The 288,358-nt window shown below is 38.0% G+C and overlaps 1 protein-coding gene, 1 long non-coding RNA gene and 2 pseudogenes across 6 annotated transcripts; 1 reads left to right on the forward strand and 3 right to left on the reverse strand.

Moving 5' to 3' along the window:
• Positions 1-3,218: 3,218 nt before the first annotated feature.
• SGCG (sarcoglycan gamma) lies at positions 3,219-130,525 on the reverse strand. 4 transcript variants are annotated; one of them, XM_036074309.2, is made up of 8 exons: positions 130,160-130,514; positions 78,640-78,834; positions 44,044-44,145; positions 39,394-39,481; positions 31,883-32,002; positions 24,481-24,553; positions 6,157-6,280; positions 3,219-4,029 (listed from the first exon to the last, which is right to left on the reverse strand). In XM_036074309.2, exons 1-8 carry the CDS (start codon positions 130,211-130,213, stop codon positions 3,856-3,858), a joined length of 930 nt encoding a protein of 309 aa, XP_035930202.1. In that variant the 5' UTR covers positions 130,214-130,514; the 3' UTR covers positions 3,219-3,855. The 4 variants fall into 4 exon arrangements, with proteins under 4 accessions (XP_035930202.1, XP_035930203.1, XP_035930205.1 ...); XM_036074310.2 differs by lacking the exon at positions 130,160-130,514 and adding an exon at positions 108,231-108,337; XM_036074312.2 differs by lacking the exon at positions 130,160-130,514 and adding an exon at positions 80,520-80,743.
• Positions 35,166-37,612, reverse strand: LOC144381446 (protein SDA1 homolog; annotated as a pseudogene).
• Positions 130,526-130,647: 122 nt separating the features above from the next.
• LOC144381594 (uncharacterized) lies at positions 130,648-152,329 on the forward strand. Of its 2 annotated transcripts, none has more exons than XR_013447044.1 (4): positions 130,648-132,220; positions 135,491-135,645; positions 137,035-137,312; positions 151,587-152,329. It is a non-coding gene; the product is annotated as an uncharacterized LOC144381594 (long non-coding RNA). The 2 variants fall into 2 exon arrangements; XR_013447043.1 differs by lacking the exon at positions 151,587-152,329 and adding an exon at positions 140,645-141,446.
• Positions 152,330-207,784: 55,455 nt separating this feature from the next.
• Positions 207,785-222,192, reverse strand: LOC118524231 (host cell factor 1 pseudogene; annotated as a pseudogene).
• Positions 222,193-288,358: the final 66,166 nt, after the last annotated feature.

Consider the following 288,358-nt stretch of genomic DNA (forward strand, 5'->3'; position numbering starts at 1 on the left):
TGTGCCTATTTTTAGAGCTTTTTAGATTTTGAAATTCAGGGTAAGGAATTTTTGATGTGAACTAACTGAATTTTATTATTTTATGCTTTCCCACTATTTCCCTTTTCTTATTAAAAGGAAAGTGGAAACAGCCTGTGTGGGGAGTAGCTGTTCCTGAGTAGCACACGGTCTAGCAAGGATTTGGAACAGGCTTTCCTGCATTCCAGAGCAGGTTGTGTGCTGCCAGATGAGCAAGGGAGAAAAGCATCCCCCGTAGGCTGGCGGAACTGTTCATAGTATCCGCCAGGAAACTCAGGGAGAACCTGTGCAGCCCAGGTAGTTTAGGAAAGCAGTGGGGAATGCGACTCTTGATTTCTGGGTTGTGAGTTTGAGCCCCACGCCGGGCATAGAGATTACTTAAAAGACACTGGGGAGGGTATGTGCTATGGTGAGCGCTGTGAATTGTGTAAGACTGATGAATCACAGACCTGTACCTCTGAAACAAATAATACATTATATATTAATAAAAATAATTTAAAAAAACAAAAAAATTAAAAATAAATATAAAAGAATGAATGAATAAAAAAATAAAAAGCAGTGGGGAGTTGGTTGGGGGTGGGGTGAGAGTGCTGAGAGCCCAAGGATGACCTTGTCAAAATGTTCAAGTAGTGTTTAATAAAGAGCAGTTGTTCATGGGTCTGATGGTCTGATGTGCGGGTGTGGAATTCTCTTCCTTGGCGCCAGTCAACATCTTCCGTACTTCACATGTTCTGTAGCTCTCAAGGATAAAATTTGTAGTGCTGGTAGAAAAGAGCAATTATAGAAGATTTTAATTAGTTCTGTATTCATCAGGGTTCTACCAGAGAAAGAACCAGGAGGAGACGTCCAGAAACAGACAGATGGAGAGATCTGTTTCCGGGAAGTGACCGGTGACCGTGGGGGTGGCACCGGCGGCCGCCACAGGCTGCGCACACTCGGCCGGGGCTGAAGCTGCAGACTGCCCATGGAATGTCCTCACACTTTGGCTCCCAAAGGCTTTTTCCGTTCTCTTGTTTGATCAAATATGGCTAAAGTAGTGCCATTCATTCATTCATTTGAAAATGGCCCCCGGGCACCGTGTGCAGGCATTCTGTCAGGTGTTGGGGACGTGAAGGTGCACACTCCATCCCGGAAGTGAAGCCGTGCTATCTATTCAGTTAAGAATGGATTTTGACTTAGCGGTGCCCTTAGATCCTCTTGTTGCGCCTGCATGTTTACACCCGATACAAAAGCTTATTTGGTTTTGAAACAACAGCAAATCTGAAATGGAATTTAAAATAGGGCAAAATGCTAAAGCTGAGTAGGAATTGATGTGTTAAATCAGGGAAGGAAGGGACAAAAAACTAGACAGACACCACCTAACAGCCTTAGTGTGAGGGGCTCTGCCTTTCAGAAGTGCTTCTGCTCTCCTTCACTGATCCCCAAGCAGTGGAGATTGACCTGTGGCTGGACTTGGGGGGGAGGACCCGAACACATGTAGCTCAACCCTTCCTTTTACTTTGAATTTGGCTGCCTTCAGAACAAGGAGCATCTGTCCACCCTCTTCCATGTGGTGAGCTATGGGAGTCAGGGGCCCACAGTTCTCCCTGGGACGGGAGAGGTTCCTGTGATATTCGGGTCTTAGGGCAGTCCATTTTGCTGCAAATCAAACTTTTTTACTATTAAAGCTGACATTTTGATCTTCATCATTCTGACTTGTGCCTACTCAGCTGGTTTGGAAGTTGAAAAAGAAATAAGGGCTATTTTTTGAGGTCACTCAAATATCAACACTTAATAGTCTACAATCAGTATATTTACTGAGTATTAGTGTACATAGGTCATTAGGTATGTTCATTAGGTATGTTCATAATCATGACCTTGGACTTTTAATGAAAATTTAAATTACATTGCATAACGTGTTTAAAAAGACAGGTTTATGTAATATATTTTATAATACAGCCTATCTAAAAGTTTTGATTCTAACCAGAAATAAATTCCTTATCATTCTGGAGAATGCAGCTATCTGCAACAACTTCTTTCATGATGATTCCAAATAACAAAGGAGAAAAAAAATCTAATTTACGTCTTTGATTTAAAGGGTTTTATCCTCAATAATTTCTCCTTGATTCTTTTTCTTGACCTTGTGTCAACCAAGCTTGAAGACATTTGTTTTGCACGAACATGGAGCAAGAGAGTAAATATGACCAAACAAAGGCAGTGTTACTTACTAGGACAGTAGGAATGCTGTAGCAAGAAAGCAAACATTTGTTTAAGAAATCAGGACTTAACTAAATGGAAAAGTGAATACCAATTTATAACCTAAAAACACCCACCCCCTGTGAAATTTTAGGTGCATTATATTTAGAGTCGAGTTTGTTCTTAACTGCTCAGGACACACCTAATTTTTTTTTGTAATTTCAAGTGTTTATGCACATAACAGTTTGAAAATCCAGGATTTGTTATAAGCGGGCTATGCTGTTAAATGACCTTGTTAAAACAGCATGAGAAATCAAGAGTTCACTCTTCCACTTTCTCTCAGTTCTGAGACCGCAGAAAATGAATCTGAACTCGTGTTTACAGTTATAAATCCTATAAATAGAAAGTTGCAATGCTCTTGGTCCTACCACATCTTGTGCTACTTGGAGATCCTAATTATAACAACTGGTAAAACACCCAAGCCAAACCAAACCAAACTCACCAGTCTTTGTGATGACTGGCACTTTATAAAGTCAGTGAGTGGCTTACACAGGCTAGCCTGTTTTCATAGGTTCAGTGTGTCCTATTTGACTTACATAGCAACACATACGACCAGTTGGTATTAAACCTACTTTCAAAAATGAAGAGAGTGATTCTATGAAGTAACATCAAGTCTGTTACTTTGTGTAAGAGGTAAATGCACAGGCTGGGCCGTTATGAGTCCCACCACCTACTAGCTGTTTGATCCTGGTGGACTTTGGTTTCTTCACTTGTCAAAGAATATCATCCCATCTACACAATTCTCACGTAGGCTGGTGTTTGGATGGAATGAAACAACATACCAGAGATTTTCGAAATGAAAACAGCTGTTCACATGTAGGGTCACATTTCAGTTTAATTTCACTAGCTACCGCCTGACCTTCTGACTTGTCCTAGCTGAACCTTTTTTAATTACCAGTAACTTGGGGGAAAATATTACCTCAAAGCGCTGTTGTGGGGATTAAAGAAAGGAAGACAAATTGAAGTTTGTGAAAAATGTAGGTTGATTTTTATTGCTTATAACTGTATATAAAGGAAACATGATTAGTTTTGTATAATTTATTCCTTTGACTACATACTGAAAATCAGATCAACCCAAGTCCCCTCAAAACCTGAAGATTTCTTGTGAAACCTGACACACTTTGCATTAAAATGAGAGAACTTGTGGGTTGGAGTGATATAGTGGAAACACCACATAGAACTTTGGGGGCATTTTAGTATTGACCAATGCTACTTTTATGGGGAGTTAGATAGTCACGTTGAATAGCATAAATTAATTCCACACAGCAATTCAATATTCCATTGCAGATTGATTTTCTACAAGAAAGAAAAAGAAAAGTCACAATGGCTTTGATGAAAATAAACCTAGTGGAATAAAGACTTTCTTTTTTGTTGCTATCGCTAGACTTTTGTGTCTAATATGTGCACACCATTTCTGAGATCATGGATTTTCATCAGAACACCTTCACTGGTACATTTTTCTGAGTTCCTTTTGAAAGTGTGCCCTCCTACTTCCTATCCACCATCCACCAGGATGTCAAGTTGCTTGGTGTGAAGGCTTGAGGTCGGCATCTGTAAAGCTCAATGAAATGAGGCAGGTGCTCCGTGGAAGATGCAGGTGGTTTAGAGACAGATGTGACTGTTTTCGTGGCATGTGGTACCCACGCCAGCCACAGACAGATAAAGCTTCCCATCTGGACACACACAGATTTCATAGAGTCTTTGTGAGCTGCCGGCAGCACCCTGAGTCCCCTGAACCAACTTGGGTAAACACACAGTTTCAGCATCAAGCACAAGCTGTTTGGGAGAAAACGAGAGATGAAGTGGTAAAGGAGAATGGACATGATAGTGTGAAACTCATATCTCAAAATGCTCCAAACAGATTAGTTTCTTCTCTGCATAGAAAATGAAATAGGCACCTTAAGACACTATCAGAGTCTTTTAAAGCCTATTTCTATTTTCCATTCAGGCAGGGGCTTAATAATTCCTTCTCCAAATTGAAGTCTTTTTTTTTTTAACCCATTGTGCTAGTTGAGCTAGGAAGATTTATGTGCTATACTAAAAATACATTTCAGAATTATCTGAAAAAAAGTTTTAATTCACATTTATCTTGTGACCTATTTTGACTTTATGCTAAATCACCTTCTCTACCCCATTAGGATAAAGTACAAGCTGCAGAAATAAATTCATCTTAATAATTTTTACCTGTGAATGTTGGAATTTCTGCTGATTTTGTTTTCCTATGAGAGGCAATTAACTTCATCCTATTAGCTGCCAACCATTTCCCTAACTTCTCTTAGATGTAGAAAAGCAGTAGACACACAGACTAAAAAGCCAACTAAAATTAAATGAAAGCTATTGGGGTTTTTGTTCCTATAACAGCTTAGTTACACTGAAATGTAAACAGATGGCCATTAATTGAGGTTTGGAAATCTTTTTGGGAATGAAGAACTGTCCCACTGAGTAGCCCAATTTTACCCATGCCAGGGCGCTCCTTATTAGAAGGAATTAAAGCATGTCATGGACGGGCATAATGTTGTGCCTTGCAGATAATTTTGGACTCTTCCTTTATTTTCCATACTCTCATCCATGAACTCTACTCTTTTCTTAAACTGATGCTTGCAGTCTGTACGCCCTCTTGGGAAGCTGACCACTGCCATGGGCAGCAGTGGGTGGAAAAATATTAAAAGCAAAGCTTTACCTTGTGGTCTGGGACACTGTCATAGTAAAAGAAATGAAATATGTATTGTATTTTTTTTTTTTAAACACAGAACCTACTTACGCTATTGTCCAGAGCTTTGGGTTCTGTGGCTAGTTGGTTTTCGCTAATGTGCTTTACCTTTTCCTTGTTGGCTTCTTCGCTTTCCTTTCTTATGGTTAATCAGTGACTTTGTTTTCTAGTTGTTATTTTTTTATTGCTCTTCCAGAAAACTCTAGTCACTGGCAATCCACATACCCTTTCCTTGCTCACCTTCGTTTATCTTTATAGGAATATATATCTTATGGGAAGCCAGATATCCCCACACTTTGAACTAGCTTCCAGTAATAAGGGACATCAGCTTATGAGTCAGGCTATGTGCTACTATAAAAATGGCACCTTATTCACGGAAATAAGTGAGGCTATTTCAAAATTAAAATTAGCATATTTTTTTCAAGGTAATATATTTTAAGTATGCAGTGACATTATAATTTAGTAATGAGATTCCAAAATGCTTGACTTCCATTTTTGCATTTATCTGCTCTTGGCATCATAACTTCTTCAGTTACAACTTGAAGGGGCTTCACCGGATGTCTTTTATATTCCACTAGCAGCCTGCCATTGGACGGGTCCTGTCCACACTCATGAGCTGCCTCTCATGTCCTCCATTTGCTCCCTCAACCACACCTTCCTCTTAATATCAGATTAATATAATAATTTCAAAATGTTGCCACCCATATTACCACATTGCTTTCTCACAGCACTGTGACATAGTTAAGCAAATATTATTTTCCTTATTTGACAAATGAGAAGACAGGTCCAGGTCTGGAGAGGCCTGTTAGTTTTCCTGAACTCAGATGGGTAATTCATGAATTTATCTAGTACTAGAACAATCAATGTTGAGTAGCAAGTTCTCTACTGCCTCATTATGACTGGCTTATATCAGCGATGTTTTATTTCTGGACTTGAAGTTCCAGATTTTATCCTTATTGTGGTTGACTTTTAAAGCTCTTATTTTTCATATTTAATTTTTGTTTAAACATAATTTGATGTGAGCAAGCATAGGGTTCGAGGCAATAACCAATAATGGTTGTCATTTACAGGTAAGTCCCAGTGACTGCCATATTGAGAGAAGTTGGATCAGTAGGTAATTGAAGAACTGATAGTCTCTATCTGCTCTGAAAGTCATCAGGACATACAACAGGAGCTTCATATACCAAACTCACCATTCCATCACTACTTTGAAAAATGATATCCATTTGAGAAAGAGCCTCAATTTTCCCAGCATGAGCTTTAATATGAACACCCTTTGGGGCATCCATGCTTAGACTCCGTGTGGGGGATTCTAACCTGAAATGAGGGAAAGAAGCAACAAAAAATAGTATTAAAAAAAAACTACCCCAGGAATCCCTCATTGAATGGCTTTGCGTAGAAAATACAATTAACAAAGCATATAGTATCATGATGTCATTCTTGAATGCTAATATAGTGTACATTCTTTATCGATAAATCCAGAAATAATGTGCAGTAAAGAAATTAACTTCCCATCAATAAGAATCTACAAAATTAGTATCCTCTAAAAACAGATAAAAACATTACACAACTCTACCCCCAACATAGTAGTCTCAGATGGCAGGGTTAAGCACTCTGCATATCACACCAGACGAAAATGCAATTTGTGAATAACTTGGTAAAACTTTGTAGTGAAAACACAAACCTGTCCAGGAAGAAGACAAACTTAAGGGTAAGACATTCATTTGCTACCTCTTCATAAAGTAGAATGTAAGCTTAGTCTTTAGGTTTTGTTTGTATTTATTTATTTTTTAATTTAGGAGGATTACAGGGCACATGTGAAGATTTCTTTTGGGAAAATACTGAACTGTTAGGGTTGGGAAACAGAATGGAGACTGCCCCAGCTGGCTTTGTTTTTGTATAATTTATCAGAATCTCCTTGTGACTAAGTCAAACATAGAGAACCAGGAGTATATGGACCAGAGAAATTCTATTTGCTTCTGCCTGAAAAATACTAAATTTCCACCAGGTGGCATAACATGATCACTTGAAAGATTTTTCAGCTACTCTAACCCAACCCAACCTGACCCGACCCAACTCAACCCAACCCAGCCCAACCCAACCCAACTCAACCCAACCCAACCCAACCCAACTCAACCCAACCCAACCCAATCCAACCCAACCCAACCCAACCCAAGCCAACCCAACTCAACCCAACCCAAATCAACCCAACCCAACCCTACCCAACTCAACTCAACCCAACCCAACCCAACTCAACCCAACCCAACCCAACAATCTGAAAGGCTGATTTGATTGAAATGTTTAAAGATCAATGAAGTGGAACAGGATACCAAACAGTGTGTAATTCTCTCACAGCAGGTAAGATTAAGAGTAGGCATGGGTAGGAGAGAGAAAGCAGAGTGGCTCCAGAGGAAAGAAGTACCTGGGTCATTGATTTGCATTTGAACTGACTGAATATTTATTCAGTAGATGTTTAGCTCAGAGGAATTGCTGCCTTTAATTGGCAAGTTTTTGTCTACCACTATTTGTTACAGAAAACAAAGTTTCATTTTCTTACGTACATCTTAATATGTAAAATTTGATCTGTTGTACATTTTGAAATTTATATTTACTTTGAGTACAAGGAAACACTTAGAGACATTTATAGAACTTGTCAGTCAAATTATGTTAAGCTTAGGTTATGGGGAAACGCTTAGATACATCTAGATGATTTGGTCTGCTGATTGCCTGCCCATTTTGCTAGTTGTCTACATTTTTCCTGTCTGGATTGATAGGAAAAAAGGGGAAAGGGATGGGGAAGGAAAGGAAGGGAGGAAGACATGTAAGCAACTTGTAGAGGTCTGGTCCATTTCAGGCAATCCATTTGTAAATTTGAAGATCCTAGGGAAGGTGAGTTTGTTTCAAAGATCAGTCATCAAACAACAAAATAACCTCAATAGGACTAACTACTAGTTTTAAACCATATTATAATATGGTGCTTCTGGAATAGCAAATTTCTTCCCCTTTGTATCATTTCTAGCCTTGAAGATGAAATATGTCAGTTCAGCACAAGTTGGGACACATTTTATCAAAAAAGGTTGTGATTAGAATGCTCTGAAGTATACATTTTCATGAACACACTGAACAGCAGTCAGATATAAAGCAACTCAATTTTTTTCTCTTTTGTTATATTTTAGTTTGCTAGTTAGATATCCAACCCTTTCTTCAAATATGTGAATATATAAATATTTACTCATGACTTATGTGAGGAACAAAAAATTTTGAACTGTGACCCAGAAATATACCAAATAAATAAGCTGTGTGTTTATACACACACACACACACACACACACACACACACACACACACACACACATATATATATACATATATATATATGGTATACTTGCCCTTTGCCCATATTCACTTTTGCATTTAGAGAATATAACTAGTCAAGCATGTATGATTGTAATAGTTATTGCTCATGATTTTAAGCTCTTTCAGGCTTACAGTAAGTCTAAATTTTGTAAATAGGATGAGAGACTGGGAAGCATAAATACAAATTGACAAGAAAAGCTGGCCTAGAGGCAGCACTGGCCAAATCATGCAAGGACTAGATTATGTCCACTGTTAGGCCATGCTGACCACTAGACTATGTTAACTGTGTTGGTCTTTAATCTAAAAGTGTGCGGAATAATGTATTTAGTCATTTAACCCTTATTTATTAAGTCCCTATCATGTGCTTTTCTAGATTTGTAGAAAAACAGTAGCAAAAAAGGCAGACAGGCTTCCTGCCCTTAGGAATCTAACATTCAAGAAGCTTAAAGGATGTAAGCAGAGGAATAACAAGATTCCATTTTTGCTTTAAAAATATCACTCTATAGGGGTGCCTGGGTGGCTCAGTCGTTAAGCGTCTGCCTTCGGCTCAGATCATGATCCCAGGGTCCTGGGATCGAGCCCCGCATCGGGCTCCCTGCTCTGCGGGAAGCCTGCTTCTCTCTCTCCCACTCCCCCTGCTTGTGTTCCCTCTCTCACTGTGTCTCTCTCTGTCAAATAAATAAATAAAATCTTTAAAAAAAAAAAAAATCACTCTATAAAGACCTGTCAAGACAGATGAACAGATGCAGAGCTCTGCCCTCAGCCCCCACTTACATATAAATGCTGGATAAAATACAATAAAAAACATTAAAACAGATACTAGGCATAAATAACAACAACAAAAACAAACCCAGAAAAACAAAGGGCATTTTCATAGTGCCAGAACAGAAGAAACTCGTAACCAGAGTGATGAGTGGGAGTTGAAATGCTGGAGCCCTTGGAGGTAATGGGCAGATAAATGCCTTGTGGTCTGGTATTTTAAATCTCTACAGGGAAGGAGTTGTGGCCAACTGTGGGGGGCATGGGAAGAGTGTTTGGAAATGGGCTCTGGGCATACAGATGGGAGTTGAAACACAGTACGATAAGAACCCTAAAGCAGGCTGCTCTTTCTGGAATGTGAGCAGGAAGTCTTAAATCATGCACTATTGTAGAAGCCAAATCCACACACTATTCAGGCCTTGTATCAGCCCAACCTGAGAAATACCTGTGAACGCTGGCTTCAGAACAGTGCCCCCTGCAGGACCCTGGCAGAAGTGAGTGGGAAACTGACATTAAAGGCAAATGTTAAAAGAGTCCCGGTGAGAACTGCACCTAGATGAAGGGCCAAAGAGGATGAGCTCTCAGACAGAATTTTCAAACCACATGGGAGAATCTGTCAACATGAGGAACTAGAGATAATAGAGCAGTCAGAAAGGGACTAAGTTTAGAGCATCCAAAGAGATAAATTAACACTCACAGAACAAGCCCAGAATAGAAAAAGAAAGATTTAAAAACCAGGTAAGTAGAAATTAATGAAATAAAAAAATTAAAGTCTTCTGGTAGACTGAATAGTAGACATGCCATATATCAAAAGAGAATAGGACACTGTAATGTAGATTTGGTATTTCTGTGGGAAAACAAGAAATGTAAAATTTGAAATGCACAATTAATGTTTTTAAATGCATAAAATAAAGTACAGAATTTCAAAGGAAACTAATGACTTTTAAATACAAATGTAAACATTACTTAAATGGGTGATATAGCAATTTATGAGCTTACTTGTTAATTAAATAAGATCTGGCCAAAGGGCTTACAACTACTATAATTTCAAAGTAGTAGAGTATGTAATGTATTTTGAGATACTTGCTATAACCTTCATGTGATATTAAAGTATCTCTGGCTTCTACAGATTAAAAAGTCAAAGAAACTGCTAATACTACTGTGGTTTGTTATCTCTCATTTATAGTTGAAGGGATGCTAAATTTCAATTAGAGGTCAGTGAAAATGAAGGATTTTTTTTTTTCACATTCAAAATCATTAACCCACTAAATTCTATTCTTGGACACGGGGATCCACAGACCACAAGTTAAGAACACCTATACTCTAGAGAATGAGAAGACACAGATATAAAGAGGTAATGTTTAATCATTTTCCAAAATTGAAAAATAACGTGAGTTCCTAAAACTGAAGAGGTATATTGATACCCAAGTACAAATTAAGACATATCCAGCACCCAAACACTTTCTGGTAAAACTGCAAAACATTAAGATTATGAGAAGGTCTTAAAAGTATTCAGAATGAAAATCAAATTGCTTATTTACCAAAGACCCAAAAGTAATGAATAATATCTTAAAAATGCCAGTGTAAAATTATTGTCAGTCTAGAAATATATCCCAACTTAGCCATCTTTCAGCTATGAAGGGACTAGACATCTCAGGCCCAGAAGGAAAAGTTTATTGTCTATACAGATCATCACTGAAGAAAGTACTTATAGAAACTAAAACCAGAAGAAATGAGTATTTTGGAAGAAGCAGTGATGGACATTAGAAAAATCAACACAGCGTGTGGGTAAAGCTAAATCTTTATTGCCTGAAAAACATAACCAGAGAGATGAGTAAAAGCAAAGTTGAAACAAAACAACACGCAAACCGAAATTTGGGTGGGAATAACTTTCTAAAATTTTGGTATAATTTGAAAAGAGAATGATAATGACAAACTTAGAAAGTATTAATTTATCTCCATGCATATAAAATATAAAGGATAATCATTAAAAGAATGAAACCAGAACCACTAGAGAGAAATATGGCAGGGAGAATAAGGAGAAGTTTAATAATCGAACCAAAGGTCAGAAAGAAGAAAAAATGAAAAGAAAAAGCACAGTAAATTAAACATGACACCACAGAAATATGTCAAATAAATCAGTGATCATAATAAATATAAGTAGTTAAATTCACCTATTAAAAGTTAGAAACCTTACTGTAGGGGATAAAATCTCAAATCCAGAAATTTAATCCCTAGAGAAACAACTGAAACATAATAATACACCCCACATGAAAAAGCAAATCTGGTTGGATTAAAGACCTAAATATGAAAAATGAAAGTGTTTTTGAAAGAATTCACTTCCTTCGCTAATGCCCAAGCAGTGGTTTCCAATATATCAAAGTTCCTAAGGGTTTATTTTCACTATTCCATTATTGGATGAAACTTTCTTTCATTTTTTTTTTTAAAGATTTTATTTTTTAAGTAATCTCTACACCCAATATAGGGATCGAACTTACAACCCTGAGATCAACAGTCGCATGCTCTATCGACTAAGCCAGCCAAGGTAGTCCCCCCAGCATTTTACTTTCTGTTATTGGATGCAACTTTCAACCCCTCAAACTGTTTTTACTTCTGAATTGACTAAATATACTATATTTTGTTTTGATATTTTATGATTTTTTCTTTTTTCTTGGAACTGCTAGAATTAAGGAAGACCAGCCACACCATAAACTGTTAATTACCATGAGGCACAAATTGCTTTCATTGTTTAAGTAGCTTCAAGATGGTAACCTGTGATAAATGAGAAATAAACACTTGGGATAAGAAATGTGATTATGCAAGCTGAGAGCAATCAATGCTTCATTTGTTAATGGTGCATTTATAGACACTGATTTTTTTATCAGTGAGTTGTTTGAAAAAACACTGAAACAGAAGGAATTTAATTCACAAGATACCATTTCAGACCATGTATTTATACAAATACATTTGAAAACCATGATTAAATTAGTAATTTCCTAGAGAAATACAGGTGATCAAAATGGAACTTTATTAAACGTACAGGTTTAAAAAGACAAATTGCCGAGCAAGATGGCGGAGGAGTAGGAGACCTGGATTTCGTCTGGTCTCAGGAATTCAGCTGGATAGGGATCAAACCATTCTGAACACCAGGAGATCGAAGAACAGAATAGCAGCAAATCTCTGAACAGAAAAGTGACTACTTTCTGGAAGGTAGGATGTGCGGAGAAGTGAATCTGAGGTGATGTTCGAGGTGATGTTCGGGAGGATAGACGGCGGGGGAGGGGGTCTCCGTCAGCTGCTTCTGGCAAGTGATAGAGCCGCGGAGCACAAAATCGGAACTTTTAGAAGTTGACTCAGCTGAGGGAGGTCGCTCCAGTGGCTAAGCGGGGGGTGGAACCCTCGCGGGACAGTGTGGTCTCAGGACCCTCGGGGTCACAGAAAGACCAGGGGTGCCTGAGTGTGGCAGAGCTCCCAGGTATTGGAGCAGGGAAGCCGGCTGCAGAGGCCCGGGCTCTCAGCTCGGGGTTGCCATAAACCGTGATCCGCGGCACAGTCGGGCCACTGCTCCTCCAGCAGGGACCCAACAAGTGTTAGATCCAGGGAGACTCCCCTTCCTCCCCCGGGAGGAGCAGCGCGGGAGCGCACCGCAGGGATCTGCTGGGTTTGGAGACTCCACACGGGGTCGGGTGCCAGAGATAGAAATGCTCAGTCACAGGCTGGGTGGGCACGGAGTGTGGCCGGAGACCAGGGAGACGGGAGTGACTGACTGCTTTTCTCGGCTCACTGAGGAGCGGGGCCCTGAGTTCTCGGCTCCTCTGGGCGGAGATTGGGAGGCCGCCATTTTCACTCTCGGCCTCCAAGGCTGTACAGAAAGCTTGCAGGGAACAAAAGCTCCCTAGAGCAAACCCGAGCAGATTACTTAGCCCGCCCCCGGCAACGGCGGGGCAATTCCGCCTCCAGCAAAGACATTTGAGAATCATGGCAACAGGCCCCTCCCCCAGAAGATCAGCAAGAACAGCCAGCCAAGACCAAGTTTACCGATCAGTGAAACAGCAGAACGCCACTGCTAGGGGAATACTGCACATAGAATTCATGGCTTTTTTACCATGATTCTTTAGTCTTTCAAAGTTAGTTTTTTTTTTTTGTCTTTTTTTTTTTTTTGAATTTTTCTTTTTCCCTTTTTCAACCAACATCTTATCAATCCCTTTTTTAAAAAACATTTTTATTTTTCATTTTTAGAGCCATATTCTATCCCTTCATAGTAGTTACCCTTATTTTTGGCATATATATATATAAGTTGTTCTCTCTTTAAAATTTTGAGATAGTTTCTTCTAACAGATCAATATACCCTAAATCTCTAGTGTATGGTTTTGTTCTACTCTCCTGATTACATTCTCTCCCCCTTTTTTTTAAATCCTTTTCTTTCTATTTCTCAAACAACTTCTTATCAATTCCTTTTATAAAATTTTTTATAATTTTCATCTTTACATTCATATTCCATCCCTTCATCATATCAACCCTTATTTTTGTACATATATAAGTTTTTCTTTCTTTAAAATTTTGGGAGGCACTTTCTTCTAAAAGACCAAAATACACCCAAATCTAGTGTGTGGCACTGATCTATGCACAAGCCTGATCATATTTGATCATATTCTGTTTTTTTTTTGTTTTGTTCTGTTTTTGTTTGTTTTTACCTTTTTCTTTTTCTTTTCTTTTTTTTTCTTTTTCTTTTTCTTTCTTTCCATTTCTTTTCCCCTGGCTTGAGGTCTTTTCTGATTTGTTTAGTATGTATTTTCTGGGGATGTTGTTACCCTGTTAGCATTTTGTTCTCTCATTCATCTATTCTCCTCTGGACAAAATGACAAGATGGAAAAAATCACCTCAACAAAAAGAACAAGAGGTAGTACTGATTGCCAGGGACCTACTCAATATGGACAGTAGTACGATATCCGATCTAGAATTCAGAATCATTACTTTAAAGATACTAGCTGGGCTTGAAAAAAGCATGGAAGTTATTAGAAAAACCCTGTCTGGAGAAATAAAAGAACTAAAATCTAACCAAGTCGAAATCAAAAAGGCTATTAATGAGGTGCAATAAAAAATGGGGGTGCTAACTGCTAGGATAAATGAGGCAGTAGAGAGAATCAGTGATATAGAAGACCAAATGATGGAAAATAAAGAAGCTGAGAAAAAGAGAGATAAACAACTACTGCAGATCAATATACCCTAAATCTCTAGTGTATGGTTTTGAGGGCAGAATTTGAGAGATAAGGGATACGATAAGATGAAACATTAGAATAATTGGGATCCCAGAAGAAGAAGAAAGAGAGAGAGGGTCAGAAGGTATATTGGAGCAAATTATAGCAGAGAAATTCCCTAATTTGGGGAAGGAAACAAGCATCAAAATCCAGGAGGCACAGAGAACCCCTCTCAAAATCAATAAAAATAGGTCAACATCCCAACATCTAATAGTAAAACTTATGAGTCTTAGAGACAAAGAGAAAATCCTGAAAGCAGCTCGGGAGGAGAGATATGTAACCTACAATGGTAGAAACATTAGATTGGCAACAGACCTATCCACAGAGACCTGGCAGGCCAGAAAGGACTGGCAGGATATATTCAGAGCACTAAATGAGAAAAATATGCAGCCAAGAATACTATACTCAGCTAGGCTGTCATTGAAAATAGGAGAGATAAAAAGCTTCCAGGACAAACAAAAACTAAAGGAATTTGCAAACACGAAACCAGCCCTACAAGAAATCTTGAAAGGGATCCTGTAAGCAAAGAGAGACCCTAAAAGCAACATAGACCAGAAAGGAACACAGACAATATACAGTAACAGTCACCTTCCAGGTAATACAATGGCACTAAATTCCTATCTTTCAATAGTTACCCTGAATGTAAATGGGTTAAATGCCCCAATCAAAAGACACAGGCTATCAGATTGGATTAAAAAACAAGACCCATCAATATGCTGTCTGCAAGAGACCCATTTTAGACCCAAAGACACCCCCAGATTGAAAGTGAGGGGGTGGAAAACCATTTACCATCCTAATGGACACCAAAAGAAAGCCGGGGTGGCAGTCATTATGTCAGACAAATTAGATTTTAAGCCAAAGACTGTAATAAGAGATGAGGAAGGACACTGTATCCTACTTAAAGGGTCTATCCAACAAGAAGATCTAACAATTGTAAATATTTATGCCCCTAACATGGGAGCGGCCAATTATATAAGGCAATTAATAACAAAAGCAAAGAAACACATCGACAACAATACAATAATAGTGGGGGACTTTAACACCCCCCTCACTGAAATGGACAGATCATCTAAGCAAAAGATCAACAAGGAAATAAAGACTTTAAATGACACACTGGACCAAATGGACTTCACAGACATATTCAGAACATTCCATCCCAAAGCAACGGAATACACATTCTTCTCTAGTGCCCATGGAACATTCTCCAGAATTGATCACATCCTAGGTCACAAATCAGGTCTCAACCGGTAGCAAAAGATTGGGATCATTCCCTGCCTATTTTCAGACCACAATGCTTTGAAACTAGAACTCAATCACAAGAGGAAAGTCGGAAAGAACTCAAATACATGGAGGCTAAAGAGCATCCTACTAAAGAATGAATGGGTCAACCAGGAAATTAAAGAAGAATTTAAAAAATTCATGGAAACCAATGAAAATGGAAACACAACTGTTCAAAATCTTTGGGATGCAGCAAAGGCAGTCCTAAGAGGAAAGTATATAGCAATACAAGCCTTTCTCAAGAAACAAGAAAGGTCTCAAGTACACAACCTAACCCTACACCTAAAGGAGCCAGAGGAAAAACAGCAAATAAAGCCTAAACCCAGCAGGAGAAGAGAACTAATGAAGATCAGAGCAGAAATCAATGAAATAGAAACCAAAAGAACAGTAGAACAGATCAACGAAAGTAGGAGCTGGTTCTTTGAAAGAATTAACAAGATTGAGAAACCCCTGGCCAGACTTATCAAAAAGAAAAGAGAAATGACCCAAATCAACAAAACCATGAATGAAAGAGGAGAGATCACAACCAACACCAAAGAAATACAAACAACTGTAAGAACATATTATGAGCAACTCTATGCCAGCAAATTAGATAACCTGGAAGAAATGGATGCATTCCTAGAGATGTATCAACTACCAAAACTCAACCAGGAAGAAATAGAAAACCTGAACAGACCTATAACCACTAAGGAAATTGAAGCAGTCATCAAAAATCTCCCAACAAACAAAAGCCCAGGGCCAGATCGCTTCCCAGGGGAATTCTTCCAAACATTTAAAGAAGAATTAATACCCATTCTTCTGAAACTGTTCCAAAAAATAGAAATGGAAGGAAAACTTCCAAAGTCATTTTATGAGGCCACCATTACCTTGATCTCCAAACCAGACAAAGACCCCATCAAAAAGGAGAATTATAGACCAGTATCCTTGATGAACATGGATGCAAAAATTCTCACCAAAATACTAGCCAATAGGATCCAACAGTACATTAAAAGGATTATTCACCATGACCAAGTGGGATTTATCCCTGGGCTGCAGGGTTGGTTTAACATCCGCAAATCAATCAACGTGATACAATACATTAACAAAAGAAAGAACAAGAATCATATGATCCTCTCAATAGATGCAGAAAAAGCATTTGACAAAGTACAGCATCCTTTCTTGATCAAAACTCTTCAGAGTATAGGGATAGAGGGTACATACCTCAATATCATAAAAGCTATCTATAAAAAATCCATAGTGAATATCATTCTCAATGGGGGAAAACCTGAGAGCTTTCCCCCTAAGGTCAGGAATGCGGCAGGGATGTCCACTATCACCACTGCTATTCAACATAGTACTAGAAGTCCTAGCCACAGCAATCAGACAACAAAAAGAAATCAAAGGCATCCAAATCGGCAAAGAAGAAGTCAAACTCTCACTCTTTGCAGATGATATGATACTTTATGTGGAAAACTCCAAAGACTCCACCCCAAAACTGCTAGAACTCCTACAGGAATTCAGTCAAGTGGCAGGATATAAAATCAACGCACAGAAATCAGTGGCATTCCTATACACCAATAACAAGACAGAAGAAAGAGAAATTAAGAAGTCAATCCCATTTACAATTGCACCCAAAACCATAAGATACCTAGGAATAAATCTAACCAAAGAGCCAAAGGATCTGTACTCAGAAAACTATAAAATACTCATGAAAGACATTGAGGAAGACACAAAGAAATGGAAAAACGTTCCATGCTCATGGATTGGAAGAACAAATATTGTGAAGATGTCAATGCTACCTAGAGCAATCTACACATTCAATGCAATCCCCATTAAAATAGCACCCACTTTTTTCAAAAAAATGGAAAAAATAATCCTAAAATTTGTATGGAACCAGAAAGGACCCCACATAGCCAGAGGAATGTTGAAAAGAAAAGCAAAGCTGGCGGCATCACAATTCTGGACTTCCAGCTCTATTACAAAGCTGTCATCATCAAGACAGTATGGTACTGGCACAAAAACAGACACATAGATCAATGGAACAGAATAGAGAGCCCAGGAATGGACCCTCAACTATATGGTCAACTAATCTTTGACAAAGCAGGAAAGAATGTCCAATGGAAAAAAGACAGTCTCTTCAACAAATGGTGTTGGGAAAATTGGACAGCCACATGCAGAAGAATGAAACTGGACCAGTTCCTTACACCACACACCAAAATAGACTCCAAATGGTTGAAAGACCTAAATGTGAGACAGGAGTCCATCAACATCCTAAAGGAGAACACAGGCAGCAACCTCTTCGACCTCAGCCACAGCAACTTCTTCCTAGAAACATCACCAAAGGCAAGGGGAGCAAGGGCAAAAATGAACTATTGGGACTTCATCAAGATTAAAAGCTTTTGCACAGCAAAAGAAACAGTCAACAAAACCAAAAGACAACTGACAGAATGGGAGAAGATATTTGCAAATGACATATCAGATAAAGGGCTAGTATCCAAAATCTATAAAGAACTTATCAAAGTCAACACCCAAAGAACAAAGAATCCAATCAAGAAATGGGCAGAAGACATGAACAGACATTTTTCCAAAGAAGACATCCAAATGGCCAGCAGAGACATGAAAAAGTGCTCAACATCGCTCGGCATCAGGGAAATCCAAATCAAAACCTCAATGAGACACCACCTCACACCAGTCAGAATGGCTAAAATTAACAAGTCAGGAAATGACAGATGTTGGCGGGGATGCGGATAAAGGGGAACCCTCCTACACTGTTGGTGGGAATGTAAGCTGGTGCAGCCACTCTGGAAAACAGTATGGAGGTTCCTCAAAAAGTTGAAAATAGAGCTACCATACAACCCAGCAATTGCATTACTGGGTATTTACCCCAAAGGTACAAATGTAGGGATCCGAAGGGGTACGTGCACCCCAATGTTTATAGCAGCAATGTCCACAATAGCTAATCTGTGGAAAGAGCCAAGATGTCCATCGAGAGATGAATGGATAAAGAAGTTGTGGTATATATATACAATGGAATATTATGCAGCCATCAAAAAGAATGAGATCTTGCCATTTGCAATGACGTGGATGAAACTGGAGGGTATTATGCTGAGCGAAATAAGTCAAACAGAGAAAGACATGTATCTTATGACCTCACTGATATGAGGAATTCTTAATCTCAGGAATCAAACTGAGGGTTGCTGGAGTGGGGGGTGTGGTGGGAAGGATGGGGTGACTGGGTGATAGACACTGGGGAGGGTATCTGCTCTGGTAAGCGCTGTGAATTGTGCAAGACTGTTGAATCTCAGATCTGTACCTCTGAAACAAATAATGCAATATATGTTAAAAAAAAAAAAAGAAAATAGCAGGAGGGGAATAATGAAGGGGGGAAATCAGAGAGGGAGACGAACCATGAGATCTGATGGACTCTGAAAAACAAACTGAGGGTTCTAGAGGGGAGGGGGGTGGGAGGATTGGTTAACCTGGTGATGGGTATTAAAGAGGGCACATTCTGCATGGAGCACTGGGTGTTGTGCACAAACAATGAATCATGGAACACTACATCTAAAACTAATGATGTAATGTATGGTGATTAACATAACAATAAAAAAATAAAAAAAAAGAAAACATACAAACAGACCCACATGCATAGGGAAATTTAATACATGATAATGGTTGTATTTCAAATTGTAGTGACAAAGGTAGATTTTCTAATTATCTAATTGTTGGCACCTCTGTTTGGCTGATTGGAAAAGAGAAAATTAGACGCAGACCTCACACCTTATACTTCACACAAGAATAACCTCTAAATGCATTAGGGATCTACAATGTATTTTGATATAGAAGGGAAAGCCAAACCACAACGGGGCTGACAAATTCCTCTTTCTGTAAGTAAAGTTTAAAATTCAGATTTAATGAAATAAAAGATTAATAATTTTGAGTATATAAACATTAAAAATTAATAGAAAAATGTTAATATTCAGAATATATAGTATATTTTTAATCACTATAAATGTGTTTTAAAAAGTAATTAAAGAAGCAAAGAAGATGGAGTCAATTCCAGAAGCAGCAGCCTTAATAACAGAATAAAAATATGAAAGATGCTTAACCACACTAGTCGCCAGGGAAATGAAATGTAAAATAACACAAGATCACACTGATCAGCACGAAAAAGGTCATAAAGTCTGACAGTGTGAAATGCTGGTAAAAGGTGAGGAAAGAGACTCTCAAACCACTCATGGAATTATAAATCAGCACAAAGCACTTGGAGAGGCACACTGGCCAAGTCTGGCTAAGTTCAATACGTTCACTTCTGAAACCCACACTTTGTGAAACTTGGTAGAATAGCCAGCCCAGAGCAGTGCTCTTCAAGGCTGTCCTAAAAGAGTGAAAAACTAGGTGCCCATTACCCATTTTTAAGTTAACATTGTGTTTTACATAAATTTAAGTATTTGCAAAATATACCATTTCTGCGGCCTTATAAACACTGTCATTTTGAAAGAAGACTCATCACTTTACAGTGTATTTGATGGAATCTAAAAAATCATAGAGAGTTGATACCCATCAACTTTGGGTTATGACCCAGTATGTTAAAAATTTTTTGCTTAAATTGTCCAGCTTTGATTGGGAACTTTTTTGTTTTGTTTTGTTGGTTTTGTTTTTTTTGTTTTTGATTTGGAACTTTTTGATTGGGAACTCTTTCATTTGGTTCCTGTGTCCTTTTGATGATGTACCCTTGTTGTTTCGATTTTTGAGCGCATCTTATTCGCTGGTGCTACAAAATGCTCCAAATTTATCTTTTACATTCACTGCCCCAGTCCTAGAATGAGCCATTTCTCTGAAGAATCCTGATTCCTTTTATTGCAGAATGGTATGAGAAACCAAGTACTGGTTGCCACTGATTTTATTTTAATTACTTGATCTCTCATTTCTAGAATTTCTATTTTGTTATTTTCCAAATCTGCCATCTTTATACGACTTTGCCTCATCTTTATATTCAATTTTTTTCTTCTTTGAGCATTTTATTCATGTCTGTTTTAAAATCTCTCACTTTGCTCTACTACTTAGAGTTTTAGGGGGTAACTTGTAGTGGCTGCTGATTTTTTATCTTTTCATTATTATTATTATTATTATTGTAGTAAGCTCATTTTTAGCAAGGATTGTTTTCCATAGATGTTTTTATGTCATGGGTAATGGGATATTTCTTTGCTGTAGTTTGACTTTAGTGTAGTTAACATTAATTTTCCAGCTTTGAGCTCTTATACAATGAGGTAGTGTGGATTTAGTCCTCTGATCTTGGCTGAGCAAAGGCCTATCGTTCATGATTTCTTGTGGGTAACCCAACTCATGGCCCAAGATGGGTTTGCAGCATCTTTAGACTACTAGGCAAATTGTTTCAAATATCTTTCATGGGGGCCAGTGTTTACAGGGTATCTCAGTCTGGGCATTACACACACACACACACACACACACACACACACACACACAGAGCTATGCCTTAGTATCACAGTCCCATAATATACTAAAGTCCCAGCTCCCAATCTCTATGACATCCTGATATCTCCATGAATACCCTGGCTTTAGATTTCACTCTGCTCTGACAATGAATTTCCTCTTTGTTACTGGGACCTAAGAATGAGTTTGTCTTGGTTTCTAGTTGAGCAGTATTTACAAGTATTTGAGCAATATTTATAAGTATATAATATGTATGATATATACTTATAAATATAAGTATACAATATATGTTATATACTTATAATATATCCATAATATTATAAGTATACTTATAAATATTATTAGTATACAATATATACTTATAAATATTTATTCATTTGCTTATGTATGTATGTATGTATGTTTTATTTATTCATAAGTAAACTGGTATTTACAAGTGTTTGAAACAGGAGCAAATGTTTCCATGTCCTCTCATTTTACTTATTTAATGAAAACACACACCTATATTATTGACTATGTGCTAGGCATCATTTCAAGGAATTTACAAATAACTTACTTAATTGCCACCACATCCCTATTGGGTTGCAGGGGGTTTACAGTTTACCCTGTGATATTAACATCTACTGATTTCCTTAAGTTTCAGTTGCTTCCTTCTCTGTGACATCATCTCAGATTACCCTGGGAAGATTTTATGCTTTTTCTCCTATGCCCTCACTATATTTTGGACTTTCATCATAGCAAGGAATTATACTGTTTTAACTTGTTTGCATGTTTCCTTTCCCAACAGACTTTAAAATCATTAAGGGCAGGATCCATGCATTTTATCACTCTAGAACTAGCAACCATTCCAGTACATAAACATGTTTAGTATATTTTTGCTGAATTTTTAAAAAAGAATGAATTATATCATGTACGAATGAAAAGTAGCATGTCAGAATGAAGGAAGCATATCAGACTTCGTATTTTTCTTGTGAATGATTTTGCTATAAGAAATGTAGTGGCATCTAGCTTAAATACACATTATCTTTCTTCTTAAAGAAAATAATAATTGTCACCCTTCTATGACTACCATCTGAACAAATATCAAAATTTAAACTTGTGGGTTAGCCTGGTGATGGGTAGTAAAGAGGGCACAGTCTGCATGGAGCACTGGGTGTTATACGCAAACAATGAATCATGGAACACTACATCAAAAACTAATGATGTAATGTATGGTGATTAACATAACATAATAAAAAAATAAATAATTTAAACTTGTGATATTTAAACATGTATATTTCAGAGATATATTTATAAATGCATAATGATCTCAACTCTAAAAAATCCTTATTCATTGTTTTCAGGGGATTCTAGAATCATTTTTACTTTACTCAAGTCAGGAATAGTAATGGTACTAGACTCAGAAATATAAAGTGAAAGACAGTTTATGGTAAGAATTTATAGAAGAAAATACAAATATCATATAATCATTTAGAGGAATCTGGTTGTAAATCAAAGAATAAATCACTCAAGGGTCCACTTAGGTGGTGAAGAGAATACACCCAACAAACATGGACTTTGGAGTCAGAGCTGAATTTGAATAATCCGTTGGCTACTATTTATTTATTTGTTTGTTTATTTATTTATGCTACTTTTTAATCTTTGATTAGAACATGCTGCTATCTAGATCTTGGTTTTCCTCTTTTATACAATGGGGATAGAGTTGCTTATTTTTAAGGTAGAGTTGATGATTAAATAAGATAAATTATGGGACAGTGCACAGATCCTGGCAGTTGAAGACATTCAGTACTTGTCAGTTCATGCCTTCCATCCTCGCCCCATTCCTCCAGGATTTTTTTACAATTTCATTATCTTCTTGATCACTTTGCCTGTAACACCTGGTTTATGTGACCACCCCCCACTTAGTACCACCTTTTAGAAAGCAAGAGGATACTCTTCTGCCATTTCTTTTTTAGCAAGGGCCTGCTGTTTAACCAGCAGATTATACCCTGATGGGACAACATAAGATAAAGGGTTTAATTTTGAGATCCATATATTTTAAAACAGTTAAGTAAATTACTTCAAAAAGGAGTCTGGCATCTCTACAATTTATATTATTTTATAATTTCAAATTGGTTTTAATGGGATTATTTTTAAAGATATTGAATCATTTTTCTATCCTGGAAAAATAAAATGTTCTTCTTCCCTAACTATCATAATTCTGTAATATTGATCTTGTGATCCTTTATCAAAAATAATGAAATTGTTCTAATGTAATTAGAATCACAATTTATTTTCATGCTGCAAATGTTCTCTAAGTGGGTAAGATGAATTGAACCCTCATTTGCTTTTAATTAATATTTAATTAGATATTAAAGATCAGAGAAATGCTTAATTTTCTAACTTTTATTCCATTTACTGTGATTATCTACTTGGTATGATAATGATAATAAAAATGATTATTTGTATTCAACTTTCAGTTTACAAAATACTTTTAACCTAATAGCTAATTAAATCTTTCCCAGAATACATTGAGATATATGTTACTATCAACATTTTATAGATGAGAAAAATAGTTTCAAAAGGTAAGTTTGGCCAAGGTCACAAGGCTTCTCTGTGTAAAGCCAGGACTCCTTAATTTCCTCTATTATACATAATATATTAGGATGTTAATTGTTCTGCATATATTTCCAGTTCAAATACTGAATGTAATTTTAAGGGCTACCTTAGATTAGATACTTGTTTTTAAAAAATAGTATTTGATTTTGTTATAAAATATAAATATAATATTGGAATAAACAGTTACAGCAATAAATGTCACCCAGCAGTGCATTGATAAAGTAAAGTACACATAGGCACACAGAGACTTCTATAAAGAATACATTTACAATCTGGAACTAGGTGATTTTATATATTCTGACATTATGTAAAGATATAACAAAGGTTGAGGACATTATGCTAAGTGAAATGAGCCAGTCACAAAGTACAAATACTGTATGATTTCATTTATATGAGGTGCCTCGAGTTGTCAAATTTGTGGAGACAGAAAGTAGAATGGTGGTTTCCAGGTTTGGTAGAGGTGAGAATGGGAAGTTGTTTACTGGCCACAGAGTATTAGTTCTGCAAAATGAAAAGAAATCTGGAGATGGAGGGTGGTGATGGTTGTACAACAGTGGGGATGTACTTAAAATACTTTCTTGAACTGTACACCTAAAAGTGGTTAAGATGGCAAATTTTCTGTTTTGGATGGATCAAACATAGGGAATCAGTGGCACTTTTTACTTCCTTTGGATTTTAGTAAGTAATGACTAGTTAATAGTGGAACATCATGAGAATAAAGACAATTAACCGGGTTAATGGAATAAGACACAATCTGGTAATGACTGCTAAAATATTGTTCCAGCACATATCCAGGTATCTTCCATAGGAGAGTTTATGTTTGAACAAAATTCTTACCTCAGGTCCTGAAATGGGTCAGCTCTTACGAGGGGGGTCTCCACTGAATGTTCAAAAAGTGCGCCTTCAGGCCCTAAACAAAGCCAGAGATGCATCATTTTACAAAAGTAAAACAAATGACATCAAACTAATGAAACATTTAGTCTATATATTAAAACACAAGTAGATTTTGATCTTGTTGCTGAATTTGTACAGGTGTGAGCAAGAAAATGTAATTGATGTATACAAACTAACGTATAGGATTTTTAAGCTGTTCCGGTAAGTTGAAATTATTCTAAGAGTGTCAGTGGCACTCTTTTACAAGGAGCTATAACTCCGTAACTAGTTTTTAAATGTATGACAATTACTTAACATAACCAGTTAGTGATATTATAGTGACATGTAATCATCGTAATGCACACAAGTACAAGGCAGGCATAAAGCCTATTATTGTTATTATTGTTAAATATTATTGTTAAATAAGAGCAGCAATTTCTCTATCATTGAAATTGTCAATGTTCAAATTATATGATCTTACTTCTATTATTACTATTTGGCCTCAAAGTAAATATTCCTCAGAACCTATTTGCATATATTAAAAGAGATGCTTCATAAATAGTTTCATAAAATAATAAATCATTGATTTTCAGTGTAACTATATTTCCCTTATGTATGCATTCATATTTAATATTCCCAACTGTGATTATATAAAAATATATAATTGACGTAACATCTCTTTCTTGTGGAAAATAGAACATATTGTTTGGGGTCATATAATCTAAATTTTAGACAGGGAAAAAACTTCCACAACAAAATATCATTATATAAATAATACACTTAAATAACTCTATAATATGATCCTGTATAAATATTATTTGTATAAGGAAAGTATAATAATAAAAAAGCCCAGTGTTACAATGTTAACTTTTTTTAAAAAAAAATGTATCACCACAATTAGGCATAGTAAACAGTCTGGTCATTTCCGCTAATAAAATATCTGTAGTATTTGGATGATACCATCCTTCTTTCTCTTCTGAATCCTAGAATAATTTATGATGAATGGATACTCATGTGAAGATCTGTAGTAAGACCATGGTACAAAATGAATTGGAATGGTGGTGAAGACTTCACGGACAGAACCCAGTACTATCAAGTTCATGGATAGAACCCAACACTGAAGGGGAAATTGCTCTAGGCTGCTCTATTCTTCCCTACTCGCAGGTTCTTTCAATTACAGAAATAGAGTTCAGCATGAATACCTCTGTCCAAACAGTGCATAATATATACCCAGACATCTGTTAGATGTTTATGTCTACACTGATAACTATTAAGATTGATTCCACACATGCATTGAGTACTTATGGACTGAAATGAGCTTTTCAAGTGCTACAAAAACAAAAAAGATTTCCATTGCTCCGCTTCACAGCCAGACCTTCACATGATGTCTCTCTTGCCTTCAATCCATTCTATTCTGCCACCGCCACAAACTGCCTTTCGCCTTAATACTCCAAAGAAGATGCTCTTGTTAAGATAATCATGACCTCCAGGATGACATATTCAATGACAGTTTCTGTTCTCATCTTTCCTGGACCCAAATTCTGGGAACACAGCCTTTCTTGGCATCAAGAAAATGGCTCCTATGACATTCCTCTTACCCCATTGTCTGTCTCTTCACACTTCTCTTTAGTGGCTGCCCTTCCTTTACCTGGCTGGGCTCTAACACTGGCATCTCTCAAAGCTCAGTTGGTTGATGAGGCCTCCATTTATATCTCTAGTCAAGACTTCAACTATGTGCAATAAATAGCTCACATATCCAAGAGCTGACTTTGACATATCCACTTGGTTGTTTCATAGATACCTTGCATTTATGCATCGAAAACATTAACTGTCTATTCTCTTTGCCCTGTAAATGTGTTCTCTTCAGCCTTCTCCACTACCCAGAGAATAATGTCATCATCCAGAAGCAAATATAATCTTTCCATCTTTGATCCCTTCTCTCAATTCCTGCCACCTATTTGATCTATTGGCAAGTCTTTATATGTCAGTTCTTAATTTGGAATCATTATCTTCTTTCAATGACCATTGTTACCACCTAGTCCAGGTCACCAGGCAATAGATATTGCCTGAAGTACAGTTGACATCCTCCTAACTGGCCTTACTGTTTCCTCTCTTTCCTCCAAGAAATCTATTCTCCCTTATAATGATTATATTGATCTTAAGATGTATAGGAAATCAAAGAGTACCCTGTTTGAAACAATTCAATGCTCTTCCATTGCATTTAAAACAAATCCTAAATCCTTATAATGGCCAACAAGTACATGCATGAACTGGTTTCTCTGTATCTCCCCTTATACCAGGCTTGTTTCAGACTTAAATTCAATATGATAAAAAATAAAAATCATGAAATAATAGACATAGATAAGCCCAAATAGAACAGCTATCAAAATGAAAGTAAATGTTTTAAACTCCTCGTTAAAAACCAAAGACTGGGTTAAAAAAATAATTCCAGCCAAACCTCGCTTTCAAGAGAAAGGTAAATCATTTAATATGAGGAGAATTTAGGTTGGAAGGGTAATTTAAAGAGGTCATCAAGGTCCTCTTCTAGAAGTTTAGAGAAGTCATCCCACAGGGAAGTGACTGTTGGAATCATATTGCAATTAAAAGGGGAATGTTGACACACTTAAGGGAAGCAAAGCTGGAGTAAATATTACTGGACCACTGAATTAATCAAACTGGAGCTACCTTGCCTCCAGACTTTTCATGTAAGATAATATATATTCTTATCATTTAAGCCAGATTTTTTGGGTCTTTTGTTCCTTTCAGCTGAAGATTGTTAACCAATGGGCCAGGTCATCAACTGTTCACAGAACTTCATTACAAAGTGTTTGGAGATCTTGGATATGTTCTTAAAGGATATGGTGATCTCTTAGCATCTTGTAGATAATCTGTCAAGTGTCTTTTTAAGGGACCTGGATTTATAATCTTTGTTTATGTTTACTTTTTCAGCTGTTGAAATCTTATTCTCCAGATCCTCTTTTGTCAGTGGCTTTGTGAGTGACTCCAGCATTTCTACTCCATCACTTCTGACTTCATGTAAGCCTGGTTAGCTGCACAGGTGCAAAGAAATTGAACTGGTTTATCATTAAATCTTGTTTTCCTCAAGGGAAATTGGATAACATTACAGGACTATGTTTTTCTTACTAAATGTTGGGGAACGAACCCAGCCTAGCAAATCACTGCCAAGGAATTAAAGTATATTTTCTGCCTGAAGTCAGTTCTGGCAGTGGTATAAAAAATTTTTTAAGATGAAATTTTGATGCTACTTCAGTAATATGTTCTATAAATGAAGTTAACAAAGGGTCATGCTAACTTTGGTCACTTGGTGACCAATTCTATTTTTAGGGGGAAAAATGAGACTGCTTAAAGGCCTTGGTCAATTTCAAAGTGAGTTGGTGAAATTATTTAATTTCCTCCATAAATATGACTTAAATACAATTCTTCAGTTTCCTAGCTGACTAAATTGAAGTTAAGACTTTTTAAAGAATGCTACTTTATTGAAATATATTTGACATATAACACTGTGTAAATGTAAGGTGTAAAATATGTTAATTTGATACATTTATATATTATAATTGTCATTATAGTGATAATTAGCATCTCTATCATGCTACATAATGGTCCTTTCTTTTTAGTGAGTGCAATAATTAAGTTCTAGTCTCTTAGCAGTTTTGATGACTATTATACAATAATGTTTTCTATATTCATTATACTGTGCATTAGATCTCTAGGACTTATTTTTTTTTTTTAGATTTTATTTATTTATTTGACAGAGAGAGAGAGAGACAGCGAGAGAGAGGGAACACAAGCCGGGGGAGTGGGAGAGGGAGAAGCAGGCTTCCTGCTGAGCAGGGAGCCTAATGCGGGGCGTGCCTTCTTCAATTTCTTTCAACAAAGTCTGGTACAGTCAATGAGAGACCAGTGGGTATAGATATTTGGGGCTGTAGTGTGAAGGACTGAGGGGTGAAAGATGCTCCAGGTCACACATCTACTCAGTGGAGCAGCTGGTATTGGAACTCAGTTTGGTTCTCAGAAAGTTATCCACTTTTATTTTTAATAATTATCTATTATTTAATAATTTAAAAATAATTTAATAACTTAATATTTATATTAATTAATATTTAGATTCATTAATAAAATACATTAATTTAATAATTTAATACTATTTAATAAGTGTCTATCAATATCCATTTATTAATATTCATTCATGCTCTACACTCTGTTTAGAAAAATTAACCTCACTTTTTCTTCCTGATAAACCTTGACGCATTTTTCTAGGACCAGCTCAAATTCGTCTTTCCTTGAGAAACCTTGTCTGACCCACTCTGTGTCTCTTTCTATCACACTCTGGCACAACTGATGCTTTTCTCCAGGCTGCTCCTGTAGCCTGTGGCCCAAACATCTCTTACAGTCCTTAGTGGACTGTGTCCAACCAATTAATTTATGTTAAAAGCTCTCCAGCTAAAATATAAACATTATGTAAAAGAAAGTATATCTTAATCATTTTATACTATAGGTATTTAGCTCGCTTATTAGCAGATAGTACACATTAAATCAATGTTAATAAAGTCCAGAGAAACAGTGTAGGTTTAAGGTAAATCAGTGTTTCTCAACTAGAGGTGATTTTGCAACCCCTTCATCCTCCTGAAAACTTTTGGCAATGTTTGCAGACATTTTGGTTGTCATAACTCCGGGGGTAAGAATGCTACTGTATCTATGCATAAAGGTCAGGGATGCTGCCAAATATCCTGCAGTGCGTAAGATAGCCCCACACCTACACCAAAAATATTATCTAGCCCAAAATGTCAGTAGTGTTAAGGTTGAGAAAGTCTGAGCTATACAATATTGAGAGGCAGTCAGACCTTACATAGGAAAAATAAGGAGAGAAGTCAGAATTGTAAAATTTCTTGCATTTCTTTAATCACAAAATTTAGGGAAGCTATGAACATACTGAAAAACTGAGAAGAGTCAAGATCTGCATCAAAATTGTACTGTTCATACACTCACCACTCAGGTGGCCCTGGTGACAAAAACTCCATATTGTTATAATGGCGTAACGACAAGGAAAGTGTACAGTAATTACAGGTGCGGTGGTGTATTTGCTCTAGTTAGTCTCACTGGAGAGAAAAGGAGTTTGGAAGAAATTTGTACCTCAGACAAAAAAATATGAAAAGAAGAAGAATATAACTTATCTTTAAAAAGACTAACTGAAATGTGTGTGTTCTGGGGGAGTGGCTATATGGAACCAACATGTTATTTTCCACTGATTCTGGACAAGTTAACATAGGGAGTGTTTCTCAGCCTGTGGTCCCTAGCACTGAAGCATCAGCATCATCTGAGAACTTATAAGAAATGCAGATTCTCATGTCCCATTCCAGAGCTACTGAATCAGAAACTCTGGGGATGAAGCCAAGCAACATATATTTTGACAAGCCCTGATACATGGGTGATTCTGATACATACATGTGGGCGATTCTGATACATACATGCAGGTAATAAATAATATAGTTGCTTATCAATTTTTCTCACCTGTTCGACTAAAATTAACATCAAGACCTGGAAGAGCCCTAGGATAAGAAAAGTTTCACTGAAGGGATGCCCTGTGTGGGATGGCTTGGGTTTGAAGCAATCTGTCCTATTTCTTAAACTGTTTTCCCTATAGATTTCATTGCCCTGCAGTACAATAACACTTTATCAAGACCTCTGCTGCCCTCTGCATATATTAATCCACTTAATTCAGCAGTGCTAGTACAGGAGACATTATCAATCTACTTTTAAAAGTGGGCAAACAGCCTAAGAGATGAACTTGCCTGAGGTCATGTGACTAGTAATTGTTGAGGTTAGAACTAGGAATAGAATCTGAAAGCCAATATGCTTTGTATGGAGCAATAGCAGATTTCTGATGACCAAGACTCTTGGACAACCTAGCCATTTCTTTATCAGGAAATGATCAATTTCCTTTAAATAGATTCCTAGCGTCCTTTATTTTAGTAAGAAATTCACACACACTACTGCCTTAGTGCATACTGCAACACAGGTTATGATTCTTATATTTTGTTTTGTTAAGAATTATATATTACATAAAACTTTGTATGAGGCTTGAGTCTACTTCTTAAGCCAGTTTTTATTTATGAGTATTGGTAATAATGTGTGAGAGAATAAAGTTGCCCAGTACAGAAAAGTACTGGGATCAATTTAACCAGTATCTGCCTTCCAATGTTTTATAGTCTTGACAGAAGCTCAGCAAGTACATTTCAAACATGTTCTGCACACTTTTCCCCCCCAAATTTCTTCTTTTCAGTCCTAAAAGTGATTTCTATCAGAACCCCACCCAATTTTTATTTCCAAGAGAGACAAGTTTTTATAGAAGTAAAGGGATTCCAAGTACCTGATACAATGGGAATAAAAGAAACTTGGAAGAAGATTCTCTTGCAAAAGACATATGGGAAAGAGATATTAGAATATCATACAGATGATAGAGGAATTTATGATAAGTCTTCGGGTTACACCAACTGGAAAGAGATAAAGGGTTACCATATGGTGGAAGAAAAGAATGAGCAAAAATTTGTGAGGAAGATTTCATTCTTCTAGGAGAGTATCAAGAATTTAAAAAAAAAAAAATGCCATGGAGAAGAGTCAACAAATTCAAACGACTTTTTCTTACCTACCTGAAAAATTCCAGAGTAAACTTGCCAAAAGTAAAATATGCTTTTGTAGAAATGTATTCTATGGGATATTGTTTTCCTTAAGAGTTAGTACATATAAATGGATAAAGGAAATGTGATATTTATATGGGATGGAATATTACTCAGCCATAAAAAAGAAGGAAATCTTGCTATTTGCAACTATGGATAGACCATGAGGGCATTATGCTAAGTGGAATAAGTCAGAGAAAGATAAATGCTGTGTGATCTCACTTACATGTAGAATCTAAAAAAGAAGCCAAACTCATAGATACTGAGAACAGATTGGTGGTTGCCAGAGGCATGGGGTGGGGATGGGCAAAATGGGTAAAGGGGGTCAAAAGGTACAAACTTCGAGTTATAAAATAACTAAGTCCTGGGGATTTTATGTAAGTATGGTGACTATAGTTAACAATACTGTATTGCATATTTGTAAGTTGCTAAGAGAATAGATCTTGAAACTAGTATAACACTGTATGTTAACTACACTGCAATTAAAATAAAAAAAATAAAAGTGCTCCTCACAAGAAAAAAATTTGTAACTATGTGTGGTGATGGGTGTTAACTAGATTTACTGTGGTGATCATTTCACAATAGATACAGATATCAAATCATTATGTTGTACACCTGAAATGAGTCTAATATTATATGTTAATTATATCTCAATTTTAAATATCACATACCAGTTACTCGAAGTTTATCTGTACCAACCACGACTTCCTTTTCATCGACAGTAAACAGTGCCTTGCCATCCTTGGAGTTGATCTGAAACTGTTGACTCTGGACCTCTACCATTTTGGGACCTGAAAAATTCATTAAAACATTTTATTATGAAGTGTTTACTATATGTAGTGTCAAAATCTCTATTTTTACATGTCATGTCATGTCACCCATGTCAAATTACTAAATATATAAAATCTGTTACCAATAGTTCTTTTAAATTCTATGATTAAACTTTTTATGTTCTAAGCCTAAATCTATATTATTAAAATTATGTCAAATATGTGCTAATCTACAATGCATATTGTGTAGAGATGCTGAATCACTATGTTGTACACCTGAAATGAATGCACTGTTGTGTGTTAACTATACTCAAACAAAAAAATTTAAAAAGCAAAACCAAAAAAAATGTTAATCTAGATCAAATATATGAACAGATAAGTCATCTAAAAGTTAATTTTTTCAAGTTTACAACTTGCCCAAAATAACATATTTCTTCTACTCAGATTATTTAAATTTGTCATCTTTTGAGTACTACCCCACTAAGGATTTTGTATTCTGAAAACGTGAGATTTGTGAAAGACCATTTTATGAATGGCTCACTTTAATGGCCAAAGTCAACCCGGAAAATGAATCATACTCAGATTCCCTCCTCTGCCCTTATCCTCGGGAGAGGTCCTCACCTCTTACCCCCTGGAGAAAACAGACATCAGCGCAGAACATCTTCAAACTTCTGTCCTTCCTTCCCCTATGGCATTTTTGTCCCCGTCACGCCTTCCTTCTTCATATTTCAATGACAGAGGCATCACTTTCTCCTCCAAGTTTCATCTCATCAGATGAGCTTTGGACTCAGTGACTACCAACTCATTATTTACTCAGCAAAGATTTAGTGGGTGCTCCCACGTGCTGGGCACTGGGGATACCGTGCCCTCAAGAGCATACCCGACCTTGTTCGATTTCCCTTGCCTGCTCTCAGGCATTCACCATTTTATGTTTCCTAATTAATCTTTGTGCTTCCAATCTTTCTAACCCTGGCAGCATAACAGGTTAATCTCTCTGGAACACAGCTCTCAGCATTCGTGCAAGGAACTACACGTGTTCCCTAATTATTTGTATGTTAGCTTTATAGTCTTACCTAGGAGAGTAAGTTTATTGACAAAATGGCTATCTTAGAGTCTTTGCGTGTGTGTCCCTGATGACTCCCAGTACTCATTAAAGTTGATGGATACCTAACCAGAAATTAAATAGAAGCTCTTCAATGAATACATTAACCAGTTTTGGATATGATCACCAACATATTCTTACATTATTTCATTAACTGGTATTGTAAAAGCCTTCAGTGATTCTTCATTTAAATATGTCTGTATGTGTGTTTGAGGCAGTTATAAAGTGGAACTCATTTTTTCCTCTATGTCTTAATCTTCTTTCCCTTAAGGAAGCCAGACTTTATTTTTTGGATAGTTGCCTGTATTTCTGCTCTTCTGCACTTTTACCCAGATTCAGTCACTCAGGGACTTAGCATCACCATTCACCTCTTCTGGGTCACTGCTATATCTTACGTAGTCATTATATAAATACTGCTTTGCATTATTTATATTTATATTACATGACGAATATGAAGTTATGGGCATTTAAAATTGACAAGGAGAAAAAAACCCCTGGAATAATTTATCCAGTAAGACTTCACTGTTGAGCTTATTGGAGATTCATATAACAGTTCTAGGAGGCATTATTCAGTAAAAGGGGTTCAACTACATGACTGATACCTTTTCTGTAACCACTGGTTCATATACGGTGATGAACTAGTCAACGAGCTTAGGAGCATAATTTTCATGAGTAGCAATATAAGTAGTCATATAAACCCTTACTCAAGTCAAAGAAAATGCAAAAATGCAACTCTTGATCTCAGAGTCATGAGTTCAAGCCCCATGTCGGGTGTAGAGATTAGTAAAAAAAATAAATAAACTTAAAAGACAATGCAAAAAAGTGAGTCTGTACTATTCAGCACAAATTTATGGCATTTTTAATTTTTTTTATGTTTAAGGTTCTGTGCTAAGAATTGAGGATAGATAAACAATTGTGGGATGTAGCTCACAACTTATAGGAGTTCCTAGTCCACTGAAGAAAAAGGGTATGAACCGAGTTCCAGGACAATTTAGGAATGGCTGTGATACAAGGAAGGCAATGTTCAATGAGAAACCCTGACAGGAAATCCCTAATCTATTCTTGGGGGTCAGGAATGGCACCCTGGGAAATGATGTCTGAGCTGACCTTGTAGAAAGAGTTTCTGTTTCCCTGATGAAGGGAGAATGAGGTACACCTGGTAGATGGAAATACTTGAGCAAAGGCACAGAGGTGAATAAAATTCCATCTTCGTTTTATTAAAAACAAGGACACATTGAATGTTAAATTTAAACATGTTTTCACTTCAGAAAACACTATTCTCCAAGTGATGACAAGCCCATAATCACAGGGATAATCATCTCTTAAAATAACCAAGTTTCTAATCAATCTTTTAAATTTTATTAATATTCTACTAGTTTTTATTGACCTAGCTGAACAGGGATTAGAGCTAAGCAAATAATCCTCTTTTGCAGTGGAGTTCTTTAAGAAATAAAATTCAAATTCTACCTTGGTGATAAAAGTAACTATCTGGTAAAGTAAAATTTTTAATGAAAGGTTTTGGTACAAAGAAGGAAATGAAAAATGAAGGAAATAAATAAAGGAAGTTTTCATGATCTGACCAATTACGTTTGTGAAATCGGCTTAAGGGTTTTTGCGAGTGAAAATACAACCAAGTTTTTCCTGACATACAGAATCCTTGATAGCTTTAATTGGATATGTGACTTCCTCCTCATCCTTTCTACCTCAGACTCATCCCCCACCCTCTTCCCATGCATACCCGGAAAGGAGCCAGTCTCTGCATTTCAGGTTTCTCCTTCATTTCTTTTGCCCACAAATAAGTAAACACCCGTATGTTTTCTTATATCCCTTTCTTTCTTCCATGAAGGGTGGCATACAATAGATACTCTTCTGTACTTTATCTCTATTGCTTACAAATACATCTGGGAAGTCACTCCATATAAATTCTTAGATATCTTCCTCATCCTTTTTTACAGATGCAGGGTTCTCTGTCACGTGGATGTACTGTGGTTATCCAGCCATTCACCCAGACGTATGGATATGTAAGTGGTTTCCAATGCTTTGCAATTAGAAATATTGCCGCCAAGAATAACCTTTATGCATGTATTTTGTTTGGTTGAGGTGGTATCTTCAGGGTAGATCCCTAGAAGTGGGATTACTCGGTCAACAGGAGTGTGTATATGTACTTTCGTAAGATTTTGCCATGTCTCTGTCTGAGGGCAGCAGTTTTGGCTTTCCACTCCTCTGTGAGCATGCTGGTCAGATTCTTGGCAAGTTCTTGCTGTTCCTCAGGGAAGAATGGTACATGTCAACCCATTCACCGTCGGCATCCTCCTCTTCTTAAGACTGGTACTCTCCCACCCATCTTTGTCATTCTCTTCCTCTTTTTCAATTCTAGAATGTCTGCTACCAAGATGCAATCTAGCATTGAATTCTCCATATTGTTGAACTCTTGCTTCTTCTTCTTTTTTTAAGATTTATTTATTTTAGAGAGAGAGAGAGAGCATATGAGTGGCAGAGGGAGAGGGAGAAGGAGAAAAATCTCAAGCAGACTCCTTGCTGAGTGCAGAGCCTGATGCGGGACTGGATCTCATGACTCTGAGACCATGACCTGAGCCAAAATCAAGAGTTGGATGCTCAACCAACTGAGCCAACCCAGGCACCCCTTTGCACTCTTGCTTCTATCAAGGCCTCTGTAGGCTCACCCCAGAATTTCTTCTGCAACATCAAAGGATATGGTGACCAGAAGAGCTGAATCAAAGTTCTAGAAGATATCATCACAGTCTTCTCTTTGTGTGTTCTACACTGGGCCAGATCTTGGAGGGGTCTTGGCCAGAGGACATTGAGCTGCTATCTGTGATAGCATTGCTTATTACTGTCATGACTACCCTGAATTTTTTGTCAATTACAAAATGGTTGGTCTCAGTTTTGAGCAATGATGATGATGCTGTGCTTGTGCAGCAAACAGAAGACTCTCGGTTATTTCTCTTTGAAGGGGCTGCAGAAACCTCTGCACCAAAGGATCAAAGTTAAAGAGAAAAAGCCCATAAATTCCCACCAATCTGGAGATAAGGTCTCTAAGCATCACCCTCATTTCAAACCTCTTCTCAGAGCATGCTGTGGGCTTTAGTAATTTATTTGCTGAACCTCAGGGAATCATTAATCAAGTGAACGGCTGAAAAGTCAAATGCCTCAGTTATTGTTCCGCTTTTGGCTCTTAAGTACACTCTTACAGTCACAGCCTGTTGCAACCCTGTGTTCGGAGCTTCTCTTTCCTGCAGCCCACTGCACTACACAGTCTTTCTTCTTCAGATTCTGAGTCACTGCCCCCTTTCTGCTATTTCTCTAGGAAGGATTTCAAAGCAGTAACATCTTGGTGACTTCAGAGAAACATGCAGCTGGGATAATGCTGGTATTTCTGGCCTCATTTCTAATGTTTCTTCTGCTGAGTTCAATCATTACATCCAAAGACAGCTTGACTGCAGATGCACCGCTGTCCCGTAATGGAGCGTGCATGAAATTCTGCAATACTATACTCACTTTCATTTTATTTATATTCTTTGTATTGGTCATGTTCTGAGTATATACATCTTATATTCTTTATATTTTACATTTCTATTCTTTATATTAGTCACGTTCTGAGTATATAAAATCTTTTGCAGAAGGTTATCATGGCAATGCAGAAGTTCCAAGAGCCCTAACAAACTTTATGGATTGATGAGATTCTTATCTCTCCGCTTTGCTATTCGAAGACCTGGATCTAAGACGGTGCGATTGTAGCAGAGGGTATCTTTCAGCATCCCGAAAAATGACTTCAATGTCTGGGTGGCAGTGACCAAATGGTGCCATAAACATTACCAGCTTCCCCACTGGGTTTATTCGGTTGTAATTTGAAAAGCTCCACTTGGATTGGTAGTGACTATAATGCTATAGAAATCTCTCAAGGTGGAGGCCAAGGGTCCTGCTTGATCAAATTCTGCACCTACTGCCAGTTGCTGGAAAACTGGTGCTTCCACAGGATACACTGGCTACAGCCAGGCTATGATCTCAGAAAACCCAGCTCCAAACCCAGCCAGCCCATCTGAGTGCAGCTTGCAAACTTCTGGGGGTGTTTTATTTTTAAGTCAACCAGAATTCATTTCTGTTATTTGAAATCAAAAGAAAATTAACTATGGTAACCAGAGCTGCACTTATGATTAGGAAGATTCCATTGCTATGGAGTTGCTATGAGTTGATATCTTTCAGTTCAAGGATTTGAAATGAAATTTCAAATTGAAATTGAAATGAAATTATTGCTTGCTTGTCAATGTTTGATTTCTTTTGGGATTTAAGACTTTTGGTTTTGACTGTACTGGTCGCCATTTTTTTCAGGGGTTTAGTAATAAATAATTATTCATTTAATTAAGTGGGATTAATTTGGCTAGTTCACATAAATTACATTTTAATATCCAGGTTGGCTAAATTTAGCATCTTCCAGGAAATATGAGGCTGGAATGACTGTGACTGTGGGAAGTCATTTACTTGAAAATAACCTTGGTGAGCTGAGTCATATTGCCTGGTTCAGGGTCCTTAATATAACAGAGGTTTTCCAACCAAAGTTTATTAAGAAATCACTAACTTTCACACTCTATCAAGCATGAAACACCAAGGTTAAAACTCAAGATTTAAGACTAACAGTTTAAACCAAAGTAATTCTAGTAGGAAAGTTTTTTGTTTTTTTGTTTTTCTGTTTTGTTTTTTAAGTACATTTGTTGGTGGCAAAAATGCTAACCATATTTGCAGGAACTAGGGTGGTTACTGGTGTGCCATAATTTAAGGAAATTTGACTGGAGAGAGGGAGTGCTATACTCTGGGCTGAGGGAAATAAGGCCTGGGGTTTGCTTTTCCTGCTAACTACTAATTCCTGCTAACTGCTAATTTCTACTACCTCCTGGTTTGGCTTTTTCTGCTATATAGCTGTGTGTTCTTAAGCAAATGAGCTTTCCAGTGCTTCAGTTTTTCACTCATGCAATTGGAGACAGATTTATATTATGTCTAACTCTCTTGTATGATATATGAAAATCCATATTCAACAAAATATTAAATTAGGACATATTTCTATTAAATCATTTTTATAAGAATATAAAGAATATAAAGGGACTCTTTTACTTTTGGAGCTCCTAAGAGAGACGTGCACATTATTTATATGTTATTACTTACTTGACAGCATCTAGAAAGTAGCACATAGGCATCCAGTAAATGTTGAACAAATGACAAAAGATGAGCAAAGGTCCCTCAAACACTTAAAAGCTACAATCAAAGAATTTTATGAAAAAATGGTAAAAGATAAATCATAATACTACATAATTCATCAAGAAAATATGATTTGATTTAGACAAGTTCCAAGAACATGTATGCTGGATAAACTCAGATTTGTCTTCTAGGCCCACTGAGAATTTCACTGGACTTAGTGATCAAACTTCTAAGCAAAAGAGAAATATGATCCATTATTTAGAATAAGTTATAAAGATTAAAGAAGAACATAAAATGTAGAACTCCTGTATTAGCATGATAAAAAGGAATCATCAGGCTAATTATGTGGCTGCAGTTTCCCATGAAACATTATTCTGTTTTGTAAAAACAGTCATTAAAAAAGAGACACTGAAAGTTACCAGTCTGTATTAGGACCACCTAATTTCTTAGATTTGGCACATCTATAGATTGCCAATAGTATAGAGAATGTGTACATGTTCCTTTCACTGGGTGGTTTGCTCTTTTGTCATTTCTTCCATCTCTCTCTCTAACCGTTTTTATCACTGTGTGAGATTCCATGTGATCTCACTCCTGGGTGAGCCTACTCTCTGGTTTTAGCTGGTTGATGGGTGTACATTGCTGACCCAAGGGCAGTTGGTTACACACATGGTCCTCTATTTCTTAGAATCAAAATAACTTTACTTAAAATACTTCAGACTGTCTCCCCTGTGATGCCAATTATTCTCTGTGGTCAACACAGCATGATATTTAGAAAATTCATGCTTTAAAGATTTTATTTATTTATTTGACAGAAAGAGAGAGACAGCGAGAGAGGGAACACAAGCAGGGGGAGTGGGAGAGGGAGAAGCAGGCTTCCCACTGAGCAGGGAGCCCAATGTGGGGCTCGATCCCAGGACCCTGGAACCATGACCCGAGCTGAAGGCAGTCGCTTAACCAACTGAGCCACCCAGGCACCCTGAAAGTTCATGCTTTAATTGTTCATAAGTAACTTTGAATTCTTTAGAAGAGAAAAATGTATCCATTCAGCCCAGCTCTCCATGGACCACTCACATACCAAGCACGGTGAAGTTCGACTCACCCACTTTTAATCTGCCTGTGACCTCTCCTTCAGAGTTGCGTGCGTTGACAGTCACATTCTGAGTTGACTGCAGAAGCAGAGATGAGTCCTAGAAAAGCATTTATAAAATTTGACAAAAAAAAGCACATTATTTAAAATGACTATCTTTATATTCATACATAAATTTAGGATTTATAGGAGATAATTTCTCCATAGTCACAGATTCTGTGACCCTATACATATTTTCAAATCGTGGACTATATTATGTTAAAAGAGTAAATAAATGTACTTTTTCCCCAAAGTTTAAAACAACACATATTTAGGGCGCCTGGGTGGCTCAGATGGTTAAGCGTCTGCCTTCGGCTCAGGTCCTGATCCCGGAGTCCTGGGATCGAGTCCCGCATCGGGCTCCCTGCTAGGCGGGGAGCCTGCTTCTCCCTCTGCCTCTGCCTCTCTCTCTCTCTCTCTCTGACTCTCATGAATAAATAAATAAAACATTAAAAAAAAAAATCTTTAAAAAAAAAAAAAACACATATTTATTATATCATAGTTTTTATGGGTTAGGAGTCCAGGCAGAATCTACCAGTGGTTCCCTTTTCAGCATCTCAAGGGGACTGCAGGGCTGAGGATTCATTCCAGGCACAGGGTCTTCTTTTAAGTTCATGTGGTTGGTGGCAAAATTCATTTCCTTGCTGCTGTAGATGTCCTAACTTTTTTTTCATAAATTATAATACTCTTATGGGTTTCTGCTGCTTGTGTGCACTGGCCACAATGTACCAAATTAGTTCTCAGGGTGAAGATCTAAAATCATCAAGTTTTAATCAGTGTTTTTTCTATTCCAAGGAATTAAAATTTCATTTCTTATTATTTATGTCCAAGACATGATATATTTTTGGAATATAAATCAGAGAATGGTTAGTTCTTCTATAATAAATACCATGTTACTTATTTTCAAAATGTAAAGTTTTTTCACAATTTCAAAAGAGCTTTTAAAATTTGTCAGATGCCTATGTTTTTTGAATTTTTTGTTGAAAGATAAAATGGCTTTATGTGCAGGTAAGTGCCTTCTGTGGTATCAAAGCTCTGAATGGGTGGTTTTGTTTTATAGATCGTTTGTTTTTATATAAACAATTTTCTTCAAAAAGAATGCAACAGTTTGGCTGTTGGATTCAGGTGGGTTTATGGTCCATTCAGAGGGAACCAAGAATCTTCCGAAGCTGCAGGGAATGATGTGATTTTTCAGAAGGAAAGAAGTTTCAGGAGTGCCTTGGAACTCTGGTATGTCCAAAATGCTCCAAATTGCTTTGTGGAAGCAGATGGATCTATCAGTATCTCACATTTTATCCAATGATGTGACCTTAATCCTTGTTTTTGCACTTCCAAAAATAACTAGCATGACAATAAGAGTTAACAGTTTACCAATTTCTTCCCTCTAGTCTCGGTGTGCAGGGTGGTGAAGGGGGCACTCCGTGCAATCTCTGGGCTCTCTCAGTGGCGGCAGCCCCCTCCTCCATGGTACTCTGCTCTGTGAACTTCAGGTTGGCTGCTCTTCCTTGGACTCCCAACCATATCTTCTCAACTTGGGGAGAACGCCTGCCTCTGCACTGGTCCCCTCCCTCACTGTGGCCTTAGAAACTCTCCAGGCAGTAAACTGGGGCACTCCTAGGGCTCATCTCTTTTGTTCCCATTCTCAGAGATAACTGTCCTGACTGCCACTGTCCAATATTTGAAAACCATCCTACTCCATTTTGGCACTACGACAAAATACCAGAGACTGGGTAGCTTATAAACAACAAAGATTTCTTTCTCACAGTTCTGGAGACTGGGAAGTCCAAGATCATGGTGCTGGCAGATTTGGTGTCCCACGAGACTCACTTTCTGGTTCACAGAAGGTGCCTTCCAGCTCACATGGCAGAACGGAGAGCTCTCTCAGGCTGCTCTGATAAGGGCACTAATCCCATCACGAGGGCTCCGTCCTCATGACCTCATCTCTCCAAAGCCCCACCTCCTAGTACCATCACCTTAGGGGTAGGTTTCAACATGTGACTTCCAGACCATAACAAAAACCATTGTTTCATATACTTTCTCAAGTTTTTTTAGTTGCTTAATAAAAGCGGGTAAATCTGTTCCCTATTATTTCTGTCTTGTTTTACCTGTTTTGATTTTATAATTTCTTGTTCTTTTAATAAAAGCCACTCAAAAATAGCTTTATCTCTGTGAGATTAAGTGTGCTTTTCCAGTCATTTTCAGAATGATTATTTTTACTTAGTTGGAAGTTAATTCTCTTTTTTATAGAGTTTATTTGGTATCTTTTATTTAGATGGAGTTTTCCTTATGTGGTTGCAAATTTCAGTCTCAAGCTCCCCGTGTGGATGTATTTTAATTTCTGGACTCAACCAGCCTGTCTAAAGGCTTTACCGTTGTTTTCATTCAGACTACCATGTTTCTCAGTCTTGTAATGGTGGCTCAGGGCTTGTGTCCTCAGTGACATTCGGGTCTTGGTCTGGCATTTTTATGGGCTCCATCCCACAGATATACAGTTTTATTCAAGCCTGGGCAGTAGGTGCAACCCTTTTTTGCCTTTCACTGCTGTCTCATGCAGTAGGTCTGGCTGGAGTCCCAAGCAGTCTCATCAGGTGCCATTTTGGTCTCTATTCCTCTGTGGACATTGATGGTAAGCTGCCCCTGCTGCTTTCCAGGATTGTGAACTTCAAAGACAATCATTTCAAGTAAAGCTTTACCACTGTGTGTTTGGGCTTCATTTCATTTTTGACTATGTCTATATGTTTCTAAATACAACCTTTTTGTTTTATCGAATATAATTGCTACGTGTTTAGGTCAATGGGCAGGGTGGATGGTTTTAAATCATGACCTCCAGGCAAGATCTTGACAGGACTTGTGAAGAGTAATCACATGTTAGAAGCCAGAGTACCATGTTGAATTATATTTATAATAAATTCTCTCACCTCAGCAATATAGATAAATGAATATATGTCAAATTTTGCAAATTCATTTCTGTAGTTTTATGGAAAATTACTTCCTGGACTCATTTTTGAAAAGCAAATGTAACTAATATATCAGTGTATACAGAAAATATAAAACATAATTTTGTTCAGTTAATCCTATTATTGGAAAGCCATATTAGTTACCAGATACTTTCTATTTCTGTGATCACATAATATTATTCCAAATGTTTCTGTAATTTTATGTATCAATTGACATATTTCATCAATCCGTCATTGTAAGACTTTAAAAATGATTATCTAAAATAATTTACACAATTTTGCTGTTTTTTTAAAGTATACCAGAGATGAAAAACATCTGATAAGTATAACTAAAAGTATTATTAAATCCAGAATAGTAAATTTGTTATGAACCAATCACCTGGTTTCAGTCACCAGGTTATTCTACCAGTCTTATCTCTTCAAAAATATGATAGGGGATCAGCCAACATAATTCTGGGGGGAAAGATGGCTAAGTTCTAATATTTAAATTCTTTGCTCACATCTGACCTCCCCTTTTACAAAAGCTTAGGTTCATTCCCCATGTTCCCATATGACAGGGGTATTTAATACATTTAAATGCCATCAGGATTAATGTAAGCGTATTATCTGAAGAAGCTCATAGAATCGGGCTTATGCATGTATCAGCCTGTCACATTCCAGGTCATCTGCCTGCTCCTACTCTCAACTGAGACATTCTCAGAAGTAATACAGTAGTGTCTAAGAGCTACTTATGTGCTTTGCACTTTCTAGAATCTCTCCTCCACAGTCCATATTTGGTAGTAGAGCTTGGTGATTGTTCTGATGTCCGTATAGGGGTGTGGTTTATCTCGAAGACCACATGTGTTCTCAGTGGTTAGACTTTTGTATCCTTCCCAATTGCCCTAGAGTAGCTGGAAGAGCCTCTACATGTAGGAGATACTGACATATCCTTTCATATGTAGAAATATGACAGGAAAATGAAGAGTGCACTCTTCATACAATTGGTAAGTTGTTGTTGGATGAAGTTTAACATTTTGTTGGGATAATGCCACCTAATCAATAATTTGCCAAATGTTTATCTTTACTACAAAGTCCATAGCATCACTGAAAACAAAATAGAACATATTACAAAAATGGACTATATTTTATGCTTGGCTCTACTTGTTATAAATTCTGTGGAGGTAAATGAAGATAATAATAAAATAGATTTGTTTATAAAGTCACACAATTATTTAATGGGAATGTTTAATCTACTTACGGAGAATCCTACAGGACCATAATCTCTAATTAGCATAATTAGTGCAGACCATACTACTATGAAACTAATTTCTTTCTAAGCTTCTCAGATAATTTTAAATGCTTTGAAAAAGTATTCAAATTACCTGCACTAAAAAAGTTTAGATTATTTTTGGTAAAGGTTTTAATTACCAAACCTTTTTTATTATGGTCTAAATTACTGAGGCCACCAAATTCAGATCTAAAGCACATGAAAATGGAATCCTTTTAGAATGTAATAGCAGAAATATGTTCTACAACCTTCTAGCCAAGCTTTTTATAGGATGTAACATCAATGTGTGTGCATGTATACATTTAAGAACTTCTTCTGAAATATGTTAAATTTCTGTGCTTAATGATTATTTACTTTTCATAAAACACAAAATATTTAAATGTTTCATCATTTTCTTACCACTCTGGAGTGTATTTCCTTGGCATACAACGGGAATAAAAATTCTGATTCTCCTTCTAGGCGAAGACCATCTTTTGTAACACGCAAGTGACCCATTCCTGTCTGGTAAAAAGATGAGACAATAGAGATTTTGTTATAGCTTTCTTTTTCCTTTCTTTTAGGATCAACTAAGATCACAGATGCATTTTCATAAGTTTTCTATTGGCACTTTTCTGTATTTCTCTTAAATATTCTATTTCAAACTTTAGTTGTTTTTACTCAATTGTCAGTATTTCATTAACTCTTGTGTAATACAAAGGACTATTTAGGAACTACATATAAGATTTAAAGAGTCAATTTATAATAAACACCCAAGAAACCACCACGATGTAAGAAAAAGGTTCTTACCATGACTATTTAAAAACATTTTTAAAAATTAAGATGCAATAAAACAGACTGTTTTGAGGTGTCCAGTTCTATGAGTTTTAACAATGGTCCACAAGGTACAGAACAGTTCCATCTCTCCAACCCGCACCGTACCTTAAAGGCTTCAAGTGTATCCGGCAAGTTTACAATATAGCAACTGTTTATTGGCCAGTTCTTAAGTGAAAAGCAATATAGGAGGATGTGGAACTCTATTCAAGGTGTCTGTTCTCAAAGAATTTTCAGTCATGAAAAATGACTGGATGGAAGGATAGAAGACTTAATTCTGGAGATTACCAGTGACCAACATGCTGTTAAATCTTGTAGACATTTTAAAGCTTCATTTCCTTTGCTTTCTCAGCAGCATTCAGCACCGGACCTCTTTTTTTTTGGAACACTATCCTAACTCAGTTTCCGGGATACCGCGCTCTCCTAGCTTTTCTCCTTGGCCTCCATACACATTCATCGTCATCTACCCAGCCTTTGACTGCTGGCCTCAAGCTCAGTCAGGCCCTCTCCTGTGATCCCTCCCTGGCCCTGCCCTCGGCTTCCATTACCATTTCAGTGTGGAAATTCTCACCTGTTTTTATTTGCAGTTTACATTCTCTCTTCTGAGCTCCAGACCCATATATATATGTGATTGTCTATCTTTCCTTCCTTTTTGAATGTCCTGGGAGCACCTAAATACAACAAATTGAATTCTGATCTTTCCTCTCTTCCCCCAGGATAGAGGTAGATTTAAGAAAGGGAGAGCAGAATGGTCAGGAAAATGAAACAAAAACATTAAGGACAACTTTTTCCAGTGACAGGTGATTTCCAGGACAGAGATATGTTACTCTGAACTGATGTCATAGACTTCTCTTTTGAAGAACTCCCTGGTTGATAAGGCCCACTGACAAGAACCAGATTTAATCTGAATTACTATGCCCGGTTATCTGTCTGTGAACCACCATTATGGTCCTCTTCCCAAACTCGGGTGTGGGAGCAGTGGAGTTTGCCCTGTGCTTAATGGAAGTCCCTCAGTGCTGCTGGCTTGAGTCAACCTCCACCACAGGCAGGGAAGCTCTCCTGAGTCTCTCTGACACGTGTGATTCAGTGTGTAGCTTCGTTTAAAGAAAGGGCTCAAAATCTAAAAGGTTGACAGCTACTGTTCTACAGTTTCTCATCTAACCATGCAACTGAAAGGCACAGTTTATGAAATTAAGCCAACATTAGCAATATTATGAACTCCATTATGTGTGGATAATAAACCAATTTTTAGCAAACAATTCCAACAAGAATTTTTTGTCCTAGAGTTAACCAAAGTGAAGTTTCAAGATTATATATTCGAATCTGAAGATCTGCTGTTAAATTTCTGGGTTCAGTGAAACACATGCCAGGAGTTTTTCTGGACTCTATTTTGCTATATTGGGGAAAAAAACACCAATAAAAAAGTAATGCTAATTCCAGCCTCTGAAGTACTAATTTACATAATTAGATTGCAAAAGCTTATTGTTCCTTGTCATTTGTCATTTCCTCCTCTGGCTATTTGTCTCCTTGAAAAATAAGGAAATTGACATGAGGTGACCCAAGCTTCCTTTCACCTGTAATAGTCTACAGTTTCAATAAAATGAATTACAAATCTCTACAAACAACCAATCACTCCTCAGTGCCTTAAAACAAAAGAATACACCTATTTGTCTACTTTTTTTTTTTTTTTAGTCAGGTATGTTGAGGTATAATTCACAAATAATAAAATTTACCTTTTTTAGTGAACATTTTTGCAAGTTTTCACAAAGTACAAAACACAGTGAAGATATAGAAAAGTTCTAGAGACCATAAAACATGCCTCCCTGCAGTCACTCCCCACCCCCACACTCCCATTCCTTGGCAAACACTGCTTTCTGTACCAATAGTTTTGCCTCTTGACGAATGTCATATAAATGGAATCATACAGTATGTAGCCTTTTCAGACTGCCTTCTTTCACTAGAATAATGCATTTGGCATTCATCCATGCTCTTGTGCATATCAGCAGTTTGTTTCTTTTTAGAGATGAGTAGTATTCCCCTGGATGAATGTATCACAATTTGTTTATCCAGCTATCAGTTGAAGGACTTTTAGGTTGTTTTGATGATTATAGAAAAAGGCTTCTGTGTGAACATAATTATCATTTCTGTTGAAAAAAAGTCTAGTAATGGGATTGCTGGGTTGTATGGTAGGTTTATGGTTAACCTTATAAGAAATAAACTGCCAAACTGTTTTCCAAGGTGGTTGTACCATTTTGCATTCCCATAAGCAATATATGAGTGTTCTGGTTGCACTGTATTCTTGTCAACACTTAGTATTGTCAGTATTTTTTCCCATTCTAATAGGTATATGATGGTATCATATTGTGGTTTTAATTTGTATTTTCCTAATAACTAATGATGACAAATGTTTTCAATGTGCTTTTTGCTATCTACATCTCTTCTTTGGTAAAATACCTGTTTAATTTTTTTCTACTCACTGTTTCTTTCATTATTATTGATGGTTTAGGGTTCTTTATATATTCCGGATACAAATCTTGTAATTTGCAAATATTTTCACCCAGCATGTGTTTTTTTTTTTTAATTTCTTTAACTGTGTCTTTTGAAGAGCAAAAGTTTTTAATTTTCAAGAGTTTTTCAATTTTCTCTTTTGTAGTTATGCTTTTGATATTTTATATGACAGCTTTACCTAAACCAAGGACATATTTTCTCCTATGTTTTCTCCTAGAATTTTTATAGTTTTAGAATATACACTTAGGCCTATGGCCAATTTTTAGTTAACTTTTATGTATGGTGTGAGTTATGGATAAAGATTATTTTGCATATGGTATCCAATTATTTCAGCACAATATAGTGAAAATTTTATCCACTTTCCACTGAATTAGTTTTGTGCTTTTATAAAAAATTAATTAACCATGTGTGGTTGTATTTCTGGATTCTCTATTCTGTTCTATGGACCCATGTGTCTATATTTACTACACTGTATTGATTACTCTAACTTTACAGTAAAGGCTTGAAATCACATAGTGTGAGTTTACTAATTTTATCTTCTTCAAAACTGTTTTATTTTTATTTTTTTTAAAGATTTTATTTATTTATTTGACAGAGAGAGAGTGAGAGAGGGAGCACAAGCAGGGGGAGTGGGAGAGGGAGAAGCAGGCTTCCCACCGAGCAGGGAGCCTGATGTGGGACTCGATCCCAGGACCCTGGGATCATGACCTGAGCCAAAGGCAGACGCTTAACAACTGAGCCATCCAGGCACCCATCAAAACTGTTTTAAAAAGATTTTTATTATGATAAAATATACTTAACAAAATTTGCCATTTTAGCCATTTTTAATTGTATAGTTCAGTGGTATTAAGTACATTCATATTGTTGTGCAATCTCCACAGTCCATCTCCATAACTTTTTCATCTTTTCCAACTGAAACTCTGTACCCATTAAACAACAACTCCCCATCTCCCACTCCCCCCAGCCCCTGGTACCCACTATTCTCCTTCCTGATTCTATGAATCTGATTATTCTAAGTACCTCATTTGAGTGGAAGCATATACATTTGTCTTTTTTTTTTTTTTTAACTGTATTCTTGTTTCTTGGCTTATTAAATATAAGTTTTAGAATCAGCTTGTCTATTCTACAAAAATTTCTTCCGGGATTTTGATTAGCAACGTATTGAATATAAGTATCAGTCTGGGGAAGAACTGACATCTTAACAATATCTAATCTTCCAATGCCTAAACACTATTTCCCCATTTATTTAATTTTAAAGATTAAATTTAAAATTTAAATTAAATTAATTTAAAATTTCTTTCATCTTTATTTTGTAGTTCTCAGCATACAAATCTTACCCATATTTTGCTAGGTTTTTACATAAATACTTCATGTCTCTTGGTACCATTACAAATGATATTATTTTTATTTCATATCAGCTTCCATTTACTCAGTATTGTTCTGGTTTATGCTTTTTCCTTCTTTTATTTTCAAAATCCCTCAATTTTTTCCTTTATGTCTCTTGTAAGCAGATTACAGATGATCTTTTTAAAAACACAACTTGAAAATGTCTATTAACAGTAGAGTTTAATGTTCACAGTCAGTAAAATTACTGAAATATTTTGATGGACTTCTACTATCTTATTTTTCTCTAAGAAAATTTACACTGGTTATTGAGCACAATCTCCGATGACCTGACAATCATTTTGTCAGTAAAATGGCCTCTTGAGCTCTGACACCCATAGCAAAGCCCTATAAAAATATTGTTGTTTTAAGAATAAAAAAGATGTAAGATTCCATTAAGGCCAAGTGTTCTTGTTAAATAAAATGCCCCAGCTGGGTGAAGAGGGCATCTATGAAGGGGTGTGACCCAGTATTGGGTGTCAGGTCCCAGAAGGGTGAATAGTACCCCTCAGCACTGAAACCCCCAGGAAGGGTGTCAAGCTCAAGTGGAATGGGGAGACATCTGTGTAGGAGAGAGGGTGGTGGCAGAGCTATGAGAATCGAAACATGAGGAGATTGATTGAATAAGTAGAGGAAAGAGTAATGGGAGCCACATTCCTCATGTCAAGGAAGGGAGTACAAATATATATATATATTTATATATATATATATATAGAGAGAGAGAGAGAGAGAGAATCAGGTTAAATCCTGTCATGTTGGATTGAATTTAAAATTTGTATGAACCCATGATGTTCCATGTGTACGTGGGTAGATAGAGAAATAAATGTTCATACAAAGGTGTGTGTGTGTGTTAGTTACATGTCCTCTGACTGGGTCTGGGAGTAGCAGCACATCAACAGCAATGAGCATGTCTGACACTTGACTCTTAGCTTCTAAATACCGTTCCCCACTAAAAGGAAAGAGAGCTCCTTGGAGAGATAGCTAATTTCAGGGCCAGAGTAAGGAAAGAGCATGATGACCCCAGAAGATCTTGTGCCAGAAGATAAGAAAGGGCTCAAAGAATAATGAGGATAGGTTAAAAGACAGAAAAGCCAGCTAAAAAGGCCTCCCAGAAGCCAAATCAGGGATTAACCACATCTATTCTCACCTCTTGATTTACTATCTGATGCACAGAAGTGCTTATTACATGGTTGTTGAACAGTTAAGTGATCTGTTTCCAGAAAAAAATCAGAAGTTCAGCCAATAAAACTCAGCATCATTTAGATCCTACATTACACCACACTGTCAGCTTAGTATTTATATGACATCTCAACTCTGGCTTTCCTTCCTTTGGTGTATCCTCTGCTGTCAATTCTAATGTGACTGTACCATCATGCATTCATTCTTTTGGCAAAAATCAACCAAGTGCCAGATTTTGACTCTGTTCTGCTCCCGCCACTCACTCCAAGTGGGCTCAACACTTCTGAGCAATAGCAAGGGGCAGGAGAGCAGTCCCAGCAGGATGATGCCTTGATTAAATCCTTAGGTAGTTTACACAGAACACCAGGAGGATGAGCTCTGTAGTTCACAGTGCCTTCCACATAATGGTAGTAGGTAGAATAAGCAGGACGATGTCATGACTCAAATTCATCCCCTCAGAAATGAGGGAGGAAGAATTTCCAAACCACTTCCAAATCACTCTTTTCATCTTCCCAAAGCTGGAGTTAACAGGTCAAATGTTGCTCTGACCCTTAAACATCATTTTCATAGTTGCAGGCTTAGCATTTACAGCTAGAACAATCAAAGTAAAACATGATTTAATCAGCTTTCTCTGGAACTTAAATTCATTTGGTCAATTTCCTATTGTTTTTGGCTTTCTTCATTCTGGAGGTCAAAAGATTGCGAAATATTTGATAGTTCTGCAAGCTTCTCTTTCTTCCTTTTCATTTCTTAAAGATTAATTAACCTATATATCCTTTTGAATTTACCACATTAATTTTGTTTCAAGCAACTAACTTTGATAATTTTCCCTTCTTGTATGAAATAAATTACCCTCTGTCTTCCTTCTCTGGTCAGCACTGCCCCCACTCAACAGCTTCTAAAGGCAAGCTGGGTGTAATAAGGAAGAAACTCAGTTTTTTCTTCCTGTGTAGGGAAAAACTCAGCTCTCCCTATAATGTCTTTCCTTCCTGTGAGGCTCCTGTACTTCACACAGAACATTTCACTTCCAAGATTTCTGGTCACCAAATGTGTGGAGGTTTTCCCCACACCCAGCAATCCTTAGACACCAGGAGGGTGTCGAAGAATTCAACTCAATTCTCACACTATCTACCCAGAGATACCATCAAATATCACAGACTGAAGGCTCAGTCCCACAAGACTGTCCTGCCCCCACTACCTTCAGATGCCAGTCACAAGCCCAGGTTGTCATCTCTGCTTCTGATTAACCAGCTATTTATCAGAGATTCCAACATCCCGTCCTTGGGTTTGACTGAATTGCTAAAGCGGCTCACAGAACTCAGGGAAACACTTACATTAACAGTGTATTAAAGAATATGGTAAAGGATACAGATGAACATCCAGATGAAGATACATAGGATGCAGTCTGGGAAGGTCCTGAGTGTAGGAATTTCTGTCTCCATGGAGCTGGGGTATGTCACTCTCCCAGTGTGGATGTTTTTGCTAACCTGGAAGCTCCCCAAACCCCCTATGACTGGGATGTATGGAGGCCTCCTCATGTAGGCATGAGCAATTATTAACTCCATTTCCAACCCCTCTCCCCTATTTGGAGGATGGGGCATGGGTAGGACTGAAAATTCTAAGCTTCTAATTATGGCTGGGTCTTTCTGGTGACTGGCCCCCATGAGGGAGTCATCCAGGAGCCCACCCAGAGTCACCTCATTAGAACAGAAGATGCTCCTAGTGCTCTTATCACTAGTACAAGGGTTTTGGGAGCTCTGGGACAGGAACTGGCGGGAGGAACACTATGTATTTTTCGGTGATTTCATACTGGGGACAGATGGCCCATACATTTCATCTTGCTTACTGTATTAGTTTCCTATTGCTGCTGTAACAAATCACTACATGTTTAGTAGATTAAAACAATACAAACTTATTATCTTCCAGTTCTGGAGGTAGGTAGGGCTGTGTTGCTTCTGGAAGCTGTAGGGGAGAATCGTTTTTCTTGCCTTTTCCAGCCTCTAGAAGCCGCCCACATTTCTTGGCTCATGGCCCACATCACTCGGACTCAGCTTCTGTCATCACACCCCTTCTCGGACTCTGACCCACCTGCCTCCCTCTTACACTGGGCCCACCTGGATGATCCAAGATAATCTCTCCATTTCAAGACCCTTAACTAAATCACATCTGCAGTATCTCCTTAGCCATGTAAGGTCACATAGTCACATTTGGGGCATTATGATGTAGACATCTTTCGGGCCATTATTCAGCCTACCACACTTACCAATTGAGAATAAAGGGGTAGAAGCTGCTGTGGTTCTTGTCAAGCTTTAATGTGTATTTAAATCACCTGGGATCTATTTAAAAAGCAACTACTAGTTAGTGGGTCTGGGGTGGGACATGAGAGTCTACCTTTGTAACCAGCTCCCAGGTGATGCTCTTGCTACTGCTCCAGATACCACATCGAACGGCAAGGCTTAAACAATGATTCTGACTCTTGGCTGCACATTGGGATCAACTGGGGGGTTGTAAGAACTACTGGATGCCCAGTCCCCATCCCTAGAAGCTGTGCTTAACTTGCTGTGGTGTATGGCCTGGACACTGGGATTTTTAGAAGCTTGAGACCCTTGAAGGTTGTGTGAAAATTCCTTAGGTCTAAGTCTGGCCGAGGTGGAAAAAGTGCAATTGTTAATTAGTAACATTTGCCACTGGCTGGAATTTGGGTTTGATGGATGATTGCCATGTGTGTTGCACACCTGCCCACCTGGTGACTTGCCCTGGGCTAGGGACACCTGGGTGGCTCAGGTAGCTAAGCAACTGCCTTTGGCTCAGGTCATGATCCCAGGGTCCTGGGATGGAGTCCCACATCGGGCTCCTTGCTCGGCGAGGAGACTGCTTCTCACTCTGCCTGCCGCTCCTCCTGCTTGTGCTCTCCCTCTCTCTCTCTCTGACAAATAAATAAATAAAATCTTAAAAAAACAACAAAAAAAGACTTGCTCTGGGCTAGAGACAAAGATGAATGACTTTTAGTCCTTGCAGATATTCCACATATTGTGTTCGGGGATGGGAGCCCAGTCAATGAGCCCTCTGCCCACTCATCTTTGTTACTAGTGCTGAACGCTATGCCTGGCACATAACAAATGTTTGTTGATTCTACTGTATTAGAGACAAAAAGCTCTATCCAGAAGTATTCACAATTCAATAGAGAAGATAAATTAAGCATAATGTAATAACAGATGTATCATATAGAGTGCAATATAGGGTTGGAGGAGCTTAGACTTTCACCTTATTAGAGTGGCTCTTCAACTAAACTGTGTAGGAATAAAATAAGAAAATATTGGAATTTTTGTGTTTATGAGATTATAACAAAACAAAATACAATAGAAAAATTATCTGGTTCAATCAATTTTAATTTGTGTGGACTGACTCAGAAACAGCAGGATCTATTATATTGCAGGCTCTCTGTTATTGCAATCACACACAGAAAACTGAACTCATTAAAACTTTAAGAAAGTTAAGTCCTAGTTTCCATCACACATAGTGCTGACTTACATATAAATTAGGTCCAAATATCATTTGAATAAAATCCCCTTCCTAGCTTTAAGTAGCAGAAAATGTGATCTGAAACGATAAACTTATGCCAACACTCTAAAGACTACGAATGAAAATGTCTATGTTTTTCTAAACATCTGAAATTTGACTTTTCTCTTAATAACAAGACAATTTATTAAAAATGCTAAAGACCAAACATACATTTTTATTGTTGCACTAGTCTTTAAAATTTTATTCTTTTTAAACTGAATGCATGAGACAACTTAAAGTCATTAGTAGTGATCAAAAATAACAATATAAAATTAATTTTTCCAGTTCCAACCTGATTTATGAGCCATCATTAGTCTTCTTTCTGAGGACCAAAGGGTCTGGAAGCCACATCTAGCACCCCAAATTTTAAGACCCCCATCTGAGTGATGGACCCTCTAAAACACCTGTCTCTGAAAGCCAGTGGGGCTTCATCCATGAACCTCACAAGACTAAAGCAAGCAAAGAAGCAGTTCTTAATGGGTGCATGAGCATTCACCATGGCTATCCCCCAGGGCTCACTGCAACAGGACTAGGCAAAAATGCCCATTTCCCAGTCTCTCCCTGAAAGAGATTCATCTGCATACTTTAAAAGCTACTGCCTTTTTTCATGTGTCTGTTGGCCATTTGTATGTCTTCTTTGGAGAAGTGTTTGTTCATGTCTTCTACCCCAAAGATACAGATGTAGTGCAAAGAAGGGGCACCTTCACCCCAGTGTTCATAGCAGCAATGTCCACAATAGCCAAACTGTGGAAGGAGCCGAGAGGTCCTTCAACAGATGAATGGATAAAGAAGATGTGGTTCATATATACAATGGAATATTATTCAGCCTTCAGAAAGGATGAATACCTACCATTTACATCGATGTGGATGGAACTAGAGGGTATTATACTAAATGAAATAAGTCAAGCAGAAAAAGACAATTATCATATGGTTTCACTCATAGGTGGAATATAAGGAATAGCAGAAGAGAATCATAGGGGAAGGGAAGAAAAAACTGAATGGGAAAAAATCAGAGAGGGAGACAAACCATGAGAGACACTTGACTGTGGGAAACAAACTGAGGGTTGTGGAAGGGGAGGTGGGTGGGGGGATGGGGTAACTGGGTGATGGGCATTAAGGAGGACACACGATGTGATGAGCACTGGGAGTTATACGCAACTAATGAATCACTGAACACTACACCAAAAATTAACGATGTACTATATGTTGGCTATTGAATTTAAATGAAAAAAAAATAAAAGCTACTGCCTGAGGGCTAGGCTTCTAATTTAGCACACATCTAGGGTCTGGCTACAATCTTCCCCAGAGTTCATCAGGGAAGCCAGTGGACACCTCTCCTACCTTCTCCCTCAATTCTTCTAAAATAATAAAAGCACGATATTAGTATCACCTCAGAAGGAACTTGTATACACATCTGGTTCCCCAGCTTCTATGGCTTCTACCCCAGGATGAACCCCCAGATCGCTTGGTTCTGATAGCCACTAGGGCATGCATTCAAGAATCTCAGAGGACTATGGCAAACAAAGAAGCAGCTTTTAAGGGGCTCAGGAGGGGCTCCCCTCCATGGCTAACCACCTAAACCCAGCACAGAGGGAGCAGGCAAAAATGCCCATTTCCCAGTTTCTCCCTGGATGAGGTTTAACTACATATGTTCCCTGTTGCTGCCTGAGGGTCTAGCTTTTAATCAACCTGTATCTGGGTGCTAAAGTCTTCCCCTTTATGGGGTGCCTGGATGGCTCAATCGGTTAAACATCTGCCTTCAGCTCAGGTCATGATCCCAGGGTCCTGGGATCGAGTCCCACATGGGGCTCCTTGCTCAATAGGGAGCCTGCTTCTCCCACTCCCTCTGTCTGCAGCTCCTCCTGCTTGTGCGCGCTCTCTCTGCCAAACAAAAGAAAAAAAATCTTAAGAAAAATAGTCTTCCCCTTTAGGATATTGACAGGTTTTGGCACACCCTCAACTACCAAGAGCTAATAAAAACAATGATGGCTATTTGGACAATAACAAAAGTTTGCGAGACAGCTAGAAGCTCCAGCTGGGTTGACTGACAAGGTTCGTCTCCTACACAAGGCCATTCTGTCAAGACTGGACGAGGTGGCTGTTTTATCTAATATGCAGAACTCAACACAGAAAGTCAATGAAAATGAATAAAAATGGAATTATGTTCCAAACAATAAAACAAGATAAATCTCCAGAAAAAGATTCTAATGAAATAAAGTTAAACAATTTAATTGATAGAAAGTTCAAAATAATCATAAAGATGCTCACTGAGGTCAGGAGAGCAATGCATTTCAACACAGAGGTAGAAAAATATTAAAAGTTACCAAACAGAAGTCACAGACAGAAGAGTATAATAGCAGAACTAAAAAAATTCAGTAGAGGGGCTTCAACAAGAGACTAGAGCAAGCTGAAGAAAAGATCAGCAAGCTCAAAGACAGGACAGTAGGATTCATTTAACCAGAGGAGCAAAAAGAGTGAAAAAGAGTAAAGATAGCTTCAGGGAATTATGGAACATCATCAAGTGGACCAATATATATCGTATAGGTGTCCCAGAAGGAGAAGAGAGGCAGAGAGGGGCAGAAAGCTTATTCAAAGAACTAATGGCTGAAAACTTTCCTAATCTGAGGAAAGAAACAGATATTCAGATCCAAGAAGTTCAACTATTACCAAATAAGATGAATCCAAAGAAACTGACATAGACAGACACTGTAATTAAACTGCCAAAAGTTAAAGACAAGGAGAGAGTCTTAAAAGTAGCAAGAGAAAAGCAACCTATTGCATACAAGGGTATTCTCATAAAACTACAAACAGATTTTACAGCAGGTACTTTGTAGGCCAGAAGGGAGTGGGATAATATATTTAAAGTGTTGAAAGAGAAAAACTTCCAACCAAGAATACCCTACCTGGTGAAGTTGTTCTTCAGAATTGAAGGAGAGATAAAGAATTTACTGACAAACAAAAGCTGAAGGAATCCATCAGCCCTAGACTGGCCTTATTATAAATAGTAAAGGGAGTTCTTCAAGCTGAAACAAAAGGTCCTAATTAGTAAGAGGAAAATATATGAAAGTATAAAACACACTCCTGAGGTAAGTATATGGTAAATTTAAATACTCCAATGTAATGGTGATGAGTAAATCACTTATAACTTTAGAATGAAGGTTAAAAGACAAAAGAAGTAAAAATATCTATAACTACAATAATTTACACACAATGTAAAAAGATGTAAATTGTGTCATCAAAAATATTGGAGGAGGAACGTAAAATGTAGAGCTTTTGTATGCATTGAAGTTGTGATTAGTCTGAAACAGACTGTTATAGATAGGGCTTCTGGGGAAGATGGAAGAGTGGGAGGACCCTAAAATTACCTCGTCCTACAAACACAACTAGATAACATTCAAACCAGAGCAAACAACTCAGAGAAGGACCCCAAAACTGGCCAAATTCCCCAACTAAATGTAGAGAAGAGGCCACATTAAAGAGGGCAGAAAGGGTGAGGACTCAATAAGAAATTAAACCTCGTGGGTCTGACCACAAAAGAGAGCTTCAGGTGCGGATATGGGCAAGAAACAGACTAGCACACCAGGGAGCCTACAATGGGAAGAGCAATTCCCATAGCATTTGGCTTTGAAAATCAGAGGGCCCAAATTTTGTGAGTGCTTCCAACCAGTGGGACTTAAAGCTTGGAACTTTAAAAATCAGCCATTCAGCTCTGAGAGAGCCCAGAAGGTGATATGAAGCTGAGCCCCTGTCTTTAAAGAGACAGCACAGCAAAAAGCCCATGGAGATATATAGCTTAGAGGCAACAGTTTGAAAGGCGCCTGGGGCTTAATGGAGGGAGAGTAAGTTACTAATCTCAGACTTTGCTAAGGGACTTCTCCAGGAACAAAGGAGCTAGAAGGCACTATTTCCCTCCCATACCCCTCAACATAAACACACAACCACTTGTAGGAACCAGCGTGGTGCGGGCACTCACTACCTAACTTGCTTATACTGCACTCCAACTTCTGGACAACCAGGCCTGCCTCAGTCCTGGTCTGTGGATCCCCTCCCCCAGAAGACTTGCACAAACATTGCCAAAACTGCATCTCCTGACCTCTGCAGTGGATGCATGCACCTTGTTAAAACTGTACCCCTGCCCAGGCATGCTTTGTGGAGCAGCCCTTGCTGGCCAGCCTCCCCAGTGGAAAAGGACCTGTGCCACCTAGTTAAAAGTGAATGTCCCTCCAGAAATGGACCCTCAACTCTATGGTCAACTAATCTTTGACAAAGCAGGAAAGAATGTCCAATGGAAAAGACAGTCTCTTCAACAAATGGTGTTGGGAAAATTGGACAGCCACATGCAGAAGAATGAAACTGGACCATTTCTTTACACCACACACAAAAATAGACTCAAAATGGTTGAAAGACCTAAATGTGAGACAAGAGTCCATAAAAATCCTAAAGAAGAACACAGGCAGCAACCTCTTCGACCTCAGCCACAGCAACTTCTTCCTAGAAACATCACCAAAGGCAAGGAAAGCAAGGGGAAAAATGAACTATTGGGACTTCATCAAGATAAAAAGCTTTTGCACAGCGAAAGAAACAGTCAACAAACCCAAAAGACAACTGACAGAATGGGAGAAGATATTTCCAAATGACATATCATAAGGGGCTAGTATCCAAAATCTATAAAGAACTTCTTAAACTCAACACCCAAAGAACAAATGATCCAATCAAGAAATGGGCAGAAGACATGAACAGACATTTTTCCAGAGAAGACATCCAAATGGCCAACAGACACATGAAAAAGTGCTCAACATCGCTCAGCATCAGGGAAATCCAAATCAAAACCTCAATGAGATAACCACCTCACACCAGTCAGAATGGCTAAAATTAACAAGTCAGGAAACGACAGATGTTGGTGGGGATGTGGAGAAAGGGGAACCCGCCTACACTGTTGGTGGGAAAGCAAGCTGGTGCAGCCACTCTGGAAAACAGTATGGAGGTTCCTCAAAAAGTTGAAAATAGAGCTACCCTATGACCCAGCAATTGCACTACTGGGTATTTACCCCAAAGATACAAATATAGGGATCCGAAGGGAGACATTTATAGCAGCAATGTCCACAATAGCCAAACTATGGAAAGAGACAAGATGTCCTTCGACAGATGGATAAAGAAGATGTGGTATATATACACAATGGAATATTATGCAGCCATCAAAAGGAATGAAATCTTGCCATTTGCAACGACATGGATGGAACTGCACGGTATTATGCTGAGCAAAATAAGTCAATCAGAGAAAGACATGTATCATATGACTTCACTGATATGAGGAACTCTTAATCTCAGGAAACAAACTGAAGGTTGCTGGAGTGGTGGGGGGTGGGAGGGATGGGGTGGCTGGGTGATAGACATTGGGGAGGGTATGTGCTATGGTGAGCGCTGTGAATTGTGTAAGACTGTTGACACAGACCTGTACCTCTGAAACAAATAATACATTATATGTTAAGAAAAAAAAAGAAGAAGAAGAAGAAGATAGCAGGAAGGGAAAAATGAAGGGGGGGAATCGGAGGGGGAGAGGAATCATGAGAGACTATGGACTCTGAGAAACAAACTGAGGGTTCTAGAGGGGAGGGGGATGGGGAGATGGGTTAGCCTGGTGATGGGTATTAAAGAGGGCATGTACTGCATGGAGCACTAGGTGTTATAAGCAAACAATGAATCATGGAACACTACATCTAAAACTAATGATGTAATGTATGGTGATTAACATAACATAATAAAAAAAAGGCATCTTCAAAAAAAAAAAAAGTGAATGTCCCTTCCACTAGTTTCAAGAGCAAGAGGCATAGTTGACTTTCCTAACACAGAGAAACAGACACAGAGAGTCAAGCAAAATGAGCCAGAAGAATATGTCCCAAATGAAAGAATAGGACAAAACCACAGCATGAGTGAAATGGGTATAAGTAACATGCCTGATAGAGAATTTAAAATGATGATCATAATGATAGTCACTGGACTTGAGAAAAGAGTGGAGGACATCAGTGAGACCCTTAACACAGAGATAAAAAAGAATCAATCAGAGATGAAGAACACAATAAATGAAATTAAGAATACACTTGATAGAATGAATATCAGGCTGGAAGAAGTAGAGGAATGAATTAATGAACTAGAAGACAGAGTGATGGAAAGTAATTAAGCTGAACAAATGAGAGAAAAAAGAATTATGCAAAATGAGAATAGACTTAGGGAATTTAGTGACTCCATCAAGAGCAATAACATTTGCATTACAGGGATCCCAGAAGGAAAAGAGAGTTAAAAGGGAGCAGAACATTTATTTGAAGAAATAATAGCTGAAAACTTCCTAATCTGGGGAAGGAAACAGCTATCCAAATCTGGGAGGCACAGACCCCAACAAAATCAACCAAAAGAGGTCCATACCAAGATACATAGTAATCAAAATGGCAATAGTAGTGATAAAGAAAAAAAAATTAAAATCAGCAAGAGAAGAGGAAACAGTTGCATAGAAGGGAAACCCTATAGGCTATCACTGGATTTTTCAGCAGAAACTTTGCAAGCCAGAAGATAGTGGCATGATAGATTCAAAGTGCTGAAAGGGAAAAATCTACAGCCAAGAATACTCTATCCAGCAAGGCTATTCATTCAGAATAGAAGGAGAGTTAAAGAATTTCCCAGACAAATAAAAACTAGAGGAATTCATGACCACTAACCCAGCCCTAACAAAAATATTAGAGGGGATGCTTTGAGTGGAAAGGAAAGATCATAAGAGAGATTATGAAAAGTAGGAAACACAAAAGCAGTAAAAATAAGTATTTCTGTAAAAAAATCAGTCAAGGAATTCACAAAATTAAAGGATGTAAAATATGACACCATATACCTAAAACGTGTTGGGGAGAGGAGGAATAAAGAATGCGTTTGAACTTAAGCAACCATCAACTTAATATAGACTGCTATATGCAGAAGATGTTATATACAAACCTAACTGTAACCACAAATCAAAAACCACTAATAGGTATGAAAAGAATAAAGAGAAAGGAATCCAAGTATATCACTAAAGAAAACCAGCAAACCACGAAAGCAAGAAAGAGAAGAAAGGATCAGAGAAAAACTACAAAAACCACAAAACAAGTAAAAAATAACAATAAATATATATCTGTCAGTAATTACTTTGAATGTAAGTGGACTAAACACTTCAATGAAAAGAGATAGGGTGACAGAGTGGATAAAAAAAAATAAGACCCATCTATATGTTGCCTACAAGAGACTTGTTTCAGACCTAAAGACACCTGCACATTGAAAGTGAGGGGATGTAGAGACATCTATCATGCAAAGAGATGTCAAAAGAAAGCCAGAATAGCAGTACTTATATTGGACAAAACAAAGACTGTAACAAGAGACAAAGAACACTGCATAATAATAAAGGGGACAATCCAACAAGAAGATATAACAATTGTAAATATTTATGCACCCAACATGGGAGCACCCATTACATAAAACATTTAATAACAAACATAAAGGAAATAATCAATAGTAATACAATAATAGTAGGGGAGTTTAGCACCCCACTTACATTGATAGATCATCCAAATGGAAAACCAGCAAGGAATAGTGGCTTTGAATGGCACATTGAACCAGATGGATTTAATAGGCATATTCAGAAAATGCCATCCTAAAACAGAATACACATTTTTTCAAGTGCACAAAGATAATTCTCCAGAATAAATCACATACAAGCCATAAAAGAAGACTTGACAAAATAAAAAAGATCAAATTCATACCATTCCTCTTTTCTGACCACAATGCTATGAAACTAAAATCAACCAAAAAATCTGGAAAGACCACAAAAACATGGAGGTTAAATAACATGCTACTAAACAATGAATGGGTCAACCAGGAAAGCAAAGAAGAAATCATAAATTACATGGAACTAAATGAAAATGAAAACACAACAGTCCAAAACCTTTGGGATGTAGCAAAAGCAGTTCTAAGAGGGAAACGAAACCCAAAACCAGTAGAAGGAAGGATATAATAAAGAATGGAACAGAAGTAAATGATATAGAAACTAAAAACCAATAGAACAGATCAATGAAACCAGGAGCTGGTTCTTTGAAAAGATCAACAAAATTGATAAACCTCTAGTTAGAAACATAAAAAAAAAAAAAAAAAAGAAAGAAAGAAAGGAAAATCATAAATGAAAGGAGAAACAGCAACCAACACCACAGAAATACAAAAAATAGAAGAGGGAGGAAATCTTCCAAATTCATTCTACAAGGCTGGTATTACACTGATATATTCATAAATCAATCAATGCGATACTATATATAGAAAACCCAAAAGACTCCACCAAACTGTTTACAGCAGCAATGTCCACAATAGCTAAACTATGGAAAGAGCCCAGATGTCTATTGACAGACGAATGGATAAAGATGAATGGATAATATTCCACACAATGGAATATTATGCAGCCATCAAAAAATGAAATCTTGCCATTTGCAATGACGTGGATGGAACTAGAGGGTATTATGCTAAGTGAAAGAAGTCAGTCAGTATGTGGAATTTAAGAAACAAGGCAGACGATCATAGGGGAAGTGAGAAAAAAAATGAAACAAGATGAAACCAGAGAGGGAGACAAACCATAAGAGACTCTTAATCTTAGGAAACAAACTGAGGGTTGCTGGAGGGGTGGAGGGTGGGGGGATGGGGTAATGGGGTGATGGAAATTGGGGACAGTATGTGTTGTAATGAGCACTGGGTATTATATAAGACTGATGAATCACAGACCTGTACCCCTGAAACAAATAATACATTATATGTTAATTAATTGAATTTAAATTTAAAAAATAAATAAAAATTAAAAATAAATTGATAAACAAAAAAAGAAACTGAAGATGACACAAAGAAATGGAAACACATTCCATGCTGACAGATTAGAACAAATATTGTTAAAATGTCCATATTACCCAAAGCAATCTACACATTTAACACAATCTCTATCAAAATACCAATAGCATTTTTCACAGAACTAGAACAAAAAATCCTAAAATGTATATGGAACCACAAGAGACCCCAAATAGCCAAAGCCATCTTGAAAAAGAAAAGCAAAGCTGGAGGCATCATAGTTTCAGACTTCAAGTTATATTACAGAGCTGTAGTAATCAAAACAGTATGGTACTGACACAAAAATAGACACATAGACCAATAGAACAGAATAGAAAACTCAAGAAATAACCCACAATTATATAATCAATTAGTCTTTGACAAAGCAGGAGAGAATACGCAATGGGAAAATGTCTCTTCAACAAATGGTGTTGGGAAAACTCATTCATGCAAAAGAATGAAACTGGACCACTTTTTTTTTTTTTTAAAGATTTTATTTATTTATTTGACAGAGAGAGACACAGCGAGAGAGGGAACACAAGCAGGGGGAGTGGGAGAGGTAGAAGCAGGCTTCCCACCGAGCAGGGAGCCCAATGTGGGGCTCGATCCCAGGACCCTGAGATCACGACCTGAGCCGAAGGCAGACGCTTAACGGCTGAGCCACCCAGGCGCCCCTGGACCACTTTCTTATACCATACACAAAAATAAATTCAAAATGGGTTAAAGGCCTAAATGTGAGACCTGAAACCACTAAAAATTCTAGAAGAGAGCACAGGCAGTAATGTCTCTGACATCAGCCTTGGCAACATTTTTCTAGATACATCTCCTGAGGCAAGGAAAATAAAATAAAAAATTAACTACTGGGACCACAACAAAATAAAAAGCTTCTGCATGGTGAAGGAAACAATCAACAAGACTAAAAGGCAACCTACTGAATGGGAGAAGATATTTGCAAATGACATATCCAATAAAGACCTAGTACCCAAAATATATAAAAAACTGATAAACTCAACACCCAAAAGACAAATAATCCAATCAAAAATGGGCAGAAAATACGAATAGATATTTCTCCCAAGAAGACACCCAGATGGCCAACAGACACATGAAAAGATGCTCAAATCACTCATCATTAGGGAAATGCAAATCAAAACTACAATGAGATATCACCTCACACTTGTCAGAATGGTTAAAATAAAAAACAAAAGAAACAAGAAGGGTTTGTGAGGATGTGGAGAAAAGGAAATCCACTTACACTGTTGGTAAGAATGCAAACTGGAACAGCCATTGTGGAAAATGGTATGGAAGTTCTTCAAAACATTAAAAATAGAACTACCCTACAATCTAGTAACTGTACAACTGGGTATTTACCCCCAAAATACAAAAACACTAATTCAAAGGGATTCATGCACCCCTATGTTTATAGCAGCATTATTTGCAATAATCAAATTATGGAAGCAGCCCAAATGTCTATTGATACATGAATGGATAAAGATGTGGTATGTATATACAATGGAATATTATTCAGCCATAAAATGAATGAAATCTTGCCATTTACAATAACATGGATGGAGCTAAAGAGTATAATGGTAAGTGAAATAAGTCAGTCAGAGAAAGACAAATACCATATGGTTTCACTTATATGTGGAATTTAAGAAACTAACAAATGAGGAAAGGAAAAAAAGAGAAAGAGAAAAAGAGAGAGAGAGAGAAACCAAGCAACAGTCTCTTAACTATATATGATGGTTACCAGAGGGAAAGTGGGTGCTGGGATGGGTGAAATAGATGATGAGGATTAAGGAGTGCAGTTTCATGATGTGCACTGGGTGATGTATGGAATTGTTGAAACATCACATTGTACACCTGAAACTAATGTAATGTTGTGTATTAACTATATTGGAATTAAAATTTGAAAAAAGATAAAATCTGTAACTTTCTAGAATGTCCTTCATCATGTTGATTTCTAACTTTTTTTTTTTTAAGATTTTATTTATTTATTTGACAGAGAGAGACAGCTAGAGAGGGAACACAAGCAGGGGGAGTGGGAGAGGGAGAAGCAGGCTCCCCGCCGAGCAGGGAGCCGGATGCAGGGCTCGATCCCAGGACACTGGGATCATGACCTGAACCAAAGGCAGACGCTTAACAACTGAGCCACCCAGGCACCCCGATTTGTAACTCTTTATGTAAAAAACACACATAACTCTGTACCAAATGTTCCTTCCCTAGAGCACTCTCTCCTTTGTGAAGATGGTGTATCAGAGGCAGTTGTCCTAACCTGAGCTCCAATAAAACTCTTATCTTTCTTTAGAAAAAGTAATAGACTGTTATAACTATGCTTTTTGTTTGTTTTGTTAGAGAGACAGAGAGACTGAGCATGAGCAGGGTGTGGAAGAGAGAGAATCTTAAGGAATCTCCACACTCATCATGGAGCCTGATGCAGGGCTCAATCTCATGGCTTTGAGATCAAGACCTGAGCTGAAATCAAGAGTCAGACACTTAACAGACAGAGAAACCCAGGCACCCCTATAACTATGCTTTTGTAAGCCTTCTGGGAACCAATGCCAAAACCTATAGTAGATTCACAAAAGATAAAGGAATCTAAGCAGAACACTATGAAAAATTATTAAATCCCAAAGGAAGAAAACAAGAGAGGAAAAAGGGAACCAAAGGAATTCCAAAACACAACCAGAATACAGTTAACAAAATGACAATCCTAAATTAATACCTACCAATAATTACTTTAAATGTAAATGGACTAAATTTTATAATCAAAAGACACAGAGTGGCTTAATGGATAACACAACAAAACAAGAGTCAACTATATGCTGCCTACAAGAGACTCACTTCAGCTTTAAGGATACATATAGACTGAAAGTGGAGGGATGGAAAAAAGATATTCCATGCAAATGGAAACCAAAAGGATATTCTTATATCAGAAAAAACAGACCATAAGTCAAGGACTGTAACAAGAGATGAAGAAGGTCATTATATGATGCTAAAGGGGTCAATTCATCAAGAGGATATACCATTAGTAAATATGCACCCAACATTGCAGTACCTACAGATCTGAAGGGAGAAATAGATAGCAATATAATAATAGCAGGGAACCTCAATATTCTACTTTCAACAATGGATGCATCATTCAGACAGAAAATCAATAAGAGAAAAGTGTACTTAAATTGTACATTAGACCAGATAGACATTCGATCCAACAGCAGCAGATTATACATTGTTCTCATGTGGTATATTAAAACAATGGAATATTATTTAGTCTTAAAAAAGAAGAAAATCCTGTCATTTATAACAACATGGATGAACTTGGAGGGTATAATGCTGGGGTAATAGGTCATACAGAGAAAGTGCATAGTATGTCTTTATGTGAAATTTAAAAAGGGGGGAAATCAAATTCATAGAAACAGATAGTAGAAAAGTGGTTCCCAAGGCCTAGGGTATGGGGGGAAGTAGAAAGAGGTTGGTAAAAAGGTATAAGCTTTCAGTTAAAAGACCTGAATAGAGTCTCAGGATCTACTTTAACGTGGTGACTGTAGTTGATAACACTGTATTCTGTAATTTAAATTTGCTAATAGAGTAGAACTTACTCTCTCTCACACACAAAAGGTAAATATGGAAGGTGATGGATATGTTAACTCACTTGGGGGGAGTCCCTTCACAATGTATGTGTACATCATATCATCATGTTGTACATTTTAAATATCTTCCAATTTTATTTGTCAATTCTACCTCAATAAGCATGAAAAAATTATAGAAAATATCGAGTGTTAGTGAGGAGCAAGTGGATATGGAGCAGCTAGAACTCTCATATCCTGCTGGTATAAATCAGTAAACCACTTTGAAAAATTGGTGGTTTCTATGAAAGCTGAATATACACATAGTGTATGACTCCCATTCTGTTAGAGTTCACACTCAATTCCCACTGCCTCAACTCCCACTTAGTCTCTGCACCATTACAGTTTGGCCTCCACCATCATCATTCTATTGAAATTGCTCTTCATAAAGTCCCTAATAACTTTGTTATTAATAAATCCAATGCCCATTCTCAATTCTCATTTTACTGGAAAATTCTGTAACATTTGAGACTGTTGACCAACCCATAATTCTTAACACTACCTACCCTTGAGGCTTAGGACAATTCTGTTTGTTTTATTATCTTAGAACTTTGACCGTTCCTTTGGCACTTATTTCTTACACTTAAATTGCACATTAGACCAGATAGACTATGTCATCCTATGCTTTCTTGTTAAAAGTTGGTGTTTCTTGGAGTTTCATCCTTGGCACTATGTATACACTTAATATATGTTAAGCCCTCATACTCATCTTCATCCACTTCAGTACCCCTCCTTAGTGTTCCTAAAATAATTTCTTTAAATACAAATCTAACATCTCAGAGCTGTGAGATCAAGTCCTGTGTTGGGCTCCGCACTGAGTGTGGAGCCTCCTTAAGATTCCCTCTCTCCCTCTGCTCCCTCCACAAATACATACACACATACTAATCTAATAGTTTACTTCCCTCTTTAAAAACCTGTGATTATGTACTGCATGGAGCACTGGGTGTTATACGAAAACAATGGATCGTGGATCGCCACATCAAAAACTAATGATGTATTGTATGGTGACTAACATAACATAATAAAATTTAAAAGAGTTCAAAAAAAAAAAAAACAAACACCAAAAACAAAAAACCTGTGATGGTTTTCAACCGGTGTACACAATAAAATACAAATGAGCTACTGGTATACCAGGCTCTTATACTTGATCCCTGACTACTTCTACAGCTTCATCTTCCACCCTTCCTCTCTGAATCTTATGTTTAGTGACAATAAACTTCTCACTCAACAACCTTTCTTCATCCTCATATTGCATCCCCAAATCATCTAAGTCCTGTTGAAGCCTTTTCTGACCTCCTCAGGCCATTGTAAGTCTTTCTTCTGGATTTTTACAAAAATTTGACCATGTGTCTCATAGAAACCTTATCACATTGTTACATATATCTAGACCTCTACTGCCCTGAGAGTTTTGTAAATCCAATCTGTATTTGGCAGCTAGCACTGTACCTTACACGCAGTAGAAAACAACAATGTGTTCAATGATTGAATGGCCTCTGTAATTGCAAGATCCATGATACACAGCACATTGCTTATGTTAGTTGCTCAGTATATGTTTAAAAAATTTATAGGCTAATAATTGGTATTACTTCAGTATTCACAGTAAAGGATGATAAATGGTGCATAGTAAGAAATTTTGCATTTTGGGGGATGTTGCAGTGATTTTAAAAAGCTTTTAACTTAGGGGTTCCTGAGTGGTGTAGTCGGTTAAGTGTCTGACTCTTGGTTTCAGCTCAGGTCATGATGTCTGCATCGTGAGATTGAGCCCTGAGTTGGCTCCATGCTCAGCACGGAGTCTGCTTTCTCTCTTCCTTTCCCTCTGCCCCTCCCACTTGTGCTCTCTCTTTCTAATAAATAAATCTTTAAAAAAAAGCTTTTAACCTTGTTGTGCTTTGATAACTTCATGCCAATATTTGAGAAGTAATACAAATTCAAACCCAACTTTCTTTATCATTAATTATTCTCGTAACTATTCTTTGCTTACCTCAGGTTTTTGGTTTTTTTTCAGTTATTTCTGGTAGTTTTCTACACAACTTTTCTTTCTTGCTAGGATGCTAGTAAAAAATTTAGGCACCAAATGTAAGTTGTTCTAGTTCATAAGAATTTGTTCCTTAGAAACAGGAAGAATTATTTCATGAATGAATGTTTATAGTATTTTATCTGACTATATTCTAAAACATAGTGATAGACTGATGACATAAATTTACTCTTCAAATGATAGGATTTTTATAAAATTTTCTCTCAATTTTACAGTGATATTGAGTTTTCATACTACAGACGGGGGTTCCTAGAATTTAATGAGAAGTTAAAGTAAGTATATTTGGGGCACCTGGTGGTTCAGTCAGTTAAGCATTGGACTCTTGGTTTTGGCTCAGGTCATGATCTCAAGGGTCATGAGTTCTAGCTAGCCCCAGGTCTGGTTCCCCTCTCAGCAGGGAGTCTGCTGGAGATTCTCTCCCCCTATCCCTCCATCCATTCATGTGCGCTCTCTCTCCCTCCCTAAAATGAATAAATAAATATTTTAAAAAATAATATAAGTATATTTATGTAAAGATGGATTCTGGGAATAGTCCCAGAATAATCAGTGATTGTCTTATCTATTTTCAAATACCCACAAAGAGACTGAGTTCTCAATTTTTTATATCTTATGAGCTTTCGATCTTTGTTCCTTGTAAATCACACAAAAGATTAGATAATAAATTTTTGTTTGGGTTCATCAGAAGAAAGGATAAAGTTTGGTTGAGTTGATCCTCTGACTTGTCAAGAGTAAGACTGTGTGAGCCTCTAGAAATATGTATAGAAACCAGTTCTGGGTATACTTTATTTAATGAAATTCATATTTCCCAGCATCTTGCTATAGAATAAATTTAATTTCAACTGAATTATATCTTCTATTGATTTCCAAAACAAGTTAAAAATATATTCTCTCCTAGAAGAAAAATCTCTTTAATATAATTACAGTTATAAATAAGCAAAAAATCCCCTGAAATTAACTTCTTTGATAGAAAACTTGTTTTCTGATGGAAATGGATAATTCCATTTAGACATTAAAAGCAATCCTAGGAATGATCCAAAGTACCACCTAATAAAAACCTTTCATAAATGTAAATATACAATATACAGATACTCTGGCAATTCTACAATGTGCACAATTTTTTGGCTCATAATTTTCCTACTGTATCATTGCAATACCTAAAAGCAGAATAAGTTTCCTGAGTTTTCCATAGACTCATGAAGTAATGCCCCCACTTTCCCATTAACTTACATTTTTCAAATATATTGCCATATTTGTACAACAGAATCAGGACAATATCTTTCATGAGAGAAAATAAACACAAATAAGTATGACATGTTCAATTTTCATTTAAGCAGCAAAGTCATCTCACTGTAAGACAAAATATTGGTTACTGCCCAAGAATGACTTTGAAGTTGATAGAACATATCTGAGTTTACTACCCATTTCCATTGACTGAGTTCAAAATTTTTAATTTATCAGTTTAATAATATATTTATATTATTAATTTAACAAATAAGTTACATAATTTGCAATGTTTTAAAGTAAATTTAAAGTAAATTAAAACATTGCAAATTATGTAACTTATTTGTATTTTTAAAACATTTTAATTAAATATAACATTTTTAGAAAAGTGAACAAATTATAACAAATTATAATTGTACAGAATTTACCAATTTATATTCTGTTTCTAACATCTCTTTATGTTCCATGGGTTTATTTGGTGTTTATGAGCCACACGGTTTAGAGTATTCTAGTTTTATAGAATGTTTCGATATTTACTAGAGCAAGCTTTCCCTTGTTATTCTTTGTTATTAATGAAGCTAACATGAAGTCTTTCCATCTAGCTGTATATACCCTTTTACTCAGGATTCCTTTCAGGACTGCCAGGAAAGTATATTTCAGGAAATTGAGAGTCCTTGGGAATTTGCGTATTATTGCAATATGAAGTGTGATTCTTCTTCTAATACATTTTCTAACTAGTTTGGACTAGAGCATGGGTGTGTGCTAAACATGACATTTTGTACCTCATTTTATTACCTAACATATTGTAAACTTTCGTATTTGTTTTGGTAGTTTTTCATTTAATTCTTCTGGACTTTATAACACAATAATTATTTGCAAGTAATTCTTTTCCCTCAAATCATCTGCTGTTTAGCGATTTCTATCCCTTATTTAACAAGTGGTCTTATTGCCTTTGTCAAACTTTCAGAAAAAAAAGATAGAATACAGTAGTGCTATCAGACATACTTTTCTTGTTTTTGTCTTCGAAGGAAATGCCTCTAGGGTTTCAGTAGTAAGTATGTTTTTGGCTGCTGGTTAGTGGTAAATATTCTTTATCATGTTAGGGAAGAATGCTGGTCAACTATTTCTTTTTACAACCATCATATATGATATCCCATGTGGTGTGGTTGAGTGAAAAAAGGGCTGATTTCAAATCAAATGAAATGGATGCAAATTCTAATTCTTATTTTCTCACTCTGTGATCTCAGAAAAATTTTAAATTTCTGACAATTCAGTTAAGGTACACCTATATTTATAGAGTGGTGCCTATCGTGTGGTAGCAGGAGACAAGGTCCTAGGAAAAAATATACAGACCTTCTTCTTTTCTACCTTGTAAAGTAGAGCTAATAAAAGGACCCAGGGAAGGAAATAGGAGAGAAGGCACCACAAGAGAACAGCAGTTTGAGAGACAGGAAGAGACTGAAGGAGCATAAAAGACTCAAGAATTATGAGATGGTATGTCCTTTAGCAGCACAGATAATACAACAAAAAATGAGAAAAGATTAGCATGGTACTTTATGAAGATGACATGCAACTTCATGAAGAATTTTGTATTTTTAAGCTACGTATTTGAAATCATTCATAATATACTGCAAAGACAAAAAGAATAATCAGGCCATCGTGCCCAGAACACCTGGAAGGTTAAAAGGAAGGAGGAATGATTTGCCCTCTTATATATATGAAAACAATAATAAATTTAGCATAATTAAAATTGGGTTCTAAAACACTGTCAAAAGAAGTAACAAACAGGTAGATGAAGCATATAGCTCTGAAGTAGATTCAACTCATAAGAGCTTGTTATATGATAAAGGAAGCATAGTAACTAATGGGAAACACAGGATTATGCAATTAGAAGGATATGCAGCAAAAGTGATACCGAGTTACATCTGGATAGTTATATTAGGGGTAATTTCTTGTTTCTCAAGTCTTTTTTCTTTAAAAAATGCATACAAAACTTATAAACATTAAAATTAATAAAAGTTTTCAAAACCAAAAAACAGATTATTCTGTAAATGGTGTTCATAAAACTGGGTGTTTGGGGAGAGGAATCAAGTTAAAACCTCTCCTCATATCATAAATAATCTGAATGGTGGTCCCTGAATTTGCTACTTGGAAAAGGTGGCATTATAAAGAGACGTTATATATGCATACGTTTGTAATGCTTTATACATTTGAAAGTACTTTACAGGGGCGCCTGGGTGGCTCAGTCGTTAAGCGTCTGCCTTCGGCTCAGGTCATGATCCCAGGGTCCTGTGATCGAGCCCCGCATCGGGCTCCCCGATCCGCGGGAAGCCTGTTTCTCCCTCTCCCACTCCCCCTGCGTGTGTCCCCTCTCTCACTGTCTCTCTCTCTCTGTCAAATAAATAAATAATCTTTAAAAAAAAAAAAAAAAAAAGAAAGTACTTTACACATTCTGAAGCACTACACAAAGTTGTTATCGCTGTTACAATCATCACCATTTTCTACTACCCAGACATTAAAACCAGAATTTCCAGAGTGCTTGAATGTGCTTCTGTATATATCACCAATAGTGTGGTGAAACTCAGAACAGGTGATTCAAGCAGTATATATTTGGGGATTAAAGTAAGAGCATCAGGTTGACCAGCATGAGGAGCCTACATTAAATCGATTGGTCCACATTGTTTATTTATTTTTATTTAATTAATTAATTTATTTATTTATTTGACAGAGAGAGAGGGAGAGTGCACAAGCAGTGGGAGTGGCAGGCAGAGGGAGAGTGAAAAGCAGGCTCCCAGATGAGCAGGGATCCTGACCCTGGGATCATGACCTGAGCCGAAGGCAGATGCTTAACCAACTGAGCCACGCAGACACCCCAGTCCATATTGTTTTAGACAACTAACAGCTGAGAACTATACTAGAGATCAGATGCTTTTGCTGCCACTCACTTGGACATTTGCATACAAAGAAAGGTCAATGTTCTACGAACCACATCTACATCTCAGAAAATTGGGGGAAACAACTTTAAGGATACACAATTTATTCAAGTGCATTTGCAAAGAAATTGAGAATTTGTGAGGGAATGTCATGGTCCATTCAGTATCAGATTCTATGAACAAAATAACAGATTAACAAATTTTTGATGAGTAATCTTGGATCCAACCACCCATCTGTAAATCCTACGGTGATTTTGTGTAATCAACCTAGTACTGAATTTGTGTTCCTTCTTGATCATAGCTAATTTCATACACATATGTGAAAGTTCTCTTTCATTTCTTCTCATTTTTTAGGACCATAAAGTATTTAACCGGGTACCTAAATTATGTGCAAGGCACTGTGATACGGCTGGAGATTAAAAAAAAATTACAAAACTCTACTGGCCCCTCAAGAAGTTTCTCTGACATAAAAAGATACACTAATAGTACAGACAGCTTTGAGAGTTCAGAATGAGGCCTGATTAAAGTGTATTATTAGAGAAATTGGAAAATGTCTCTCAGACGGTGTGGGATTTGATCTGGGCCAAGATAGAAAGGTAGGACTTAAGTTCATTTTTAAAGAGTTTTAGATTATTTAATGGAATGGCAATGATGAGCTTGGTCATAGAAAGATTACCATGGAGAAAGACATTGAAGAGTCTAATATTAATTCTTTTTTTTTCTTATAGATAAACTTATGTGTTTTTAGTTGTTGTTGTTTTTTTGAAGATTTTATTTATTTATTTGACAGAGAGATAGAGAGAGCACAAGTAGGCAGAGCAGCAGGCAGAGGGAGAGGGAGAAGCAGGCTCCTGCCAAGCAGGGAGCCTGACGCGGGGCTCAATCCCAGGACCCTGGGATCATGACCTGAGCCGAAGGCAGACGCTCAACCGACTGAGCCACCCGGGCGCCCCTCTAATATTAATTCTTAAGACAAGATAAATAATCCCCTCTGTGTGTCTTTTTTTTTTTTTTTTTTTTGAGTACGGTTATCTTTGAAATTCTGTTATTTCATACATTGTGCAGATAGAATACCTGAAATTGATCTAACTTCTACGTTTGATGGTTGCATACAGTTCAAGCCTGTGGCTATATAGCAATGGTGACTCATGACCAAACAACTTTAGTTACTGATTTAGTTATGGTTTTAATTCCCTGCTCATTATGCTAACAGCAACTACAGCATCCATGCAGAGACCCATATTTGACCAAGGGAGTGATGATTTTTGTCTCAGTTTGACTTTCCCTGGTATTTTTACAGTGAGAAGTTTCACAGGATGACAAGTACTCTCATTTTATGCTCAACACAGAATAAAGAACACTTTGGCGAAAGGAGTTCATAATTTTGTGCCAAGTTTAAACTGAGCGTCTAAATAACATAAATAATCGCAAACAGTACATTGTGTGTGTGTGTACACAATTAGAAAATCGTAGCTTGAACTTAATCTTAACTAAAACCAAGATTCTTACCCAGTTTGACTCCTAAGCTAATGTTCTTTTCCACTGTCTTACAGTCCCTCTAAAAGTCGGTTTTTGTTTTTTTAAACAAGTAACACTTTAACAAATAAATTAGGTTGGTTTATAAATTACAAGAAATTATCTTCATTAGCATTCGTGAGAAAAAAATTATGTTACCCAAAGACATTATCAGTTTTATATTATTGGTGGAAAAGGGAAACAAGTAAATACATTTATATTTGAGCACATTTACTTTGCTATAATACCCCCACGACAGGAGTGTGAATCTCGTATCCGGGTTAAGCTGATGACTATCACTACGCAGCAAGACAAGAGCTTGTGAGACCCTGTGCTTTTGCTTTCTTTATTTCCCAATTGTTAAAATATGTTTAAATCATTTACAGAAAAATTTTAATAAAAAAGAAAGTTGAAGGAATATCCTTGAGATAGAAATTAAAACTATGGTGCGATTTTCTCTCTAGACACCAGTGATAGTAGGATTTTTGCTCCTGATACCAGAGATAATGAAATTCCTGTGTACTTGGAATAGCTCGAGGTTTATTTTCCTCCTCTCAACTCAGGCTTAATAATATCTTGACTTCTTAGAAAGAAAATGCCATTAAGTTAGTGCATATTCTTACCGTCTGTGACCTCTGGATCAATCCCACTCTATTATGACTAAGACATAAATCAAACATTTCAATTTGGTTTTTAGACTGGCAAGCACTGATGTAATATAATTCTTTTTAGAAAGATAGAAATAATTTGAGAAAATGTCAAGGTGCTGCTTTAAAATGCCACCGTGTCATGTTTTTCTTTTAATCCTAATTTCCATTGGTGTGAAAAATGGATGGCAAAGAGAGGGAGGCAGCATCAGTAATCAACATCAGATCGCTGACAATGTGATGACCACGTGGGCCAGGCTTAGGCAAGGGCAAGTATGGAGCACATGAGGCTGCCAGCCTGCTCTCCGGCCACCAGCATGGTTCTCTGCAAAGGCAGGCAGAAGACAAATGGCAAAACATCGCTAAGTGGAGGTGTCAAGCATGGTAGACAGGTACAGCGAAGAAGCGAAAATCTCTTCTGCCATCTATGGGTCAGATAAAATTTCACCGCCTTCACTCTTACATGCTGTTCTCCTGTGAGTAGAGACTTCATTCCTTTGGGCTCAGGACCAATTTTGTTAGAGGCTCCCTGCAGTTGACAACACACTGCCTTTTTCTGAGGAAACAACCAGAGGGAGCCCAGAGGGAGCCGAGCAAACAAAGGAGAGACTGAGCTCAAGATCCCCCAAGACCTTGGTAGCTCCTGGGGGCACCTGCCTGTGCCTGTCTCTCAGAGATTCCCGGAGACAAAGTATGCTGCTGAACATACTTTGATCTAAGAACAGAGTCATCTTAAAATACACTATTGTAACGGTTGCTAAACGTATGATAGAAATTCTTTTCATTTTCTACTGCAGTAAAATATTAAAAAAAATTTTTTTTAAAGATTTTATTTATTTATTTGACAGAGAGAGACAGTGAGAGAGGGAACACAAGAAGGGGGAGTGGGAGAGGGAGAAGCAGGCTTCCCCCCAAGCAGGGAGCCCGATGCGGGGCTCGATCCCAAGACCCTGGGATCATGACCTGAGCCGAAGGCAGATGCTTAACGACTGAGCCACCCAGGTGCCCCTGCAGTAAAATATTTTTAAAAAAAACCCCTGCCCAATCTAATAAAACTCACATCTGTGGAATTTTGAAACATTCTAGCAGAAAGTATTCTAGTACAAGTGATTTGTTTTGGCTAAATTTGATCTCTTCAATAAATGAGCAGGGATTGACACAGACAGAAATGATTTCAATTTCAGTAGTTTACATGTCATTTTTTCTTTTCGAATTAATTTCATTTTAGAAATGTAATGCTATTCAACATATTTGCTAGTAAGACCAGTAAAGAGATATGTGTAATGAGGTTTACTGGAGTAGCCTCCTTCTTCCCTTGGTCTCTCCCTGCCTCTGTGTTTGAGGGCCAATTTCAGATTTCACCCAGGGAGCTCCCGAGAGGGTTGAGAACCACTATAGGAGAACTATAAGTTTAATTCTGATATTCAATATTACAATTCTGCTTTGATTATTCATACCCTTTTTCCCCCAAATAAAGTATCTAAAGAAATTTAACTTTCAGCATTAATGTGTTGTTTTTTTTTTTAGCTTGGAATCATTAATCTTATCTTGTTAAAATTACATTCATTAAATGCACTAAAATATTTTATATGCAAGTAAATAAACAACCATAAAGGTTTTTAAAAAGAATCTGGGTCATTAAAAATTAAAGATGCCTTGTTTTAACATATTTACTGATAAGACTCATGGATATCATTTTATAACCATGAACACTAGAACTAAAACTAATATTGTATATTAGTTTTATAGAAGGAAACTATAAAAAGGGAAAAAGGGAATTAGCCACTTTACTGCACTGATTTCTTTTAATGTCCACTTTCCTGACTAACGGATTTAGCTATTATGATGACCAACACAGAATATTCTAGAACCTTTATGTTTGGCATTAGTTGTTACAATTTCCTAAATATGACTTTATATTCAACAGATGTCATACATAGAAATTATGTAAAATTCTGTTACATGAAGTTGCAGTTCTAAGAGTGGAGTTACCCTGGTGAGCTACTCAAGATCTGGGGTCTCTGGAACCCATCCATGCCAGGCACATCAAAGCCGTTTAAGGCTTGGTTTCATTGCATTCAGATTAGTTCTCTTGTCGACATTTAACCTCTGTTTGAAGTCTCCATCTTCTTTGGCATTCTTGTGTTTTCCTTTTGTGATTTTTTACTTGTTTTCCCCTGTAATTTGATCTTGGCATTTTAAGATATGTTACTGGTGATTGGCTTTACTGTTTTCTATAGTAAAATATTAAAGTATGATGAGGGGACAAGTGCACTGAAATGATAGTATGTGGAAGTTAATAAACCTGACATTACTCTATGTTGGGGATCTAAGCAGAGAAAGTCTTCTAAACTCTGCTAATTTGGCAAATTAAGGTTTTCAGTCTACCCTAATGACTGTTAGGTGATAGACAGGTTATTATAATTTAGGTAGAGAGTTATATACTAGCTGTTACATGTTCAAAATTCTATAGCTCCCTGCAAATGTTGAGAGCCCTATCTGACTTTCTCATTTCAGTACCAAAGCTCTTGAAATCTTCCTTTATAGTCATGTTGCTTCCTTGGCATGTATGCATTCAAGAAAGAATACCGGTTTATATATGAATAAAATAAAAATGAAACTAAATTCTTCTATAGAGAGAGATCTTTCAAACTCAGAAAAAATTAGAGCACAAATTAATTTACAACGTCCAGCCTTATAAAGCATGGGACATTCCCAAAGCAAGGGATCAAGCTCACACACATATGAGAATTACATCATTTATATCATCTCACTTTGAGAAGAATGACCCAAAGTCCACCCATCATCTTTTGATCAAATGTTGGCACTTTCTGCAGAATAATCTTTTTGTGGGTCTTCCCTTTTGATCCATGAATATAAGTGTATGTTCATCTAATTTTGTTAAAAGGGGCACTAAAGCACCCTGAATTAACAACAGGTCCCTAATGTGGAAGGAGACACCATGCATGCTGACTCTATCTCACTAGAAAGCGCAGGCTCTGGACAGGGGCAGCAATGGCAGGAAAACATTTGCTGGTCTCTGTGAGTAGCTATCCTAAGTTGAAGTGGACTCAGTTGCTGGCACAATTTAGTTTAATGCAATTGAAATTTATAATATCCCACACTTGTTTTCAGTGCTATACAAGGCAAGAGCACAAAATATACTATCACTTCCCATTCACATAGTTTATAAAGTTAATTCATATACACTTCTAACATAATGCCCATCTGCATTCATTCAAGATATATTTACCAAGTGCCAAACATGTGCCAAGATGACCAGGTGACTGATAGAACTCATGGTCCCTGATGTCAAGGGACTTTTAAATTTGGCCATCCTCCGCACCTGCAGGGCCCTGGGATGGCTTCTTTCTCCCGGGCCATTCTAAGGGTCTTTTTCCTAGTCAATTTCTCTCTACATTCTGCATAACTGAGGGGCACACTGCGGGTGGGTGCAGGCCCTTTAGTCAGGAGGCATCCCTGAGAGATCCCATAGTTTATAATTTGAGGACTTCAATCTCACTACACTCTCCAAAAAATATTAAAATAAATTTAGAGATAAAATGAAGGTGATGTACAGCACATGCATACCATATGCCGTGCTAGTTAAGTAAAGGTGTCCAAGGGAACTAAATACTATGGTGATGCTGTAAAAATATGGTTTTTGTAAATTTTAAAGAAGAAATCACAACTTATATTTGGCTAATTTAAATATATTATGTATTTATAGTATTTAAATATAATTTATAATAATTTATAATGTGTTTATATTAAATATATATTAAATATATTAACACATTTTAAGCTATATTTTGATTGGATTGGTATTTTACTTCTTTGAATACAGAAAAATGTAAATACTTATTTATGTCAACAAAATAAATAATGTGCCTAGTGGCTATAGAACAACGGCAGGAAAGAAATACTTGCATAGAAAGTGAAGGAGACTCATCAAAGGAAGCCATGTCAGACTGATTGCTACAACTATTGTTCTGGATATAGCCCGTGCCTGTATCACACCTTCAAGATGCATGTAAGGAACAGACTGACCTACCTGTGATGTTCACTGCAGTATTTTTCTCACTATGACTATCTAGCAAAATTAAGACATTTTTGTTAAATGAATATTTTTTTCAAAAAGTATACAAAATATTATCAAAGCATATAAAATTACCCAGCTATCTTGAAAACATGAGGATGTTTAAAATAGACTATGAATTCCTTAGGACTACTAGTGTTTTATCTGCTCAAATCTTTTGTTAAATGTTGAGTGGACATGAATTTATTGTATATTAAAATGAAATTTTTAAAAGAATGAGGAAGTAGTACCTGGATAGTTAGTATTTATGGACTAATGAGATTAGAAAACATGATTTATAGAATTTTACATAATAATGGATTAAATAACCATTACACACTTTTGACTCAGTCAATCACAAACTCAAGAGTGATACAATTTTCCCACATGTAGAGGTAGTGAATAACATAAAAAATTGCAATAGAAAATCAAAAAACCCAACACCCTATAGTTCATAGTGAAATTAAGAAAGAGTAAATGTATAAATACTTTGCTACTGAGAATTCTGATCTGGAGAGAAAACAAACATTAATTCCATTAAAAGAGGCTTCCACCAATACAATATGGATGAAGTGATATAACAAACAGAACAAGAACATGCTTACCAGGAAAGGAAGCTACTTACTGGGGAAAACCACATCACTTTAAGAATCCAAATTGTAAGAGCAAAATTCACAAGGAGGATGATGAGTAAAAGAAGAACAAATAAGTAGAGGCAACGCTTTCTCCAGCCATAAATGCCAATTTTGTAGACACACTGGTTCTCTGGCCTCTGTATGTGGGTGCCTTCTGTGGTTGTAGTGTACTGTTCACGGACCATCTGCCACGGGGTAGGGGGAGGGTTAGAAAAGGGAGAGGGAGGGAGTGAGGGAGAGAGGGAGGGTCAGAGAGACACAGAGACAGGGAAGTAGAGAGAGAAAGGGAGAGATGGAGTGTGGAGAGATAGAGAGGGAGGAGAGGAAGGAGGGGGAGAGGGGAGAGAGGGAGGGACACAGAGACAGAAACAGAGAATTTGTTTGTCAATACTGATTTACTACAAGTCCAACAAGATAATACTTTTTACCCCAATAATAAATTTCCAGAATTAAGATGAGTTTTAAAAAGAACTGAATATTACTTTGAAACATGTCACTATTTCAAGCACAGAGTGATATTTAATCTATCATTCAAAATAGTTTAGATACTACCAATTCATCTGAAATCCAGTGACCATATTTTCAGATTTTAATCAATACATTTAATATATATAGACAACTTCCAAATTCTGCAGGTTTAATCTTGGAATTGAAGCATCAAACTAAAATAATCGACTTACCAAGTTTTTATAAGATTCAATGGGAGGAAAATCAAGCTGATACCTATGTATCTTTCTAAAAATGGAATCCAATTATTTAGTTTTTATGCCAAATAATTAAATCACATCTTTTTTCAGTTGCTAAATTACTCAGAATTAAAGGTTCTCTTCAAGATACCTACCACACTATAATTTTTGCCTATAATAAATTTCCCCAGTATTAACCTACTTCCGAGAACAATCAGAATGTATACGTGCATACAAATGTTTACAAGTGTTCATTGTTTCATGTATACTAGACTAAGAGCTTTCATAACAATTTCAACTCTATGAGGAGATTTTAAAGAATTATTTTTTATTTCACTTCACAACAGTGGAAAGAAGAAAGTGTTTTTAATTTATAAAGTGAAGATTAGAGATTATTAAGACTTTCCTGATTGTAAATGCAGTAAAATGATGAATCAGAACATAAAATATTTTCCTCTGGGATTTTTTTATGCAAAGGTGTTATGTTTATTTTTAGAAATGGTTTGGAAGTGTCCTTATTAAAATAAGTCATAGTCTGAAATAATTCTTTAAATCTCTCTCCCACTCAACAATTGGATTTTCCTACGTTCTATTTGATTATATAAAACTGTGTTATTCATCACATAGGATTTTCAAATACTCAGGACAATCTACATTATTCAAAACCTAAATGCTTACTGATGTCATAACTGGCATAACTTATTTGCTCATTTCTTTGAGCTCCTCAGTCTTCCTGACATTAGAGTCTACCTCATGCATGCAGTTGCTCCAAAGTCCAAGGAATCATCCTTGCTTCTTCTCTTTTCCCTTCAAATTTCTCATATCTTATTGGCTCTGCCTTAAAATGTATCCCGAATGTGTCCACTCCTCTTGCCCCCACACTAGTTCAAGCCACCACAAACTCTCTTACCTGCACTACTGTGAAACAGGTTTCCCTTCTTTCCTTCCAGAAACCATGCTCTACCCAGCAGCCAAATATGCAAAATGAAAGCTAGCTCTTATCATTCTGTTCTTTCAAACCTTCTAATGGCTCTTCCCCACACTGAGAATATCTGAACTCCTCTGTCATCTGCCAGATTCTCCACGAATGGCCTTTGCTTACTTCTTCAACATCATCTACCACTACCATTTTGTCTTTTGCTCGCAATGCTCCATCTACTCTTTAATCGACCAGGTTAACTCACCTCAGGACCTCTGTCCTGGGCATTCTCTCCACCTGAAACACTCTGCTGTTTCCTTCGTAGCTTTCAGTGGCAGCTCACATGTCATTTCTTCAGAGAAGTATTCTCTGGGCACTCAGGTCACTTTCCATTGCCTCTGGCTATTACACTTATTTCAAAGTGCTTATCATTATCTGTAATAATGGTGGCAACTCCAGAATTTCTGTGAAGCACAGGCTGAGAGACTGCAATTGGATTGGGAAGTGTGGCCAGGGAGTCTGAATTTATAGCAAGTGCACTACTTTACAGCATCGTTACAGATGGGTAAGAATAGCTTTCCAAGAATGTGTGTACACAGGGTTTCCAACTGCTACATATTTCTATTCCTACATAGAGTTTCCTATTGCTGGTGTAACATATTATCACAAATCTGGTGGCTTAAACCAACACAGTTTTATTATCTTACAGTTTTGGAGGTCAGAAGTCCAAAAATGGGTCTTTGGGGGCTAAAAATCAAAGTGTGGGCAGGTTTGTATTCCTTCTGGAGGGTCTAGGGAAAATCTGTTCCTTCTTTTTTTCAGCTTCCGGAGGCTGCCCACACTCCTTGGCTACAGCCTCTATTTATGTTGCCTCAGCTCCTTCTCTGACTCTAACCCTGCTGCTTGCCCTTCATAAGGACCTTGTGATTACACCGGGCCCACTGGGGAATCCAGGACAATGCCCCCATCGCAAAGGCCTTAACATAATCACAACTGCAAAATCCCTTTTACCATATAAGTTTCCAGGGATTAGGACATGAACATATTTGGAGGTCATTATTCTCCCTTTCATAGAAAGCTTTTGTTCACACTTACATAAAATGGGAAAAGCCTTAATATCCATTTAAGACAATTTTGTTGTGGCTTACAGGAGAGCCAGTAGCAATTCCGTTATGAGGGTAGTCCTTAACTCCCTCTGTTTTTTTTTAAATTTTATTTTATTTTATTATGTTATGTTAGTCACCATACATCATTAGTTTTTGATGCAATGATCCATGATTCATCGTTTTCGTATAACACCCAGCGCTCCATGCAGTATGTGCCCTCCTTAATACCCATCAGTCCTGGGAATCTGTTCTGATTATTCACCTGTTTTTTGACTCCTCCTCCTTTGAATGTAAACTCTATGTGAGTCTTGTTCATTGCTATGTCCCTAAAATAGGGTAACTCACAAATAACAGGCACATAATAGAGGCCTTAAGTGAATGAGTGAATGAAAAAATTGAAAAACAAACTATTGAATTTGAAAAACACTACTTGAGCTATCTACCTGCCAGGGACAATGATAGCAAATGGGGCTAGACAGATGGAGTGAGTCCTCTGAGTTACAGACTAAATAAAACATTCTATGACTTATGAACATACTGAATCCATTAAGAAAAGATTTAGTAGTTGTGGTCTAACACTTTTCTTTTTTATTATGTTATGTTAATCACCATACATTACATCATTAGTTTTTGATGTAGTGTTCCATGATTCATTGCTTGCGTATAAAACCCAGTGCTCCATGCAGTATGTGCCCTCCTTAATACCCATCACCAGGCTAACCCATCCCCCCACGCCCCTCCCCTCTGGAACCCACAGTTTGTTTCTCAGGGTCCATAGTCTCTCATGGTTCGTCTCCCCCTCCGATTCCCCCCCCCTTCATTTTTCCCTTCCTGCTATCTTCTTCTTCTTCTTTTTAACGTATAACGTATTATTTGTTTCAGAGGTACAGGTCTGTGATTCAACAGTCTTACACAATTCACAGCACTCACCATAGCACATACCCTCCCCAATGTCTATCACACAGCCACCCCATCCCTCCCACCCCCCACCACTCCAGCAACCCTCAGTTTCTTTCCTGAAATTAAGAATTCTTCATATCAGTGAGGTCATATGATACATGTCTTTCTCTGATTGACTTATTTTGCTCAGCATAATACCGTGCAGTTCCATCCATGTCGTTGCAAATGGCAAGATTTCATTCCTTTTGATGGCTGCATAATATTCCATTGTATATATATACCACATCTTCTTTATCCATTCATCTGTTGATGGACATCTTGGCTCCTCCCATAGTTTGGCTATTGTGGACATTGCTGCTATAAACATCGGGGTGCATGTACCCCTTTGGATCACTACATTTGTATCTTTGGGGTAAATACCCATTAGTGCAATTGGGTCTGAGGGTAGCTCTATTTTCAACTTTTTGAGGAACCTCCATACTGTTTTCCAGAGTGGCTGCACCAACTTGCATTGCCACCAACAGTGTAGGAGGGTTCCCCTTTCTCCGCATCCCCACCACATCTGTCATTTCCTGACTTGTTAATTTTAGCCATTCTGACTGGTGTGAGGTGGTGTCTCATTGAGGTTTTGATTTGAATTTCCCTGATGCTGAGCGATGTTGAGCACTTTTTCATGTGTCTGTTGGCCATCTGGACGTCTTCTCTGGAAAAATGTCTGTTCATGTCTTCTGCCCATTTCTTGATTGGATCATTTGTTCTTTGGGTGTTGAGTTTGATAAGTTCTTTATAGATTTTGGATACTAGCCCCTTATCTGATATGTCATTTGCAAATATCTTCTCCCATTCTGTCAGTTGTCTTTTGGTTTTGTTGACTGTTTCTTTTGCTGTGCAAAAGTTTTTTATCTTGATGAAGTCCCAATAGTTCATTTTTGCCCTTGCTTCCCTTGCCTTTGGCGATGTTTCTAGGAAGAAGTTGCTGCAGCTGAGGTCGAAGAGGTTGCTGCCTGTGTTCTCCTTTAGGATTTTGATGGACTCCTGTCTCACATTTAGGTTTTTCAACCATTTTGAGTAGTTTTTGTGTGTGGTCTAAGGAAATGGTCCAGTTTCATTCTTCTGAATGTGGCTGTCCAGTTTTCCCAACACCATATGTTGAAGAGACTTTCTTTTTTCCACTGGACATTCTTTCCTGCTTTGTCAAAGATTAGTTGACCATACAGTTAAGGGTCCATTTCTGGGCTCTCTATTCTGTTCCATTGATCTATGTGTCTGTTTTTGTGCCAGTACCATACTGTCTTGATGATAACAGCTTTGTAATAGAGCTTGAAGTCCGGAATTGTGATGCTGCCAGCTTTGCTTTTCTTTTTCAACATTCCTCTGGGTATTCGGGGTCTTTTCTGGTTCCAAACAAATTTTAGGATTATTTGTTCCATTTTTTTGAAAAAAGTGGATGGTATTTTGACAGGAATTGCATTGAATGTGTAGATTGCTCTAGGTAGCATTGACATCTTCACAATATTTGTTCTTCCAATCCATGAGCATGGAACATTTTTCCATTTCTTTATGTCTTCCTCAATTTCTTTCATGAGTATTTTATAGTTTTCTGAGTACAGATTCTTTGCCTCTTTGGTTAGATTTATTCCTAGGTATCTTATGGTTTTGGATGCAATTGTAAATGGGATCAACCCCTTAATTTCTCTTTCTTCTGTCTTGTTGTTGGTGTATAGGAATGCCACTGATTTCTGTGCATTCATTTTATATCCTGCCACTTTACTGAATTCCTGTATGAGTTCTAGCAGTTTTGGGGTGGAGTCTTTGGGGTTTTCCACATAAAGTATCATATCATCTGCCTAGAGTGAGAGTTTGACTTCTTCTTTGCTGATTTGGATGCCTTTTATTTCTTTTTATTGTCTGATTGCTGTGGCTAGGACTTCTAATACTATGTTCAATAGCAGTGGTGATAATGGACATCCCTGCTGCATTCCTGACCTTAGGGGGAAAGCTCTCAGTTTTTCCCCATTGAGAATGATATTCGCTGTGGGTTTTTCACAGATGGCTTTTATGATATTGTGGTATGTACCCTCTATCCCTATACTCTGAAGAGTTTTGATCAAAAAAGGATGCTGTACTTTGTTAAATGCTTTTTCTGCGTCTATTGAGAGGATTGTATGGTTCTTGTTGTTTCTCTTATTAATGTATTGTATCACGTTGATTTATCTGCAGATGTTGAACCAACCTTGCAGCCCAGGGATAAATCCCAATTGGTTGTGGTTAATAATCCTTTTAATGTACTGTTGGATCCTATTGGCTAGTATTTTGGTGAGAATTTTTGCATCCGTGTTCATCAAGGATATTGGTCTGTAATTCTCCTTTTTGATGGGGTCTTTGTCTGGTTTTGGGATCAAGGTAATGGTGGCCTCATAAAATGAGTTTGGAAGTTTTCCTTCCATTTCTATTTTTTGGAACAGTTTCAGAAGAATAGGTATTAATTCTTCCTTAAATGTTTGGTAGAATTCCCCTGGGAAGTCATCTGGCCCTGGGCTTTTGTTTGTTGGGAGATTTTTGATGACTGCTTCAATTTCCTTAGTGGTTATAGGTCTGTTCAGGTTTTCTATTTCTTCCTGGTTGAGTTTTGGTAGTTGATACATCTCTAGGAATGCATCCATTTCTTCCAGGTTATCTAATTTGCTGGCATAGAGTTGCTCATAATATGTTCTTAAGATTGTTTGTATTTCTTTGGTGTTGGTTGTGATCTCTCCTCTTTTATTCATGATTTTGTTGATTTGGGTCATTTCTCTTTTCTTTTTGATAAGTCTGGACAGGGGTTTCTCAATCTTGTTAATTCTTTCAAAGAACCAGCTCCTACTTTCGTTGATCTGTTCTACTGTTCTTTTGGTTTCTATTTCATTGATTTCTGCTCTGATCTTCATTAGTTCTCTTCTCCTGCTGGGTTTAGGCTTTATTTGCTGTTCTTTCTCCAGCTCCTTTAGGTGTAGGGTTAGGTTGTGTATTTGAGACCTTTCTTGTTTCTTGAGAAAGGCTTGTATTGCTATATACTTTCCTCTTAGGACTTCCTTTGCTGTATCCCAAAGATTTTGAACAGCTGTGTTTTCATTTTCATTGGTTTCCATGAATTTTTTAAATTCTTCTTTAATTTCCTGGTTGACCCCTTCATTCTTTAGTAGGATGCTCTTTAGCCTCCATGTATTTGAGTTCTTTCCGACTTTCCTCTTGTGATTGAGTTCTAGTTTCAAAGCATTGTGGTCTGAAAATAGGCAGGGAATGACCCCAATCTTTTGGTACCAGTTGAGACCTGATTTGTGACCTAGGATGTGATCGATTCTGGAGAATGTTCCATGGGCACTAGAGAAGAATGTGTATTCCGTTGCTTTGGGATGGAATGTTCTGAATATGTCTGTGAAGTCCATTTGGTCCAGTGTGTCATTTAAAGTCTTTATTTCCTTGTTGATCTTTTGTTTAGACGATCTGTCCATTTCAGTGAGGGGGCTGTTAAAGTCCCCCACTATTATTGTATTGTTGTCAATGTGTTTCTTTGCTTTTGTTATTAATTGCCTTATATAATTGGCTGCTCCCATGTTAGGGGCATAGATATTAACAATTGTTAGATCTTCTTATTGGATAGACCCTTTAAGTAGGATATAGTGTCCTTCCTCATCTCTTATTATACAGTCTTTGGCTTAAAATCTAATTTGTCTGACATAAGGATTACCACCCCAGCTTTCTTTTGGTGTCCATTAGCATGGTAAATGGTTTTCCACCCCCTCACTTTCAATCTGGGGGTGTCTTTGGGTCTAAAATGAGTCTCTGGCTGACAGCATATCGATGGGTCTTGTTTTTTAATCCATTCTGATAGCCTGTGTCTTTTGTTTGGGGCATTTAGCCCATATACATTCAATACATATACTATTGAAAGATATGAATTTAGTGCCATTGTATTGGTAAGGTGACTGTTACCGTATATTGTCTGTGTTCCTTTCTGGTCTCTGTTACTTTTAGGCTCTCTCTTTGCTTAGAGGACCCCTTTCAAGATTTCTTGTAGGGCTGGTTTCGTGTTTGCAAATTCCTTTAGTTTTTGTTTGTCCTGGAAGCTTTTTATCTCCCCTTCTATTTTCAATGACAGCCTAGCTGGATATAGTATTCTTGGCTGCATATTTTTCTCATTTAGTGCTCTGAATATATCATGACAGTCCTTTCTGGCCTGCCAGGTCTCTGTGGATAGGTCTATTGTCATTCTAATGTTTCTACCATTGTAGGTTACATATCTCTTCTCCTGAGCTGCTTTCAGGATTTTCTCTTTGTCTCTGAGACTCATAAGTTTTAATATTAGATGTCGGGGTGTTGACTTATTTTTATTGATTTTGAGGGGAGTTCTCTGTGCCTCCTGGATTTTGATGCCTGTTTCCTTCCCCAAATTAGGGAAGTTCTCTGCTATAATTTGCTCCAATATACCTTCTGCCCCTCTTTCTCTTCTTCTGGGATCCCAATTATTCTAATGTTGTTTCGTCTTATGGTATCACCTATCTCTTGAATTCTGCCCTCGTGATCCAGTAGTTGTTTCTCTTTTTCTCAGCTTCTTTATTTTCCATCATTTGGTCTTCTATCTCATTGATTCTCTCTTCTGCCTCATTTATCCTAGCAGTTAGCGTCCCCATTTTTGATTGCACCTCATTAATAGCCTTTTTGTTTTTGATAGCCTTGGTTAAATTTTAGTTCTTTTATTTCTCCAGAAAGGGCTTCTCTAATATCTTCCATGTTTTTTTCAAGCCCAGCTAGTATCTTTAAAATCATCATTCTGAACTCTAGTTCTGACATCTTACTAATGTCCATATTGATTAGGTCCCTGGCAGTTGGTACTGCCTCTTTTTCTTTTTTTTGAGGGTATTTTTCTATCTTGTCATTTTGTTCAGAGGAGAATAGATGAATGAGAGAACAAAATGCTAACAGGGAAACAGTGAACCCAGAAAAATATACACTAAACAAATCAGAAGAGACCTGAAACTGGGGGAAAAGAAAGGAAAGAAAGAAAAAAGAAAAAAAAAAAAAAGGAAAAAGAAAAAGATAAAAACAAACAGACAAAAAAACCCAGAATATTATTGGGCTGGTGCATAGATCAGTGCCACACACTAGATTTTGGGTGTATTTTGGTCTGTTAGAGGAAAGTGCCTCCCAAAATTTTAAAGAAAGAAAAACTTATATATGTACAAAATAAGGGTAAATACAATGAGGGGGTAGAATATGACTGTAAAGATGAAAATTATAAAAGATTTTATAAAAGGAATTGATAAGAAGTTGGTTGAAAAAAGAAGAAGAGGATTTAAAAAAAAAAGGGAGAGAATGTGATCAGGCAGGACACTAGAACAAAGCCATACACTAGAGATTTAGGGTATATTTTGATCTGTTAGAGGAATCTGTATCCCAAAATTTTAAAGAGAGAACAACTTATATATACATGATATATATATATATATATATATACATATAACCAAAAATAAGGTTAACTACTATGAAGGGATAGAATATGCTGATAAAAATGAAAAATAAAAATGATTTTTTTTAAAAAGCAATGATAAGATGTTGGTTGAAAAAGGGAAAAAGAAAAATTAAAAAAAAAAGAAAGTTAAAGAAAAATTAACTTTGAAAGACTAAAGAATCATGGGAAAAAAGCCATGAATTCTATGTCCAGTATTCCCCCAGCGCTGGAGTTCTGCCATTCTCGTTGATCCATAAACTTGGTCTTGGCTGGCTGTTCTTGTTGATCTTCTGGGGAAGGGGCCTGTTGCCGTGGTCCCCAAATGTCTTTGCCGGAGGCAGAATTGCCCCACCCTTGCCCGGTCCAGGCTAAGTAATCTGCTCGGGTTTGCTCTCGGGAGCTTTTGTTCCCTGCAAGCTTTCCGTACAGCTTTGGAGGATGAGAGTGAAAATGGCGGCCTCCCAATCTCCGCCCCGGAGGAGCCAAGAACTTGGGGCCCTGCTCCTCAGTGCGCCCCCCAAAGAAAAGCAGTCAGTCACTCCTCTCTCCCCGGTCTCCGGCCGCACTCCGTGCTCACCCAGCCTGTGACCGAGCATTTCTATCTCTGGCACCCAACCCATGTGGAGTCTCCAAACCCAGCAGATCCCTGCGGTGAGCTCCTGCGCCCCCGCTCCTCCTGGGGGAGTAAGGGGAGTCTCCCCGGCTCTGCCAGTTGTTGGGTCCCTGCTGGAGGAGCAGTGGCCTGACGGTGCTGCAGAACACATTTTATGGCAACCCCGGGCTGAGAGTCCGCTCCTCGGCTCCATCTCTGCAGCTGGCTTCCCCACTCCCACCCCTGGGAGCTCTGCCGCACTCAGGCACCCCTGGTCTTTCTCTGACCCCGAGGGTCCCGAGACCACACTGTCCCCACGAGGGTTCCACCCCCCACTTAGCCACTGGAGTGACGTCCCTCAGCGGAGCCGACTTCTAAAAGTTCCGATTTTGTGCTCCATGGCTCTATCACTTGCCAGAGGTGGCCAACGGAGGCCCCCTCTCCCGCCATCTATCCTCCTGAATATCGCCTTGGATTCACTTCTCCGCACATCCTACCTTTCAGAAAGTGGTCGCTTTTCTGTTCAGAGTGTTGTTGCTATTCTTTTCTTCGATCTCCTATTGAGTTTGTAGGTGTTCAGAATGGTTTGATCCCTATCCAGCTGAATTCCTGGGACCAGATGAAATTTAGGTCTCCTACTCCTCCGCCATCTTGCTCCACCCCTGGTCTAACACTCTTCTTAAACAATGACTGTGGATGAGGAGCTAATTCCAAAGGGGATCCATGCTAAGTAGATAGAAATAAAACTGTTGTCTTTACTGTTAAAGCATTTTCAGAAAAGACCTATTAGAAAGAGGACTAGTAATATATAAATATGAGATCTCTAGGATTTTATTACTGAAAGAATATTAACAAAGACAAACTATGTAAGACTAGAAAAACAGTCCATGACTCCTGGGGATAGCAATTCTGCTTTTACCACCATATGCCCTGGCAGACAGCAGAAACTCACAAATATTTACAGCCCCGGCTCCATTTCTCCACTCCTCCTTCCAGCAAAACTCCTTGAGTGGGTTGACTCTACCCACTGTCTCTCTATCTATGCGTCTTCCTTCTCTCTAGAAGTCAATTCCAGACAGGCTTTCACACCTACCACCCACTGAACTTGCTTTTGCAAGCTCCCCAGTGACCTCCATGTTGCTAAGCAAAGTGTGCATTCACATGACATAGGGTCAGCACATGCCAAATAGTCATTGCCTCCACTTCCACTAGGTTTCCAGAAACGCTACTTGCAATGGCGATTGCTTCTTATTCTCATTTGCTGCTTCCTCCTCATCTCCCAGCCTCAGACTCAGCCCTTAGACTACTTCTCTTCATTTGCATTTACCCCCAGTTGTGGATGCATCTTTTTTTTTTTTTTTAAGATTTATTTATTTACTTTAGGGAGAGAAAGAGATGGAGGGAGGGACAGAGAGACAGAGAGAACACAAGTGCGGGTAGGGGCAGACGGAGAGAAGCTCAGTGGGGAGCCTGACTTAGGGTTCAATCTCACCACCCATGAGATCATGACCTGAGCTGAAACCAACAGCTGGACGCTTAACTGACTGAGCCACCCAGGTGCCCCTTGAATGCATCTTTAAGATGAAGACTCCCCAGTTCTTAGCACAGACTCACCTTGAACTCAAGATTCCTATACCCAACTAGAAATCTCAAACTTCACATGTCCCAACCAAAACTGACCTCATCTTCCCAACCTGCTCCTTGTAAAATTTTCCCCATCCCACTAACTGGGGAAGAGGAAACTGGGGAAAGTGGTCTGTCTAGTTTATGAGTTACCCCACTTTTTAAAAAAGATTTCATTTATTTTAGAGACAGAAAGAGAGAGAGTGCATGGTGGGAATGGGCAGAGGGACAGGGAGAGAGAAGCTCAAGCAGACTCCAGCACTGAGTGTAGAGCCTGATGCAGGGCTGGATCCCATGACCCTGAAATCATGACCTGAGCCAAAACCAAGAGTTGGATGCTTAACCAACCGAGCCACCCAGGTGCTCCAAGAGTTATCCCACTTTTGTGCACCTATTTTGCTAACTGCCTAAGAGGCTGGATCCCATTTCCTCAGCTGAACATACTGACTCCAGGCTCACTTTCAGAAGCTAATGACCTGTTTTCTTGTCCTTCCCGATTTGAGCGCTACTTACAATTACTTCTGCTCCCACATCTGGTTTTTTCCCCCCAGTTTATTTCTTACTCTACCATGTTTTATGATTGCCCACATTAAGTATTTTGGTTAACCTGCTATTGCTATTTCTCAGTGTTGATTACGTTGCATAAAACAAGGATTTTACTCTAGACAGGTATGATTTAAATGACTAGGTGGAACACTCAATTTAAATTTTTTTCTAAAAAATCAATTTTGTTAATAAGTTATTAGCTTATAGTCCTCATAGTTCATGGTGTCTTTCATTTTTATTTGATACTGTGTATTATGTTTCTGCTAGAAGAGACTTTCAGAGGCTATCTGGTTCTGATAGCTTCCTTCAGATATTTATTATTATCAGCATTGGGAAGGATACCAATTCTTCAGCACTTTGACATCAGACAACAGCAAAGCAGCATTCGTGCTGGCAAGAAATTGTGCTGGAACAATGCAGAGTACTTTGCAATCTATTTATAAGCCCTTTACCAAAAAATTAATGAAATAATGCTTTATCTTAGAACTTAAAATCTGTATTCCAAGATAAAGAATTTTGAGTTTTACTATATGCTGAATAAAAATTACCTTTAGAGACCCCTTTATTTTTAAAAATAATTTATGTTATTGGGGCACCTGGGTGGCTCAGTCAGTTAAGCGTCTGCCTTTGGCTCAAGTCATGATCCTGGGGCCCTGGGATAGAGCCCCACATTGGGCTCATTGCTCTGCAGGGAACCTGCTTCTCTCTCTTACTCTGCCTGCTGCTCCCCCTGCTTGTGCTGTCTCTCTCTCTGTCAAATAAATAAATAAAATAAACTTTCTTTAAAAAAATAATTTATGTTATCATTAAAAATTTATACTTCTTTCCCTGTTAACCATCTCTCAAAGTTGTTGGTGGTGCACTTAATTTTGGTTGGTTTTAAATGCTTCTCTCAAATATAGTTATCAAAATTTTAATAGGGATTCAGACATGAAGTATAATACATTTTTGCATGAATACCAGTTTTTATATGCTTTGAATTCATGGTTCCCTATTTATTATTAAAATAAAACCACCTTATGGATAAGAATTCTGTCTTCTATATTCTTTGATTCTTGTCATGGGATATAATATAGTGAATTGAGCACTGTGTCTACTAAATAGATGTTGTTAAGTGACATTCTTAATTTCAAGGGTCATTTATGGACATGCCTAATTTGGATAGGCTATTGCCAGGAGTTTGAGACATAGAAATCATAAATACATAGATGATGTTGAAAAGGAGCCAAAATGATTTTTTTTCTAAAAGTAGATTTGAAAACAACTAAACAGACCCTTTAGAAATGAGAAATTCAGTTCTATTTTAAAATTCAAAAATGAGTTATATAGCTTGAAGTTTTCAGACATATAAAGTCTATATCTTATATTTATCCAACAGATATGTAAGAAGATAAATCTTAGAAAACATGACAGTGTGGTAAAGATACGGGAAATGTGAAGGGAAATCTGAAGGAAGAGATGGTCTAAATGTGTCCCACTGGAGCTCCAGGGGAGTAACAGGAGAAAATATAGGAAAGACAATGATTAAAGGGTAACTGTGAAGAATTTTCTCTAATTGAAGATAAATTAGGCTGAAAACAGATACTGACTCCTGAGCTGGATAAATTAATTGAAATGTATTAAATAATTCTGAATCCAGAGAACATCAAAAACAAAGAAGCCTCATGACAAGTATGGGTCCCAGGTTCAACCTTGTAAACGTGGTCATGCTGCAAAATTAATTAACTCATCCCAGTGAGGGCCTCTATATAGGAGAGTCTGGCAGAGAGTTCAAATCCATCCTTTTTCCAGCTAGCACTTCTTGGTAGGGCACCTGTTGGGAATGATCCTGAGCCCTCGGGCCTGCACAGTGATTCCAAGAAGGAAGGGAAGGAGGAAGGAGCAGTGATTCCAAGAATCTCCCAGTTAAACCAGTCTTGGAAGAGTAATCTAGATTATTGGTGATAAGGGCCCCATTTACTGGTGTTGCTTATTCCCAGCCCAACACACATAACACCACCCATCCTTTTACCCCAAAGGAGATGAAAACTTCAGCTACCCCTCAACAATGAGGCAGGAGCAGAGGACAGTCACCATCCACCATTTATGTTATATCTAAACTCCCATAATTATAGGCACATTATGGTGGGGTATTGCTGTAACACTACACATATAAAATTATATTCACGAGGAGGCTGTAGAAATGCTAGACTTGTATGCATCTAACAAACATCCTGATAATCCTACCTTCATGTATATCTATTTATCTGTATACATGAAATAAAAACTAAATAAGTTCAAAAAATAATGAAGCAAGCCATTATCATAGTGGAAGATTTTAGCATACGTCTATTGATAGATCAAGCCCTCTAAAATGAGTGGCGTTATATGAAACTTGGACAATACAATTGAAATGTGTTTAAACGGACATATAGAGAGCCCAACTGGGAAGTGCTTATGCTTTACAAGCATACATGTAACAGTTGCAAAATCTGATAACCTACTAGTTCACAAGGAAGTATGAAGAAATGCCACTGGAGTTGTTTCATACAAATTCTTTGCTCTGTTGATAATATAGTAAAATTATAAGTGCATTACACAATGATGGGTAAAACAAAAACCAAAGTCTTTGAAATACGTTAAGAGGACTGGGATTGAGGCTTGATGATCACACTCACTCAGACACACACAGATGATTCAGATTATGTTTTCCTGCCATAACCACAAGGCAAGGGGTGGAGGAGGTCCAATGGGCACAGCTACCCAGCCATCTTCTTTTCTCCCAGGGAGATTCATCTGAGTGTTAGGGATAGAGCTCTGCTTTGAGTTAGGTCCTGCCAGGCCACAGGGCAGGCTGACTGCGGGCTTTCCAAACCTCTAATATCACCCATCATGTCAATCGAAAAACTGCAGGAAAATTATTTTTGACAGTCTCAAAACTGCCTTTCATATCATAGAATGTAGCTCTGATGTCCAAGCAGTATAATTTCTTATTACGCAGCAGGTGCTATCATGTTATATCATCCATTAAAATGACAAGGCAACTCACAAGAGTAGTCAACTGCAAGAGTATATATGGCCAGTAGGAGTTATGTGCACATAACAGGCAATTGCTGAGTATGCACTGGACAAATGGATGTATAGAGAGTGGGACTTACTGGATAAAAAGCATAGTTTTGTGCTTCAGTATGAAAAATGAGATCATGACAAAAGGACAAATAGAGAAAGGAGAATAGAGTCTAAAACAAGCCCCCACACAGAGGTGATAAATGAATAAATGGAAAGTGAGAAATAAGAGCTATCCAGTATATATGGACCACTCTTCCAGGGAAGGAGGAAGTTAGTGTGCTTATCAGTTAAAGGGGACTAGGTCATGCTAGCACTGCGAACCATGGGACGGAAAAGTTCTCCCTCCATTTGCTTTCAGACTTCCAAAAGATAGCTAATTCCTATGTTAATTAGCTAATTCTCACTATTTCCAGCCTCCCTGTTTGCATCATAACTCACATCACTCTGACTAGGTGCAAACATTTAGGAAAACAAAGAGTAATGGGGAGGAGTCTGCCCCAAGAAAAATTCAATGGCTCATAATAAATTGGGGAAAACATTTGTCTTAAAGATAAGGCAAGGTTGATACCTTTAAAAATACAAATAATCCAGTAACACTTGAGCAAAGCCATGCACTTACACCAAGGAAACATAAATGACCAATAATACCCACAGTAAAAAGTTCAGCTTCACTGTAAACCAACGGAATGCAGATAAACACAAGTGCTGGAGCAGTTTGCAAAGACTAAGGGAGATTTAAAAAGTGATTAGTAGCCAATATCGGCAAAGTGTTTGAAAAACGAACATGGTACCCCTCTGCTGGTGAGCTTGAAAGTGAACGTAATCCTTCTAGACAGGTACTTGGCACTATGTACCAAGGACCTCAAACACAGTAATTTCAATTCTGGAAACTTAGTCCAAGAAAGAAACAATTAGGAACTAAAATGAAGATGTATGTTTCAGGATTATGTATTGTAGCATTATCTATCATGGTGAAAAACTAGACACTAAATAAATGATGAAGCATAATGAATTCATTGGATTCTTACAGTATGACAGAATTAACTGCTTGGAAGCAAAACAATATCCTAGGGAAATGCTAATGATAGAGTGTCAAATGAAAAAGAAATACATATTAAAATGTACATGCATAGAAAAAAGTAAAATTTAAAAATTGTTAATAATAATTTCCCCCATACTCTACTTTTTTCATTGAAAATTGCATTTCCCAAATATTTTTCTCTATTTTTTCAGATTTACAGAATTTTTACAAATCTATCTTTTGATATATATATTCTTTTGATAATACTAAAGTTAGTAATAAATTTACCATACTCATCCCAACTATGACTACAACATAACTTGAAGAATAGATCTGCTTTATATTTTAGTCAAGCTGCTCAGCATTGGACACCTAAATACAGCAAAGTACGTGGATTATAATGATCAATTTCATCCAAAGTCACAATCATTTATGCCCATATTCCCATATTATAAATACACACACACACAAACACACACAGATTAGAAACGTCATCAGATTGTTCTCTCTTCTTTACAATAGGATTGACTTTTAAAATAAAATGGCAAACTCTGCCATTTAAAAAAAAATTCTTTACAAAATACACCAAACCAAGAGAATAAATGCTCTTCAAGTAGCTAAGAGACCTAAATGGGGAAGAAACTTATTTAAATGAACGAATGACTCTAAGGAAAAAGAAAACCTCAAACCCACGGTCATACAAATGTTAGGTAATAAAACTGGCTTCAAATGTCATTTTGTTTCATAGTTCCGATGTAGGCTTATTTTAAAACAGTGTGAGGTTTATAAAGGTGGGCAATTCAAACATACTTTTCTTAGTGTTTTGTTCTTGTTTTTATTAAATAAACTCAGAAATTGGAGACTTTTACAGTGTCATTATATAGTATTTGCCTAAGGAGTAATATTAACATCCAGAAATTGAAGTTGGCAGAGATCAGACATAGAATAGTGATTAAGCAAGAACAGTACTCATGTCAATTAGAAGTGTGCGCATTCAAGTATCATTACAAAGACTGCCACATTTGGAGACCTGGTTTCTTAACCGGAACCAGGTGTTATTTGATACCAAATATGCTCCCCTTCTTGGCATGGTTTATACCTACCATTTACCTCTGATTTAGTGCATGTACATCAAGTGCAGAGAGACAAATTAGTAGTTAGCTGCAGCAAGAGCTAAGGAAATGTTAACAAAATGCTATACCGTGGAGCTGCTGGAAGCCCAAAAGCGACCCCGTCTCCCTGTTGAAGGTCACTCAGTGGCCTCCTGCTGCACTTCATACTAAGCTCCACTCCACTGGTGCATCCAGCCTTCCCAGTTCCATCTCATCCCACTCTGTCCTTCTCAACACTGGTTTCCTTCCATCTCTGAAACAGACTAAGCTCTTTCTATTTCATAGCCTTTGTACATGTTCTTCCTTCTGACCGACAATTTGGTCCGTACCACGTGGCAGCCACTTCTGTCTTAGCTTAAAGGGTCTTTTGTGAGCACCCCCACTTCTGTGTATCTTGTGTCCTGTCCTAATTTACAACTGAGTCCTGGTTATTTCTTTCATGGTATTTCTCAGGGTGGATAAGGATACCTTTATTTGTTTACTTTGTATTGTCTATTCCTCTTTGGACTCTTACCTCCATGAGGGCAGGAAGGATACTTTGTTCACTGTCATGTATCCAGCACCTAGAGTAGTACCTGCCAAGGAGCAGGTACTCCATTATATGTAACTGTTGCAGGCAGGGAGGCCAAATAAAATGTATTCTCATCTATAATGTATTTGTGGAATAGATTTCCACGTCTAGGTAACAGCATTATGATTGCAAATGTAAGCCATTCCCTCTTTATCCAGACATCCTATTATCTCTCTTACCCATTCTTTAACTGAGATCCTACCAATGTCAACAGAAATTCTGTGAATAGCTAGGAAAAGAACTGGAACATATCAAACAGAAGGGGGAAATGATGGATTTACACATCATTATTTTCCAGACCCTTTCATTGGCATAATGAGATGACGGATGCATATGTCATAATTCATAGGCTGACACTTCCCTCATTTCACATCTCAGCAATCCTGCATATGACTTCATTTGCTAGCATCAATGTTAATCATAAGCACTCTTTGTGTCTGAACAGTGCATTTCAAGGGTCAAGATCATATAAAGTTCTACCCTGATAAGATAAATGAGTTGGATTTGGGAGGAAGATTAGTAATCAAAAAGCACTGTTCCTCAAATAATACAATATATGTTAAAAAAAAAAAAAGAAGAAGAAGATAGCAGGAGGGGAAAAATGAAGGGGGGGAAATTGGAGGGGGAGATGAACCATGAGAGACGATGGACTCTGAAAAACAAACTGAGGGTTCTAGAGGGGAGGAGGGTGGGAGAATGGGTTAGCCTGGTGATGGGTATTAAAGAGGGCACGTTCTGCATGGAGCACTGGGTGTTATACACAAACAATGAATCATGGAACACTACATCAAAAACTAATGATGTAATGTATGGTGATTAACATAATAAAAAATAAAAAAAAGCACTGCTTCTACTTTTGCTTTTCAACTATAGAATCTTAAGTATATCCCTTTTGCTTTCATATAAACCAGACTGAGTTCTAAAAACATGCCTTACTTAGTTCTAGGACAGAAACTTCGTGATGATCAATTCTGTCAACTGGTCAATTCACCTGGCCCAGCAGGCTTATGCTCACAGCAGAGACTCCTGATCACCTTAGTCTCAGGACACGTTCTGACTTCTGGTGGAGTATGTTTGAAGAGCTTTCTGAGAGGGGTTTGGGGCTTTGTCACCTGGTTCTGTCTGTGAGATGCAGCCCACAGACCCACATGTCTTTCTAACCTCTGCACCTGCTCCCTGGAAATTGGAGTTCCCCCTACTGTTTTATCTTCTCTTCCTTCTTCACAGTGGCATTTCTTCCCCAAATTCTACTCCAATCTGTGACCCCACTAAAGCTCTGGGGAAATCATGGACAAGATTTACTTGGAGACTCTTAGTTCCTTACAATTAAGACTCCTGAAAGTGGAGGAGAAGGGTATGATATTATTTGATTGTGGCTTATCTCCTTGTCTTTAAAATATTTACTTCTTTGATTTTGATGGTCCAAAACGAACACGAGGATTTATTTTTTGATTTAATATGTAGTCTTTTAGGAAACAATATATGGTTATCTTTTCTTCCCGCCAGTTCTTGTTGTTCAATTTGTGTTTTGTCAAATCACTCAGAAACTACCGACAAATATGTGGACTATTTCATTGCATAGCATTTTCCTAATGTTATATCAACACCAAAGGATCACCAAACATAGAGTTTAATTATGCAGTTTTTCAAAAAGTTTTTTTTTTTAACATAGAAAGTGTTCACTGGGCTGTTTATTGGCGTCTTAACTTATACATGCTTTCCTAATATCATGGGTAATATAATAGTTTCCTTCGAAGTCCCCTAATGCTTACAATTGAGATTCCCAGAGTTCTTATGGATCACCTAATGCCTGGACCCACTGGCGTCTTTCTCACAACAGGTGGAATGTAAGGCTTACTGGTGAATTACAGGTATTTGATGTCATGAGAATTATAAGTTTCATAAATGTTATTATGCCTCTGATTACTATCATTATTCCAAACACACCATTTTAATACCTTTGGACACCTAACATTCACAATCAATCCAGTTAACCTTATAACATTTACTCTGATATATCCCCATATATATATATATATATATATTTTTAAAGATTTATTTATTTATTTATTTGACAGAGAGAGACACAGTGAGAGAGGGAACACAAGCAGGGGGAGTGGGAGAGGGAGAAGCAGGCTTCCCGCGGAGCAGGGAGCCCGATGCGGGGCTCGATCCCAGGACCCCGGGATCACGACCTGAGCTGAAGGCAGACGCTTAACGACTGAGCCACCCAGGTGCCCCTATCCCCATATATATTTATAAATCTTACATATGTAGAGGCCTTTATTTCCCTGAAATTTGCCAGCATAGCTCCAAAGGGAAAATGCACCGTTCCTAGAAAAATGATTAGCACACAGTGTTATACTTGCTGTTATTATACACTAAGTACAAAATTCATGGTCTTTTGACTTTAAAGTCAGATCACACTAGTATTTTGAAGAATACGTATTTATAGAATGTGATGGTGCCACACCTTGACAAGGTTCTGGAAACTATTATTATAGATACAACCCATAATATGGAATATGGTTGTATAGATGCAACCCATATCAGAAAAGCTCTATATTATTAATAGAATCAATCAAAACTCAAATACCTATTTATTAAAATTATTATATGAATGACTCATTTATGTATTTTCCATGAAATATTTATGATTTTGTTCCTTTAAAATGTTTTGATAACAGAATATGATTTAATCGAAGTAATCACCAAAATAATAATGACCTTTAATTTGTCTGTATTGAGAGTAAAGGGATAATTAGTCGAAGTTAGCCCCTATTTAAGGTGGAATTATCCTGGCAGTTCTGTGGTAGCTTTAACTTAATCCTCTACTTATGAACCCAAGCAAATTAATCTGAAACGCAAGTTGTTCTCTCCTGTCTCCAGTTTCCTAGCTTACTCAACATCCAAACAATATTGCATTCATGTTCCCATATCATTTGTCCCATATCCACAAGGGCAGGATTTTTTCCCCCCTTTATGAGTTCTTTGCCAGTCTCACTGCCTAGAACACTGCCAATATCTGATGATTGAATGGATGAATATAATACAAAGATTAATTCTCCATTAAATGCTAGTTTTAAATTGTTCTACTGGATTACACTTTGGTCATACCTATAAAAGTAAAACAAGTAGAGAAAGAAAATTATTTTCTAAGAATTCATGCCCAAATCAGATAATCATAAAAACAGAAAACCTGAAGATTACTCTAGCAGATGCTGTAATGTGCCATGCAGACCTCGCCTCATCACCAAGAAACTCATTGTCCCAGCCACCAGGACGGCTTCCTGCTCACAGCACACACCTGAGTCCCTGCCCTGGGACTGTCTTTGGCTGATGAGGGCGGACTCACCCGAAGCGTTGCCCCTCGCAGGGCAGCTAAGGACTGGTCAGTCTAGGGGCATGAGGGCTTGGCCCCTGCCTTTGAAGATTCATGTCTTCTCTGAAGGGTCAGTCTGACTCCAGAGAGCACCTCCACCCCTCGTCTCTCCCCAGCCAGTCCTGTGGGATCACAGAGGTTTCTGTTTTTACTACATCACAGTTGAGCTTCTTCCTCTGCCCATTCCTGCTTCCCCCACTCCCATAGAGCTATTCTTCCTAAAAGCACTTCCTAATGAACTTCCTCTATGCAAATCTCAGTCTCCTGTCCCTGTCCCCGAATCCCTGTCAAAACACAGGTAGCAGAGTTGGTGGCCAGAACTAGTCTGGGGAAGCAAATCTAAAATGGTATTTTGGAGCTGGATCACCTGTCAATCACTGGCAACCAGGACCCTGTTTCTGGCAGTTCGTGGAATACTGGCTATACCAGGGCACACAGTGGTGGCATCACTGTTAAAACTGCCCCTGGTGCTGAACGGGATGGAACATCAGTGGGAGGAAACTTACTAGCAGGTGCAATGCATAAGGGATTGGAGGGTTTCAGACAAGTCAATCATCATAAGGACCATGGAATTGATGCTCTTCTTCAAGGCACTGGAGAAAGACAATGAGAGACTGAGGTGGTGCCAGGCGAACTGTAAAAATCAGAGGACCTCTCTGGCAGCTGATGAAGAGACTCCCACTTCCTGTAACTGAAGGGTAGAGTGAGCAGAGGATCCAGCCTTCCTAAGAGTCGAGGAGCACCAAAGAATGAATTCTCAACCTGGGCAAGGCTGCTCTGTCAGAACCAGGGCCCCAGCAGGGTGGGAGTGGAGCTGTGAGACTTGGAATGAGACATCTGGACCAATACACTTAAGAACCTGGAAACTCCAGGTGCCCCTGGAATGTCTGGGTCTGCAGAGTGGCCCATCCCTCCCTCCCACTTGAAGATGATGTGACAACCTGCCACCCGCCTGTTCTCTCCTGGCCAGCTGACCACATAGTTGGGATTAAATCACCACATAACCAGGTAGGGAAAGACAGGACCTGATAAGGGAACAAAGGGACTATATCCAAAGGGCCAGAAGTCCCTACCCAGCAGGTGTCAGCAAGTGACAGCGTAACTGGAACTGAGTCCCGGGGGGATGGATCAAGGAAGATACAAAGTGGGCAAGGAAAAACATTTGGTATTAGAGCACCCTGCAATGATACAGAATTTAACACCATGGTCTTGGAAGATGGCATTAATACACTGCTAGGTTGGCTCTCAAAAGCTTGGAGAAAATAATGGCTTATATAATGAAAGACAAAGCCAGACATGCCAGACTAGTTGTTGAAGAGGATGAAGATAGATGGGCAACCACCAAGAGAGTTCTCTCCATCTATGCAACAAGAGACATCAAGGATGGATGATCAGGAGGCTGAGGGCCACTAACCCCTATAAAAATCACAACTCTTTGCTCAAGTTTCATACCGTGAAGCCCTTAACTGAAGAGAGGCCTGATCCCCAGGAGGAGGCACCAGCAACACCAGAACAAGTGTACACAACAAGGACTCAGCCAGCCCTGCTCCAACAAATCCCAAGGCCATGCAATTGAGGAAAGGCTAAGCCTGTGGAAGAATCACAATGCAGACCTCTAGCGTTTTGGAATAAGGCCATGCAATCTGTGGCAGAGAATTATATGCCGTCTGAAAAACATTTCTCTAAATACTACTGGGCCTTCGTGCAAATAAGGCACTTGACCATGAGACACCAAGTGGCCATGTGGCCAGCATTTCCCATCATGACCTGAGTTTTGTTAGACTGACACCAAGGCATAACAAGGTCAGGAGCCAGCAGCAATCTCCTGAAAGTTAGAACTTCCTCCTAGAAAGTTAGGGCCAGGCAGAGGGCACAAGTAGGTTACTTACACAGGTGACTCATAGTTCCATGTCACTCACCACCTCTCCCCTATCTCAGTCCTCTGGTCATTGAGGGGTGTCCCTCATGACCAGCCTACAGAGGAGGAAAAAGGCCAAACTTGGTTTCAGGGTGGGTTGGCTCAATATATTGATGCAAGCCACAAAAGGCCTGCTGTGGACCACAGCCCAGTCAAGGTGCTGAGAGGAAATCTTCCCAAAGCACAAAGCTTCAGGTGCGTCTGCTCATCCACTTTTTGTGGAAACAGAAATTGGCTGAGGTTGGAATATATACAATCTCATTGATGGAGCTGAATGGCTTGGCTGGTTCATCAGAACCTGGAAGGGGAAGTCTGGAAGAGGGAGGACAATGAGATCTGGGAAAGAGCTTGTGGGTGGACCTCCAGAGTACAAAGGGCAAAGGCTTTTGTTTCACACATTAACATCCTCCAGACTGTCCACTGTGCAAAAGGCACCAAATAACCAGAATGACTCTGCCAGCCGACACCAGCCAGCTCATCATCACCCACACCAGTGCTCCCATAGTGGCCATAGTGGCTGGGATAGAGGCCATGCATGGGCCCAACGAGGGCTCCCTCTCAGCAAGGCTGATCTAGCCACTGCCACTACTGAGTGTCTAAACTGCCAACAACAGACACCAATGCTGAACTTGAATTTAGCACCATCCCTTGACATGCCCAAGCAGCCACTCAATGGCAAGACAATTATATTTTTGTGACTGGAACTGACACCTAGGCTGGGTATGGGCTTTTCTTGTCTACATGGCTGTGGCCAGCATCATCATCTGAGGACTTACAAATGTTGGATCCATTGGTATGGGACTTTCCATGACATTTCAATAAATCAAATCATCCACTTCACAGCAAAGGCACTGGCACTTGACTGTGGGTCTACTGTTCTCATCACCGATTCTATGTCCCAGAAGCTACTGGCTTGAGGAGGGTGTGTGACAGCATTTTGAGGTTGCTGTTGAGGCCCCAGCTTGGAGATTCCTTGTGAGGGTGGGTAATGCTTCAGGATGGAGTCTGTATAGCCCTTATTAACAACTACTGTGGCACTGCATCCTCAATAGGTAGAACACATCTACCAATGGTGAGAGTCAGAGTGGTCATTCTTACCATCACTTTTAATGACCTGGGTGGGAAATCTGTACCTCCCATCCCCAAAACTATAGGCTCTGTGGATCTAGAAGTCTGTTCCCAGTGGGAAATGCTTCTACCAGGGAGTGCAACGTGAATCCCATTAATCTTCAAGCTACCATCCATTCACTTCATCTCTTCACATCAAGACAGTAGTTACAAGGAAAGGATGCACCATTCCTGGCTGGGAAGAATGTCTGTCACCCAGAAGGTCCGATGGAGCATTTCTTGGTATTCCTTGACCATTTTGATAGTAAATGGACAAGTGCTCAGACAAAGGTTGATAAAGAAGGGCATGATGACCAATGGCTCAGACCCCTCAGAGCTGAACGTCAGGCTCATCACACCAGGTTGGCTACGTAGACCGACAAAGGTATTAGGTGGGAACAAATGGGTGCTTGGGGGTGGGGGTGGGAGGAGAGACAGTGAGTATCAGTTGCCATCCAGAGACCAGCTGCAGCCACGGAGCCTGTAGTTCTTCCCAATGATGTTCCTTCAGTGGTTTCCTCAGGGCAAGAGATTGATTAGACTCTTGGGTGGAGGGCGGGCTATTCCCAAATTAGGTACATGAAGTAATCTGAGTGAGGCCAGGGTGAACAACAGTGGTGTGACACCCTGGTCACACCAGAACCAAGGCCCTCATTCTTCCAGTTGCCAGGAGTGAGAATGGATGATGAGAATTACTTTTGATGGCACTGAGCCGCCCCACCTACAGTATGTCCCACATCCACTGTTTGATCACAGCAAGGGTGCAAAAGGCCCAGGCCCCGTCCTCAATTCCAGGACAACTCTGAGGGCCATCCCAGCTCTGTCACAACTACCTTGCCATTCAATCGTCCAGCCCAATTTGACTGCCTTCGGTTTCCTACACGTGTTTTTACTGAAGATGTTCTCGCATGAAGTGACACACAAATCTCCAGCTCAGAGTGTTTCCTGGGGAAGCCCATCTAAACAACTGCTGTTGGAAAGATTGGGATTTTAACAAGTGAACAGTCAGATACGCCCACGGATTTCTCAGTAGAACATTGCTCAACTTTATCTAACTGAGGTCAGGTTCCCTGAGTAGAACCTGAGGTGAGGATTCTCATACAAGTGACTTATTAAGGGAATGTTCTCTGAGAGGCACAGGTCAGGCAATGAGAGAAGCTGATTAGGGAGGGAGAAGAAGTTAGACACACAGATGTGGGTTGAGATGTGGGCAATGCCCCAGAGAAACATGCAAACCCTTACTAGGCATTTAATAGCCAGTTCCTATGCCAGCCCTGTGAGGGGCAGGGGGACCTCAGTCCATCCTAGTATAGACATGAATCTTTTTTTTTTAATTATGTTATGTTAATCACCATACATTACATCATTAGTTTTTGATGTAGTGTTCCATGATTCATTGTTTGCATATAATACCCAGTGCTCCATGCAGAACGTGCCCTCCTTAATACCCATCACCAGGCTAACCCATCCCCCCACCCCCCTCCCCTCTAGAACCCTCAGTTTGTTTTTCAGAGTCCATAGTCTCTTAGACATGACTCTTAAGTTTAACATTATTTACAAAGGAAGCCAGAGTTCAGAATATTCTTAAAGTTACACATGAAAGCTGCATTTAACCAAACAGAATAAAAGAGCCCTCATCTATGTCATTAGTCTTTGGAGTTCTATAACCGAACTGAAAATTTCAGGCAAAGCAGCTCTATAACCCCTTCCTCTCAAAACCTCAGTTTGCCTAGTCCCTAAAAATAGCATTTAACTAAATGCGAACTCTGAGAAATAACCATACAAAATTAAGGACAAATTTTAAGAAAAAATAGTTACTTAAATATATCAACCAAGAGGAGATTCTTTTTAGTTACAAGTCTCCATATGAAAGATTTAGGGCAAAAAGGAATTCTTGAGGTAGACCTAATTAAGGTTCTTATCAAATGTGGTGTATATGCAATTTTCCAATTCCTTTGACAGTTCATTAAGAAGTTTCAGAGAACTTCAAGGTCATGATTCACTTCTATCTTTGTAGACACCTTTCTTCAGTATTGAAATGTGAGGATTTAAAGTGATATTCAAATGTGGGCCAGTACAGGGACAGCAGACTTCTATATTTTACCAAGATTAACATTTTAGAATATTTTATATATAATTTTCATTAAGATCTAAAATGTTTTATGAAAGGAAAATGTTCATAGGAAACCCAGTCAGTTGAGTTTTTTTCCTTCAGAACTACTAAAGGCACCAAGGATTTCCAGTAAATTAATGAAAGTATCAGGGAGAGTTTTTTATTTGTGTTCTGGAAGGTGCATTTCCTCCTCAGCAGCCCTGAGTGCATGAGAATATTCCCTACTGGAATAACAGCTTCAGTCTGGTATCTTCTATAGAGGGCTCATGGTGCCTTGCTGGGGGTCCAGGAGAAGCAGTTAGAAATCCTGATACTCACCATTCTGAGGTTCCTCTCTGACCTCCCTGTCAGTGGGGGTGAGAGTAAGAGATTATGTATTTCCTCATTGGTGGTGATGATGAGGAGGCGTGGGGGCGGGAGGATGAGGAGAGCTACTGTTTACCAAGAAGTCAGACACCTACATGTTTTGTATGAGCTGAATTTGATACTCATTATAACATCAGGAGGTAGAAACTGATTATTCCTAGTTTTACAAATGAGGAAACTGAGGCTGAGGGTAGTTAAGCAATTCACACAAACAAGGTCATACAACTGGAAAGTGGCACTCTGACTCCACAGCCTGCATCTGTAGTCACTGCCTTGCCATTGATACTATGCTTTTCCGGGACCTTTCGCAAGTGAAACCAATCGGGAATGTGCAAAAGAGAGTTAAAATGGTCACAAAGGTGAGGCTAGGTTTCAAGATACCCATCTCTACAGCAATGGCTTCTTCCTGCTGCTTCTCCCTTCATTCCTCAGTCCTCAGCGAAGCTGTCTCTGGACTTTCCATAACTCCTCCCTCTCCCTCCCCCACGCCCCCAATCCATTTTCCATGGCAACCAGAGTAAGTGTCCCAAAGAATAAATCTGTCCCCACTGCTTTTCTGTTGTAAATGCTCAAAGGCACCCCACGGCTTTAGGAGGAAGCACACATCCTTTGGGCATAAACAAACTCTCCTGCCATCCCCAGCTCCTTTTTCAGCAATGGTGTGCTGCACACCGGTCATACCCACGTCAAGCAGACTTCGATATTTTGAGGGATTTTGAGAGAAGTCTTGAGACTTTTGTAAATCCACTAATTACTAAATACTCCTATATCAATTTTCCCAAAGATTTTGCTAGGGCATAATCAGATATAAAATCGAAAATGAAGTTAGTTGCAGTCTGAAATGGCAAGTCCAGTGGATGAGGAAAACCACAACACTCATGGGGACAGCATGGAAATATCTGGCCTCTTTGTAGGTCCAGAGAAGCACAAAGCTAGGCGGATGCTCTTTGTGGGGGATGTGGGAGAAAGGGGAGGGAAGGACAGAGGGGTAGAGGCAGGTTCTGAAGAATGGGCAAGTAGCAAAATCATCTTTGGGATTGTAGTGTTTTCCCTCCTGTGAGGAAACCATACCAATGGTGGGCTTAGCCCTTAGCCGGGCTGGGCTCATTTGAAAAGAAGCAAGGGTCTGTGAGAAGCCAAGCAGAAGAGGGAGCAAAGGGAGAACCACAGGTCCTACACAATATGCAAAATTAAACTAAATGGACACCTGTTCATAATTTACAATTACTATTTGATTTTCATAGTCAACAGCAATGCAATAACTAGAAAGTGTGCATTTTAAAGGACAATATGGAGCCATTTTATTTTCAGCATTTTAATTGTGTAGGGGAGGAAACATTTTTCCTTCCACCCTTTAAGGTCTTCCAGGTGGTTTAAGAATTAAATTGACATGAGACAGATTAACAGAGAAAACAAAACAAAGCCCAAGGTTTACTACATGCACACGGAGGCCCAATAATGAGGTGAAGACCTAAAGAAACATCCCAGGGCGCCTGGGTAGCTCAGTCAGTTAAGTTGTCTGCTCCCAGGGTCCTGGGATCGAGCCCCGCTTCTGGCTCCCTGCTCAGCGGAGAGCCTGCTTCTCCCTCTGCCACTCCCCCTGCTTGTGCTCTCTCTCTCTCTGTGTCAAATGAATAAATAAAATCTTTAAGAAAAATAAAGAAACAACCCAGGCAGGCAGTTTTTATACTTTTTAGAGAAAGGGACCATAAGTCTGTGAGGAATTGACAGGACAAAGAAAACTTAACTTTGGGAGCTTCCATTAGTAAGGAATTCTAAACAGAATTTGGGCTGGGGGAGTAAATTAGTAAAACGTAACAAGGGTTGTTTATATAGACTTCTTGGCTCTCAATTCCCCACCTCTGGTGATAAGGAGGTCTCCTTATCTCCTGCTACAAGGAGGGCACCTTTCACACGGGAGACTGATTTTTTGCTTTCAGGAGACAAATGCAGGGGAGTGGGGGGTCAGATTGTTTTTTCACTGGCTGTTTCTTAAGTGACTCTTACATTTTGGGGTGGCCTGCCCTTGGCACATGCAACCGCAAGCTTAGCCATCCTCTTCTGGAAACTTGGATTTGTCAGTCCTTGGAATTTGACATTTAAATATGCTGAAATACTACTTTTCATTTGGCTTTGAAAGAAAACCTTAAATTCTAGAACCTATAAAACTAACACCAACTTGAACCATTAGCCTTGAAACTCTGAGTGTGCCTCTTTGTACTTATTTCTACAAAATGTTTCCAAGAAACTAAGTAACAGCTAAACAGTACATTTTGTACTAGTGAGTTACTCCATCCTGCTGGCGAATCTTCCAGCCAGTTGAGTTCTATTTTCCCTTATTATCTTTTTCTGAGCCTCCCTTTAAACTTGTTTTCCCATTGCTCCATATTAGGAAATACAAGGAAAGCGCTGACAACTTTAGTAGGCCTAAGCGTTGGCACATGTTTACCTTGTACTCTATATTGACTTTTTGATACAGATTTTGAGCAACACTTTGTTTTCCAGATTTTAGGAGAGAACTATTCTTTCCTTTTTTACTTCAAAAATAGGGGGAAGCCAAAGTTGGTACTTTGCTCTTTTTTTGCTTATTCCCAATTTATCAAACGACTGGGACTCTTGCTCTCATTAATTTCAATCTATTTTTTAATGTCTGTAACAGAGCTATGGACAAAATGTAACGCAAATGTAGTACAACCACAAAAGTTTAAGAGTAGAATTAGAAACAGGTAATCTTAAAGATTATATTTTATCTAGATTAACTATCGTGTACAATGTAATGCCTGATAACAGAGAAATGCTATCATGGAATTCTACAAATTAAAAACATTAGAAATACAAATTGTGTGAAAAATACATAGCATGTTAGTAGTCAGAGTAAAAGAGTGGAAATAAGAAGTTATACTAAATTTTATTGATACTTATATATAATCATTTTGAGAGAAATGTATTCAACATTTTAAACGGAATTTATTAACTATTATGTCACCTACGAAGAGAACAAAAACCAAGAAATCTTGTACCTGTTTGGTTTTTAAGCTGTACATTGTAATGATCTAAAATCCAAGTTAAAACTGATGACTTACCTTAGATGTGTTAAAAAGCCCCCTGGGAAGTGGCTACAACCAGCTCCAGCCCTATCAGACACACAGTGTTTCAAACTTTCCCCTTACTTGAAGAATGAGTGAAGGATTTGGGGCTTCAGGCTTCAGGGACTATGCAAAAGGCTCTCACGTGTTTGGCCTTGTCTCATGTTTCATCCCCTCGTATTAGCAACAGGCATATCTAATTTTACTCAGTGACATAAACAGCTCATACCACACTTAAAATTGTTTGGGCACCAATTCCAGGACACAGCTCTAAGTGGGCCAAAAAAAAAAATATTCTTACAAAACCAACATTTAAATCCTGAATCATGATAGTCTTATGTAATTATAACTTTCTAAAATAAACTTTACCTTAGGTGAATAGCAAAAACCAGACTAGTTTCCAGTAGAATTTAATGTTGACAAAATCTCTTGGCAATCATTTCAAATTAACATGCAACATTTATAAGTTATGACTTTATTAGTATTAAATGTATACTATTCTCATTCACGTAAAATGCACGTTATCATATAATAGTCACTCCTTAAAAATCACTTTTTTTAAGCCTCTTTTTAAGTGAAAAACTTTAATATTTGAGAAGAAAACCTTAGGGAATGATCATCCTAATAAAGAGAAGGTAAATAAATTCTGCCCGTTAAAATTACGACAGTTCTTTTCCAGTAAACTAAATTTATATTATGTTTAACAAAGGATGTGAATGTAACAATGCAGTCTTGATGTTTTATTTTTATTCATTTTCATAAGATGTAAAGTAAAGAAGTATCAAGCTTTTTAAATAATCTTTTATTTTGCATTATTTTTATATATAGCCTGGTAAGCAGCATGAATTAACAGATTAAATTATATATTTGAAATTTGTATTTTAGCACTTAACCTTGAATAGGAGAAGCAGTGCAATGATAATCCACATGCTTAATATTTATTTTCTTTTCTTCTCAGGAGACCTTTTCTCTTACTCTACTTATTCATAACTCTAACCTCTTTTGACATTTGATGCTTCTCATACCAACAGCTGCAGGCCTTAAATTAAAAGCTGATATAGCTTCAACTAATCACACATTTATTTATAAGACTTTAAAAAATCTTTCATGAACTCTCTGCACATTACAATTTTCTCTGACACAGCAATTTAGACATAAAATTACAGCACAACACAACTATCTCATATATATATATATACATATATGTATATACACATATAAAATACTTAACAATGATGATATGAGATGTATGTTTGTATCAGTTTGTGTCTGAAAAGTCAAACTCTGAAACTCCTAACTCAATATTCTGGTTGAAATGTCACACATTTAAAGGTTACATATTGAGGGACCTTTTCATCAATCAGTAAATTGGTTTTATAACAATAAACTTTTCAATGTTTTGTGGACTGCTTTGTAAAAATGTTACTCAAGTTATGGATTTGATCTCCATTCACATCTACAGATTCATTTAATACTACCAACTTTTCAGTCCTTCAGGAGGAGGGCTTAGAGAAAAACATCTTTCATTTTATAGAATAGTTGAAATTATTAAAACAAGATCTTCAAAGTTTTTAATGTAAGGTTAGCTTCAGCTTATAACTCACATATACACATCTCAGTGTATATGTTTTCAGTGGAATCATAACATTTTAAAGCTATAAGAGGCCTTAAAGGAAACAACGTAGTCAAACAGTCCACTGGATGTAAAATAGCTCGCTCAAGGTTACAGAGCTGGTTTGGGCATGGCAAACAAACAGAAACAGTTCTCTATTCCTACAGAGAACAAACTGGTGGTCACCAGAAGGGGGATGGGTGAAATAGGTACAGGGGATTAAGAAGTACAAGCTTCCAGTCATAAATAAGTCATGGAGATGAAAAGTACAGCGTAGGGAATATAATCAGTACTATCGTAATAATGTATAGCGACAGATGGTGACCACACTTCTCTCGGTGAACACTGTGTAATATATACAACTGTTGAATCACTATGTTGTACACCTAAAACTAATGTAACATTGTGTGTCAACCGTACTTCAATTCAAAAAAGGAAGAAGAAAGTCCTTAGCTCGTATGTCTTACATAACTATAGGATCCTTCTGGGATTCACCCTTATCCTTCCCCCTATAGTCAGTTAGCAATCCTGCCCTCCTACCTCGCTTCTGCCTGGGGCAGACAGTCCTGCTGTCTAAGACACTGGGTTAGAGAGACCACTTTTAGATCTAGTGAAAACAAGGAATTTCTTGTAGAGATATGGTTCGTTTTGAAATGGGAGGTAAGTTTGCCTGAGGAGGGAGGATATAGGGGATGATGGGGGATGAGACAGTTCAAAGTTTGAAAAGAAGAGAGAAGTTGTGAAGAGCTGGGCAGTAAATTTACTAGTGAATATACTAGACAGTGTTTGGACCCAGCTGAAGTTGATCAATATACAGCGTTCCTATTTTTAATAGTTCCTGTGACTTTGGATACTAACTGTAGATGTGAGCTCCTATGACTAAATCCCCCCACACCACCTCACTCTTTCCTCCCAGACTAAACTCATCATCTCCCAAACCTGCTCTTTTGTTCATCCTTCCTTTCTCAGTTTTGTTCATCCTTCCTTTCTCAGTTTCTGACGCCATCCTCCACAAAGTTACCGCTGACTGATTTGGGAACCTCCCTCACTAACCAGCCGGCCAGTCACTAAGCCGCAGTATCTCCTCCCTCTGCCTGCTCCCTTCTCTCCGGGGGTTCCCTGTCTGACTGGGGGGCTCACCAGCAGGTGTCTCCTCGTGCTCAGTACCTGTTGGCCTGCTTCCGGGTTCTGCTTCCAGGTTCTGCCACATTCCATTTTAGACTCCTGGGATTGCCAGAGAAACGCCGAGAACAGCTCATTCTCTCCTCATCACTCCCCAGCCTCAAGACCTTCAATGAGCCTTCAGGATGGGGACCACGTTCTAGACAGGGCACACACACCTTTATGACTGGGCCGTGTCTGTCTCCCCTGTCCCCATCCTTTAGGTTCGGTAAGAAACTACATGCCATTGGGTGTCTGGCTAAATATGACTAGAGTTACCTCCCATCCTTTTCTTTCTAATGACTATTTAACTTTTTAAAGTCTGTTCATATGTCATTATCAGCTTTCTATATGTATTTATAAACTTATAGTTATTTGTATTTACATTGCCATCATTGCTTTATATACATATTCTCTCTACTAAACTATCAACTCCTTGCTCAGCACCTGAGCCCTCAATTAACTGAACCCTGAATAGTTACACCAAACTCAATGTTTTTTATGATATCAATTCCATAGCACACCGTAACAAAAAAAAAAAAAAAAAAAGAAAAGAAAAAGAGCTAATACATGATCAGGATGACATTGTAAGACTTTTCCAGAAGAGGTCAGTATAACAGTAATAAAAGTATTCGCTTTCAGGGCAAATGAAATGTGAAATCAAATTAAAATATTTTGTGAGAGATAAACTTTCAAGCCTTAAAAAATAACCATGTCAATGATCTGCCCCTCCAATCAAAGCTACAACTTCCTCAAGAGAGATGGCCATAGACCTTTCACATAAGCAAAATGCAATGATTCTCTACACAAATGAAAACACAACAGGTTTAAATCTGGAATGTAATTAATGTAATCACCTGGATGCTTCTCACCCAAATTCTCTGATTATTCTTAAATAGAGATCATCCAAGTGTATGCATTTTAGAAAGATAATTCATATTCCCTTTGGAGTTGTCGTACAAATAAAAAAATTAAATTGATCACTAGATTACTGAATGTAGGCATTTTGTGTCTTCTTGTGGTACTTTGGGGGAAGTTTAGGAGTCACTATTTAGTGTAAAGGGCTAATTCAGTGTTGTCAGAGATGATGGGAAAGAAAACAGTGGGATGCTGGAAAAAGAAGAAGACTTGAAAAAAAGAAAACTCTTACATTTCAGAAGAGAAAATGGAGTACCTGAAATTTCAAAGGTTATTCATTGGTAATCACTGCATTTGGTCGTCATAATTTTTTTTAAGATTCATTTATTTATCTTAGAGAGGGCAAGGGGGGAGGGGAGGGGCACAGGGAGGGAGAAAGAGTCCCAAGCAAACCCTTCACTCAGTGTGGAGCCCAATGCGGGGATCAACTCGGGGCTTGATCCCACCACCCTGAGATCACAACCTGAGCTGAAATCAAGGGTCGGAAGCTCAACTGACTGAGCCACCCAGGCGCCCCACTGCCGGCCACTCTTATCTCTAGCCCTCTGTAGTTTCCCTGTACTTTTTGTACATGCTCAAAGTGGTCATATTTACCTTCCACTTTGAAACTATAATCTCCTGTATCTCTTGTGATTTGATCAGGTTGATTAAAAAAAAAATAGTGCAATACACAGCGTTCACATTTTACAACTAGCTACCCAAATATCTAACCATATTCCCTTTCCGAGATAAACACCTGTGCTCCTCAATGCTTCTATTATCAGTTTGAATGGAATCTTTTTTTTTAATATTCCTCCAAATATTTTAATTGCTTCATACTGACATTGTGCCTTTCCCAGAGAGCTGTTGTTGTTGGAGTTTCTGAATACCACTTTTGTTATTGTTGTAAAATAAGAAATTTTCCTAAATTTGCCTTCTTCAGCTTATCCTAGTTGTCTCTCAGTTTTTATTCCTTTAATCTATTATTTGGAATCAATATCATTTTTCTTCTTGAAACACACTGTTCCTTTCTAATTTAAGTAGTTTATATCATGGTTTTCTTGTAGGACTCACCTCCAGCTCCCTTACTTTCTTTTTTTTTATTTATTTTTATTTTTTTTTTTAATTTTATTTATTTATTTGACAGAGAGAGAAGGAACACAAACAGGGGGAGTGGGAGAGGGAGAAGCAGGCCTCCCGCTGAGCAGGGAGCCCGATGTGGGACTCGATCCCAGGACCCTGGGATCATGACCTGAGCCGGAGGCAGACGCTTAACGACTGAGCCACCCAGGTGCCCCAGCTCCCTTACTTTCTAATGGTCTTTCTGTTCCTTGCATTCTCTACCTCTACCACACCGTCACACTTCTGTTAAATTTCTGATAATAATATCTACTATATAGGATCGCGTTTTTCTTCAGCATCCTGTACTCCAGGCTCCCCTCCTCCTGGGCCAGTCCGTCTTGCAGAGCCAGCTTCCCACACAGCTGCTGTCTTCCTTAGATCTCATCGCTCTCCTGAGCTGGGTGAATCTTCCCCAACTCAGCTCTCACGTCCTCTCCTCATATACCCCCTTGCTTTGATGGACTGCACCCTCAAATAATCATTCAGAAATGGTGTTTGGGAAGTAGATTGTCTGAGTTCTTTTATGTCTGAAAATGTATCTATTCTGCTCCCAAACTGGTTAATAGTTTCATTTAGTATAAAATTTTAGGTTGAAGTAATTTCAGACTAAACTTTGAAGTCTTTGCTCCACTGACATCTGTCATTAAGAGTTCCTACAGAGAAATGTAATTCTAGTCTGATTTGCATTTCTAGTTTATAATGAGTAAGGTACATTACTATTTAAAGGTACCTGTTGCATTTTTTGGTAAAATTAATATTCTCCCTAGTTTATTTCCTGTTGCATTCATCTGGCATTTCATATATCTGATTCAATCAAAGAGAAGGTAGCATCCATCCATTTATAAAACGTAAGTGTATTTGTTCTTATTGAAAAATAATCATCGAGTGAGAATACTTAACGTTATATTTCATGAATGTTTTTAAAATCTCTCTACCCTGATCAGAAATTTCTGATGAAGAACTAGAGTGTAAATGATGGTAAGATTTATGAAAAGGAAGATATGTGGTATAAAATAAACTGGAGGATAAAAAAACAGAACCAAAAAAGAGAATATTGGAAATCTGTTGATGGAGGAATAGGAAAATCTGTGCCCAGGGACATTGGAAAGTATGTCAGACATTGAAATTTGTGAGAATAGTCACTTACAAAGGAACACTTATTCCTTCTATGAGAAGGTTCCTCCTAGTGTAGTAACATTTCTAGATTCTCTCTATAACTTCTACTCATTTCTTCCCAGGGAAAGTGGATTAATTCTTCTCATTGATGAATTAGAATAAGAAAGTGGGTCCATATGGTCCATTTCCTCTCTCTTCAGAGACGTTCATGCCTGCAGAGAGTACAGTTTTGACACTGATCCTTCAGGCCCTCGGAGGGATCTGTGATCATCTAGAGCTGCCCAAGGGGTGTGTGAGCCCTTGCTGGGGATGTAACATTAGAAAGCCCATTGTTGCTGCAAATCTAGAATACATTCTCCAACAGCTCTATTTGTAACATGAATGACACTTAGACCTTCATTTGCCTCATCCCTTTGTCTCTTAGTTGGTTCAGAAATGGGGCAATAAACAGAGAAGCGATTTTTCTCAATCTTCTCAAACTCAAAAAAATTGGCATTTAACAACCACATCTCTCTTTTGAGGAGCTACTACATAGCAAGAGCTATCCTATATTAGTACCTAGACTTATCTAACTCTTCTCTTCCAACTTCCTCTTTTTTGCAAGGCCAGTACCCTCTTTAAATATCTCTGTGGTCCTCACAGCATTCAGTGCAGACCAATCTGTCACTGCTTATTTACTTCCCTAAATCCTGTTAATCCTTTATTTGTTCATAAATTTGGTGGCAGGGACTGAGTCTTGATACCTGTATTTCCTTAGCCTCTAGCTACTCATTAAATATCTGCTAAATGAAGGAATTTAACAAGTAAACCAGTTTCTGTGCTTATGTAGCTTTCTTTCCAGCTTAGAGGGCAGATGGTTAAATATTCAATAATGTGGTTAGCATAACAGTATAGGTATGAGCCAAAGGCTATGGAAGCACATAAAGGAAAAATTAATTGTATTTGAGAGAGACCTAGTGGTAGTTGATTCTCCAACAGCAGAAATCATCATTAGCTCAGCCTTTTGAAATTTCCAATATTTGTGCGTGTTTCAAATGTATTCAATATAGTGACATAATAGTGTGTGAACATAATTTGTAAATGTATACGAACCAACACATATTGAGATGTGTACCTGTCATTGACCTAAGTCAAATAAGTTTTGAGACCATGACCCAAAGCCTTGAAACAGTTACAGTATTGGTGACTTTAGTTCAACCTTCTAAATTCTGTAGTCTGATTATGATTAACACTACACAGCATTAACTTAAAAATCTTCCTTATTCTTTCCCTACAAATAATATAAACAAATGGCCCCAAATTCCAGGCTTTGGGATCAACTGAGTTTAAATTCAGCTTTTTCACAAGTAATAGCTTGTATAATGTTAGTTATTTTTCTTAACGGTCTGTTTTCTGCTATTAATGTTGGGGATAATATCAACTCCCTGCTTAAGGCTAGTAAAATAATTAAGTGTGATAATGTACAAAAGGCACTCGGCACATAGTAAAACACATATAAATGGCAGCTATTATTATAATTGTTTCTTAATGCTGTGAGTGAATTTTTCAAAACGAGATAGAATACATGAGTCACAGATTATGACAAATGCAGCCTTTACGACAAATGTATTTTGGCTTACTTCATGGTATACCTAATACGATAAAAGCATTCTGACTTGATGTTATGCCTAATTATTAACGTGCTCAGCTAGTAACTAACCTTCCTAGGCAGACTACACAATAGCACTTTCACACAATCAAACCAAATTATTATTTTTTTTTTACAGTTTAGTTTTCTGGTATCCACATCTTTTGCCAACAACTTGCCTTGTATAGGATATACGCAGTTTAACAGCCTTGACAAACACACAGGAATACTTTACAGTCTGAAAGTTAAAGATACTGGAGATTCCATGAAGCTGAATTTGACTTGCTTCTGACCATTGTCCTGCATGTGTCCTCCTGAGGGTCCCTGAGCTCCTGACCTCTGACCTTCACCCTATCTACTGAAAAGTCTTCAAAATCTTATTATTTCAAAAACCTTCTTTCCACTGAAAATATGAAAGCTGGATGCTAGAGGGCTCATGACAACACAAATGCTGTGTCATGAGGTCATGGGGTCATGGGGGTGACAGCAAGACTCAATGCTGAGGCCTTGGAGAAAAGACAGTGGTGAAGAGAATGACCTTGAGAGATGAGATGTAGCAATGAAGTTTTTGGCTTGGGTCCCTTGTGTTTCACGACTTATACGCGTGGATATTTCAAAGTCATCATGTTGCAAACTCAACATATTTTAATTATCCCTCCCACTTCTTCCCAAAACTTCTGTTCTCTTTCTTAGCTTAAAGGCATTGCTGTTTGCCATTTGGCCCTGCCAGAAACTTTCCATAGTTTAATGTAAATTATTTCAACTAATGTGTGTATTTGCCCTCCAATTGGCGAATGATCAAAAAGCCTTTTAATTTTATTTTTATTTTTTATTTATTTGGATAAGGAAGTCTGCAATTAAAGGGAAAAAATGAGGGATGCTGGCCTAAGCACATCCTATGCATGACCAAGTCCAGTTACTTACCATGAAAGAAATAAAGCTGTTTGATAATCAAGCATTAGATTCTGTGTAATTTCAGCAACAAGAAGAAAATCTGGCATCTCTGCAATAGCACAAAACCTGGTTTCTCCACTATAGCACAAAAATCCCATGGTTTACTAATATTTAAAAAAGAAACAAATATTTTTAATTAAAAAATGAGAGATTAAAAACTTAAAAAATGTCAAAAATGAACATGTTGGTTCCAAAAAGTGTATGAGTATATGCTTTTTGTTTCTCAACATCCATGAATTCCACTTGTGGTAATGACCCTTAGATTTTCTTTTTGGGGACTCACCCCTTCCTTGCTTTCAGTCCACATTTGGTCCAGTCAGATCAATGCCATTCCCAGGTTGAGTGGCAGGTCATGTGACTTAGGCCAGGCTGAGAGGAGCGCGGCATTCTCTTGGCCAGAGATTATTTTAGACTGACTCCGTCCAAGCCAACCAGCCTAAGAGCAATCCCACAACTTCTGTTTCAGTGGCTGACAAGACAGACTTTCTTTTCTGCTTGACTTGAATTTGATAGCAATTCAAGCCTGGTTAGTGAGCAGCCATGAACACAACACAACACAGCAAAGGTTGGAGCTGAGAGATGAAGTAAAATTCATGGTAATTTCAAGTCTGTAAATCGAGGCATGCCTAAATCACCTCTAATCTTGTATTTTTTAGTTACATCAGCCAATAAATTGCCTTTCTTCCATTCAAAACTGTAGAGTGCGTATTTGATAATTTGCAACATAAAAATCTAAAGTAAGTTTTAGTCAAACCAATGCAATAAAGAACTTGCCTTTTTAAAAAAAAATTTTTTGTTGTTGTTGGTGGTGGTGTAGGAATTCACTTAGTTCCTGGTGTGAAAGAATGAGGGGGTGATGGTACCAAGAGTAAAGCTTGTGTACTCTCTCTCAAATAAATAAATTTAAAAAATCTTAAAAAAAAAAAAAAGCTTCAAACAATGAAGAGAGGTGATGAACACAAACTTGAACAGCTCCTTACCAGTTGTAAAACAGAACTTGGAGGTTACAGAAATCCATACCTTCTGTGGTGGCATATGTAAATGATGGGGCTATTCAGGGTTACCAAATGCTCTGGGGAGGTCAAAGATGAGGACAGAGAAAGATAACCTGATTTGGCAAGAGAAGACCAGTGGGAAGATTTAAGATGGTAGTTCTAAATTAAAAAAAAAATGATAGGCATAGTAATGATTCAAGGAAACCTCATGAAAAAGCCCTGACTTTCTCATATACTATTATTTCATCAAAGCTAAGACTGATGATTTTAAGAACAACACTGTTTTTATGCCAGGAAGGAGTACCTCTGCAAATTAAACTATAATCTGGCACTAATGGCAATATGCATCCCAATTAAGAGCTATTAAAATGTAAATAATTGGCATTGTAGATTTGGTAAAATATGTTAACAGCGCAATGGAGTGAATGATAATAGCAGCTGTCTGTCATTCATGATTTATTTAAATAATATTCATCAAGGATTATCTCTGTCATACACATGAGTTGCTTTTGTTGATTAGTTTTTATATTTGCTAGAATAAATGAGAAATTCAGTTCTTGTCTCAGATATTGCCTAAGAAAAGTAATGCCTTTTTAGGTAGCTATATGGAAATGCTTCCTATTGTACATAGAGGTTGCCCAATGGAATTAATGATTAACTCTCTCTGAAACTGTTTTTCTGGGATGCTGAGTTGGTTTGTCTTATATGAATCAGTTATACGCAAAGGCTACCAGGATCCTGCTGAAGTCACTTCTGCTGTTTTTGATCCAATGAGCAAGCACCAACTGGGTGCCAAACACTGTTCTAGATGCTGAGGATAGCAGAGTGCACAGGACGAAGGAGGTCTTACCTTTTCAGAGCTTATACTCTAGTTGAGAGGAAACAGCCAATCAATGTGAAAACAATAAACAAGAAGATTTCTCACCGTGGCAAGTTTATTAAGAAAGTAAGCATGGGGAGGGGGAGAATATTTAAGTACGTGGTCAGGGCAGGCCTTTGTGGGATGACCTGAAAAATGAGAAAGGAGCAATCATGAAAAGACTAGGGCAAAGTGTGATATAGGCCGGGGATGGCCCATGCAACGGCCCAGGGGCAGGAATGATCTGTGTTGAAGTGGGACAAGCAAGGCCCAGGGGTGGGAACATGGTGCACGGAACAGGCCCGATAAGGCCAGAGAGAAGGAGGCATGAAGAGCAGTGGTTCTCAGCCGGCCACCGTTAGCAGCAACCAGGAGAGGTATACAGAATACCGTTGCCCAGGACCCTCTCCAGAAATGCTGATGTATTTGGTATGATGGAGGCCCTGCTAGTGGCATTTGTTGAGTTCCCCAGGCATTTCTAATGGGTTGCCAAGCCTGATAATCACAGCCGCACAACAATGTAGCTACAGCCCCCTGTAAGAGAAGACCTTATTCCAAACGCTAGCTGTAGAACTACATGAAAAGCGTTGACATTATCCGTGAAACACTGTTCATTTCTTCTAACAAGCCCCTTCCATACAGCTGTCACTCTCTCTCCTTTCTGCTCTCTGACCAGCTCCTTTCAGGAGGTCTTTGCCAGGATGGGGTATGTTCTGGTCTGACTGGAATTTTCTTCATGACCCAGAGTATTTGTGTTTGTCTAGTTTTCACTTCTCAGTTTGTTTGTTTGGTTGGTTTCTTTCTCTCCTCTCCCCTCCTCCCCTCCCCTTTTCTTTTGCCCTCCCTTCTTCCCTCCCTCCCTCCCTCCCTTCCTTCCTTCCTTCCATCTTTCCTTCCTTTCTTCCCCTTCTCCCTCCTTCTTTCTTCCTTCATTCCTTCCTTTTTCTTTCACAATACAAGATCTGTCCTATGCTTAGCTTCAACAGACAGATTGCCTCCTGACATGTGACTTATCTGTGTGACTCCTCATCTGCCCACCTTTGCATCTTGGCACAGAGCCTGTGCAAGAGATCCCCTGCTGTCAGCTCATTCATCTCCTCCTCCTCCTGTGTGTAGGATGTGCAGACTGCACCACGCAGGACACACTCTTACCTTTGAAACACACACAGTGCTGCGTCTTCTGAGCCTGCAGCTCTGAGGACCTCTCTCGCTCTTCTTTCAGACACATACCTGTTCAATCCCCACTCTTTTGGAATACTTTCCACTAATTTTGTGGTTTGGGTTTTGGTTGTCTCCTAGTGTTGCCTAAAATAGAATTTGAATGAGTTTCTCACTCACTTTGCTGCTTTTGAATGATCTCAGGAGGGCACTGTATAAATACTACCCTCACATTGTCATCTTCAATGTGGAAGTCTGTCACCCACGTGTCTCTTTACCGTAGGGTTAAAAGGGTTGTTAGCTCCTTGTGAAAACTAACTTGGAGGCACCATGGGTACCCTTCTGTGGATCCTTACTCCTGAAAGAATTCTGGTCTTTCACACAATCTTAGATAACCAAAGAAGAGGAAAATAGAGAACTCAGTTTCAGCAAAAGCTTAAACAGAGCACAGAATTGAGGACAATTCTGTGGCCTTGGTTTGAGTCAGACTCTCAGGATTCCCAGTTCTTCTATAGATCTTATCTCACTTTCAATCCCTGGCAATTTGAGTGCTCTCTTTTGGAACATGATTCCGTTCAGTTCACCTTTATGCCCAGGAGTATAACTGAAAGCTTAGTCATTTTTGACAGTTCATTTCAACTCAATAGAATGAAGTAATTGCTTTAGGTTCCCAAAGTGAGAATTTTCTTTTTCTTTTCTTTTTCTTTTTTTGGTATATTTGAAAGAAATAGTTAAGCTTTTTCCAAATCTAGGCTATGCTGTGTGAACATAAAGTCTACTACTGGTTTGTAGATATGGCTGGTATAAATTCACACATCAGTATGTCCCCCAAGTGGCTGTGAGCTCATCCCCACTACATGTGTAGAATCTTCCTGCACACCCCGCTGTGTGCAGAATTCTCCTTCTCTCCCAGGACCACACTTGGTTCCTTTCTACTGAACCTATCACTGAAAACTCATCCCAGTTATTTGCCCAGGAAAGAGTCCTTATTCTTTGGGCCAATCCTGAGCATCACATATTCTGATATATTCTTGGTTTTAATAACTGAAACACAGAAGTGATACTCTGAATAATGTTTAGGCTTTGTGCAACAAGAAACATTATTGTTTAGCTACATTAGGCTTAAAGAAGCATTTGCAAAGAATTCTTACAACATAACAGATATATGAGACATTTCTGAGAAAATATATTCAGATTTGCAAACAAACCTCTAGAACACAGCCAATTATTTGGATGCAAACTGTATTGTACACTGTGAGGAAGTAATTCCAGGTCTTTTTCTTCCCACATCATAAATAATACAAAAAAGTTTGACTCGTATGAAAAGACATACTTTTAGAAATGCTTTTAGAAAAGGAAGTCATATAATTTTTGCATTTAAAAAGATTTTATACAAACCTGGGTAATGGTGAATGGATTAACAAACTGGTACATCCACACAATGGAATATCATCCAGCAATAAAAAGAAATGAGCTCTCAAGCCATTAGAAGATGTAGGGGAAACTTAAATGCCTACTACTAAGTGAAAAAAGCCAATCTGACAAGGTTACATGATTCCAACTATATGATATCCTGCAAAAGGCAAAACTATGAAGACAATAAAAAGATCAGTACTCCCTAGGAGTCTGCGGTGTGAAAGGGCTGACTAGGTGGAACACAGGGAAATTTTAGGGCATGGATACTATTCTTTATGATGTTATAATGGGGGATACATGTCATTACACTCTTGTCCAAACCTAGAGAATGTACAACACCAAGAGTGAGCTCTGATGCCAACTGTGAGCTTTGGATGGTAACAGTGTTGTAACAAATGTGGGAGGGGATGTTGATAATGGTGAGGCTGGGGCTGGGGCAGGAGCAGTATGGGAAATCTCTGTACCTTCCTCTCAATTTTGCTGTGAACCTAAAACTGCCCTCCTCTCAAGTCTTTCAAAAATTTTATTTTTCATTGCTGGATGGGAGGTGGGTGGGGGATGGGGTAATGGGGTGATGGGCATTAAGGAGGGCACGTGATGTGATGAGCACTGGGTGTTATAGGCAACTGATGAATCACTGAACTCTACAACTGAAACTAATGATGTTGGCTAATTGAATTTAAATTTAAAAAAATATATAAAAAATAATTAATTTTTTTTTTTACTTTCATTCCCTATCGTTTTGTTCCTTTTTAAAATACCAACATTTGTACTTCAAAATTTAGCCCAAGAAATATCAGGTATTTACTGGCTGAATTTAGTAAATAATGTAATTATTGATTTGAGGATAATGCTATAATATTCATTTTGTTTATGTTCTTTCATTGTTCAAAAACTGTCTTAAATCATTTCTTTGCCCCAATTTTTTCCCATTGTAATAGAGTAAGTTGATTAAAATTCAAACAAAAACTATATCAAAACAGACACAGGATAAGATTGCTTTAAATAGCTCATAAGTAGGCTGATAATAATTAATTTTCTGTCTTTAATAAACCAGTCATATGTGTAGCCACCATCTCTCTCTCTAAAGGTCTTTCTTTTATGTAAGCCTCAAACATGTATCTAATCTTGCGCTAATTCATAAATAGGGGAAGGCACCCAAGGTGGGGGGGACGGTCACGGAAATGTAATGGTCTGAAGAAGGTGAAGGAGAAAGCAGGAGAGATCTCATCTGCTAAGGGTGGTAAGGACAGTGGAGAAGGTCTGGAACGGCTCCCAATGGGATGGGAGAGGGAAAAGTCGAGCATAAATGAACGATCACAGCATGAGGCTAAGTGTCCTTCCAGCTGAGGCTGGAGGCTGTGAATGTTCAGCACTGGCAACTGAACATTTATGGGATTTTAGAAACATTTTTGGGATAACTATAGGAAAATCACACTATAGGATTGATCTGTGGCAGGACTTTTCTCAGTGGACAGAGCAGATATGCATGGATAGGTGGAAGCTGATGACCCTGGCCAGGCCAAGGAAATTCAGGCCATCAACATGGGTCCAGGTATGTGGGAAGGGAAATGCCAACAGGAAGAGGAGGCTGACGGACAGCAGTCCGAGAGGGAAATGGAGGGGTATATATTCAAAGGAAATAAATCAGGATCTTGAAGAGATATCTTCATTTCCATGTTCACTGCAGCATTATTTACAATAGCCAAGATATGAAAACAACCTACATGTCCTTCAACACATGAATGGATAAAGAAAATGTGGTGTATGTATGCACTGTTCATTCTTTAGAGACTATTTTTTTAGAGCAGTTTCAGGTTTACAACAAAATTGAGAGGGAGGTACAGAGATTTGCCATATACGTCCTTTCCCCAAACATGCACAGTCTCCTCCATTACCAATATATCTCACCAGAATGATACATTTTTTTAAATCAAAGATGAACTGACACATAATAATCACTTAAAATGACTTTACTTTCAGTAAACTGGAGTTTACTCTTGGTGTTGTTTGTTCTATGGGTTTGTACACATATATAGTGATTCGGAGCCACCATTATAAGAGTATTTTCTTTTTTGAAGTGGGAGAAAAGGGTTCCATTAATTTCTTTTCTTTCCAGCTTTATTGAGGTCTATTTAGCATATAACATTGTAAAAGCTTAAGGTGTACAATATGTTGATTTGATACATTTATATACTGTAAGATGATTACCACCTTTTATTATATTTGAAAAAAATTATCTACAAACTAAATAACCAAAATCTACAAGTTGGAAAAACATCTTCCAACTGTTTAATGTGTAGCAAATAAAGGACATCACTTTTAAATATATAGTTAATATTTTAAAAATAAGCAACATAGAAAAATCTGGAGCCCTTCCCAGTATGAAACTAAGAATTCTTTATGAAACTAAATAGTTTAATGAAATTGTATTATCTTTTAAGTGTCAAAAGAGGCAAACCTGATAAAATAATTTTTAGGGTTTTCCCCCTTAGTTCCAATTTATATAAATCCTTCTTATCTCTTAAAGGAAAATGACTCTTCTGGCTCACCTCCTTTTGATTATTGTACGTAGGAACAAAATCATAAACCAACTTTGCAGATGATCACGGCTAACTGATGGGTACGATACAATTTCGGAAGTCATGATGGGGAGCTCTCCTGCACTACTAGGCTCCTCACAGCCTACACACTCCAGGAGGAGGGAGTAAGATTTCCTCACAGCCAATGAAAAGCTGTCACAACTTCAGTCACCTCGGCCAATGAGAAGCCACTACTCCTTCAAACTCCAATGAACATTTGCTCAAAACAACCCCTCCCAACTTCCTGCTTTCCTCTACAAAAGGATAGTCTTCCCTGTTCTCTGGGCTTGCCAATGGTTCCCCATAGTTTACACGTCCCAAACTGCAATATCTCTATTCCCAAGTAAACTAATTTGCAGCTTGGTAGGCTTTGTTGTTTAATTTTTAAGGCTGGCAGTATCAATCTATGTTGAAAAATACTTCACAACTAAAGTTATTTCTTTAAAACTGATTGCTTTCATTAGTATAGATCAGGGTTTGGTAAATGATAGCCTGTGTGTCAAGTAAGACCTTTCGCCTGTTCTTATGAGTGTCCCTAAACCACAGCCATGCCTACTCGTTTATGTACGTCTATGGCCAGTTGTGTAGTTGTGACAGAGATCCTATGGCCCACAAAGCCCAAAATATTTATTATCCAGCCCTTTATGGGAAAAGTTTGCCTACTCCTGATACATCTCATTGGAAATAGATTATACTGTAGACATGCAAATCATATTTTACTTAGGTTTTATTATTTTAAAAATAAACTTATTGTCTCATTATCATTGTTAATCTAAGAGGTGAATCTGATAATTATATTATATTCTTATGTCCCCTTCACTCCCCCTGGCAAAGTAAAAAAAAAAAACCCTGAAATCAACTGGTACTTACCTGAGTACCTGCTCTAACTACAAATTCATACTTAAGGTCTGAGTTTTATGTCACAAGACAAATAAAATACTCAAACCTCAATTTATTAGTTTCAAGCAAACAATCGCTCAAACTCTAATCAGTAACAAAACTGTCCTGATGTCTATCCTTACTTTGCAACTAATACTTGGTAGAGATATTAATAAATAAAAACAAAATTTAGTAGTAAAGGTATAGACAGCCCAAGAATAATCAATAGGTTAGATAACCAATTTAACCTACAGGTTGCATAATTAACATAAATAATTGAGAATTATCTTCATTATAATTTAACCATTTAACATCATTTAATACACCATTTAACTTTATTGCTCATTTTAAAATTCCAGAAGTTGGTTAAAATTTGGTTTATTTAAAATTTAGATAATGAACATCATGGAACTCTCTTGTAATCTAGCTCAGAGTATGATGTACAATGTATTTTTTTTATTATTTATAATTATCTTTAAAAATAGTTACATAGGAAATGTTCCCCCCAAATAATGAAATGTATCACACAGAGAGAGGTCTTCTAATATAAAGGACTGAGAAGACATGAGAGAGCCCCATTTGTACCACCAAGACACAGTTCTGCATAAAATGTAATACTTTAAAAATATGTAGTCAAAATTACAGGAAAGAATGAAACATTCTCAAGGCTAGAAAAAAGTATGGAAATGAAAGCCAGAGATAACTGGGGGTGATGCTACACATAGTATGTGGGTTATCAGACCCACTTATGGGCCTAGAGACTGAGCCTGAATCTTAATGTCCAACAGAGATGGGAGAGTTGGCCTCCATCCAGAGCAAGGCCAGGGCTCCCACATACAAGGAAAGTCCAAGATGAGATCCCTCCTTCTCTAAGGCTGTGGATAGAAAGACAAACCACTACATAGAAAGCAAAATCATAAGCTTGCATCAACCACAAGCCTGTACCATTTACAGGTGACAGTTTGTCCAAATTTATAACAAATATGTGCTGCTATAACCCCCAACCATGAGATTTACATAAAAACTGCTTTGAGACCCATAAAACCCCTGGTATCCCAGCAGATGCACAAGGAGAACCACTCCTAGGGACACCTTCACACCCGCTGCATTTTAGAGTCCTATCTAAGAATAACTCTCAGTGTAGATGAGTTCACACAAAATAATTACAAATCACTGGAGCAATTAAACTATCATGATGTGATGTGGAATGATGCAATCAGCAGCCTGAGAAGAAATGGAAGATGGAAATGAGAAAGGCCAAAATGCATCTGTAGTGACATCTACTTTTCCAGGCTTGTACAAAGTGTCAGCTGGAAGAATCAGGCAGAACCCTAAGCAGAGTGTGGTATTTCTTAAAGAAACACACACCGTGGGACAGTTACCTGTGGCTTGAGATGCGTCAAATGAAGGGACTGGATGATCATTCTTTTACTATTCTAGTTGGGTTGTTTCTCGCCATTCCCCACTTACATACACCTCCAAGTTTGGATATTGGAAAGGAAAGGAAAAAAAAGGCAGAAAGGCCTCAAAAATGAGGCAGCAAAATATGATGATATGTGAAGGGTGACAGAACTGTTGCTTTAGGTAAGTATGAATAAAATAAAAATCTTCATAAAACAGTAAGTACCAGTGGGCTAGCCACCATCCCACTATGTGCCACAATCTTGAGGCTTGCTAATGGAATACTGTGTTCATAAGATACTATTTTATCTATTTTATTGGCCTTCTGTATTTGCCCGATTTAGTAAAAAGTCAAAAAAAAATATTTAATTGGAAAATGAAGACACTGAAGTTGCCTTCAAGAAGACTTCCAGAGTTTCCAAAGAAGAATTCTGAGGTTTTTAAGGGCACCAAGTTTCCCGGTGCTCATGCTTTACACTAGTTAATGTTACCCTTAAATGTTAAATGCCTTCCTTTTCCTTGATTCAAAGTATTCCTAGCACTAGTCATGTGGTTTAGTCATTTGAGCTATTTTGCATCCTCAAGAAGAATGACAGGCAGGACTGAGCCCAGCAGTCTTCTTGGGTGCTGTGCTGCAGTGGGAAGCATAGGTTTGGTGTCAGGTCTGTGTTATTACTCAGTTCGGCTGAGCAATCACCTTGGCAAATGATGGCCTCTCTGGGCCCAGTCCATCTGAGCTAAGTGGGGCCCTCCTCACAGGGTGCTTGTGAAGACGGATGAAACTTAATGAAGGCCTGCCGCCTGGCTTAAAGTAGGAGCTCAGTCAAGGGGATGCACACCGCACTTTCCTTTTGAGAGCACGTGCTGGAAGTCAGAGGGATAGCTGCAAGCTCCACACGTGAGAAGGAAATTCTCTGGAGAATAATTTGGTGGGTATTTACCTCAAATCATTTTGAATTAAGGGGGATTATAAACCAACAGACTGAATCAAGAATCTTAAGGGAGAAGGATACAGAGGAGGAGGCATGGCTCCCCAGAGCGGCCATTGGTTAGGACAGCGTAGCCTAGCAGGAGCTGGGAGGAAAAACAATGCAAACAGTCCTTTATATACAGGGGGCATCTGCACCTCACGCCTTCGAAATGCAAGAGAGCCTCAATTATAATCCAACCCACAGAATTCCATGTAAATAATTCAGTGACTCATAAAGATATTCTTTATAAAAACACAACTTTTATACAGCGCTTCCCTTTTTATACCTGGTTGCTTACTTAGGCCTTTGTCTTCAGTGCAATATGATTTTAGTTAAGGTTTCCTATTTTAGAATTTTCTCCTTTTTTCACTCAGTTCACTTATTATATGTTATTTTTGAAAAAGGAGTTTAGGCATAAATATTAAAAAGTCTACTAGACAAAATATCACAAGCACATTTCTACAAATTAGAAATTTGTAGAAATTAGATACCTGGCTCGTGTTATTTTTCCAATTAAGTTTTCATTGTTTTATTATTAATGTAAGTATTAATGTCATCATACTTTATTATAATGGACTGACTCAAGGTCTTTTATGTGCAGCAACTGAGCCCATCTACATGCTGAGAATCTAATTTAGGTGACCTCAGCCAGGGGTCCAGAACTGGCTTTAAGAACTGTTAACCTCTTGAAATCCAGTCCAAGTTGCAGATCTAAAACTATCACCAGGTTTTCAAAGGAATCCATGACGTTAAAATAGTTAGGAAGCATTATTTTACTATCTCCTTCCTTTTCCTGCTGTCTCCAACACAAATACTTCCCTCATACCTAACAAAATGGTATGCTAAAACCACAAGTTGTTATATGTAGCTATTTTGTTTCCTAATTTAGAAGGTGTGTTCAGAAATTTATATGCAAATACACTTCAAACAAGAGATACTTGTATTTGTACCATTCACAACATACAACCAGCTGTGTTTACTTCACATAAATTCAACTACAGAAGACGTAATGAAATGGGCATTTTTTGACAAATCACAAAGCTACATCACCTGTCTTTAGGAAATTAAATTTTCGGGTTATGATACTATGATGACCATGTCCATATAAATCACTTTCTAACAGTACAATTCTAGAGAAAAATAAAATTAGCATTATCTTTTTGCTTAACTGTAACTATGTCCATAGATATTTGCCTATTTTACCCAAAGGACAGTAGGAGCTCTTGAAGGACACAATCTTAACAACTAAACATCAAAATGAGGGTCTGATAAATTTTAAAGATTTTAATTTATTTATTTATTTGAGAGAGAGAATGAGAGAGAGAGAGAGAGCGCACATGAGGGGGGGAGGGTCAGAGGGAGAAGCAGACTCCCTGCCAAGCAGGGAGCCGGATGCGGGACTCGATCCCGGGATCCCGGGATCATGACCTGAGCCGAAGGCAGTCGCTTAACCAACTGAGCCACCCAGGCGCCCCGAGGGTCTGATAAATTTTAAAAAGTCATACCCAAGATAATGAAATGATGTTGATCAAAATGTAATACTGTATATATATATTTGAAATATCCTCCAGCCACAATTAGAGTATTATTATTCTCATTAACACTGAGAAGTGTTTAATAGTTTAAAAAACAAATGATTTGTTAAATGTCAAAGTTTCCTGATTTCTTTTATAGTCTGCTTATGTATGTCTAATTTATTAAATGGATTGTTCATCACTATATTTTTTTCAAGATTGAAGAAATATCTTCTAGATTATACTTGTTATACAGGACAACTTTTCTATAGTTGTAAGCCCACAGTGGAGGTGTACTAGATACATTAATGATTTAGGTGTAATATCTACTAAATATTGTGCCTAATGATTCAGTAATAAACATTAAATATCAAAAGAGCATAAGGACTTAGGCAAAGCAAGGTATTTGAAAACATGATTGAATAACTTTAAAAGTTTACTATATGATATTTTTACACATGTAGGGTGAATGTCAGTTTGCTAATCACTTTGGAAGCACTTTTTCTAGAGAGGAAGTTCTCATATCAGAGACACTGAACCTTCTGGTAAAATATTCCATCACCAAAAACCAAGAGATCAGCTTACATCTATTTTTGAATAATATTGTAAGAATTTTTTTTCAGGGTTTTTTTTATAGCTTGCTCACATTAAAGGAAGAAAAGCACAAGAAGAGCCATAAAAAAAAAACAAAAAAACAAAAGATCTGCTTTAAAAAAAATAAACACAATTCCATGGCTTTACAAACACAGATTTACCTGTTTTAAGGAACACCCAACAGCATTTATGCAAAAATACCATGCATATATAGTGTCATCACTAAAAATCTACTTGTACAACATTTGGTATCACTTGATGAGTTGTTATTTCACAGAAAAATTGTATGTGATTGTACCACTATTTATAAACATCAGACCATCCAGTAGAGATTTAAAAATTACCAACTGCTTAACCCTGGTTTAGCCAAATAACATGCCAATAAATAAATACCAACCATGGGAACTTTAGAGGGTAGTGGGTATAAGGGGGGCGGGAGGATCATCAAGTTATCATCCCACTGAAGACTGTGTGAGCCACCTGTGATTTGAAGGATCTCTGTTCCCCTCTAAAATGCCAAGTAAACCTTGTGCAACTTTGCACTTCTTGGTGCAACCACTCTGCTTACTCAGTGTCAAGGGATAGACTAGTCAGCAATCCAGGGCAATGTTTTTGGCAAAATCAATGTACAGAAAACAAGTTCATTCTTATTTTCGTTCTCTCTCATCCCCGTCCCCCCCCACGCCTGCCTCTCTCTCCCTCATCCCCTCCCTCCGTCGCTACCCCACCTCCCCGCAAGACAAAGTTATTTAAGTGTTACGTCAGACTGCAGATCAGTTAGCAAAGTTTTTCCAGCAAAGAAAGGCCGACTGTCTAAACTACGTTTCACACGTGTCCCAGAGCCCTCGTAGACTGGCAGATGAGGAAGGAAAACGCTATTTGGGGCAGAGAAGACGCAGAGGAAGAGGAAGCAGGGTGGGAAGATAGTTTTGGGGCTTGGGGAAAGGCTGCAGAGGAAACGGGATCCTAACAACGGAAGAGTTAGTTTAGGGGGCTGCAAGAGAAGGAAGGACAACGGAAATTGGGGGAACTGAGAACGAAGTGGTGGTCCGTGACCATTCTCTTTACCTGCTGTACTTCTTGGGGTCCCGGCGAACAAACGGCCACCGTATTTCCCTTCATTCCCGACGGGATGAGACCACTGTCTTCTCTCCGGACAGCGCGGGCCTCGGCTCCGTCCTCCTTCCTCGGCGACCGCAGCAACAACTCTGCTTCTGGGCGGGGGAGCCGCTCCCCCGAGCCGCGGGTGCCCACATCCCCGCCCGGACTCCGGGCGCCACTGCCCGGGCGCGAGCGGAGGCGGAGGCCAGACACCCCGGGGAGACTCGGCCCGGCTACGGCACCGCCCCCAGGCAACCCCGCGCGCGCCCGGACGAGCCCGGGGCTCCCCCAGCGGGCCACACACCCCAGTCCCCCGCGCGGGGCCAGCGCGCCCGGCTCCCTCCGCCGCGCCCCCTTCCAGCCCCATCCCCGCGCGCCCCCCACGCCCCTGTGCCCCTCCCACGACGGCCCGCGCCCCTGCATGACTCCCTCCGTCCTTCCCGTCCCACCTTCGCACGCCCCGCACACCCCTGCGCCCCCATTGCCTCCCCCGCCCCTCCACGTCCAGGACCTCCTGTCCCCGCGCTCCAATCGCGCCCACCGCGGCCTCCCCGCCCTCTGCTCGCCCCCCCACGGTCGCGCACGCGCGCGGGTCGCTGAGCAGGGCACTCGTAGACACCCGCTCGCAGCCGGCTCCTCTTTGGCTGCCCGCGGGGGGCGCCTTCCCTCTTTTCCCCTTCGGTCCAACTGCGTCTGCCTACCGCATCCCGGGCTTGGAGCTCGAGGGAAGAACTCATTTTCCCACCTGGGCTCCTAGTCCCTTGCAATTACAACAGTCAGCGCCTTCCTAATCTAAGGCGTTTTAGGGCGTCCCTGTTGAGGGAATTGTTCATTCACGAGACTCTAGAGCCTGGCCGAGAACCACCTAGGCTTCAGAGCTGCGCGGTTTCCTCCTAGACTCTAGCAAAGCAAGGGCCAGGTCCCGCCGCTAGGAGGCATCCCTCGGGATTTGCAGAAATGTGGAGGTGGCAAAAATATTGCCACACCTTATTAGCTCTTTGAATCAGGCTCGGAAGTAGTGAGTGCTGACCCATTACTTTTAAGAAGCCTCTTTTACTGTTTTTCTCAAGGCCTGAAGAGGTTCGCTCAACTGTGTTTATACGGTATATAGTTATCCTATTAGTGCTTGTGTATTTCAGTCATTTATTTTCTGGTTGACCTCCACACGTACACTAGGACCCCTTCATCTACACAGGAGGGTGACTGGTTTTTAGCAGTTTTGTGTCTGGAGAATGGTATGGGTATCTGAACATGTTTGGTGAATGTGCTTGGAGGTAAATTCGCTCATTCCTGAAAGGATCATTTTGGTGTATTTTACGATTTTTTTTAGATGGGAGATATGCTACTATGTTTGGAACCAAATGGAAACATAAAGGTGCTGGGGAATTTACACATGTTTTTCATGTAACGAAATGGATAATTGCGAGAAAATCTTCGTTAATTATTCTCTACTTCATATGTGATAGTGACAACCATTTCTTTTAAAAACTTTACTCTCACAAGGTTAGATAAGATTGACAAAGGCTGAGATATACCACTAAGGATATATGAATCATTTTCTTTCTGCTTCACAGGCAGCATAATGAAAAGAACTGTGAATTGTTGCTCTAAAAATGTCCCTACTATCTAGTAAAGGTTTCAGTTTATATATTTGTGTCAAAGAATTCAAAAGTTATTAATGCATTTTAGTTGCCAAAACTAACATGATCTGAGTCAGGACTTCTCTCTCTCTCTTTTTCTTTTATTATGTTATGTTAATCACCATACATTACATCATTAGTTTTTGATGTAGTGTTCCATGATTCATTGTTTGCGTATAACACCCAGTGCTCCATTCAGTATGTGCCCTCTTTAATACCCATCACCAGGCTTCTCTTTTGTTGGCTTAGAAAGAAGTAACTGGCAACAGCTCGATGCTGTGGATGGTGAGAACACTGAGGATCCAGAGCACTTGCCATCATTCTCCTGGCAGAAAAACTAAATATATCCAAAGCAGTATGGGGAAAAAAACCAGGAGTGTGTGGCATGGTGTGAAGGCTCAGTTTGATAGAGCACCTTATCAGTAAAAAATATTTTGAGCAACCCAGTACGTGGATATTTATTTGTAAAATATATGCATTTCTGAATATATAATATATGCATAAATTAACATATTACATTGTAAAACAAATAGAAATTTAAAAAGGAAAGATAAATCTACATCCAAATAAGAGAAGTATCGGAATGAAATGAGAATCTCTGCTCACCCTCTCCCCAGTGAAACAACCATTAAGTGGTGAAAATATTTAAAAAAAATCATTTGAAGTCTCTAGAAATTGTCCCAAGGGCATACAGCAAATGAAGAAACATGTATTCGTGAGAATCTACTAAATCTTGGTAAGAAGAGCAAAAATCTGGGCCACAACCCACTCTTCCAGCTCCCAGCTCAATGTCCTGGAAGCTCTAATCTGAATGAGTGCAGGAGAGAAGATGGCCTCTCTCCCCCAGTTCTGGGTCTGGGATATGGGCTTCTCCCTGGGAGGGCCAGGCCTCCACCATTTTCAGCCCCAATCCCCCATAAGCATTATTCCAGGCAGATGTAGCTGAGAGGTGTGGGGCTTTCCACCTACCCAACCACCACTGTGGGGTGGAAGCCCTACCCCAGGTATAGAGGGGTTAAGAATATTGGGCTACTACTACTGTCCCCGCCGTAGCTCACTCATAGCGTGGAGGTTCCACGTTGGGAGAGGAAAACAGAATACCAAGGGCTTCAGACCCCAATCTGTGACCCCTGCTCAGAGAACAGAAGTGTCAGTCTGAAAAAAAAAAAGGCTGCTTCCAGCCTCCAGGTCTGGGGCAGCAGGGCAGAGGTTCTGTGCAGTGGGGAAGACAGGCTGTACCATGCACCATAGCTCTGCCTAAGAGGACGGATTTTATTTGGAAGAGATCGTGGGGAAGTTCATACCTAAGGGCACTGTCAAAAACACTGGAGATCTTGGTAATAAGCAATTAAGAGAAGGATGGGAACTCTGTGATAGCAAAAAGCTAAATAAATGGTAGACCAGCTAGAAATTTAACAGAGAAAACGACGGGGGAAAAAGGAGCCCTCCTGGAGTGGAAGAAGCCTCAGAGACTGACCTCAAACATTGCCCATGCAAAGGGGCTGGACTGTAATTGGATCCAACAGTGGAACAGTTTATGCCCAGGTGTTGTTAAAAATAACAGAGAAATCCACTAGCAGTTAGCGGAGGCTCAGAACTGAGTATATTCACCAAGGCGAACCAGCCAGAAGCTTAACAGGGATGTCAGGGAAAAAAGTCTCGGAGGCTAAACTGACCAAGAAAGAAAAGAGAAGACTCAGATTCCCAAAGTCAGGAGTAATAGAGGGACCATCATCAACCCTAGAGAAAAGGATTATAAAGGAATACTGTAAACAACTGTATGCTGACAAATTATATAATTTACATGATATATGCAAACAAATGCAAAAGAATGAAGTGTGTTCCCTTCTTTAAACCGTGCACAAAAGTTAACTTAAAATGGATCATTGGCCTCAATACAGGAGCTTAAAGAAAAGACTCTCAGGAGAAAACATTAGAGTAAATCCTTGGAACCTTGGGTGAGGCAAATCATAAGCAACAAATGAAAAAAATGACAAATTGGGCCTCACCAAAGTTAAAAATGTTTGTGCTGCAAATTACACCATCAAGAAAGTGAAAAAAAACACATATGGAACAGGAGAAAATATTTGCAAATCATATATCTAACAAGAGACTTATAACCAGATATAGAAAGAACTTTTACAACTTAGGAAAAAGACAACCCAATGAAAAATAGGCAAAAGATCTGAATAGATATTTCTCCAGAGAAAATACACAAATGACCAGTAAGTGCATGAAAAGATGCTCAACATTACTAACCATTAAGGAAATACAAGCCAAAATCACAATGAGATACCACTTCACACCCCCTAGAAAGGCTGTAATAATAATTAAAAAAAAAAGACGAGTAATAGCAAATGTTGGCAAGGATGCGGTGCAATTCTGAGTACACCAAGAGACATAAAAACATATTTTCACACAAAAACTTGTATACAGGTGTTTACAGTAGCATATTCAGAAGAGCCCAAATCCAGAAACAACGGAAATGTTTGTCTACTAATGGATGAATTTAAAAAATGTGGTCTGTCCATACAATGGAATGTTATCCAGCTGTAAAAAGGAATGAAGTGCTGATACGTGCTACAATATGGATGGACCTTGAAAACATGCAGCGTGGCAGAAACTAGTCACAAAAGATCACACTGTGTTATTCGACTTACGTGAAATGTCTGGAAAAGACATTGAGTGGGTAATAATATGTTACTGAGATTGTGGTGATCATCCCACACCTCTGTGGTTATACTAAAAGTCTCTCTCTTTTTTAAAAGAATTTATTTATTTATTTGACAGAGAAAGAGAGAGAGAGAGAGAGTGCACAAGCAGGGGGAGTGGCAGGCAGAGGGAGAGGGAGAAGCAGGGTCCCCACTGAGCAAGGAGCCTGACTCGGGGCTCAGTCCCAGGACCCTGGGAACATGACCTGAGCCAAAGGCAGATGCTTAGCCGACTGAGCCACCCAGGTGCCCCTAAAAGTCTCTTAATTGAATACTTTAAGTAAGGTGAATGTGTATGGTCTTCTAATTATATCTGAATAAAGCTACTAAAAAAAGTGTTTATAAATAAAAATAGTAACACACTCCCATGATGTTGGGCAGAAGTAAGAAAGGAGAAAAGCCATTGTTTCTGCTTTTACCTTTTCTTTTTCGGTAATTAAAACTAAATGAGAATAAGGTCTCAGGTCACTTCTATAAAATCCATTCCCTCTCTGACATATTTCCTTCTGTGATAATGTCTCTGGTTCTTTTTTTATTCTTTGCACTGTATTTCATAAGACAGACTGCAAGCCAAGGGTTCTTTCTGTGACTGTGTTTATGTGTAAATTGGTACAGTGTGTCAGAATTATCAATTGTGACTTTAAAATTCAGAGGGACACCATGATGTGATAAAAGAACATTGAACTTTGTGCCAGGGGTCCTCTTATTTTAAATTCAATTCCTACACCCAGCGATTTTTTCCGTGCTGAGATCTATCTGTTTGGGCCCAACACTTTTCATCTATGATTGAAACTGTTGCACGAAATGATCCCTAAAATTTATTTTTTTAAATTAACCTTTAAAAGTACTTTTTTTTCGGTTTTATTTTAAATGTTCAGTTTTCTATATTAGGAGCGTGTCCCAAGAAAGGCTAGAGTTTTGAATGTGCCTGCATTTCTTCCCTGTAGGCCATGTGCCCTCCCTGCTCCTAAAAGCACCGTAGCACTGCAAGTGAATGATTCTGAACATCAGCAACCTGAGTATGTAAAGGCAGCCTCGTGTCATGTGAAGAGTCTCTCTGGGTCCAGAAATCATGGGCTGTGATCTCTTTCTGCTGGTCACTGTAAGACCTTTGTTAAGTTACTTAAAGTCTTACATCTCTACTTCCTAGTGTATAATATGAGAGTAAAAATTGGAAGTTAAGTCATAGGAATGTTGTAAGAAATATGCGAGTTAATGTTTATAAAACCAGAGCACAGTTCCTAGTATCTAGGAAGTTATTTTTTAGGTAGGCCATCTTTTCTTTTTTTCAATGCTAATATGGGCCACTTTTCACTGGTTACTCCAACAAAAAGTTAAGGGTAAGGAAGATACTTTTAAATATCCTAATTAGCTGACAGTTGTTGTAAAGTGCTTCATGTTCATATGCATGTATATATTCATTTATATATAATATTTAAATACCATGTTCACACTCATATAATGTAGAACTTGAAATATACATGTAATGTGGTGTGCTTTTAATAGAGTAGTGGATCTTTGCAAATACTCAATGAGCTTGTGAGAAAAAATGATTAGACACATATAATACTGTGGGACTCTGCTTGTGTAGGCCAGAGTTTTGACAGTAAAATTTCAATTTAAACAATATAGGACTACATAAGAGGTTATATTTTTTACTTTTGCCAGAAAGAACCATTAAAACAACAATTTCTCTTCTATTACTATCTAATATTTCAAGAAGGTTATTTTAATATCCAACTGTGTTAAATTATTTCAAAATAAAATATATTCTTTAAACTTAATATTAGACTTTATTAGAAAAATTAATGTTTTCCCTTGATTTTTTTCCTCACTTATTCATGTAGTGTCAAAAATTTTCTCAAAGCAAAAGATGATAAAACTATTCAAAAGGGACTTTACGGGGCTTTATGCCCAAGGAGAATCACTCCAGGGCCTTGTAACTAACTGACCCAAAGTTGACACACTTCAGGCAGGGGGCCCCCATCGATGTCCTGAAGCCCTGAGGACCAGAAGCCAAGGGAGAGTCAGAGGCATGTCCCTTAACATAGTTAAATGCAAGCTGGGGAAAACAGGCTGGGTGCATCACAGTGACTGCAGGTGACAGACTGCTTTATAGGCACAAGTGGGACCAGGTGTCCAAGAAATACTTGGCAGATGGAAAGGGGACTTAAGCATTGGCACAAGTCATAGCCAATTCATATATGGGCCATATATTCTTGGACTGGGGTATTTACCACTCGTATTTCTGATTGAAATTTGTGTGTATTCATGAAAGTCTCAAAAGCAGGAGGTGGAGGTACTTTTGAGTTGACTTTCTTCATGTTATTTTGTCCAGGATACTTGGCATAGGTGTGGTTTGAGAAAGTGGTTGGTGGTGTATAGGAGGACCTGGAAATATTATTAGTGGTGGCATTTAATAGCATGGTTACTTTTTTTGTAAGGCAGTGACTTACACAAATACCTACTTTTCTCTCATGTTGTATGTCAGTCATTGCAGCTGGACTGCTGTTGCTGCTGTCATAGGTTTTCTCGTTCCTGGATCCAGGTTAAAGGAGTAGCCCTTATTGGAGGCCAGCTGTCCTTCAGGAAAAAATCAAGAGGGTGGATGGAAACACACAATGCATCTCAAAGCTCCTGTTTCAACCTGGCATATGTCAACCCAAGTATTCATATTCCAAAGGAAGTCACCTTCCCAAACTTCATATCAACCGAGCCTCAACGTCTATGCTTGTCCCTCACAAGACACTGCAGGTCACTTGGTCACAGGTAGGTGTGCATAATCCCCTAAATTATTTAGAGCCTAAAGTCTAAAACAAATAGTTTGAAACAATAATGCGATCTACCACACAGGTGGGATATTGATTAACTTAAGACTTAGTACAATTTAATAGTGCCAGATTTTATTGTTGAGTTTTCATTCTCTACCTTAAAAACTCAGTAAGTTTTACATAATTCCAAAACAAAAAGATTTATGCTTTGTGGTTTGATTAAATTACTTCATGTGGACTGACACTTCTATTACATTTACAACAGTTACACTTTCTTTCTTTTGCTAAGACACTGGGTTTTTAAGCTGGGTCATGCTTCCCTAACTCTGCTGGGTCATTTGGTCCTGACTCGGAAATACAGCTCCCTAACTGATTCATGGCTATCTATGTGTATATTCTGCATGATTTTCTTGTTAAATCTGAATATCGCATTATAAATCATGATTCCCAGGGACAGATGTCTCTTTAAAGTCAAATACTATTTCTATAGTATTTTATTGGATTTCTATAGTATTTTATTGGTGTAACAAATATATTAAACAATAAATAAGAATACTTTAAAAAATATTCCTGTACCTATCAAAGATGATGGGTATTCCAGATGATCTTTACACACTCTTATTTTTTATATGCTTGAAATATTTCAAAATATTTCTTTTTAGTATCCTTAATGAAATCAATGAGCAATGCAAGAGTATTTTGTTTCAACATTCCAACAGGCCATCATTAATAACAAGTACTGTGTGCAATGATCACATAGTCACTTGCCTTTTTCTTTTGTCCAATTCAGTTATTTTCTGTAGCGAACATTTCCAATTTCTCCTTGAAATTCATTCCTTAACCATAGTAACATTTGGTTTTATAGATGATTTTCATTTTCAAAGCTTTCACATCTATTTTTTCATTTCTAATCTCATAACATCCATGAGAGATGGTCTGTTAAATGATTTGCTATGTAGCGATAGACTTTGAAGTTTCATTGAAATGCACCCTTACATTTCTTTAGATCTCTTCTATTTGCTTTCACGTTATTGAAATCATTTTGATAATGTGATAATAAAAGTTAATGGCCCAGATTTTTTGCAGTGCATGAACGTGTTGGGAACAACACGTTCAAACATATTCTGAAACACAATGGACTCTTTATGCCCCTAACATCATTTGTGTATTATTCTTTCAATATATTAAGTGTGCCTCAGTGTCTAAAAGTAATAACTGCAGCTTGACAGAATACATTATTCCTGACAATTATTTATCTAATAGTATAATAGACCTTTAGTCCTTTTCCTGTTAGCTTTCTACATTTCTTATACTTTATTCACTGTATATTTTCACTGAATTTTTCACAGAAGAAACCCCTATCCATTTCTTAGAATTAATAACCTTAATTTAGAATAGTTAAAATGATAGCCATCATCTTGTGCCACCATGAAACTTCACTAACTCAAGTTAATCAATTTTAATATAATTTACAAATTGTTGTAATAAAGTAATTTCCAGAGGCATAGTAATGTTATATACTATATGTGATTCCCAGTCCTTCTCAACTCTCTTCTCTTTCCTCCTTCACCTTTTTGTATTAACAGACATTTTTATTTCAACTTTCTCTTTCTCTCCCTATTCCACTCTTTTCTGTTTTGTGTTACTTTGTGATTTCTCTTCATTTTCTTTTTCTTTCCATCAACTTTGCTTCTTTTACTTCTGTCTACCATCTGTTTTTCTTTTCCACTTACTCATCTCATTTCATTTCAGATTTTTTTCTTTTTTTTTTTTTTTTTTTTTTTAAAGATTTTATTTATTTATTCATGAGAGACAGAGGCAGAGGGAGAAGCAGGCTCCTCGCGGAGCAGGGAGCCCGATGTGGGACTCGATCCCAGGACCCTGGGATCATGACCTGAGCCGAAGGCAGACGCTTAACCGACTGAGCCACCCAGGCGTCCCAGATTTTTTTCTTTATTTGATGTTTTCACTTCTAAAATTTTCTTTTTTCTTGTTTCTCAATCATTCACTATTAATACCACAAAACAATTCATCAAAATCTCTTTTGTGACATCTGGCATGAGGAATGATTTCAGCATTAACAGGTCTCAATTATGCCTATCTGAAAAAAATAAAACTTAACAGACCAAAAGAGAGGCCTAAAGTCTTTGAATGAGTGATGAGTCCAAGTATTACCAGCACTTAAGTAAAAAGGAAAAAAAAATCTATGTACAACTGAATAAGAGAGAAATTCTTCTCATAACATGGAATTAAAGAAATAAAGAGTAATTTGGGATGGAAAGGCAAACTACTTAGGTGATAGATTCTGAAGATACAGTAAGTCCATAATGGGAGTAAGAGAAGGAAGATGGGCCTGATGGAGGAAGAGATGTAGCAGTGGGAAAAAAAAATGAGAAAATTTCTCTTAAAATGAAGAAAACTGTGACTATTTCGTTAAAATTTTACCACATTTAAATCACAATTAAAGAGATCATATTTTTTTTGAATAACAAAAACAAACTTCTAATTATAAAATAAATAAGCCATATGGATATAAAGTACAACATGGGGAATATAGTCAATAACATTGTAATAACTTTGTATGGTGACAGATGGTGACTACATTTATCGTGGTGAGCATTTCATAATGTATATAGATGTCAAATCAATGTGTTGTACACCTGACACTAATATAATATGTATGTCCACTATACTTCAATAGAAAAGAGAATTTATTGGCAATAATTGGGAGAAGTATAAATGGCTAGTAAGGAGATGGAATCAGCTTTACTTTAGAATTTTTTTGTTAATATTAAATATTGGAAGATAATAAACACATTTTCAGGTTTATGATTTAGTAGAATCTGACTTCTGCTAATATAAAATTATGTCAAATAGCAAGAGGAATATTTTCAAATGCATGAGGACTACAAAACTATACCACCATGTATTATCTCTACAAATACTGAATATTTAAGAAAAATATTAAACATTGAAAGGGAGTGGTGAAGGGAATAAAAATATGATAAAGTTCTGTTTCTTATGGGAGAGTCTACAAAAACTAATTTATTCCTCATGGTGACAGAAGAATGTAATTTTTTATAATGATAAAATCATTAGAATAAAATTAGCTGTATAACTTCAAAATCCTAAATCACCAAAAATAGGATTATTTTTGGCTATTTGAGGGAAAAAAAAATGAAACAAATAATGGAACAAACTAAACATGTTAAAGTTTTTTAAAAAAATTAAAAGAGAAATGTAATTTAACAGAAACAAAAAAAGTACAATGACAATATAATGGACTCTGGATTTGCAAATTCACATTTTCCCTATCCTCTTCTCTCATAGAGATGTAGAAAAGCTGAAAACTAGATTTCCAGACTATGCTGAAGCTGGTGTCTCAATGTGATTAGGTTCCACTAATCATGTAAGTGCAGTCATCCATGGAATCTTTGATGGGACACTGAGTCAGCCACTTGAGGAAAGAAGTTGGACTCAGGCCACTTGGTTTGTTGTCATGGATCATGGGAGGAGATCTGAATAATGTATTTGATGAAATGATACCCCATCATCAGGAAATACACATGTTTTTGAATGCTCAAGGATCATAAAAAAAAAAGAGGATTTTTTTTTCTTTGGGTAAATACCCAATAGTGAAATTGTTGGATCAAATGGTATTTTTTTTTTTTTAATTTTTTTATTGTTATGTTAATCCCCATACATTACATCATTAGTTTTAGATTTAGTGTTCCATGATTCATTGTTTGTGCATAACACCCAGTGCTCCATTCAGTACATGCCCTCTTTAATACCCATCACCGGGCTAGCCCATCCCCCCACCCCCTTCCCCTCTAGAACCCTCAGTTTGTTTCTCAGAGTCCATAGTCTATCATGGTTCGTCTCCCCCTCCGATTCCCCCCCCGTTCATTCTTCCCTTCCTGCTATATTCTTCTTTTTCTTCTTCTTCTTCTTTTTTTTTTTAACATATTATTTGTTTCAGAGGTACAGGCCCATGATTCAACAGTCTCACACAATTCACAGCGCTCACCATAGCACATACCCTCCCCAATGTCTATCACCCAGCCACCCCATCCCTCCCACCCTCCACCACTCCAGCAACCCTCAGTTTGTTTCCTGAGATTAAGAAATAAGTCAATCAGAGAAAGACATGTATCATATGATCTCACTGATATGAGGAATTCTTAATCTCAGGAAACTATACTACGTATTTTAAAATAATGTAAAATTTAAAAACTCAACTAAATTCAATTAAATTCATTAGATATAACAAAAGCATCAATATAATGTTAGAAGATGATTATTAAAGGTGGATATGTGAAGCAATTATATTCATATAAATAATTGAAACAAAAGCTAAAATGACATATGAAAGATAGCATTAAAATTAAGATACTGATTTTATTTGTTCATGTAGAAAAGGTTGCCTGCTTTTCTACTATTTAGGTGAAATGATGTTAACATACTAACTAATTAACTACATTTTTATATTTATATATATGGGTATATAGATATATATGTAATTTTGATTCCATTATTCCTAGGATATATTTTTCATATATAATATCTACTAACATATTTATTTTTTAAATAATTAAAATAAGTTAATCTTACTACAGAGCATTTGGAAAATAGAGACATAGAAACAAATTTGAACACCCATTAACCTAATACAACCATTGTTAGCATTTCAGAGTTTCATTCTAGTTAGTTCATCCGTGTAGACTTCTCCAAAATTTAAATAGTAGTTTACATATCTATTATTATGAATCCAAATTTTCTAACTATTTGGAATAATGTTTAAAAGGGAAACATCCTTCCTTTTCCCACATTGATTAACGCTATAGTGATGGCAAGATATGAGTACACTTCACCTTGATATCCTGGGCCACCATTCATACCAGGAAGCAGTTCCACCAGTCTTGAATTCAGCCAGGAAAAAAAAAAATTGGTAGGGTTTAGGCAATAATTCCATCCTTCATTTACAATGAAAGTGCCATAACTACCAAGATCACAGTTGCAGGTAATCCCATCAGTAGTACTTGTTAACTATCCAAAGAGAAAAAATTGCAGGAGTGCCCATTGTTTTCTGCATATAGAGGGGGTGGGTATTTCATAGTCCATCATTGAGCTGACAGTGAGCTTGACCTTACTCCCTCAACATGGGATTCCCTGGATAATCTTCACTGTGAGTACGAGCCATGTCCATTACCATGTAAGAAATAATTGCTACTCAACCAGGTCACGAACAGCTGGTCAAATATCATATGTTTTGTTGTTTCCATGGGTACTTTAAAGCAACAGCAGATAATAAAGCTTTGTCAATACACATTCTCCACTGTGTGAGTTTTGTTCAAGGCTCAGTTTGTTGTGGTAATTGCTGACTTATGAGGTGGGCAGAGATAGACAGAAGAGTTCCCACTCACCCCTTCATGTGCTGCAAGATTCATCCTATTGGAAGTTGACAAAAGTGCAGCAATGCAGAGCTCAGGCATATGCATTGTGGCTCTCAGCATGCTTTCTCCCCACCTTCGCTGCCCAAGGTGGGGTGTTTGAAATAGAGGTGAGGGCACAGATGTGAGGGACTGGACATCTGGGCGAGGTGGGATGTTGCTGGAATGGAGAAGCTTCATTATGAGCTGTACCGTGATTCTTTCAACTTGGATTTTCTGCACTATTCAGGAAGAACTGATGCCTCGCTCTACCTAATATTTACCTTTTAGGGTAAATAAACTTTAAGCTATCCTGTTTCTTGAACCAAACTTAAAGTCAGAAAAGTGACATTTTCACCAAGAAAAGAGGAGACCCAGTGGCTCAAGGTCTCTAAGCGGCATCTTTAGTCCATTTAATGGAAACTTTGAAAATCCTTTTTACCAAACTTTCTCTTGAGATTCTCAGTTTTTGATTCATTTACTTTCATAGGGATAAAAAGTAAAATTGCCAAGATATGTCTATGAGTTACAGGCCCAGAGTAGAATACCCTTTAACTGAACCAGACTCCTGCATATTACTTTTCAGACAGTAACCTTGGCCAGAGTTCATTCTTCCTATTTTGCTTTGAACTACCTCTTTCATTTTTCTATTCTGTATGGCTATAAACAACAGCAAACTTTCCACATTATGTTATTATTATTAAATTAAATAATCATATTATCTGAGTAGACATCCAGGAGAAGTGTAACACACTGCATAGTGAAGCTGAGGCAGTGATTGTGGAATACGCTCTTTCTTAGGTGATGAAATATTTTCTTCAGAAAATTTCCTTTAGAAAATTCTCAGAGCTGCATCTGATGAGAGTATGGATTGATAATATTGTGGATTCTATCTTAAAATCTCTAACGATTTGGTTTTAAACCCTACAATCTCTTTTAAATCAAATTTTAAAAAATGTGAACATTTTAAATGTAAATCAATGCAGCTGTTTCCTTAAAAGGAATTTTAAATAAAATAAAATACAGAATAGAGCACAGAGCATAAAGGTAAAACTCAAGGAGGTATCACATTGTGAATGTCCACATATCCAACATTCAGATCAACAAGCAGAAGTTTATCAGCATGCTAGTAAACTCGCTTGTGCTCATTCTCAGGTATGGCTCCCTCTTTCTTACTAAGTGCCAACCAATATCTTGATTTCTAACAAGAAGAAAAAGTTCAGTTTTATCTGTCTTGGGAATTTTAAATGAAAGCCTATGACACATAGATGACAGAGAGATGATAGATAAATAGATGATAGATTGATTTGTATTTGGCTTCCTCTGCGTATTACTGTTTATGAACCTCATTTGTATTGTTGCAAATAGCTGCAGTTCATTTTTGTTGTTTTGTATTACAATTGGATAGTTAGAACACAATTTGTTTTACTGTTGATGGACATTTGTCTTATTTCCCCCTTTGGCTGTATGAATAATCTTGTACATGTCTTCTGGTACACTGTGCAAACATTTCTGTTGCATGTGTACCAAAGACTGTAATCATTGGCTCATTGGCTCATACAGGATAATGTCAATTTCAGGATCCCAGTACCAATAGTTTTATCAGCAGCATGGTTACTGAGAACAAGTTAAGGTTCTTTGGGAGGTTCTTTTTTTTTTTAACCAAATATGTAAATCAATTTCACAATTCCAGTGTCAAATCTATAAATCAAGGGGTATTTAGAGAAGTCTTTTTACCCTGTCCTCCTTCACTGTGTTCCTTCCCTCCCCGAAAGCACCACATTCATGGAGTAGCTACCACAGTGTTTCAGCTATCTCTCTATTCAGCCAGTAAGGTAACATAATGGGTGTTAGAAATGGGTTTCTATTGGTGAAAAGTGTGGCTTGTTGGTAAGCGAATTGGGTTATGGAAGTGGTGTTTACAGGCAAAATTCACATTGCTTAAGATATATAGATTGACTAGAAACATTTTAAGCATATTTGCAGAATTGCATGAGTACACTAGAATGTTGAGAGTCAAGTAGCCAAGAGTGGAGTTTTGGATTGGGTTGCTAGGTGGTCTCATGTTCAGCCACCAATTTGGAAGATAATTGATGCCTGACTGTGAAATATGGTTAACAAAATTCTATAATGAGAATATTGTCACATTTGCTTTGGGTGAACCTTTGTGAAAGGTGCTGTGGACTTCAAATAATTTACAGCCCTGGTTATAGAACTATTTCATGTCTATTCTGTAATGAATGTATGTGTGATAGATTTCGATCTGAGACTAGGATTTAAGTGAAACCTATAATACTTACCTACCCTGATTATTGCTGGCTACCAATATTTACCAAAAAGAATCTTGCTACTATCACCACCAAGAATGTGCTACACTACCTTCTTGATCTGGGAAAATCCTACTTATCCTTCAAGTAACTCAAAAGACATAGTATGAAAGAAGACTGGTAACAAAAACAACAAAGAACACTAATTAATGGTTTCTAATGAAGATATTGGTGATAATGTCATTAAATTAAATAGCAAAATATGCATTTGCCCATAGTTTTGACTTATTTGTTTTTTTTAAAATTTATTTTATTTTATTATGTTATGTTAGTCACCATACAATACATCATTAGTTTTTGACTAATTTCATTGTTTTCGTGTAACACCCAGTGCTCCATGCAGTATGTGCCCTCCTTAATACCCATCCCCGGGCTAACCCATCCCCCCACCTCCTCCCCTCTTAAACCCTCAGTTTGTTTCTCGGAGTCCACAGTCTCTCATGGATTGTTTTTTGGGTGTTGAGTTTGAGAAGTTCTTTATAGATCTTGGATATCAGCCCTTTATCTGTAGTGTCATTTGCAAATATCTTCTCCCATTCTGTGGGTTGCCTCTTTGTTTTGTTGATTGTTTCCTTTGCTCTGCAGAAGCTTTTTATCTTGATGAAGTCCCAAAAGTTCATTTTCTAGCTTTTGTTTCCCTTGCCTTTGGAGACATGTCTTGAAAGAAGTTGCTGTGGCTGATGTCGAAGAGGTTACTGCCTCTGTTCTCCTCTAGGACTTTGATGGATTCCTGTCTCACATTGAGGTCTTTCACCCATTTAGAGTTTATCTTTGTGTATGGTGTAAGTGAATGGTTGAGTTTCATTCTTCTGTATATAGTGGTCCAATTTTCCCAGCACCATTTATTGAAGAGACTGTCTTTTTTTCCATTGGATATTTTTTCCTGCTTTGTTGAAGATTAGTTGACCATAGATTTGAGGGTCCATATCTGGGCTCTCTATTCTGTTCCATTGATCTATGTGTCTGTTTTTGTGCCAATACCATGCTGTCTTGGTGATCACTGCTTTGTAATATAGCTTGAAATCAGGCAACATGATGCCTCCAGCTTTGTTTTTCTTTTTCAACATTTCCTTGGCGATTTGGGGTCTTTTCCGATTCCATACAAATTTTAGAATTACTTGTTCTAGCACTTTGAAAAATGCCATGGTATTTTGATCGGGATGGCATTGAAAGTATAGATTGCTCTGGGCAGCACAGACATCTTAACAGTGTTTATTCTTCCGATCCACGAGCATGGAATGTTTTTCCATCTTTTTGTGTCTTCTTCAATTTCTTTCATAAGTGTTCTGTAGTTTCTAGAGTATAGATCCTTCACCTCTTTGGTTAGGTTTATTCCAAGGTATCTTATGGTTTTTGGTGCTATTGTAAATGGAATTGATTCCCTAATTTCTCTTTCTAAAGTTACATTGTTAGTGTATAGGAAAGCAACTGATTTCTGTGCATTGATTTTGTATCCTGCCACATTATTGAATTGCTGTATGAGTTCTAGTAATTTAGGAAATTTATATGCACAGATAATCTAATCCAATCCAATCCAATCTAATCCTGATAGCATCATGGAAATGTTAGCAAAATATATAATTAATTGATGTTTATAAAACCTTATACCTGAAAGGCTACTTGCTTAGAATCATCTTACAGATAGTGGGCATTGGTTTCTGAAAATAAAAATATAGAAATATTGTATGAGTCTTTTTTAAAATTTGTCTTCAACAAGTTTCATTCCCTGAAAATTAGCTGTTTTTCAGATCATTATTTCCCCAGAGGTTTCAATTAAGTTCAAGCATCATCAGGCTGTTTTTGTGTCTGTGACATTCTGAGATACAGCTGGGGGGAACAAAGAGGGAATGTGCTGGGTTTGGGTAGAATTATTTATAGATTAGAAATTAATTTACCTCCCAATCAGTCCTCCTGACAGCTGATTGACAAGGGCCAACAAATTAGTCTCAGAAGAAAGGAAGAAGGTATTCTGAACAGAAAAGCTGTGGGCATGGGGAAAATGTACAGGCAGGGGAAAGAAGGGTGAAATGGTGAAGCATAGAGGCACCCCAGTAACTGTTGATCCTAAATGTGGATTTGAGTTTCAAAATGGAAGTATTTGGATTCATAATCAGAGCTCAGTGTAAACAAAGTCTAAAGTTAGGTGATTGTTTAAATCAACCCCAAGCATTGCCTCCATTTTCCTACATTATTCTTTGGTGGTAGGACTTGAATTATTGCATTAAAATTATTGAATTATTGCACCGACATGATTGCATCAAGTCTTCAAGTTCTTTGTCTATAAAATTTCCCACCTAAACTTGACTGACCCACTTGAACAGCTCATCAGAAGATACCAGTTTCCATTTCTTTGATGAACATTTAACTTATATAATGACACTTTTAGTTTCAATATTGTAATCTTTCCTTATAAGTGTTAGTGCCAATCATTTACTTATAATCTATACATTTAGCCCAGGTTTTGAATTAAATTGAATTCCTGTTGCAATTGCCAACTTAATCTTTCATGGCTTAATTAACCAAGCAGATTTTAATATAATATATTTGAATCTATCACTTCTAGAAATTGACTTTCATGATGTGTTAAAAATTAAATAGTCAAGTTGCTGCAAAATTGTTAACATTTTAATATAACTACACAAAACAAGAAGAAATTACTGAGATTTAATGTGCTTCTTGAAAATTTTAGTTATGAGATCCATCAATGCTGACATCTTAATTTTGTTATACTCTTCAAGAAATGCATTTATTTTTATGTAATTATGAGCTGTCAAAAGCCCCTTTCATAACAACAGATTTTATTTGCTTCACTGAACTTAATGAAATCCATGTGTATGAGTGAATTTCACAGATATGTTTAAATTCAGTACCTGAAATTCTTGTTTCTAATGGTGTCTGATATTTTAAAACATGAAGGGTATTGAAGAAAACAAATAAAAACCAAAGAACCACAGGTTAAAAGATACTGAAGAAATATTTAGCATATTTTGATGACTTCAGTCAGTTTTATTCCTACATCATTTCAATCTCTTGGATAACTAATTTAATCCTAACATTGCCAGACAAGATTCTGTAACTTTCTTTGGAAATACAGTTGTCTCCCCTTAGTTGTGGTTTTGCTTCCAATGGTTTCAGTTACCCCCAGTCAACGTTTGTCTGGAAGCAGATAATCCCCCTTCTGACTTATCATCAGAAGGTCAATAGTAGCCTCACGATGCCTACGTCATTCCCCTGACGTCATCTCCTCACTCACACATCTTATCATCTCACATCTTCACAAGAAGAGCGAGTATGGTACCATAAGACATTTTGAGAAAGAGAGAGAGAAACCACAGTCACATAACTTTTCCTACAGTATGTTGTTATAATTGTTCTATTTTTTATTATTGTTGTTAATCTCTTACAATGCCTAAATTATAAATTAAACTTTATCATAGGTACGTACTGGAAAAAACTTAGTATGTATAGAGTTGGGTACTATCCATGGTTTCAGGCATCCATTGGGTGACTTGGAACATATCCTCATGGATAAGGGGGGACTATTTTATGTGCTGTTGTCAGAGAGGGTTTTCTCAGACCCTACAGTTTTGTTTCGACCCCTACATCACCCTAAAAAAGCAGTTAGTCCATTCAAAGGTTTCCATAAAGCCACCACTCGCATTAAACATTCTGTGAGTTTTAGAACCATCTCAGGATTTGGAGGTTGTGAGGAAGAGATAACTATAAGAAGCGTAGTCCTTTGGCCACCTCCCTGGCACCTCATATTCTTCCTCTTTTTTCCTATTTCTGCCCTCTCTTCCCCTCTTCTCTTCTTCCCTCCCCTGCCCTTCCGTCTCCTCTTCCTTAATCTGCCCTTCTCCTTCTTCCCTTCCCTCAGTCCCCTTTATTGATGACCCCTGCTCAGTTGCTGGGATTTATTTTGGCCACTCATGCTTAGGCTCTCACTTTTGATAAGTTTGTTTTGGTCATCTTCCACTTCTAAATATATTATGCTACAATGATTATACCAATAGTTTTTATCTCATTTAGAGTTCATTTCATAACTAATGAGAAATTTGAATTCTAATCCTGTGATTTGTTTCTAGTAACCTCCTTTAAGTCTGAGTGCAGTGCAGAAAAAAGGAGTATTGACTTCAGGCAGCAAAGGTTTGGATTTCAGTCCATCTCTGCCACTGAACTGTTGGGTCCTGCACCTCTCTGGGCTTTGGTCCCCAACAAAGGGATTGGACTAGGGTAAACATTCTTATCCTGCGTTCTAAGAGTTGGACCTCAGTATTCTTTGAGATTCCTAAAATTATAAACAAAATTTTGTGTAGGTGTGCATGGGTTTGGATAGTGTCTGTGACCTTTGTAAGATTCTCAAAAAATTTCTTTGATTACCATAACTTCATATCCATAGTGTCAGATTATCTTTCAGATACGTTTCTAATAATCACTTTCAAAAAATGTATTAAAGTCTTTGGAGCCTCTGGACTATGCTAGAAATTTAAGAAGTCATGGCTTAGGACACTGGAACAAACATATGAGAGGCCCTAAACTATTTTATGAATGTATAAAAACATTATTAAATGTGTTAACCCAGAAACTGGCACTAGCCAAGGTAGAAAACAAACAGTTGTCACTCTCATTACTGCAGTCTTTGTAGATAAAAATTCCCATTACAGATTTACATATCTAGAAATTCATGACATAAATTAACTTGAATTAGAAGTCACAAGGTTTCTTAGCTATGGGGTTTCAAGCTGTGACTTTCTGCAACATGTAAATTCAGTGAACCTAAAACTTCTTCACCATGAATAGTCATGACCAGATTTCAAGAATAGTATCATAATTTCATATTGAAACTACAGTCTAAAAGGTTCATTAACTTTAGCAATAAAATAAAATCTAAATTGGCTCAAATTCTTGATCTATACTTAAAATTTTTACCCCTGTGCTCTTTGTTGTTGTTGTTTTTAATCATTTAAAATGCTTTGCAATAATCTGTAACAGAATAATGAGGAATTTTTTTAGATGGAATAAAATAGATGTTTTATAGTCTTAACTCTCACTTCTTTGGCTTCAACTTCATTGATTTAAAAAAATTCTTCATAAACTTTTAAAACCACTTTAACCTGGTTTTATATATTCAATTAAATACAATTAAGCAAACAGTCAAGTCGTGCCTACTTTATGTCAAGAAATGTGCCAGGCAGGAGAAGAAAAACAAAGAGAAAGACATTCTGCATGAGGAACTTCTTAAAGCCGAATTAACAGCTCACTTTGGAGCATAAGGAAATGAGAGGTGGTGTCAGGTTTCCTATAAGCAGTTTTTAAAAGAATATTGTTAGGATGTTATGCACTGAGAAAAAGTAAAGTAAGAAGGACATTGACTATGATTAGATTTAGTATTGAATATGTCAGATTTGGAGTAGATTGTGAATTCAAGATAATTTTGTGTTGTTTGCTGGGACATGGTTATGAAACAGTTTTGGTATTACTCAGCTTAGTCTTGAGTAAGCCGAAGAAGTTGTACAGATATTTTGAGACCGAACTTGAACCCTGAAACTTTCTCCTTAATAAAAAATAATTAAAGACGGGGTACTAGCAGCAACACTGAAAACTTCTATGAGTCAAAGACACTGTAAAGTGTGACAGGAACAGCCATGTGTGGGGAAATAATATTTGTGATGCATAGCCTACAAAGAATGATTATTTGGAAGGTATAGATAACTTCTCTAAAGTTAGCTAAAAAACTTGCAAAAGGCAAACAAGACAACTGAAAAAGGTGCAATATAGATTGTGACAGATGGTCACCAATTCCTTCCTTCCCTCTGTGTGTGTGTGTGAGGTGCTTTACCCATTTAGAGATGGACTCTGTTTTTCCTCCCTTTGAATCTAGGTGGGTTTCATGAATTTCCTTGACCAATAAAATGCAGCAGAAATCATAGTGGATGAGTGATTGGTAGAAAAGGAAATCTGAAAGTCCAATACAATGAAAACATGTTTAACCTTGCTAATGGCCACAGAAATGAAAGTGGAAGGATGACGTCATTTTACACACATTGGAGAGGCACATTCATAAAGCCTGGTAATATTAAATGACGGTGAGGGTGTCATATACCACTGGAGTCAATAAAGGTTGATACGAACACATTAGAGAACAATTTTGGAACATCCAGATACATCGCATATGAACATTTCCTAAACAGCAAACTCTGTTCTGTGTGTACACACTAGACTAATTTTCACATAAGCCCATGGAAACATTGTGAGAATGTTTAACCTGCCTCTGTTTATTAAAGTAAAAGATTAGAAATCAACTAGATGTTTGTCATCAGGAGATAGAAAAATTTGTGATGTGTTTGTACAAATGAGAAAAGCAAATTGCAAAATACAACTTACATTTATTGAATGCTCTTACAGGTCGTGCCACAATTCTAGGTTGTTTCCATGTATTATTTCATTTTAATCCTCTTACCACTGTGAGTACTATCTATTGTTCTCATCAGCATCATCCTTCCTGTTTTACAGAGAAGTGTTTTCCTAAGACGTACAGCTGGAGAATGGAAGGGTGGAGATTTGAACTCAGCAATCCATCTTCTTAATGACTCATTTATGCTGCATTTTGAAAATTGTTGAAGACCTCCAAGGAATCCTCCTGAAAAATGCCACAAACCTCTGCCCCAGAAATAGCTGGATGAGGGTACGTGCCTGAGTTCCTGCTTAAACTGAGCCTCCAGATCCAGGGTGTTTTCAAGTGTACAAGTGTGAGAATAGAGGGGTGTCCCGGCAGGAGAATTTTAGCTTGCTTGAGAAGATAAAATACAGGATCATTATATTTTTATTTTCAAGGGTTGTAAATAAATTTGGCACACTCAGAAGAAAAAAAATGCAGATTTTGTTATATTAAAGGAATAGATAGGCTTTTGTGTTTGAAAGGAGACAATCAAATCATTAGACCTGATACTTGTATATTAAAAATATATAGACTTGTTGTAAGGGTTCAATGAAATTGTGTATTTATTAAGTGCCTAGGGCATGGGAGGCACTCAATAAATGTTCTCTTCTTTAATCTAGAATTTCTGTTTGCAGTACTAGTGTTTATGTCAACACCTCAATAAACCATGGGCTTTCATAGAAAACCCCTTGAGGTCTGAATTTATGAATTTGTATGTGCTGATTTCAGCATGTTCTAAGTATACAAGCAAGGAAACAAGAAATAATAATGGATTTTGAGTAGCTGTGCAAAGTCAGCAACCAGAGAGATGTCCAAGAACCAGTAAAAGTTTATTAATAAGTAGAAGAAAGTGGAGGTCACTTATTGGCCAAGACCAAGTATGTTCTAGAAATAGTTTATAATTCCCATCAGCAGTATGCCCTTGAAAACAGTCATGAATTTCTGTCACCTTGATAGGGGAATGCTTGTTTCTGTTCAAGATGATGGAGAATAGTACTGAATAAAACAAAGACCTCAGCCACCATGAAGCTTAGTGACAGACAATAAACACATAAATATGTAAAATACGTGCCGTGTCAATATTAGGAGAGATGGTGATAGATGCCTTTATAGACAATAAAGCAGGAAAGGCGGTTATGATGTGTAGATGGTCACCGAGGGTCAAGCCTGTAAATTAGGTAGGGGGGATCTTCTGGAGAAGTGGCCTTTTAGTAAAAACCTTCAGGAAAGACTATTGTGTAAAAGAGAGAGTAGCAAGTATAGGATGGTGCCTGTTAGTTTTAGAAACAGCAAAGAGACCAATTTACTTGAGCACAGTAGCTAGGGAGAGCGTAAAAATGAAAATGGCCAGATCAGGTAATATTTGCTGGCCAGTAAAAAGACATTGGCTTAAGAAAAAAGAAGAAAAAGAAGAAGAAGAAGAAGAAGAAGAAGAAGAAGAAGAAGAAGAAGAAGAAGAAGAAGAAGGAGGAGGAGGAGGAGGAGGAGGAGGAGGAGGAGGAGGAGGAGGAGGAGGAGGAGGAGGAGAAGAAGAAGAAGAAGAAGGAGAAGAAGATAGCAGGAGGGGAAGAATGAAGGGGGGGAAATTGGAGGAGGAGACGAACCATGAGAGACGATGGACTCTGAAAAACAAACTGAGGGTTCTAGAGGGGAGGGGGGTGGGAGGATGGGATAGCCTGGTGATGGGTATTAAAGAGGGCACGTTCTGCATGGAGCACTGGGTGTTATATGCAAACAATGAATCATGGAACACTACATCAAAAACTAATGATGTAATGTATGGTGATTAACATAACATAATAAAAAAATAGGTTAAATAAAAAAAAAGACATTGGCTTGTTCTCGAGGTGTGATGGGAAACCACTGAATGATACTATTATGCACTGAATTGTGCCCCCCCCGCACCCCAATCACATGTTGAAGCCCTAACTCCCAAGGCGACTATATTTGGAGATTTGGCCTTTAAGGAGGCTATTGGGTTAAATGAGGTCCTAAGGATGGAGCCCTAATTCACTCTAATTGGTGTCCTCATAGAACAAAGAGATTAGGATGTCTGTGCAGAAAAGAGGAAAGGCCATGTGAGGACACAGGGAGAAGGTGGCCATCTACAAGCAAGGAGAGAGGCCTCAAGAGAAACCAAACCTGCTGACCCCCTGATCCTAGACTTCCAACCTCCAGGACCATGAGAAATAAATTTCTGTTGTTTACGCCACCCATTGAATAGATTGCAATGAGAGGGGCAATGTGGCAGAAGTTTATTGCAATAGTCCAGGTGAGAGGTGACAGGGACTTGGGCCCTAATGGGTCAGATTAACCCATTATGGGAGAAGCTGTGCCCTGGAGCTTCCTAACTGGCTGGTTATGGGATGATTTTACTTACTGGGACTGAAATCTGTGGATATGAAAGATAGATGCCATTTTCTTTGAAGGGCTTTTTCTGAAAAGCAAACTTTGAGGGTCAGGAATTTACGTCTTGCAGCAATCTGTGTTCATAGATAGGATTTGAGTCCCCCTGATATAATACATATATATGCTATAATATATATTCCTCAGATATGATATATAGCCATCAGATATTTCACATGTATATCCTTCTGATATGCATTGTATATATAATGGTCCTATATATTTATGTATAGGTCTCCTTAGAACTCTATTTTTGCATAGAATAGCTCTTTTAGTCTGATTAGACAGAGCTGGAAGGGGCAATAAAGAGTTTCTTAGGAAATTTCCATCCACCACACTGTACTGACTTTGAAGGTTCTCCTGACTAAAAAGCTCTTCCATTTCTGTGTTTCCACACAAAATCCTTCCCCTTCAAGCTCTTCCTAGATCCAACCCTCTCCATGGAATCATTTTGGATTCCTCTAGCCCTTCCTGAGGGTCTATTTACTAATTATTTGCATCATGTGATTTTGTTATTATAGACTTTATTGTATATTTCACAAAGTAGTTCATCACTTTTAGTATATTAATAGTTTCTTTTGATGTGTTTACCTGGCTAGGTTGTGAATTCACTGAAAGCAGTAACAATGCCTTTATTTTTTTATTCTTAAAAATATTGAGGGGCACCTGGGTGGCTCAGTTGGTTGCATCTGCCTTTGGCCCAGGTCATGAGCCCAGGGTCCTGAGATCAAGCCCTGTGTTGGGCTCCCTGCTCAGTGGGGAGCCTGCTTCTCCCTCTCCCTGCCCACTCCCCGCCAACCCCCCCCCCCCCGCCTCGTGCTCTCGCTCTCTCTCAAATAAATAAATAAAATCTTAAAAAATATTGAGATAAAAAGTGGTCAAAGTTTTGGTTAGATATTTTGCTTATGTGAAATAGAAAAACACTTTTAAAATAAATTGTATGGATAATTCTTTGCTTTGAAAAATAATTTGTTTTAACACTTTTCAACAATAATCTTTTAAAGAGAAATCATTTCACATTAATATTAAATTAGAGTTGGGTTTTACTGGAATATTTTTGTTGCTCTATAAAATAAAATCACACATAAAAGGGGAAAAACTCGTCTGAACAAATGTCAACACAACATTCCTAGTAATTACAGTATGCTTTTATTCTAAAAATACAATGCAGATTCAAACAAAACATGATGCAGCAAAATGGAGTGCCCTCTGGCAGCATGATATTCTGGTCAGCGTGCCCGGTGATGTTTATAGGAGCTGTAATTTAATGATTTAAATTACTTAATTACATTTTGTAATGATTTTTGTATGATTCCAAACTGCCTAAACATTTTAAGGTCATTTCCCAAGACAAATTTTAGACCTTTTTGTAGCTTCCTGGATATATGAAAATTTTGTTGTGCATCTCTTAAAGAGAAACAATGAAAAATAATATTAAGTCCTCAAATAAATAATCCCTTACTGAACAGTTAATTCATTCACTTGACAATTATTTATTAAATATTAATGTGGGCCAGATAGAGTAAAGAACAGGAGGGAGAGGGTAAGGCCTCAACATCAACTAATTCATTTAGTAAATCTCAATCGAACCAACCTCTGCTTGCTAGTGTAGTAGAGAGTTCACAGTGGATTGATTTTACGTATGGGGGCTGCATTCTGGATTATTAGCAATTCAGTTGCAGATGAGGTTTAAAATTAGACATTACTCACAGCCTGATCTCTCTCTCTCTCTGTTTGGGGGTTTCTCTGAAATATTAAGATGCTCTCCCTGTATGGTACACATCATGCGTATGTGTACTGTCTGCTCCCCCGTTTGACCTGAAGCTGTGTGCTTGTTGGGGTCAGCACTTGATCACCGGTGCCCCATCAGATCAGAAAGTGGCACAGAAAAGCGTGTATGCAATTTTAGCTAATGAATGGATACAGGCATGAATAAAAGTATGATCCTGTCTGACCTGGAATTTAAAACTGGCTCTTTAGAATGTACTTATACATTTATTTTTCTCTCTTCCACTTTACAATTCTATTATTTTTCTGGAACAAAGTATGTCTTGAATTGTGCTTGTCATTTTCCAGATTTATTCGTGGTCCAACACATACCTAATTTAACTTGAATATTAATACATGTTTTTCTGAAGGTGTTCTTGTGTCTCCTTGCATGTGTTTTGCTATTTGGAAAGGGTTTTTATTTTTTTTTATCATAGTTCCCATGAATTTGAGGAGGTCCTCGATTTTACCTGGATTTGCGTTATTTGTTTAATAAGATAAGACCAGATGTGCTGAAATAGTTTAAACAGTATGTATCCCAGTCCCAGATGTGCCTCTGCTAAATCACCAATTCAAGGTAATAAATAAGCTGCTGTTGTATGTTCACTTTCATTAAAATCGATCTCTAGGCAATTTATCTTTATTAATTTGTGATTTTTTTTGTTCCTCGAAAATGGCCAGGAAATTTTGGCCAGGAAATTCAGACTCCCCGCCAACTACAGAATTATACATTTGGTAACTCTTTTGAAAGCAGTCTGCATTCATCTTGCAATGGAATAGCATGGCTTTTTTCTTTGTATTTTTGTCATTATTTAATATATGTTGTATTTATGATTGTGATACTAATTTGTATACATCGTAAAAATTGTGAAAAACACGATATAAAGAAAAATTAACACTAGCTATAACCCCAACATTGTTAACCTTTTAATGTATTTGTGTACCGTCTTTTTTTCTATACCTTTAAAATTATCTCCATTAAAATTTTCCGTTCAGCATTCCACCTAGCCAAATGACCGCTGTCATTGTGGGGACAGTTAAAGAGCATTTATTAAAGTTAAATCCAAGTACAATAAAATTCTTTTATTCCCCATATGTATTGAGGCATTTCTTTTTCCCTTTGTACTCAGTGCTTGTCTATGTTATACCCTTTAAATTTTTCAAGGTGAAAATTATTTGACTCACACAGCGAACAATAACTTTGAGGTTCTCATTGTCTGTGCTTTAGAAAAGATGCAAAGTAATTGTCTTAATATACTTTTGGCTTTATATTTGGGCAAGTTACTGTGTTTTAATAGAATCTTTGCCTTTCACAAAAGGTGGCCAACCCAACCACAGATCTATTGTCTCTTCAGACATGCATGTCTTCATTCGACTGTACAATACACTAAATGGTATTGTATAATTGAAATTTGCTAAGAGAGTAGAACTCAAATGTCTCCTCTCACACAACCATAAAAATGAAGGGATGGATGTGTTAATTAAAAACGGGGAGAATCTTTTCACAATGTGTGTATATGTATCTAAATCATCACTATGTATACTTTGAATATCTTACAATTTTATATGTCAATTATACCTCAGTAAAGCTGAAATAAAAAAAAAACTACCAAATAGGCACTTTCCAAATATTTATTGGAAGAATGTTTTCTAACTGCATTTCCAAAATTCAACAAATGTTGATTGCAAAAATGACACAGCCCATCTATGTGCCAGATATGAATCATTTAACTGGGAAAATTTTCCTTTCTGTGTTGGCTGCTAAAAGCTTAGCACAGAATAACCAGGATAAACAGGATCTCCATTGTCTACTTGTGTATTAGGAAAGAGGCAAAGCAAATGCCTTAAAAGTTTACCTCACCTTTGGGCCTCATTCTGTTGCATTTCATATTCCTGCTCTTATTTTCCTTTAGTTAATCATTTTGTGCTATTTTAAGTCTTTTATTATAAACTCTTTAGAAGCGTTTCTGAAATGAGAATTTTAAGAGAATAAATAAAATAAACTAAATTCTGATTTCATGAATGAATTTTCTTCCTTTAAAAATGAATTTTTATGTCATCTGAAATCTAATAACTCCATGGAATTTTGTTGGGAAGTCCTGATTTTCTTAATTTTTATTTTCCACATTTTTTATAAGTATAAGATGTTCTTGTAGAAGGCTAGGAATTAAAGAAACCTACATGTATAATGGATTTCAGTTTTGTAATTCCAATGAATATGCACTTGAAATTTATAGTCTTGGCAGATGTTTCACACACCATCAACACCACCACCACCACCACCGCCTCCCACAAATAATATAATCTGAGAGTTGGAAGGGACTCGGCATGTAACAGAAGGGAGATTTGAATTGCAGAGCATAAGTGGCTTGACTAAGGTACATTGGTTTTCAGCAGAGTGAAAACAGAACTTGGGTCATTTGACTTAACTCACTCCCCTTTATCTATTTCCCTCACCATAACCATCAACCCACTCCGGACATACTTTGTTCACACTTACACATAAATATCAAGGAATCTACAGTCTCCAGCTCCTGAAAGCGTTCAATCTGATATTAAAGAAAATGAAAATCAAGTTAGCTGGAAATAGAGCATGGAATACTCATTGTGTGCGAATGATACTGAGTGCTACGGGGTCTCAAGAGGATGGATCACATCGTTTGAGGGCTGGGAAAGGCCCCAGCCCCGTGGGAACCCTAGGGCCCTATTCAAGGATGGGCTGTTTTCTGATTGTCAGAGGTTGAACGTAGGAAATAGGCCCAGCAGGTAAACCGTACTAGTGAAATGACATAGTGGGAGGGGTGTCCAATCCACCTGCAGATGGGAGGCATGAAATAGCAAACAAATGCCCGGCTGTTAGATGGTCCCCTTCAGGAAGACGAGGGAGTGGATGGTAGAAATCATTCAAGGATCATCAGGCAAAAACTGCAAAATGCTGCAGTACTTTAAGTGTGTGTTTCTCAAACTCGAAGGTGCATGTGAATTAGCGAAGATACTGCTCCTGATGAAGCTCTGGGGTGGGTCTGAGAGTCAGCTTTTCTCACATGCTTCCATGTGATACCATACTTCAGCCTGTGGCAAGACTCCAACTTGTAATTAGTAGTCGCGATGCCTCTAAAGGCTATTTCATGGGGTGCTTCTTGATCTTTTAGGTATTTTTAAACTATGTTTCCCAGAGGCCCATGGGGGTGGGAGTAATTCTTATGCAAATAAGTTACATTTTAATCTGCCTTAGTTATTGGGGATCTAAGTTTAAGATTTTACTTACAAAAATTGGGTGGATTGCAAAAAGTTTTCAGAGTAATCTGGCCAAGTATGTCTGCCAAAAAGAGCTCTAGTAGCTAGAAGTAGCGTTTGAGACTGAAGCTTAGGAGACCAGGTAAGTTTCCATCCTTGTAACACTTTATTAGGGTCGTGACGGCTTGGCTTGGATGGTGAAACTGAGAATTGAAAAAGAAGGTGGGATTTGAGAAATCTGGGTAGGACTAGGTGGTTTATCAGATATGAGAGGTCAAATGAAAATCAGGGGTCTGAGCTCTCTCCAGGATTTCAGTTGAAAAGAAAAGTTTGAATTTTGTCCCCTGCTTGACAGTGATGGGCACTTCTTCCCATGTCTGCCTGCTTCTTCTAAATATCCTGGGAGCAGCCCGGTCCCCAGACCCACTCCTCCGCCCTACCACCACACCTTGTTACCATGGTGCAGATCTCCTTCCTTCTCCTCTCCTCTTCACCTTCCTTTTTAACAGCAGTTAACATAACAGTGTTTTTTCCTTTCTTTAATTCATGAGATTTCCTCCTCGACTCCTCCTGTTGAGAACAGTGTTTAATTTATTTTTTGCAAACATAAGGCCCGGCACCAGGTGCTTGAAAAAAGTCGCTTGAATGAATAAACATTGAGAAGTACAACATTTTAATTCCTCATCTGCCCGAGTCCAGGTGCTCAGGAAACACATGTTGAAACATCAGTTAGCCTAACTGTCGCATGAACAGAGGCCCTGGGCTGTCAGCAGAGGCTGAAATCTGGAGTCTGGCGGATCTGCCCCTTACAAGTTATGTGACCTTGGATGAATTATTTAATCTCCCTAGGCTTCCAAGCTGCTTAAAACTCTGTAACTTTCCTTTAAGTGGAGGTGAACATTACCATCTTCCTTTAAAGACAGGCTTCATTGTGTTGGGTAATGTTTTACATTTTTCCAAACTGCAACACCAGGGAAAAAAATGTGAGCAGATACAGGTACTAAGTGGACCTTGAAAATAACCACAGAAAACAGCAATTTCAGAAGGGATATAATCATCCCAAACTGTTGACATTGGAGAGGAAAAATAAAGACCATTTATTTTTCAGCATGACACTAAGGGTCCATCAAAACATGTACAAACCTTCTGGAGGAAAAGGGAAGACACATTTAATGCTGTGACCAGCCGAGTCACCGAATTTGAATGTAACAGAGAGAATCTGTAATGAACTCAGAGTAGTTGTCATGAAAATCTATAATAATAAAGATCTATTGAAATAACTCCCTATCAATATCTAGATACAGCTCTTTACCAAAAGTAGAACATGGAGTTGCATTATTCCAAGGAGACTTCCTCCTGTAATAAAATGTAATAATGGATACAGAAAGTATAAAATGCTTGCCTCTGAAATGTAACTGTTGGACTCAGAGGCTTTCATTTTTTATCACACAGGATAGAATCATTTTGAAGCCCATAGTATTTGAAATCCCATCTATATTCATAATAGTCAGTACTTTTAAACTTTTAATAGGTACTTTCATTTCCAAAGAGAAGGGTTCACACATGAAGACCATCACACATTTGTCAGCATAACTTCCACAGAGTATTGAAAGAAAGAAATCAAGAGAGTTTTTCCTATTTCTAGTTAATTGCTTTGGAGTTTGCTCAGTTTTTCCTCTTGCCTCTGCATGTGCAATTATGGGATGAAACATTAAAACATAAAAAAGTCAGGATTAAGCTTAGCTCTATATATAGTATATGCAAAAATAGCATTGTTTCATGACCTTGGTCAGGGGCAATGAGCCAGATTCCTTCCAATGCCTTAATTAATCCCTGATACTAAATTAAGTTCTTAAAATTCGCTGGAGTGCAACTGATAACATTACAGTTTCTCCAAGTGCCTCCCAGGGAGTGACACCGGCAGGGCTAGTTTCTGTCTTCTGAAACACTTCAGACCTCTACATTCTATATTTCTTTCAGTGGCTCAGCTCACATAAGGTTTCTAAAGTATTTAATCAGAGGCATCTTAAAATATATTTCAGGCTATGGTATACTTCAAAATTTTGTGGGTTCTACGTTGCCTACAAGGAAAATTCTAGGGGCTTGGGTGGCTCAGTCGGTTAGGCGCCCAGCTCTCGGTTTCAGCTCAAGTCATGATCTCAGGTCATGAGACTGAGCCCCAAGATGGGTTCTGTGCTCAGTGTGGAGTCTGCTTGTTCTTCCTGCCCCTGCTCGTGCACATGCACATGTGCTCTCTCTCTCCCTCTAATAAATAAATAAAATCTTTAAAAAAACCACAGAAAACAAAAAGAAAAATGCGAACCCACAGGGCCTTTCATACTCTAACACTGCTATCTTCCTAGTCTTGCCCAAGGCCATTGTCCTGTGTTTTCTATGTTCTAATTAAAATGAATCTGTTTTTTCTGCTTGGACAATCAGTCCTCCCCTGCTCGGGGATTCAAGGCTCTGTGAAGTCCTCATGTTCCCTTCTAGACGGGGTTAGAGTCTAGAAGTCGGTAGTCAAGTTGTTCATCTTCCTCTGTCCTCACAGAGCTTTGAAAGCACCTCCACTATACCTCCTCCTGTGTTGCCATTTAATTATTTATAATTACCTCACCATTACATATCGGAAGCAGAAACCATGTCTCATTCATCTCTCGATTTCTAGCATTTTGAACAGAATTGGCACATTGCTGGTGATTGTAAATATTTCTTTAATTGATTACAATTTCAAATGGATATTTCTCCAGGTTTGATCAACTTAAGTGCTGATAGTATTACCTTTCTATTACTATCACTCAACATACACAAAGCACTTATTAAGTCTCAGTCACTATTCTGAGGTTTACGCATATTATATCATTTAACTCTCAAAACACCATATTAAATGAGGTACCCTGATTTCTCTAATAAAATTCTATCCATGTTAGAATTATAGGGTTTTTTTGCAAATGTCTTTCAAATGGTATCTCAAAATATTTTACTCCACTATCGAATAAGTTTAGATTTCACCAAGTTATTCTCTGATATATATGTATTAGAGTAATTATCAACTGAAGTTTCTTCTACCTAAGATTGTTATTTCCTTTGATCACTTTTGCTTCATTCATACATCAGGTGGTCATTCTTTAACTTGTATGAAAATCCTTTTACCTATAGATTATTTAGTTATCAAACTGAAAATAATGACTTGGTTAATTCTTTTATTCATCTGCAAGCATTTGTTGAGGATCTACTGTGTATCAGACACTAGGATATAAAAATGAATAATTATCGTTCTCTTCCTCTTGAACTTTGTCTTTGAGGACAGGGAATAAGCTTCTAGGTTCTGAATAGATTGAAGAGAAGGGAACACATCTTTGCTTGAAACTTTGCCTCAGTTATGAAAGTTATGCTGTTTCTAGCATGGTCAGATGCAAAATAAAGTTGAGGGAGAGAATCTATACTGTTTCATAGATTCCTCAATGCTCACTTTTTGTCTTTATTTGCTTATTTGAAATCATTTTATAGACATACAGCCACACTCATTTCAAAACGATGGCCGGGGCAGGTGTAGTCAAAGGATATTCATTCTAAGATAGAAGTAGCCTCACTCAAAGTTACATATAGCTATTACTTTTTGGTATAATCAATCCCTCTCTTTTCCTTATACTTTCAGTAGAGTAGGGTCTTGGATACCGTTAGTCCAAAAACTCACTGTGCATCAACTTGAATTAGCCACACTCATTTTAAGGAGCAAAATAGAAATGTTAGCATAAAAAGGAAGTGCACTGGAAATGCGTTATTGGCATAAATTTGCTTTTACCACAGGTTTGCTCTTAGAATTTGTTCCTAACTCATCCTAGAAATGAAATATGATCAGCTTAACCCAGGGGAGTTTTGGGAAAACTGGCTCAAGATATGGGTATTATAAACAACTAAGGATTTTTCAAAGTAGAATGAGAATTTAATAATATGTAATATTATATAACTGATGACAGTAAGTTTAGTTATTGCCCTTATCTGCTGTCTGATTTATCAAAGTCCTTTGAAATGCAATGTCACTTCCAGTCTAACCCTATCTCAACTTTTGGCCTGAATGTAGCTAACTGTCTTTGTTCTCAAAAGCCTTTCTATTGTGGACGCTTCCCTCCCTCCTTTCCTTTTACTCTGCCATTTCTTGGTGGGACACACACCTCAGAATTCCTTTCTTCAGAGTCTTTATTCCTTTAATGTCCTGCAACTTATAAATTATTTTCCATCAAGATGTTTAGAGATAAAGGGTGACTTTCAAAAGCATATTCTCAAATATGTCAGAGTTGTCAGGAGGCTGGCTGTCCAGTGGTATGGAAAACTGCTCTGGTTTGCTCTGTTCCAGCCTGAATTTCCTCCAATCTCCCCAGTGAGTTTCCCAGATTGAAACAAAACTTCTTAATGTTCACTGCTCAAGTTCAGGAATTCCTGAGCATTTTTGCCAGAAAGATGGCACAATCATCTCTGGAAGAAGACTCTTTGTGGAGCTACCTAAGAAAGAATTCAAGCCATGCTCGTTGCTGTGAGGTATTGAGTTTGTGGGGTTTGCCTGCCGAGAGTCTGTTTGTGGGCAGGGAGGGTCTGGCTGTAGGACCTTCAAGGAGAGAATCTGGCCAAGAACGATCCAGGCTTGTGAGAGTGACGCAGTATAACATCACGGGTGAAAGGAGTAAGAAGTCTGAGAGTGCTGGTGGTTGCTTGAATGTGCCCATCCAAACACATGTCTGGGATTAGGGGAAAGCGAGGTTTGTTAAAAAAATGGAAAGAATCGATGTACTGAACTCAGGCGTTCTGAGGCTCCAGATGCCAGCTCTGGGGTGTGGGAGGAGGATGGGACAGGGCGGTATCCACAGTTGGGCAGTTGCACACCAGCAATCCCACAGCTTCAGCCTGGGTGGGGTGGGCCTTGGGGAGCTGGTGGCACAGCAGCCGCAGGATCCTAATGGCACGTCACAGTGTGGGTCCCGGAGATGTACATGCCTACTCCTGTACATTTTTTAGTCGAGTAGGTATCTGGTGGCCACAGGGCTGGGCAGAGCCAAGGTGGCCTCTAGCAAAGAATGTCAGGGTTCAAGGTAGGTGGGCCTTGTGGGGGACAGGCTGCGGCCACAAAGGTGACTATACCCTCTGCGGCCCGGGTCATGGCAACTCTGACAGGTGCAGTGCCCAGCAGGGCAGAAGAGTGGAATAGAGTTTTGGTGGAAACCCAGTTCTGAGAGAAGGTGAAACATCCCCTGTGATTCTCAGAAATCCTTGTGTGGGGAGAGGGGCGTCTGGCAACATCTTAAATTCCTGACTCAGAACGTGTGCTGGAGCGAGGGTAACTTGGCCTCTACTTAGATAAGTAGCAGTCAGGGTAGAGATGGAATGGAATTCTTCACCTTCTCCATATTTCTCTGTAGGATCTATGAATTGTATCTATATATCTAAAGCACTATGTTCCATAAGGGTGTTCAGAGCTGACTTTCTGATCCTGTACACCTCCACACAGCAAGAAACCCAGAGATCAAGAGAGGAAACCTCTCACCAAGACAAACAGGAGAGCCCATTTCTCCCTCTCTCCCAGCTAAGACCCCCCCCCCATTGTTGTGGGATGTGGTTACTATAGTGATGTGATAGAGAAAAATGAGAGAGAATTGAGAGTGATGTTTCAGTAACATAAGGCTTGAGCTGTATTTGTCTTGGGAGCTGAACTTGAGACATCACCTTACCTAATACCTATGATGCTGACATGCATCCTGAATCAGTAGTGTATCCCAAAAGTCTGCAGATCAGTCAGTCTCTGTCTTGGCTGTGGTTTCACCACTAAGGGAGAGGTGTCTGTAAGTGTCACACTGCAGGTGATAGGTAAGTGGCATGATGCCCACCTAGCATCAGGTACTGTTCTAGTAATACTGTGGTGAACAAGCCAGCAAAGCCCCTGTTCTCCTCGAGTTATATGCTCGTGGGTGGAGACAGACAACTAAACAGGTGATACTGTATTTTGAATAGTAATAAATGCTGGGAAGAAAATTAAATGGGGTATAGGGATTGAGTGAACTTGGATTTCAGCTGACAGCAGTGCCTTTTGGAAAGAGAGTGGGATTTCAGATTCTATGGTAAGGCAAGGGACTGAATATGAATATGGTGGCCTCCAGTCAGGACCACCCTGCTGGTGACTTGCATATAGCATACTGTAGAGAACCACTAAGCAGGCTTGTTGATGCTCCATCATTTAGAATATAGATTTATTATTCTGCTTACATTTGTATGGGAAAGAAATCATGTAATAGGTGAGCATAACTAGTGAATCACCAACTACACTCTTCCATGTCCAGATTTAAAGAGCACTTGCATTTGGAAAATAGAAGGGAGAGAGGCAGAGTCCTTGACAAACATGAAATATCTCTCATTCCTCTAGAATTAGCAACCCAACGTGGGAATTGCTTAGCCTCCAAGAACCACATTCCTTACTTGAGAGTTTTCTTGACCAGAGACTACCACAATTGTTCCAACATGTGCACCAAAGTATTGACAATAGCTACCAATCATATTTCTAATTATAGGGTCTTTATAAACATCATCTCTAATACCGCATTCAATTTAATAATCTGTAATCCAAGGCTCAGAAAAGTTAAGGAAGTTTCTCAAGTTTATATTGCTAATTAACAACATGAATGGATTACAACTCAAATCACATTGCAATCTATCATTCCTGCCAACCATGTGGTATCTTTTGCACCTTAAAACTTTCTTCCTTTGTTACAGGTAGGAAGGACTTGGTCAATTCGAATGTCTTTGAGTGCATGGAGCCTGCATCAGGAACTCATATAGCTTAAAAAATCTGTAATGGCTCAATTCTTTCAGCTTTCCACCTGCTAAAACCATTTTGCTAAGAATATTTATAAATTGAATTTGATTTTGTTTTCTTTAGTGTACATACAGAGATATCACAAATTTTAGAATAGACCAAATTTAACAACAGGAGGGAAATAAAGGTGCAAAGTATTTGCACAATCCATGCAAAATCACTCAACTCAGGTTGAAGATATGTAAGCTGAAGTCTACAGCCTATGTACACAGGAAAGAAAAGATAAGTTTCTGAAAATTTGTGGATAAAACTTAGAATGTCTACAATGTATGATATTGTATGCACAATTTTAAAAAGATTATGGCATGCATAGGTGATTCAAAATGAAATGATGTCATCATACTTCTCATGTTCTCCTTAAATCTAAAATCTTAACATCTTAAGGAAAGATTCTAAAACCAACAATGCATCCAGAGTGATAATAAGGTATTTGAGTTTTATGGTTGACACTTTTCCTCCAATTTGCCAAAACTCTGTGTTCAGAAGAACATGTCCATTTATTCTATATCGATTTACTCCTAGATCTTCTTTTGTCTTCCTGGGTTCTCACAACGAGTTAATGCTTCAAGATAAAGGAAAATTTTGAAAATAGAAAGACAGAACTCTTCTGTCAACCCAGCTCTCTCAGGCACACTTATCTGCTTCCCAGCTTAGGCCGAAGGTGATGTGAACATTGACCCAAACTTAGAGTTTAGCTTTAGGACCTACTCAGGGTGATGACATTTTAAACTTTTTCACTTAACATTATATTATATTATAATTATATTACTTTGTCCTAGTATTATATTACTTTTTATAGTATATATTATATTACTTTTTACAGTATATATTATATTATATTACTTTGTCCTAGTAAATGGGGGAGGGGAATGATTTTGTTTAGTCATATTCTGTGGGGTAATAAATTCACTTTTCTTCCATGGTAACAAATTTCCTCCTCTTAATAGGGGATAAATTATTTGAAACACAGTCTTACATGTCTGGTGTTCCATTAGATCATGAATTCCTCAAGGAAATGGACAGCTTTGTCTCTGACATCTAGCACAGAGCATCACATGAAATTAACCCTCAATAAATTTTTATTGGTTGAGTTAATGAAATGGAGTAAGACTTACACCAATACATTTAGCAATTTATTTTTCCTTCTGAATACTTTGTCATTTTAATTAATAGTAACTCCCTCCCTCTAGCCACTCAAGCAAGACGAACAAGCACACAAACAAAAAGCCACCACCAGTGCCGTCAGTAAAATGGAGTCATCCTGGAATTTTTTTCTCATACCCCACATTCAATCTGGTGCAAATCTACCTGGTTCTACCCTAAACATATATCTTAGAATTCTGTCCCTTCTATTCTTCCTTCTTGCTACTGTGAAATTCCTTGTCCTCCTTTGCTAAGATTATTAAAATTGTTTCCCAACAGGTCAGTTCTGTATTTGTGTCCTTGTGGTCTGTTCATAACAGGGCAGCCTGTGTCATCCTTTAAAATCTTAAGTTGCATCATGCCATCCTTGTACCAAATCATGTTAGTGGTTTCTGACCATATTCAGGGTGAATCCCAGTAATTTCAATAGGACTGTGAGGCCCTGCGTGAGCCTGTGCCACGTGACCTCTCAAACCTCCTGCCTACCCTGCTTCCCTCACCTACTGTGCAGTGGCCACAGTGGCCGACTAGCAGTTCCTTGATCATACCAGGCCTGCTCCCTCCCAGGGCTTCTGCATTTGCATTCCTTCTGCCTGAAACACTTCCCAGTATCCACACAAGTTATCCCTCACTTCACTGAGGTCTTTCCTCAAATGCAGTTCCTCAGTGAAGCTTTCCCAGGTAATGCTCTCAGACATCCACACTGCTCCCACCTAACCCTTCCCTGACTGTGTTTCTTCTTTATCACTTATTGCTACCTATGCCCTTATATATTTACTTATCTTTATGTTTCACCAGAAGCTTCTCTAGAAGTTCCATGAGGGCAAGGATTTTTATTTGTGTCTCCATCTGTTTGCTTTGCTTCCTTGTGTCATTTTTATGTGTTAGGAAAGGTATTCCTGTATTCTAGCAGTATACAACCCTCATCATCTTAATTTAGCAGCTCCAGGAAATAGAAGGATGGTTTCCCCCAATTCCTCTGGAAGAAAGTAGGAAGATTATTTCCTAGTGGCAAGATGATGTTCCATGTGATGATCTCAGGGTAAACTTGAGGGAAAGTAACTACGTTTACAGAAACATATGTTCTCATATTGACATTTTGAGTAAGAATAGAGTAGCCGGACACACGATGTTCTTCTAAGAATTTGGAACTACAAGAGACTTTCAGTGTCTGGGCTAAACATTCTGGAGACCTTAACATAGAAATGCAAATAGGAGTGGCTGGAGGGTGGGATGTACCAAAAAACCAAAGCCACTCTAGGCACAACTAGAACACAGGACATTCTAAAAGAGTTCATTGCTTGGAGATCTTTGCCCCAAATGATAAATATTTTTGCCTTGCATTTAACAAGTAAAATAGGGTATTTCGAGGCTCCTGGTGGGAAGTATAATTTTTGTCCCAAGTGAGATTTTTTTTTTAATTTTTAAATTTGAATATAGTTGGCACATGTTACATTGGTTCCAGGTGTGCAAAATAGTGATTCAACTTCTCTATTATGCTCTGCTCACCACCAGCATAGCTACCATCGTTCCTATATAATGCTATTATAATATCATTGTCTATATTCCCTGTGCTGTACCATTTATTCCCAGGACTCATTCAAGCCAATAAGGGGTTAGTATCCAAAATACATAAAGAACTTATACAACTCAACACCCAAACACAAACAATCTGATTACAAAATGGACTGAGGACCTAAATAAACATTTTTCTAAGGAAGACATACAAATGGCCAACAGACACATGAAAAGATGCTGAACATCACTCATCATCAAAGAAATGCAAATCAAAACCATAATGAGATATTACTTTATACCAGTCAGAATGGCTAAAATAAAAAAAAGACAAGAAATAACAAGTGTTGCTGAGAATGTGAAGAAAAAGAACTCTCATACACTGTTGGTGGGAATGTAAGTTGCTGCAGCCATTGTGGAAAACAGTATGGAGTTTCCTCGAAAAAATTAAAAATAAACATGCCATATGATCCAACAATTCTACTACTGGATAGTTACCCAAGTGAGATTTGATTGCAGAATGTATATATATTAACCCCCCCATTTCCAGATGTAAAAAACATAATGGCCTTTGGGCGAAAAGTATTAACAAAATTTAATATGATCATAATTTTCAGATTGAATGCACCCAACATGTTGAGTGTCTTTGACAGACACTTAAAGGCAAGGATCTCTTATGGTGCATAGTTCTTGGGTTAGTAGGTTTTAGATTGAGGATTTTATAAAGGCAGAGATAAAACACCTCAGAATCTATGATTTTTAGGCAGAGTTATAAAATATATTCCATGTGGAAAGATATCATTTTTATGTTCATAGCCACTACAGATGATATAGAGGCCTTTCTTGGGGACAGAGAATCCTCCAAGACCTTGCTGTTGGTTGGCTTCTAGGGCAGGTCCAGAGGCCAAGTAAACTGAGGTAAGGAGACACCCATTGCACTTGGGCTGCAAGGGGACTATAAATAAGTCTGAGGAGCTGCTAGGCCACAAGCCAGATTGAGGTGCGTTAAAAAGTGAAAGAAAGATGGGGGAAATTGAAGTATTCAACATAGACAACTTGCTTGAGGATTTGATATAGGAAAGAACAGAAGTGTGGGATGTTATAGCCAGACGGGAGTAAGGAGCCAAGAAAGTTTTCTTCAAAGCTGGGAGGTAAGAGAGCAAGTCTGTATGCTGATGGGAACGATCCAGGAGAAAAGGATGCAGAAGAGAAATAATTTAATGGCTGCATATATTTCCTGACAAAGGGAAGGAGGATGGGATCCAGTGCTTAAGTGGGAAGACTGGGTTTCAAAAAGGATCAGAGAAACTTCTCTCTTGGCATCAGGAGGAGGACTGAACATTTGCACACAGATGAAGGGTGGCACAGGTACACACCTTATGATTGGCTGGTTTCATTTCCTCAGTGAGGTCATCATGTATGGGAGGGGATACAGCCTTCCCAGAAGTGTCTCTCAGGAAGCAGGTAACTTCCCTGTGTCTCAATTTCCTAATCTGTGGGATGGAGATAGTATTAATGGTTGTTGTAAAGATTGATAATCCATGTAAAAAAGTTAGCTCAGTTCTTAGCACATAATCCTACAATAAATGCTGGTGATTTTTTTTCTCTTATGAATAGACAGCCTCATCTTTACCATCATTGAGGAGGAAGCTCTATAATTTCACATCACGGTATAAACCAGGGTTGAGGAAGGGGCATGAGCATTAGTGTTTATAGTAGAGTGAGAGTAGAGGGAGGTTTGGTAGAAATTGGATCTGTTCAAACATATATGGTGTTAGGATTGATAAAGCTGATAGTTGTTAGGACATTATAATTTCAAAGACTCTTGGAATAGTGTGTGAATAAAAACTGCACACAGATTGCAAAAAAAAAAAAAACCAACTGAAAAGAGACAGTATTTATTATTAGTTAAAACATTTGCTTAGAGGTGTAAAAAATTTTACATCTATTTTAGGCTATAAATGTGTGTTGGATTTGGTTGAGTCTGCATATTTGAAAACTTTTTATAATCTGGGAAGTTACTCAGCAAAACAAGAGTGTGTGTCATGAACAAGATTTCATTTAAGTCAAGCAAAGATTTATATATTGCCTTTCACTTAGAAAGACTTCGTTATGAGTATTTTGAAATGAACATGTCAGAGCTGCATTTATGATTTCTTTGCGTTATTAAGATTTCTCTGTCTGATGATCCTGAAAGGCAAGATTTTTGGAATTACTCTCATCAAAGCAGCTGTCCTGGCTTTGGATACAGGCTTAGTTTGAGAGGTGAAAGTGAAAAGGATCTTATAGCCTCAATCAATACATACTTCACCATTAAATTCAGCTGCTTTTGATGTTTGAAAAAAATACACTCAGCCATTTAAAAATGTTATTTCCATGAGTGCCTGGGTGGCTCAGTCAGTTAAGTGTCCAACTCTTGGTTTCGGTTCTGGTTGTGGTCTCAGGGTTCTAGGATTGAGCCCTGAATCAGGCTCCATGCTCAGCGGGGAGCATGCTTGAAGATTCTCTCCCTCTGCCTCTCCCTGCACTTGTTCACACGCTCTCTCTCTCTAAAATAAATAAATAAATCTTTTAAAAAATGTTATTTTCATCTGTCACATAGATGTCAAAAGTTTTGAATGCCATAATGAAGTAAAAATATTGATATCAAATATATTGATATTGATATATTGATATAAAATATCAAAAATATTGAGGGGAGCCTGGGTGGCTCAGTTGGTTAGGTGCTGACTCTTTGTTTTGGCTCAGGTCATGATCCCAGAGTTGTGAGATCGAGCCCTGAATTGGGCTCTGTGCTCAGAGTGGAGTCTTCTTGAGATTCTCTGCTTCTCCTTCTCCCTTTGCCCCTCCTCCCCCACACTTTCTCACTCAAAATAAACAAATAAAATCTTTAAAAAAATATTGATACACTTCTATGTTTACTCTTTTAAGGAATGCTGCTTTTCAATTTCTTCCTCCCTTCCCTCCTTTTTCTTTCTTTGTAGATTTTTGTATTCTTTTATCTTAAGCACGACTTTAAACTCAGATCACCCAACTACAGGACATTGGAACTGAAGGAATGTTTCTTTTTTCATCTGAATTTATCAAAGTAAAAAGGCAGCAAAAATAACTTCTAGATGGTAGTAATAATCTGACATGGCTATATAACATGTGTAGAATATGAAGCAACTTACTAATTTTACACTGAGATTTTCAAATTGTGTTTTTCTTAACAAAATGTTAAATATAAATTATCTTAAATGGGACCATTTTATTGCCTTTACCTTTCTAACTTTTCTGTTTCCCATCCTGGACAAAGTCTTTTTTTTTTTTTTTTTTTTTTTTTTAAGATTTTATTTATTTATTTGAGACAGAGAGAATGAGAGAGAGAGAGAGAGCACATGAGAGGGGGGAGGGTCAGAGGGAGAAGCAGGCTCCCCGCCGAGCAGGGAGCCCGATGTGGGACTCGATCCAGGGACTCCAGGATCATGACCTGAGCCGAAGGCAGTCGCTTAACCAACTGAGCCACCCAGGCGCCCCTATCCATCCTGGACAAAGTCTTGACCAATTTTGTTCTACGTACTCTAGTATTTATTTTAGGATACCGCATATGAAATTCAAAATAGTATTTCAGGAGCACCTGGGTGGATCAGTTGGTTAAGCGACTGCCTTCGGCTCAGGTCATGATCCCGGAGTCCTGGGATCAAGTCTCGCATCGGGGTCCCTGCTCAGTGGGGAGTCTGCTTCTCCCTCTGACCCTAACCCCTCTTGTGCTCCCTCTCTCTCAAATAAATAAATAAAATCTTTTTAAAAAATAGTATTTCAACTACCAATTAATACCATTAAAATCAGTGAATACTGCCCAAGCCCTGTAGACCTCACAGGGAAAATAAAGGCTATAGGTGGACAGTATCTCAGCCTCTTACCCATGTTATCCCCTGGCCATCCCCTTCCCATCAGTGTCAGTGGGAGAAATGACTTATCCCTGTCCTGTCCATGTGTCCTTGATTCCTTTAGAGCCTGCCCTATTGATTATTTCATCTTCTACCTCTTTACAGTGTTTGTCACACTATTATTTATTTTTAAGAATTTAAAAACATCTATTGTTTGTCTCTAATCTAATTCCTCATTTAGCTATCAAAGATAGCTAGGAGCTATTTTTCTCCATCTCCTACAAAATGGGAATCTAAAAGAGTGTTCTTTTACTGAGTCCACTGACACCTGTTTCAGCCTTCACAAATTCACTAAAATTATCCCTATTCATGACCTTCTAGTTGTTAAATTCAATGAACTTCATCTGACACCAGTGGGAATAACCATTCAAAATTGCCAGCTACAGGTAAGAGAAGGTTGTAAGATCAAGAAGAAAGTATTTCCAAATAAGATCCATCATTTTCCTCTGAGAAATAACCATCTGCAAAAAACATGTGGGTTTGGTCCTGTCCTTCATCACTGGATTATAGCAATAGTTAAATGCTTATAAAACATCTGAACAGAGTCTGCTTTTCCTTCTGGGTCTTTTTTTCTTCTCAAAAATGAACTGGAGGGTATGATATACACAGCACATTTCTCTCTTCTGCTCATGTATGTGACTATCATTGGGCTTCTGCAGCAAGCATGGTCAACGTGAGCAAGTTACCTATAGTTTATACAAGACAGACAAGTTCCATGGACGTTGTCCATTTGTAGCTGGGGAAGGGTCTCTGAATTGCTCTTTTTACCTGGACATGATCTGAATACCCACAAGAGCTCCTGGGTGGAGCAGTAGAATTTAAGCAGTGTTTAAAACCAGACTGCAGGCTCTGGAACCAGACTGCCTGGTGGATGGCACAGTGCTGCAACTTGGGTATGTTACTTAACATCCCATGTCTGAGTTTCCTAATCTGTAAAATAGAAATAATTGTAATAAGTTATTATTGTGTTAAAAGAGATGTAAAGCTTTTAGGAAAGAACTTGATATCTAGTAAGCACTCAATAACCTTTAATTGGTATTAGTATAAGAATTAAAATTGGAATTAGGATGAGGATGAAAATAGCATGAGCGTTTGTATTAGCATTATTACTGGGCTGGCTTTAGGCCTGCCAGTGAAACCCCATGTCTAAATTTGGGAAGAAAGATGAAGAAAGAGGGGACCAGAAATCACAGCAAAAATGGGTGAGGTCACAATAAATGATAATTATTTATGTGGAGACTACATTAATACACATATTAAGTCAGGATATATCTGCCTTTAAATGATAAGTAGATGTTTTACAAATATCGCATATCTTCATAGTCAAGAGATTCCAATTGGTTTGAAATACAAAATCTCAACCATAAACCTTCTAATATCTTTTGGGTGCATTTCATGTTCTACTCTGTTGAGTAACTTACCTGCCAGCATTTAAAATAGTAAATTAATAGTTATTTTAAAAGGCTGACAAAAAGACATTTCTATTCTACCTAGTTTCTAAAGAACCTGAGGTTATGGAGAGCCCTTTTAAAAATTATATTTCCATAAACCATACTAAGTTGTTAGTTTTCTATTATGTCAGATATTGTTCTTTGTGTAAATACGAATACAAATTTTCCACTAAATAACAGTGTGCAAAGTCTTAGTCATGACTCGTTTTCTTCATTTACAAAACAAGGGGGTATACTAATGAGAGGAGCTCTCACATCTCTTGCAGTGTTATTATTGACTATGTGACTCTGGGTGTAAAACAGTTACACGGACATATCCTCAAGTTACTCTTGAGTTATTGTTGCCAGAGGGTGCTGTAATCACATTCTGTAGAAAAAAAAATCATGGGTCAATCAAATGGAAATTTGCTGTTGGTTTTCAACTTAAATTCTAAGCAGATAGTGGTTTCACAAGGAATTTAAAATGTCCTTGATGGGGCCTTTGGGTGGTGTAGTTGGTTGAGCCTCCAACTCTCGGTTTTGGCTCAGGTCATGATTTCGGGGTCCTGAGATCGAGCCCCACATGGGGCTCCATGCTCAGTGCAGAGTCTGCTTGAGACTGTCTCTCCCCCTCAGTCCCTCCCCCCACCCACACTCTCTCGCTCAAATAAATAAATCTTAAGAAATAAATAAATAAATAAATAAATAAATAAATAAATAAATAAAATGTCCCTGACGTTGACATTGTTCTAATCACAAAAGCACTGTGTTGGAGAGAGCAAAGAGAACAAAAACAATACAGTAGTTACAGTGGAAGAGAAGAGAGCTATAGCATCAGGCAGCTCAAGTAGTACCTGTGATTGGCTTCTGAGCCAGGTCGTATAGTCGGAGCACACACTTAATTGTTTCCAGATTTCCATGAAATAATGAAAGAAGTTTGAAAATAAAGAGACCCTCATATTAGTGTTAGAAACGAGAGCGGGGGGAAACTTGACATTGGTGTTTTTTCGAATTTCGTCAATTTTGAGATCTGGCTGGAGTCAGTGTGAAATAAAAGTCAACCCAATTCACAATGCCATAGTAAGGAAAAACTAACCAAATAATCAAGGGACCTCAAAAGAATTCTACACATCCTCTTTCTGTACAATGATGGCTACTGAAACAAAAATACAATCACTTGAAAATTAAAATAACATCCTCTAAAATAATGATTTGGTAGAGAGGAAGTAACTACAATCATTGATGGCTTATAAGATAAAGGAAAATACTGCATATAAAATTTTATAGGATAGATCAAACATAGGACTCCAATGAAAATATATGGCTTTAACTGTTTTCCCTACTTAATAAGAAAAAATGAAAAAAGAAAAAACTCAAAAATTTAGCTTTAGTTTTTTTCCTGCTGTCTTATTGGTGGCATTCTGACCACCAAATGCTCTACAAACAGCTTTTCCGTAGCGAACAAGACAGGGCACTCAGCTAGCTTTCGGCCTGGGTCTCCACCATGCCTCCCATTCTCCTTTACCACTCTGAATAGTGGAGGCTTGTCCTGGGCTCCCACCTGTTACACACTCTAATGGTTTCATCTATTTCTATGGCTTTAGTAACCTCTGACATGTGATTGTAGCTCACTGTTGTATTTCAAAAGGCAGTCCTTTCACTAAATATTTAAATGCTCATTTCTGTCACCTCCCCTTTTACCACCTTAACCCGAGTTTTTATCATTTCTTATTTAAATAACCTCAGAAAAAAATCTCTGGCATTTATTCTTGTCACCCTCTGCTTGATTCTCCAAGATTAGTCAGAAGGAAATTTTAAAATATGCAAATATAATGTACCACTCTGCTACTTAAAGCTTCTCAATATGTTGCCACTGTTTTTATGATAGAGATAAACATTTTTAAACATGGCCTATGATGTCCTTTATAATGTGGTCCTTGCTTATCCGCCCAGGCTCATACTGAGGCCTTCTTCCCCTTGTCCATTGTTGTATCTTCTTTTGGTGACTGGAACCTGTCAGGTGGAACGTGTTAATTGCTGGACTCATAAATTTTTGCAGCATATTCCTTTCTCTTTCAGTAAATACACAGAAAAAAATCTACTAAAACTTACCTAAAGTCTAAAGTATTTGATATATTTTTCATATTTTTGTTATTCTATTTAGCTATTATTCCATTATTGCCAAGGCCGATCCTAGAGTTCATACTCATATACACTTATATTTACTGAATACCATGTTTTTAACCTACTTCTTGCTTTGTAAATAGTTTGTTATTTTAGCTGTGCGTTAAACCGTATTACTTAGGACCTCTGTGTATAATAACCTTTGTTTTCCTGTGCCTCTTCTATATCCCTTCTTGTGGCCACCCCTGACTCACCATCTCATGAAGCGATACAAACACCATGGCGCAGACGGCATTCATTCTAAGTCAGTTTTTACAACACCCCCACACCTTTTTATCACCTCTTATAGAGCAAATTGAGCGAAGACAAATTAAATACTGAGGGATAGATCTGGTGGGTAGGTGTGAGCTTTGCTGAACCACAAACATTGTGATATCTAAGGTTTGGTTGCTCCATCCCCAGAAAACTCACTTTTTGCCTCTTGGGGAGGCAAAAAGGCTCCCCTGACCAGGGAGCTGTAAGCTGAATAATTCCTGGAATTCACACGAGGTGGGAATACCTTTCATTTCTTTTTCTTTTTTTTTTAAAGATTTTATCTATTTGACAGAGGGAGACACAGTGAGAGAGGGAACACAAGCAGGGGGAGTGGGAGAGGGAGAAGCAGGCTCCCCGCGGAGCAGGGAGCTGGATGCCAGGCTAGATCCCAGGACTCTGGGATCATGACCTGAGCCGAAGGCAGATGCTTAATGACTGAGCCACCCAGGGGCCCGGGGAATACCTTTCATTTTCAAAGTGTTAGCGTAAACACCTGGGGCACTCAGGAGAGATACTAGAGTGATACTCTAAACCTGCCTTTAAAAGCTTGATAAATGTCAAGGGGTTAACTTGCTGTGTAAGTCATATAATTGCTTGCCAGAATGAAGTCCAACATTCTATAAAGAAATAAAAACATCCAGCATTTGATAAATAATAGATAAAATGTCCACTTTCTAAAAAAGACTGTTAGACACTGCAAGAATAGGAACATGTGACCTATAAACAGGAGCAAAATAGTCAATAGAAATAAATGCAGAAATAAAACAAATAATAACATTAGTTATAAGGTCCTTAAATTAGTTATTAAAAACATGCTAAAATTAAAGGAAAATATGAATATAATATCAAGAGAAATAAAATGGGGGCGCCTGGGTGGCTCAGTCGTTAAGCGTCTGCCTTCAGCTCAGGTCATGTTCCCAGGGTCCTGGGATCGAGCCCCACATCGGGCTCCCTGCTCTGCGGGAAGCCTGCTTCTCCCTCTCCCACTCCCCCTGCTTGTGTTCCCTCTCTCGCTGTGTCTCTCTCTGTCAAATAAATAAAATCTTAAAAAAAAAAAAAAAGAGAAATAAAATGTATAAAAAGAAACAAATGGAAACTCTAGAACTGAAAAAGCAATCTCTGAAATAAAAATTTCACTGGGTGAGATAAACACCAGACTAGATAGCTATGGAAGAAAAACTCAACTCAAAAACAATAGAAACTGAAAGCAAACTGAAGCAAAGAAAAGAGATAAGAAAATAAAACAAAACCAGCAAGTAAAATCAGAGTCTCAGTGACCTGTGAGACAACATAAAGCAATCTAGCATTCATTTAATCAAAGACCTCAAGAAAGGAAGGTAAAAAAGGAAAGAATGGCCAAAGTATTTTACAAATTTGATAAATACCATAAATACGTAGATCCAGGAAACTTAATATGCACCAACCCATATAAACAAAAAGAAGACCACACTGTCATACAGCTTAATTAGGTTGCTGAAAACCAGGGATAAAGGGAAAAAAAATCTTCACAGTCACAGGAAAAAAAAGGCCATATCACATACAGAGGAATGAAGCTAACAATGATGAGAAACTCCTTGCCAGATACTATGCTGGGCAGAAGATAATAAAACATCTGTAACATGCTAAAAGAAAAAAAAAAGAAAGTCAAACTCAAACTTTATACCCAGTGAAAATATTTTTCAAAAATAAAGGCCACAATAAAATAGATTTGCAAGGATGTGGATGGAGCTAGAAAGTATTATGCTAAGTGAAATAAGTCAGTCAGAGAAAGACAAATACTGTATGATTTCACTCACATGTGGAATTTAAGAAACAAAACAAATGGGCAAAGGGAAAAGAGGGCGGCAAACCAAGAAACAGACTCTTTTTTTTTTAGTTTTATTATGTTATGTTGTCACCATACATCATTGGTTTTTGATGTGGTGATCCACGATCCATTGTTTTCATATAACACCCAGCGCTCCATGCAGTACGTGCCCTCCTTAATACCCATCACCGGGCTAACCAATCCCCCCACCCCCCTCCCCTCTAAGACCCTGTTTGTTTCTCAGAGTCCATAGTCTCTCATGGTTCATCTCTCTCTCCAATTCCCCCCCCCATTTTTCCCTTCCTTCTCCTAATGTCCTCCATGCTATTCCTTATGTTCCACAAATAAGTGAAACCATATGATAATTGACTTTCTCTGCTTGACTTATTTCAAGAAACGGACTCTTAACCATAAGAACAAGCTGATGGCTACCAGAGGGAAGGTGGGTGGGGGGGTGGGAGAAATAGGTGGTGGGGAGTAAGGAGGGCACTTGTTGCGATGAACACCAGGTATTGTATGTACAGAAATGCTGAATCACTATATTGTACACCTGAAACTAATATCACACTGTCTGTTAACTGACTGGAATTTAAATAAAAACTTAAAAAAAAAAAAGAATGAAGGCAACATAAGGATTTTCTCATACAATTAAAAACAGGGAATTATGTCCAGCAGATCTGTGTTGAAAGAGATGTTCAAGAAGTTTCCTCAGTGTGAAAGGAAATAATACAATATGGAAACTTGGATGTACACAAAGAAATGAAGAGCAGTGGAAATATTAAATATGTAGATAAATGTAAAAGACATTTCTCCCTCATTAAAACGTATCTTCAGAAGATAGCTGTTTCTTAATAAAAATGATAACAATATATAGTGGAGTTTGTAACATGTAGAAATAAAAAGGGCAACAATAGTACAAAGGACCGGTTGTGAGAAAAAGCATACTGATGTGAGGTTCTTATATTATTCACACTGTGATAAAATACTATTAAAAGACCTGGATAAGTTAGAGATTCATACTATAATCCTTACAGCAACCAATGGAAAACAAAACCAAGAGGTATATGAAGCCAATAGTAAAAACTGAATGAAATTGTAAGAATTTTCAGTCCAAAAAAATGCAAAGAAAAATGGAAGAACAACAAAAAAGATAAGGCAAATAAAAAATAAGGTAGATTTAAACTCAAGTATTTGTGTGGGTATGTGTATATGTGTATGTAAAGGGTTTAAATACTCCAGCATGTATGTCTACAAGATGTTTTTTAAAATCCTTCTTTTATAAAGAAATGGATACGTGAAAACCAAGAAGACTGATTAAGATACATCATGCAAACACAAATCACGAGAAAACTGGAGTGGTTACATTAAAATCTGAAAAAGTACAATTCACAGCAAGAAATATTGTCAGGCAATAAACAGTACCATTTGAAAAACACAAAAAGGTCAATCCAACAAGAAGACATAACTGTTTAAAATGTGTGTATAACTAATAGTAGAAATTAAAAGATATTCAAAGAAGAACAAAATTTATAACTATAGAGAGGAATAAATACTTCTATCTCAGAAATTAATAAAATAAGAACACAGATAGTAAACTATAAATTAATGAACAAAGCTATCTACCAAGTTGATCAAATTGACACTTATGTATCACTTCATTCAAGAGAACCATAATATACCTTCTTTAAAAATGCACATGGAATTTGCACGAAGTATAGACCATATGCTGTATTATAAAGCAAGTCTCAATAGTTAAAAAAAATTGAATTATAGAGTATAATCTCTGACCACAATGGGATTATATTAAAAACAGAAAAGTAAAGGATATCTAAAATTTCCAAATGTTTGAAAATTAAATAGCACAATTTTAAATGACCTTTGGGTCAAAGAAGATATCAAAAGGGAAATGATAAAATATTTTGAAGGGAATGATAATGAAAAAATGCAACTGGGAAAACAGTAAATTCCAATGTGTGTGATTCATGTAACCTTTACTTAGAAGGCAATTTATAGCTTTAAACTTGGAGGCAAATATTTTACAATATGCACGAACCAGAAAACAAAAATAATAAATTAGACTTTATCAAAATTATCAAAATTAATCAAAATGTTTCTCCTTCTAAAGGTACAATTAAGAAAATGAAAAGGGAAACCATTGGCTGGGAGAAAATATTTGTTACATACTATGGTAGGCTGAATCATGGCCCCCAAGGATGTCCCTGTCCTAATCCCCAGAACCTGTGTTCCCTTAAATGGTAAAAAAGACTTTACGATGGAGAGATTATGTCAGATTATTTGAGTAAACTTGATGTAAACACAAGAGTCCTTATGCAAGAGCTGGTGACAGTGAAAACAGAAGAGAGATTTGAAGATGCTACACTGTTGGTTTTGAAACTGGAAGAAGGGTCCATGAACAGGGGTGCAGCTGGTCTCTAGAAGACGGAAAAGGAAAGAAATGGAACCCCCCCTAGAGCCTCTGGAGAGGAATGTAGCCATGCCAACACCTTGACTTTATTTTTTTTATTTTTTATTTTTTTAAAGATTTTATTTATTTATTTGACAGAGAGAGACAGCGAGAAAGGGATCACAAGCAGGAGGAGCTGGAGAGGGAGAAGCAGGTTCCCCGCTGAGCAGGGAACCCAACGTGGGGCTCCATCCCAGGATGCTGGGAACATGACCTGAGCTGAAGGCAGAAGCTTAATGACTGAGCCACACAGGCACCCTTAACACCTTGACTTTAGCCCTGTAAGACTTAATTTTGGACTTGTGACTTTCAGAACTTCGTGTTGCCTCTAGGTTTATGGTAATTTGTTACAGTAGCAATGGTAAATATTATACTTAATCTTACAAAGCACTCATATTCAGAATATAAAAAGTAGTTTCACAACTCAATTATGAGAAGAAAACTAATTTAAAAATTGACAAAATATTTGAATAGATCTTACACAAAGAAGACATATGAAAGATGTTCAGTGTCACTAGTCATCAATGAAATATCTAAAATGCTGCCACACATCTACTAGAATGGGTAAGATTTAAAATGCAGACACTAACAAGTTTTGAATTGCGTGTGGGACACTGGGACACTTGTAAGTTGCTGCGAAATGTATAATGGTATAACTGATTTGGAAAATGTATTGGAAGTTTCTTATAAAGTTGAACATACACTTACCATATGACCCAGCAATTCCACTATTTGGTCTTTACCAAATAAAACTAAAAACATATGATACACAAAGGCTTGTAAATGAATATTTGTAGAAACTTTATTCATAATAGTTAAAATCTGGAAATAACTCAAAATGTATCAGATGGTAAACGGATTTTAAAAAATGTGATTTATCTATTCAAAGAAAAAGAACTCAGTGATAAAAGGAACAGAATAATATATGCAATAATATAGATGAACTAAAAAAAAATTACACTGAGTGAAAGAAGGCACAATAGAGTCCATAATGCATCATTTCATTCATGAGATTCTAGAAAAGGCACAATTAATCCATGTTACAGAAAGCAGATCAGTAGTTCCTTGGGCCAGTGATAAGGATGGGAGGGAACCAATGCTAATCTGTCTGATGAAGCTTTTTGGGATGATGCAAATGTTCTGTATCTTGATGGTGTTGGTGGTTACACAGATGCATACATTTGTTATATCTTATCAAATTGTTCATTTAGAATGGGTCGGTTATATATATATATATATATGTCTGCATATATATCATAGTTCATAAAGTTTAAAAAGAAAAAAGAAAGAAAATCTAAATGGCTACAAGAAAAAAAAACCCCATAAATCTCTGTCTTCTTTTATCTTTCCAATTAGTTCTGCCTGACTGTGCTTGAGAACTTTCCAGTCTCCTGCCCACTGTTCTGTGCTCATAAGTAGAGAAAGTGTATGTCGACTCTGTTTCCTCTTTCGTTTTCATCCAAACTGTGCAGAATTTGGTGAATGTTCTCCTGATTTTGCACTGTGGAGTTAGGATCACACCCTAATTTCAGTATTGATGGTGGGGCGCCTGGGTGGCTCAGTTGTTGGGCATCTGCCTTCAGCTCGGGTCATGAGCCCAGGCTCCTGGGATCGAGTCCCGCATCGGGCTCCTTGCTCTGCGGGAAGCCTGCTTCTCCCTCTCCCACTCCCTCTGCTTGTGTTCCCTCTCTCACTGTGTCTCTCGCTGTCAAATAAATAAATAAATAGATAAATAAATAAATTTCAGTATTGATGGTGTTTTCTTCCCCATTTTTGACTTCATTTGGTGTACTTTAGTGGTTTGTTCAAGTAGAAGATAAAACAAATGAGTACTACTTTCCTATTTTCCCATATGGGCGACAAAAGTGAAAATTGTCTCTTAAAACTTAGAATAACAAGTTTTTGTTAATTGTCCCTAACATTTAGCAGGATAATAACTTGATTTCACTGCATTTTAACATTTACTAGGCATTATATGGGGATTCAAGCATAGCATGAACTGAAAACAAAAGTAAAATTATTATGTAAAACCACTGTGCCAAGGGAAGACGAGATCACCTGAATTTATATTTTGACTTCATGTTCTTATGTGGGTTTGGATTTCTCATAATGTTGCTTATATTCTTTTTGTTCCTCAAAGATTTTATTTATTTATTTGAGAGAGCACGAGAGCCCACGAGTGGGGGGGAAGGGGGGAGGGGCAGAGGAAGAGGGAGAAGCAGACTCCCCACTGAGCGCAGAGGCAGATCCCAGGTCCCAGGACCCCGAGATCATGACCTAAGCCGAAATCAGACAATCAGCTGAGCCACCCAGGCGCCCCATGTTGCTTATATTCTTATCCCTTTTGGCATCATCTTAGCCACTTGGTGTGGTCTTGCTTTTTGTTCGTTGTCCATCTGAATGTTGAGGTATAAAATGATTTTTCAGGAAAGGTTCTAGGAGTGTGACTTTTTAAACAACTGTAAAGCCGTATTTCTTGAATTTTAGATTACTAACATATATTTTTAAAATCACCCTAAATATCAAATTATTTAGATTAAAGAATTTTGGGGCACCTGGGTGGCTCAGTCGGTTAAGTGTCAGCCTTTGGCTCAGGTTGTGATCCCAGAGTCCTGGGATGGAGCCACACATCGGGCTCCCTGCTCATCGGGGAGCCTGCTTCTCCCTCTCCCTTTGCCCCTCTCCCTGCTCCTGCTCTCTCTCTCTTTCTCTCACTCGCTCTCTCTCAAAAAAAAAAAAAACTTTCTTAAAAAAAAAAAGAATTTTTGTGTGTGTCTTGGATTCAAATCTATAGGCAGAACAAACTGAACAGTTACACTGATGTATTATTAACTCTCTTGAAATAAAATTCTCAGAAAAATAATTTGCCATCCAGTTATTTCCTTTACTAAACTGGCAGTTTTGATGTTATTTTTAAAATCATGAGAATAGGTTAAACGTGCTTTTGTGACGTACTGATTTACTTTGTTCGAGAAGTTTTCAATATTCAAAATCTGGAATAAACCTGAATTCTTTCTTGATAGAAACATTTACATTATTCACTATATTAACCATGGGCCCATGAAGCTATAGGATGTCACCTATATGTTCAAGGGGCACAATGATGCAGTCACAGCACGTTTGGGAAAGTGCCTGTGGTACTTCATTAAGATGTCCAACTCCTCTAGATGTAAGATACAATTTTCACCTATTACCAGTTGACAGTCTTCCCAATTGGATTTGTTGGAACATTTCTACGGTCTGATTTCACCTGAGGCAAGATTCCAACAGTCTTAATTTAGGACCCATTAGAGATAACTGTAGCAGGTGTTTCTGCTCCTATCAGCCCTAACAATTTCCCACACCAGCCAAATTGGCTCTTGATGTGTTTATGCAAAGACTGCTTGGAGTAATGTATCACAACATAATGGAAGAGGGAAGGGATTTATTCTGAGAGAACATAAATCAAACTAACTCTCAGAGATATTATCTTGCTAATAATGAAGAGGAGAATTGTTACTATTATTGTTGTAAAGAATTATTCGTATGTGGTTGGTTAAAAATTAGAGCTTCCTTTAGGAGTATGTGTCTTTAAAGATCTGGATCCACACATGTTGTGCTTTGTTTACGAGTTTTCAGGATTTGGAATCAAGAAGATTGTGTTTGAGTCTGTGCTCTGCCTGTAATGGGTTATACATTCTTAGGAAATTTCTGTCATTCATTTAAACCTTAATTTCCTTATTATTAAAATAGACTTTAGTTAAATCTTTTCTAAATTTCCAATAGAGTTTCTTGTATTTATTAAGTGAGATGGAAAATCCTTTAGTAAAAGGTAGAAGACTAATACGTAAAAATGCAAGGAATGCAGCTGTATTTTTACTGAATTTTTACACACGGTATTGATGGGGCACTTTGATATACGTAACTTAATTGTTTTATTTTTTTAGCAGGAAAATTGACCTAATACTTTTGTCTTTTTTTTCTTTAAGATTTTATTTATTTATTTGTTAGAGAGAGAGTGCGAGAGAGCATGTATAGGGGTAGGGACAGAGGGAGAAGCAGGCTCCCCGCTGAGCAGGGAGCCCGACGGGGGACTCGATCCCAGGACCCTGGGATCATGACCTGAGCCAAAGGCAGACGCTTAACCGACTGAACCACCCAGGTATCCCTTAAGTTTTTTTATTGTGGTAAAAAACACATGAGATCTACCCTCCTGACAAAAATTTAAATGTACAGTATTGTTAACTATAAGCACTGTGTTTTACATCAGATTTCTAGAACTTTTTCATCTCGTGTGATTAGAAACTCTTTACCCATTGACCACAAATTCCTTATTTTTCCCTCCTCCCAGCTCCTGGCAACTGCCATTCTATTTTCTGTTTCTATGAGCTTGACTAGTTTAGAGGCCAAACATGGGTGGAATCATACAATATTTCTCTTTTTGTGATTGGCTTATTTCACTAGGCATAATGTCCTCAAGGTTCTTGCATGTTGTGGCATATGACAGGATTTCCTTATTATTATTATTTTTTTTGTGTGTGGCTCAATAATATTCCACTGTATGCATATACCACATTTTCTTTATCCATTCATCCATTAATGGACATTCATGCTTTTTCCACCTCTTGGCTATTAAGAATAATGTAGCAATGAACTCCAGAGTGCAAATATCTCTTCAAGACCATGCTTCTAATTATTTTGAGTGTATACCCAGAAATGGAATTGCTGGATCACATGGAAGTTCTATTTTAATTTTTTTGAGGAAACTCTATACTGTTTTCTACAGTATTTGTATTATTTCATATTCCCACTACCAGTGTAAAGGGTTCTAATTTCTCCATATCCATGCTAAAACTTGTTATCTCTTATCTTTGATAATAGCTACCTTAAAGGGTGTGAGGTGATAACTTATTATGGTTTTGATTTGCAGGGCCCTGATGATTAGTGATGTTGAGAATCTTTTCATGTACTTGTGGGCCATTTGTATGTCTTCTTTGGACAAATGTTTAATCAACTTCTTCACCTACTTTAAAATCAGTTTGGTTTTTTTTTGCTATCAAATTATAGGAGTTTTAAAAATACATATTTTGGAGATTAATCCCTTATCAGATATATGGTTTGTAAATATTTTTCCTCATTTCATAGGTTGCCTTTTCACACTGTTCATTGTTTTTTTGCTCTGCAGAAGCTTTTTAGTTTGATGTAGACCCATTTGTCTATTTTTAAAAAAAAATTTTTATATTGTTATGTTAATCCCCATACATTACATCATTAGTTTTAGATGTAGTGTTCCATGATTCATTGTTTGTGCATAACACCCAGTGCTCCATGCAGAACGTGCCCTCTTTAATACCCATCACCAGGCTAACCCATCCTCCCCCTCTCCCCTCTAGAACCCTCACTTTGTTTTTCAGAGTCCATCGTCTCTCATGGTTCGTCTAACCCTCCGATTCCCCCACCCTTCATTCTTCCCCTCCTGCTATCTTCTTCTTTTTTTTTTTCTTAACATATATTGCATTATTTGTTTCACAGGTACAGATCTGAGATTCAACAGTCTTGCACAATTCACAGCACTTACCAGAGCGAATACCCTTCCCAGTATCTATCACCCAGTCAGCCCATCCCTCCCACCCCACCCCCCACTCCAGGAACCCTCAGTTTGTTTCCTGAGATTAAGAACTCATATCAGTGAGGTCATATGATACATATCTTTCTCTGATTGACTTATTTCGCTCAGCATAATACCCTCCAGTTCCATCCACGTTGTTGCAAATGGCAAGATCTCATTCCTTTTGATGGCTGCATAATATTCCACTGTATATATATACCACATCTTCTTTATCCATTCATCTGTTGATGGACATCTTGGCTCTTTCCGCAGTTTGGCTATTGTGGACATTGCTGCTATAAACATCGGGGTGCATGTACCCTTTCGGATCCCTACTTCTGTATCTTTGGGGTAAATACCCAGTAGTGCAATTGCTGGATCATATGGTAGCTCTATTTTAAACATTTTGAGGAACCTCCATACTGTTTTCCAGAGTGGCTTCACCAGCTTCCATTCCCACCAACAGTGTAGGAGGGTTCCCCTTTCTCTGCATCCCCGCCAACATCTGTCATTTCCTGACTTGTTAATTTTAGCCATTCTGACTGGTGTGAGGTGGTTATCTCATTGAGGTTTTGATTTGGATTTCCCTGATGCCAAGCGATGTTGAGCAATTTTTCATGTGTCCGTTGGCCATTTGGATGTCTTCTTTGGAAAAATGTCTGTTCATGTGTTCTGCCCATTTCTTGATTGGATCATTTCTTCTTTGGGTGTTGAGTGATAAGTTCTTTACAGATTTTGGATACTAGCCCTTTATCTGATATGTCATTTGCAAATATCTTCTCCCATTCTGTCGGTTGTCTTTTGGTTTTGTTGACTGCTTCTTTTGCTGTGCAAAAGCTTTTTATCTTGATGAAGTCCCAATAGTTCATTTTTGCCCTTGCTTCCCTTGCCTTTGGCGATGTTTCTAGGAAGAAGTTGCTGTGGCTGAGGTCGAAGAGGTTGCTGCCTGTGTTCTCCTTTAGGATTTTGATGGACTCCTGTCTCACATTGAGGTCTTTCAACCATTTGGAGTCTATTTTTGTGTGTGGTGTAAGGAAATGGTCCAGTTTCATTCTTCTGCATGTGGCTGTCCAATTTACCCAACACCATTTGTTGAAGAGACTGTCTTTTTTCCAATGGACATTCCTTCCTGCTTTGTCAAAGATTAGTTGACCATAGAGTTGAGGGTCCATTTCTGGGCTCTCTATTCTGTTCCATTGATCTATGTGATTGTTTTTGTGCCAGTACCATACTGTCTTGATGATAACAGCTTTGTAATAGAGCTGGAAGTCCGGAATTGTGATGCCACCAGCTTTGCTTTTCTTTTTCAACATTCCTCTGGCTATTCGGGGTCTTTTCTGGTTCCATACAAATTTTAGGATTATTTGTTCCATTTCTTTGAAAAAAGTGGATGGTATTTTGATGGGGATTGCATTGAATGTGTAGATTGCTCTAGGTAGCATTGACATCTTCACAATATTTGTTCTTCCAATCCATGAGCATGGAACGTTTTTCCATTTCTTTGTGTCTTCCTCAATTTCTTTCATGAGTATTTTATAGAATTCTGAGGACAGATCCTTGCCTCTTTGGTTAGATTTATTCCTAGGTATCTTATGGTTTTGGGTGCAATTGTAAATGGGATCGACTGCTTCATTTCTCTTTCTTCTGTCATGTTGTTGGTGTATAGGAATGCCACTGATTTCTGTGCATTGATTTTATATCCTGCCACTTGACTGAATTCCCGTATGAGTTCTAGCAGTTTTGGGGTGGAGTCTTTTGGGTTTTCCACATAAAGTATCATATCATCTGCAAAGAGTGAGAGTTTGACTTCTTCTTTGCTGATTTGGATGCCTTTGATTTCTTTTTGTTGTCTGATTGATGTGGCTAGGACTTCTAGTATTACGTTGAATAGCAGTGGTGATAGTGGACATCCCTGCCACGTTCCTGACCTTAGGGGGAAAGCTCTCAGTTTTTCCCCATTGAGAATGATATTCGCTGTAGGTTTTTCATAGATGGCTTTTACGATATTGAGGTATGTACCCTCTATGCCTATACTCTGAAGAGTTTTGATCAAGAAAGGATGCTGTACTTTGTCAAATGCTTTTTCTGAATCTATTGAGAGGATCATATGGTTCTTGTTCTTTCTTTTGTTAATGTATTGTATCACGTTGATTGATTTGCGGATGTTGAACCAACCTTGCAGCCCAGGGATAAATCCCACTTGGTCGTGGTGAGTAATCCTTTTAATGTACTGTTGGATTCTATTGGCTAGTATTTTGGTGAGAATTTTTGCATCCATGTTCATCAGGGATATTGGTCTGTAATTCTCCTTTTTGATGGGGTCTTTGTCTGGTTTGGGGATTAAGGTAATGCTGGCCTCATAAAACGAGTTTGGAAGTTTTCCTTCCATTTCTATTTTTTGGAACAGTTTCAGAAGAATAGGTATTAATTCTTCTTGAAATGTTTGGTAGAATTCCCCTGGGAAGCCATCTGGCCCTGGGCTTTTTTGGGGGGTGAGGGGGAGATTTTTGATGACTGCTTCTATTTCCTTAGTGGTTATAGGTCTGTTCAGGTTTTCTATTTCTTCCTGGTTCAGTTTTGGTAGTTGATACACCTCTAGGAATGCATCCATTTCATCCAGGTTATCTAATTTGCTGGCATATAGTTGCTCATAATATGTTCTTATAATTGTTTGTATTTCTTTGGTGTTGGTTGTGATCTCTCCTCTTTCATTTATGATTTTGTTGATTTGGGTCATTTCTCTTTTCTTTTTGATAAGTCTGGCCAGGGGTTTATCAATCTTGTTAATTCTTTCAAAGAACCAGCTCCTAGTTTCGTTGATCTGTTCTACTGTTCTTTTGGTTTCTATTTCATTAATTTCTGCTCTGATCTTTATTATTTCTCTTCTCCTGCTGGGTTTAGGCTTTATTTACTGTTCTTTCTCCAGCTCCTTTAGATGTAGGGTTAGGTTGTGTACTTGAGACCTTTCTTGTTTCTTGAGAAAGGCTTGTATTGCTATATACTTTCCTCTTAGGACTGCCTTTGCTGCCTCCCAAAGATTTTGAACAGTTGTGTTTTCATTTTCATTGGTTTCCATGAATTTTTTAAACTCTTCTTTAATTTCCTGGTTGACCCATTCATTCTTTAGTAGGATGCTCTTTAGCCTCCATGTATTTGAGTTCTTTCCGACTTTCCTCTTGTGATTGAGTTCTAGTTTCAAAGCATTGTGGTCTGAAAATAGGCAGGGAATGATCCCAATCTTTTGATACCGGTTGAGACCTGATTTATGACCTAGGGTGTGATCGATTCTGGAGAATGTTCCATGGGCACTAGAGAAGAATGTGTATTCTGTTGCTTTGGGATGGAATGTTCTGAATATGTCTGAAGTCCATTTGGTCCAGTGTGTCATAAAGTCTTTATTTCCTTGTTGATCTTTTGCTTAGACGATCTGTCCATTTCAGTGAGGGGGGTGTTAAAGTCCCCCACTATTATTGTATTGTTGTCAATGTGTTTCTTTGCTTTTGTTATTAATTGCCTTATATAACTGGCTGCTCCCATGTTAGGGGCATAGATATTTACAATTGTTAGATCTTCTTGTTGGATAGACCCTTTAAGTAGGATATAGTGTCCTTCCTCATCTCTTATTACAGTCTTTGGTTTAAAATCTAATTTGTCTGATATAAGGATTGCCACCCCAGCTTTCTTTTGGTGTCCATTAGCATGGTAAATGGTTTTCCACCCCTTCACTTTCAATCTGGGGGTGTCTTTGGGTCTAAAATGAGTCTCTTGCAGACAGCATATCCATGGGTCTTGATTTTTAATCCAATCTGATAGCCTGTGTCTTTTGATTGGGGCATTTAGCCCATTTACATTCAGGGTAACTATTGAAAGATATGAATTTAGTGCCATTGTATTGCCTGTACGGTGACTGTTACTGTATATTGTCTGTGTTCCTTTCTGGTCTATGTTGCGCTTAGGGTCTCTCTTTGCTTAGAGGACCCTTTTCAAGATTTCTTGTAGGGTTGGTTTCGTGTTTGCAAATTCCTTTAGTTTTTGTTTGTCCTGGAAGCTTTTTATCTCTCCTTCTATTTTCAATGACAGCCTAGGTGGATATAGTATTCTTGGCTGCATATTTTTCTCATTTAGTGCTTTGAATATATCATGCCAGTCCTTTCTGGCCTGCCAGGTCTCTGTGGATAGGTCTGTTGCCAATCTAATGTTTCTACCATTGTAGGTTACATATCTCTTCTCCCGAGCTGCTTTCAGGATTTTCTCTTTATCTCTGAGACTCATAAGTTTTACTCTTAGATGTTGGGGTGTTGACCTATTTTTATTGATTTTGAGAGGGGTTCTCTGTGCTTCCTGGATTTTGATGCCTGTTTCCTTCCCCAAATTAGGGAATTTCTCTGCTATAATTTGCTCCATTATATCTTCTGCCCCCCTCTCTCTTTCTTCTTCTTCTGGGTTCCCAATTATTCTAATGTTGTTTCGTCTTATGGTATCGCTTATCTCTCGAATTCTGCCCTCGTGATCCAGTAGTTGTTTCTCTCTCTTTTTCTCAGCTTCTTTATTTTCCATCATTTGGTCTTCTATCTCACTGATTCTCTCTTCTGCCTCATTTATCCTAGCAGTTAGCGCCCCCATTTTTTATTGCACCTCATTAATAGCCTTTTTGATTTCAACTTGGTTAGATTTTAGTTCTTTTACTTCTCCAGAAGGCGTTTCTCTAATAACTTCCATGTTTTTTTCAAGCCCAGCTAGTATCTTTAAAGTGATGATTCTGAACTTTAGATCCGACATGGTACTAATGTCCGTATTGAGTAGGTCCCTGGCAGTCAGTACTACCTCTTGTTCTTTTTGGTGAGGTGATTTTTTCCATCTTGTCAGTTTGTCCAGGGGAGAATAGATGAATGAGAGAACAAAATGCTAGCAGGGTAACAACGTCCCCAGAAAATATACTCTAAACAAATCAGAAAAGACCTGAAGCAGTGGGAAAAGAAAGGGAAAGAGAGAAAAAAGGAAAAAGAAAAAAAAAAAAAGATAAAGATAAAGATAAAAACAAACAAAAACAGAACAAAACAAAAAAAAACCAGAATATGATCAAATATGATCAGGCTGGTATATAGATCAGTGCCACACACTAGATTTTGGGTGTACTTTGGTCTGTTAGAAGAAAGTGCCTCCCAAAATTTTAAAGAAAGAAAAACTTATATATATACAAAAATAAGGGTTGATATGATGAAGGGATGGAATATGACTGTAAAGATGTAAATTATAAATAATTTTATAAAAGGAATTGATAAGAAGTTGGTTGAAAAAAGAAAGAAGAGGATTTAAAGAAAAAAAAAGAAAAAGGAGAGAATGTGATCAGGCAGGGAAGTAGAAAAAAACCATACACTAGAGATTTAGGGTATATTTTGATCTGTTAGAAGAAAGTATCTCAAAATTTTAAAGAGAGAACAACTTATATGTATATGCCAAAATATGGATAACTACTATGAAGGGATAGAATATGACTCTAAAAATGAAAAATAAAAATGTTTTTTTAAAAAAGGGATTGATAAGATGTTGGTTGAAAAAGGGAAAAAGAAAAATTCAAAAAAAAAAAAGACAGTTAAAAAAAAGAAATTAACTTTGAAAGACTACAGAATCATGGTAAAAAAGCCAAGGATTCTATGTGCAGTATTCCCCTAGCGCTGGAGTTCTGCCATTCTCATTGATTGGTAAACTTGGTCTTGGCTGGCTGTCTCACTGATCTTCTGGGGGAGGGGCCTGTTGCCATGGTTCCCAAATGTCTTTGCCGGAGGTGGAATTGCCCCGCCTTTGCCTGGTCCAGGCTAAGTAATCTGCTTGGGTTTGCTCTCCGGAGCTTTTGTTCCCTGCAAGCTTTCGGTACAGCTTTGGAGGCCGAGAGTGAAAATGGCGGCCTCCCAGTCTCCGCCCTGGAGGAGTCGAGAACTCAGGTCCCGCTCCTCAGTGCGCCCCCAGAGAAAAGCAGTCAGTCACTCCCGTTTCCCCGGTCTCCGGCCGCACTCCGTGCTCACCCGGCCTGTGACCGAGCGTTTCTATCTCTGGCACCCGACCCCGTGTGGAGTCTCCAAACCCAGCAGATCCCTGGGGTGCGCTCCCGCACCTCTCCTCCCCGGGGGAAGAAAGTCAGTCTCCCCAGATCTGCCGCTTGTTGGGTCCCTGCTGGAGGAGCAGGGGCCTGACTGTGCCGCAGATCACGGTTTATGGCAACCCCGAGCTGAAAGCCTGCGCCTCGGCTCCGTCTCTGCAGCCAGCTTCCCTGCTCCGATACCTGGGAGCTGTGCCGCACTCAGGCACCCCCGGTCTTTCTGTGATCCCGAGGATCCTGAGACCACAGTGTCCCACGAGGGTTCCACCCCCCGCTTAGCCACCGGAGTGACGTCCCTCAGCGGAGCCGACTTCTAAAAGTTCCGATTTTATGCTCCACGGCTCTATCACTTGCCGGAAGCAGCCGACGGAGGCCCCTTCCCCGCCGTCTATCCTCCCGAATATCGCCTCAGATTCACTTCTCCGCACGTCCTACCTTCCAGAAAGTGGTCACTTTTCTGTTCAGAGAGCTGTTGCTATTCTTTTCTTTGATCTCCTGTTGAGTTTGTAGGTGTTCAGAATGGTTTGATCCCTATCCAGCTGAATTCCTGAGACCAGACGGAATCCAGGTCTCCTACTCCTCCTCCATCTTGCTCCGCCCCCCCATTTGTCTATTTTTGCTCTTGTTGACTGTGGTTTTGGTGTCACAGCCAAAAAATCATCACCAGACAAATGTTATGAAGATTTTCCCCTTTGTTTTCTTCTGGGAATTTTATATTTTCAAGTATTTAATTCCTTATGAGTTCATTTTTTGTGTGTGGTGTTAAGAGATGTGTCCAATTTTATTCTTTTGCATGTGAGCATCCAGTTTTCCCAACACCATTTGTGGAAGAAACCATCCTTTCCTCACTGTGTAGTTTTAGCATCCTTATCAAAGGTCATTTAACTATATATGCATAAGTTTACTTCTGTATTCTCTTTTCTGTTCCATTGTTCTAGATCCCGGTTTTTTGCCAGTACTGTACTGTTTTAAATGCTGTAGCTTTAAAATATATTTTGAAAACAGAAAGTGTGAGGCCCCCAACTTTGTTCTTCTTATTCAATATTGTTTTTGGCTATTTGGAGTCCTCTGTAGTTCCATATAAATTATAGAATTAGTTTTCTATTTCCATAAAAATTTCTATTATGAATTTGATAAGAATTGTATTCAATCTGTATATTACTTTAGATAGTATGGACATTTTAACTATATAAAGTATTCCAATTCATGAACATAAGATATCTTTCATTTATTTGTATCATCTTTAATTTCTTTCAGTAGTGTGTTGTGGTTTTCAGTGTGTACAAGTCATTCATCTCCATGGTTGAATTTAGTCCTGAGTATTTTATTCTTTTTCATGCTATTGTAAATGGGACTGCTCTTTTAATTTCCTTGTTAGATTATTCATTATTTTGTGTATAGTATTGCAACTGATTTCTGCATGTTGATTTTGTATTGTGCAACTTTATGAATTTGTTTTTTATTTCTAACAACTTTTTTTTTCTGAAATCTTTAGGGTTTTCTGCATTTGCAGATCATGTCATCTGCAAACAGAGTTTTTTTTTTTTTTTACTTCTTTTCCAATTTAAATGCCTCTTATTTCTTTTTTTTGCCTAATTGCTCCAGCTAGGACTTCCAGTACTACGTTAAATAAAAGTGAAGAGAATGGACATCCTTGTCTTGTCCTGATCTTAGAAGAAAAGCTTTCAGTTTTCACTACCGAGTGTGATGTTAGCTGTAGGCTTGTCATATATGGTCTTTATTGGTCTATTAAGATAATCATACAACTTTTATCCTTTCTTCTGTTAATGTGGTGTATTGTAGTAATTACTTTTTGTATGTTGAACCATCCTTGCATCCCAGAGATAATTTTCATTGGTCATGCCATATGATTCTTTTAATGGGTTGTTGAATTTGGTTTGCTAATATTTTTGGAGAATTTTTGCATCTATGTTCAGGGATATTTGTCTGTAGTTTTCTTGTAGTCTTTTTCTATCTTTGCTATCAAGTTATTGCCTTAATTACTTGAATTTGGAAGTGTTCCCTTCTCCTCAATTTTTTGGAAGAGTTTGACAAGGATTGGTGTTAATTCTTCCTCAAATGTTTGACAGTATTCACCAGTGAAGCTTTCTAGTTCTGAGCTTTTCTTTGTTGAGAGATTTTTTTTATTATTAATTTAATCTCCTTACTAGTTGCAGGTCTGTTTACATTTTCTATTTCTTCATGATTTAGTTTTGGTAGGTTGTAGCTGTCTAGAAACTTGTCCATTTCCTTTAGGTTTTCCAGTTTGTTGGCATATAATTGTTTAAAGTAGTCTATTACCATCTTTAAATTACTGTGGTATCAGTTGTAATGTCTTCTTTTTAATTTCTGATTTTTTTTGAGTCTTCCCTCTTTTTTTCCTGATTTAATCTAGCTAAAGGTCTGTCAATTTTATTGATCTTTGAAGAAAGCCAACTCTTAGTTTATTCTATTTTTTTCTATTTCCTATTTCATTTACTTCTGCTCTAAGTTATGTCTTTTTTTTTGCCAACTTTGGCCTTCTTTTGTTGTTGTTCTTCTTACTTCTTTGAGATATACAGTTGGGTTGTTTGAGATCTTTTTTTAATGTGTGCTTTATTGCTGTAAACTTCCTTCTTCATATTGTTTTTGCTGCATCTTGTAGTTTTAGTACATTGTGTTTTTGTTTTCATGAGTTGCAAGGTATTTTCTAATTTCTCTTTTGATTCTTTGATCCATTCATTGTTCAAGAAGATGTTATTTAATTTCCACATATCTGTGGATTTTCCAGCTTTCTCTCAGCCAGTAATTTCTAGTTTCATTACACTGTAGTTAGAAAGAATATTTGGTATGATTTTAACCATCTTAAATTTTTTAGACTTGATATGTGGCCTATCTGGTCTAGATTGAAGAATGTACCATGTGTACTTGAGAGGAATGTGCATTTTGCTGTTGTTAGGTGGAATGTCTTGTATATTTCTGTTAGCTTCCTTTGGTCTATAGTGTTAAGTCTTCCAATTCCTTATTGATATTCTGTCTGGATGTTCTATTTATTATTGAAAGTGGGGTATTTTAATTTCCTACTATTATTGTGTTGCTGTCTCTTCCTTTAGTTCTGTCAAAGTCAGCTTGATACATTTGTGCTCTGATGTTGGGTGACTATATTTATAATTATTTTATCTTCCTGATGTATTGACCCTTTTATCATTATATACTGTCCTTCTTTGTGTCCTGTGACAGTTTTTAAATTAAAGTCTTTTTTTTTCTGGTATAAGTATGGACACCCCTGTTTTCTTTGGATTAACATTTGCGTGGAATATATTTTTCTACCCTTTCACTTTTAACCTGTGTGTGTCCTTAAATCTAAAGTCTGTCTCTTATAGCCAGCTTATATATAGTTGGATCTTTTTTTAATCCTACTCTTTTGATTTGGGAGTTTAATCCATTTATATTTAGAGTAATTACTGATAGGAAAGGACTTACTATTACTATTTTGTTAATTGCTTTTTCTTTCTTACAGCTTTTCTGTTCTTCTTTTCCTCTCATCCTTTCTTCCTTTGTGATTCTTCGATTTTTTTGTGGTAACATGCTTTGATTACTTTTTTATTTTCTTTTTGTGTATCTTCTATAGGTATTTTCTTTGTGGTCACCATGGGCCTTATTTATCTTATAACAATTTATTTGAAGCTGATACAATTTAACTTCAATCACATACAAATAGTCTGTATTTTTAATTCTCCTTCTCTCCATGCTTTGTTATTGATGTCACAAATTACATCTTATTGTATTGTGTATCAATTAGAATATGTTTATAGTTATGGTTACCTTTTTTACCTTTATCTTTCAACTTATACTAGAATTAAAAATGATTTATGCACCATTGTTACAGTATTTAAGTATTCCATATTTGTCTGTATATTTACCTTTACCAGAGAGTTTTATACTCTCATGTTGCTCTTTAGTATCCTTGCATTTCAACTTGAAGGACTCTTTTTGTCATTTCTGATAAGGCAGGTCTACTGGTGATGAACTCCCTTAACCTTTTCTTTTTTTTTTAATGGGAAAAATCTTTAATTATCCTTCCTTTTGAAGGATATTATTGTATTCCTCAACTCCAGAATTTGTTTCGTTCTTTTTAAAATATTTTCTCTTTGTTGATATTCTTTTTTACTCATATGTTATTTTCTTGAGCTCACAGAGCACCTTTATGATGATGATTTTGAGTTCTTTAGGTAATTTATATATCTCTGATTCTTTAGGATCAATTTCTAGAGCTTTATTTTGTTCTTTTTATGGGTGCCATTTTCTTTGTTTCTTTATTGTTTTATAACTTTGTGTTGGAATGTGCCCATTTGTAAAACCAGCTGCCTCTCCCAGTCCTTATGATTTCATTCTGGGGAAGATGTTCATTAAACAGACTAACTAGAGATTTTCAGGGCACCTAAAAACTTGTGGGGGAAGGTGTGGCTTCTCTAGGCCTGTGCAAGCACTTTGTCAATTAGAGAGGCATGGCCAGTTTCTTTTTCAGGAGCCTATAACCTCTTGCTTTATCTGGTATCTATGGGTGATACTGAAAGTTCTGTGGTTCTACAGCAGTAATTGCCTAATTCACTCTTTGTTCCTCCAGCCACAAGGCATTGAGAGTGTGCTGGCTTCCCATCAGTGTCCCAAGACAGGCAAACAGTTACGAGTTCTTCAGGCAGTCATCAGAAAAGCTTGAACACTGGACACATGCTCCACTTCTTTTCCTCCTCCCTATGGGAGAAGCTTTGACTTGTGCATGTTTTCCCACTCATGCCAAGCTGTGCCAGCTACAGCAACCGACTCCCCATCCTTCTTTGTTTACAGTGGCTCCTAGGCATACAAACTAAGCTAGTTCCATCAGTGTTCCCAATGAAGTGAGATATAAATTAGGCCCTTGGATAGCTCTCTGAAAAACCACAATGTTGGATGCATGAATGCCCTAGTCTTCTCTTTCTCCCTGAGGGAAAAGTAGCTAGTAGGGTTGTACTTTCCCAGTGTTATGCTGTTCCAGCTTGGGAGAGGTGCTGAAACAGGTTGAGTGAAATGGATCTTCCAATCCATCTCAGTATAGTTGTTCTTAGCTTTGTGCTCTCCTGGTGTACTGAAACTTCTTAACTGGATTTGGGGATTATCTAAATGCCAATATTTTGGTCCACATATCTTGTTAAATAAGTGTTTTTGTGGGGAAAGTAGGGCTGGGAATTCCTATTTCATCTTGCTGACCTTGTTCTCCATTTTTAAGTCATTTTATTGCTAGGAAATTCTTCCATTAGTGTCATCAACTGTTATACTGTTCACCTGTATTAGTAGAGTAGATATCCATGATTTGAAGTGACCTGAATCAGGCTTCTGTGAATATCACCATCCCCCATTCTATCCATCTTTTATTCTCAGGAGCCTCCGTTTTTTTAATGTGATCACAATCAATTGTGTGTCTCTCAACCCAAACTGCATCGTTGCAACTATTTCCTGGTCACTTTCATTCTTGGGACCAGAGACAGTGTGAAGGAAATGTTTCTTAGGTGACTGAGGTCATAAGACATAAAACTTTGTAGTTATTAGAGATTGTGTTTTCACCATGTGTAGAAAACCATCCTTAAGTAAGAAGCCTGGGTGGCTCAGTCAGTTAAGCATCTGTCTTTGGCTCAGGTCATGATCCCAGGGTCCTGGAATCGAGTCCCGCATCGGGGGGGGGGTTTCCTGCTCAGCAGGGAGTCTGCTTCTCCCTCTCCCTGTACCCCAACCCCCAGCCCCCCCACTCCTGCTCTCTCTCAAATAAATAAATAAAATCTTAAAAAAAAGAAAGAAAACGTTCATGGTTAAATTAGTTAAATCTGGGATTTTATTTGCATCTCAAACAGGCTTAACTAATGCAATTTTCATTGAAACTTAAAAAATATCCCAAACCCCAATAACAACTTGAACCTCATGGTTTTAAGTATTATATTGCTTTGCTATGTGGTCTTAATCTACATTGTTTATTTTCTTCTCTTTTTAAATAAGTACAATCAAATAAATTATTTAATGCTTTTGTTTGTTTGTGTAAATAGTAAACCATTCTAACCATTCTATAGCATGCCATCAAAAAGTTGCCTGGGGTTGTGTTGTTAAAATAAATACTTGACAGAGAGGACTGTATATACACACCAAAGTTACTATGGCACTGTGTCTATAATACCTTCTTCTTTCTTCCTCCCAACTTATATTTTTGCCAGATAAATATCAATGTTTTTAAAGATTGTGCCTAAAATCCTTTCTTTTCCTCCTTACTAATTTTCTCTATGAAAAAGTTAACAGGGGCGCCTGGGTGGCTCAGTTGGTTGAGCGACTGCCTTCGGCTCAGGTCATGATCCTGGAGTCCCGGGATCGAGTCCCACATCGGGCTCCCTGCTCAGCAGGGAGTCTGCTTCTCCCTCTGACCCTCCCCCCTCTCATGCTCTCTCTATCTCATTCTCTCTCTCAAATAAATAAATAAAATCTTTAAAAAAAAAAAAAGAAAAAGTTAACAGATTACTCTAAGACTGTTTTTGATGTGTGAGTTGCCCTTACTAAAGACGCATTAGTCTAACTATGGCTCTGAAAGTAACTATAATAACTTTAAATCTTTATCATTTTGTCTGTTTAATGGTTCCCAAATGGTTCTAGAATATGCGAGACAACACATCTATTAAAGTGGAATAATGGTGTTCCTAATAGCGCTGAAACAAGGGCTCTTTGGCTGTGTAACTTTCTTATGAGAACATTAGTCGAGTCTGTTTGGGTCAGAAAAATGAGACTATATTTCTGCTTGAGGAAGTGACATGTTGTTGTTGCCAGACGGGCAGTTTATTATTCTTTTCTGAGCAGAATATCCAAAAGATGCTTTTATTTGTATTTCCAGATGTTTAATCATATCATCATAATGATGAACTATTTTAGAATACAATGACGTAGGCAGTATCTTCAAGAATAAATAAAATGATAAGCTTCACTGAATTATCAAAGAATTTATGGAAAATTTTTTAAAATACAAAGCAATCTATTTCCAGCTTCTTATAATAAGAAACTGTTCCAAACTTGGTGAAATCAGTCATTTTTAGAGCTTGCAGGGACTTTGAGATCACTTGATCATAAGACTACACGGAGGTAGTTTAGAAAGGAAATTACAAGTACACAGCAGGGAGACTTAATGTACTCCAGAAGTTCAGGGAAGGCATTTTGGAGAAATAAACTTTAATCTGAGTCCCACAGGATAAAGAAAGGGGAGGGTGAGAGCAGATGGCTGAGGTTTTCTGGGCAAAGTGAATATTCTGGCAAGTGAGAGAAGGTACGTATATTCAAGAAACTGAGAGATGTCAGGGTTGGCTTGCCCTTAATGACTATGTAGTCCTGGGTGAGTTTATTCCATTTCTGTAAGCCTCAGGGCCTAGTTTCTATAAGCTTCAAGGCCTTCCACTTAAGAATTAAGATAATAGTAGGGGTGCCTGGCTGGCTCCATCAGTAGAGAATGTAATCATGATCTCAGCCTTGTGAGTTCTAGCCCCACCTTGGGCATGGAGCCTACTTTTAAAAACAACGACAACAAAAACACCTTAAAAAATTTAAGATAATAATAGTACCTACCTCCTGGAATTGTCAAAATTAATTTTAATTCTATTCATACAGGTTTTATCCCAGTGCCTTAGAACATACATTTTCACTAAAGAGTAGCTTTGATGTGAAGAAATTAAAAGACTTTAAAAAAAATTTATTTGAGAGAGAGTGAGCGAGCATGATCAGGGGAGGGATAGAGGGAGGAGCAGACTCCCCACTGAGCATGGAGCCTGATGTGGGGCTCAATCCCAGGACCCTGAGATCATGACCTGAGCCAAAGTCAGATGCTTAACCAACTGAGCCACCGAGGCTCCCCAGAAATTGAAAGATTTTAAGTGAAGAATGACATGATCAGATTTTTAAAAATCAGTCATTCTTCAGGATAGGGATGGATTTATAGAGAACAAGACTAAATCTGGTAAGATCAGTTAGAATAACTTCATGGTGATCCAGCTGACAGGTGGTGATGATAAAAAGTAACAACAGAGATAGAGAGAAGTGGATTAGTAAAATCTGAAATATTAGGGGCGCCTAGGTGGCTCAGTCAGTTAAGCGTCTGCCTTCGGCTCGGGTCATGATCCCAGGGTCCTGGGATCGAGCCCTGCATTGGGCTCCCTGCTCAGCAGAGAGCCTGCTTCTCCCTCTCCCTCTGCTGCTCCCCCTGCTTGGGCTCTCTCTCATCTCTCTCTCTGTCAAATAAATAAATAAAATCTTAAAAAAAGAAGAATTTAAAATTTGAAATATTAGATTTTAGTGCATATTAGGTGAAGAGTATAGGGGTGAAGAGAGAGAGCAGTATAGGATATCTCCCAGTTTTCTAATTTCCTATTGCTACATAAGAAATTACCATAAATAGCAACTTGAAACAATATAAATGTATTATCTAACAGTTTCTGAGTCAGGAGTCATCAGAGCTTACCTGGGTCCTCTGCTCAGGGTCTCCCAAGGCTGACATCAAGATGGCATTTGGGACTGCAGTCTCATTTGGAGACTCTAACTGAAAAACTTCCCTCCCAAGCTCTTTGGAAACTGCCTCTGGTGAGAGACTACTACAATTCCCTAATTCCATTCATTCAGTGCTGGTCACATCATTATCATGAAGCTGCACCATCCATGGTGCCGCTGCCATGAATGCTGGACACCTACAAGTCTCCCAAAGGTGTTTACTGTGCTTGAGTACACAAATGCAAACCTATCTCAGAGTATGAAGGTAACTGTAATTGATAATGCATTTGCTCATCACATAAATTTGCCATTGGAATTTTAGAGTATGCACATAGAACAACACATCTTCCAACTATGTCTCCTTCTGAACACTTTAGGCCATTATCACTCCATTTTCTGGAATGTGATCTCTTTGATGTTGGTAATACCCCAGCTTTGCACTCACTGCCATAAGTAGGAACGATGGGCAAGGGGCCCCGGGCAGAGTGAGAAGAGGAGTAGATTCACCTACAAATGTCTGTTCCTCGTCTGGGCAAGTCTCAAGAGCAACCTGGGAGAGCATGATGTCAAAACATTAGTTGCATTTTATTCAAAATCAATTGAGAATATTTATTCAAAATACTGAAATACTTTGGATGTTTAAACCAACTGTAATTACTAAAAACAAAGCTCGCAAACAGGAACATACTGCTTTTTATGCCTAAAAAGAAAAGAGAAAATGAATAAATTAAATGAAGAATCTAAAGTTACAAAGGATATAATTTTAAAGTTCTACAATGGCATTTTAAAATTTTTCTCCTCAAGTGATGAATGTTCTGTTGGAACTCTTGTCCTAATTGGGTAAATTGCATTCTTTACTGGGATGGAATGAAATTGAGATTTTGCACCATCTAAATTTGTGAAACTCCTAAAAGAATCGAAAGTAGTGATACGTTACATGAGTTTTGCCTTGTAAAATACAGTTGTTGGGAAAAGGCATTCTGAATGAAAGCAGACAGTATCTATGAAAAAGGTGAGCTGAAATATTTACATATTTCAATATAAAAAGTAGAATTAAGAATATTTTCTATTTAGCAGAATTTGCTCCGAGTTTAATAGGTATCTTGACACTTAAAGATTCTATTTTCTCATTTAAAAAGATCATGGTCTACATAGAAGAGTCAGTTGACAGGACAACGATTTTAAATTTATTTACTAAAAGCTTTAAAGGAGAGTACAGGCAATTTTTTAAAAATATTAAAAAATGAGATCATATTGAAAAAATACATTCTTGGAGGAAAACATTGTAATAGGTGCTGATACCATTAAAAAACTAAGGTATGTGAATATGTAGCAAGAATAATTTTCTGCTTTTTTAAAAAGATATTTGTTTATTTGAGAGATAGAAAGAGAGAGAGATTGAGAGAATGAGTGGGAGGAGGAGCAGAGGGAGAAACAGACTCCCTGCTGAGCAAGAAGCCCAATGCTGGACTCGATCCCAGGACCCTGGGATCATGACCTGAGCTGAAGGCAGGTGCTTAACCAACTGAGCCACCCAGGTGCCCAATTTTTCTGCTTGTTATTTCTTATGGCTCAGAAAGTCAATATAAAAATGTTTTAAAAAACATTTTCTTTAGAATAAATTTTCTCATTTTTAGAGAGCAATTTATTATTTAAAATAATTTTAAAGTGTTTGAAAATATCTCTTAAAGTTTGTGAATAGAATTATTCTATTTGGCCACCAATATAATAACCTCATCTGTTGGTCAATATATGGGTATTTTAAAAATTATATAATTTGAATTCTTTTGAAACACCTCTTCACTTTCCAAAGTATCCCAGTTGGAACAATAAATTAGATGATTATCCTGTCTACAGGTATCTCTCTTCACTCAAGCCTCGCTGTTTTAATATCTGTAGGTGAAACAGCAGGTCCCACTCGTAGTTCTTACTTTCCCAAAATATACGTGCCAGTGTGACAGAGACTATTACCTAATGCACAAACCCTTCTTTTCTTCTTCCTGTAGAGATTAGACTACAGTTTTATAGCCTCTTATAAAATGACTTGATAGAGTTTTATCAGTGAATGATAAAGTTTTATCAAGTGATGCATATCAGTTCCAGGTATGATGCATATTTGGGAGGTCCTTCTATTTTCTTATGTTCTATTGCTGAGTAAAGTGGCCACAATGCTAAGCATGACCTTGTGAGCCCTCATTTTATAGATAGCAGAGCTACTCCCTGAAAGGAGTCTGTGTGTCTGAGTTTTCTGGGAGTGCATACCAACCAGAAAAACTTGGTATTCTTTCCTAGGCAAGAAAACACCTCATAGGTTTAACTCACTGAGATTTTGGAGTTTATTATGGCAGCTAGTATTAATTGAACATATACAGAAATGTGTACCTTCAATCAGAATGCCGCAGGAACAAAATGGAAACTATGTGGTATTGTCTTTTTTTTTTTTTTTTTTTTAAGTAGGCTCTATGCTGGACAATGCAGGGCTTGAACTCATGACCCTGCGATCAAGACCTGAGCTGAGATCAAGAGTCAGATGCTCAACCAACCAAGCCACCCAGGCACCCCTATGTGGGATTGTCTTGGTGATTGGGCAAAAGTTGGTGAAGAAATTGATGCTGAAGGCTGAAAAAATAGCCGCCCATGTTTACCAGAGGTGAAACATTTGTAAAATTACTGTTTGCCATACTTGGAAGGCACACCATGTGCTAACTGTGGGATTTAATAATATATCTATGGAGCAGTGGCAACTGAGTTTTTCCTATTCTTCCCTTTCCCCAAATGGAAGCTCTCATGCCCTTGGTTGTGTATTGGATATCTGCTGTTGAATTTGGCAGATAATTTGCCTCTTTAGCTCACAGGTTCCTGCACTACATGGAGCCATATTCATAGATGGGAGAGAGGATGGTTTATCACACAGAAATCTTGAACTTCTGAGCAGGGTCCAGTAACCAGATAGCACTTTCAATTTTCAGCCTCAGTAGATTATCTGCCTTGAATCCACCAGGACGAAGTTTATTGTCTTTTGTCCTACCTGTTATAAAAACTCCAAGATTTCTGGTTGCTCTTCATTCCCTGTACTTTGCCCATTGCCTCTGCACATCTCTTGTTTTATTCTCACCTCCCACCCCTCCCCAGTTACTGAAACTCTTCAACTCTGCCTGCTGGAATTCACCATCCTTCATCAGCAATATCCTTAGTGTTCTCAACCCCTTTTTCAAACTTTTCCATTTATTTATTTATTTGCCCTAACAGGAAGCCACTTCTTCCATTTGGACACCTGATCAAGGGTGACTCTTCCTCCCACAGCGCTTGCATCATTGCAAGGGGTGAGGAGTGAGGTTTGACAGCTCACTCCTCCTTTGTCCCCCTGGGGACAGGCGAAGGGGCAGAGGGCATGGGCCAGCAAGAGGAAACTGGGCCAGCAGGGGAGATTCTACCTTTCTTCCAGAAAGATCGCTGCCTTGGCTTAGCCAAGGAGAAAATGTTAAAAAAAAAAAATTCTGAAAAGGGAAACCTACGTATGTGCTAAAGCTAAAATTACAATAAAAAGTTAACTTCATCAATTCCAACATTAAGAACTACAACAAACGCAGGGTTGGTGGTTCGGCCCCCAGCCCCAATTAAAGGTAGAAAAAAGCCAGGTTCAGTGGTGTTTATGTCAGTTGAGAGTCAGGAGGTTTGCACAGAACACTGCTTAGGCCCCCAAGGGTTTTTTCTTCCTTCCTTCCTTCCTTTCTTTCTTTCTTTCTTTCTTTCTTTCTTTCTTTCTTTCTTTCTTTCTTTCTTTCTTTCTTTCTTCTTTCTTTCTTTTTCTTTCTTTCTTTCTTTCTCTCTCTCTCTCTCTCTCTCTTTCCTTCCTTCCTTCCTTCCTTCCTTCCTTCCTTCCTTCCTTCCTTCCTTCCTTTCTTCCTTTCTTCTTTCTTTCTTCTCCCTTTCTAAGGGGGAAAGAAGGGGCAGGGGAGAAGGGTTGGAGTTCCAAGGCTGCTGAGAAAAGTCCAGGTAGAGGTGCTGTCCGTCAAACAGGCATGGGCTGTGAGGTGGTGGGAAATGAAAAGGGAACAAAATAAAATAGACCTGGATGGACACCCATTGCACAGAGCAGAAGCTGGGAGAGGGGCTGGGGGTGCCTTTCCTTGTTTCCATGCCCCCGACCTGCACCATCAGCTGTCCCCTCTGATGTCAGTCCTCCCAGGCCTGGAGATGGAGGGCCTTGGGCTCCTTGCCAAGAGGGTTCTTGGTTTTGTGCGAGAAAGAATTCAAGAGCAAGGCTTTTAGAGAAAGGGACAACCATGTATTAAGTCTAGAAGCAAGAAAGGAGCTACTTTACAAAGTAGTGGTCTCTCCTCCCAGATGAGGAAGAGGACCCCCCTCCCCCCGCCTCTAACAAGGGTTTTTTATGCTTTTAAAAGTTAGCTAATGTCTAGAGAGGGATTTACTCTTTAACTTTGGGTTCGTCATTTACATGGGGCAGTTAGTTTTTCCATTGTCTTAGGGTTGTGATTAGAGTTGTGCAATTACCCACACAGAGCAATTTTAAGAATGTCTGGTCTTCGTGGCTTTTACTGCTGGAGGGAGTAGGATTTTGTGGTCTTCTGTGAGTTAGGATCTTGTGACTCTTGTTAGGACCTGCCCGCTTTTAGGTTAAGGGTCAGCCTAAAAACCAAAATGGCTTTACTTTGGTCACCTTGTCTTCGGAGTCTCCTTTCCCTCCTTCCTCACTTGCAGCCAAGGGAGAGGAACAGCAAGAGGCCCAGACTCCTGCCTGGACTTGACCGGGGGTTCAGCCCTGGGGCAGGGCACTGGGGGAGGAGGGAGAAGGGCGCTGCTGTCCCACTCGCTCTCAGCTTTCCAGATCCAACTTCCCTTCTTGCTGCGGCTACCGTCCGGGTACCCGTCATTGCTTGAGATTGTTTAAAAACCGAGATGCAAAATCCTAGAGGAGAACACAGGCAGCAAACTCTTTGACCTCGGCCACAGCAACTTCTTGCTAGACACGTCTCCAAAGGCAAGGGAAACAAAAGCAAACATGAACTATTGGAACTTCATCAAGATAAAAAGATTTTGCACAGCAAAGGAAACAGTCAACAAAACTAAAAGGCAACTTACCAAATGGGAAAAGACATTTTCAAATGTCTCATCAGATAAAGGGCTAGCATCCAAAATCTATAAAGAATTATCAAACTCAATACCCCAAAAAACAAAAAATTCAGTCAAGGAATGGGTAGAAGACATGAACAGACATTTCTCCAAAGACATACAAATGGCCAATACACACATAAAAAAATGTTCAATATCCCTTGGCATCAGGGAAATACAAATCAAAACTACAATGAGATACCACCTCACACCAGTCAGAATGGCTAAAATGAACAAGTCAGGAAACAACAGATACTGGGGAAGGATGTGGAGAAAGGGGAACCCTCTTACACTGTTCGTGGGAATGTAAGCTAGTACAGCCACTATGGAAAATAGTATGGAAGTTTCTCAAAAAGTTAAAAATAGAGCTACCCACCACCTAGCAATTGCACTGTTAGGTGTTTATCCAAAGGATACAAACATAGTGATTCGAAGGGACACATAAACCCCAATGTTCATAGCAGCAATGTCCACAATACCCAAACTGTGGAAAGAGCCCAGATGTCCATCAACAGATGAATGGATCAAGAAGATGTGGTGTATGTATATATATATAGGAATGTTATGCAGCCATCAAAAAGAATGAACTCTTGCCATTTGCAGATGTGGATGGAACAAGAGGGTATTATGCTAAGCAAAATAAGTCAGAGAAAGACAAATACATGATTTCACTCATATGTGGAATTTAAGAAACAAAACAGATGAACATAGGGTAAGGGAAAGAAAAAATAAGATGAAAACAGAGAAGGAGACAAACCATAAGAGACTCTTAATCACAGGAAACAATGAGGGTTGCTGGAGTGGATGGGGGTGGGGGGATGGGATAACTGGGTGATGGGCATTAAGGAGGGCACTTGATGGAATGAGCACTGGGGGTTATATGCAACTGAATGAATTACTAAACTACCTCTGAAACTAATAATTATACACTAATTAACACTACATGTTAATTAAGTTAAATAAAAAACAAAAACAAAAAAACCCGAGATGCAGGGAGGGAGCATTCAGGGCAGCCAGCTCTCCTGAGTGGGCAGTGGGGGTGTGAGTGGGGTTAGCTTGGGCCTGGCAGCTGGTGTCCCAGAAGTGGAAGGGAGTCTGGAGAGGAATCTAGGTGCGGGGGAGCTGCCTCTCTCTGGCCTTCAGAATTCTTCGCAAAGGTTTTCATTTCTGGAAAGGAAAGGGGCGGCTTCCTGGCCGGCTGGGCCCCAGACCCAGCATTCCTGGTTTTCTATAATCCCCAACTTGGTGGGCCGGCCCATAGCCCTTCTCGGTGATGGCGGCGATGCAAAGGGAGGGCAGTGGCAGGCCTGGGGGTGCAGTCCCCGCATGGCAGGCGCCGGAGGACCGAGCAGGAGGTGCCGCCTGAAAGTAGGCCGACAATCTCAGTCTCCAGAGGCTGAGATCTCACTGCAGGGCCCTGTCGCCGGCGCCGATCCCGGCAGCACGACACTCCCAGGTTGCGCCAGGTGGCAGCTCCTGCTATGTAAGCTGGTTGTAGTCGGGATGGTGCCCGGGTCATCCTCAGATGCAGGAAATATGTGTCACCATTGCATTGGTACCCGTAATGACCCCCGGCACAATGACCACCATAACAAAGATGGGTTCCCTGTACTGCTCAGATCCATGGCGGCTGGAGCTAGGGGGTCTGGGAGCCCGACAGGACCTCGGCAGAGACCCCTATCAAGGTTGTGGAGGCAGGTTGCAGGAGTTGCTGTGTGGCAGCTGCTGGTGAGGCCTGGGCAAGGCCTGGAGCTCTTCTGGGGGCAACACCAATGGGCCCTGGACCAGCGTGGACTGTCAGGATGGTCACAGCCCGAGTCAGTGGAGAGGACTCAGTTGTGTGATGGCGTTGGAGTTACTGATGTTCACACTGTTGCCCTGGGTGCTCTCCACCTCTTCCTGGTGCCAGATGGTGGGGGATGTTAGTCCGAGCTTATGCTGGAGGTGACAAAAGCATGGCCGTGTGCATGATGCCTGTCTGGTGTGTCTCACAGGAGAGTTGGGGCATACCCTCTGTGTCAGGAAAGAAGAAATGAAGCACTGGCCTGGGGGATGCTGCCCCCTCCAACCTGGACTCCAGGGTCCCATAGGAGAGGACAGTGTCCAATGCCGACTGACATGGTGGTACCAGTGGTCCTGTAGGGGTGGCAGGCAGGGGCTGTTGCCTACCCTCAAACTCACCCACACCCCCCCCAATGGGAGTGGTGGTGGTGGGTGTATAGATGGTGCCCATCTCATGGGTCTCGCAGGCTGGGTTGTAGCACACCAGCATCACTGTGCCTGGCTGCATGTCACCCTGGACCAAGTCAGCAATGGTGACTTGCCAAGGGCTGTTCTCTAGTGGGCGGGGCTAGAACGGACATAGGGAGGCCATACACAAGCTGGGACTTGACCCCATGGGCACTGTGATGGGAGGCACCTGGGTAGGCTGGGAGGTAGGCTGCATGGTGATGGTGGGGGTGGTCTGTACAGCCAACACGCTAATGGCAGCGGGGCTGATCACCTGGCTTGAGCGGATGGCAATGGTGCCCAAGGTGGTCATGGGCATGGCCAGGGAGGCTCTGGTGCCATGGCCACAGCTCTGGCAACGCTGGTGGGAATGGTGCCTGTTACTCTGCTGAGGGCTGTGACGCCTGTGGTGTTCTTCACAATCAACATGGTGATGATGGGCTTGGCAGTGGAGACAGTGACAAGGGTGACTAGGCGAATACCCTTCAATGGGCATGGGGTTCACCTTTAGTGCCACCTGTGTCACCACCTTGCTTCCCACAGCCAGTGGCAATTTGGGGGACAGCAATGATGATTTTGGCGTGTGCTCCACTTCCCGAGGTCATCACCTTGGTGGTGATAGTCGTGATGGGGAGCTTGATGCCAGGACTGTTGTCATACCTGTGACCAATATGGGGATGGTCTTGATGATGGAGCTTGTGCTGGGCTTGGCAGTGCTGGGGGAAGACACTGTGAATGCCCAGTATGTCAGGCTTAGTCCCAGCCCCACTGGTCTGCATGGAACTGAGATGGCAGTGGCCTTCCATCTGCTGAGGTCACCAGCTTCAGGATGGTCCCAGCTGACAGGGGCTCTTTGGTCTGGAGCACCACCATCACGTGGCCCAGATTGGAAATCAGAGCACTGCCTTCTGTGATAGAGATGGGGCTCTTCACCAATGGTCTTGGGGACCCCAACCCACCACTGTGCTCGCCACCTGGGCTTGCTGGACCATCATCACAGTCCCTGACTGGGGCACCAAGATGATAAGGTGGGTAGACGTGTTGACAGAAGAAGAGATGGACATGGTCATCCCCACCTGGGCACTTGCAGTCGTCAGCTGTTTGAGTGGCTGGGTGGCTACCACATCTGGAGAAGGGCCCACCTTCAGAGTAGCCAGGAGGGTGGTGGTGCCAGGTGTCATAGCCATGGTTTTGATGATGGTGGTGTCTGTTGCGACACTTGGCACTGTGGGCACCAATGAAGATCATCTGGGTGGGGACAGCTGTGGTCACTGGCCGCTAGTGCAACCATCCCGCTCATCTCTGGGCTGCTGCCGATCACTGTTCCCTGGGCACTCTGCCCATCCTGCAATGAAAACTGCTTTTGATAAAGTGATGAATACCTTCTACATTGTTAGATCAAATGATCAGATGGGAATTAGAGATTATTTCCTTTTTCAATATGTACACACAGAATTTCCCAGCCCTGTTTATCAAGAAGACCAGCTGTAGTGCTTTAAAGTGCCATCTTTGTCATAAATCAAATATCTCTGTGTGGGTTTATCTGGGGGCTCCCAATTCTGTCTCATCGGTCTGCCTATCTCTGCAGCCACTACCATAACTGCTTAGTTACTGTAGTTTAAAAATAAATCTTGATGTCCATTAGAGCAAGTCCTTCCACACCTTTCTTCCTTTTGGCTATTCTTGGTCCTTCGCATTCCCATATAAATTTTAGAACCAGCTGACAATTTCACAAAGGAACTTGTTGGGATTTTGAATGATAATTCATTGAATCGATAAATCAATTTGGAGAGAATCCTTACAGTATTGCACCTTCCAATTTATGGAACCATGGTATATCTTCTATTCTTCTACATCAATTTTTTTCTTTCAATGTTTTATAATTTTCTGTGTAGAAACTTTGCACATATTGTATTAGATTTATTTCAAATTATTTTTAATTGTTTTGGATATTTAGAAAAAATTAGTTTTATATATCAGTCTTATATAAAATAATCTTACTAAACTCAAATATTCCTTTTTTTTAGAAGATTTTATTTATTTATTTGAGAGAGAGAACAAGCAGAGTGAAGAGGCAGAGCGAGAGAGAGAAGCAGGCAGGGAGCCTGACACAGGGCTCGATCCCAGGACCCTGAGATTATGACCTGAGCTGAATGCAGATGCTTAACTGACTGAGCCACCCAGGCACCCCATCAAACATTCCTTTTAATAACTATTTATTTGTAGATTATTTTGGCTTTTTGTGTGTCTAATTATATTACCTACACAAAATGATTGTACTCTTGCATTTCTTTTTTTTTTTAAAGATTTTATTTATTTATTTGAGAGAGAGTGCACAAAGAAGTAGGGGGAGGGGCAGAAGGAAAGGGAGAGAGAATCTCAAGCAGACTCTGCGCTGAGCACGAAGCCCAATGTGGGGCTTGATTTCATAACCCTGAGATCATGACCTGAGCCTAAATCAAGAGCTGGACTCTCAACCGACTGACCCAACCAGATACCACTGTGTTCCTGCATTTCTAATCAATGTATTTGATTTCTTTATCTTGTTTTACTGTATTGGCTAAGATCTCCAGTATTACAGTGAATGGAAGGGGAGATAATGGACATCCCAGTTTGTTTGCCAACCTCAAATAGAAGTATTTAGCATTCCAACATTGTGTAACATGTTTTCATAGTTATGTTCTTTCAGACTAAAGAAACTTCCTTCTAATTCTAGTTGCTAAGAGTTTTTATTTTTTTATTTTTATTTTTTTATTTTTTTAAAGATTTTATTTATTTATTTGAGAGAGAGAGAGAGACAGCAAGAGAGGGAACACAAGCAGGGGGGAGAGGGAGAAGCAGGCTTCCCGCGGAGCAGGGAGCCCGATGCGGGGCTCGATCCCAGGACCCTGAGATCATGACCTGAGCCGAAGGCTGACGCCTAACGACTGAGCCACCCAGGCACCCAGTTGCTAAGAGTTTTTAATGATCAATGTTGAATTTTTTCAATTTTTTTCTGCATAGATTGAGATGATCCTATGAATTTTCTCCTTTATCTTATTCTAATTTATTCTATTTAATTTTCTTCTGTATGAATTGCATTGCTTGAGTTTTTTTTTCCCCAAGGTTAAGCCAACTTTGTGTTTCTAGAATAAGTTCAGCTTGGTCACTCATATCATCCTTTTATATATAAATGGATTTGGTTTGCAGATACTTTAAGAGTTTTGCATCTATATTCATACAGGAAATCAGCCTATGTTTTTGTCTTGTAGTGTCCTGTTCAAGCTTTGCAATCAAGGTTTTGGAGCTTTCATAAAATGAGCTGGAACGTGTATGTTCATTCCCTATCCTCTGAAAGAGTCTGTATAGGATTAGCATGACTGTCTCCCTACATGTTTGGTAGACATCATTGAACTTTCTGGACGGCTCTGACATCAATGTGCACTCTACCCCTGAACACTTGGAGGATCTAAGATTTCAGTAAAGGGTAACTTATTTACAGAAAATAGAACCCACTCTTGCTCCACGTGTGCCACTAGAAAATGAGTCCTTGACTACTTGAATGATATTGTTGTTTTCCTCTTAAAATAAGTGTGTATTCATTTGATGCTCACTATAAGTCAGGCACTCTGCTAAGAATTTTACTTGTACTATCTCCCTTAATCCTTTAACAAAACTATGAGAACCTCTGGTTTGCTGAGGCACAGAAAGGTCAGAATATTCCGTGGAGGACCAAGCTGGGGAGTGGTGGAGGCAGGATTCTATCCCAGGCAGCCTGGCGCCGGAGCTTACTCTCATCACCCCTGACTAATGCACCTTGCTTTGGGTTCAGACTGTTGCTCTTTTTTCTTCTCTATTGACTCCTCTACTCACTTATTTCCCAATTTTCTTAATATCTAATAAATACCTTCACAGTCAAATTTTCCTTGATTAATGCTTTGTTCGAATTCTGTGTTTCAATATGTGGTATTTCATTCTCACTGCTGAATAGCTGTTAATTTTAATTTGGAGTTTTTCTTCATCTTGAGTTATTTAGAAGAGTGGTTTAACATTTCTGAGTGGAAAGTTTCTTTGGGGCTAGCCTTTGGTTGTTTACTGTCTGGTTTTGTGACATTGTAATCAGAACTTGGGCAGTGTAATTTCTGCCTTGAGCACTTTTTCTTTTAGAATTTTTTGGTAACCTAACATCTGGCTAATTATTGCAAGTGTTCCATGGTGTTTGAAAATAATGTACTTTCAATTTGTTTGGTACACATTTCTATATATATCTATCATAGCAAGCTAGATATTTGTGATACTCAAATTCTTTATATGGTCATTTTTTTCCAGCTTACTTGCCATTTTCTTTCTTTTTTTTTTTTTTAATAAACTGGGTTTTATTTATTTATTTTTAAAGATTTTATTTATTTGACAGAGAGATAGAGAGCACAAGCAGGCAGAGCGGCAGGCAGAGGGAGAGGGAGAAGCAGGCTTCCCGCGGAGCAGGGAGCCCGATGTGGGGCTCGATCCCAGGACCCTGGATCATTACCTGAGCCGAAGGCAGTTGTTTAACCTACTGAGCCACCCAGGCGACCTACTTGCCATTTTCTGAGAGGGTTTTTTTTTTCTTCCTCCTTGGTTCTGGTTTGCCAGTTTCTCTTTGTATTTTTGAAAATATTTACTGTATATATTTCAACGCTATGTTCAGTCCTTCATGGTTTTCAACGTCTTCATGAGGTGTACCTTTAATAAATATAAAACATTTGTCCTCTTCACACTCAATACTTGACCTTTTTTCAATTTTGTCAAATACCCATTTTTTTTTCCAAGCCAGTTTTCATTTTTATGGCAGTGACCTGGCACGTCTTTGTCCATTTCTGTTATCAGCTTTCCAGGTCGGAAACACACCTGTCGCCTTACCACTAGTGTGGGCCCCACTTTACTTATGCTTGTTCTCTCTGATTTCTGTGGAGCCCTTCACTGATCCACAATGACTTGAGATCGATGAAGTCTTGCAAGGATGCATTTACTCTTTTTTGTTTTTTTAAGATTTTTATTTATTTATTTGACAGAGAAAGACAGCTAGAGAGGGAACACAAGCAGGAAGGTGTGGGAGAGGGAGAAGCAGACTTCCCGCTGAGCAGGGAGCCCGATGCGGGGCTCGATCCCAGGACCCCGGGATCATGACCTGAGCCGAAGGCAGACGCTTGACCTACTGAGCCACCCAGGTGGCCCGCATTTACTCTTTTAAACTGGTAAGATATAATGTAGGAAAATCTGTCTGTTGACTGTTTATCTCAGCCTGTATTTTCAGTGGGGTTTGCTTTTATCTTCCAGGATTGTTTAGAACATAAATCATTTTCTAAAATCTTTCTCAGTTTTCTGCAGGAAAGCAGGGGCATAGTTCTGCCATACCTCAAGGTCATCGGCATTGTGTTTTCTTTCCTTTGCTTCTCTTTACCTTTTCCATCATGCCTCCGATGTGTTTTACTAGGTATTAACTTCCAAATGTGGACAGATCTGTTCAGATGAAATCTGCATGGCTACATTCCATGTGCACTCGGGACTTGCTAGAATCTTCTCTTTCCTTCTGTTTCTTGTTGGCACTTCCTGGTGCACAGCCCTGGTTTTCTTCTTTACCTCAAAGGAGTAATAAGAATTATTTGAATAGAAAGGAATAATAATGGAAATGATTATTCCTCTAATAATTTTTGGTACAATCCTCGATTCTAACACCTATGCTCTGTGTATTATTTTTTTATCAGTGTTATCCATTAAATGATAAGTCCTTAGGTAGCAGGAACTGTGCTAAATCACCTTTATGGTCCTAGTGTGCTGCGTGATGCCTGGCACACAAACATTCAAGAAATGTGACAAATGAGGCACATGAAAAAAGACTAATGCATTCATAGACACCTAACACAAAAGGCCATGGGAGATGCAAATATAATGAACCAGGTGTCCTTACTTCTACTCGTGGCCTCTAATAATCTCTTCTTCATCTAATATAGCCAAAAAGATTCTTTTAAGACTTAAGTCTGATCATGTCCCTTCTCTGTTCAAAATCTGGTTCTAGGGACTTCCTATCTCACTCCAAGTAAAAGCTAGAGTTCTTACCTTGGCCTGTGGTGCCCAACACAATGTGTCCTCGTCTCCCTCCGCTCCTTACACAACCTCCTCCAGCTATCTTGGTCCCACTGATTTTCTTTAAACAACCTAAGCAGACTACAGCCTCCAGGATTTTGCGTTTGTTTTCCCTCTGCCGGGCACAGACTCCCCCTGCTCCATATCCACATGGCTTTGTTTCACCTGATCCAAACCTCTGCTGGAATGCCACCTACCTTGAGAATCCGATCCCAGCCCAGTCTGCCTGTGTCTCTTTTACCACATTGATTTCCTCACACTCTGTGACATCACCACCTGACATATTAAATATTTGTTTATTTACTCCTTCTAGAATATATGCCCCTGACAAAAGACACCTGTCTAGTTTTTCACTGCTGCATCCCAAGGGGTTAGTGAATGGTAGATGTGATTTTTAAATGATTAAATAGAAGTATTTTCTTGGTCTTGGTGGCTATTGCTACATTGGCTATGGCCATGCATACTGAAAACAGAGGTACACGTGTCGGGGAGGAGTGACTGGCACCAAATACCACTGGGGAGTGTTGGGGCTCGCAGCCATGGCAGGGCACTCCATATGAGCCAGCTGCTTGGTCATCCATGGATAAGCAAGAACTGTGCGCTTGCAACACAGTCCTGGGAGAAGGATGCTGTAAAGCCTGCACTGTTTGGGTTTCGTGCCCACGGCAAAATAACTCTCATGGGCTGGGTGGCGGGAAAAAGCTGAGACTGCATGTGTGTATTAGGTGAGACCAAGGCTTAGAGGAACAAGATCAATCTTGATTTGGTGTCTGTGGAATGTCTTCTTCTCGCATTCATGCTGCCGTGGACGGGAAAGTGCGTGAAAAATTGTATTTGTATTTAGCTCGAATATAAGTCTTCTCTTTTATTTTTTTTATTTATTTGAGAGGTAGAGCGAGAGAGAGTGAGAGAGCACAAGCAGGGGGAGCGGCAAAGGGAGAAGCAGGCTCCCCGCTGAGCAGGGAGCCCGATGCGGGACTCGATCCCAGGACCCTGGGATCATGACCCGAGCCGAAGGCAGACGCTTAACCGACTGAGCCACCCAGGCACCCCTAAGACTTCTCTTTTACAGGCCAGGACTTTGGTGACCAAAAGCATGGGACCCTAAACTACCTTTCCCCCCTCAGCTTGCAATGCCGGTGTAGAAGATGACTATTCACAGTATAACTAAAGGAGTGATTTAGACATGCTTAAGTGAACTAAATTAAAACTTAGAACCGAGATGGAATTGTGGAAAGATAATAAAAATGATCTGATTCACTTGTAAAATTCTATCATTGTAAGTCTTCTGCACTTACAAACTTGAGCATTTGTGAATATTTTAAGTATCTATAAGATGACTCTATAGGATGATATTTTGACATGTAGGCTGAATTTTGTAATGGATTAGTAATCTATAGGAAAACTGGAATTAAGTTATCTGTGATGTAATACAGAAGAGGTTGGTCTTAAGTCTCAAGGTTATGCTGCCAACTTTGTCCTGTCTTGTCTCACGTTTGCTGAGAATTTACAATGCCCTAGGTACTGGAAGGGGTCCCAGTGCACTTAATTAAGGGTATTAATTAATTAGGATGTGATTAATTAGTAATGAGGGGGGATTAAGGGTATTCTTATTAACTTGCTGTCTGCATTTCCCCTTGCTGACTCACGGTCAGAGCATGGTTTTCCTAAGACTGATAAAGGGAGGGGCAGGAATTGTGTCGTAGGGAACCTCACTGTAGAATCTGTGATCTAACCTGGAGTTTCTCTCTTACAATCAGTAGACTGGCTGCCTTGAGGAGACCTGGATTCTGTCACGTTTAGCAAGTTTCAGAAAAAATGCAAAGGAACCCAATTATTTAGGCCATGAAAGCTTTGCAGGGTTTTGGAGCTAAAGGCAAGCGGGAAGAATTCCAGAGATGGTAAGAAAAATGAAGGGAAGCATAGAGCTCTCTGAGTGACTTTGAAAGAATGACCATGAATTGATTTCTGTCCCTGAGTAATAATTTTGTAATTCAAGGGAACAGACCATATATACAAAAACATGATAAAGCCAAATCTTCATTTTTTCCTAAAATTTGTATAAAACAAATTATTTTTCTTGTACATATTCTATAAATATTCTATAATTAGGGGTGCCTGGGTGGCTCAGTCAGTTAAGTGTCTGACTCTTGATTTTGGCTCAGGTCATAATCTCAGGGTCGTGAGATCGAGCCCAGAGCGGAGCTCTGCATTGGGCGTGGATCCTGCTTAAGATTCTCTCTCTCCCTCTCCCTCTGCCCCTCCCCACCCCATGCTCTCTCTCTCTCAAAAAAAAATTCTGTAATGAATACTCAAATTTGACTGTTTCAGAGGGTTTTCATCAGTTATCACACATGCTATGAATTTGTCAAATTAACCCTTGTTAAGTAAAGCACAGCATGCCCCATGGTGAATGGTGAGATGTGGTTCAACACAAACCAGGAGAACCTGAGAGAGAGAGAGGCTTCATACTCACAGGGCCTGAAGGAAGTAGCTGGAGGAGCTATAGGGGAAGATCAAGGCAGGGTGTGAACAGAGAGAGGCGCGACCTGGGGCACTCACCTTTTTTAGGATCTGTGGGTGGAATACTATGGGGTTCACAGGCTAAGCCTGGATTGATCAATTCAAACCAAAAGAGCAGGGTTTTTGGTAAGCTCCACAGAGGTCTTATCTAAGCAGTGCACAAGACGGAAGGCCTGGGAGGCAGAGACTGTTTATCCCAAGGACTGTTGGAGAAGTCACGTCAGGAACTTACACTTACTTTTGACTCTGTGGGCTCCTGTTGAAGGCATGTGCTCGCTAGGGTCAGTTTAAGATTCCTGCAGACCACAGAATAGATGCCCAGGCAGCAATACCAAGGAGTAGCGTAGCTCAACTCCCAACATCATAGAATGAGAGAAACTTAAAATGAAATTATAGGAAAAATTGGAAGCCTATAGTGAATATAATTTTTGTTTAAAAAAATAGTCTTTAGTGAGAATCTAGCAAAACCATAACTTATTAACAACAAAGTTGAGGTTTCTTTATTTTGTTTTGTTTTTTAGCTATAGTTAAATTGAGAGAGGACCTTAAGTATTATATGCAATGCATAAGAAAGCTTAAAGGACATTTTAATTTTTAATTTTCTAGTTTTCAAAAAGTAAGACGCATAGCTCATAAACATCTTACAGTTAAAAAAGTGTAACCTTGCCTAATTTCTTACTTGTTTTTTATACCTTTGGCTACTTTTACCTTTTGTAGCTTTTCCAAGAGAAGTATTTTGTATTTTTCATTAGATTTACCAATTGTAATTTATTTGTCAATTATAATTGTGTTTATTAATGTAGTAGGCTCCCTGTCTTGGCTGTGAAGTGTTTTCCTAAAATTAGTACCAAAGTTAAAAAAAATAGTGATCAAGTTTTAGGACTGTTCCAGCACTTTGAAAAATGTCATTGGTATTTTGATCGGGATGTCATTGAAAGTATAGATTGCTCTGGGCAGCATAGACATTTTAACAATGTTTATTCTTCTGATCCATGAGCATGGAATGTTTTCCCATCTTTTTGTGTCTCCTTCAATTACTTTCATAAGTGTTCTGTAGTTTCTAGAGTATAGATCCTTTACCTCTTTGGTTAGGTTTATTCCGAGGTATCTTATGGTTTTTGGTGCTATTGTAAATGGAATCATTTCTCTAATTTCTCTTTCCACAGTTACATTGTTAGTGTATAAGAAAGCAACTGATTTCTGTGCATTGATTTTGTATCCTGCCATGTTACTGAATTGCTGTATGAGTTCTGGTAATTTGGGGGTGGAGTCTTTTGGGTTTTCCACATAAAGTATCATATCATAAAGAGCTGGTATCCAATGTCTATAAAGAATTTCTCAAACTCAATACCTAAAAAACAAAAAATCAAGTCAAAAAATAGAAGACATGAACAGACATTTCTCCAAAGAAGACATACAAATGGCTAATAGACATGTGAAAAAATGCTCAACATCATTAGCCATCAGGGAAATTCAAATCAAAACCACATTGAGATATCACCTTACACCAGTTAGAATGGCAAAAATTGACAAGGCAAGAAACAACAAATGTTGGAGAGGATGTGGAGAAAGGTGAACCCTCTTACACTGTTGGTGGGAATGCAAGTTGGTACAGCCACTTTGGAAAACAGTGTGGAGGTTCCTCAAAATTTAAAAGTAGAGCTACCCTATGGCCCAGCAATTGCACTACTGGGTATTTACCCCAAAGATACAGATGTAGTGAAAAGAAGGGCCATATGCACCCCAATATTCATAGCAGCAATGTCCACAATAGCCAAACTGTGGAAGGAGCCGAGATGCCCTTCAACAGATGAATGGATAAAGAAGATGTGGTTCATATATACAATGGAATATTACTCAGCCATCAGAAAGGATGAATACCCACCATTTGCATCAACATGGATGGAGCTGGAGGGGATTATGCTAAGTGAAATAAGTCAAGCAGGGAAAGACAATTATCATATGGTTTCACTTATATGTGGAACATAAGGAATAGCATGGAGGACCACAGGGGAAGGGAGGGAAAACTGAATGGGAAGAAATCAGAGAGGGAGACAAACCATGAAAGACTCTGGACTCCGGGAAACAAACTGAGGGTTCTAGAGGGGAGAGGGGTGGGGGGATGGGTTAGCCCAGTGATGGGTATTAAGGAGGGCACGTTCTGCATGGAGCACTGGGTGTTATACGCAAACAATGAATCATGGAACACTACATCAAAAACTAATTATGTACTATATGCTGGCTAACTAAACAAAATAAAAAAATTAAAAAAAAGAATAATGATCAAGGTGTATTTATCCAAAAGATAAAAGAATTATAGGCAATATCTTTATTATTACGTATTATCTACTTACTATTATTATCTATTTGTTAGTAGTATCTAATAAATCACTTAACCACTCTTTATACAGGTCTCAGCGCTAGTGGAGGAGGGGCTGACACAGAATGTTATTAATTTGTGTATTAATTGTGTAGTCGGTTTAGCAAGTGCAGAAAGAAACACCACAATACATTCTCTACTGCAGATGGGGAGGTGTGAATCTTTGTTCTTTTGTGCTGTTCTTGATAAACGTTGACCTCACCATAATGCTGAGTACTCATATAGTTTTCAAAGGACATTCACATTTATTCTAATTTCATTGTTTTTTTTTAAAGTATTTATTTGTTTGTTTATTTATTTATATTTTTATTTGAGTGTCCTTGACACAGTGTTACATTAGTTTCAGGTATACAACACAGTGATCCAACAGGTTCATACACTATGTCATTCTCATCACAAATGTTGTTACCATTGGTCACCATAGAACATTATCATGATAACATTGACCATATTCCCTATGCTGTGTCCTCATCTCTGAGACTTATTGTTTCCATAACTGGAAGCCTGTACTCCCATTCCCCTTTGCCCACTTTCCACATCCCCCCCTCCCCTCTGGCGACCATCATTTGTTCTCTGTATTTATAGGTCTGATTCATTCTCTACAATAAGACCGGAGAAGGTGAATTGTTTGCACAGGTTAAATGTCTTGCTCAAGGTTGGGCAATGAATTTATGATGAGTTGGGATATGAATGGAAACTTCTTAACCTTATGCTTTCAAATGCAGCAGAAGATCTCAAATGTCTTAAATGGTTTTAAATGTCACTGATTGGATACAGCTGTATGATACTGAATTTATTTATTTTTTTTAGTTTTTATTTAAATTCCTGTTAGTTAACATACAGTGTAATATTAATTTCAGGTATACAATTTAGTGATTCAACACTTCCATTTAACACCCGGTGACACTGAACTTTAATGTGTAGTCTGTGGTTTGTTCTAGGACCTCTCTGCCTGGTACATTTTAAAGGCATCCCAACAAATATAACCAGGAGTAAAGCTTTGATGTCCATTTCAGTATTACTTATTTACTCTCTATGAAGTAATTGGTGTCTCACGGAGATGTATATATATTGAATTTTTTTTTTTTGTAAAAATGATGTAAGCCTTTTGGATTATCCAAACTGTCTTTATAATTTTTAATACAAAATATAATTTCATTTTTCTATTAAATAATTTCTTATGGAGATCAACAATGTTCAAAATGGTTGATTAGCAAAATAGCTAGTGGACTATTTTAAAATATTTGCATAGGGTAACATAATGTTTTCCTCTCCAAAGGTGAGGTAAGTATATAAATGCATTTATCACTTAGGGTGAAGAGCTACTCAGCATGACCTTCCTTGAGCTTCATGTTATAAAAAAACAAATGGGATTGCTAGTTAATGAAGAAGAGCAATGTTGCAGAAAGACTACTAACCTCTACTTCTCTCCCTCTTTCCCTTCCTTCCTCTTTCTTCGTTCTGTTCATCCATCCATCCATCTGTCCTTCTAGCTTATCCTTTCTTTGGTATTTGCATTTTGTCTTGCTTTCTTCCTTTCTGAAATTCATTAAAAAAACTTGTTGGTAATACTTGCAATTCTGACAAACTTCTGATGTTTCACATTAAAGACATGGAAGTCCTGCATAAAAAGAGAATATTGTGGGAAACCTTAGGTTAGCTTAAAGTAGACAGAGATATGCCACTTCAGAAGATGCTGGTTAAACAATTTTACACAATGCATTCTGAAACTACAAGAGGATGATGGAGATATATAGAATTTTCTACTTACCTGACCATGAAAGTATTTACATTTCTCATAAGAGTATCTAAAAAAACACCAATTGGGAAAATGCAAGTCTATTAAATCAAGCTTATTCATTACATGATGCAAATGCTTTGTTTTTGTTTTTGTTTTTTTGATTTGGGGAGTAGGGGCAGAGAGAGAGGACAGGGAGAATCTCAAGCAGGTTCCATGCTTGAGCATAGAACTTTATGTGGGGCTCAGTCTCACCACCGTGAAATCATGACCTGGGCCTAAACCAAGAGTCGGATGCTTAACCGACTGAGCCACCCTGGCACCCTGACAATTTTTTATACTGGAATTTTCATTGTCTAATGAACATGTTCATGTTTTCCTTAATGGTTTTGGCTTTATCAGTTTCTTCTGGTGTTTCCAACAAATCTTCCTTTGCATTAATTTGAAATCATTCTATCTGCTGCAGAAATTGTTAAGATTATCTTAACTTCATCAAATATTGTACCATTTATATGTTCAAAAATACTGCTTCACTTGATTATTTGTATCTTAAATTGTATATTTTTAAACAATTGATTTTGAAATGATTATAGATTCAGAGGAAGTTGTAAAAAAAAAAATACAAGGTTGTCTCATGTGCTTTTCACCCAATTTCCCCAGTGGTAACACCTTGCATAGCTACTGTACAATATCAAAATGAGGAAATTAGCATTGGTACAACCCACAGAGCTTATTCATATTTTATGAGTACAAGTCTCTGCCATCTTATCCCCTATGTGGATTCATGTAATCACCACCACAGTCAGGATGAAGAGCTGTTCTACCTTCACAGGCTCTCTGTGCTACCCCTTCATAGCCAGGTATACCTCTCCTCATTTTCTTCCTAATAATTTGCCACCACTGTCCTCCATTTCTATAATTGAATATTTTGAGAATTCTACATGAATGGAGCCATACAGCATGGAACCTTCTGAGATTGGCTTTTTTCACTCAGCATGGTTCCCTGAAATCTGTCTGTATTGGATGTATCAAGAGCTCCTTCATTTTTATTATTGAGGAGTATTCCATGGTATGGATGTACCATGGATTGTTTAATCATTTTTTGAAGGACATTTGGGTTATTTCAAGTTTGGACTTTTAAGAATAAAGCTGATATAAACATTCCTATATAGGTTTTTGTGTGAACATAAGTCTTCTCTTGTCTGTGATAAATGCCCGGAGTGTAACTGTTGGTGCATAGGATATTTTAGTGTTTTAAGAAATTTCCAAACTGTTATCCTGCATGGCTGTACCGTGTTATATTTCCACCAGCAACCGATGAGTGATCCAGCTCCTCTGCATCCTCAGCAGCATTCGGTGTTGTCACCATGTTTTATTTCCACCATTCTGATAGATATCTTATTTTGGTTTCCTATTTCCCTAATGGCTAATGATGTTGAACATCTTTTCCTGCATGTTGGTTGCCATCTTCTTCGGTGAACTATTTGTTTTTCTCATTTTCTAATTGGTTTTTTTTTTTTTTTTTACTATTGAGTTTTGAGAGTACTTTATACATTTTAAACTTGAGATACAAGTTTTGTCAAATGGGTGGTTTGTAAATCTTATTTCTATCTGTCTTGTAACTCATTTTCTTATCCTCTTTACAGAGCTTTTGGCAGAGCAAAAGTTTTTAACTTAGCAGATGTCCAATTAAATTGTATTTTAATTGTAATATTATTACTTTTAAAAACTTCACTTGACACAATGTACCTTTTTAATTTTGCCAAAAATTATTCTTGCTTATTATAAAGCATTTTAAAAAGTAAAATTTTTAAAACCCTATAAATTCTATTCAAATTAGCCATCATTAGCATTTTGGGGAATAGTCTCAATCTCTCTCTGCATATATTCATATACATGTGAAACAGAAAAGTAATTTACAAGAATAATATATAACTTTAAAAAGCATTAAATTCATTTTTATTCAAATTCAAAAGACAGGAAACCAAAATGAAAATATGACATATGTTGAGTTTTAGATAAATTTTCATTTGCATTAGGGAATTTTAGTTCTTATGAGATCCCTTTACAAATAAGAAAAAGGTCATGAAAAAAATTAATGTTTAGTATTACAGTTGACCCTTGAACAACATGGGTTTGAACTGCCTGGGTCCACTTATACATGCATTTTTTTTTTTTAATATATTTTTCTGACCTATTTTCTTTTTTTTTTCAAGATTTTATTTATTTATTTATTTGAGAGAGCAAGAATGAGAGAGAGAGAGAGAGAGCACATGAGAGGGGGGAGGGTCAGATGGAGAAGCAGACTCCCTGCTGAGCAGGGAGCCCGACGTGGGACTCGATCCAGGGACTCCAGGATCATGACCTGAGCCAAAGGCAGTCGCTTAACCAACTGAGCCACCCAGGCGCCCTATACATGCATTTTTTAATAGTACTGTACTGTAAATGTATTTTCTCTTCCTTATGATTTTCTTAATAACATTTTTTAAAGATTTTATTTATTTATTTATTTGAGAGTGAGAGAGAGAGCACGAGCAGGATGAGGGGCAGAGGGAGAAGCAGACTCCCCACCGATCAGGGAGCCCGATGCAGGGCTTGATCTGGGGGATGCTTAAATAACTGAGCCACTCAGGCACCCCTAACATTTTCTTTTCTCTAGCTTACTTTGTTGTAGAAATAGAGTATATAAAATATATAACATTCAAATTGACTGTGTATGTTATTACTAAGGCTTCTGGTCAACAGTAGGCTATTAGTAGTTCAGTTTTGGGAAAGTCCAAAGTTATATGCAGGTTTTTGACAGCTCAGAGGGTTGGTGCCCCTAACCTCCATATTGTTCAAGGGTCAACTGTATTTTCTTTAATTATAGGTTTCAATTTTACTATATTGATTAGCTCCATTCTATGAAGGTAATCATCCTTTTTATACATCCTCCTACTTACCTTTCTCCTGAATTCCTATTTTTATAACTTTATGTAAAACTGATAATACCTTTACAACGTGTTTAATCTGTGCTATAACCATAATACCCCCGGTGAGTCACCTGGCTTCTCTTTGGCGGCTCTACAGTAATATTTTGTTTTGTGAAACTCTTCCTCTACAGTAATATTCTGTTTTGTGAAACTCTTGACTGGATGTAGTCATTCCAGTCAAACACCAGTGGGTATGCTGGTTTTTCTTACCTGGCCTTCATTTTTAGGGCATCTGTACACTTCTCAAGTCTGCATAGCATGGCCCTCTCTTATAATGTGTTTGTCTGTCTTTTCCAGACCTCCAATCCTCACTCTGTGTCACATTTTGAAACTGAGGCTGTCTCTTGGTGAAATGGAGATAATATTGCTTAAGTCACTCCTGCAGCATTTTTTAATTTTGGTAATCCAGGTCCCCCCTCCAACCCACTCTTCCTACAGCCCTTTGGCCATGAAGTCTAGGGCATGTGGCTTGTTACTTAGAGATGGGGTGAATTGTACCGTGAAAGTAGGAGAGTCTGGAGACAGGTGCACATAGCAAGGCTTCCATAAGAAGTGTTTTGTCTACCCTTGTTAGGTTTTTTCCCCCCAAGGCAGCAATTTAATTTATTAATTAAGTATCCTCTTTTTATATATTCCACCTCATTAATTTATTCCTTCATTTATTTTCATGATTTCCTTCCTTGTTTTTTTCTTTAGGATTCCTTTGTTGGTTTTGTTTTTCCGTTTTTTTGAAATGAGTATTTAATAGATTTATTTTCATTCTTTCATTTTTACTGATAAATGTTTAGTGCTATGGTGTTTCTCTTGATCATTGTTTTAAATGTATCCTGTAGATTTGCATGTGCAATGCTATTTTATGATTATTAACAGAAATTTTGTTATTTCAGTTTGTATTTCTTCTGTTGCCCAAGAGTTGTTTAATAGGTTTTTAATATCCAGGGTAAAATATCGTTTTTATTTTAGCTTTTATTAATATTTTCTAAATTTATTGCATTGTGATGAGAACTGTTTCTTGTAATATTTCTACATTATGCGACTTCACTGATGTTTTCCTTGTAGCCTAGCATATGATACATTTTTGTGAATGTTTCATGAGTATGTAACTTCTAAAGTGCAATATATAATCTATGCGGTCTTCGAATTGATTGTATTGCTTAAGTATTCTGTCTCCTTACATCTTTTTGTTCATTTCACCTGTCTTGCTGAGAGTGGTGTATGAATGTCTCCTCTTATTAGTGTGTTATGTTTCTATGTCTCTTTGAACCTCTTGTACTTTTTGCATCATAGGGTGATTGCTATATTACTTAGTATACGAATATTTCTAAGCATTATATCACTATAGTGAATCACAGCTTTTAGTGTTAAAAAGTACCTTTCTTTGGGGCATCTGGGTCGCTCAGTGGGTTAAGCCTCTGCTTTTGGCTCAGGTCATGATCTCAGGGTCCTGGGATTGAGCCCTGGGTATCCACCCCTGGGTGGGGCTCCCTGCTCAGCCTGGAGTCTGCTTCTCCCTCTTCCTCTTCTCCTCCCTTTCTCTCTCCCTTTCCCCCTACCCCTGCTCATGCTCTCTCTGTCTCTCTCTCAAATAAATAATAAACAATAAATAAAATCTTTAAGAAAAAGATTTTATTTATTTATTTGAGAGAGAGTCAGAGATAGTGAGAGAGAGCACGAGCAGGGAGGAGAGGGAGAAGCAGGCTCCCTGCCAAGCAGGAGCCGGATGTGGGACTCGATCCCAGGACCCTGGGATCATGACCTGAGCCAAAGGCAGATGCTTAACCGACTGAGCCACCCAGGAGCCCTAAATAAATTCTTTAAAAAAAAGGGAAACGTGCCTTTCTTCATCACATTTAGTGCTTTTGGCTTAAATTCGACTTTGATATCTGGATTGCTACTACTATTTTCTTATTGTTTCTATATTCCTGGGATCCCTTCCTCCATCTACTTTTAGCATATGGAATCCCTTTGTTTTAGGTCCTCTCTTGTATACAGTGTATAGTTGGGTTTTGTCTTGCAAACCAAATAGGAAATTGACTTCTTTCCTTGCTCTGCCTCTGATGGTACCAGTGAAACTGTAATAACATCTCCTTTGTGAACTTCCTGCTGATTCCCTGCAGGGTCTCCTGAACGTGGCACGTGGGCTCCAGGGATAAGGAACACTTACTCAGCATTGTTATTTCTCTATTTCCCCTAGCTGTTGTTACCTGTGAGCTGTCACTGCACTGGAGTTGAAAGTGTGTGCAGGGCTCCTTCTAATGGTGTTTAGCCCCTCCCCTTAGTTTGACAAGGGAAACAGGCCACTAACTGATATTTTATGCTTTTCTAATAGCCCCATTCCTACCACAGAGCTAGGTATCCAGCGTGTTGAGGGTGGTATTCTCAATGCCTGCCTCCCTCTGTTTCCAGCTCTCTTTCTCCTCCTCTCCACAGTCCCTTAGGATTGAAAGTCATCAGGCTACGAATTGTTTTTTTCCCCCGAAATTCTATCTTTCTCTTAGCCGTGGGCAGCAACTTCATGGTCTGGACTTCACAGGAGAAAGAAGTAACTTTATATATTTGGAGACACTCTCTAACCAGATTGCTGTAGGCATGCATTCTTTAAATGGTAAAGTAATTTAAAAACTCTTTTTTTTTTTTTTAAAGATTTTATTTATTTATTTTTACAGAGAGAGAGGCACAGCGAGAGAGGGCACACAAGCAGGGGGAGTGGGAGAGGGAGAAGCAGGCTTCCCGCCAAGCAGGGAGCCTGATGCAGGGCTCGATCCCAGGACCCTGGGACCGCGACCTGAGCCGAAGGCAGACGCTTAACGGCTGAGCCACCCAGGCGCCCCTAAAAGCTCCTCTTTTGACAAAGCCTGGTTTGCAACTCAATTGCCCTGCCGACAACTCAAGCAAAAATCTAGTTTGACAGTTAAAGCTCAAAAATGACTTCATTGATACAGAACCCAGTATCTGCTCTTTCCCTGAGCACTAAAACACTTGATTTCAAAGGACAATGAGCTTCATCAGAACTTGAAAATATGTACTTAAAAACTGTACACTTATCTCCATCGCAGGTGTTAAGTGTGGCACGTTGTGTAGGCTATTCTTCTGCTGTAGCTGGTCAAACCGTTTGCATGCGACTAGGTCCTTTTTCACTCTGTCACCATTGTCAGCATTTTTGTTCAAGTGTTCAGGGAAGTCATGGTTTCCAGGAAAAATTGTTAAAGTGCTCTTCTGGGACAACTTAGTGTGAGTCAGCGAAGCACTGTTGTGAAAGATTGGTGGCTACTTGTAATAGTTAATAGCTTTGCGTTTGCCACCAATTTATTCAGAAATGAAGGTATGGCCATTGCTGCATTATCCCTAATACGAAGAGATGATGTGGGGTGCAGAGGCTCCATGTTAACCATGAAGACATCAGGATTAATTGTGTTAACACATCTGACATCAAAATCAAAGCTTTTAAAATGTATCATTTTGAGGAAATGTGTCCTCCTTCCTGTTTGAAACTAAACTCGGCATCCATACCAGGGGATTGGGTTGAATTCTCACGTCTAGGGGATGGATGATAGTGGAGTGACAATGTGTTTTCTTTTTCTTTTTTTTTATTATTTTATGTTATGTTATGTTATGTTAATCACCATACATTACGTCATTAGTTTTAGATATAGTGTTCCATGATTCATTGTTTGTGCATAACACCCAGTGCTCCATGCAGAACGTGCCCTCCTCAATACCCATCACCAGGCTAACCCATCCCCCCACCCCCCTCCCCTCTAGAACCCTCAGTTTGTTTTTCAGAGTCCATCGTCTCTCATGGTTCGTCTCCCCCTCCGATATCCCCCCCTTCATTCTTCCCTTCCTGCTATCTTCTTCTTCTTTTTTTTAACATATAATATATTATTTTTTTTAAGTGTTTATTTATTTATTTGACAGAGAGAGAGAGAGCACAAGTAGGCAGAGAGGCAGGCAGAGGGGAGAGGGAGAAGCAGGCTCCCCGCTGAGCAGGGAGCGCAACATATAACGTATTATTTGTTTCAGAGGTACAGGTCTGTGATTCAACAGTCTTACACAATTCACAGTGCTAACCACAGCACATACCCTCCCCAATGTCTTGTCTTTTTTTTATTTAAAGATTTTATTTATTTATTTGACAGAGAGAGACAGCAAGAGAGAGAACACAATGTCTTTTCTAAGCAATACTCATGGCTTTTCACAAAATCACATATTCAAATCTTTAATGACACTGCACATAAAGATGATAAGAGTTTAGCAGGAGAATTAGGAAAACCGCTTAATCATTTCCACTTTAGTGTTTTTAAGTTGATGGGCTCCATTTTATTCCTGAAACTACGCACATCTCCTTTAGTCTGGGCAAGTTTCAATTTCTATACCAATGAATCAGTTAGCTATTTATCCACGTAACTAAACATTAAAACCACATTTCTTAAATGAGAATCGGTGCTAAGGATTTAGTTAACATAGCACATTTGCAGATCTTATTTATTTATTTATTATTGAATTTTTTTTAGGGGGGAGAGAGTGAGTGTGCACGCAAGCAGTGAGGGGAGGGGAAGAAGGAGAAAGAGAGAAAGAATCTTAAGCAGGCTCTATGCCCCTTACATAACCCAACAGGGGGCTCAATATCAAGACTCTGAGATCATGACCTGAGCTGAAATCAATAGTCAGAAGCTTAACCCACTGAGCCACACAGGTGCCCGTGCACATTTACAGACCTTAAAGGGGGCTCTCCCAAAAGCTGAAAGCACCATACTACCAGTTAAATGTTGCTGAAATAAGACATTTATTTGTGTATTTGTGTTAGTGTAATGAGCTGGTTCTATTACATTATCTCCTTGTCACTAAGAAGATTCTATCAATCATACCCATTTGTATGGAAGATTGAAACTTCTACAGAATGTTTAATCTAAAAGAAACTTGAGGAATAAACACTATACTTTTGGAAAGGCCACTCTATTGATTTAAAAGGTTTAATGATCCCTTACGTGTGTGTAAGGTCTATTAGCACTGTTAGGAATTACATGGGCACAGGGGAAGGAAGAAGTTTCCATGACAGATTGTATAGACTAATGAATAATTTTTTTTTGTTTTGAGAAAACAGACTAATACTGACATCATTTGAGTCCACTTATAAATCATTCATAAATTTATTCATAAATTTATTCATGTTAATATTTAACCTTTTAATTTAAGATAGCTTTTAAAGATCAAGTAGATTCTATAGACCGAAAAAAGAAAACATTATCAAAGCATTATCATAACACTAATTTTTGAGTACAGCATAAGTTATATCGTTGAGAATTCAGTAAAAAACCCACAAACAAAATGCGTTATTATTCCATTTGAAAAATCAAGGTTGAGATTTCTTCTAAAAAATACTTGAAGTTGTATGGTTTTCATGGTTTTGTCTAATCTAATGTATCTTAATAAGGCATGAATTTAAAAGGAGTTTAAGATAGTCTGCTGCTTTATTTAATATTGTGAAAAACTGACATGACCACAGCCATTTTAAAATAGGGCTGGAGCAGCCAGTGCAGAGAAACTGCCCTTCTTGCCTTGGTCTGAAAGGAGCCAAAACCTTTGGGTTGGGCAAACCAGCAATTGTGTATAGAAGTTATTTGAGAAGTCAACAGGGGAACAGACATCATGGTCACAAAATTCAAAGTTCTGGAATTTCTGAAGATAAAATCAGAAGACAATCAATGCATAATCCAGAGTAGTTTAGCTTGTTAACCCCCATAGAAAAAATTTTTTTTCTTTCTCTCATATAATTGCCCCTTCCTTTTTCTCATTAAAACCCCTTGCTTTTACCCTACAAATGAGAATACTATTTGGGTATGTACCTGAACCCATGTTCCCCAAATCATAACTCTTTAATTCCAAATAAACTGTGGCTTGCCTCTCCCTGTGTCTCTTTTCCTCAGGCTGACAGGAGAGAGTGACTGAGGGTGACTCAATTACTTGTCCCTGTTCAGGCATCACCCATAACTCCACGACTACACCAACACTACTTAGGCATGGCTTTTAAAGCACCATTAGTTCAATCATTAACTTAAAATTTGTGAGTTCAGCCAAAGGCTAAATTTTTTCAAGACAAAATATATTTTAAAAATTAATGTGTTCTGTTACCTCAAAAATTCAGAGTTAGGTAAATTATTTGTAAGATCTCACAGGGCCATAGATGTCCATTGACAGATGAATGGATAAAGAAGATGTGATACACACACACACACACACACACACACACACACACACACACACATGATGGAATATTACTCAACCACCAAAAAGAATGAAATCTTACCATTTACAATGATGTGGATGAACTAGAGTGTATTATGCTAAGCGAAATAAGTCAGTCAAAGAAAGATAAATACTATATAATTACACTCATATGTGGAATTTAAGAAACAAAACAGATGAACATAGGGGAAGGGAAAGAAAAATAAAATAAGATGAAAACAGAGAGGGAGGCAAGCTATAAGAGATGCTGAACTCTAGGAAACAAACTGAGGGTTACTGGAGGGGAGATGGGCGAGAAGATGAGGTAACTGGGTGATAGGCATTAAAGAAGGCACTTGATGTAATGAGAAATGAGCACTGAGTGTTATATGTAACTGATGAATCACTAAATTCTACCTCAGAAACTAATAATACAATATATGTTAACTAAACTGAATTTAAATAATTAAAAAAAAAAGAACTCATAGGGACAGATTTCTAAGGCAACCAGTGACTGCATTAGAGAATTTGGGGATTTAAGAGAATAACTATTTATTTTTGGTGCCCAGTAATTTAGAAATAAGAGGTAACACGAGTGCTCATTTATTGCCATGCTCTGGACTAGTAAGTCCTTTCCATGTATTCATTCATGGGATCTCAGAAATACCTTGGAAAGGTAAGCACTGTTGCTATCTTGAGTTTCCAGATGAGAAAACTGGGATTGAAAGAGAGCAAATAATTTGGTCAAAATCATAATTGAGCAGTTGGGACCCAAAGTCATCTCATTCTAAAATTACTTTTCCTTAAATATTGGTTGTCTAGACTCTCTTTTCTATTCATCAGCCAGAATGAACTGTCAAGAATGAAAATATGATCGTATTATTTCACTGTTACCCCTGAAAGTCTTCCCATTTCCCTTGAAATCCCCCACCCTTTTCATGAGCTACATCTGTCTTCTTCCATCTCCTGAAGGCACCTCCTCCTCATTATACCCTCCTGCCATGTTGTATTTTCTAGTTATTTCATACTCTTTCCTCCCTCTTCCTAGAATACGCCCCACACTTCAGTCTTTTTAACTCTTCACTCGGCTAACTTCTAGTCATCTGACCAGTCTCAGCTAACACTTTATTTACTCCCAGGGCCTTTTGGAAATCTACACTTGTTTTGAAAGGTTCACACAATACTCGTACTCCCCTTTCATGATATATAATACATATACACATATATGATATATAATATATATAACTCTTCCTTTAATATATTATAGTATAATATATATTACAACTATTAGGCTTATTTAATAATTGTGTTCTTTATTATGATGAAAATTCACTTTGGGCAGGGTCAATATCTATCTTGTGATTACTGATTTTGCTATGCCTATTACAGCACCAGGCTATATAAATATATCTTGAATAGCTTAATCAGATAGGTCTGATATTAGTGTTAATTAGTGTTGAATATAATGATGAGTGTAAGGATTAAATGTATCAAATAAATGTGAACCTCACCATGAATGTGCTGTAAGTAAGACTGTCCCATTCAATTTTGTATTTTCAGTGCCCACCACAATAACAATGGGCCAATAATGGGTACTAGATTAAGTATTTTTGGATGAAGATGAACACATTGAATGGTTGAGCATAACCTAACCAACATGTACATAAATATTTTCTTGGGCAAAATGGTAATGATAATAAGTATCCTAGTCTTTTTGTCTGAAGTAAAGACAAAATGAGAGAAGAGATGTAAAGATATAACGAAAATACTTGAGAGATAAAAATAATATTTTTATGAGAAAAATAGTCATATGTAAACATTTGATAACATTTATCCACTAAACATGTAAGTATTTTATCTGCTATATGAATTGCTATTGGGAATATATCTGGAGAGAAGAAATTTCGTTTCTTTTTATATTCACGTTTATATTCTTGCTGGTTCAGCCTCTTCTTTTATGGTCTATCCTTGGAGTATTTACTTGAAATGTTACATCTTACATTTTTTAAAATTAAATTAAATTAAATTAAATTTTATTTTATTTTATTTTATTTTATATATATAGAGAGCATGACCACAGTGGGGGGAATGGAGGAGGAGGGCCAGAGGGAGAGGGAGAGAGAGAATCTTAAGCAGCTTCCATGCTTAGCCTGGAGCCCGACATGGGGCTCAATCTCATTACCCTGAGATCATGACCTGAGCTGGAATCAAGAGTCAGACACTTAACTGACTGGGCGGCCCAGGAACAAGCTTTGCATATTCATATATTTCATTCCTTTTATTAGCTGGTAATGTAGTACAACCATACAATGGAATATTATTTACCCTTAAGTGGATGGGTAATAAAAAGGGAGGAAATTCTCACATTCTATGACAGGGATGAACTTTGAGTGCATTATGGAAGTGAAATAAGCCAGCCACAAAATACAAATACTGTATGATGCTGGTTATGGAAGATATCTGGAGTAGTCAAATTAATGGAAACAGAAGGTAGAATGGTAGTTGTCAGGGGCTTGTGGGAAGGGCATATGGGGAGTTTATTTTTTACTGACTATAGAGTTTCAGTTTTCTAACATGAGAAAGTTCTGGAGATTGGTTGCACAACAATGTGAATACACGTAACACTATAGCACTGTATACTGTAGAAATGGTTAAGGTGGTAAATTTTATTTTTTTAAAATTTTATGTTACATAATTTTTTACCATAATAAAATATAAAAATAAGTGAAAAATAAGTAAAAAGTAGCTTAAATATTTTTAAATTGTCTATAAGATATGTAAAAATAGCCCATAATCACTATTTAAAATAATTTAAAATATGTGGTTTCCTTTGGAATCAATTATTTTTATAAACGTTTCCTTTGTTATGCTATCAAGATGAGATGTAAATTTCTTCAAGTGTTTATTGCAAACACTGGTTTTTACAATCTGGACTTGTGTTCTTACTAGCTCCATAGGATTTAAAAGTGGTATAAAACCAAGCATTATTGATATTCTGTGTAAAGAAAGAATCAGCCTAAGAAAAACTCTGTTCCCAATTTATTATTCTTTTAATGAATACTTTTAAGGTATTTTCATGATTAGAGGTAAAGAATCTTGCTGTAAATAATCTAACGAATGCTGAAGTAGAGAGTAGAAGATGACAGGTAATCTTAACCCTCCTATTAACTACCTGCTTCCCTCCCCGTCACCAGTCTCACTCCCCACAATGTCCCTTTCCATATTCCCAAAGTCACAAGATCAGTACCACTTTAATATCTTTGTTTCACACATAGATATATACTTAGAGAGTCATGAAGGTTTTTCAATTTGATGCTTTTATAAACATTTTTGTATCATATATACTTTTATATATATTTTTTATACATTATCCATCTATTGCTTAAGGAAAAATCCCCAATCTGGGCAAAGGATATACATGTAACATTCAGTTGCCTCTTTCTTCCTAAGAAAGATTATAACCATTTACATTTTCATAAGTATATATGAATTAAGTCTCTTGTCTCATAAGCACCTCAACTAAAGGTATTATTAATCTCTAAACATTTGGCAATCTTACATGCATAAATGGCATCTCATTATTTATTTATTTAGAATGTCTTTGTCTAATGATGATTGACAATTGATGTCTATTTTCCTATTTTTCTTTAGGGTGTTCATACTTTTCTTATTGATTTGTAAGAAGTATTTACAACTCAAATGTATCATCCCTTTGTTGTATGTATTGCAAGCATTTCTCCAGAGTTCCATTTGTCTTATAGCTTTCCCATGAGATCATTTGCCAAACAAATATTTACATTTTTATATATCAGGTTAGTTTTATCAATCATTTCCCTTGTGGAGTCTGGCCTTGGTGTCATGCTCAGAAAGATTTTTCTTATTCAAAGATGGTTGTGCCCCTGTATTCTCCTTTCTTTTCTATACTAAAATACTCTTATATTTTCTTTTGATACTATTTTTTAAAATAACCTGGTGCTACAAAGTGAGGCTTGGAAACACACGGCAGCCGGGTTCTCCTACTGTAGCTCTTGGTTTGTGCTCCCAGTTACTGATTTTCAAATTTCAGGATTGTCCTGGATTTGTGAGAGAAAATCTGTCTACCTACTTCTCATTGCTGCCACAGTGGGTGTGAAGAGGGAGGGGCGGGGGCTAACAGATGGGGTAATTTCCACGTCTGTATTTTGTAGATGGCTCTGCCTCCGAGCACTTCTCCACATTTTGTCTTACTTTTATATTTAATTGATTGCAGTGGGATTTGGGAAGCCCAGATCCATGGGTTCATTTGGTACCCTTTCCTTTCTCCACATTGTGCGGTGGGTGATTGTTCAGCAAATCATTCCTTTTTTTTTTTTTTTTTAAGATTTTATTTATTTATTTGACACAGAGAGAGAGAGAGCACAGGCAGGGGGAGCAGCAAAGGGAGAGGGGGAAGCAGGCTCCCCGCTGAGCAGGGAGCCAGATGCGATATGGAGCTGGATCCCAGGACTCTGAGATCATGACCTGAGTGAGAGGCAGACACTTACCTGACTGAGCCACCCAGGCGCCCCCAGCAAATCATTCTTGCAGTGCATACTCAGGTCCCCATTCCACCTGCTTTCAGTAACAGCTCCCTGACCAGCAAGCGGGAGTGAGGTAGAGGGAGAGCACAAAAATTTTGTCCACTGGCCTCTGTTACTCGAAAGCACTTCCTTAGGCCACTGGATGCCTGTCAAACCAGAAGCCCGTCCCTCTGGCCAAAGTCCTACGCTAGCGAATAGGCCTCTTTCACAGAAAGACTTGGGGTGTGTTTCAGTCTGCTGTCTGTGCAGTGCAATGTCCTGGGAGTGGTAGCCTGCCTAGAACTGTCTCTCTGGTTGTTAGAGTCCCATGGGACCCAGGAAGATGCTCCCCTGGCCTCCGAGTCAGGCAAAAAAAGGGGCATCGCATCAGCCATAGCTGCAAAAATCAGGACATCAGATATGTGTAAAAGTTCCCTTCCAGGAGATACTGGTGCCCTGGAGCATGGCAGAGGGACAGTGTGAAGATGGTGATTGGCAGCCATAGCTAGGCAACAGGGGAACGTAAAGATGGTGCCTGTAGGAAACAAAACAAAACAAAACAAAACCCCCAAAAGATGGCACCTTCCAGCTATTGCAAGGCAGAATAAAAGTGCAAAGGTGGCACCCACCAGTCTCTGCTCCCAAAAGAGTTTTCCAGCAGGCTCTTAGATGTGTGTGTAGATGTGTGTGTATTAAACTAGATGCCTGCCTCGGGCCAATGCTTCATTATAATCAAATGAGACTTTTCCACTTAAAGTCTGAGTAGAATCATCTGCCTCTGAGCTGGGCCCGGGGCAGGGGACTATGAGTGGGGAGAGTATTTTAAGAGTCTTTTCTCAGACGGCTAAAGTGTTGTGGATGTGGATGGACATGACCCTGTTGGTTTTCAAAGCTAGATGTTTTAAGGGGCTCATTTCTCAGGTGCAGGTCTTAAATGTTGTCCAGTGTTGTTCAAACCCTTCACTCCTCAGGGGGAAGCTCCAAGTTTTGAATTCCCTCCCGATTGTGGGATCTATGTGGAGTGGGGTCTATGTGGAGAGATTGTGTCCCAGCCTCTCCTACTCACTTTGATGTGGTTTTCTTCTAGTTTGCCCAAAGTATAGTCATTGCTCAGTTGGCCTTTAGAGTTTTTTTTTTCCCAAAGAAATTGTTCATATGTAGCTATAGACTCAGTATGTCCGTGGGAGGGAGGTGAGTTTAGGATCTTCCTGTGTCGCCATCTTGAACAGGAACCTCCATCCATTCACTTTGTGTCTTTGTGGATTTATCTATTCTGGACATTTTTAATAAAGGAATTATATAATATTTTACTTTTAGTGTTTGGCTTCTTCCCACTTAGCATAATCGTTTTGAGATTCATCTACATTATTACATATATCAGTACATCATTCCTTTTTGTGGCTGAATATTTCTTTGTAAGTATATATGACAATCTGTTTATCCATTTCTCCATTCATGGACATTTGGGTTCTTTATACCTTTTGGCTATAGTAAATAGTTTACTAAGGTCTCTGTACTTTTTAAAGATATAATTCCCTTAAAAACTTTGAGGGCTTCCTATGTGTCAGTATAATACACTCCATTCGACAAAACACATAGCCAAATATCCTTATGAGAGAGGACCTTATTTACCTTCAGCCACATGTGATATTAATTTGGGACAATAAATTAATGATTCTTAGAAGCCATCTTGAAAAGCCAAATTGATATATGAAGCATATTCTTGTTCTGCCAGTACATAACTTGGGTCCCTTTTTTTAAAATTTCTGTAACTCTTCCTTTCAAATTTTCATTTCCTTTCATTTCATTTCCTTTCAAATTTTCATCCACAGTCCCCTTAAGATCCTTTGGGCTTTTGTCTACTGCCTGGTCCCAAGATATTACCATACCATTTTGGTGTTTTATGGTAGGACTCTACTTCCAGATACCAAATTCTGTCCCAGAATCTACTACTGTGTAACAAACTACCCCCAAATTTAATGGATTAAAATATTAATCACATTACTACATCTAATGATTTTGAGAGTTAGAAATTCAGAGAGGGCTTAGGTAATTATCCTCCTCTACGAATTGGGGTCGCTTGGTGGTGCTCAGCTGATGGCCAGTCTGGTCTTAGTGGTTTTAGTTGTCCAACCATAACCACTATCTAATCCAGATATTTTCAGTACCCATGATGGAAATGCCATTCCTGCTCCCCTCTGCCGCCAGCTGCTGGACGCCACTAATTTACTTTCTGTCTCTATGGATTTGCCCATTCTGCACATTGCATATATGTGGAAACATACCATTGTGGTTTATTTCCATAATTTTAATCCCTATACATGTACTGAGGCTTGTTTTACGGTCCAGACATTGTGCAAGAAGGTCTGGTTCCTTGGTACCTGGGCGAGGTTGTGCGCAAAAGCCTGGTGACCTGCGAAGTGCTCTATTCTCTAGGAAAGCATGCATGATCTATAGATATACAGAGAAAGTTTAGTTTACGGTCCAACTGTTACTGAACCCAAGTTAGGCTGCCCTTCACTTGAAAGACCTTTTTTTAAAATTTCTGGTAACTCTTCAAATTTTCGTCAGGAGATGAGTTTTGATTGGAAAGGAATATGAGCTTTATTCAGGAGGCCAGTCACTTGGGAAGAAGGCAGACTATTGTCCAAAAGCCATTTTTTGCCTGGCCCAGAGATTTTAATGGGTTTAATCAGTTAAGGGAGCGCAGTGGTCTGTGAAATTTCTTGATTACAGGCAGACTCGATGATGCCAGCTACAGAGTTATCTCAGTGCTCCGGGTTGTGCAAGAAGTGTTAGTTCCTTGGTGCCTGGGTGATTCAGCCGGTTGAGCATCTGCCTTCAGCTAGGGTCATGACCCCAGGGTCCTGGGATAAAGCTCCATGTCGGGCTCCCTTCTCAGTGGGGAGTCTGCTTCTCACTTGCCCTCTGCCTGCCGCTCTCCCTGCTTGTTCTCTCTCTCTGTCAAATAAATAAATAAAATCTTTTTTTAAAAAGACTTTCTTATGGTTTGTCACCATTTATTTAAAAGAAATGGGCTTTCTTTGGGAACAGAAGGAGTATTCCTCATCTTCCTGCCAAATATTCAGAAAAAAACACAGAAGAAACAAAATTATGACAAGAAGCAGCTTTTGTTTTTGTTCTTCCCTAAAAGTCAAGGGGCTTCACCAATATATGTAGGCCAGATGGCGTTACAATAAAAAACAAAAAAAACAAAAAAAACCATCCTTTTCTTAGTCATGGGCTTCTGGCTATATTCTTTTCATTTATTCAAAATATGGCCCAATGGGGTGTTTTGTGAGACAGAGATAGAACCTGCCATTGTACACAAATTTAACACAATACAGCCCTCCCACAGCAAAAGAGATCTGTTCCCAATTCCAAGTACAGTGCCCATTATTCAAGTCCCTTTTAGTTTCTCCCCAAAGCCAGGCCTTTCTCATGGGAAAAAGCAAGGACAACGAAATAAGAGCACCCAGTGCTTCACAAATGAGAAACTTGCATCAGCATGCACCCTGATGGACTCACAGGGTCCAGAAGCTCATCAGCTTCCCCCAGGAACTTTTAAAGGAGTTTAACCAGTTAAGGGAGTGTAGTGGTTTTTGACAGGTCTTGCTTATGTGCAGACTCCATGATGCCAGCTACAGTTATCTTGGTGTTCAGACGTTGTGCAAGAAGGTCTGGTTCCTTGGTACCTGGGCGAGGTTGTGCGCGAAAGCCTGGTGACCTGCAAAGTGCTCTATTCTCTAGGAAGGCATGCATGATCTATAGATATACAGAGAAAGTTTAGTTCATCAATCATACAGGCTAAGAGTGCTTGCTAAACATGAAAGACTACTAGGTTGGCCAGAGGGGCTGAGGCAGCTTCACAGCATATGGTGTATCCTAGAGAATGTTCCATGTGCCCTTGAGAAGAATGTGTGTTCTGCTGTTTGGTCTGGAAGAGTGTTCCATGTTCAGACTAGTTGGTTTATAGTGTTGTTGAAGTGTCCTACTTCCTATTTGATATTCAGTCTAGTTGCTCTATTCATTATTGCAAGGGTGATATTGAAGTCTCCTGTTATTATTGCTGAATTATCCATTTCTCTCATCAATCTGTCAGTTTTTGCTCCATGTATTTTGTATATTCTTGTGGATTTAATTTGCATTTCCCTAATGGCTAATGGTATTGAATATCATTTCCACATTTTATCCATATTTTTCAAATTACCCAAGAGTAACATGAATTACTTTTGTAATCTGAAAAAAAATTATTTTATAAAAATAAAAGTGACTTTTCTAATGACAGTTACAGTTTTAGAATTGTAAATACAATTCTTACATAGTATCTTCTGAAAGGCAAGTACCCAATAGTATTTGAAAAAGTAAGCTTTATTTCTATTTCTTTATATCAAAAATGTTTTTAAAAATACTTTTAAAAAGTTTAAATAGCTAGTTTGTATGAAGTTGAAAGCACTAAATCTGACTACCTATATGAACCATTGTTTCAAAAATAATATATACCAAGTCAGTTCAGCAAAAGAATTGAAACATTAAACATAAGCAATTAAATATTTTTTTAACCCAAATTATATGCTGAGTTTCTCTGACAGTTTTCTCAAAAAGGTATAATTAAGTCTGACATAGGACACTTGAGAAATTTGAATTCTCCACTCAATAATGAGAAAAAGCAAAAAGTTTAAACTTTGTACATTTATTTGACTATGCAAAAAGTACTTTTTAGCCTTAAAATTTTTGAAGAAATCTTTCCACAATTTTAATTTTTCTTCCAAAAATGTAAATTCCCTAGATGAAAATATCCCAGGAAGATAGGCCCCTCCCCACAATTTCCTTTGTTTCTGAGGAACTTTTGTCACTTTACACAATACTTGTATTTATATTCAATTGAAAATTACTATTAATCATGATAACATTTAACAAATTTATTTTAGGGTCATTAAGTGATATTTGTTAGTAGACATCTGCCCTCAAGCAAATGACAATTTCTCAACATCTATGAATCAAAGAAATAAAAGTAATTAGCTTTTAGTTCAGGGAAAGTAGAAGATTAAATTACAGATAAGTTTTAAAAAGGTTAAAACATGCTCCTAGATTTTAGACATGTATGTAATACAGGAATAACAATATTGAAGTAAAGACATTTGAAATAAATTAAACATAAAGATAATTTGAGAAGAAAATAAACTTGAATTACAGTTTGCCACTCTTTTGATTAGGGATGTTTATCATAATCTTTTCAAGTAAATAAGAAATTTATTTATTTTTTATTTTTTAAAGACTTTATTTGACAGAGAGAGACAGCGAGAGAGGGAACACAAGCAGAGGGAGTGGGTGAGGGAGAAGCAGGCCCCCTGCCAAGCAAGGAGGCAGATGCGGGGCTCTATCCCAGGACTCTGGGACCATGACCCGAGCCAAAGGCAGATGCTTAACGACTGAGCCACTCAGGTGCCCCAAAGTAAATAAGAAATAAATTTAATACCCTACTAATTTTGTCAGTTTTTATTTTTTTATCAACTTCACTTTTAATTTATGTATCACTAGTAAGTAGCTTAGTTAACAGTTGGAACACATATTTCTAGATTGGAGTGTCATCAATTTGGATTTTTTTTTTTTTTTTTTTTAAAGAGAGACACAGTGAGAGAGGGCACACGAGCAGGGGGAGTGGGAGAGGGAGAAGCAGGCCTCCCACCAAGCAGAGAGCCCGACACAGGGCTCAATCCCAGGACTCTGGGATCACGACCCGAGCCAAAGGCAGACGCCCAATGACTGAGCCACCCAGGCACCCCAATTTGGATTTTTTAAAAAAATATTTTATTTATTTATTTGACAGAGAGAGAGAGAGCACAAGCAGGGGAAGTGGCAGGCAGAGGGAGGAGCAGGCTTCCCGCTGAGCAGGGAGCCCGATGCTGGGCTCGATCCCCGGACCTGGGATCATGAACTGAGCCGAAGGCAGACACTTAACCGACTGAGCCACCCAGGCGCCCCATCAGTTTGGATTTTGACCAGAACTGCGACTCATGTTTGGCTTGAATGAAGACAGTACTTTCCAAAAGCTTCATCTTCACCGCCTGTTCTGGGACAATATGAAAAGTGCTAGAGTTGAAAGACGATTTCTTGTACAACGATTTTCTTTAGTTAATATTATGAAAAAATTGTTCAAAATATAAAGACTCTCTTTAGTGGTATACTACGCTTGTTTTTTTGAGGTAAAATAGAAGAATTCGAATAAGTGAATGCATATAATTTATCAGGAGGTAAAAGAGTTTGTTTTATGCCAGGAGGGAGGTTAAAGTCATACACTTCAGTGACTAACAGAACTGGTCCAAATTCTAGCTCCGCCATTTGCTGCGTCACCTTGATGTCACTTACTCCTCTGTCCTTCAGCTTCCTCTTTCAGCGGTCACAGACTATAGCTCATAGCGCTCTGGGGAGGAGAAAGAGAGGACAGATCTGCAAACTCTTTAATGTTGAGCCTGGCATAGGGTAAGTGCTTAATATATATCATATTATTACCACCACTTCCAGAGTACGCACTGGCATTGACTTTGGCTGCGGGAATGCACGTCTGTAGCTGCGCATTGTTACCTTATTCACTGTCCGTGTCATCAGTTACTTCCACAAATCTTTATGGATATTTACAAAACAGTTTGAGCTTCCTCCACCCTCTCAAAAAGTTGTGGACTGAACGTTTGTACCCCTGCCCCCAAAATGCTAAATTGAAATCCTAACCCGCAATGTCACGGTGTTAAGAGGCAGGGCTTCTGTGAGGTGACTAGGTCATGAGGCTGGAGCCCTCATGGTTGAGATTAGTGTGCTTATAAAAGGAAGCCCAGAGAGCTCTCTCACCCTCTTTCTGCCACGTGAGGGTATAGAGAGAGGGTGGCTGTCTTCATTTTCCAAATTGTTCACACTTCCTTGTACCTGAAGGGTCACGTACAAACTCCTTAGCCATTAATTCAGGGTTCTTGCTAATGATGTCTCCACATAATGTGGCACTTTATAATTCTTCCCTTATGCAGACCTTCCAATCTAACTGGACTGGTATGTTTATGTTTTCATAGTCTCAGCCCAGGTTTGCTTTTCGTTACAACTTTATACATTCTCCTCCCTTCATGTAGAATTTCTTCTTAGATGTAATCATTCCTTATGCGTATAGACCCTTCCTTCTATGTAGCCATATTTGCTTTTTACACCTTGAAGCTTTCCTACTGTAACCTATGCAACAGATCGTTTTCTCAAACTTAAACTTAAAAAAAAAGCAGGTCGAGAGGGCAAAGAAATAACACCTAATATTTTTACCACTAATTTGAGTATTGTCACAACCTTCTTCATTTGTTTACTCATCTTTTAAAATATGTCCACCGCTTGAATACATTCAAGTTCCTTCATGGTAGGGGACATGTTTTATTTTTCCCACAGTGCATAGCTGGGTGTTTTCCTCCAAAATAAATGCCTTATGGATTTTTAATTGGTTGATGCCTCCAGAGGTTTCTATAAAAATCTATAATTGCTTCACATGCTCTATCATATTCTGCACTGTTTCATTATTTATTTATTTGTTCACTGGGTCAACAAGTCTTGTGAGCACCTAATATGTGGCACATGGTGAATGATAAAAGACAAATATTTTGAAATAGTGGCTCTCAAATTTTAGAGTTAAGAGGCTTGCTAAAACATGGATTGCTGAGTTCCACCCCAGAATTTCTGATTCCTCAGGTGTGGGGCAGGGCCCCAGAACTGCATCTTAAACAATATCCTAAGTGGCCCTGAGGCCATTTATCTGGGGGTCCTGCTTGGAGACCTCCCCTAACACATTACACTGAGTAATGTAAGTAATTCTAGAAAACATTCTCAAAACAGTGCTAGTGATCATATTTATAATGAGATTGAAATGGAGCTCCACAGTAAACATTAGTAGCCACACAAAATAACCAAATACAGATTTCAAAATGTATTCCAAAATAATGAAATGAGCCAAATATCTTAAAGATGAGAGCTAATTACATAGAATTGTTCTCACTACCTAAGAAATGAAATATCTTAGATGTTTTTAATAATTATGGTAAGAATGATAGGATAGCCCTGAGTTTTTAATAATGTTAACAGATAAAGTCAATATAAGGAGAATAGGTTATGTAATCATGGAAAAGCAAGGTTTTCAAAGTAGATCCTTTCAGGGGAAGAACAGATTATTAAATAAAATAAAGTAAAATGAAATAAGATAAAATAAAATGATATAAAATGAAATAAAATAAAATAGAAAAAGAAAGGAAAAACCACAATGATGCCATGTCAATGGCAGGAACTTAAAAATGGTTTTATCGATGTAAAAATTAGAGTTCTCTTTTTTTTGTTAAAGATTTTATTTATTTATTTGACAGAAAGAGAGAGAGCACAAGTAGGCAGAGTGGCAGGTAGAGGGAGAGGATGAAACAGGCTCCCCGCCGAGTGAGGAGCCTGACGTGGGGCTCGATCCCAGGATCCCGGGACCATGACCCAAGCTGAAGGCAGCCACTCAACTGACTGAGCCATCCAGGCACCCCTAAAAATTAAAGTTCTCTTATACACAGGGCCCAATTAGATTAAATGAGCCTGAGATTTGAATCATCTTGGGCTATGCATAGTTCTCATGTGCAGACCAAGAATCAATTGATCAACAGCCCAGAGCTGTCTAAAATATTCCTTTTATTCTTAATCTCAGGAAACAAACTGAGGGTTGCTGTAGTGGTGGGTGGGGTGGGAGGGATGGGGTGGCTGGGTGATAGACACTGGGGGGTTGTGTGCTATGGTGAGCGCTGTGAATTGTGCAAGACTGTTGAATCACAGATCTGTAACTCTGAAACAAATAATGCAATATATGTTAAGAAAAAAAAAAGAAGAAGAAGATAGCAGGAGGGGAAGAATGAAGGGGGGAAATCGGAGGGGGAGACGAACCTTGAGAGACGATGGACTCTGAAACAAACTGAGGGTTCTAGAGGGGAAGTGGGTGGGAGGACGGGTTAGCCTGGTGATGGGTATTAAAGAGGGCATGTTCTGCATGGAGCACTGGGTGTTATGCACAAACAATGAATCATGGAATACTACATCTAAAACTAATGATGTAATGTATGGTGATTAACATAACAATAAAAAATAAAAAATTAAATAAAATAAAATTTTCCTTCTAAATTTCATGAGATTATTGAACTCTTAGGATAGTAGGGAATGAATTATTGCTGTTTTAACTGTAACCACAGAAAACTGTAAGAATAAGAGAATGAGCAAGGATTGGAATATATGTCCAAATGAAGCAACAATTTTAAATCAATGGTATTAGCACTTTTGTGACCTTTTTGAGTAGAGTAGTAAGTTTTCTTATTGGGATACATCTCTGGATGCATGCTGCCCACTTCCATGAAGAAGGCCACAAGCACACTACCAAATGGTCAAATAACATCTCATATCCTTGGAACTGTGGAGATTCATGAGTAGTGAATCCCCACTGTTGACATAGCCACATTTCGTCAAATGATACATATGCAATTAAGACATGAATGTATACAATGACAGGAAAAACGAAGGCAGAGTGAGGAGATACAAGCTGCTAACTGTTGGAAACCTTAGAGGAGAGAATGGTCAGGTCCTGGCAAGGCTGCTTCTTGACTAACTAAACTAGCCCTAGTAGGCCAAGTCTGTATGAACTCTCACTCCATTACAGCCCTTCCCTCCTGTGTTGGCAGCTCAGCATTCCTGTGCTGGCACTCTCTTTCCTTCTACAAAATCATCTCATGGCAGGTTTGGGTGAACACGAATAGAGAATGTCTATCTGGCTCATGGGTTTTAGTGCATTGTTGCACACAGGAGGAGAACATGAAGCATCTTATTGGCTTTTCAGTTGCTGATAAGCAGGCCCTCTTGAAGTCATACTTCATAGGCTCCCAATTACAACTTTGAATGGGATATGTGGGTTTTGAGAAAAATCTGAGAAAAACTAAACACATTAGGAAACCTGGAGGTCATGGGCTGCTTCACCTCTTACGTCTCCCCAGTTCTGATTTCTTTTTCTAATGTCTTCTTCCTTTATCTTCATTCTGTGCCTCCTCTTTAGCACACAATTCTGGTAGTAATTAGGAGATCTGAGTTGTATTTTATTTGATGGAACTGAACCTGGAGGTGAATAAATCTAATTAAAGTTACCATCGAATGCTCACACAACTTCATGCCCCAGATCAAGATAAACAGAGGCTTTGCCAGAGGAACATCTAAATCTGCTGCAACAATTGTCAGCTGCCTTCACAAGGTCTTTCTTGGCAGAGTGATGGATTCAACCGCAATGCCATTAACCTCATAATAATCACCTCTCCACTTATGGGAAGGCACCCTGTGAGAAAGCTTATTCCAAGAACATTAGAATGAGAACATTAGAATTAAAGAACATGTGGGGCTGGGGGATGTAGGAATGGGAGATTAAGCTAGACTCTGTCAGTCCTCCAAATAGGTATGAGTGATGGCTGAGATTAAGCCGTGATTGACCTGTGGTATTGTCGACAGTGATATCCTATCCAGAAGTTCACAGAGCACCAGCTGCTGTTCCTTGCTTCTGTATCTTAACACAAAATGAGGGATACTTCACAGAGCTAGCAGGGCGGTTACAACCTATGGATTTAAATAATGGCCCTTTAAAAGAATAAGGAAAAACGTAAAATAATTCTTTAAGAAAAGAGAAAGTGCCATGGAGGAAAAAAATGGGATTTGTTGTCAGTTATGAGTGTTTGAATCTTAGCTCTACTTTCTTCTACTGGGAGTCTTTACCTCCCTCATTACACTAGTGAGCAGGCTTGAACAACTTTGGAAGAGGTTTCAATATCCTTTTCCTTCAAAACATCATTCTGAAAAGGAATGTGGAGAATCTCCTTAGATTTTTCTTTCTTTCTTTTTTTTTGTTAGCTTCCTGAATTTTCTTTCTAGTTTCTATAATGCCTTCACAACACATAAAAGATAGAAGGAAATAAACAAAAACATCCAGTTAGAAAAATCCATGATTCCATGCAATCAATGTTCCATGATGCAGATGGAATCTCGTATGATGTTTAAAAAGTGGTAGCATTTGGGAGTGATATGGGAGTGATACTCCAGGAAAGAAAAGTCTAGGTGGAGGGACCAGCATGTCTGTGAAAGGCACACAGACAGCAAGGAACAGAGCATAATGGGGACACAGTGAATTTGTCAGTAGTAAAGTCTAGAAAATGATGTAGATTTGGTGTCCCAGCATAGTCTTTTTAATGTCCAGGAATATATGTCTTTTTTGTTTGCTAGGGACAGAACCTAGAATTGAGATAGTTTATGTGAAAGGGGAATTAATTAGTTCACACAACTGGGAAGTCCAAGACTGGTTTCAAGTATGGCTGGTTCTACAGAATCAAATCATGGAATTAGATTCTGTCTTTCTTCCTTTTTTGACTATGTGGGGGTCTATTTGTGGGCTAGCAGTTCTCTTTTCATTTAATGTACAAATTTATCCTTACGCTAATTCTGCACTCTTTTTTCCCAGCACTTTTTACTTAAAAATTGTTTTTTAATTTTAATTTCAGGATAGTTACCATATGGTGTTAGATTAGTTTCAGATGTATGATATAGTGATTCAACACTTCCATACAATGCCTGGTGCTCATCACAAGTGCCCTCCTTAATCCCCCCATCCCCACACAGACTTCCCCTCTGGGAACCATCAGTATGTTCTCTATAGTTAAGAGTCTGTTTCTTGATTTGTCTCTCTCTCTCTCTTTTTTCCCCCATGCTTGTTTGTTTTGTTTCTTAAATTCCACATATGAGTGAAATCGTATGGTATTTGTCTTTCTTTGACTTATTTCTCTTAGCGTAATATTCTCTAGCTCCATTCATGTCATTGCAAATGGCAAGATTTTTTCTTTTTTATGGCTAATATCCCATTGTATATACATACCACACCTCTCTTGGTTATTACAGTTTTGTAGTAAGTTTGGAAATCAGGTAGCATACTGTATCGAATATTGTTACTTTTAAAAAAGTGTTTAGATATTTTTTTTAAAAGATTTATTTATTTGAGAGAGCGAGAATGAGAGAGAGAGAGAGAGAGTACATGAGAGGGGGGAAGGTCAGAGGGAGAAGCAGGCTCCTCGCTGAGCAGGGAGCCCGATGCGGGACTTGATCCGGGGACTCCGGGATCATGACCTGAGCCGAAGGCAGTCGCTTAACCAACTGAGCCACCCAGGCGCCCTAGATATTTTTGATCTTTTGCATTGCCATAAAAATTTTAGGGCCAGCTTTGTCAATCTCTACAAAGAACTTGTTGGGATTTTGATATCTATTATACTGAAATTGTAGGTCAATTTGGGTAGGACTGTCTTCTTAACAAACTTGAGATTTTCAATAAATGAGCACATTCTACTTTTCTATTTATTAAGATTTCTTGAATTGCTCTCAGAGAAATACCTGCAGGAAGCCAGTTAAATAACTAATTTGAATGTATCCATGAAGAATACAAGTTTGTAGGCCTTGCCTGTTTGTTCCAGATTCAGGCTTAGTGAAGGAAAAAGTAGCTTTTTCTGGTCTTTCTAAAAACAGGTTTCAGTAAAGCAAGGAAGGAGGACCAGGGGAGACTAATTGTGCCGAATGGGGACTCTGAAGAAGGTGTTGGTAGTGTTTCAGAAAAGGATAACAGCAGATGGGATGGAGTCAGAGAGTGGTGGGCATAAGCTGGAAAGAAAAGTGCTGGGATTCAGGGGTAGATTAAAATATCATTTTCTTGAACTAGTTAAGTGGTTTTCAGAGAGGAATTTGGCTAGGAAGAGGTTTTCCTTCAGTTCATTCCTTCTGAGATTCTGTTTACTTCTCATCTCCCAAAACCAGGGACTTTGGGGGCCAGTGTCTTTGGCACATCTCAGTAGTGTAGAAACAACTTCTGACCTCATAACACCTTAAAAAGTAGATTAAAAATTCTGAATAATAATTTTTTTTGCAACATCCAAGTATAGGAGAATGTAAAGACAGTGTTTTATCTCAAATACAATGTATTATGCAAGAACATGAGTTTGAAGTGACATTGGACAATACACTTTGGGCTGGTAGGGGATTTCAGAAATGTTGCAGGGGAATGGCAAACAAACCCAGGTGAGTAATAGGAGCTTGTAGAACCAATCTTCTCCGTGGCTCCAAACTTAGATGTGACTAGACAATGTGGGAAGCTTTATCCAGCTCATGATAGATCTTGGCTTCTATGAACTTTTCTGAATTTAAAAAAAGTTTTCTTCATAAGCATCTAATAAGTCTGGGAACCCAAATATTGTTTTGCAATTTGTTTTTCCTCTTACTCTGGAACTTATTTTAGAATCTTCTTTAAATATACTTTTCTGAAGTAGAGTGACAGATGCATGAGAATTTACTATACTATTCACTTTATTCAGTCTCTCTTCTAAGGTACATGCAATATACAATGTGTGAGCCTAGATTAGTTACTGATTTTGAACCAAAAAATCACAGAAGCAAACCTGGAAAGATAGAGATTGTCAAGTGAAAAAAAAGGCAGGTGCAAACTTTTTGTATAAGTATGATCTCATTGTGGCTAAAATATATACGTATGTATCGTATCATATGGTACATATATAGGAAAATTATATATAAAATGTCTGAAAGTTATAACATATATGCATTTTATAAATGAATATAGTGTATATATATATATAAACATTTAATATCAATCTATACATATAGAAAAATATCTGGAAGGATATATGTTAAACTTTAAATTCTGGGTAGAGTGGACTGAATGTTTGTGTCTCCCCTGAATTTGTATGTTGAAATCTTAACCCCCAATGTAATGCATTAGGAGGTACCTTTAGGAGGTAATTAGATCATGAAGGTAGAGCCCTCACAGACAGGATTAGTGCTCTTACAAAAGGGACATCAGGGAACTCTCTCACTTCTTTCTACCATGTGAAGACACAAGAAATCATCCATCTTCAAACCACAAGAGAGCCCTCACCTGAACCCAACCATGCTGGCACCATGATATTGGACCTCCAGGCTCCAGAACTGTGAGAAATAAATTTCTATTGTTGATAAGCCATGCAGTCTATGGTATTTTGTTATAGCAGCTGAAGCTGACTGAGACACCAGATATTAGGGTATAATTTCTACTTTTCTCAAAAGTTTTTTCTAACTTAAAAAAATATATTTTTACAAAAATACTTTTTAAAATAGTAAAAACCATTTAATTGTACAATTTAGTATTTTTTTTTAAAAAGAAATGTATGAAATTGACTGCAAAGCAAAAAGTAGAATTAGGAATTAAGGTCATTAAATAATGATCTTAAAATGTATAATTCAAGAGAAGTTATCATAATTCCAGCTTGTAACCTGATAATATTGTTTCAAATGCACAAAGCAGAAATTGACAGAGTAAAAAGGAGAAATCTATAAATACACAGTCACAGTGGGAGATTTTAACACATGTCTTTAATTAATATCTTATTAACTAATTAATTTAACAATAGACCAAAAATTTTTTTTTAAAAATTTTTTATTGTTATGTTAATCACCATACATTACATCACTAATTTTTGATGTAGTGTTCCATGATTCATTGTGCATAACACCCAGTGCTCCATGCAGAACGTGCCCTCTTTAATACCCATCACCAGGCTAATCCATCCTCCCACCCCCTTCCCCTCTAGAACCCTCAGTTTGTTTTTCTGAGTCCATCATCTCTCATGGTTCGTCTCCCCCTCCGATTTCCCCCCCTTCATTCTTCCCCTCCTGCTATCTTCTTCTTCTTCTTTTTTTTTTCTGAACATATATTGCATTATTTGTTTCAGAGGTACAGATCTGTGATTCAACAGTCTTGCACAATTCACAGTGCTCACTATAGCACATACCCTCCCCAATGCCTATCACCCAGCCACTCCATCCCTCCCAACCCCCAACTCCAGCAACCCTCAGTTTGTTTCCTGAGATTAAGAATTCCTCATATCAGTGAGGTCATATGATATATGTCTTTCTCTGATTGACTTATTTCGCTCAGCATAACACCCTCCAGTTCCATCCATGTCATTGCAAACGGCAAGATCTCATTCCTTTTGATGGCTGCATAATATCCCATTGTATATATATACCACATCTTCTTTATCCATTCATCTGTCAATGGACATCTTGGCTCTTTCCACAGTTTGGCTATTGTGGACATTGCTGCTATAAACATCGGGGTGCACCTACCCCTTCGGGTCCCTACATTTGTATCTTTGGGGTAAATACCCAGTAGTGCAATTGCTAGAGCACCAACAGTGTAGGAGGGTTCCCCTTTCTCCACATCCCCGCCAACATCTGTCGTTTCCTGACTTGTTAATTTTAAGCCATTCTGACTGGTGTGAGGCGATATCTCATTGAGGTTTTGATTTGGATTTGCTGAATGGACCCTCAACTCTATGGTCAACTAATCTTTGACAAAGCAGGAAAGAATGCCCAATGGAAAAAAGACAGTCTCTTCAACAAATGGTGTTGGGAAAATTGGACAGCCACTTGCAGAAGAATGAAACTGGACCATTTCCTTACACCACACACAAAAATAGACTCCAAATGGTTGAGAGACCTCAATGTGAGACAGGAGTCCATCAAAATCCTAAAGGAGAACACAGGCAGCAACCTCTTTGACCTCAGCCACAGCAAATTCTTCCTAGAAACATTGCCAAAGGCAAGGGAAGCAAGGGCAAAAATGAACTATTGGGACTTCATCAAGATAAAAAGCTTTTGCACAGCAAAAGAAACAGTCAACAGAACCAAAAGACAACCAACAGAATGGGAGAAGATATTTGCAAATGACATATCAGATAAAGGCTAGTATCCAAAATCTATAAAGAACTTATCAAACTCAACACCCAAAGAACAAATGATCCAATCAAGAAATGGGCAGAAGAAATGAACAGACATTTTTCCAAAGAAGACATCCAAATGGCCAACAGACACATAGACCAAAAAATTTGAACAGCCAAACTAAAATGCCTGATCTCATGAAACTATATAGAAACCGTTACCTAATAGTTAGGAAATATGCATTTTTTCACATGTGCATTAAACATTTATGAAAATTGACCACTGAACTCTACTGTGTCCAAAAAGTAAGTCTAAACATTTCTCAGGAGTGGTATCATTTTAACCATGTTCTCTGACCACAGTGCAATTAAGTCAGAAAGCAGGGAACAGAATCTTGGAATCTTAAAAAAAAAATTGAAATTGGAAAATCTGTTATGTTGAAATATCTTTCACATACCTCACACAATGCCTTACAAAGGATATCTTGGAGATATCTGTAGAGTATTTCAAGGGAAATTTATAGTTTTATATACTTAGAAAAGAGGCAATAACAATTAATGAGGTAAGCACACAATTTAAGAAGGAAAAAAATAAAGTAGAAGAAATAAAATAATTAAAGCAAAAACAGAAATTAATGCAATAGAACTCAAATAATTAACTCCAAAGAAATAGTAAAGTCAGAAGTTAGTTCTTTTGGGGGAAAAAAGGATGCACAAACTTTGGCGTGATTGCTCAAGAAGAAGAAAAAGCATAAATAAATAATACTGAAAATGAAAAAGAAGACATAATTACAGTTGTAATGGAGATTAAAACTGTTAAGAGACTACTGTGAATAAGTTAATAGTTAAGTTAGATTAAATAGGCAAATTTCCTAGAAAAATGTAACTAATAAACTTATTTAAAAAACAGTAGAAAGTAAAAATATAGGTCTTATAGAAAGACCTATATGCATTAAATAAACTGAGTAGTTAAAAATCTACTCACAGATAATACAAAACCCCATTGTTTTAGTACAGAATTCTACTAAACTTTCATGGAACAAATAATTGCATTTTTAAATTGAATTTTAATTGAAATATAGTTGGCACAGAATGTCACATTAGTTACAGGTGTGCAACATACTGATTTGATAAGTCTATACACTTTGTTGTGCTCCCCACAAGTGTAGCTACCCCATCTGTCCCCATACATTGCTATTATAATACCATTGATTATATCCCCTATGCGGTGTCTTTCAGCCCGTGACTTATTCATTCCATAACTAGAAGCCTGTACCTCCCTCTTCCCTTCACCCATTTTGCCCATCCTATTACCTCCTTTCCTTCTGGCAACCATCAGTTTGTTCTCTGTATTTATAGGTCTGTTAATAATTGCATTCTTATACAAACTTTTCCAGAGAATGAAAAAGGAGGCAACTCTATCATTTTATGAGACTGCTATAACCTTGCTACCAAATGCTGAAAATAATAATACAAGGAAGGAAAATTCCAGGCCAAGCTTAGCACTCAATAGATGCCCTAAACTTCATAAAATACCAGTAAATCACATCTTAAAATTCATGCAATAAAAAAATTCTAAGGAATGTTGTTAGAATTTGGCTTTTTATTTATATCCAATCCAGGAATTGGATAAAACATTTCTTTCATAAATTTCACTAATAGCTGTCATCTTTATTACCCATTAAGAATCATTAGGATGGTATAAGGAAATGATTCAGTTTCATTCTTCTGCATGTGGCTGTCCAATTTTCCCAACACCATTTGTTGAAGAGACTGTCTTTTTTCCACTGGACATTCTTTCCTGCTTTGTCGAAAATTAGTTGACCATAGAGCTGAGGGTCCATTTCTGGGCTCTCTATGCTGTTCCATTGATCTATGTGTCTGTTTTTGTGCCAGTACCATACTGTCTTGATGATGACAGCTTTGTAATAGAGCTTGAAGTCCGGAATTGTGATGCCACCAGCTTTGCTTTTCTTTTTCAACATTCCTCTGGGTATTCGGGGTCTTTTCTGGTTCCATTCAAATTTTAGGATTATTTGTTCTATTTCTTTGGAAAAAAAATAATAGGAAGGGAAAAATGAAGGAGGGGAATTGTAGGGGGAGATGAACCATGAGAGACTATGAACTCCGAGAAACAAACTGAGGGTTCTAGAGGGGAGGGGGGTAGGGGGATGGGTTAGCCTTGTGATGGGTATTAAAGAGGACACATATTGAATGGAGCACTGGGTGTTATACGCAAACAATGAATCATGGAACACTACATCAAAAACTAATGATGTAATGTATGGTGATTAACATAACATAATAAAATAAAATTTAAAAAAAAGAATCATTAGGATGACTGTCTTAAATTGTTTATCTAATTCTTTATTCTATTATGTTTCCACCTATGTCATAACATGGATGACTATTTTGTAGTAGAAAGTGCAAGAACTTTTGATTTCTAGAGTCCTAATCCAAATCATCCCCTTGTACATGAACAAAGGTAGGTAACTATGTTCATCTATCAGTTGAATGAAAGGAAGATGGAAGTCACAGAAAGAAATATTATGAAAATTAAATATGATTTCAACATATTCAGTGTCTTAGATTTACCCCTGTATCAGTGTCCTAGGGCTCCTGTAACCAAGTACCACAAACTGAGCTTCTTAAACAATGGGAATTTTAATTTCTCTCAGTTCTGGAGTCTAGATAAGGCATTGGCAGGGCTGTGCTCCCTCTGACGGCTCTAGGGATGCGTCCTTCCTTGCCCCTACCCAGCCTCTGTTGGCTCCTGGCAATCCTTGACATTCTTTGGCTTGTAGCTGCATCATCTTACTCTCTGCCTCTGTCTTCACCTGGCATTCTTCCTCATGTGTTTGTGTCTCTGTGTCTTCTCTTAAGAGGATATCAGTCATTGGATTGGATTTATAACTAAATCTTAGCTAATTGCATCTGCAAAGATCCTGATTCCAAATCAGGTCACATTCTGAGGTTCTGGGTGCATGTGTATCTTATGGGAAGACAACTACTGAACACACTCCACTTATCTAATTTCTTATTCTATTGTGTTTCCATCTATGTCATAACATGGGGGACTACTTTGCTGTGGAAAGTATAAGAACTTCGAGTGATAGAAACCTGGATTCAAACTCCCCCCTTGTATATGAACAAAGGCAGGTGTAAAATATTTCTCTGTCTGTAAATTAAAGGGAAGCAAGTTGTAATTCATAAAAGTGTTATTAAAATTAAATATGATACTCTGAAATCATGTGTGGCACTTGCTAGGTACTTCATAAATATTATTTTTTAATATTAACATTTAGAATTAGAATATTCTGCATTAAAATATTTATTAGAATGCTAAGTAATTAATAGCCAGCCATAATCTTTGACAAACCTATGGCCTATGTAAATAATGACTATTTAGAAATGACACTGTTAAGAAGTCCTTTATACAAAAAGCCCCCTTTAATTATATGAACTATTACTAACTCTTCTGCCACAAATGCTTTTATTGAAGAATTAAAACTCTGTAGTAATTTTTCTCTCATTAAATAATTAAAATTATAATCAATTATGTAACATTTCAAATGAAAACAACATTATGTATCAGACAGAGACTTATGTAACAACTGGACTTGACAAATCTGGTTTAACATTTGTCTACATATGTTTTAATTCTTTTGTTTCAAGTTAGGAAAAAATATTTACATGTGCAATTTAACACCACATTCCCATCAGCTCCCTTTCCTTCCATTTCTTAGTAACCAATAAAATGAAGAGGATGCTGTGTAGGTCACCAAGTCACAGTACTCCAGGGGTGATAGTAACCATATACTATAATGTGTATAAAATTTATGTAGTCTATGTGTATACTTTTAAAACAGAAATTGCTTTTTAAATGTATATTAATAGTTTTATATGTATACTTTTCAACTTTTTTTATTGCAAGTTAATTTGGACCTGTTATTTCAACAGCTTCACTGGTCTCCCCTGCAGGAAAGCCACATTGACTTATCAGTTCCCTACTGAGGGACAATTGGATTGTTCATTTTCTTCTTGCTCTTACAGCCAATTCTGTAGTGTACATCCTAATACTTTCTCCATTTCAATAAGTGTAGTTGTTTCTAGACCTACAATTGTTGAATTATTGGATAGTCACATCTTTAACGTTATGGATATTACTAAATTTCTTTCCAAATTAGATGTCCCAATTTATACACTCACTAGAATTATACAGCAATTCCCATTTCCAAACACATTCTTGTCAACATTTGGTACTCTCAAACTGGCTTTATCAATCAGATGATTATAAAGTAGTAAGTTGTCTTTGATTATCACAGGGGTTGAACATCTTTTCATCTATTTATTGACAACTTAGTATTCATGTTCTGTGGATTACCAGCTGTATCCTTTGAAAATATGTATAATTTGGGTTATATTTTCTTGCCCTCATTTGTATGAGGCTTAAATATATGTGTCCTATATAATATTTCTGTGTTGGTTCTGTGTTTTGCAAATATCTTTTTCCAGTCTGTGGGACATCTTTTCTGGTTTCCACCATAGTTTATGAGTCTTGATGTCTTATGGGCAAGTATCTTCTTATTTATTTGGATTTTTCCTTTCAGCAGTGACCTACTCTTTATTTTTCCTTGGAGACTAGAAGCCTATCCTTGTAAGAAACTGCTCAGTGCCAAAATGGACAGATCATCTAAGCAAAAGATCAACAAGGAAATAAAGACTTTAAATGACACACTGGACCAAATGGACTTCACAGACATATGCAGAACATTCCATCCCAAAGCAACAGAATACACATTCTTCTCTAGTGCCCATGGAACATTCTCCAGAATAGATCACATCCTGGGTCACAAATCAGGTCTCAACTGGTACCAAAAGATTGAGATCATTCCCTGCATATTTTCAGACGACAATGCTTTGAAGCTAGAACTCAATCACAAGAGGAAAGCTGGAGAGAACTCAAATACATGGAGGCTAAAGAGCATCCTACTAAAGAATGAATGGGTCAACCAGGAAATTAAAGAAGAATTAAAAAATTCATGGAAACCAATGAAAAGGAAAACACAGCTGTTCAATATCTTTGGGATGCAGCAAAGGCGGTCCTAAGAGGAAAGTATATAGCAATACAAGCCTTCCTCAAGAAACAAGAAAGGTCTCAAATACACAACCTAACCCTACATCTAAAGGAGCTGGAGAAAGAACAGCAAAGAAAGCCTAAACCCAGCAGGAGAAGAGAAATAATAAAGATCAGAGCAGAAATCAATGAAATAGAAACCAAAAGAACAGTAGAACAGATCAACGAAACTAGGAGCTGGTTCTTGGAAAGAATTAACAAGATTGATAAACCCCTGGCCAGACTCATCAAAAAGGAAAGAGAAATGACCCAAATAAATAAAATCATGAATGAAAGAGGAGGGATCACAATCAACACCAAAGAAATACAAACAGGTATAAGAACATATTATGAGCAACTCTATGCCAGCAAATTAGATAATCTGGAAGAAATGGATGCATTCCTAGAGGTGTATCAACTACCAAAACTGAACCAGGAAGAAATAGAAAACCTGAACAGACCTATAACCACTAAGGAAATTGAAGCAGTCATCAAAAATCTCCCAAAAAACAAAAGCCCAGGGCCAGATGGCTTCCCAGGGGATTTCTACCAAACATTTAAGGAAGAATTAATACCTATTCTTCTGAAACTGTTCCAAAAAATAGAAATGGAAGGAAAACTTCCAAACTCGTTTTATGAGGCCACCATTACCTTGATCCCAAAACCAGACAAAGACCCCATCAAAAAGGATAATTACAGACCAATATCCTTGATGAACATGGATGTGAAAATTCTCACCAAAATACTAGCCAATAGGATCCAACAGTACATTAAAAGGATTATTCACCACGACCAAGTGGGATTTATCCCTGGGCTGCAAGGTTGGTTCAACATCCACAAATAAATCAACGTGATACAATACATTAATAAAAGAAAGAACAAGAATCATATGATCCTCTCAATAGATGCAGAAAAAGCATTTGACAAAGTACAGCATCCTTTCTTGATCAAAACTCTTCAGAGTATAGGGATCGAGGGTACATACCTCAATATCATAAAAGCCATCTATGAAAAACCCACAGTGAGTATCATTCTCAATGGGGAAAAACTGAGAACTTTCCCCCTAAGGTCAGGAACGCAGCAGGGATGTCCTATATCACCACTGTTATTCAACATAGTATTAGAAGTCCTACCCACAGCAATCAGACAACAAAAAGAAATCAAAGGCATCCAAATCGGCAAAGAAGAAGTCAAACTCTCACTCTTTGCATATGATATGATACTTTATGTGGAAAACCCAAAAACTTCACCCCAAAACTGCTAGAACTCATAGAGGAATTCAGTCAAGTGGCAGGATATAAAATCAGTGCACAGAAATCAGTGGCATTCCTATACACCAACAATAAGACAAAAGAAAGAGAAATTAAGGAGTTGATCCCATTTACAATTGCACCCAAAACCATAAGATACCTAGGAATAAAACTAACCAAAGAGGCAAAGAATCTGTACTCAGAAAACTATGAAATACTCATGAAACAAATTGAGGAAGACACAAAGAAATGGAAAAACGTCCCATGCTGATGGATTGGAAGAACAAATACTGTGAAGATGTCAATGCTACCTAGAGCAATCTACACATTCAATGCAATCCCCATCAAAATACCATCCACTTTTTTCAAAGAAATGGAACAAATAATCCTAAAATTTGTATGGAACCAGAAAAGACCCCATATACCCCGAGGAATGTTGAAAAAGAAAAGCAAAGCTGGTGGTATCACAATTCTGGACTTCAAGCTCTATTACAAAGCTGTCATCATCAAGACAGTATGGTACTGGCACAAAAACGGACACATAGATCAATGGAACAGAATAGAGAGCCCAAAAACGGACCCTCAGCTCTATGGTCAACTAATCTTCGACTGGGTGGGGATGAAAGCCCAGTGCAGCCATCTGGTTAGATTGAGCTGAGTAGTGCACCCTCTTTAATCATGTTTTGAGATGATCTGGTTCTCACTTAATCTGGTTTCCAAACTCTGACTTCTGTTAGGTTTCTTACTGATCCTTTATTTCTCCTGGACTTTTCTTAAAAGCAAATGAGTTTCAGCACCTTCCCAAATTTGAGCTTAATTTTAAGTCTTTGCACAGCTTGAGCGTGGGGGATAGCTAATGGGAAGGGGTCAGTTGCATAGACAATGTGTAATTTGTCAACGCAGATAATCTCTAAATGACTGAGATTTAAAGCAAATTATTTCTGTCCATGTAACTGAAGGGAAATAAAACTTAATTAAACACAGTCCTACAGTTAACTCTGGCTGCAACAGAATGAGGCACTTGCCTTGCTTCCTTTTCTCCTGGCTACATTAAATAACTTTGTTCTTAAAATAGACCAATTATCCCTCAAAGGATGCTAAATTAAAAACAAATGATTCTTTGCTGTTTTAATTATCCTGGAACTTATATTTTGAGGAATAATCCTTCATGCTTTTAGTCTCATCCACATTGAATTCTTGGTCAGAAGTGATAATAGAATATTTTGCAAGAAAAAAGCTGGGAAGTAACAGAGTTTAATCTTATTGTTTTGGCCTATTTGTAATGTTTTCAAATATAGAGTTCATGGATATTTATTAATGTCTGTTTTATTGTCCAGTAATTCCTGCTATTGACCACATCAAGAGATGAAGAAAATGAAAGAATCTGGAGGTAGCATGTTACTGTTTCACCTTGTATTGGAAAACCTAACAAAAATTAATGAATAGTGTGGTTTATTCAATTTCATTGAGGTCTACAGCATTATTTTCCTTAGAGTGTCCTTTTTGATCTTTGAAATGTAATAAATTCTCTCATAATGTGTCACTAGAACTTCTAAAAATTTTGAAATATCTTCCTGTATGTCCCTTCATCTGTGCCTCATATCTGTTTATATAAGTGGCAATCACATGGCCTAATTTGAAAAAAGAATCAATAACCAGAAAATGCAATAGATCGATTTGACTGATTAACTAATTAATTTAATGATTTAACTATTCTCTTATTCATTCAGCAAGTACTCATTGAACTACTATTATAATATCTGGTATTTGCTACATACAGGGCAACTGAAAATAAAAAGACAGTAGCCAGGTTGATTAGGCACATATGTATCTCCCACTATCCAAATCTATTAAATTACAGAGTTTTGATTGAAAGAGTTTACATGGCTATAGATATTTGTATTTGATTATTGAATGACATTTAGGTGTGAGAATGCTTGCACAATAACAGAGATTGCTAAAAAAATTATTTTAGCTGCCCCAGTGTGCAATTATATACTCTAATTACATTACAACAGACTTTGCTCCTATACATTTATTTTTATTAGAGTGAAGAACAAATTTATAATTAATGAAGCCCAGGTTTTTAGATTGTACTTTTAGCTTGGTGGCTCTGATGGATTGACTTTTCCCACAGAAACACCCATGGAGCCAGGTAAAGGGTGGAGAGATGTTCAATAGCACTGGGAACATCAATTGGTACTTTTCTAAACTTTTAAGAGAATCATGACTTTTTTAGGTCTATTCAAACTAAACAAACAAAAAATCAAAGCTTAGTGACTTGTCTTAGGCCACAAAGACAGTAAGAAGAACAGCAAGGAGATGAGTAGGGAAAGACTTTTATCTGCTCACTCTCTATTCCCCTAGTAGAGACAGAGGACTTGTATCAACCCCAAATCCTGCAGTTAACATTGTATGTGGATGATGTATTGGAGGTAGATAATTCCCCCTTTCTGCTTTCTTATCACTTCTTTTTACTCTGAATCAGTACAGGGCAACTCCCAGGAATGCAGCACATCCAAGTGTCAAGGCAAATAGCAACATCATGTATCCTGAGAAGCACAATGGAAACTAAGTGTGAATGACCATAGGAGGAATGTTGGTTGCAGAATACAATGAGGGGTATAGTTTCATTCACTAGTTGTAGCTAAAAACTTACTCAGACTCTCTTAAATTACTTAGAAAGAAATTTACCTTTTACCATTCAGTTAGGCAATAAAAAGGAGAAAACCCTTTCATTGTAGTAGAGCTACATTAAAGAAATGCCAGAAAGACATCAAAGATTTATTTAGAGGTTGTAGGCACAATTTGTCCTTTAGCAGAAGTGAAGTTTGGAGGGGCTTCTGCTTTCCATAATGGTACCATATAAAATTCAGAATACCTAGCCTGTTGAGAAAAGCAGAGGAGCTGAGAGTGGGGGTGGGGAGTTGGGAGGACCTGTTTGAAGGCACAAGAGAGCTAAGCATATATTGAAAAACTACCTGCCAAAATTTGAGAGAGGACAGAAATTCAGAAAAGGGATCCCTGTTTCTCTGGGGTTATTTGCTGATTGCCAGTTATGGAAATGTACAGATGAAATACTGACAGTGCTTTAGACAACTTTCAGGGATGGGGTGGAAGGCTGAAATTAGAAGCCTGAGTCCACCAATATGATAATGGGGGACATTGATGAAAACTCAAGGATTTGAATGGAGATGCTGGGAGTTGCACCTTACAAATAAGAGCAACAGGGTAAAGCAGACCTCACAGAGGCTGCACCCCTGCTTCACATGGTCACCAGTCTAATAAGGGATCCCACATTGCTGGAACTCCAGTCCCTGGAAGAGGCACATGTAAATCATCTCTGGGAATTGTAAACTCTAAAAAGTAGAATCCCAATTCTACTTTTAAATTTGAAAAATAAATTAAGAACTCAGTTTACTGTTAAAAGCTGTTTAGATAGATGAGAAAAGTAGATAGGTTGATAATTGATATAGATGATAGCTAGCTAGTTAGAGAAATACCTGAGACAGAGTAAATGACATGTAGAATACAATGAGGAAGTCCAAAAGATGTCCAAGAAGTGAAATAGAAGCAATATTTGAAGTTATTGTGTCTGAGAATTTTATAAAACCAGAGGACAATCAATCATGGCCTAAAAAAGATCTACAAACAGTTTTAGTATGATAAATACAAAGTGAGTATGAGTCACATCTTGGTACATAATAATGTACCAAGAAAGCAAAGACAAAAAGAAAATGTCAAACTCAAGAAAACATACATTTTCAATGAAACAAGATTTTTAGATATACACCTGATATTTTGGTAACAGCTTTATTGAAATATATTCACATACCATATAATTTACCATTTAAAGTGTATAATTCAATGCTTTTAAAATTTATATTCACAGGGTTGTCAACCATCAACCAAACTTTTGAATATTCTCATCACTCCGAAAAACAAACTTCATAGCCTTCAGCGTCAGTCCCAATCCTTCTTCCCCACTCCAGTCCTACGCAACCACTTTCTGTCTCTATATGTTCCTATTCTGGAAATTTCATATAAATGGAATCATATAACATGCGTTCTTCTCCTGGCTCCTTTCACTTAGCAAAATGTTTAAAAAATTCATCCACATTGTAGCATGTATCATTATTTAACTTATTTTTGTGACCCAGTAATATTCCATTGTATGTATATGCAGGCATACCTTAAAGATATTGTGGGTTTTGTTCCAGACCTCTGCAATAAAGCAAATATCACAAATGAAGTGTCAAATCATTTTTTAAAATTTCCCAGTGCATATAAAAGTTATGTTTATATCACTATGCAGTTTATTAAGTTGCAATAACATTAAAAACAATAGCAAAAAAACAATGTGCATACCTTAAATAAAAAATACTTCATTGTTAAAAAATGCTAACCATCATTGGAGCTTTCTGCGACTTGTAATCTTTTTTGCTGGTGGAAGGTCTTGCCTCCATGTTGATGGTTGCTGACTGACCAGGGTGGTGGCTGCTAAACGCTGGGGTGGCTGTGGCAGTTTTTTAAAACAAGACAACAGTGGAATTTGTTGCATCCAGTGACTCTTCCTTTTATGAATTATTTTTATGTACCATGCAGAGCTATTTGATAGCATTTTACAGTAGAACTTTTTTCAAAATTGTAGTCCATCCTCTAACCCTGCCACTGATTTATTAACTAAGTTGATGTAATATTCTAAATTCTTCATTATTGTTTCAACGATCTTCACAACATCTTCACCAGGAGTAGATTCCATCTCAAGAAACCACTTTCTTTGCTCATCCACGAGAAGCAGCTCTTCAACTGTTCAAGTTTGATCATGCAATTGCAGCAATGTGGTCCCATCATCTTGCCCCACTTCTAACTTCAGCTCTCTTGTTTCCACCACCTCTGCAGTGACCATCTCCACTGGCGCCCTGAACCCCTGTAAGTCCTTCATGAGGGTTGGAACCAACTTCTTCCAAACTCCTGTGAATGTGGATATTTTGACCTCTCCCCATGAGTCACAAATGTTATTAGTGGCATTTAGAATGGTGAATCCTTTCCAGAAGGTTTTCTATTGACTTTGCCCAGATCCATCAGAGGAATCACTTTCTATGGCAGCTAGAGCCTTTCAAAAAATGTATTTCTAAAGAACAAGACTTGAAAGTTGAAATGACTCCTCGATTCATGGCCTGCAGAATAGATGTTGTGTCAACAGGCATGAAAACAACATTCATCTTGTTGTTCATCTCCATCAGAGCTCTTGGGTGACCAGTTGCATTGTCAATGAGCAGTAATATTTTGAAAGGAATCCTTTTTTTCTCAGCACTAGGTCTCAACAGTGGGTTTAAAATATTCAGTAAACCATGTTATAAGCAGATGTGCTGTCATCCAGGTTTTGTTGTTCCATTTATAGAGCATAGGCTGAGTAGATAGAGCATAATTCTTAAGGACCTAAGTAAGGGTTGAGCATTGGCTTCCCTTAGTCACCAATTGCATTAGCCCCTAACAAGACAGTTAACCTGTCTTTTGATGTTTTGAAGCCAGACATTAACTTCTCTTTAGCTATGAAAGTCCTAGATGGCATTTGTTTCATCTATGTTGAAAATCTGTTAGTGTAGCCACCCTCATGAATTATCTTAGCTGGACCTTCTGGGTAACTTGCTGCAGCTTCTCCACAGCACTTTTGCTTCACCTTGCACATTTATGTTATAGAGATGGTTTCTTTCCTTAAACCTCAAGAACCAACCTCTGCCAGCTTAATAATTTCCTTCTTCAGCTTCCTCACCTCTCTCAGCCTTTGCAGAATTAAAGAGAGTTAAGGTCTTGCTCTGGGTTAGGCTTTGGCTTAAGGAAATGCTGTGGCTGGTTTGATATTCTGTCCAGACCTTAAACTTTCTCCATATCAGCAGTAAGGTTGTTTTGCTTTCTTATCATTCATGTGTTCACTGGATTAGCACTTTTAATTTCCTTCAAGAACTTTTCCTTTGTATTCACAACTTGGCTAATGTTTGGTGCAAGAAGTCTCACTTTTGGCCTGTGTTGGCTTTTGACGTGCCTTCTTCACTGTTTAATCATTTATAGCTTTTTAAAAAAAGATTTTTATTTATTTATTAGAGAGAGAGGAGAGAGGGAGAGAGAGAATGAGCAGCGGGGAAGGGCAGAGGGAGTGGGAGAAGCAGGCTCCCTGCTCAGCAGGGAGCCCAATGCTGGACTCAACCCCAGGACCCTGGGATCATGACCTGAGCCAAAGGCAGATGCTTAACCTACTGAGCCACCCAGGTGCCCCAGTCATTTCTATCTTTTGATTTAAAGTAAGAGACATGTGACTTTTCCTTTCACTTGAACACGTAGAAGCCATCGTAGGGTTATTCATTGGCCTAATGTCAATATTGTTGTGTCTCAGGGAATAGGGAGGATAAAGGAAAGGGAGAGAGATGGGAGGACAGCCAGTCGGTGGAACAGTTAGAACACACACATTTATTGATGAAATTTATCAACTTATAAGGGCACAGTTCATGGCACCCCCAAACAATTCCAATAGTAACATCAAATATCACTGATCATAGGGCACCATAACAAATATGATAATAATGAAAAAGTTGGAAATATTGCAAACAGTACCAAAATGTGACACAGAGACATGAAGTAAGCACATGCTATTGGAAAAATGGTGGCAATAGACTTGCTTGACACAGGGTTGCCACAAATCTTCAATTTGTAAGAAACTCAATACCTGCAAAGTGCAATAAAATGAAGTACAGTAACTTGAGGTATTCCTCCTTGTGCCACATTTTGTTTATCCATTCATTAGTTGATGGCCATTTGGGTTGTTTCCATGTTCTGGCTATTATGATCAATGCTGCTCTGAAACTGCAAATGTGAATATGAAATTGTTTACAAAGATTTGGGTGGACGTATGTTTATCTTGGGTAGGTCCCTGAGAGTGGAATTGCTGGGTCAATGGTAACTGTATGTTTTATGTTTGGAAGAATTGCTAGACTATTTCCAAAGCAGCTGCACCACTTACCTTCTCACCAGCAGTGCAAGAGGATTTCTCCACATCTTCAGCAGTGGCCAATACTTGACATTATCTGTTTGATGTTTACATGTGTCTGTTTTGTTTTATTGCCATCCTAGAAAATATGAAGCAGGTTGTGAAATGTTGTCATCTTAACAAAGCTAATTAAGTCAGAAGTCAATGGAGTGATATATTTAAAGAAAATAACTGCCAACTTAGAAGTCTTTGCTTAGTGAAAAAGTACTTCAAAACTAATTCGAAATAAAGAGAAAATTTAAAAATTGATAGCAATAATGATCAGCACATCTCTACTAGGAGAACTAAACCCTGTTCTTCAGGCAGAAGGGAAATGTTCCTAGATGAAAACTCAGATGTGCATGAATCTCTAAATTCCATATTGGAAGTCAGCTGATCCCAAAATTTCTTTCCTTAGCGCCTAATAGAACAAGAACACCCCATTTCCTTCAAAATGGAAAAGATTCTTCATTTTTTCCTCTTGCTTTGGAAGTAATACATTCAGCTTATTTTCAGATATATTTTAGTGGTAGTTACATTTGGAAACTTGGATTGTCACACTACTGGGTGTTTACCCAAAGAATATGAAAAAAATAACTCAAAAGAATACATGAACCCCTATGTTTCTTGCAAAAATATTTACAATATCACAATATGAAGCAACCCAAGTGTCTGTTGATAAATTGATAAATGAGATGATAGATGTGTACACACACACACACACACACACACACACACACACAGGAATATTACTCAGCCATAAAAAAGAATGAAATTTTGCCATTTGCAGCCACATGAATGGAGCTAGAGAGTATTATCCTAAGTGAAATCAGTCAGAGAAAGACAATACCATATGATGTCACTCTTATGTGGAATTTAAGAAACAAACATAAATAAATAAAGGAGAAAAAAGAGACAAACCAAAATACAGACTCTTCACAATAGAGAACAAACTGATGGTTACCAGAGGGGAGGTGGATGGAGGGATGAGTGAAATAGATGAAAGGGATTAAGAGTACACTTTTCTTGATGAGCACTGAGTAACATATAGAATTACTGAATCACTCTATTGTACACCTGAAACTAATATAACACTGTATGTTAACTCTACTGGAGTTAAAATAAAAAAAAAAAAAAGAAACTAAACAAAACAAAACAAAAAAAGCTTGGATTGTACCTGCTGACAATGGGGAATGATTTCTAAAGACAATTTTGAAGGCATTGTGGATTGCCTGGGAGTAAGAGAAGATACAGGGAGACCAATTAAGTCATTAGACATGTGGGAGGGGTTGTCAGCAGATGAGAGGTGAGATGGTCACTGTTAGATGGGGAAAATTGGACAGGATTGGGACATATAGGGTTGGCAGGTTGGATGTGGGGGATAAGAATGAAGAAGGAGATAAGGAAACATGAAGGGAAATACTAGTCAGAAAGAAAGAGAACATAATAGAATAATTGTTTTGTAGGGAAGGAAATCAGTTCATGTTTGAAGATGTAGCATTTGAGTTGCCTGTGGAAATCCCATGACTGGTAAGTAGGTTTAGAGTTCAGGGGGAAGACAGACTTGTCGCTCCTGAGCATATTAGTTTATAGTGACAGCCTTGCGAACGGATGAACTCTCCATGGGGGCTCTGCCCAGAAGAGTCTTGACAATCAGGGGCACATTCAGAATCACACTGGCTTTCTTTCAAAGACTATGTCAAGGACACACCCCTTTTATGTTCTGATCCAGTTGGACTGTGGCAAGACCTGTGATTCTCAAGTTCATTCTTGGTTGAATTTAATTACATAGAGAGAAAAAAGAAGTCCTGAGGAACTTAAAATATGGGGAGAGGAAAATGGAAGTTGCAAAGTCCAGAGAGAAAGGGTGTCCAGAACGGCTAAGAGAAAATCTCAGAGGAGGTGATGTTCCAGAAGCTGAGGGAAGAGAACATTTCACAAAGGAAGTCAGACTGAAAAAATAAGAACAGAATAAACAAGACAGCTGAATGATATTTTAGAAAAAAAATTCAGCTGATTTCAGTCTGCCTTTCAGACAGAAGACAGACTGTGTGTGTATACATTTGTGCACATGCACGCATACATGTGCACATGAAGAGGGAGGTATTAGGAAGAAGAAGTAGAAGCTGCAGAAGTACAGACAAGTATAAGCATCTCTTGCATAGACTACCCTGGAGGAGAAGCTTAGATTTTGTCCATCAATTAAAAAAAAGAAAGAAGATAGAAAGAAAACCAATCAATAACTACATACAATCTCTATAAAGGAAGCCCTATGCAGATGTGCTAGAAATGAAAATATGTGGCATCGTGTTATAGAGGACACAGAGAAAAGTAATAATATATGAAGTGACTTTTATAGGTCAAAAAATAAAGCCTCTAAAAGAGCACTGAGATTATGAGAAAAGAAAGGAAGGAGGAACATGGATGGGATAGAATGAAGGCGCTGAGGCTTGGGTCAATGATGAGATAATTATTGCTATCACTTTTTAATTTTTAGTTAACAGCTAAAACAAAGAAAATAAGTTGGGCATAAAAGAACTGTTTCAAATTCCACATCTCTTTGCCTAGTTTACCTAAAACATGTCAGTAATAATGGTTCTGGGTAGTTGAGGAAGAAAGAAATGGGGCAGTGCATTGTAATGATCTCTCTCTGTTTGCAGCAGATGTTCAATGGGAAGCCCTGAATGGTTGCTGCTGGTTGTTATGCATGGCTCAGAACAGAACAGCTTGTGGGAGCTGTGAGCCCAGAAGCTGCAGCCTGAAAATAGTCTACAGTTGTCAAATTTGTAGTGAGCATAGTGAAGAGGTGCTGCTCACAGTGCCCTGGGGGTTGTGGATTAAGTGACTATTCTATTTCCGACCTAGGAGCAAATTATGCTGTACGTCATTTTGCATAATCAAGATACGATACCACATGGATTACCTGTAGATGTACTTGTACAAAAGTGTTTTAGGATGTATGAGTACATCAGGAAGATGTGGTTTTCACTGATTCATGTAGAATTTCTAAGGTGAAGACTAGTAATTTTTATTTAGAGGTTTTAAAGACAATGTTGACTAGAATTCATGCAGACAACACCAAAACCTATTATATGAATTATAGAAAACACCATCATTCTATGCTGATAACATTCTCACTATGCAATTATAACTAAAGAAAAGCATTATTTTAGCAAGTGAAAGATATGGGTTAGGGCAGCACTATAGGATGAAAGTAAAAAAAAAAAAAATCTTTAAAGTATTTCAAACAGGAGCCCTTCATGGAAGATATGAAGAAAATTAGAATAGAGAAAAACACCAGAAGAAAAAACTCCTTTGATTAGCATTAAAACATTATATGCTTAGGGGCGCCTGGGTGGCTCAGTCGTTAAGCGTCTGCCTTCGGCTCAGGTCATGATCCCAGGGTCCTGGGATCGAGTCCCACATCGGGCTCGCTGCTCAGCGGGAAGCCTGCTTCTCCCTCTCCCACTCCCCCTGCTTGTGTTCCTGTTCTCGCTGTCTCTCTCTGTCAAATAAATAAATAAAATCTTTAAAAAAAAACATTATATGCTTAATACAGATACGATGTTCAGAGAGTTCCTAAATTAATACATTTGCAAAAGTTTGTTGAAAAGCTGTTATTGTTTTCAGATTAAAAAATAACTACATTTGGACCGAATTAAAAGGATATGTTATGGATATGTCATTAAAAATGTGAAGGATTAGCTCTTAAAACTATTTCTTTCTTTGGGTAAAATAGAAAACTATAATATAATTTTCATAGTCAGTATACAGTCAATACGCTATTTAGCGTTGAAGTAGCTTATGCATCTTCTAGATTCTCTAGACAAGAGATCATTTCCTGTCATGAAATTACTCAGGAAATAAAACTTACTAGGACAGCAGTAAGTTTTGATGCAATGATCATATCTATGGTGATTACCTCTCCCATTTAGATAGTAATTTTTACCTTTCATTAAGTAACTTGTCATTTTTTAACTCATTTTATTATAACCGTACATAATATTACTGAAATTTGCAGTCTTTTGTTTCCAAGACAGCAATATTTCACTAATGCTTTGTTTTTGTTTCCTCTGAGCACAGTTATTTAACTTTCAAAACCTATTTTCCTTCACTCTTTCCCACTTTTCTTGTAATGTTTTATTCTCCTGGCATAGTTCTCCATGCAGGGATACGATGGTGAACAGGGCAGACAGGGCCTTTTCCCTCCTGCTGCTCACAGTCCATGGGGGAGTCTGGAATTAAAGAAATGTTACAATGTGACAAAGGTTAGAGTAAGAGAAACATCTAACCCTCTGCAAAGCTGCTATGCCCTTTGATGCTACAGCATTTCTGCTTGATCCATTGAGTCCTGATCCCCAAGGTAGCCTTGTCTCCTTCCCTTTTTTCCCCAAATCTTCATCAAGCATTTGGCTTCACCATCTTGTTTTCAGCCCATTTAGAGTCTAGGTGTTGATGCTCACACTAATGCCTCTCAGCTGCATCTGCCTTCTACACGAGAATTTGATTTTAAACATTTTTCATACAAAATAACTTCTCCAAATTTCTTTTTTCCCTTCTGTCGGATCTTTGAAAAGATTATTTCTTAAAAGTCCTCTCTAACAACTTGTATCTTATGAATATTTTATATGCCTTTATACAAAACTTTTTCAGTTTTCTTTTCAGACCTTCATGCCTGAAACTTAATTCTACATTGTGAATTTTCCATTGCAATTTCTACACTGGAAATATTTCTGTCACTTCAAAAATAAGTATTGATTCCCTTTTTTTTTTTTTTTAAAGATTTTATTTATTCGACAGAGAGAGAGAGAGACAGCTAGAGAGGGAACACAAGCAGGGGGAGTGGGAAAGGGAGAAGCAGGCTTCCCGCCGAGCAGGGAGCCCGATGTGGGCCTCGATCCCAGGACCCTGGGATCATGACCTGAGCCGAAGGCAGACGCTTAACGACTGAGCCACCCAGGCGCCCTGATTCCCTTTTTAATCCCCTTTTAACCTCACCTTGTTTGAAAGAAAGAATCATGTATTGAACTAACAGCTTATGCTCTGTGCTGAAAGTGGTCTTCATGTTTTCCTATGGGGTGTGAGGATGACTTATATAGGGTGGATAGATGTGCACAGTGCTGTTTGTCACTTTGCCACTAGATGACAGATGATAACCTGGGACTGCACATTTACTCTAGCCCTTGGCATTTACAGAGCTCTACAACCACCTTTGGCCTTTGTTCTTTCTTTTTTTTTCCTTTGTTCTTCTTACTTAATATGATGCTGTTGTTGTAATAGCACTGAAATTAGAAATATATTTCCCATAAGTAATTTAGTGTCCTTAACTAAACCCTAATCATATACTAGGCAATGAGATAGGCATGTATCTCCATTTTATAGATGAGAAAGTAGAAATTTGGGGAAATTAACAAGAAAGTCAAAAAGCTAATAAGGCAAAAAGTGGAGTCAACTCAAAACTAAGTCTGTTTGACTCTAAACTTTCAATGGGCACATGGCAAGATTGCATCATCTCTCTAAAACAGGTGGAGAAAAGGTCTGCAATACTAGACAAAGCATTTTCCAGAGGCCTGGCTCACTACTTCTTCCTCTGTCTGGTGGGAAGGTTGCATAGTTAGAGGGACCTCCACAGTCAGTATGGACTTCTCCCAGGGAGTCTTGCACTGGACTAGCTGTCATACACAGATGGGGCGGGCAGAGTGGGATAAAAACCCATGTAAGGAGTTTCTGGTCTTAATATTTCCAATACTCTGCAAACTGCTATTTCATAGCAATAATGTGGATTAGGTGGCTGATAATTCACCTATCTTTCTGATGTGAATCTTCCTAAAGGAGGGCAATGGAATAAATTAATTTAAAAAGTAGATTGGGAAAAAATATCTACTGTATATTACTCATCATACCCAGTTAATTAACTCAAGGTTCAAATTGAGGGTGGCACTTGAAAACATCTATATTGTATAATATAGTTCTGTTAACAGAAAAGCCTATTCTATCTTTCTTAGCTTTGTATTAAGTAGAGTGGAATCACAGTGCTTTGCACATTAAAAAGGGGATCAATACTTATTTTTGAAGTGACAGAAATATTTCCAGTGTAGAAATTGCAATGGAAAATTCACAATGTAGAATTAAGTTTCAGGCATGAAGTTCTGAAAAGAAAACTGCAAAAGTTTTGTACAAGCCCTTCATCTCCAATTAAAAGTTGAAATATGTATCAAGTCTGATATCTCTTAGGATGTACATGGTGTCTTAAACCACAGCAGCAAAACCAAAAAGAGTCTGTTGAATGATTATGAGTCTATTGTTTGGTTTTCTTTAGATCCAAAGCTTGAAAGTGAGCAGCTCCTGTGGTCTAGGCTTAGGGATGCCTTATATATTCATGGGTTTTTCTTGCAGGAACTCAATCATATTCTCATGGTGAAAATGGAAGAAAAATCTCTTGTTCCTGGCAGGATGAGAAGGAAAAGTAACCATACTGAAATACATCTAGAGCATTCTCTATAACAAAGGCTTACTTACTCTCCAAGGAAAAAGACTTTAGCAGAGCCTTATCAGACCAGGTAGAAGGCGATTAGACAGCTCCAGCCCCCTCTAGCCTTGCTGTTTTACCTAGAAAGCTGAGAAACACTTCTGAAGGTCACAGCCCAGGGACTCAGGGCCATTAAAAGACTGAGATTTAATTAAAAGATAGGAAATGCTTCATTTCTGCCACATTTTACCTCTGGATTAACAGGACTCCAGTATATTACAGTGGATTATGGTTTAAAGAGCTGCAAGACACAAACTCTACTTAAGTAGGAGTTTTTAGGAAAACCCCAAGACACTAAGGGAGAAAAAGGAAACAAGAATGCTAGAGGACAATGAAGCCTCTGGCACCTGCAGCTAGAGCAAACATTAAACACACCCCACTTCCTAGCCAAATTAACATAAAATCTCACACTAAAGTCCTGTTTGCCTTGTTTCCTTCTTTCTGATACATCATGTCTGTCTTTCAACAAAAAAATTTGCAAGGTATGCTAAAAGACAAAAATAAAAATGAAAGAACCCCAAAAGACAAGAAACACACTCTGAAAAGACAAAGCAAACATCAAAATGAGACTCAGGTGTGACAAAACTTTTGAAATAATCAGTGAGAGAATTTAAGTTAACTCTGATTAATATCCTAATTGTTCTAATGGAAAAAGTGGGCAACACACAAGGATAGATGGGCAATGTAAACAGAGAGACAAACTATTAGAAAGAATCCAAAGGAAATACTAGAAATCATAAACACTGAAAAAGAAAAGAATCTCTGTGATTGAATACAGCCAAGGAAATAACCAGTAAACTTGAAAACGTTTCAATAGATTACTAAACCAAAATGCAAAGACCAAAAAAAAAAAAAAAAAAAAAAAAAAAAAGATAGAATATCCAAGAATTATGGGACAATTACAAAAGAAGCAATATAAGCATTATTGGAATATCAGAAAAGAAATAAAGAAATAAAGGAATAGAAGAAATTTTTAAAGTAATTAATGGCTGAAAACAAACCACAGATCCAGAAGACTTAGGAAATATCAAGACAAATACCAAAGGTGGACACTTAGACATATTACATTCAAACTGCAGAAAAGCAAAGACAAAGAAAATCTTGAAAGAATCCAGAGGAAAATAACATCTATAAAGCAACAAGGATAAGAATTATATTAGACTTCAAATTAGAAACCATGCAAGTAGGAAGCAGACTGAAATATTTGAAGTGCTAAAGTAGAAAAATACCAACCTAAAAATTTTTATCCAGTGAAATCATTCTTCTAAAGTAAAGAAAAAACAGACTCTATCAGACAAACAAAAATGGAGGGAATCTGTGAAGAGTAGATCAGTGCAGAAACTTTGACCTACAGAAAGAGAGGAACAAAGGTGGAGAAGGAATAAATGAAGGAAAAATAAATAAAATAATTTATTTTTCTTAATTAACTGAGTAGATAGCTTCTGTTTTCAAATTAATATTGTAGTGATTTACTGGGTGCATATGGCATATGAATAAGTAAAATGAATGACAGCAATGTTATAAGGGATAAAGAGAACTTGAGAATACTTGATTATAAGCTACCTGCACTACCCCTAAAAGCAGTATAGTGTTACATGAAACGACTTAGATTCATAGTAAATTTTGCATTTTTTAAAAAAAGAATTTTTAAATTTTATTTTATTATGTTATATTAATCACCATGCAATAAGGAATTTTTTTAAAAGAAGTATAAGTGATATACTAAGTGAAGTGAGAAAATGGAATAATGTAAAATGCTCAGTTTATATCAGAAAAGGTAGAAAAAGGAGGGAATGGAGAAAAAGAAATGAAGAACAAGTGCAGGGAATGGAAAAACAGTTACCTGTTTTAGTAGATGTTAACCCATCTGTATCAATAATCATGCTAATTAAAAAATAGAGACTGTCAGAGTGGGGAAAAAAAGAATGACCCAACTGTATTGCCTATAACAAACTCACTAAATGTAAAGACACAGATAAAAGTAAGAGGGTGGAAAAAATATACCATGCTAACCCTAATCAAAAGAAAGCTGAAGTACTTTCATTAATTTCAGACAAAACCAATCTTGTCGTTTGTGACATGGTTCATCCTTGAGGGCATTACGCTAATTGAAATAAGATAAGCAGAGAAAAGATAAATACCGTATGATATCATTTATATGTGGAATCTTAAAAAAAAAGTTGAACTCATAGAAACAGTGAGTAGAATAGTATTTGTCAGGAGTTGGGTGTTGAGGGAAATGGGGAGAGGTGGGTTAAGGATCCCAACTTTCAGTTATAAGATGAATAAGGGATCTTAGGATCTGATGTATAACATGGTGGCTATAGTTGACAATATTGTATAATTGAAATGTGTTACAACCACAGAACTTAAGTGTTATGACCACTTAAAAAGGAAATATGTGAGGTGATTTATGGGTTAATCAACTCAATGGTGGGAATCTTTTCACAATGTACACTTATATTGAATTACCATGTTGTTACTTTAAATATTTAAATATTTAATTTGATTTATCAACTATACCTTAATAAAGCTGAAAAACAGTAGATAATCCATTATTATAATTAGAGACCTCATCATCATTATTTCCAAAACTGACAGATCCAGCAAGAAGACAGTAATGATAGACAAATTGAGCATCATCTTATTCAGTGGTATCTAACTGATATTCATAGAATACTTCATTTAATGATAGCAGAGTTCGGATACTTTTCAAGCTTACAAGATAACCCACACTATGGGCCACAAAACACACCTTAACAAACTTAAAAGCATAGAAATGTGACAAAGTGTGCTTTCAGATCACAATAGAATTAAACTTGAAATGAATAAAGTAAAGATAGCTGGAAAATCCCCAAGTATTTGGAGCATAAACAACACACTGTTTCTTTTAAGAGATTTATTTGTTCATTTTATATAAAGAGACAGAGAGAGTAGGGGGAATAGCAGAGGGAGAGAATCTTCAAGCAGACTCCCGTCTGAGTGTGGAACCCAACACAGGGCTCAATTCCATGCCCCAACCTGAGCCAAAACAAAGAGTTGAGCACTCAACCAACTGAGCCATCAGGCACCTCAACAATACACTCCTAAATAACACATGGTTCAAAGAAGTCTCAAGGAAAACAAAAATATGTTGAACCAGATGAAAATACAACTTAGCAAAATTACTAAGATTCACTGAAAGCAGTGCTCTGAGGAGAACTTATAGTACTGAATGCATATATTAGAAAAGGAGAAAAATATAGAATTGATCATCTAATCTTCCACCTTAGGGAACTAGAGAAAGAAGAGCAATTTAAGTCTATAGCAAGCAGAAGAAAATAACAAAAAATAGAGCAACAATCAATGAAACTGAAAACAAGAAATCAATAGAGTAAATAAAAACCAAATTCTTTGAAAAAATCAATGAATTCATAAGGCACTAGTTAGGCTAACCAAGAAGAAAAGAGAGAAGGGATAAACTACTAATATCAGAAATGAAAGCAGGACCACTACTATTGATCATTAAAAGGATAAAAGGGATATCATAAACCACTAATAAAGGGATATTATGAACAATTCAATATAAGGGGTATTATGAACACAAATGTAATAACTTAAATGAAATGAACTAATTCCTTGAAAAACACAAATTACCAAAAAATACAAGGAGAAACAGATAATCAGAATAGGCATCTATATATGACAGAAATTGAATAAAAAATTAATCTAAAAAAGAAAACAAGAAACCCAGGTGGTTTTACTAGTGAATTCCACTAAACATTTATTGAAGAAATGATACCAATTCTCTAAAATTTTTTCTAGAAAATAGAAACAGAGGAACTCTTCCATGCTGATTTTATAAGATTAGCATTACTGTAATATAAAACTAGATAAAGACATTAGAAAAAGGAAAACTATAGACCAATATCTCTCATAAACTGAGATTTAGAAAAATCCTCGCCTAAATATTAGCAAATTGAACCAAACAATGTATAAAAAGAATTATGCACAATGACCAAGTGAGATTTATTCTAGTTATGCAAGGCAGATTCAGCATTTGAAAATCAATTAATGTAATCCATCACATCAACAGGCTAAAGAGGAAAAATCACATGGTGATATCAATTGTTGCATGAAGAGCATTTAAAAAAAATCACCAATCACCAATTATTCATGCTAAAAACTTTGAGCAAACTGGGAAGGGAGGGGAATTTTCTCAATTTGATAAGGTGCATCTACAAAAAAAGATCCTACAGTTAACATCATACAAATGATGAGAAACAGGATGTTTTCTTCTTAAAATAGGGAATATGGCAAGGATGGCCTCTCTCTTCACTCCTATTCAACATCATACTAGGACTCCTAGTAATTGCAATAAGAAAGAAAAGGAATAAAAAGCATATTGATTGGGAGGGGGAGGCAAGATGGCAGAAGAGTAGGGGAACTCATTTCGTCTGGTCCCTTGAATTTAGCTAGATAACTATCAAATCATTCTGAATACCTATGAATTCAACCTGAGATATAAGAAAAGAATTGCTGGAATGCTACAAATAGAAAAGCAACTACTTTTTGCAAGGTGGGAGGTGTGGAGAAGTGAACCAAAGGGGATATGATGGAAGATAGATGGCAGGGGGAGGGAGCCTCCATAAGCTGCCTACTGGAAAGTGATATAGCCACAGAGCACAAAATCAGAACCTTTAGAAATCTGTTCCAGTGAGGGACATCCCCGCCTGAAAGGTGCACAGGTGGTGAAGTGAGGCAGAATTCTAGGTGGGACAGTGTGGTCTCAGGATCCTTGGGGTCACAGAAAGAATGGGGTGCCTGAGCTGGCAGAGTTCCCAAACATTGGAGCAGGGAAATAAGCTATGGCCAGCGAGAGTGGGAGTGGACTCTCAGCTCCGTTTGCCATAAACTTTGAACCAGCACGATTGGGTGACTGCTTTCCATGTGGGGACAGTGCAAAGGGCAGAAACTTGGGGACACTTTGCCTTCCCCCGGGGAAGATTGGTGTGGGCACGCACTACAGGAACCTGCAGAGTTTGGCACTCACAAAAGTGAAGATGCTTATCCCTGACAATTTACTGAAGAGAGGGGATCGCGATTTTTCAGCTCCAGGGCCAATTTTATTTTCATCCTCCAAAGATGCGCAGGAAGCATTCAGGGAATAAAAGCCACATAGATCAACCAGAAACAGCTTACACTGAACCCAGCCCCCTGGCAAGGGGCGGTGCAACTCCGCCCAGGCAAAGATACCTGAGAATCAGCACAGCAGGCCCCTCCCCACAGAAGACCAGCTGAAACAATAGGCGAATACCAAGTTTACTGAGCACACAGGACTGCAAAACTCCAGCACTAAGGGAAAATAGAATACAGAATTTGAGGTTTTTTCTCATGATCCATTTCTTTTAGTTTAAAAATTTCCTTTTCTATTTTTTTTCCTTTTCAATGAATTTCTTATTTTATCAACTCTTTGTTTTTAAGTCTTTTTTTAACTTTCATTTTTTACACTCACATTTTATAGATATATTCTTCATTTTTGGGTTCCTTTCACTGTATTCAATTTATTTATATATGTAAGTTTTGCTTTCTTTACAATTTTGGGGTTTAGTGTCTTCTAACAAACAGACCAATATACACCAAGGAACAAGTGAATCAACCTATTTTGTCCACCTGAGAGATTATATTCTCCCCTCGCCTTTTTTCCTTTTTCTTCTCTTTTTTAGTTTCTGACCTCTTCGGATTTGTCTAGTGTGTATTTTGCTTAGGTCATGGTTGACATTTTTGATTTTGTTCTCTCATTCATCCATTCTTCTCTGAGCAAAAAGACTAGAAGGAGGAATTCACAACAAAAGAAAGAACCAGGGGCGCCTGGGTGGCTCAGTCGTTAAGCGTCTGCCTTCGTCTCCCAGGGTCCTGGGATCGAGCCCCGCATCGGGCTCCCTGCTCGGCGGGAAGCCTGCTTATCTCTCTCCCACTCCCCCTGCTTGTGTTCCCTCTCTCACTGTGTCTCTCTCTCTCTGTTAAATAAATAAAATCTTTAAAAAAAAAATTTAAAAAAAATAAAAAAAAAGAAAGAAAGAACCAGAGGTAATACTCTGCCACAGATCTAATTAATATGGATATAAGTAAAATGTCAGAGCTGAAACTTAGGATAACAATTATAAAGTTACTAACTGGCTTGAAAATAGCATAAAAGACACTAGAGAATCTCATAGTGTAGAAATAAAATCTAATCAGGCCAAAATTAAAAATGCTTTAACTGAGACACAGTCTAAATTGGATGTTCTAACAGCTAGAGTATATAAGGTGAAGAAATAGTGACATAGAAGACACGTTGATGGATAAGAAGGAAACTGAGAAAAAGAGAAAAACAACTAATGGACCATGGGGGGGGGGCTTTGAAAAATCAGCGATACCATAAAGTGAAACAATATTAGACTTATTGGGGTCCCTGGGGAAGAAGAAAGAGATAGAGGGACAAAAGGTATATTTGAGCAAATCATAGCTGAGAATTTCCCTAATCTGGGGAAGGAAACAGGCATTCAAGTCCAAGAATTAGAGAGGACTCTTCTAAGAATCAATAAAAATAGATCAATACCCCAACATATAATAGTGAAGTTTGCAAATTTCAGAGATAAAGAGAAAATCCTGAAAGCAGCTCAAGACAAGAAGGTCTTAACCTCCAGGGGTAGAAACATGAGGCTGGCAGCAGACATAGCCACAGAGACATGGCAGGCCAGAAAGGGCTGGCATGATACATTCAGGGCACTAAATGAGAAAAACATGCAGCCATGAATACTTTATCAGCAAGGCTATCATTCAGAATGGAAGGAGAGATAAAGAGTTTCCAGGACAAACAGAAACTAAAAGAATTTGTTATCCCTAAACCAGCTCTGCATGAAATATTAAAGGGGATCCTGTAAGCAAAGAGAGAGCCCAAAAGTAACATAGATAAGAAAGAAACAGAAAATCTACAGAAACAGGGACTTTACAGGCAATACAATGGCAATAAATTCATATCTTTCAATAGTTACTCGGAATCAAATGGTCTAAATGCCCTAATCAAAAGACACGGGGTATCAGATTGGATAAAAAAGCAAGACCTATCCATATGCTGTCTGCAAAAGACTCATTTCAGACCTAAAGTCCCCTCCAGATTGAAAGTGAGGGAGTGGAGAACCATTTACCATGCTAATGGACACCAAAAGAAAGCTGTGGTAGCAATCCTCATATCAGACAAATCAGATTTTAAACCAAAATATATAGTGAAGGATGAAGAGAGACACTATATCATACTTAAAGGGTCTATCCAACAAGAAGATCTAACAATTATAAATATTTATGCTCCTAACTTGGGAGCAGCCAATTATATAAACCAATTAATAACCAAATTAAAGAAACACATAGATAATAATACAATAATAGCAGGGGACTTAAACACCCCACTCACAGCAATAGACAGATCATCTAAGCAGAAGGTCAATAAGGAAACAAGGGCTTTGAATGACACACTGTACCAAATGGACTTCACAGATATATACAGAGCATTCCATCCAAAGCAACAGAATACACATTCTTCTCAAGTGCACATGGAACATTCTCCAGAATAGATCACATACTGGGTCACAAATCAAGTCTCAACTGATACAAAAAGATTGGGAACATTCCCTGCATATTTTCAGACCACAATACTTTGAAACTTAGACTCAGTCACAAGAGGAAACTTGGAAGGAACTCAAACACCTGGAAGTTAAAGAGCATCCTACTAAAGAATGAATGGGTCAACCAGGAAATTAAAGAAAAATTTTAAAAATTCATGGAAACAAATGAAAATGAAAACACAACTGTTCAAAACCTTTGGTATACGGCAAAGGCGGTCCTAAGAGGGACTTACATAGCAATACAAGCCTTTCTTAAGAAATTAGAAAAGTCTCAACTACACAAGCTAATCTTACACCTAAAGGAGCTAGAGAAAGTACAGCAAATAAAGCCTAAACCAAGCAGAAGAAGAGAAATAATAAAGGTTAGAGCAGAAATCAGTGAAACAGAAACCAAAAGAACAATAGAACAGATCAATGAAACTAGAAGCTGTTCTTTGAAAGAATTAATAAGATCAAAAACCCCCTTGCCAGACTTATCAAAAAGAAAAGAGAAAGGGCTCAAATTAATAAAATCATGAATGAAAGCGGGGAGATCATGACCAACACCAGGAAGTACAAACAATCTTAAGAACATATGATGAGCAACTATATGCCAGCAAATTAGGCAATCTGGAAGAAATGGCTGCATTCCTGGAAATTTATAAACTACCGAAACTGAAACAGGAAGAAATAGAAAACCTGAACAGATCCCTAACCAGCAAGGAAATTGAAGCAGTAATCAAAAATCTCCCAACAAACAAGAGTCCAGGGCCAGATGGCTTCCCAGGGGGAATTCTACCAAACATTTAAAGAAGAACTAATACTTATTCTTCTGAAGCTGTTTCAAAAAATAGAAATGGAAGGAAAACTTCCAAACTCAGTTCTATGAGGCCAGCATTACCTTGATCCCAAAACCAGACAAAGATCCCATCAAAAAGGAGAATTACAGATCAATATCCTTGATGAATATGTATACCAAAATTCTTATCAAGATACTAGCCAATAGGACCCAACAGTACATTAAAAGTATTATTCACCATGACCAAGTGGGATTTATTCCTGGGCTCTAAGGGTGGTTCAACATTTGCAAATCAATCAACCTGATATATCGCATTAATAAAAGAAAGGACAAGAACCATATGATCCTCTCATTAGATGCAGAAAAAGCATTTGACAAAGTATGGTATCCTTTCTTGATTAAAACTCTCCATAGTGTAAGGATAGAGGGAACATACCTCAATATCATAAAAACCATCTATGAAAAGCCCACAGCAAATACCATTCTCAATGGAGGAAAACTGAACACATTTCTCCTAAGGTCAGGAACACTACAGGGATGCCCACTTTCACCACGACAGGGATGCCCACTCTCACCACTGTTGTTCAACATAGCACTAGAAGTCCTAGCCTCAGCAATCAGACAACAAAAAGAAACAAAAGGCATTCAAATTGGCAAAGAAGAAGTTAAACTCTCACTCTTTGCAGATGACATGATACTTTGGAAAACCCAAAAGACTCCACTCCCAAATTACTAGAACTTATACAGCAATTCAGCAACATGGCAGGATATAAAATCAATGTACAGAAATCAGTTACATTTCTATACACTAACAATGAGACAGAAGAAAGAGAAATTAAGGAATTGATCCCATTTACAATTACATCAAAAACCATAAAATACCTAGGAATAAATCTAGGCAAAAAGGTAAAGGATCTGTACTCTAAAAGCTACAGAACACTTATGAAAGAAATCAAGGAAGACACAAAGAAATGGAAAATAATTCCATGCTCATGGATTGAAAGAATAAATATTGTTAAAATGTCTATGCTATTCAGAGCAATCTACACATTCAAAGCAATCCCTATCAAAATACCATTGACATTTTTCACAGAGCTGGAACAAATAATCCTACAATTTGTATGGAACCCGAAAAGACCCTGAATAGGCAGAGGAATGTTGAAAAAGAAAACTAAAGCTGGGGGCATCACAGTGCCAGACTTCAAGCTATATTACAAAGCTCTAATCATCAAGACAGTATGGTACTGGCACAAAAACAGACACATAGATTAGTGGAACAGAATAGAGAATCCAGAAATGGACTCTCAACTCTATGGCCACTAATCTTCGACAAAGTAGGAAAGAATATCCAATGGAAAAAAGACAGTCTCTTCAACAAATGGTGTTGGAAAAACTGAACACCAACATGCAGAAGAATGAGACTGTACCTCTTTCTTACACCGTATGCAAAAATAAATTCAAAATGGATGAAAGACCTAAATGTGAGACAGGATTCCATTAAAATCCTAGAGGAGAACACAGGCAGCAACCTCTTTGACCTTGGCTGCAGCAACTTCTTGCTAGACATGTCTCCAAAGGCAAGGAAACAAAAGCAAACATGAACTATTGGGATTTCATCAAGATAAAAAGCTTCTGCACAGCAAAGGAAATGATCAACAAAACTAAAAGGCAACCTATGGAATGGGAGAAGATATTTGCAAATGACATATCAGATAAAGGGCAAGTATCCAAGATCTATAAAGAACTCAAACTCAATACCCCCAAAACAAAGAATCCAGTCAAGAAATGGGCAGAAGACATGAACAGACATTTCTCCAAGGAAGACACACAAATGGCCAACAGACACATGAAAAAATGCTCCAAATCCCTTGGCATCAGGGAAATACAAATCAAAACCACAATGAGATAACACCTCACACCAGTCAGAATGGCTAAAATTAACAAGACAGGAAATAACAAATGTTGGCAAGGATGTAGAGAAAGGGGAACCTTCCTATACTGCTGGTGGAATGCAAGCTGGTGCAGCCACTCTGGAAAACAGTATGGAGGTTCCTCAAGAAGTTAAAAATAGAGCTACCCTACGACCCAGCAATTGCACTACTGGGTATTTACCCCAAAGATACAAATGTAGTGATCCTCTTATGGGGACTGGATTGCCCGATGGAAGAACCAAAAGGCACCCGTAGATCTTGGAGGATAGGAGGTTTATTTAACACCGGCGGGTTCAGAGGAGAGTGGTCTCCAAAGGTCTGAGCCCCAAACACAAAGGGGGCAATTTATACACTTCTACTTCCGCATACTTGGCTTTTTTGGCACGTGCGAAGCAGGGCTGGGAGAAGAACCCGGACTGGTGCACGCAGGAAGCAGAGCAGGAAGAAGAACCCGGAAGAGCCCTGGGGCAAGGAGTGGGACTCTTTTGCTGGCTTGGTTGGCCATCTTAGGGCACAGATGTTCCTTATCAATCCGAAGGGGCACATGCACCCCAATGTTCACAGCAGCATTGTCCACAATAACCAAACTGTGGAAAGAGCCAAGATGTCCATCGATAGATGAATGGATAAAGAAGATGTGGTATATATATACAATGGAATATTACTCAGCCATCAGAAAGGATGAATACTTACCATTTACATTGACGTGGATGGAATTGGAGGGTATTATGCTGAGCAAAATAAGTCAAAGAGAGAAAGACAATTATCATATGTTTTCACTCATATGTGGAATATAAGAAACAGGGCAGAGGACCGTAGGGGAAAGGAGGGAAAACTGAATGTGAAGTCATCAGAGAGGGAGAAAAACCATAAGAGACTCTCAAGTATAAGACACATACTGAGGGTTGTTGGAGGGAAGGTGGGTCGGGGGATGAGGTAATTGGGTGATGGGCATTAAGGAGGGCATGTGATGTGATAAGCACTAGGTGTTATACACAACTGATAAATTATTGAACACTACATCTGAAACTAATGATGTACTGTATGTTGGTTAATTGAATTAAAAAATATATTGATTGGGAAGAAAGAAATAAAACTGTGGCTGTTTGCAGATGACAGGATTATCTATGTAAAAAATCCTAAAGAATCAACAACAAAAATCTTCGGGAACTGATAAGGATTAAAACAAGCTGACAAGATAGAATAATAGCATACAAAATTTAATTGCTTTCCTATATGCCAGCAATGAAAAACTGGAACTTGAAATTAAAAGCACAACACCTTTTACATTAACAACAAAGATGTGGGATTTTGTAAATTTCAAGCACCAGAAACAATAACATGTTTCTAAAGGTTAGGTGGAAAGCCAAAGACTGAGATTAGCCAACACAGCAGTGAAGAAGAAGAACAGAGTTGGTGGGCTGGTCCCACATGACTTTGACTTATAAGGCTGTAGTAATCAAGACACAATGATATTTGCTCCCCAAAATAGACATATAGATCAGTGGAATACAATACAAAGCTCCACAACACACTCATGCAAATATAGTGAACTGATCTTAGATAAATAGGCAAAAGGAATTTAACTGAGAAAGGGTAGTCTTTTCAGCAAATATTGTTGTAATAATTGAATTTCCATATATAAAAGGAAAAAGAAAAGAAAAAGGAATGAAAAAAAGAAAAAGAAAGAATCTAGGCAGAGACATTACCTCTTTTATAAAAATTAACTCAAAATGGATCATATAGACCTAAATGTAAAATTGAAAAGTATAAAATTTCTAGAAGGGTTTATGATGGGTTATTAAATATAACACCAAAACCACTATCCATGAAGAAAAAAAAAAACCTGATAAATTGGATTGTATTAAAATTAAAAACTCCTGCTCTGTGGAAAACAACTGTTAAGAAGAGGGAGAGAAAAGCAACGTACTGGGAAGAAATATTTGGAAAACACATAACTAATAAAGGACTTGCCTCTAAATATACAAAGAGCTCTTGAAACTCAAATATAAGAAAATAGCCCGATTAGAAAGTTGGGCAAAAGATCTAAACAGACATCTCACCAAAGAGATGGCAAATAGACATATGTAAAGATGCTGGACATTGTTATTTATGGGGGAATTGCAAATTAAAACAACAACATATCACTACACAACAAGTAGAATGATTGAAATCCAGAAAACTGGCAATACCAAACATCGCTAGGATAGGGAACAACAGTAACTTCAATTCATTGCGGGTGGGAACCCAAAATGGTACAACGCCTTTGAAAGACAGTCTAGCAGCTCTTACAAATGTAAACATAATCTAATCATATGATCCAGAAATTGCACCCAGAAATTGTCTTTATTTATTTTTATTTTTTTACATAAAAAGGGTTTTATTTGCCAGTGGGTGGGGTGAGCAGGAACTTAATCGAACAAGCCGAATCCCATGTCATCATCCGACTCCTCCGACACCTTCTTCTCGTCTTTCTTTTCCTCTGCTGCGGATCCAGGAGCTGCAGACCCTGGGGCAGCAGAGACGGCACCCCACCCGATGGCGACAGCCGCACCAGCAGGCACGTTGACCAGCTTGCCAATACCCTGGGCGATGACGTCGTCCATGTTTTTTCTGTTCAACTCATTGATGACCTTGTTGAGCCTAGTGTTTACCCAACTGATTTGAAAAGTTATGCCCACAGGAAAAAAAACTATATGTAAATGTTTATAAAGCTTTATTCATAATAACCCAAAGCTGGAAGAAATGAAGATGGCCTTCAATAGGTGAATGAAAAAACAAATAGATGTATTAATACCACAGAATATTGCTACATTATTCATTGATAAGAATCAATGAGCAATCAAGCCATGAAAAGACAGAAGAACTTTAAATGTATGTAGGTAAGTAGAGAATTCAGTCTAAAAAAAAAAATAAAGCAATTCAGGCAAGAATCCTAAAATACATTGGACATTTGTGGAAGAGACATGCAGCTTGATGTATGGAGTAGACACAAAGTGAGATGATTTGTATTTCACATTTATATCCATCAGAGATCATGTTTCAGGGGAGATAGGAACAACCAGTGGCACAAGATGACTTATGTGGTAATTGTCAGCCAGCCTCTACTCAGCTACCTCTGTGCTTATACAATGGGCCCACAGCTAGAGTGGTGGCAGAGATGAAAGCTGTGGATTCACAGCATGGGCTTCCTCTCACCTAGGTTAATCTAGCTATTACTGCAAATGGAGTTTTGATGTGTCAGAAAGAAAATAAAGCTGAGTACCCATGTGGTATTACACGTAAAGAGACCATTTGGTGGCAAATTTACTTTAACAAAGCCTTCTACTCTAGAAAGAGAAGTGACTCATGCTTCTCAGGACTAATACTTTTTTTTTTTTTTTTTTTTTTTTTAGGGAGAGAGAGGGAGAGCTTCAGTGGAGGGGCAGAGGGCGAGGGAGAGAGAGAATCCCAAACAGGTTCGCCACCCAGTGTGGAGCCTGACGCGGGGTTCGATGTTTGATCTCACAACCCTGAGATCACAACCTGAGCCAAAACCAAGAGTTGGACACTTAACTGACTGTGCCATCCAGGTGCCCCAGGACTAATATATATTCTAAATATGAATTTGCCTTTCCTTCCCACCCTACAGCGCCTTTGACGATACCACTTCCCAAAGGTTCAGAGAGAGTCTAATTTATAGACATGAGATCACTCCTAACATTGTTTAAGACTAAGGGACCCACTCACTGCATAGGAGTTGTGGCACTGAGCATATAAGCATTAGATCTCATGGTCCTACCACATATTTCACCATCCAAGCTGCCAGTCTGACAGAGCATAGAAATGGAACTTTCATGATTCAGCTACTGTGATTGCTTGGAGAAAAGCCTCTGTAAAGTTGGGATGTTGTCCTTTAAGTGTGTTATGGAATTTAAAATAACTTCCATTATATAATAATATAATCAATAGTAGAATACCTGGGTCCAGTAACCAAGGAATAGAAGTTGGAATGACTCTGCTAACTCATTATTCTCATTGACTCATTAGGGTATTTGTGTTTTCTTCCTTACAACTTTAGGTTTGTGGGCCCAGAGGTCCTGCTTCCTAGAAGAAGGATACCTTAGTCCAAGAACCCAGAAAGGATTGAATTAAACTTAAAGCTACTTTCCACCAACTCATCTTTGGCTCCTTATAACGTTGGGCAAACAGGCAAAGAATGGAGTTATTTTACTAATAGATTGACCTCTGTCATCATTATGAAGTAGAGTCACAGTGACATAAAATGAGTAAGGAGGAATCATTTTTTTTTTTTTTTTTTTTTTAAAGATTTTGTTTATTTATTTGACAGAGAGAGATACACAGCGCGAGAGAGAACACAAGCAGGGGGAGTGGGAGAGGGAGAAGCAGGCTTCCCGCAGAGCAGGGAGCCCGATGCGGGGCTCGATCCCAGGACTCCGGGATCATGACCTGAGCCGAAGGCAGACGCCCAACGACTGAGCCACCCAGGCGCCACCAAGGAGGAATCAGTCTTTGAGAAAGTCACTCATGTGATCCATTGTGATGTCAGGATGTCACTTAGTGTTTCATGTCCAATTTTCTCGCTGAAGAGATCATTATAGCAACCACATTCTGGTAAAAGCATGTTAACAGAGTCTCAAATCCCTTATCAATGAAAGTCTGAGTCACCTACAAGTCAAGACACCTGGTCTGGCAGAAATGCTAAAAGAGACCATAGGGCATCTAAAATGGGTGGTAGAGAAGAGACATAATATTAATAATTTTGACTGGACCAACTTAAGACATGGGCTATCCATTGTGTCACTAAGTTTTTTCCCCCCAATTATTATTAACAATCACAATTTTGGAGAAGTTGTGACATGAAGGCATATACTCAGTGTCAGTAACAAATGGGTCTAAGCATGAAAGGAGTGGACAGTAGCAGAAAGTGTCAGTATCTGTCATGTTCTACCCAGACCCCTTGGGTCCTTTCCACACACTCTATGTGCCTGTTCTCCAGTTTCTGTGTGCTTCACTTTTAACAGTTCACATCTACAAACTTCTTTAGAGGGATATTTTTAGGTTACTGAAACTGCTTCATCTGATGCCGCAACAGCCAGAAGTGCCTGGCAGTTCAATTGCTCTCCAGGCAGCCTGTTAATGACTGACTGGCATATGAGGATGAGAGCCCAGTTCCCGTGCCTCCAGATGGGATAACTCCACAGAGAAACTTAATCTCTGAAGCTTCCCTTGGCTTCTTTTTCTTTCCTTTCCTGCTTTCCCCATTCCCTACCAACTACAGTTTCTTTATAGGAGCACTTTCTTAATAAATCACTTGCATAAGAATCCTTATCACAGGATCTACTTCTGGGGAATCTGAACTAAGATTATGAGAACTTTTCATAAGATATACTGGACCGCTGAATATACATTTGGGGGATAATAAAATTATATCCACACTCTCACCATACACAAAAATAAATTTCAAATAGATTAAAGAGCTAACAATAACATTAAAAAATACATGAAAATATATTCTATGAATATAGCTATGAAAAGCTAAGGCTTTTCTGAACATGGTATAAAACCAGTATAAAAAATAGGGAATATAAGGATGAACTAATGTAAGGTTTTCTGATGAACAGAAGATGCTCTGTTAAAAAGATGAAAGACAGACTTAAAAAATATTTACAACATATATAACACAGTTATATAAATTATATGAGAAAGGCCCTAAAGATAAAAAAGCCAAACCAAATAACTCAAAGAGAAAAATGAGAAAAAAAGAATATGTAAAGGAAGTTCACAGATGGAATGTACTTAACCACACTAGTAAAAAAATGCAAATTAAAATTAGATATAATCCTTAGAATAAATTGGAATAGGGTATTGGAAAAAATTTATGATTGGCAAGAGTATGTGAAAATGAGTACTTATATCCACCTTTGGATAGAGAGAATTTTGTCAGTATCTACTGATATCTTATTTTATTATTATTTTTTCTACTGATATTTTAAATGTATAAACCTATACTTCAGGAAGACCTTTTATAAGAATTTATCCCACAGAAGTACTTGCAGGGTTGAAAAGATAGATAAATACACACACGTGCTTTGTAAAATCAATTAGAAATTAGTTAAATGCAGTATTGAACAACTAATCAGATAATTTGAAGTTTCATTAATTGAGAAAACACTGAAAAATTGTAGACATAAAAAAATGATGTGATTTACATGTGTTGGCATTGAAAGGACTTTGATACATGGGTAAAACATAAGAACATTTCAGAAAAATGTGTCGTATTTGGATACATTTGTATACCATCACCATCAACAACAAACCTCTTTGTGCACGTGTGTGTGTGTGTGTGTGTGTGTGCTTACACATATACAACAAGTTTACCAACTTCTGTCTAAGTTGATGGATGTCTCGTGTCCTTGATTACTGATCTGGGTTCCATAACTCATCTATAATCACTACGCATGTTTATGATATTCAATGTCTATGGCATTGTAATTGTAGGAGGTAAGAGTATGGGTTTTGTTGTCAGCTCTATTAGAATGACAGCTTCACCATCTGAGAGTATTGACCTTGGGCCAGTTCTTCAACTCCCTAAGCTTCAATTACCTCATTTGATAAAAGTAGATAAGAGCAATATCTCCATTTCTTTAGTGAGGTGAAATAAATAAGAAATATGATAAGAGCTGCCTGCAAATTGCCCACCAAAGTCAGCAGTTATTTATCCTCCCTACAGGGATGCATTCCTCCAGATTCAGTGGCTAAAGGAGACGAATTTTCAATGAAGTCTTACGGTTCTCAAACATTCCTGAGGGAAAATAAAAATCAAAGGCTTCTGCTTCTAAAATATCTTCTCTAGGTAGCATACTAAACTTCAGAGTAGTTTAATTAAAAAGTCCTAAAAAATGTCAAAAGCACAACTGGCCTTCCATTACTGTCTTTTTAGTCTCCCATCTTTCTTTAGCAAATCTCTTTAATCTTATTATAGAGGCACAAGTTTTTTTAGAGGGGGATTGTTTTGTTTTTCTTTTTCTTGAAGAATCAAAAATTTGCAAATCAGTACCATATGAAAATAAATAAATAAATGTTGAAACAAAGGACTATAGAATAATAAACTAAAAGCACAAAGTAAAACATCACCAGCAGAAAAACTAAACTGAATATCCAGGGAAGTCAATGGTTTTGAATCACATAAATTGTGTAAAACCTCCACATGACAACAGTCCAGGATTTAAGGTTAATTACTGAAATTGCATTGCCACTGACTCCTTTCACAAAGTTGTGGCGTATATTATTTTCAGCAACCATGTAATCTGGTTAAATACTTCAGAAAGCAAAATAAAGATAAAGAAGAATGGAATTGATTTGAGAAAGACCCGTGTGCCCTTCCTTGGCCTTGAGCTTCGCTCCTCTGCTCACTTTCTTCCTCTCCCAACAAGGGTGAAAATGCTTTCATTTAGAGGATTTTTATGAAGAGTAGAGATAAAAAAAATAGTAACCATCAAAGTGCCCGGAACACAGTAAGCACCCAACAAAGGATAGCTAATGATCCGGGAATTGTGTCACTATTTTGACTCATAGTTTTTCCGTCAAAGACTAAAATTGTTAGAGTGAGCAAGAATAAAATCCCAGAATGCAGGTTTATGCAAACTCTTGTGGTCACCTAAGAAATATGATATTATTTTCAGAGGCTTATGCCAGACTCTTCAGC

Source organism: Halichoerus grypus, chromosome 4 (genome assembly GCF_964656455.1).
Source record: "Halichoerus grypus chromosome 4, mHalGry1.hap1.1, whole genome shotgun sequence".
In the NCBI taxonomy this organism is placed as follows: domain Eukaryota; kingdom Metazoa; phylum Chordata; class Mammalia; order Carnivora; family Phocidae; genus Halichoerus; species Halichoerus grypus.

Excerpts from the sequence above, each read along its gene's own strand:
- SGCG (XM_036074309.2), bottom strand. The coding sequence starts at position 130,213 with ATGAAGGGAAATACGGTGGCCGTTTGTTCGCCGGGACCCCAAGAAGTA. Across the intron at positions 44,146-78,639 it reads AAGTGATGTGGTTTTCCCCA|ACAGGAATGGGTCACTTGCG; the intron begins GTAAGTAGCTTC and ends TCTTTTTACCAG. Across the intron at positions 6,281-24,480 it reads GACCCATTTCAGGACCTGAG|GTTAGAATCCCCCACACGGA; the intron begins GTAAGAATTTTG and ends CCCTCATTTCAG.